General features: G+C 41.3%; 3 protein-coding genes and 1 long non-coding RNA gene across 4 annotated transcripts; 1 reads left to right on the top strand and 3 right to left on the bottom strand.

The window, feature by feature from the left end:
* Positions 1 to 8,464: 8,464 nt before the first annotated feature.
* MAMLD1 (mastermind like domain containing 1) lies at positions 8,465 to 90,080 on the bottom strand. Its single transcript, XM_027716523.2, has 5 exons — positions 89,807 to 90,080; positions 40,670 to 42,373; positions 12,496 to 12,642; positions 10,962 to 11,043; positions 8,465 to 10,684 (listed from the first exon to the last, which is right to left on the bottom strand). The coding sequence occupies exons 1-5, from the start codon at positions 89,858 to 89,860 to the stop codon at positions 9,663 to 9,665; spliced, it is 3,009 nt and encodes a 1,002-aa protein (XP_027572324.2). The 5' UTR covers positions 89,861 to 90,080; the 3' UTR covers positions 8,465 to 9,662.
* Positions 90,081 to 137,927: 47,847 nt separating this feature from the next.
* Positions 137,928 to 265,870, bottom strand: LOC113985626. Its single transcript, XR_003539894.2, has 3 exons — positions 265,415 to 265,870; positions 185,429 to 185,555; positions 137,928 to 138,009 (listed from the first exon to the last, which is right to left on the bottom strand). It is a non-coding gene; the product is annotated as an uncharacterized LOC113985626 (long non-coding RNA).
* Positions 265,871 to 266,567: 697 nt separating this feature from the next.
* LOC113985610 (uncharacterized protein CXorf40 homolog) lies at positions 266,568 to 269,062 on the top strand. The gene is made up of 3 exons (XM_027716507.2): positions 266,568 to 266,610; positions 266,889 to 267,172; positions 268,553 to 269,062. Exons 2-3 carry the CDS (start codon positions 266,920 to 266,922, stop codon positions 268,768 to 268,770), a joined length of 471 nt encoding a protein of 156 aa, XP_027572308.1. The 5' UTR covers positions 266,568 to 266,610; positions 266,889 to 266,919; the 3' UTR covers positions 268,771 to 269,062.
* A 1,705-nt stretch (positions 269,063 to 270,767) lies between these two features.
* TMEM185A (transmembrane protein 185A) lies at positions 270,768 to 278,331 on the bottom strand. The gene is made up of 7 exons (XM_027716506.2): positions 278,165 to 278,331; positions 275,723 to 275,899; positions 275,288 to 275,495; positions 273,907 to 273,990; positions 272,851 to 273,027; positions 272,414 to 272,537; positions 270,768 to 271,864 (listed from the first exon to the last, which is right to left on the bottom strand). The coding sequence occupies exons 1-7, from the start codon at positions 278,200 to 278,202 to the stop codon at positions 271,620 to 271,622; spliced, it is 1,053 nt and encodes a 350-aa protein (XP_027572307.1). The 5' UTR covers positions 278,203 to 278,331; the 3' UTR covers positions 270,768 to 271,619.
* Between the last annotated feature and the right edge of the window lie 6,574 nt (positions 278,332 to 284,905).

Here is a 284,905-nt window from a genome sequence, read left to right as displayed (position 1 = left end):
GAACTTCAGGTTGGATTCAAGCCTATGTCAGCACAGGCTGCCAGTGCTCAGCTCAAGGAACTGAGAGGAACTTTGGGTTCTCCAGGGTTCATGCTTTACTGATCTTGGTTTAACGCAAATTTCTCCGACCATGTTCTATAAGGAAAAATGGATCTAATCTTGTTCTTCTGAGGTGTAATCCTTTATAATAAAAAAGAAAACACACCAAAAACACACCAACATAGTCAGTTTGCCTAAATATGTCATGGTAGGGAGACGAGAAAATGGGTTTCAAATGTAATTTTCTTTTTCATTGTTAGAGAAAATTGCCTTTTATGGGTAGGATTAAAACCAACTGACATTTGTGGTGTTAGCAGGAACCTCCATTGCAGCAATCAATAAAGATCTTTCTCTTAACTCCCGAGGTCCCAAGGATCATTCCCGTGGGACTGAAAGAGCAATGCTGCTGTGGATCATCTGGCCTGGCTCATCTTTGCACTCTGGTGAATAGGAGAAAATAATTTTATTGTGAAGTGGAATTTCTTTAGTTGCTCTAATGAGTGAAACAAACCCTTTCTCAGTTCTGCAAAATCACTGAGACAAGTGAGGTCTTCAGCAGCCTGACTATAACATCAGGTGTTGATATAGGCTCTTCAGACAATTAGCAAAGCTTCAAGCAGCCATCTGAAGAAAATAATGGTTTTTATTGGAGCTAATGCAGTCATTTCTTCCATGAAGCTTCTTGTGAATAATTCTTGCTGGAAAAATTGTACATGATTTCTTTTCATTTATATTTTAATGCAATTTATTATACAACAGCGACCCTCATTCAGGGTTCAGAAGATCAGAGTACTTACAGTAATCTTCACAGCACTTTTTATCTCCAGCTACAGCTTACATTCACAGCATGAAAAGAATAAGAAGTTAATGTACCAAATCAGAAGGTCTCTGTGTGGCAGTGTTAATCTTAGTGTTGAGTTATTATTTATTAGTAGTATTATTGTAGCATCTTGAAACCAGGGCCTCATTGTGTTGGGCACTGCATAAAATACACAAAGATATTTGCTCTCTAGAATAGCTCAGAGTTTAAGTCTGAGGATGATTTTAGGATGTGGAACAGGAGGTACTACAGCTATCAGGAATACAATTACCCACTGACAGACAATTAAAATGAAAACATTATTTTGGGATCAGACCTCAAAGATGCGAGAAGATGAAAAGAGCCTCCCTGTCTGATTTCATGCCAAGCCAAGCACAGTTGCAGATGGTGTCTTGCTACACTCTTGGGCACATTAGCCATCCATAAGAAGCTCAAGAAATGTCAGGTTTGAGTTTCTAAACCAGTCTATCATGGAGATGTCTGCAAGATGAAGCAGTGGGTAAAATGGTGAAGCAGTTTTATACCATCATGAATTACAGAGTGCTGGAAAAGTGTGAGCCTGTGATGGCAGATCTACGCATGGCTCAGCATGTTAGCTTTTGGCACAGCAGCTGGAATTGTGAGCACGTTTTCTGGGTTGTACAGTGGTTACCATTCCAGGATGCAATGACCTTTTTTTGCTACCTCTAGTAAACAATGTTTGGCTCCTCTCTGTTGAATGCTGTATCTATATCACAACTCACTTCTAGCCAGGTCCCTCTGAGAATGACTCTGATGCAATCATTTCTATGTGTATCTATCTAGGTACACCCCCACACCTCTCCGACTAAATAACTTTGCACTGTTGGCTAATTGTACCAAATTCAAAATACACTAGGTCTAGGGGTCTCAAACAGACTGAAGGGGGTCACTTTCTGAATCGTTACCTGTTCACTTCTTGCAGCCTTAGATTCCCGTCAACTGTTATTTACAGCCAGTCATGGCAGTCCACAGGTGTGTGAAGGATTCTGTGAAGAAAATAAAGGAAATATATAGGTATGTGAGGAGATTAAAAAAAAAAAAAAAAAGCAAGCATATGTTAGTTAAAACGTCAGAATAGCTGGAAATACCAGATCTGTAAGAAATCACTTCCAGTGTTTGGGGAAAACTGGTTAAGTAACACATCAAAGCTGAATTGTGAATCCAAGAGCAGATACCCTCTTGGAGTACTTGTGTAATTGAACAGCATGAACTCAGTCTCTGAGTGGCTGCAAATAACTAAAAATGCACTGTTACCCCACAAACTGTGGAACAACACCACCACACAAATTTTCCTGGTGCATTCAGAACGTGGCCTGAGATTCATTGATGTAAACCCCCATTTCCCTTTTAAACAAGTGATTGGGTTCTCGGTCACTCAAGCAGCAAAACTCAGCCTGTTGCAACCAAGTATTTACAAGTATTTAGTTTAAATTTTTCTTTGGACACTCAGTCCCCCACCACAGGCAGTGGGAACTGCTGCCCTTGGCCTGAAAAGTCCAGCTGTAGGCTAATCTGCTTTGCGTGGCCTGTGCTGTGTGGGGAGCAGGTGCTGCAGGAGGCTGCTACGGTACCAGGAGGCTCCTTGATCTGTTTGACATGGAACTAATAATAATAGCTGGCACTTTTGCAGTCCTAGCTGCTCAAAGCACTTTATCAGTGTTAAACAGTTCCCCTCAAACCATTTGTGGATGAGGGACTATTTCAGTTGTATGGGTAGGTAAACTGAGGCACAGACACCAGCAGCTCCTTATTTAAAGTGATGAGCTCACCACTAGGCTAGAAAGCCTCCTTGAAGGGAGGAAAGGGCTCTGCAAAGCAGCAAAAGAGTATTCCACAACAAACCCACCCTCTCACATATCCAGCTCTCCACTGACAAAGAAACACCATTACATTTCTGCACGCCCTGGTCTGGGTGGGGATGTGACTGTGCCACAGGATCTGTCCCTAGGAGGAAGAGTCAATTGAGGCTGTAAGTGAAGCTCTAGCCATGCTGTCTCCAGTGTATTTGTGCTCCCTCCCTCCTTCGTTTCACCTTCTGCTTCCTCTGGAGTTGGATCAAAACTCAAATTTGCCCCTTTTCTCCTGCTATCTCCGCACAGGACTTCTTTCTCCTGATAGCTATCTGGGTACTTGCTGCATTAGTATTAGTAGTGTACCACGTCATAAAACAAAAACCTTAGCAGAGTAAATATCTGGAGGCTTGAAGCAGGAGCAGGACTCCACCTGCTCTTCAAGATGCACAGATGGCAATTTAGAAGAGTTTGTAGGCAGGAAGAGTGACCCACTCCCATTTTCACGTGAGCTCAAGCCCTCTGGCAGGACAAGGTGTGCCATGTCCCAGAGGTGGGAACAAGGCATTGAGTAAAGCAAAGTGCTTGCACAGGAGAGAGGTGAAATCCATGGCTCATCCTCCACTGCCTACCTGCTGGGCTGCATGCTCTCCCTGGCTGGAATGAGCCAACTGGCTCTTGAGGTTGGAAAATTAAGACACCAAGGGCCATGACTCACAGTCCCATTTTGCCCACAACAAGCCATACAGAAACAAACAGCTTATCCTCTCAGAACTGTAAAACAAAGTCCAAAGCTGTGCACAGCCACTGACAGGAATACACAATCCACTGCCCGCAAGAAGTAGCTGCTGAAAAATCCTACTGGTGTCTGCCTGCCTCATTAGGCACTTAAATATCTTTGGGATTCGAGTCCTGAGCCTTTTGTGCCTCACGGTCCCCTGCTGTTAATGGACATCATCAACTATCCTGAAAGAGCACAGGAAAACATATATATTTATTAAGGACTGTGAGGCTCAAACAGGGGGTTAATGGGAACCGCTTAGGCAAAGAGTCCAGCCAGCTAATAGGTGAGGGAGAATAATAATTTATGGGCTGAGAAGAGGAGAGAAACAAGGGTCTCGGTCTCCCAGGTAATTCTGTTTCCCTGGCTGCCATACAAAGTCGGCAGGGCTGACAAGGAGCAGTCTGTAAACTTGAAACAAAGCATGTTTCTGCAGCTGGATGGAGTCAAGCACAGCTCTATACTAGCAAAGAAAAAAAGATATTTCACAGCTTTATAGCTTCAGGCTGGTTACCCCTCAGGGAGTGAAAATAGACCAGTCTCACCACCCCTGCCACTGCCCTGGGTCTTGTCTGTCCCAACCATTCATCAAACACAGCACAGCTCCAGGCCGTGGAACCCAGCAGGGTCAGCATGCGGGTCCTTTCATTCCTTGAAAAGGGATTAAGGCAACATCAGAACAATTAAAATGTCCTTTTTTAATACAAATCCAACTTTGAGCTTAAATGGCATTTCTTTTTTTTTTTTTTCTCCAACCAAGTTGTTTAAAGCTCAGACATTAAATTGCAGCATCAAAAACCTTGATAAGGACAAAAACAACGTGATGCACAAACCTCAGGAGCTTCTTACTTGGTTTCTGGCTTTGATACATGTTGAGACTGGCAGTGGGGTTCATCCACGCAGCAAAGGGCCCTTTGGGCTGTGGGGACAAATCACTGCTGTAGCTGTGGGTTGTTTTCATTGACACATATCTGTGATGCAACGCAGACTACTGTAATGCCAACCTGGATAAAAATGAAAAAAAAATTCCAAATGTCTCTACTTCCTGAGCTCCAGAAAGCAAAGAAATCGGCCTCCATGGCCTCACCATGCGCATGGTCATGTGCATGTGGTTACACAGGGGGCAACACACGGCCCAGCACCAGCACACACAGCCCAAATCACACAGCCCCACACTGCACAAGCCCTTGTCAGGCGAGTGGCTGCCTCGGGCAGAGCGAGGACGAAAGCCAAGTCCCAGACCTGCCGCGTAATGGGAAATGGATCAAGACGTGCATAAAACAGTGTATTTGTTCTGCACAGTGCTACAAACCCATCGAGTGAGACGGGAGGGAGCAACAAAAATGGCTGTGATTAACTACAGCACCAGTGGTTTCAGCCCGACTGCTTTAATAAGGCGCCTGTCCCCGGTTTCATGCAAGATTGTACACAGGAGGCCTCTTGACCAGCCAGAGTCTCAAGTTCTCAGTAACTCCTGCAGCTGCCGACCAGTACTTCTGTTTTAGCTTGCCCAGGAGAGACTCTTATTGGTATTTAAAACACCTCACTCTCTTCCAGACTCTTTTATATATTTTTTTAAAATATGCTACATATACAGCAGGGAATAGAAGGTGAAACAGGCATTAATTTGGCATTAAGCACCAAAACCTGAGCTCAGCCTGAATAGCTGGCTGGGCAGATGTGCCAGGGCCAAGTGTCCCCCCGGGGCCGTGTGCCACCTGCCCGTCAGTGCAGACGGCAGCAGAAAAGGAGGCAGAGCCGGTGCAGTGACCGGCCGCTCATCCTCACTCCTCCCCTCGTCCTTGCCTGCCCCGTGACCAGGTGCCAGCACGGAGCGCGTCCTCTCTTGGGGCCACCCCGCACATCTGCGGCACCTCTCCCACCGTGCGGGGCCATCCAGGCAGGACCACGAGACAAGTGCCAGCTTCTTGCCAGGTGCTCGCTCTGCTCCCAGAGTGGTGTAAATCAGGGGTTACCCTGCGGCAGGCAGTGGAATAGCTCCTGATTTACAACATCCTACACAAGAGGAGAGCTTGACCTTACACTTCAACATCAGTGCAGCTTCCTTTGTTGAAAGCTTCTTAGGACAGACATGTAATCAATCCTAGAGAGCCACTGAGCAGCAGGGCTCAGGTTCTGCATAAGTCAGGGCTATGCTTCCAAGGGAAATTGCCTGATCCAGGCTCCCACGACATCTATTCCTGGGTGCTCCCTGCGTACTGTCTGACAGGAATGACTGTTTTTCTGTTTTGCCCTTGTCATAAATGGGCTGCTTTAGATTAATACAATCCACAAAGAGAATTTTTCTGTAGCAAGTCTGGCTTACCTATCCTACTAACCCTTCTGTGAGACAGGCTTTTAGTGAGCTCAGGTCTTTGGAAATTCTGGCCTTTACAGGCATTTGATGTTATTTTAGAACCCAAGAGGAAAAGCTTACTGCCTTGCCTCTGTTTTCATGGCCATAATTATGAGGGCAGTCTGGTGACGTAACTTGTACAGAAAATAAATGATGGCTTTCAACAGCAAGCGCTGTCAGACACTTCATCCCTTGTAACTATTCTAGAGATCCAAATTCAGTTTGCACTGCCACAGCACCAGATGCTGCTCTTAATGTTTGTGTAAATCCCATGCTATACCACTGCCTTCAGAAGATCAATTCTGTGTTTACACTGCATGTGAGGCAGCAGAATTTGGCTCGTGGCATAAGTCTATGTATGTCTTGTGGGGTGATCTGCTGGTCCAGTAAACACAGCAGGAGAACAATGCAGACATATTTAGTGCTACTCCCTCACTAGCCCTCACTAGCTGTAACTATTTACCTTAGTGACACAGACCATGAGAGGGAAGGCAGGATAAGACTTTGGGCATTTTCACACTTTAAACAGAGAGAAGAAAAGGGAAGGCAAAGTACAGACAGAGGTATTTTACAGAACAAAACAGACAATTTATTGTGATCATTAACTGTGACACCAACCAGGACTGCCATGCTGATGCTCCAATTCCTGCAATGTTCCTCCACAGTCATTATGCCTTCACACCACACATCCCTGTGCCTGTGCTCCAGCCTGAGCTGCCGGCTGACCCAGGGAGAGGCAGCAGCCCCACTCCTGGGCTGCAACCCAAGCAGGGCACTGGCCACTGCGGTTGTGCCAACTCCCCAAAAGACATGTTTACTAATCAGCGGTTTCAAGTGCCACCAGAGACAGCAGGATAATAATAATTATACTTAGTCCTGTTCTTCTTCCAAGCTTGATATAGTCCTGACTCTTCACACCACCTCTGTGGCAACGAAGGATCATCATTCCCTTTCAGGCGCAAGGAACTGGGATATGGAGGGGTGAAAAGCTCTACCAGCTGAAAAGCTAGATAAAAACCCAAACAAACAAAAAACCCAAACAAACAAAAAAAACCCAAAAAACAAAACAAAACAAAAAAAAAACCAACAAAAAAAAAAAACAAAAAAAGAGTGCAAATAAGTGGGTACGCAACACAGGTACAAGATAAACTGTTTTCTGTAAATTCTGTGGGGAACATTTGGCTTTTGAAGACATCCTCCCTGCACTGTTTTTAACCCAAATCCTGCGGAACTGAAAAACTGAAGTATGCATTGACACAAACAAAATGAAGAATGAAAAGATGGCACTTTTGCTATTTTTATTAATATCCCAAAGAGGAGTGTGCAGGCAGTAGCCTTCTCTGCCACCAGTGCCTGCTGTTCTGTTGGCCTGGAGGGCTCAGGTGCCTCTGGATCCAGACGTGTGGTCAGATCTGCTGCTGCCTGAAGCTCCCTGTGTCCTGGCAGGACACAGCTCGTGACAGAAAAGCTGCTGAAACGGTGCCAGTTTTCACAGCCAAACAAACTCACCTTTGTCCTCACCACAGACACACTCATGGGCATTTCTCCCCCTCTCTGCTGTCTGGAGGCAAGTCGGCATTTCTGCCTCTTTCAGACACTTACCGAGTTCTACAGCCTGTTTTGGGCAATTGTTTGGTTTGCTTTGCTGGAAAAACTGGCTTCTTTCCTCCTCGCCCTGGTTTCATACAGGTGCATGCCAGTCTCGAGACAAAGCTGGTTGGGGTCATTCCCCTCAGAGCTGCTCCGTGAGGACCTGCCAGTGCCATCAGGAAGCCAGAAGGACCTGACATGCCTGGGGTGGTTTTACTCGGAGTGGTCTCCTCCCCATGTGAGCACCACCAGCAGACTGTGGGCCCAACTGCTTTAAACCCTGAATATCCCCTCTCATTTTTTACTCCAGGAGCTGTTTTCTGCCATCCAGCTCTGGAGAACAGTCTTCTGGAATGACCCATTCCAGGATAGGAATGACCTTGCCAAACCCCTCCCTCCAGCATGGAATCCCCCCAGGAGATTTCCTCAGCCTTGCCATGCCCACAGCATGCCCTGGGACAAAGGGCAGCACCGACACATTTTCTGCACCAGCTCTAGGAAGCTGGGGCGGTGTCTGGCTCGGTTAAATGGAGGCAATTATAGCTCCAGATTCTATTTGTGCACTTACTTAACGTTACTAAAATTTTCCTGTTCCTTCCTACCCTTCCTCCCAGCCTGGCCTCCCACAGGACAGGCATCAGCTCTCCAATCAGACAATTTCTGTGTCAAAGGAGTGACATTCCATAGTTGCCACTGCCCTCGCAGGCGACACGGAATGAGCAAGGTCCCCTCCTCACCACCTCACCCTCGGTGTTTATACACGAGAACTGTCACTTAAATAAACATGGTGCTATGTAAAAAAAACAAAACAACAAAAACCCAACAGAGATTAATTTCACATTCACTTATAATTACACTGGAAAAGGACAGTGGGCCTAAGCAATCCCATCTTAAAATAAAATTAAAGCCTGCTTCAACTCTCCATCTAGCCCACTGCTTCTACTAACAGCACATACACATTTGTACATGTTATTAGATTGACGTTGTAGCATCCTGGACAAATCAAATTAATTCAAATATCTGCAGGTACGAAATGCTGTAGCTGAGAAATGAGCACATAAAGGATATGCAATTTTCCCCTGGCAGTTTATTATGGTATGAAGAAAAAAACATTCTGTGCTTGAAGCTGACGTTATATTACAAATGTATTGCGAAGTATGACGTGACTATTAAAATATGATTACACAAAGTATGAACATTTTAAGAAGTTTACAGTACAGTGAATCTTTTATAAACAGACTCTTAAATATACATAGGACAATAGTAGCTGACAGAAAAACATCAAAAATTAACTATTAATGTTTATAGACTTTTCCCCTGAAAAAAGTCTCACATTAAAACAGAAATTATGAAAAGCCTTAAAACCAGGAACAAATCACCTGTACACTACAAATATACATGGCAGAGGTGCACAAACCAGAGCTACCTTTTCGCTGACGGGTTCAGCGGCTGCAGGCCGGGCAGTGCCTCCTCTTCAGTGTGACCCACCACGGGCCACGCCACGCTGAGCCCCCACTCCTGCAACCCCCGGGCTCATGGACACACCCTGGTCAGCAGCTGGAACGTCACAACCACACCCTCACTGCAGGACAGCGACGGTGCATTGTCAGGGTCGAATTGACCTACTGGAGTGTATCAAGCTGAGAACATGCCCAGGATCTGGCAAAGGGATCTCTGCAGACAGATCCCTGTATGCACTGCGGGCCTGGATGGGACCTACATACACTGACTGGGCTGCAAGACTGAGCTATGGGGGAATCAGCAGCTCCTTTTAGGGATTTTATTTTTTTTAATGCAACTTTTCAATCTTTCCTCTTGATATGAGAGAACAGATGCCACATTTGATTCCTGCTTAGTCTGGTTGCAATGACACCCCTAGATCATGTGTTAAGTTATGTCAAAAACATAAGTATTTTATGCTGTAATACACAGTATTACTGAAACTAACAATATTATTTGCATATTTATAACAAGGTATAATGAAATCCCTATAATAAAACCAAAAGTTATGCTATAGATTTATTTACAAAGAGTCCAGCAAAGAAGTATAAATACTTCTACATTTAAGGTTTAGGAAAACATAATTTACAAAATATTCAAATATATACAGTCATCTGAAAAACTGCCAATATTAAGCTTTGATGCAGGCAAAGAATTGGCTGAGTCTGTTCACTCTGTATTGAACGAGGTGGCGGCTTTCATGGGTTGTCTGTTCTGTTTGAAGCCATATGTGAGTTATTTACAACGAGGCTGCTTCTCTCCGAGCTAAACGTGTCCAGAGCTTTGAGCGTGCTGTCCCAAAATGTCATCTATCATTGTCAGATTGTTCAACCACTCTTCGTCGTTGCTGCTGCTGCTGTTCTTCATGAGGGAGTCGAGGAAGTCGGTGTCGCTGCAGTTGGCGGGCAGGATGGAATTGCTGTGCTGGGACACAAAGTCGTACTGCGGCAGCTCAGCAGTGGCGCTCATCCTGCTGAAGGCGTCGGGCGGCTGCCCACTGGAAGGGTAGCTCGGTGGGCCGAGGCCTGGGGTGGGATTGAGGTGGTTAAAACTGGACACTCCCTGCGGCACCGATTTCATAACATTCATAGCTGGCAACGGTCCCCTGGTTAAATTGTGTCTCAAGTTCTGATTACTCATCGAGCTCAAGCCCTGGCCAGACTGTCCCATGCTCAGTTTCTGCATCTGCCTGACCTGCACGCCGGGAGCGATCTGATTCGGCGGCACCACGGCCTGCTGGGAGAACGCCTGACCCGGTGTGCTCGGCCTCACGCTCTGTTTGGAGAAGAGCGTGTTCCCGGAGAACTGCTGCATGCTGGTATCCATTTGGCTTTGATTTGGCATCCTTGGCACAGTAGTCGGTGTCCACATCTGGCCAGATGAGTTGGGGTAGACATTGGGGATTCTTGGCATACTCGGCTGCCTCAAGTGTTGCTGTGTTGCAGAGTGATTTGTTAAGGAACCAGAACTGAAGCCTCCCATCGGCATTCCCGGCCGCACAGTGGAGTGGCTGTGCACCGTCTGGCACCCCGAGTTCATGCCCAGTGAGTTCTGGCTTGGCCGCAGGGGGATGTTAAAGTCAGAATTAGGTGGGAAAATCCCCTGCTGCTTGCCAGGGTTGTGTGGAATCATCACCATGGTCCCACTGCTCTGGCTGGCAGTGGCTGGGGCCATGCCAGAGCCCAGGGTGCTCTGCAGCATGGCCGGGTTCGAAGGCAGCATGCGGTGGTTGGGCGGAGGAGCCGGCATCACCTGGTTGCAGTCAGCGGGAAGGGGCTGTTGCACGGCTGTGGGCAGAGAGACACGTTAGCTGTGAGTACCCTGGAAATGTGGCAGAACCTTTAAAAAATCCTGCTCTTTCTCTTCCATGTCATGGGCCTCTCCTCTGTGTTATTTGTAACAGAATTATACCCGAGCCATAAGGAAATGGGGGTATCTCAAGATATGTGGTAAAATGTGAAATGCTTTTAATTCAGGGCAGAGAAACATTAAGTGTTCGTATTTAACTAGACCTCAGGCCCCGGCTTCTTAAGGATTTTCATAGCATGCCATTTCCCTCCTTACCTTGAAACTGGTTTATCTGCTGAGCTGCAAACAAACTCCTCTGCTCAGATGTTACTCCTAGCATGTTTTGTCTCTGCTTTTCCTGGAAGACAAGGGGCATAATAGTCAAGTTGTAGTCTCTTGACAAGCAAGAGCAGCAGACACTTGAAGTCTAGCCACTGTTATCATTAACAACGTCTTCCATACACCCCCCCGCCTCCTCTGATGAGATTCAGCCCAGACAGTTCATTTCAGACCATAATTGCTCACATGGCCCTTCTTGCTAAGGTGTCCTGATGACAGCCCAGCGTTGGGAAGCGCAGCCTTCAGCAGATGCTGTGCAGACAGCCAAAGGGGAGCTGGACTAACATGGAGACTCCCGTATTCATCAGCCTATGAGTGAAGTGTGCTGCAGCTGGAGGCTGCAGGAATCCTGGCATCTCCCCAGTGCCTCTTGTGCAGACTATCTGGATGTGTTCTCTGAAGCACCAGATCAGGGGACAAAAAGTGCCCAGAAGTCCATTAGTGACCAGACTGTGTGGCAGCATTGCAGGGACACACTCACAAGCAGGAGAGCACTGGTGGCCTTTACCCTGTCTGGAGGACATCTCTGCCCTTGTGTACCATTCCCCTGTGAGCTGGTTGCCACCTTTAACCAGAACACAGGGAGCCAGGGATCCACAGCAGGTGCTCCCTCAGCAAGGAATTGATGGGTTACTCCAAGTGACCTGATTTGAACCAGAACCCAGAACTTACCACTGCACTCGCATCCCTGCTGTGAACAGTAGCTGTGAGCTGGGGAGCTGTCTGTGGATGGTGGGAGCTGAGGGCTGACTCCTGCTGTGTTAGAGCAGCCCAGTAAAACTTGAAGCCAAACAATATCAGGGAGGCAGAGCTGGCTTTGAAAGGGAGTTTGATCAATGGGCAGGACACGGCTTCGCTGAGGGTTTTACTGAGCTACTTCTCATCTCATTTCTCATCTGCAGAAACGAGTCTCCTTGACCCAAATCGAGCAGCACGCTCAGAAAGTCAGAGGCACATGGTCAGAGCTGCCTCACCCAACTCATCTGTGGGATTCCCCCACCCTGGCTTCCTCACACAGCTTATTACAAACATCCTACAGGGGCTTCTGTTGCTAAAGAGACCGGTCAAGTCCTGGACAAACTGGAGTCTAGCATCTGCTCTGGTAAATCCCCAGGGAACCAGAGAGAAAGGCAAGCAAGGAGAACATGTCTCCTGAGGCTGACTCACTCTCCAAGCCTCCCTGCTCTGCATCTTCCCTCCCAGCTCTGTGGCTGACCAAGGATGACGGCAGCAATATGGAAGTGACCAAATCCTTCCCTTGCATACGCGGGGGCAGATCTGCTCTGAGACTCGCTGAGCAGCACTTGGCCTTGGCTTCTCTTGGCCTAGACTCACCACAGCCTTAGTCTGACTCAGCCTAGCAATTCCAGGGTCACTCCCTGGTGTTTGCTGACTGATGATTTCCTCATTCCAGTCAGTCCTGTCCTTCCCAGTGAGGGGGACAGCACAGCACCCCACAGAGGCATCGTACCTGCATCAGCTGTCGCTTCATTATTTGCTGCTTCAGTAAATGGTTCCTCATCGTGTACCCATTGACCGTGGTTGGTGCCGGCACAGAGCCCCCACTTGGGATAGAGCCTGGCTCCTGAAGTCTGGCAACAATTCCAGGATTTTGATCCTGCCAAGAAAGACGGAAAAAAGAAAATTAATCTCATCAGGGAGGTAACAACAGAAGCCCTTATCCTCTCTGCTGATGCCCTCTCTCTGGTCTTTGGCTGTCCCAAGGCGAAAACACTTCATGGATTCACATAGACCTGCGTGTTACAGTGAGGTGCAGGGGACTGCTCTGATATCTGAGCATCAGCACAACAAGAAGTGAGACAAGCAAAAGGTTAATCCAAAATTCTTCATGAGTAGCCCAAGGCTGTGGAACTGATCCACTATCACTGCTGCAGTCAGGGCTGCCTGGCTGGCAGTGAGTAAAGCGTCACATTTCCCACCAGTTCTCCAACTGTTACACTGAAAGACAGAAGGAAAGGAAAGTTGCATCAGGGTAGGATTTGGCACGTGAATGTAAAGGAGAAGGCTACAGAAAAAGAGCAAACTAAAGAGAGAGGAGGGGAAAAGGTGCCATCAGACCAGGAACTCAGAGAGATGGGGAAAATGTGGGCCTGGAATTGAAGTGGTTTTTGTGAATTCCATGATCAGAGGAATGAGGAGAGGTCATTGAGAAAGAAAAGGAGAAGATGCAAAAATGCCTGGACACAAATCAGTAATGAATGCAGTGGGTCCAAATCCTGTCTGGTGCAAACCAGCCTTGTTTTAAGTTCTCAGTGGAAGATCTGAGTTGGCTTTGACAGCTGAGGACTTGCCTCCAAAGAAAGAGCATGTTGGGGAGAAAAGAAAAAAATTCAAGAACATGATGAAGACACAACCCAAAATGGAAAAAAAAAAAAAAAAAAAAAGAGCTCTTAAGAGCTGGCAGGTATTCAGGGAAATACAAGAGCAAAACGAGGGAATAAGTCAAGGCCTCACTGAGGACAAGAATCTGTGAGTGCTGTATCCAGGAACAGCAGCACCAGCGTATTCCCTATTCTCCATTTTCACATCCAGCTTCTACATTATTTATGATGTTTTGTTATTATTGGCAGGCAGAAGTATGTATATTATATCCAGCATCCTTAGCTGGGCCATGCTTCCTTTGTTTTCAGAATGGAAGCCCACATCCTTTGTTTGAGAATCAATGTTATCAGGAGATAAGCAAGAAGAAAATGGTTGTTGCCTTTTGACATCTGACAATTAGAAGCATGCTCAGATGGAGAAAACAGGATACGAGCCATGTTTCAGAGTGGCCAGAAGAAAGCCTTGGAAGGCATTTGTCACCAGGAAAGCTTCTCGGGCCTGGGGCACCTTTCCACAAAAGCTTCACCATGAGGAATCACCCAACTCCTTCCAAGATATTCTTTGTAAGAGGGATTACCAAGAAGGTCACTGAAATTACTCATTTTTATGGTGCCTCCTTTTGTTATAGCACTTCGGTCTATTATGCAAAAGCACAATTGATGAAATGTAAATGCCTGCTAGATAATTTACTAAAAGACACAAACCTGCAGCTCATCACTGCTCTCATTATCATTCCTATTCATGGGCAGTCTCATAAGACTAGATTTTATTACCGGTGCTTTGCTTACAATTCTGCTGGACATCTCTCCTCCTCCTCCTTCCCTCCTACCCATTTTACTCCCTCTCTCCCACAGAAAAAGAGAAGGGGAGGAAAAAAGTAAATATGATTTACTACAGATGTAAATATGAAAGTTCACGTAAAGCTGGCACTCTGCTTTCATGTCAGACAGGATTCTGCAGCCACAGTTAAGCTTTGAATAATGCAGATTGCCTCTGGGGGAATATTTGAAAGTGGAGGGATTCAGTTTGTGTACTCTGCACATGAAAGACACTGAAATGTTCATACCACCAAAATCCCTGCCATCTATCCAATTTCCTCCAAACTTGTCTTGTTGCGTGCAGAGGGTCTGTGCTTACTGAAGCAAATGAGTTTAGTGCAAGGACAATCATTCTGATGTCTTGCTCTGGGCTACTGCATTAACAAGTCATAACATTAAAGTCTCTTTTCCTAATCATGTCCACCTCATTCTAATTTCTCCTAAACATCATCAAGAAAATAATGTTGATTTTTCCATATTATTAATGGTAAAGAAGTGTAAATCACATTACTAATTGTTGCTCTGGTGCTGTGGCGGTACAACAGCTTAATTATATGGGATTTTCTGCAGGCACCCTATAGCAATAATGACAATCAGTGAAGTTCATTTGCAAATACACAGAATGGGTTGTTGGGTTTTTCAGAGCAAAGTTGTATAACACTTAATTAGCCAGTAAAGAAACAATCTATAGATATACAGTTTGCTTTGGGGGAAATTAGGACAAAATAGCATAGATAGAAAGACAAGGAATTAATTCAAAATCTTGCCTTCTACAAGTTCACATTTAGGTTAAACCAAAAAAAAAAAAAAAAAAAAAAAAAAAAAAAAAAAAAAAAAAAAAAACAGAAAGGAAAAGGAAAAAGTTCTCTCTTTTCACCACTAGTGGGAACTACTGTATTCCTGTACAATAAAAAATAACCACTTGCACGTCATGACTAAGAATAGCTCTGGTGTAGTCTAAAGGACACTGCTATCTGTACCAAAGGTTAATGAACTTTAAACATTTTTCCTTTTCATCGCTCCCCAAGAAAAATCACTTTCCTTCCCATAGTAAGGCCAAGACAAACCAGCCATAATCTTAACTCATCTGTAGTTTGGACAATCCCACTACAAAACACAGGAAGACAGCAAAGAGAGGATTCTGGTGCTGAAGCCTGGAATGATGGAAGTGGGTGTTCCCACCCGAGGGGCCGTGTGGCTGAGCTGTACAATGGAGGGTACAGATGGCTACAGGGGGTTCTGATTCTTTGACTTAAAAAAAAAAAAAAGACATTTGCATGTAGGTATCAGGGTTTTTTTGCCATTCTCCCCTCCCCAAACCCATATTAATATGGCCAGAATCCCTAACCAACTGGCACACCACACAGACCTGGAATTGGAGAGTGTGTTCTTGTTGCCAGGCAAAGTTTCACGCAGCAGGTCCGGAGCTCCTGCAGCACTCCCTGGGCTTCCCGGTGGGGCAATTTCAAAAAGGCACTGGGACTAACTGTGCAGTTTTGACTTTGTATCTTATGCACCAGTTTCAAGAGCAAGGAGGAAAGAATCAGGCTCCAGGCTTGCAGGAATGTATACTGCTCGTGTCAGTGTTCCACCACTGACTGCACTTGTACAAGCCACTGCACAGCCCAGTGAAACCAGTGCCCTGCAGCCGCCCAGCTGTGCACGATGGGCAAACACATCTGCCCATTCCCGCGCCCAGCAGCGAGTGTGGGCCTGGTCCAACAAACCATCAGGCAACTGCCTGATGGAAGGCGTGCAAGCAGTCCCACTGAGACCTACCACGTCCATTCATGAATCTACATCCTTCCAAAAATCCACTGGCGAGCTCGACCTGCCCAGACACATCATCTGACTACGTACAAGATGCACAACTGCAGAGAATAAGCGCGGAGATGAACTGTTCTGCGTGAACGTGGTTGATAAACTTCAGTCCTCAGCACTTAGTTATATATCCAGTAATCACTTTGTGGCTTCACTTAAGCGAGAATGAGGAAATTTATGGCCCCTAATTCCTCTGAATCCTCATTAACAAACAGTCCAAAAAGAATTTAAAAGCAAGACTTTCCGAGGATCTGAACCAGAGCTTTAATCGCTCCTTGGCAAGTATGTAAAAATCCCTCTAATCTTTAATAAAGAGCATTCATTGTTTTTTAGGACTATGTGAAAACACTAAACTCATTTATCATTATTAAACTTTCCCATCTGCTCTTACGGTGTAACTCCAAAGAATATAACAAAGAAATTGTACATGTTAAATTGTATTGACTTAAGCCCAGAGCTATTTGAGATGTACAATTTATTTCAGTGAGGGCAGGAAGGGGACTGCAGGCTGCTAGACAGAGTCATTTGTCCAATGCTGAAAAGACAGTTATCTGCACCAAAATGGCTCTTGGAAAGGCACATTTGCTTTATAAGAAATAAGCTGCCAGGTGAGACCATTCAGCATTATGGTAAAGACTCAGACAATAAAACCAAGTCATGAATTTCAATAGTTAACAGATGGACTAATTAGAGACTGAATTCTTTGTGGCTCTAACAGATAACCAGGTCACGGCAAGGTTACTGAGAGAGGCAGGCAGCACTGCAAATTTCGGTAGATATTTGCAGAGTTGGGAAAAGGCTGCACTTCCTCACTGAAAGCATTAGCAGCAGTGGAAGAAAGGAAACGTGGCTAATTAAAAATACTTCCAGTACCTGCATTTAAAAAGTTTATTCCATTGCAAAAGACACTGCTAATTTGAGAAATATCCCCTCCACTTCCAGTGGGGCATCCAGCTGAATCCAGGGATTACAGAGCTTAAAGCAGAAGGGTTGTTGAGATGAGCCGCAGCACAAAAGCAAAAGACCAAAGGCAATGCTCGCCCAGGGTGGATGTTTGCTGTAAGTACGAGAAGGGGACAAACTGCTTTTTCCACCAGTTCGATTTTTTTTTTTTTTTGGTAACCAAAGATAACTTAGTTTGAAGTATTTACCACGACATCACACAGTAAACAAGAAACAAAACCAGAAAACCATGGCTACAGGTCTTGAGCGGAGCCACTGCCACTGACCCGCTCCCAGGCCCCGGCTGCTGGGCTGGGGCTCCAGGGGGATTCGTGCTCTCGGCAGGAACAGCTCTTCTCTAGGGGTGGGGTGAAGTTTCACCAACTGAGTTGTGTTCTGTATTTTAAGAACATGTGTTACGTACGGGAAGTTCTGCACTCTGCTGAGGAAATGCAAATACTGGTTTCAAACTAATGCCCCTTGTTCCCCTCTACTCTCTGCACTCCCACCTGCCCACCCTGTTCAGGAGCTGCACTGCATCTCTGTGGTGGGGACTTCATGCTTGGGCAGCACTTGGCTCTGAAGCCCAGGAATGAGACTCATAGGCACAACCACTCTACAAATACTACAGACTGAGCAAATAAAACACTAATAGCATTAAAGATGCCTCACCCAATTTTATGGTTTTAGGAGTTTCATGTCTTAGAACCACACAGAAGCCACATGTAGACCCCTGATGTGCAGTAACCTTGTGTGGACCCATAAGAAACCTTGATGCCACCTATACAAAGAAGGATCATGGCCTCCACAGCTGTTAGTCCACCTAGATACTAAGATGGTGAATCTGTTTGGCCAATGCATAAAAATAAGGTAAACAAAATCCAGGGTCACGGTTTGGCAGAAGGATCGTGTCAGCCCACTCAAGAGTGTGATGTCTGTGAGATGCCACTGTCACTTGCTTCACACAGAAGTCAGGGGTTACCTCAGCTTCTCGCCTTTGACAAAACTCTCCATTTACTCTTTGGAAGTTTTCTGTCTTTTTTCCCTCCTCTAGTCTGCTGGCAATTCAGAGATGCTCTTCAAGATAAAACAGTCTTTCAGCTTAGAAATACTCCAAAGCTTTCAGTTTGTTTGCGTGTTTGCTTTAGCACAATGTATGAACATTGATAAAACAAACTGTGCAGTTCAGTGGATCTGTTTTTTTTTTTTTTACCCATCTTTCACCCATTTACTTGATACACAAGCATGTGAAATACTGCCAGACTCAAGTTTCTAAGCTTATCGTGGGGGCTGTCAGTCAGGAAAAGGCTTTGTTTGAAGACTGTAAGTGATCTGTGGGTATACAATTTTGTTAAAAAAAAAAAAAGTTCTTTTAAGTGTTTCTTTCTTTTCATACCTCACGAGCATGCACAGCTTCCTTGAAAGGTAGTCCCCCTTCTTTGCTAGGAGCAGTGACAAGATCACCACACCTGTCTAGCAATTGTATCAGGACCTTCCTGCCTTAAAGCAAAGCAGATGAAACACTCATTTCCCTATAGCTGTTCTTATACTGCATGCTGTTCAAAACAAAACGAAATCCCATCAAAGTATCCAGAGTGCAATTCTAATGCACCCACAATTTTAATAAGAACTTAGTCCACTTCCCCTCTTAAAAAAATTAATGAAATTAGTTAACACTTTTGTGCAAAGGCTCTACCAATATTTTCAGAACGGGTTTCATCTATCAAAACATGTCATTGAAGAGCAACAGCAATCAGAGCAATAGAAAGACAGAAAATCCAGAGTGAATTATAGCAATAGTGATTTTTCTTTTAGATGAAAATGCATCCTTTAGCAGGCACGTGGAAATCAAGCAGTGAGGCATCATGTTGTTAGAAGGAACATGGGAAACAGCTTTGGGAGCAGCCAAGAGCCTGAGGGACAACCCAGATGGGAGAGATAGTGTGTCACAGACACACACAACCTCCCAGGAACTGTGCTGCTTGTAAAGAGGCACGATCAAGACTCCAGCAACAGCAGCTCCCCTGCAAGCAGATCCTCTGGCCCAGGTGAACTCCCAGGCCATGGGTGAAGGCAGCCTGGAGACCAGCTTTGATCCACCATCCCAAGCGCAAGGCAAACCTTTCAGGAAGACTGGAGACCCACGGAGGCTATACCAGACCCCTGATGGCAGTGGGAACTGGGTGCCTACAGTGTTAACACACTTTTCTTCCACCTGAGAGCAGCAGTCTAGGGTTGGACTCATCCCTCCCCACCATTGTTTAACATAAACTGTGTCTGTTACTGTTTTTCTGTGTATACACCCAAAGATGCAGAGATGGGTGTTTTGTATCTGTCTGTATAACATATAGTCAAGATCCAAAATTGAATTCTCTGCAAAGAACAAAATATTTATATTTGGCTTGTACAGCTGTCATGATTCTCCAACCCTTGACACCACGCTCTCATTCTCATGGAGGGCAGCTTGCCTATAAATTCAATGAGATAATCTAAAACTGTATTTATCTCACCCAATTTCAGCTGGTAGTCCTTCTGCCTGTCTCTACAAGGTTGCATTAGCTGTGATGACAAACTACAACATCTCATATCTATAAAGTGGTTTGACTCAAGTAATCCTTGTGTTATGTCAAGGCATGCTCTCAGAGGTGTCAATGAGATTCCAAAGGAGCCAAGTTAGCTCAACACCCGGCAGAAGCTGCTACAGGGAAATGCAATGACTGGTTGGTGAATTTATATACTAGGGGGAGCAGAAAAGATCTGAAAAAAAAAAAAAGCAAAAAACCAAAAACCTGAAGATTTCACACTAACAAAGTGAAAGTCATAAAATGTTGAGCAAATGGGATAAATCAGTTCTCTACCTGCCCATTTCTGAAAAGCTCTGCGAACTGCAGTGAGGTGATCTGTATCACTGAGACTTTGCAAATCCTCTGCTTTCTCCAAGTTAACGTTTCCATGAATTTTCCCTTTCCTTTGCACGCAAAGGATCAATTTGCAGAGGCAGATGCCCAAGTGTTCACTCTCAATAGCAGTTGGTTGCTCAGAAGCCCTTTGCATGAAAACCCGCCTGCATGCAAAACTCAGCAGATTTACTCCTGATTTCTCATGTAAGTGCACAAACAAAGCGTGCTCTGGCACAAAGTATCACATCACTTTTTCAGTGCTAAACCTCTCAAAACCTTATTCTCTCTTAACAGACGAAACTAGTCAAACATCTAAAAAGGGTTGTATCAGATGTCAAAAATCACCACCATGACTTACAAAACAAAATGCTGTGATCAATAATATGCTAAAATAATGGATACAAAGTAGGCTGAGACTAGGTAGTCCTCATGATCAAATTTTTAAAACCAAGATATTGACATGTTAAAAAAGAAAAATGTATTAAGGTGACCTTGAGTATGGGGAACAAGGAGCAATTCCATTATGTTTTTAAATGGAAATTATTATTAAAACACCCGAAGCTGAACTGTTGTAACCAAGTCAACTCAATCTCCCCTTAAAAAATTCCTTTTCTCCCCTTCCATTCGGATTGTATTTACAAACTGTAGATGTCTCATTTTTTTCTGGTGTCATTTCATTATTACAGAGTTGAGATCACTAGCCATCTGCAGCTTCATTTCATCAAGCTCTGATTTGTCCTTGGAGCAAGGTCATCCGGGACAAGAACATAAAATGCTGCTTTCCTCAAATGACAGTTCTTTATGCCTTCCTGTAAATACTCCCCACTAATTTTAAATAATTTTACCACTTCATACTCCCCCTCATACACACTGAAAAGGCTGATATACACACATATTAATAAGGAACTTGTCATTTAACCACTGCATGTCATATTAGAGGCAATTAATGGTGTTTATTTGCTGATAACGTAGGCATTTTGAACTCCAGCTCAAGAATCCATGGAAGCTTCATGTGACTTGCAGGATATTAGCTATGGGTCAGAAGTTGGGATCCCCCCATTCAGCATTAGCATATGCTTGGAGAGACTCTGTTTTCCATCAAGCAGAAAAAAAATGCAGTCAATGCACAAAAATTACCAGCTGCTCTATACCCTATGGTGGGTGAGTGATAATAAAACATCACTGGGTGTATGTGGGTTCATTCATCGAAATCAACAGACCAGTAAAGAAAGATTTTCAGGTGCATCGCACAACGTTCCGAGCTAAAAACAAAGGAAACGGAACATGGAATTTCTCCTCAGATCAGATTTGACTTGCCACAAACTGTGGAACATCTTCTCTGATGTAGAGACTGCTGTTCTGGATTAAAGCAAAACCCAAACCGAGAAAAGAAAAAAGCAGGGTAAATTGAGTTGAGAGTCTTCAATAACACACCCATAAAGAAACTGAGTGACTGAGAATAATCAGCACTAGCTCTGGGGGTCAGTCTCACTCCCAATCTCTGTTTGCAGATTCTGGCAACAACAGACTGAAGGTCCTGGCTCTAATCTCCAACACAAGGTGCCTATCTTTTGGCACCTGGAAAATTCATTACTGGGCGGATGTGGTGGATTCTGAGATACGCTCTGCTGTACGCAGCCATCTGGCTCACAAATAACCATGCGAGAGTTTTTACCTGGGTGCCTTTAATAGCCTCAGCAGCCCTAGTCATGAAGACATGCACATCATGGAGGTCTGTTTGCAAACACCCCTGGCTCTGTGTCATGCAGACAGGCATTCAGGCCTCTGAGGAGTTCAGCTGCACAAGAAGTGTCCCTCTGGACAAACAGTGGAGGGTCAGCTCATGAGACAGTGAGCATGCAATTTGTCAGAGGAGACGTGGAAAATGGGATCATTACAGGTGAACTCCCAAGCCTCTAAAGGAGGTGATCTTGAATGGTGAGTTTGTTTTGCAACTGAGTCACAGGCCAAAGCCATCCCTATGGACTTGGGCTACAAGATCAGGTCTAGTTTCGTCACATGTAGATTCTTCCTGTGACTACGGGCAAGCCTCGTCATTGCCCTCTCTGCCTCAGGTTCCCTCCAAAAGGAATTAAAGTTAGTCCCAGAAAAGGGGGATGAGGGTAATTTCCTGGGGCAGCATGGGGCTTACATCTCCAGGCTCCTGAAATGGCACCTTTCCCATGCCCTCGGATTATGACCCCGCAGACCTGCGGCAGCTTCTTGCTGCTCACCGGTGAGAGGTGGAAGGGCTTTTCTTGCTTCACTCCATGTACAAGCACTGTCATGTTCTCCTCTCTGCATCTCTCCTCCGGGTCCGGCCGCAGCTGGTTGCATCTCAGCACAGCACTAAACTATACCGAGTTGTAATGGTCCCCCAGGGCCTCCAACCTGGCTGCACAGCCCAGTGGAGCGCAGCATGTCCCAGCCACATGCCCTGTGATCCCGTGACTCGACCCTTACGTGCTGCAAAAGACGCTGCTCCAACAGCTACGGACATTGCTGCACCTGGAGAATCCCTCAGTGCCCAGCTGGGAGCTGTGTAGGGAGGGTTGGCTGCTAGGACATGTCAGCCCTATGTTTTGCCTGGTACGAAAAGAAGAGGCTGGCTGAGGTAGTTATTGGTGAGAATCCTAGGATTTTTTCTGCGAGTCCTGCTTGATATTTTATCGTGACAACTTTTTACTTCCGTAAGAACTATCCAGTTTCACTCCACACCCTCTCCTGCATCCCTAGCCCCGCTCCATCCCCATTATATGTCCTTCTCCACCATTTACATGGCAGGAGACATTTTCCATTTGAAATTTATCCACGATGAAGAAAACCTTCCAAGTGCCTCCAAATACCATCCTCTCACGTCAGCCAAGATTTCCCTGAAATTCTGTGGGATTTTGGTGTCTCTGTCACTTAAGATAATAGGAGTCTAAGAAACACGTGCCTTTGAACATTTGGCCAGCCACACTTTCGCTGTAAGGAGGGAGGGAAGCGTACAAAAGAAGCTTGGAGGCTGGAGCTCGGCCACGTTCCCTGTGAGGCAAAGATGTTGCAGAACGCTCGCAAGTGTTTCTTCAGCAGAGACACCGCATGTCAACAGTTAACTTCCCTTTGTTCCCATCCAAATGATTAAGGTTAGAAGCTTGCCTGGTGACATCACCAGAGTTTAAACATGCTGGATATGGTCCAGGGAGCCAAAGTTATTGCTGACCCCATGGTTACTGATCCGCTCTGCAAGTAGCTGATGTCTGCTCTCACTTTATGAATTATTTAATGGGTTAAAGATTGGTCAGATCTTCTTTATGCAATGTACAGCTATACAGTGGGCAGGAGGACATAAACATGCATTAACAAGGTTAAAGTCATATACTGTAACTACACTGTTTTCAGCTTGCAGCTTTATTGACTTAATCATGCCAGCACCACAGCCAACAAATCATTAAATCCATTCCATTCTTCTGCTGGTTACCAACCACAAAAACAGAGGCAGGCAAACACGGAGCAAATCTCGGAGGGGGTGGGGAGCAGCGGCGGGGTGCGGGGCCGAGGAGAACAGTGGGATCACTATGGAGCGACGCTGGCCTGTCACTGCCAGCACAAAGACGCCAAATCTGTCTTTACGGACTAAGTGGTTTCATGGTTTAAAGTGACACACTCATTTGTTCCTGTTTTGCAATGATTATAGAAAAGAAGAAGGCGGGGGGGGTGTGGGGGGAGGGAGGGAATAAAAAGCAAACTGAGCTTCTTCATATCGTAATGTGTGTGTGTGTGTGTGTGTGTGTGTGTGTGTGTGTGTGTGTGTGTGTGTGCATCCCCAGAGCCGTAGACCTCGGCTGCAAACACACCCCAGGGCCAGGGCAGAGGAGATCTGGGTGCTCACGGCACCCCAGGGGTCTCAGGCTCTGCACTGCACTCACTGCTAAGCTGCAGCCAAACGCAGGCATGATTAAGAGTTCAGTGTAAAAGGAAAGAGACATGGAGCATTAAATCAGTCCTTCCATTGCCCTCCAGGAGCAGCTCTGACCACACAAGCCATGGGAGAAGTCTCTGCTTTCAGACTGAAGTAACAACTTCACTTTCAGACAAAGGCTCTAATTTTTGGCCTGGCACTTCACTGTAACTTTTCAGGTCCATGTCCAGACCCCCCAGAAACTTCCTGACTGCCAGCAGTGTGCAGAAGGCAGGTGCACACTGCAGTCAGCAGATTGCCAAATACTGTTTTTAGGTGGTTAGTTGAAGACATCCAGGTTTAGGAATGGAGCTGTCAGCTTATAGGGTTTGAACCTGTGAGGTCTTTATTTACCACTGTTGTTGCACCCATTTGTACCCCGATGGAAATCACCTTCTCTATCACCATCATGGCTTGTTCTGTGCTAGGGCAGCATCCTGTCAGGACACAACTCCTCTGTGTTACTATCAGGCTACAGACGAAGAATTCAGCATGAACTCTTGGAAACCTTCACACATCAGGGTGTTTTGCTTCTTCTGCAAATGGCTATTTGAGAGCTTTCCTCCACTGAGAGAACATGAAATAAGCTCCTCTGTTCTGAGGAAGACTCAGCTACACCGGGAGAGATTCCCGGCCCATTTCTATTTGTTTTCAAAAGAATAAATGACCAACAAGCTCCCTTTGCTTCATCTTCTGGGTACAAGCTGCTTAGAGCTCCCTGGGAGAATAACCCAGATTTTGGCAACCTACCAGTGCAAAAGCTTGGCAGACACATTTGTACCTTGTCCTGAGATACACCACTCTAGACCTTTTTGAGCACCATCATTATTTGGTTTTATAGTTGTTTTCTTTAGAACCAAACAAGCCTTCTTACAGTCTGAGTTCCAACCTTGCCTTCTTTTGTTTACTAGTCTCCAGATCCCTATCACCCAGAGACAGCTCCTGGCTCCATATATTGCAAATAAACATATCATCACTTGGTGCAGGAGTCGGCCAGAATTCCTCTTGGAAACGGCCACCAAGGAAGAGCCTGTCCCCCAGCTGCCTGCCCATGGTACAGAGGCTGTGGAACACACCATCAAAGGTGCTTATTTCCAGCCACCACACTGGAAAAAAGACAAACAAAAATGATTTCTGAGAGTCAGAAAGTCAAAAGTTTGCTATTTAAGGTACCTGTGTGACTTTTGACTTCACAGACTTTTGTATATTGGATCACCACAGCTGCTGCTGCTTCCACGGACAGGGAATAAAGGTACCTCCAGCAGACAAAGGGCCAAGCCTAGACATGTTGTCCGGGCTTCCCTCACCACAGCCCATCCACCACATCTCGGAGGTGCACATTAGGGTGAGCTGAAATTACCCTCTAAACATCTTTTCCTCCACTGGCCACAAGAGGAGCCTAAATGATGGGAGAAGATGAATCCCAACCAGTCACAGAGGAAGCCTGACAATGGAGAGCGCTAAATCCTCGTTTCACAAGGCCCAAACCAGTGCTCAACCACACAGCTTTTTGCCTTTTGTCTGGGGTTCAGCAGCCCCAGCTCCACTGTACCCTGCCAACGTTGCCTCCCTCCACTGAATTCCAGCTCTGCAGCTCATGCCAGCCTGCACCCACCTTCCATTTGTGAGTGCTTGCTGGCCCAAGATGGCAATTTGAGGGTTGGTGTGATGGACCTGTCAGCCTGGAGAGCACCTTATCATTGCCCTGTGCTTATCAGGAGAACATGGGAATGCAGAGGAGGCTCTGCAGCCGCAGTCATTAGCCAACAAGCTGCTTCAAAGGGAAGTGACAGTTGTGATGTTTAAGGACCGACACACCCAGCCAGGAGTAACACACTAGCTGGGCTATTTATAATCCCTGATTCTAGAGGCTTAAAATAGCACTGCTTTTATTTTTATATTTTTAGGCACACTTGTGTATTTAAGCAACTCCATTCGCAGGCTCCACATCAAACACATCACAGGCAGTCTCGGAAATGACAGTCAGTGCTCCATGTCTCCCCACGGAAAGCAGAGGTGAATTTCCCTCTCCCCTATCTGACCCCTATCTCCTTGGCCAATGTGATTAAAATCCCCAGGCCTATTTCCATGTATTTTTACATACAGACTGGCTCTTCCAAAAGCAAAAAAGCAAAGGGCTATGCAGCACCTGCCTGCAAACAGCCAACTAAAGTGGAACAGCAAAGGTATTCCAGTTGGCAGTACATAGCCACACGTGCTGCTCTCACCAAAAGGCACCACAAAGCCTCTGAAGGAGTTAAGGGGTCCTACAAGAAAGCAATCCTCATTGTTTGTGTTTTTCTTAAAAAACAAAGGTCAATATACAGAACTAGTCAAACAAACCAGGGCTGCAGGTCTGAAAGGAGCATTCCCTCCGGCTGCTGCACGGGCGTAGCTATTTGTTCTCTGCTCCCTGGTGCCACAATGTACCTTGGTTGGCATTTCTTAATGACTAGAGCATCCATGTGCTCTTTGTAAAACAATTATAAAATATTCAGGACAGGAGAAAAAATTCTTTGCACAGCCAAGGCTCCGGCAGACTGCATAGGTGTCAAATGGTAAATCATTAGGTGTTTTGTTTTAATTGAAGAGTTATTTATACCCTGGAACTTGTTATTAACATAGGAAAAACCAGAACTTACTGTTACCCATAATTAAAGGGACTATTATGGGACTGCAAAAGCACGCCTGGCCCCAGCCAGACCACCCCTCCTCTGGCAGTGGTGACTGTCACAGGGAGGAACATTAAATAGAGGCTCCATCTTAAGGTACTTCAGCCAAGAGGTTCAGAGGGGCAGTCCCAACACACGAACCCCAATTTTGGCACTCAGGCTCACCCCTAGCACCCCTCTCCTGCCTCTGGCCACAGGCCAGGCATAAAGCAGGGGAGCTTTGAGGAGAGGGTACTGCAGGGATGCAACCCCACACTGCCCTATTGGCAAAGCCCTTCTGACCAAGGGGCACGCGGATAAGACACATCCTGGATTTGGCCTGGAGTTGCATAACCATCCTGTTAAAATTCAGGATTAACAGGTTATATTTTCATTTGCGAGATTGTTATCTGCCCCAAGAAAGGTTTCCGATTTCACCAGCACTAATCAGGAGCCACAATGGATTTCCGGTCTCGGCAATGAGGCTCGAGAGCCTTTGTACCTTGTGGAGCCGGTTTTAATTCAAATCTAACTGGCAGAGCTTTTGTAGCTGCATGTTGAACAGATTAAGAAAAAAAAGGAAAAAGTCACTTCCATGCTACTGTAACTTATTTCTAAATCCATTTCTTACAGACACAAATCCCTCTGACCACCGAAGAATCTGGTAGCTGCATTCCCTTTCCAGGAATGACACCCTCAATCTCTCCAGTGGCCCTGAGCAATGATCCCCATTACCAGTTCTGTGCCTTAAAAAAAATGCACCAAAAACCTGCACTGGTGCCCACCTCAAGTTCTGGTTTGTGCTGTTAAGGATATTATAAAAAAATAAGCAGGTCCAGAATAAAGAGATCAGCGTGCCACGACAGCCTGTGCTCCTGCACAACGCGGGGCTGCGTGCCCTGCGCTGTCAGCTCAGCGGCATTTCCCACTGGAATGCTATCACCCGGACACACAGCCCGGCAGAGGAGGTGCACTGGCCTAGGACAGTCAAGTACGAAACTAGAGTTGCCGTAATTATAACTGGGAGGCCAAACAGACCCCCTGAGAGGGTCTATCTTTGTGGACAGAGGGGGGAAAGGCTCACTGACAACTAGCTGTACCAGATGGGTAAATTAGACCTGGGTTACAGCCTGCGTGTTCTCCCCCTGCCTCCGCCCCCAAGGACTGCGTGAGTCAGTGGAACTGGAGGGAAAATATACACAAAATTCTACAAGTGCAGGAATTAAAGAGACATCTCCAAAGCTTGCCTCTGGCACTCAATACCAGCTGCAAAATTGGGTTAGCTTGACATTGCTGCTGGAGGTGAACAGAGCCTGGCTGAGCTGAGTCGCAGGCGAGCAGAGCCCTTCTCTGCAGAGCAGGTGAGCACAACACTGCCTGCAGTCTCATCACTCCAGCACGGAAACACGTTTTTAAATTTTTAAATCCGGGAGTGAGAGCAATTAAGAAAACAAACTTTGTTTCCTGAACAAACGTGGGGTTCAGACAGTTTGGGATTATGAGATACATGCAAATTTGCAAGTCTGGCCTGAGCCAGTTTTTGAGGGTTGGAGAACTCTGCAAGTTCTCCAAGGTTCAAAAGAGCTTTGCCTTGAATATTCATGGCAAGAACATGTTGGTGTTGAGGCTGTTTTACAGTGACAGTACCACCTAACGCATCCCACTGACAGTCACACCGCCCGGCAAGAGGCTGGGAGAGCTCCATAAACAGTACAGCAGTTCTGGAGAGGAAATCTCAAATGTCTTGTAAATCCTGCTGCAGGGAATGCCACATCACAGGGGGCTCATTCGAAAGCTCTCCTGATTTGTCCACTCGGACAAGATGCCAGGAGCTGCCAGTGATGACACCCTGCTGCCTCTCCCGACAGGATGTCGCCTGAGCCACCTGCCTGGCACGTGTCCCCTGTCCCGGCAGCATTCAGAAACCAGTGCACAAACTAACCCAGGAAAAAAAGTGACTTTCCTTTCTGTTCCCATTTGCTGCTGGGCTTGAGATAAGAGTACAAAGGCTGATAAAAACGAGTCCACAAACCTTTGATACTCTGCCCCCAAGTTGGGGAGGTTTCCATGGGGCTGGAGCAGGGGCTGCTGCTGGAGTCAGCTGGGAGGAGGGAGAGGAGGCAGGGGAGGGAGAAGGGGAAAAAATGAACAGCTGCAAAGCAATTAAGCCTGCCTCCCTGCCGTACTGTCCAAAGCAGGAGGCAATCTAATTCAGCCTGGTGCCTCTCTTCCTTCAGCCGTCTGGTGCCTGCCTGGGATTCAGGAAAGGGGCTGTCTGACTGCCCACTTTGTCTGCCGAGCCAAAGGGGCCCTTCCCAGCCACAATTTCCAAAGGAAAGAGATCTTGGCTGGCGGTGTCTCTTCTTTTCTGAGAAAAACATGCACTGAATGTAGTGGCAGCAGCTTTATAACCCTCTCCTGCCCTTCCTCAGCAAACAACCAAAGTGGAGCTGGAGCAAGAAAATGACCCCGCTGGCTCCTCAGCTCAGCACTTGTCTCCCAGCACAATGAATCAATTAGCATCCCATCATTATTGTGGTAACTGTATCTTTCACAAGCAAGATTTTATATAGAGATAGAATAGGATGTTTTCTGCTCATTTCCTTCCTGTCATTCCAATCACGAACTACTGTTAAAAATACAATGCATTTAAAGTCTGTAACATTTGCAAGCATGAGTTCCAGTTTCCCAGCTGAATGGCTGGTCTTTGTTTTCTGCCCAGTAAAGGTGTGGAGGATCAGCGATAGAGGGGAGCCTGTGGTGCAACTGGGTTAGAAACCCACATATACAGAAGGTCACCTCATTTTCATGTTCCTAATATCAGGGATTACTTTAATTCCTTATTCTGGCCAACTGCTTTGGTTTATGATCCACAGCACAGGACTCCTTCCAGCAGGTCTAAGGTGGTACTTGTTCTGCTACTTCTTCAGAAACTGGCAAAAATATTTTATTTGGAAAAAGTTAGTACAGCAGGGCAGTAAAAGCCTTTTAGTACCCAGTCAGAGAAGCAAATAGGCTCTCTTAGGAAAACAGAGTACAATTCAACTCTACTTTCAGTTAAATCTGACAGTAATGTGGGCAGCAGGTACGTATCCTCCCCCTGGCTCAATCAAGACAGAAAAATGCAAAACGTGTATTTTAAATGCAGCTAGACAGCATTTCATCTTATGAAATGCCTCAACACTGCTATCATAAGCACAAAAGAAATCACAGAGAACAAGATTTTAGCCCACCATCCTGATAAATGGTTTATAAAGGATGAAATCCGAGGAAACCTCTGTAAGCCAAAGCACAATAATGTTATATATTGTGTCAACGTAGAATGGAGAACACCCAGGACAGGAGTTCCTTACTAATCTTATTCTACATAAGGTTCCTCATGAAGGTCACAGTTCTTTTTAAAAATAAAATTTATGGACATATAGATATATGCCATCTGTGTAGGAAAAAGCCCAGACTCTGGACTGGGCATGAAATGGATTTGTCCATATTCCCTCTCAATACCACTATTTTTTCTTAATAAAATAGTTCTTATTAAATAGTAATGTTTAATTTCCTTTAAAAAAGTAAAGTAGAACATAAACAAATGTTGGGGATTTTAGCTGAAGTCCTAAACTATGGGAAAATTCTGGTATGTCCAGCAAAACTTTTTTCAGTTAAAGATTTACTCACATTTCAGGACCATCACACAGTCTATGGTGATGTTATCAGCATTTCTCTGTTCTTCTTGACCTTAAGCACTCTTAAACCATTAAATACATAATATTCCCTGATAATAGAATGCCATTCACATTTCAGTAACAATAATTCACTCTAATGAGATAAGAACTTACACATCAAATTACTCTTCATCTATTTGAGAGATATTAACAGACTTTGGGGAACTGTAGAATCACAAATAATGACGTCAAGAGTCTGACACCATTCCTGGAGAACTTGTAACTCCCAGTTACATCAATAGGAATTTGAGATGTGCAAGAATTGCAAAATCAGATGTTAATCTGCAGAAAACAACACAGGTATGGGCAGTCTGCATTTCTGCCTTAAGCAAACAAGAACCAACAAGACTATTAATGAGAGAAAACAGCACCAGTTGCTAAATGCACGTATAAATTCTCATTAAAACCAACTATATTCCTCAAGTGAGTCATTACCGCGTAAAGAAAACTTTTACAAGAAACTTCATGTTGTTTACAAATTTCCCATTTACATTTTGTTTTAATTCTTGCCTTCCCACTCACGCCACGTGCCCCCAGCCTCAGCAAAGAGCTGCAAGAGAGGGAAACTTGATGCTTAAGTTAAAAACAAAGAATCATCAAGATTTACTCCGGCACTTCAGGGAACAGGTTCTCCACTTTTTCTGCGGTCAAATAACTAATGCAATCTGAACACCGACCTTCTTATCAAACTAAGCCAAGATCACTCAGTGTTCTCCTGGCACAGGGGACGGGAGGCTGCTCTGGCACAGGCTGGGTCCGGGCTGGGGGAGCGAGTGGCTGCACCGCCTTTGGCGCTCCCCGGTGCAGCACTGCTGCCGAGCCAAGGACGAAAAATACAGCAGGAATAGCTTAATTCCAGCTCTAAATGAGCTCAGCGGGGAATCTAAACAGTCAAGTCAATTGCTGGAATCTGCACTTTTCAACCTCGTTCTGCTCCTTTGATCAGACTGAATTTTGAGCTACGGCGATTAATGGACTAATAGAGGAAGTCGCAGGGTATCTCTTGGGAGAGGAGGGAACGGAGAAAAAAAGTATCTCATCCTCATCATGCAGCTATTCTGCAAAACGCCACAATTCCACGTAGAAAACTAAAATACCGCTGCAGAAAGTGTGCTGACTGAGCTGGGAAGGAGGGGGGAAAGGGGGTTGTATAAAACAAAAAAATAATACTCATATGATCACTCATTCATTGCTTAAACACACCCTTCAGAGTAAGAGAGAAAGAAAACAGACTACCCAAGTACAAGTGCCATGTAAACTACCCTTCAATCAAGTACAGTAACAGTTTATACTTAGTATTGCCAAAGAGTAAAGGAAATATTAAACACATTTATTATGCAAAGAGAAGCTTCCAAAGGCCCTGAGTATTTAAGCACTCAGAGAAACTGATTTGTTTATGGCAAGGACAAATACTACTACTGATATTGCAGGATAGTATGTCCTTATCTTGCTGGAAAGGGAAGAAACAGATTAACATTAGCAGCCTGCAATCACAAAAGAGAGGGAAAGAGTCTTTGTTAAGATTTTTTTGCCCATTTGCTTTTATTACTGTGCCTGATAGGAGGGGGCAGCTTTTCTTCCTGCAAGGGCCAAATGTGGCTTCTGCAACTGATGACCACAAAAGACAAACCCCAGAGGACCGAGAATATAATCACTGGACTGATTAAAACATGAACTTATTCAAAGTTCGGCATGTTTGCAAAATGCTGGTGCTAACCTCTAGGGGGAAAAAACCCCAGTAACAACAACAACAATAAGTCACCAGAAAAGCCAAAAATAATTCAAATATAAAGTTAAGCTGAGGTAGATTCAAGTGCACCAAAGCTTCCAGCTCCCTCTCTTTTTTTATTGCAGCACTAATATGCCATTGCCAATGACTGTTGTGCCCCTTGCTGCATCCTCCTCCACCTTTGGTCTTACTTGAGCATACAAAGCCTAGATACATACATGATTCACTCTGCTCTCAGAAGTAATCCTGCAGTCGCCCTGGAATGACCTCCCACTGCGTAAATTTAGGCGTGTGTTTGAATCTTTACAAGATCAAGCTGTTAATGTAATGTCTTAGACCGGGATATCATACTATTTTGTCTGCATTACAGGGCTTACCCTCCTTGTGGGTCTCTCATCAATTCTGTAACGGGGAAAAATAACTTGGCACAGCTTGTCTGTAACCGGCATTCACAGTTGCATCTGTCTGACACTGATCCAAGGAATCACATTTTCATTACTTCAGTGACAAATGTTAAATAATTTTCCTGGTTATACAGAGAATATTATTTATACAGAAGTAATGCATTTCCTGTCTTCTTCTTTTAACACTCCTATATGCAAAGGGTTAAACTGTAATACAGGATTACTTCTTAACAGCAGTACTTTTCAGAATTATGTACCGATAATGATAATATTTGCCTTTATATATGCTATAAAAATTTAACTTTAAAAGACGTAACAGAGTGATTAGCCTTCAAAGCCCTACAAAGAGCTGCTGCATTCTGATTGAGGATTACTATCAATTATTAGTGCCGGCTGCTTGAAACAGTCCAAAGTGCTTGAGACAGAAATATTACACAGCCAACAGGGCAGACTGATAGGCTTCCTAAATGTACAGTTTTTGAAGACAGCTCATAATAGTGTTTGGCTTTCAAACCTTAATGTTAACAGCTTTGATGGGACTGCTTCTAATTTGTATTTAAGACCCATTACCTTTTCCTCTAAGCAATCTTCGTGAAACATCATTTGTTCTAGGGGGATATTTGCCATCACACGCAGCTCTGTAATGGCCGTTAATTCACACCATTTTGCTTGCCCCTGTATTAATCAGCAAACTGTGAATCATCCCAGTGTTTCCAGACTCACAGATGTATGAGAGAGCCACCGAGGCCAGTCCAGTTTCTCTCCCCATTCAGTCACACAGACAATATCAGTTCCTGTTTACAGCCTCGGCTTTGTTTTCCCCCACCCACACACTGAAATTTCTCCAAAATGCCCAAAGAAAAAAAAGAGAGACTGAGTTCATTTTACCAGGAAAGTTATTTCTAGGTATTGCATCTGAAACAAAACATGTTTGTACTTCGAGCTGGTGTGCAGCACTCACTGCAGCCAGGCAGAAACGACAGAGGAGCAGAGCAGAAAGGCACAGTGGGCTGCTCCCGTCACCCCACCCTGCTGGACCGCCGGCCGGCGCCAGGCACGGGATTTAACAGCATCTCAGGGACTCTCCTACTCATTTGTTTGCCGGTTATTCTATTTGTTAAATTAGACTTTGGTTCTGTACATATTTCTGCATTGTGGAGTACAGATGTAATTTTAGCCTATGACAAGACAACACTAGGTAGAAAGCACCCCAAAATTCAAGGGTGCACACCATGCTTTCACAGTATCACTGCAGAAAGCATTAAAATGATTTATTAATTTAGGCATCAAATTTGAGATAGTAAGGAGGGCATGGTTTTGGGGAAGTGAGCACATTTTCCAAAAGCCAGGCTGCCTTTAGTTCAACATCACTGCCATTTACTAAGAAAAAGACAGAAAATACAGATGGTGAACAAACCTATCTTCCACAACTGCTGGAAAAATGGAATGAAGATGTTCAGATATTAATGGGGATTTACAGCACAGCTGAAATGAGTTGGGTGTACAATAGGGTCATGGAAACCATTTCCTCATTGCTATTCCTCAGCACGCCGGGTCATGAACACACCTCTGCAGTGTAAGAATTATGGGTGTGCTGACTTGTAAGTGAGGATGCAAGTGGTGTGCCTTAGCCATCACTAACCACTCTACAAGTTGTTATTTTTAAGAATGATACACAGAAGGAAGTTACAGCATCCATCCTGAAGCCAAGCAGTGAGAAGGTTACCGAGTCTTTTCCTAGATTCCTGGGATGTTTATAACTTCATTGCATCTAAGAGCGCAGTTGAGGAAACGTGTATGTTCAAAACCTTTTGCTCAACTGCTTATAAATTAAAGATTTCCGCATATGGATTTTTTTTTTTTTTAAATACAGACAGCAAAATGGGTTACCTGGGAAAAAAAAAGAAGCAAGAAAATGTGCAGTTGGGGCCTGATTCAGCATATGGCTGTGCCAGGAGTGGAGTAGGGGACACTGCAATGACACACAAGCCCTACCCTGGGCACTTGGAAACTCACTGCAAGCAGCCTTGTCAGGCTGAAAATGCAGCACCTTGCCCTAAATTCCTCTGGGATAAGTCACATTTCCATCTACATGTTCACAGTACACGAGCACTACTTACTCTTTCTCCACCAAAACCCTGGACAACACTCCACCAGCCCACACATACATCACTTCATTGTCCTGCAGGTAACGAAGAGAAAGACTTTCCTGAGCGCCTCCAGCACCCCTCATGGGTGTTTATAGCTTCCCAAGTCTCTTTTATCTTTCCAGTTGGACTTTAATTTGTCCAGAGTGAGATTCCCATAGAGTTGCCTGTGTCCTAAATGCTAAACTGCTGGAATATCATCTTCCATTTTATTAAACAGGTCATAACCAAGAGAAAGACCTGTCTGGGTCAAGGGAAGTGCTGCAGCTTTGATGGAGTGTCCGCATTAATTCTGGATCCAAAAGGAGGGTGATGGTGAGGGTGGGAGAGGATGCTCCCCACATGGTGTTCAGAAGGGTTTGGCCTATTTACAAGCTTCTCCTCTGCAGATTGCTTCCCCTAATGATGTGCTGTGTGGTGTCCAAGAGTGCTTTCAGCACAACAGATAGCTAAACTGGAAGGCATTATGAGTGCATTAGGCAGAGCTGCTGGAAACATCAGTGCCTGTAAACATCTTAAAATACAAGCCAAAGAAGTGAGAGGGTTAAGACATGGCTACAAGGGCTCCACTACAACAGGGGAATGCTTTGAAATACCTGAAATCAAGAAGACAACACATGCGATTTAAAAAAACACTGCAAAAGAGCTCACTGCTCAGAAGACCAGATGCGAACTAAGGTTTTTTATCTTGATTACGGCACTTCTGCAAATGTTGTATTACTGTTGACATGTTGAGGCCAAACACCCCATTTCTTTCCACAAGTTTACTCCTTACTTTCCAAAACTTATCTGACATTATTTATTCAAAGGGAGGGGAGGAAGGGAGAAGATGGCAGTCGATAGCTTCAGTCAAGCTCCTCTCCAACTCTCTTGAGAAAGGGAATGGAAAGTCTTCAAGTTTGAAAACAAAAATCAACTCATTTGCAAGTGCACAGATAAATATAAATTCAGAAATGACCATTCAAGAAGGTGTTTTTACATGTGTGGAGAGGTCAAACTCCAGGCTCAGCCTTATTGCTCTCTGTAATCCAGGTTCATCACCAGCTTCCTTTATTCATCTATTCAAAGGCACTTAATTAGCTGAAGGGCTTGTTGCTTTGCCTTCAAAAGCTCTCCATCCCTCAAAGGCTTTGTTTTGGTATTGTGCTACCATTGCCCTTTGAAATCAAATCTGGTTTTCACCTCCATAGCATTAGTAAAAGAAAAAAAAGAGTAGTATTTTAAAAACTTTTTTCACAGAAAGAAGGAAAGGAAAAAGGAGAGGAAGAGAAGAGAAAAGAGAAGAGAAGAGGATACCAGCAGAACTTCATTGAAAGTGGCTTTAAAAATAAGTTTGACACTTAAAAAGATGGGAGATTGAAACTTCAGATGAAATGTGGCCAGTATTTTTGGTCTTATTAATAATACATGATACTATGGTTGTTTCATGTGTTAGCAAGACTCCTTGTGACATCTCGGAAATCCCAAATGAACCACGATTCTTCCTGTACTTGCAAGAGGACTGTATGTACCCAGATGCTGTAGGCTGTGTTCTCTGCTTTTCCAAACTTTTCATCAACCTGCATTAGAGCTTCTAAAGTGCTGCTGGATCAGAATGGTCTCATCTAACAGCCACAGTGCACTGACTCTTCACAGGCAGAAATAACTTCACATAACATATGACACCCAGGAATTAGTCTGTGGTATTACCATTTCTGTTTATATTAATAAAAGCTGTATTTTGTATTCCATTATATTTATTTAACCTTTGACATCTAAGCTCTGGGTCAGTTTGCTCTTTATAACAGTGTGTTTCTTCTTCAGTTTTGTTTCTATATTTTGAGAACTCATGGTCAGAAACAAGATTTTTTGTTTAATTTTCCCCCCCCTAGTATATTTAATCTAGCTCAGGGGTTTTGGTGTTTCTCTGCAACCTACAATTTACTCTTCCAACTCAGTTAATGTATTGCTGCTTTTACCACAGTTAAAGAAACACTTTGCTTTTCAAAGGTTTTTTTAATCTTCGCCACGTTCTTCACTATCTCACATGCAGTCCACATGTAGTAAAAATACAGCCACTTTTACTGCAAATAATATTAATTTTCTCTGTGTCTCTTCTCCTATCATTTTTTCTCTACCGTCATTTTTGGCAATGGAGATGAAACAAATATACCCTTCACTGACAATCCAGCGTGCAACTCTCTGGTTGTCAGCAGGAATGCGGAGAGCTCTAAGAATAGCACAAGTTCCTACCACGCAAGAGGAGCTCAGAGAAGCACAGCGTGTCCCACCCAGACAATGGCTGTTTATTACCCACATCCCCCCAGCATAACAACCTTTTTGGCTGTGTTTTGGTTCTCAGCATTTCACACACAGAGCAGTGGGCAATGCTGCCTTCCTTCCCGGGACTACCAAGTTTTCACTCAGATCAATACGGGCTTGGAAAGGGAATTGCCACCCAAAGGGTTTATTTTATTGCAGCCTGACTTCAACTGCAAAGATCACCAGCTTGTTTTGCTGCCTTCAGGGAGGAGGGGATCCCTCCTTTCCCTGCACAGAGCCCTGTGTCTGCTCTCACACCGGAGGGAGTAACAGAAGAGCTCTTCTGGGAGCAGGCGTGTTGTATCAGCATTGCTGAAGGCAGAATTGGGCCCAATGTATCTGACTTGCCAGAATAGGAGATCAGCAAGTACAAACTCTATTTAAACATGAAAATCAGGGAGATGCCCAACTATTCAACCTGCCTGGGCAAATGCAGCTTTTCACGCACTCAGAAACAGCCAATAAAGTCAAGTGGCGAAGCTTAAGCCCGAAAACTGCGTATGATAGTTCTGGAGACTATCTTTGACTCTCTGGCATTTACTACCATCTTTATATCGGGGATTTACGAGTCCAGACCTTTGAGTACAATTTCACTCACAAGCACCAGTCCTAGAGGAATAAAACTAAAACCTGCCCTTACCCAGGAGAGCAGCGTGAGCCCCCGCCAGGCTTTGCGCTGTCCCACAATATGAACTGTCAGTGCCTCCATCAATACCCATCAATGCTCAGCAATACAGACACAGTGCTTCAGATGGGGGCAGATTAGCCCCTATCAGATTTACCAGTTGTCCAGGCAATACAGGATCTGGGACACAGACCGATTACACTTAAGAGATATGTCATTAACTACAGGAATGGTAGAGCTGTGAGGCACCAGGAGTAACCCCCTGCTTTTGGAAGGTGGAGTCTCTGCTTTAATATGCATTTAAACAACAGCAAAATGCTCACTCCGGGTCTATGTCCTGGCTGCTGCTCTCTTCCCCATGTTGCTGTGCTTGCTACAAGGATCAAATTTCATGGTTTATTGTTCTCCCTCCAACTGGCCACCATCCACATTCTTCCTCTGTACGAAGCTGCACCTCTTGCTCCAAAGAAGAAAGTACTATGCCTTCTTTTTATAAATTTTAGTCACATTTGCAAACACACACACAGAGTAAGGGGATGACATTTAAGCACTAAACAACATTCCAGGGAATGCTGTTATTTTTCTCTGAGCAAATTTCTGTGAATGAGGCTAAAAAAGGGCAATTTTCCACTGGAAGGCTACTAATTTCTGAGATGAAGAAGTTGTTTCCCCTGCCTCCTGAATCTTTAACATTTTGCCTTTTAACCAAACAACTGCTCTATGCTTGAAAAGTCCTACTCATCACCTGCCTCAGGAGAGAATTGGCACTGAGGTTCTGCAAAGCTCAAATTCAGCTCTGGGTACGCTGCTGGAAAACAAACCACAGTCACCGGGGCTACTTCACTATAATGGAGTAAAACTGGTACACAGCAGGTTGGGCCCAAAATTCAGTATCAAGCTCTGAATGCAAATAAGAAATCTATTGCAGGCAAATGACAGATCCCCATGCTAGATTCCAAGAAACGTAGCAAGTATCTCAGACTCTCAAAGATTCCTACCTACAATAATTTTCCCATGTAATTTTTCTTTTAATTCAGCACTCAGGATCCATTTCCTTCTATGAGATTTGCAGTGAAGTTATCAAAATCTTACAAAATGCTCCACTCCTGAACATCCACCATCTTTCTTCGGCAGCTCAATAGACTGTAAAACTGAAGCACTGTCATCTGGTGTGTAATTACTGTAATAAGTCTTCCCTGTAAAACGAGGGAGGCACCATAAGCTTACCTAACTAGTCTGAAAATGTAAAATGCTCATCACCTGTAATCATTGTCTTAACTGTCCTTGATCTTTACTGATAGCAGCCAGCTTAGAATAACTCTCTCTCTGACAGTGAGAATCAGCTGAAAATGCAGCATAGGCAGAGTACCAGGAAAGTTGCTGGAAGAAGGACTATTTTGGCCAATTAGAGAGAAGCTGCATGAATTTTTCTCCCCTGCCCTCCTCCTCCCCCCCCTTTTTTTTTTTTTGCTAATCAGTTATGTAGGGGTTCAGAGGTGGTTCAAATGCAAAGTAGGGAAAACTGGGGCATAGGAAACCTCAGGAATCCAACAGGGATATAGCAACTCCACAGACTCAGCGGTGGAGCCAAAAAAATGCTCAAAGGTTATGGACGTACGCTCAAAAGTGATCATGTTACTGTGGTTAACAACTTACTAGCCCTCACCCAAGATGCAAAAAAACATTGGAAATGTGTTTCTTCACCCACACCTGCCTCCAGAGTAAAACATCTGGTGGGGAATAATTAGTGAAGCTGCTGCACTTTGCTCCCTTTCCATGGAATGTCCATCCATACATCTAGATCCCAAAGCAGCAAGGCCCTCTATTGTGTGTTTAATTTGGGTCCCACTGAACACAAACAGGGTCCTCATGCACTTAAAGTAACAAAACTGCTCCAAGTCTTTGTTTAATTAGGGCCTTGTATTGATAACCCTTTGAAGTGCAGTATAGATGCCACATTGTTACCTGTTCTACATTTGTGTAACAAATTCAGGGAGTCACCACTTCTTCCTGCTGCCTGTTTTAAGCTGCTGTTTTGAAGTGAGGGAGTACAACTTGGAAGAGAGCAAGTTGATCCTAAAGAGGCAGAGTGGAAATGCACCTCATTGATTTACCACCAAGAAGCTGACATTTAGTAACTACCCCCTTATTTCTCATTGCTATCATAGGACACGGTAACACCAAGTCACCTACACTGAAGAAGTCCACCTCCATAAGAACCAGTCACTTAGCAGGGAAGGAGAGCAAAGAAACCCCAGCTCTGGAGTGCATTCCCCAGCTCAGCTCTCACACGGATCCCAGCAGAGCTTCAGAGATCAGTCTCTGATTTGCTGGGAGAGAAGTGTCTCAGTCCTTCCCAAGGAGTTGATGGAGGGCCTCTGTGCACAGCTGATGGAGGACTCTGCTTACAAAGTTCTGGTTCACCCTAACAAGGTCCTTGGTTTGGTGGTGAGGTTGTGTTCCCAACTGTTCTTCCCAACAAAAAGACAACTGTTTATTCCTCACACCCAGGCTGCTCTCAGACTGACTCCCCAAGCCCTTCCGTGCTCCCAAGTCCCTGCTCACAGTACATGTCTCTTATCTGGGGTAGTAGCAGAGTCACACCTCTCTGTGAGTCTCAGGGAGAAGGTGGCTGGAGAGAAACCAGGGCTGTGCCTCCCTTCTGCCAGCTGCACTTTCGCATTTACCAGCTCGATCGGTATCGCAGATCACCACGGGTGGGGAATGGCCCTCATCCAAAGCAGGGAATGGCTCCTGGCAAATGCCAGTAACAGGTATTTCAAGTCTGCCTCTTTGCTATTCGGGAGCTGTACTGTTTGACCTGCTGTCCATGAAGGACATATTCTAACTTCACTTCTCACCCCACCTGATCTTTTCTAGCCTCAGAAGCATAACACGGATATGAATTTGTTGAAGGGCACTAAGATAAAAAGAAGGTATTCCCACTGAAAGGATGACAGGAAAAATGCAATGACAGTATCTCTACAGCTTATAAGTTCAATAAGAATATCACCTATACACATAAAATTATTTTAGTAATATGAAATGTGCTTTGCCTATTAGTACAAAGTTCTCCACTGGGCTAGAAGAGACAATGCATGGAATTACAGTATATTACAACTGAAAAAAATAAAGTTACTCTGATAACACCAGAACCTTGTTATTGCCTTGTCCATATACACACTGCACACACCCCAGAAGTTTAGTGACGTCACGTTTCAAACACAAAGGAAAGTAAAAATAAAAAATAAATGACTCAATATTTTCACACAAGCCATATAAGACAGAAGAGATGTTCTCACCTGTCTGCTCTGAGATGGCAGCGTGGCAGGCTGCATCTGTCTCTGCACCCGATGCGGCTGCATCAGCTGTCGGAACTGCTGCTGGAGAAACTGGCTGTTGTTGGTCTGCTGGGACTGCTGCGTGGCTGGAGACTGCTGCTGCTGCTGCTGCTGGAGATAGTGAATGAGAGACTGCTGTCCTTGTCCTGCTGTCAGAGGGGACATCTTTTGAGTAGCTGACTCTGAGGCAAAGTGAGACAGTGGTTTGGTGTTATTGAAAGAAAACTGGTCTTGGTTAACAGGGCTCTCATTCACCAGACCTGGCTGTAAGCTACTGGATGGCTGCTGCATAATTATGTTCATATTTTTGGTCTGGTTTGTAGTCATTGATTTAAAAAGCGAGTTCTGCATACTTGTGGGGTTGCTGGTGGGAGTGATGTTAGAGATTAATGTACCTTGAGGACTGAAAGGCTGCTGATGCAGAGCTGGGCTTGACAGCTTTTCTGGCCTGTATGGTGGAGAAGGTCCAGTACTTGTGGAGGCCATGCTGCCAACCATGTTGTTCTGTGGACTTTTAATGTTGTTGGCTGGTAAGCTGGCTGCTGTCAGGGCAGGCAGCATGGAGCTCTGTGGGCTGAAGGGCTGCTGGTTCAGAGCCGGACTGGAATGCTTCTCAGACACATAAGGAGGAGAGGGGCCATTGGATGGGGTGCTGCTGGAAGTCATGCTTGAAAGCAGAGTGTTCTGAGGACTCTGAATGTTGTTTCCCGGTAAATTATTAGCAGGCATGCCAGACACCATGACATTTTGAGGACTGAAAGGTTGATGGTGTGGGGATGATCCTGTCCTGTAAGGCGGAGAGAGACCAGGAGGAGACATAGTTGGCCAGCTGGGAGCCTGTACTTGTTGCTTAGTACCAGACACCTGCTTGCTTGCTGCCAGCTGCTTTAGCTGCTGAGCGTGCCAGTTGGAGCTGGGCATGTTGGGCAGGGGCACTGGAAGCATTGGTGGTGGTTGGTTCTTGCTCTGAGCTGCTGTAGAGATGGGCGATGCAGCAGGTTTGTTCGAGGGAGGAACTTGGAAGTTGGCTCCAGCAGACGCTGGTCTCATCTGAGGAGATCCTCCACTGGTTGGATTGCAGCCCGGAGAAAAATCTTTGTTAGCAACATGGTTCTCCAAGTGTGAAGTCTGTGGGGAGGACTTTGGAGTGCTACTTATGCTTGGTTGAGAATGACTCAGACCAAGTGGATCTTCAGCCTTGCTGCACAAAATCTTCTCCAGATCCAGGTCATTGGGAGAAGGATCGGGCATTTTTGTCAGCTCTTCCAACAGATCTTGCAGCTCTTGGTCCACAGACTGTAAGCTGTTTCCTTTCTCGTCGTAGTGGACAATGTTGTTGGTTTGCCCTGCTATTGACCCCTTCTGATTTATTTCCGTGTTGGGTGCCACTGAAAACGGGGAGCCAATGCCACCTCCATTCATGTGATTGTTTTCCAGGAGCACCGGATGCCCCGCGACTCCCAGGGAAGAAGCGCCGTGACCGGTGGAGAACGGAGAACTTTGCATTTCTGGACACGCCACGTTGGGATTGGCACCCTGGCCCATGGCAAGGTTTACGTCATCGAGACAAAGTCTTTTACTGTCATTTGGGAAAATGACATCAGGCACGCCACTGGAGGCAGGAGAGCTGTCATCTTCCAGTTTTCTTTTAATGGATCCCTGTAACTGTGGAAATATAAAAGCAAGAAGAAAGGATCCATTATTGGCCTTATTCTGATGTGTGCTGAAGTCCATACTGCAACACTGGGTTGGAGATGAGAAAAAATCAAATCATACAATTAAAAACCCAGTCGTGTGAAGCAAACTCAATCAGGATTTAAATGGGTGCTACTTTACTGAAATCAAAAGAGTTATAATCAGACAGAGGCTAAATCTCATGTGTTGGCCTTAAAACAGATGTTAAAGCTATAAAACACTGTCTGTCATGTGAACTGTAATAGAAGTTTTTTAAATAGTTTCTATTTCAATTAAGACATTATACTCCCTGCATAACAAACATGCCAACATTTTTATGGTAACATTTTTTAGGTCTAAGTGGCAGATCTGAATGAAACCCTGGACTGAATTTAGTGACCTTCCGCCAGTGATTTGGATTAAATTCAGACCTGAGACAACTAAATTGTTTTACATTCTTTACAGGCAGAACATCTGAAATAACTGGCATACTTTCTAAACAAACCAAAACAAAACAAATTCTCAGCTATCTGCCTAAACAGACTTTCCAGCTTCCTAATCACAGATGTTTTAGATTCCAGAAAGAGTAAATAACAGCTAAACTCCTTAATTTTTGTTTATTCTTCTAAGTCGAAGGCATTGTGGGCTTTGCTCCTTTGAAGGATTGCCACTCATTCATAAAAATGGATGTGCTTTAAAAACACCATTATATAAATATCTTCATCTACAAAACATGGTGGAGTTGTAAATCCACAAATCTTAGGGAAAAGAAACCTGCCTTCTACACATAAAGAAAGTGAAACTGAAAACAACACTTCTCATACTAATTCAGCATATGGCAATCTCTTCCAAATAGAATCATCCATGGCTTTCAGTTTTAACAAGCATGACCTGTATGTCACAGGATTAATCGGACATTAACATTGCTGCTTCAAGTTAAGGGAAATAAGCATTATGACCTTGTTTATCAATAGAGGGAGGCAGCATTTAGAAAAGTATCAGATCAGCAATGGGAAAACTAAAGAACAGTGGTTCCTCTAAGCCAGCTCACAGTAGAGCCTCTCTCAGCTCTGGGCTACGTTTCCCAGTGCTGCCACTCATCTGGTGCCATCAAAAAAATTCACATCTAATAAGAGCTCATATCACCAGAGAAATCCCTCCCACCTAACCCCAGCATAACCAGACCCACTCCAGGGGTGTGCTGGGTATGACCAATTTCTAAATTTTACACTACTTTTTAAACACATCACAGTTTTGCCTAAATCACTCCACAACTGGCAGCAACTTTGGTGCTCTCAGACAACAGTGTCACAGGATGTGTGATGTGGAGGCTGCAGGGCACAGGGTGGGTACACCATGTGTGGCTCCTTCTGCACCGTGCACATGAAGGTCACTGTGCAAACAGCTACTGGCCACCCCTAAACTCAGCCTGTCTTCAGACAATCGCCCACAAATGTATATTGTTCTGACCTGGGAACATGGGAGAGCTGCCTGGTGGCTCACTCAGCTGAACTCACACCAGTGCCCTCTCATCACTCATTTCTAAACTGGTGGGCAGACGGATCATGACAGATTTGTGCCTACAGTTGCTTAGGCTGTAGATGCAGTTTGGGGTTAGTACTGGACATTGTCATGCTGGTATCCAGCTTACACAGATATTTGAAGGAGAGTGAAAGAATATATTTGTTCATGACCACGTGGCAAGTCTGCAGATTACTGATCAGCTTTTAGGAGGAGTTCATCTACCCTCCACCAACAGACACAGCAGCTTTGGCATTAGGGCAGAGCCCTTTTCACATGGTTATTTTCCCTTTACTCCCTAAGAGCTATCCCTTATGGAGTTGCTTTGACATGGGCTGTGCTCCAAAAACACTGGAGAGTCGATTCCAGTGCCTCTTTGGGCAGCAGTGCTGGGCAGGGTTGGGATCCCTGCTTTCTCTGGGAGAGACTGTCCCTGCACCACAGTCAGACACTGCTGAACCGTCAGCCATTTGCTTACTCCTCTGGGCTGATGAGGCCAAAATTTGCTTAGCTTTAGGAAATGGAACAAGGCCTAACTCTTCTCCCAAGTATTAGTCTAATGATGGATGAAATTGTTTTCCTTCATTTTCTTTGCTCAAACTAAGCCAGGGTTGCATGTTTCAACAGATGTTGCCCTGCGTAGGCTGAAACATGTTGGTAGAGCATAACTACATATATTTAAAACCCAGACATGTATAGAGAATCTTTACAGGGGCTTCACACATCCAAAACAAACAAAGTGCATTCCCAAGTTGCACCCTGGGAACCTTAAGGCAGGAAGTGGTGGGGGATCTCCCACCCTTGGCCAGCTGACATGTTGGCATGCATGTCCTTGCCAGCTCTTCCTTTGCCATAGGACATTCCTGTGCTCTGAGTTACTGGGGAAAAATGTGGGCTTTCTAAACACTCTGAAAAATAGTTTTTTAACTGTTGCACTGGGGAATAAATGTGATGGGAAAACAAAACTCCATTTCCCCAAGACTATTACTAGATATAAACAGATAAAATAAGGCCATAGCTTTCAGATGGCATGGGCATTCCAAAACTGGGATAGAACTTTTAAATAGGATGCTGTTGCTTAGCCCTCATGAGAAGCCTGGCTGTAAGAGAGGGAGTGAAATTCATTGAGTGTCATGTTCTCTTGAAAATCAAGACTCCTGTTTCCCAGGTGAGTATTTGTAGAAGGACCATAAAATCCAGAAGACCAATTTCTCCCAGTGCAGGCAGATATAACTCCACAGAATTTAGTAGCACTGCTTTGCTTAAGATAGATTTGACTACAGACCCAACTTGAGAGAAAAAGATAACTCTCCTTAAAGCAACTAAACAAATCACAGAATAATTTTGGTTAGAAGGGACACCTGGGTGCCATCAGCCCTCTGCTTCAAGCACATCACCAATGAAAAAAACAGACAACAGTATTTCACCAGGCACTTAAGTATGAAGTATCCACTACATGCAGAAATCCCTCCTTGGCCTGCTAAGAGGTTGGTTTCAGCGTTCCCCATGGATACCCAGGTGGTTGTTACTTCCCCACAGCACTCTCTGGGCTGGTGCTGGCTCTGAGGAGCCAGCAGTTTCCTGCCCAGCTCCCAGTGACTGCTCCCCATGTATGTGCTGCTGTGGCAGCCCTGACCAGTGCAGGGGACAGCAACACAGTTTCATGTTACTGGGACACAGCCTGGCTCAGACATGCCAACCACAACAGTGGCAGGAGAGCATCACCAAGGCACTACAGCTTTTAGGACCAGGAGCTCCTGACCTCACTAACTCAAGAAGCTGCTTGTTGCAGAATGTTCAGGCAGTATTCCCAGTCAACTCAAGACCACCTCTTTAAAGCCTATCTTTTTGTAAACTCTTCCCTTACCAAAAACATTTTTACTATCCATTTTCTTCATCTGGCCTGAGATTCCACAGGAAGGAGCCAATTTATTCCAACCCTTTCTCCTTTTTTTTTCAAGAGGGCTTACACAATGTGACAAAATCAACAGAAAGGAGAAGAGCACCAAAATATGTTCTTCCCCTTTCTCTGCTGATTAGTATATTGGGCAGCTGTGTTTCAAACTGAATACCTGAGAAGTGAAGAGAAATATTTTAGAAATGCATCACACACTCACACACAGACACTCCTAAGCTGGCTTGAGGCTGCCTATAGCTCAGTATGGGAAAGCTTCATTCAGATGTGCAAGCAAGGACAAAGCAGACAAGCAACAAAGGGGCTCTTGCGACCTTGTCAAAGTGCATTAAAATGCACTGGCATGCACAAGCCAACTTCTGTTTGGGAATACCTGGGAAACAAAGGCAGGCCCTCCGATTCGGGGAATATCCGATTATGAGTTCTCCATTATCTCAGGTTTGCTTTTAGAAGTGAAGAGTGCCACGATCCCAGCACTACTATCCTCTCTAAACCAGCAGGCTTTCTTTCTGGGAAAGACCCGAGTCACACAGGAGTAGCCCTGTTAGCTCGCAGTGGCAGCACAACCAGAATAAATAATAACTGTTTACGCTGCTCTGTCCACGGAAGCTGTACAGCTGTGGTTACAAACAGCTAATTTGTCACATGCTCCCAGTCCACACAGAACTGATTCCCTCCGTGTGGGCAGAGTGCTCCACAGGCTCCTCTTGTGCAAGGAGGGAAAGGCAGACCTGGCAAGAGAAACCAGTCCTTGGCTGTGCCCTGCCCACTTGGGTGACCTTGGGCTTCAGGCACCTTCCACACTCAGGAGGTGGTGCTGGCCTTGAGTAACTTACTATTACTCAACAAAGGGAGAAAGGAAGGTGGGAAGTGACAAAAACGGAAGCAGAGAGAAAAAATGGTTAATAAATACCCACTGTGGTGGTTCCATTGGATTTTAACAACCAACCAAAGGGGCACCTCTGGACTGGTTCCCTGCCTGGCCAGCACTCAGCCTTCCTCCTCTCTTAACACATCAGCTGTCCTCAGCTGCCACCCCAGCTCTCCCTGTGATCCAGGCTGCCCCATGGCCCTCCTGCCAGCCCTGTTAATTCTCCACCTGTCACTCACACCTTCACCTGCAGGTGGGAATCAAGGAGAAAGGAGCAACCGCATCCTGCACCAGAGAGTCTCACTTCTCCAGCCTCATAATGACCCCCCCCTTCCACCAGAAGATTCCTATTTAGGTCAAGATAACGCAGAAATGAGAGAGGAAAAATGTTAGGCAAGGTATTTCTGTGTCTCTTCCTGGTGCCTGCAGCCTGTCAGCGAGTCAAGCCTTGATTTACAGCGACTGCAAGGTGCTGACTATTGATCTGCACCACCCCACCCCACTCATTGCCATGGACAGATCCGAACTACAGCAGTGATTCCCACACCTACACAGCCACTCCAAGTGAGAACTGAGATCAGGGAGATGCTGCCATCCACATCCCCCCTCAGCAGCTGGTCCACCTGCCCCTTGTCCGGTACCCAGCATCACTGCTGCAGACTCTCCTGATTTAATAAATCAAATTTTATGGATCCATGACTGGGATATCCAGAATGGGAATCAGATAACCTTCTTTCACTAGCAATCTCAAGACTCCTGTAACTCTTGGGAAACCCCAGGTGTTGGCTTTTTTGTTTACTTGATTGAAGAAAAGAGAGAAATGATGGTAAAAGGAGACGAGGCAGGTGGAGAAAACATCCATCTCACCACAGATCCTGGGATTCCTAATGTGGTGGCAGCTTTGCCTTTCAGAGTAAACACCTGGGAATTCCAGGTCACCAACAGGCTGCTAAGATCTGACATATCTGAATTATTTTGACAGAGAGAGCACCTTTAATTTTTGGTGGAACGGCTGAGGAAGGCAAAAGCCTGAGATGAGTAGAAGTCTTCTTTTTTTCCCCAGTATTTTCTCAAGGTATATTGCAAACTGTTTTTACTCTCTGCAAAGTATAAAACCTGAGTCTAAGGTTTGCTAAACTGAACTGACCAGAGAATCTATCACTCTCTGTCTCTTTCAAACACTAGACACTGCCAAAACTGGAAGTATGTATTTGCCAGAGGCAAACTGTTTGCAGCATTCAGCGATCAAGACTTCTGCCTCTGTGGCTTCAACAAGCTTCAGCGAGATCTATCTGCCCATCAGCCCAAAATGTTTCTATCTGTTCTGACAAAAACAGTCATGCAATGAGAAAATGGAACTGGCAATTTTCCACATAAAACAAGAAAACTTCACAATTTTTTCTCCTGTGCCTTAAATTCACAGTTTGGAAAGTTTTGTGCTCTCTATTGCTCATTTATCCACACTCTAGATAGATTTTAGTGTCCTACTAATCTTTGAGGACAGTTTGTGAAAAAGAGGTGAGAATGTGCCTGTGTGTTTGAAGGCTGGAAAGTGGATCTGATATAATATTACCTCTTAAACGGCAGCAGTTCCTTGCAGACGTGCTGTGTTGGGTAACAGGTTGGCTTGCACGTGAACAGCAAAGCCCAAACGCTCATGGGCAGTGATCCCATTCCACTACAGCAGGACCTGGCACTGCAATAAGTGCATTTAGCACATCTGCAAGTTTCTGTTCCTGCATGCTGGCTGCAGTTTGGTAACAGACACTCACATTATATACCTGAATCTGAGAAAAAATGCCTCCTGCCAACCAGTGAGCAGCCAAAGCAGTACCTAACCAGGAGGAACATAAACTGCGCTTTATCGAAGTCAAATCTCAGTCTGCAAGGAGAACTCAAGGAGGCTCAAGCAATTAAAACTACCATTCACTTTCTCCACACCAAGATTAAACATAAGCTAAAATCACATTCTTCCTACTGCTTTAGGCTGTTTGACCCTTCTGATTTCAAGAGATTTCAGCATGGATGGACATAAAGTTGTCATTTCACATTGTCAGGAAAGAGATCACACTGTAATTCCAAGCTACCAGAGACGTGTTTCAGTGTGCTTATAAAAAACAATTCCCCAATTCCTCATCTCAGGAGTGCTAGAGCAGAGTCCGCTTTGGGGGCTGTTGGGTACTTTTAGGCTGGAAAGGTGGCAGATCCATTTATAATGAGGTGTGGTGGTGGAGAAAGGATTATGAATAGGGAAAATTCATGGGGTGGATTTCCTTCTATTCATCATGCTCACAGAAACAGGCAACTGGAAGGGAGGATGTAGGAAGAGGAACCGGAGATGTAAGCAGTCACTTTAACCATGAAAGGACATTGGTTCTTAGCTAGCTTGTATGTATTATGTGGATTAATTTTACCTGACACTAGAGCTTCTCCCAATTTCTAATTTACAGTGGCAATATGAAATCTGCCATCTTTAAAACAAATATATTAAAAAGGATTCAAAACTGCTACTTAAGCTGTGCACACATAAAACACCTCCTAAACACTGCTGCTGCATTAGTAGAATTTGATCTCCCATCAGCACACATCAGTTGACTTGATAGGAGTGTGCTGTGATCCTTTGCCCCATTACTGTCACCACTCATTGAGATCTTCTCCAATTATTCCCTCAGTAAATCAGGGACCTCAAGCTGTGTTAAAAGAGGAAAAAAGAAAACAAGGTGTGTGCTTTGCCTTAATAAATTCCACGCTCCCTGTTGTGAGTGCAAAGCTGTAGGAACCAGCAGAACTGTGTGCACCACTGGGGTCTGGGCTGACAGACACACCTCGTGTTTGTCGCCAGAGACCACGACATGGGGTTTTGCTCCCTTGCACAGTGGCTCCAGAGCTATGATCAATCCCCTTTTCCTGTGACACTCCTGCAGTACAACAGGTCTCTCGTTTGACTGTTAAATCTATGTGAACTTCTAAAAGGTGACTGCAGACCTGGCCGTTTAGCTGGTAAGCACAAAAATCCCGAAGATCAAACGTCATGACTATACAAAACTGGAACTGAATTGTGATCTTACAATAAGTTTAAACCACAGAAACTAACAGGAAATTCAACCTGGACTACTATGAGCCTAAGGTAAATTTCTAAAATTTCTAAATTTTTACAAAAAATTAAAGGGAAGAAAATACTTTTTCATACTGATTTGTGTGAATGCAATTATGCTCATAATGACAGACGTATGTGTGATCTATATCCTGCTTTAAACTGGAACAACTGACAGGCTACAGAGCAGCAAGTTTGTGAACAAGCTTCTTCTAAATACCCTTTTGTAAAATTACAGGAAACATCACTAATGTTCGCACGAAGAGATCAATGCAGGACCAGTTCCAAGGAGAAAAAAGACACAGCCAAGAATATACCTATTTTGCCATCCCACACAAGCCAGCTGCATGCAAGAGACCAAGTAACATTCACTGTAAAGAAAAAAGAAAAAAAAAAAACCAAACCAGCAGCATTGCTACTTTTCAGGTCAGACAGAATTACCAGACTCATTTCGGAGGCACCAACAGAGATCTGCCCTATCAAAACAAATGTTCAGAGACTTCCCATCTTGTCTTTCCTTAGCAATTCGTCTGCTTTCAGTATTAACGGCACTGCTAAAATGGAAATTTTTCCAGGAGAAAAACTGCTGTTGACAAATGGATCTGGAGGAACAGGACTACTGCTTGCTCCTGTGTTGTGCTGCTAGCAGGAGATCTCTGTACAGATGCCTCGCAATTAGTCATCTGAAGACTTACAGCAATCACGTCACACATATTGTTTGGCTGTAACTTCCACGTTCCATTTAATGACAAGTGTTATTAACTAGACAGCTGAAGACAGAACAAGTTCTCTGCCTCTTGGTTTTAAGCTGTAGTGCAAGAGCATTTCTTTCCTATCTGGCTATAAATCAAGATCAATCTTACACTCAACGCTTTTCTATCAGTATTACCTCATCTTACCTCAGTTTTAATACCAGCAGTATTGTTTTATATCTTTTTTTATAGTCCATTAATTTCAAAGTCCTGTGGAACACTTTGCAGTAATTTTGTAGACTACATTAATTTCTCATGGCAATAGCCAGGCTGGAGAATTGCAGCTCCTCTCCACTAAGCAAAAAGTGATGTTTTTGCTACTTGGGTCTCCCAGGACTTGTAAGATATTTTTCTCTTCTCTTTTTCATTCCCTAACACTGGCACAGTTATGCAATGACCACAAGTAGAAGAAACAGGCTGTACATGTTCCTAAATTATAAGGTAAGCTTACCATTTACTAGATAACCAGATAAAACCCGGGTTGACTCTTTTTTTCTCTGCTACATATTGCATTATTTTTTAAAATCTCAGAAGACTTACTTCTGCAGTTTTACCAAACTACTGGTGCCATTTTGTCAAAAGGTATGGTTGGGGAATTAACAGCCTGGAGGCGAAGCTTCCAATTAGGTCAAAACTAGGGACAAAAAGCTCTGAAATTCACAGAACAGTAAGAAACAATGGGATTTCAGTGGGGGGGGGGGGGAGTTTTTGTTCCAACAGCTGAAGTATTCACACTTACTCTCCCAAAGAATAATAGGTCCAGCCTCCCGTGTGGCTGCACTCGAATGCTACCACCAGTCTCCTTACAATTGCCAGCCCAGTGCCCTCCTGCCAACTGTCTGTACTGGAAAGAGATGCCTTACTGTATCCAGAGCTCTCCTCTAGGCTTGATGGGGACCTAAACATTTAAAAGAGCAGTTTGAGGCTTCTCATAAGTGGTATCAGAAACTGGAACACAAACTCTAAGACGGATGGGACAAATGGGCAAGAAAAGGACATGTCCCGAAGCTCCTCTCCTGCCCTTTGTAGCCTCCTGGATGTTCCTCTGCCTTTCAGAAAATGAAACAATAAACAGGATATTGATTAATACAAAACCAAAAAACCAAGCCTCACTTAGAGAAAAAAGATGAATCTAGTGAATGACCCACTAGGTGTAGAGAGAAGTCTTCATACAGACAGAAGCAGAAATGTTTTGTAAAGCAGAAGAGTGAATATTTAATTTGTTTCTCACTACTTCATTTTATCCGACCACTTTCATCTCTATCTACCTAGCACCTCCACAATTCTCAGGGTGTATCAACTGGAATAGGAACATTGTTCATTGGCAACATGGTGTTTGTACACACCTTTCCTCCTGGACCAGCACACAGCTCTGGCTCCTGTAACATGCTCTTTGAACAGTAACTGTTACTTACCCAGAGACCTTTAAGGGGATTCTGCACATCAGTGGTACTAAAAACCCCAAGCCAAACACAGGCTGCACCCCGACACCTTCATCCTGTATGAGGCCATTGAAATCCTGGCCTCAATTAAATAAATCATTTGGACTCGATGATTTTGGGTCTTTTTCAACCTAAATGATTCCATAAATATTTTGGGACAGTGACTTCATCAGGGATGAGAGTTCACTCTTTGTTCATTCGTTATTATTAACTAAAGGAGTGAATTAAAAAAATGTACAGGAGTTGGAGAAATTCTCTCTAGCAGAATATGCAATGCCTAAGTTACTTGGGTTTTAACCAGAGAACCTCTCCACTTGCTATAGATACCAGTTCCCCTCTGTCCTAGAAGCAATGTTAATCACACATTCATCACTGCAAATTGACAACATAAATGCTGACTTGTGCAAACAACGTTAGAGAAAATAGTGTTCTTGCTGCAGAAGTGAATTACACAGCCTTTTAAGCTTTCTACACTTATCGGTTTTTATGTAAACTCTAATTTCTAAGGCTTTTGTTCTGCCTTGAAAGGTCACACAGTTGAAAGCTATGAAGCATAGCATGTGCTCCCACCGATATTAAAATACTGTTTACTAAATCATGCATATAAATGTAAAGAAGAAACTGTTTGCAACCTACTGCGTTAATAAGAGATGATTTATCAGACAACATGGTTCCAAGTATCAACATGTGGAATGTAAAGATCTGATCTTAATCACACAATGTGATTTTTTTTTGGCTGTTTTTTGAAGCAAAGTGTCTGCATTGCATTGCAATCACACTGACTTCTGATGACACTGTATTTGACTGATTAAACTCTTAATCGTGCCAATGCTTAACTTCAGGAATACAAGTGGTCTTTTTAGATTCAAGCATATGATTGCACATTTGCAAGATCAGGATTTCATTTACATATTCAAATTGCAAAACTGCATCTTCCCTTTGTCTGTGTAAGGCCAACTATAGCGCTCCAAATGCTAAACAACCACCGTAGAGTTGGACAATATTTTTAGCATCTCTGTGGTGCGCTTCTATCTTTAGCTGCTGTGTTCGCAAACAATCCCACAGGACACTGCATAGCTAACATAGCTCGGGCTCTTCACCACATTCCAACTTTTCTCCCAAAACATGGTGAAAGTGGACTATAAAACTCATCAGTTCAAGACCTGCCAAAGTTTCCTTCAATGCACGGTCTTGAGCAGAGCAGAACTATACCGAAGTACTAAACCAATAAAACCTCAGAACATGCTACTCTGGTGTGGTGATGGAGCTTGCTGTGACTTCCTCCAGGGAAAATACAGCTCTACACTCCGAGTTTGCACTGTGCAGATAAATCAAGTAGGACAGCGAAGGATTTCTGCATGTTGTTTCCTAGCAGGATGTGCCCGCGAGTTCATGGCAAATTTCTGGTCAAAGCTTAACCCTGCAAGAGAAGTTAATAATTGAACTTGCCAAATCATCACAATTTCTAAACCCAACTGCGCCTTGTTTTTACAAAGGGGCATATTAAACCAGTGAGCCATTTTATTAGACTCATGCTCATGTAACAAAAACATGTGTTAGCTCTTGAGTGCCAAGTACCATCCTGGAGGGTTACCAATCCCTGATACAGATTTTGTAGCCAGACTGCAGTTATCTGTCATAACAGAGGAGGTAGTTTGGAATACACAGGATGAAGCACGCTGCTCGGTTTGGGAATATTTTGTGTGGTCCTGGTCTCTGTAAAACTCTAGGAAGATGTACAGCAGAGGGGCAAAAACAGCCTTGAAACTTACTGCTGGCTGTAGTGGGTCTATCTTATGCAAGCCTCCTGGATGGCTGGAGCTTGTTCCTTCACTCCCTAGAGGAACTTTTGCAATGGCTGCAGCACCCCCAGTTCTGCTGTAGCAGCTGGGTCAAGTCTGAGTGCATAGGAAATGCTTTCAGTGTCATCTGCATGAGGCATTTCAGAACTACAGGGTTACCACAAAGAGAGAAAAGACTCATCGTGGGAATGGCAGCATTAATCAGATGATTGACCTTCGAAGCTTTGAATATGAAATGCTTTCCACACCGAGCTGGAGCTGCACATGGAGACAATATCTTGATTTACAGAGGAAGTACTGATAGAATCCTATATATCCTGTTAATGGTGAAGGGAAGGGAATCACGTAAAGGAACTATTTTTTTTCATTAAGTGCCTTAGCTGAGGTTTGCAGATGAGCCTAGACACTTGGCTCTAATTTAATTTCAAGGCGACAAGATAACCTGAAAACCTTAGAAAACCTTAGACCTTGTGAGTGCTTCACAAATGGGCTCCTCATTTCCACATTTCACTTATCTTCTCTCTCATTACTATGTGCTATCAAACACCTGTTATTAAAACTCTTTAAACGATGATGGGACTTTCCAAATAAACTGTGTTCATTAGTTCCTCTACCCTGCCACAGGTATGGCCATGTCTGGGAGGTGTGAACACTGGGGAAACAGCATCAGGGCAAGGCTGAGATGCACAGGAGGCAGTGGCCAGGCAGCAGCACACACTGTGCACTATGTCTGCAATATTCATCTGCATTTCTTCTTTTTTTTGGTCAGAGTTATTTTTCCCTTGTAAGCATAGCACATGTTCAATCAAGAGCATCACAGTTATCTGTCCAAAGTGTTCACATTACATAACCTGAGCATCAGGTTAAGAAAAAAGAAAAAAACCTGCAGACACTTTGTGGTTTTGTTCGTTTGTTTTGTTTTGTTTTTGTTTTCTTTTTTTCCCCCCCCTGAGCCCTTTCTTAAAGTACTTAAACTTTCAAATGAGTAGGGGCTTTTCCTCCACCCAGAGTACAAGGTTGACATCCTAGGGTATGGTCCTCATCCCAGTAAGGGCTCCTTAACCGGGAACTGTGGGTTGCAAGACTTAGCCTTTGCTAAGAAACAACAGTATTACAGGAAAACTCACGTATGCTTTTGAACATCAACAGTAAATCACCCTTCCATTTTCTAATACAGACACGGTGTCTGGAGTTGAGCAAACATATTCTTGAAAGGTCAGAGCACTTAAACTGTACATATCTAGCTTAGGATGAAAAAACCTGTTGCTGCCTTTTAGTTATGACATTTCAGTTTACCCACAAGAATTACTCTACTTCCCCTAAAAGTTTTCAAGCCCAAGAACATGCTCTTCTTTCAGTGTTGGAAAGTAAAGGCAAAACTCTTTTTCTATATTAATTTATCACAGCTGTCACTGAATCCAGTGACTTCTTGAGAATTTTCTCATTCCTCCCCAAAGGGCTTCGGCCACCCACAGCCACAGAATGTGGATGTCCTGTCTGCCTTTGAGGACAAGGGGCAGGAGGAGCTGGCTTGCCCAGATGGCAGCTGATGGTGAGTTGCTGCCCACGCAACCATTCACACCAAACTTTGCAAACCTGAATGAACTATGAATTCTCCCAAAGCACAGAGCTGGAGGGCAGCTTCACTTTTTTTCTGAAAGAATGGGAGGAACTTCCTCTTTCAGCTGCTGTTACTGTTTAGTGAGGATACAACTGCTGCAACGATCAGGAAACTGTCATGTCCAGATGGCACTATGGAGTGTTACTGGAGAGATGCAAGGACCTTGCAAAGTGGGAACAAAAGTTTGGATTTGCTGGAAGTGCTCTGATCTGCCACTAAACACCGTGTTGAGTCCACCTTCAAGTTTCAAGGCATTCAGGGAATTGAAGGGGCACCAGTTTAACCCTAGAGAAAGAGAGGAGGTTCACTTCATTTCAGAGATGCTTGAGATCACTTCATCACTCTGGACCATATTCCTTCCCTGGGGCTCAGACATTCCAAAGCTGAGGCTGCTCTGGGATTAGTTAGTGTGGGTGAGCACTGTGTTAACGTGACCCACTGTTCTGGGCCATGCTGGGACCTCAGCAGGACATTGCATGTGCTGCACCCAGGTCATCTCAGCAATCTCAAGTGGAATTGCACCAAGAGAAAGTCCCCTTATCTTATTCAGTGCTGGTGAACAGAGACATCTGAAGCACGGTAAGATGACTGTCCTCTATAAGAAATGACAGTCCCTCAGGTGGAAGTAGCTGAACTGCAGCTGAGAAGCACTGACTGACAGCGAATGCAGTGGAGGCTGAAACAGGTGAACCACTAAGAAGTGGCTGGGGGTAACCATTTTAGTTCACCTTGGCACAGAGGCTGTCAGGTACTGCTCTGTAGAAGGAAATGAAACTAATGAAATGGACTAACTTCAGTAGTTCCAAGTGCTTACCAAGGCTGCAATCCCTCACCTCCATACTTACCTATTCAAAGCTCTGCCAGGTCCCTGACAGCATTGCAACCACCTTGACCAACAAGCATTTCACCAGTCTCCCATTCCCAAGTTCCTAACAAAGCCCACTTCTCTGAAGAAAATTTTCAGTAGAGTCCCTCCTAGTGCTCACCATCACCATTGTTTCCATACCGTGGCACATACCCAGCCCTGTACACTTCATCCCACCACTGTGGTTGCTTTGGAGGAAGAGAGCTTCAGTTCTTCAAAAGAAACTTATTTTCTATTGAAATTGCTTGCAGAAACTGCAGAGAAAATGTACCTGGTTTCCCGTGCTTCAGTCACTACATTTACCAGACATGATATAGGAAATGGGCAGGAAACGTCAACCTTATGTATTGCAGCAATTCTTCCCCTTCCCTCCATGACACGTTTGAGCAGCACAGCAGGACCTGACCTTGCACTTTTTAGTGCAGCCTTTCTTACACAAACATTTGAGTCAGATCTGGAGCCAAAAACAAACAGAAAGCCAAAAACATTTCCTAATTATATATTTTTTTTTTTAATGAAAAAGGCCTGTTTTATACCTATTTGTACTCAAATATAAAATGTGCTGTGCATTTTTAACTGAATGAATTTTGTAAGATCAACAAAACTTAAAACCCCTATTTTTTCTTCTTCTGGTACCAGTGTAAAGTCTGTTACAGAACTGATATTATTTGAGCTCTGTACAGACATGAGAGGTGCTGATGCACGAAAAAGGTGTACTATAATTAAGCACATTTGTACAGAGGTTTCAGCTATTATATTTCTCCCTTTTAGTCATCTTCACTTTTTTTCCATTAAAAAATCCAAGGCAGAAAACCAACACAGACCTAATCCTCCACCTTGTTTCTTTGTGCAATCATTTGGACAATGGATGTAAAATAGTACTGTTCTAACCTGGCAGCATTTTATATTTACTTTATCCAGGTGTAAATGACAGCCTAATGGTCCTAAGGAATAAGGAATAGCAATCAGATAGAGCATGTCTTTCTCTAGTAAAACTACTCTTTTCCTCTTAAAGGCCTTAAGTTGAAATACAATTTTCCTCTTTTTCCCTACCATTTATTATATATTAACAGGGACAGATAAGTGTATCTTCGAAGGAAGAATGCATGACAATTTATCAATCCTCCAATTAAAAAAATCTCCTTCTTGGATTAGTCCTTTCTTTTTACAATAATTGTCTTACCTTTTTGTAGGTTCTATTTATTGCCAAGAAAACATGCCTTACTGAAGCACTGGAGAATCTAGAGGTCCTAATTGATCATCCGGTGTCTTTCAGATCCTGCCATCTGTACTGCTGGTCATTTTTGAAAAATCAAATCTGTATTATATTTGGTCATGACCAATGAATGACTTACTCACAATACTGAATTCAATTTGAAGCACTTTCCCTTAGCACACAAGAAGACACAAAAAATAACGCGTGGGAGAAATAGAGTGACATTGGGGTAGACCTTTGATTTAAGGAAGTTTCTGCTCCAGCTGCACCCTTACACAGCATTTCCTGGTTTCTGTGAGACAAATCTCTTCTGTAACAAGACAGACAGTAAGTCAGAAGTGTCAATATGAGCAACTCCCTGAAAATAAACTTTGCTCATTTACGATACAGCGATTCTGGTGTGGGACATGAAGCTGCACTGCAGGAAAGGACTTGCCAGGTTCCTGTGAGCGAGCTGCATCCCCAGCAAAGTGTGAGGCCCCATTCCTCAGCCCAGCCAAGGACATCGATTCCCTGCAAGAACGGCAGTGCAAGCTGATCAGATGCCGTGTCACCCCGTTTCCTCACCAAGCACTTGTGCAAGATGAGATTCTGCTCATCACTAAGTGCCCCTGCTCCCAGGGCTCGGGGTGCCAGGTGGGATGGGGCTTGGATGGAGGGAGTACCTTGGGCAGCTCTTCCAAGACAACTCTGGAAAACACTGGCTCATCAGGAGTGCCTGTTTCACTGTGCCAAAACAGAGCTGCCATGGGATTCCTGGACACCTCTCACATTGCCGTGGTCTGGATCTCTCACTGACACATACTGGTTTGGGGTTTTCTGAAAGAGGCCAAACTTTTTTTCTCCCTAAAATGTGCAGAAGCTCATGGATTGAATGGGAGAGAAGGAGAATTAACCTCAAGTACATTTCCTCTATTTGCTAATGGCTTGTGCTTAACTCTAAGGGTAATCCAAGAATCAGGAGGAATTTTTACTACCTCTTAAAAAGGTGTATATCTCCATATAGGAAAGCAGCAGCAGCCTTCACCAGCACATAATAAGTTCCTGGCTTGTGAACCACATGGCTGTCAAACAACTAAACACTTTTAATAGAAACCTGGTCCATTAACGAGCTGAACCACCAAGCAGTCACGCAAGAACAGCAAATAACCCCAGGAAGAGCTGCTGTCTTTCCATGCTGAACGAAAAGCTATTTACAGTAAGAGAAATAATGCAGCCTCTAATGCTGCTTTGCCTCCCTCTCCAACGCATCTGTACACAACTTTCCCTTGGCTCCTGATGTAAATCTAAAGGAGCAAACCCTGCCCTTGTCTGTGCTCACCTGTTCTTGGAGGTTCCTTTGTGCAGATGTCCTCCCAGCACCCATTCTGCCACATTCCAATGCCAACTGCAGATCTCATCGGGTCCAGGCTCTCCACTGCCTCATGCATCAAACACATTTCTGTTTGGGTATCTCAGTGCTCATCAGTAATGTTTTTTTAAATAAAAGCAGAACTTGGGCTTTTCCTCTCTGAAATCTGTCTTTAGGATATTCTATATTCAGAATAATCCCTATTCTCTTCTACAACTGGACCTGAGTTGCTGAAACAATTGGAAGCTTTCTTGCTGATTTCAGTGGGCATTTCTCTGTGTATCCACTCACGGTTACCTCTTTTGAGAATGAAATTATCTCCACATCTTTTACAATGATACCAGCACTTACCCTCACTTCTCACATACCTGTGCATCTGGAGAGATTTTGTTGTTTCTGCACTCACCGTATTTGACTTGTTTCAAACCCCACATGTAATACAAATAACTGCACTACACGGAAGGGAAAGTACATGTCTAACACAAACATTTATAATTCCAAAGCCTTAGACAACAGTGAGATAAACCCATCATCAACGGCAGTGCAAGCTGTGCTGTGTGATTCAAGGGGGGTCCTGAAGGTGCAATTTGCATTTAATGCTTTTGCCATTAGCTCAGGCTTTAGGTGAAACAAAACACTCCACCTCATTAGACAGGTGGAATAAACTAAAGGTGAGATTTGCAACAGTCCTGCTTGGTGTGGGGAGAATCACGCTCACTTGACAGGCAAGGTGATGCTATGTCCTGTGATAAAGATTTAATTTCTGTAACTTTTATTTCTGAAAAAGGGTCGATCCCCTCTCATTTTAAGTATGGTCCCGAAGGCATTCCTAACAGCAGTAAACCCATGTGCAATGCTTCCCTCAAATCTTCTGCCTTCCATATATAGGGCAGCTGCTCTCCAGGCACAGCACTGGGCTGTAGAACCGGACTGCTCTGATTTATAACCGAGGTGTTTAAAATCAGGCAATCTAATTATCGACTTGATAGTCCACAACGTCTGCAGTCAGCAAAATTTAAAAAATGCAAAATATTGACAAGATCAGACAAATACATAATGAGGGAGTTATTAAAATGCAAATTGCCTGCCTTCTGGTACTCCTGTGGTGCACAGGACCCCAGAGCCTGCATCCCTCTAACTCTGTGCTGGTTACGAGGCGGGAAGGAAATGGAGCTGGGGAAAATGAACAGGCCAGTCAGATGGGACCCCACACCTTGGGGGGCCCCCAAGAAAGACAGTAACTGCATGGGAATGGGAGGCATTGTGAAAAACAGGCAGCCCTGCACACACTGGACCCCAGACTGTTACGGGATTTCAGAAAGGTCCTGGAGCAGACAGAAGCCCAACAACAGCAGTTCAGGGCCACACCTATACATCTATTTTGAGGGAACAGCCAGAAGTGGAAATTTTATGCAAGTTTGAAACTTCACATCAAAATGCATGAAAGGCACTGCATTAAGATTTAGTAAAAAGAAAAAAATTCAAAAGAAAGGATGTGATGGAAATCCTCTCTATCCAACCTGCTCCAGGATGCTTGAACCTGGCTTTAAGAAGAGAAAGTCCAGTGCCCTGATCCAGTTTGAGAAGTCCTAGCTGGAAGGTGAAAGAGGGTATTGTTCCAAGCCATATAATTCCCTCCCTTCTCATCTGTCCCCCAGTTTTTCTTCTCATTTAAATAGCCTTATAATCCTGTGGACTGTCTGGTATACACTTATTATTTCAACTTGCAGACACATTCCTCTAAGTCTGAGGGCTGTCTATCTGTCTAGATGTCTATAATAGAACAAGTAAAATAATACCATTCCCAGCTGGGCTGGATGATCTAAGCCCCCACCAGGAGAAAACTTTGATGGGTAATATAACTTCATGCAATGCATTTCAGTCATGTTAATATTGCTGTAACAACCTCTAAAAACGATGCCAATATAGACGGTGATACCTAATTAACAGGCAAATACTAAGGGGGAGGTTAAATGCTAATTTTACATTGGCATTTAGCCTAAGAACTTCATTATGCCATCTTCTATTTTAAACTGCAGCCATCCCACCTTGTGCTGTGTTGCTGCCTGTTCTCAGTCAGTACTGCGTGGATCACAGTAATTCCTTGCAAGACAGACAAGGTCACAATGGTTGGTCCTGGGTACCTGCCCAAAACCAGGATAAAGGTTGGTCCCTGCTCCAAGATCTGGTGCAGGGCATTAAAGTGATGGTATGGACAGATGGATGGAGCTACTTGGTGCTTCTGAAAATGCCTCAAGAGGAAAAGGACACTGCAGGAATACAATCTCCACTGAGAGTTGGCCCTTTCCAATACCTGGTTAGAACATCCATGGGAAGTGAGGTGTAAGGCAGCCAAAGATTGCTGAGCCTCCTGCTCCACTGGTGAGCAGCACTGATATAAAGTCAGTTCTCTATGTCATCTTTCAGATAAATTAAAAAAAATAAAAAAAAAGATGAAGCTTAAAAAACACAGACAACGGCAAATGTACAAGAAAAAAAAATTGAAACAAATAACGGCATCCTTGAAGCCACAGCCAGAGCTGTGGTGAAGCTGTATCGGATTTGCAGAGAAATTAGATGCCTCGTTAGCTGTGGATAGATGCACAACCGCCCAAATTTAAACTTCCTCCTTTCCTCAGCTCACCACAGTCATTACAAATCATGCAGCTGAATGAAAGCTGAAAAAGCACTAAGGGCTCGGCAGTTTTGTTGCGGTGAGTCCAATAATAAATGAGGGACGAGGGGTGGCAGCACTGATAATCCTAATATCAAAAACACATTTTCTGCAAAGCAACCTACTATTGTTCGTATGTAAAATACATCATGCTGTTAGGAGGGAACAAACTGTCCTGCAGTTTACAGATAGTAATTTTATTACAGATTCCCCCGATAGTAACTCAAAACCCACACGCCTCACACACCCTTTCTTTCTAATAAATGCACAAGATGCACAACATGGCTGGATCATGTTATGCCACTGCAGACAGAGGTTGAAAAGGCAGTGTTGGAGGAATATTTCTACTGTGCAGTATCACACATAAATTATTAACAGAAGTTAAGGAATGAAAGCAGAGCATAGCTCCAACTGTCCAACTAAAGTCAGTTCCTGAAATATACTGAGCAGCATCCCTTGGTTCCCAAATCAAATGGGCTGGAGGCAGCACAGTACCCAGGAGCCCTGGTCCCCATGGCATCTCTTCCTGCTCTCCCCATCTTTCTCCCTGAAGCAATTAAAAAATCCTGAAGGCTTCTTGGCAAGCCAATTTTTCTCTCTCCCTCCCTCTGAAGTGACAGTGGCTTAGGTGGGGTTTAGTTTTGTAATTGCTAGGCCCTTTTCCTAAAGCTAAAAATGTTAGGATAGATGTGAGCAGCCTTGACCACGTGCAGGAAAATCTAGTGCATTGCTTATCAGTCGATTTGGCTTAGCACCAAGAGTAACACACTGCTATAAAGGGCCAACACAGTGTGAAAAAGGAGCTGTTCTACTAGAATACACTCCGTTAATTCTGGTTGAACTGACATTCTCCTAGGACAACAGCTTAAAACACATTTTGACTATTGTACTAAGTGTGGCAGGGAATGGAGCAGCAGGCTGGTTTCTCTCTGATGTCACTAAACAAGAGGCAGACCCAAAAAAAAAAAATTTTTTTTTTTAAAAATCAGTCTCTTGAAAAAGCACGCATGGGGCAAACTCTTATGCATCATCTTTCACCAAAATAATATGTAATGTTTTAAACAAAAATCCCCACCACCCTAGCAGGAAAAAAACCACTGAAAAGTCAAAAATTCCAGCCTCGCTACACTTACTGTAATTGTCCTTTATAGGAAGAGCCCTCTAGTTATGTGAAATGACATTGCCTCGGTGCCCCAGGCTCCCCGCGCTCCGCACAGGAAGGAAGCAGACACACATCTCTTTAAGAGCCGTTTCCTCTCTGCTCTATTAATTTCGGAGATTAAGCAAGCCACTCCTTTGTGGCATAATAGAGCAAGATAGAGCCATTGTGTTTGCAGAGAGTCCTGCTCACTGGCTTCCTACCTTTCAGCAGGGGGATGTCTTAGCACTTTATTCTCAGATGAAACACCAGAAAACTTCCAGCAGCCCTAAAGCCCCCCTTACTCTTAAATTACGATTTTAGCACAGAAGGGGCCACCAGCCCCGTTCCTTTCCCCCCTACTGATGAGCATTTCAGTGTCTCACTGACACAGTGCAGGATGAGAAAAAAAAACAGTCGCATCAGATGAGGAATTCTCTTTTCAAGGGCCCTGAATCAACAGGACTTATTTAATCAGGATTATTTTGCCTGGACACACACATCCCACCTTCCTGTCCCTCCCTGCTGCGTTGAACCTGAAGCACTAAATTTACCATCATTTGTTCTTCCTCTTCTTTTCTTCCTTTAAAAATTTATACACCCCTTTTTGCTCTTTTGCCTTCACAGCACAAAATCCCTTCAACTCGTACCAGATGCCTGATGACCTTTAATAATACAGAGACCATTGCCTCTCTGTTTCAAAGACTATCAACACATCCCATGTTGGATCCTGGGATTACACAGGCTACTGAAGTGACCACCAGCAGACCAGAGCCTCAGCTACTCCTGAAGTTTTTCTGAAGGAAGAAAAAAGAAGCAGGAGAAGATTCAGCCACTGCAGAGCAATTCAGAACCCCACTCGAAGCCTGGGCTTCCACATTTCCTCCTAAAGCTCACTTAGATGCTTTATCCTCAACTTCCCAGATTTCTTTCCAGACTGTTAAGCAAGTGAGGTTGGGAACACAGGACCCTTTTGGAGTCTGTGGCCATAGGAAATACCACTTTGCGGGGGCGCACAAAGCTGCAGGATCCTTGAGACTAGGTCACATTTTTTAGTGTGTAAACATGGCCGTTACTAAACAGAAATGCCATCAGCAGTGAACAGATATCTTCAGGGGGAGGAGGAAGAAGATAACACAAGCTCAGGGCTTTCGAGCAGCAGCAGCAGGAGAAAGAGCGATGTCCTGGCTGGAGCAGGAGCGTGTGAGCCAGAACACTGTTTGTACTGTACCTTCCCTTGCAACACAGAGTCAGGAACACAAAACCCATCCAGATAAAACAATTTGCCTATTCAGCAGCTTTCTTTTCATGAGCTGCTTCATCTTTGCAGGCTCCCCCCCTCCCTCCCCCTTCCCCCCTTTCCAGTCGCCAACTGAAAACTTCAGAAAGAAAAGAAAAGGAGAAAGGAGTTGTTCAGACAAAGGGCTGATTCTCTGCAATGGGAGGGCACACACACCAGAAAACATGGTCACGGTGTTCTGGGCACAGTGCTGGCACGTTGTTCTGCCAGCAGTTGTAGGAGTCTGCTCCCCAGGCTCTGCTTCAGGTTTAGGGACTGCGCATTAAGAAAAAAGAGAGAGCTGTAGCTCCTGCACCCCCAGCACCAGCCTCCTGGATGTATTCCTGGGTATATTCCCGGCCAATATTCCTACCCAGCTGCAGCTGGGTATTTGCATCTCTCCACCTTCTCCCAGTAGCTACATGGGGCAGGTTTCTGGCAAGGTTATGCCCGTCTGCTGTCAGCAGAAATCTTAACCCTGTCCAGAGATTTTTCTTCTGGGACAGTCCCTTGCAAAAGTGGTTTTTTAATGATTTTTTTTTTCTATTAAACAGAGACACTTTTCTGGTTGTATGAATGTAAATCACCAGTTCATATTGCAGAGGTGACTCAACAGCCTTTAGGTGCCAACATGTAGTTACTTCTGGATGGAGCAGGATGTGATTCAGCAACTACAGGCAAGTAGCAGTGTATCCATTTCATCCTCAAGGCTCCTTTTTTTTTCTTAACAAACTAAAACTCAGTTTATTCATTTTTACTTTGGTCTTTTTCTTTTATTACAGTCACTACTCGTCTAACATAACACACCCCTCTTACCCCTCTCCTGCAGTATGAAGAAAAACTATGAGGAATCACAGTATTGCCACACATCCCTAAGACTAAATAAATCCTGTGCTTGTCATCACATTGGGCTTAGCCTCTGAACAGCTTTCTTCCTCATATTATCAAAATTTCACCCAAAACACAGCTCCCACCACCGATGTCTTACACCCACTGCTGGAAGCAGCTTCTCCATTGCTCTGTCCTCTTAGGATGGTGCCAGAGCAGGGCACATGAGCTGCTTCCAGCCAGTGGCCCCTGCTCCATGGGTAGAGCTTGGAAGAATACAGTCATGTCCCACCCACGTACAGGCTGCTGGGGAAGAGCAGAGATAAGGTGATTGCAAAATACAGGTGAGATGTTTATTTTTTACTATGTTCTTTGTGAGGTACAGAAGGGAACTCACTGCACTGAACATATCAACCTATAAAGCTGAGAAGCTCCTGTTGGCACTGATGATGAAGAGGGCGCTCAAGGATGCTGGGATGTGCCCAGTCCTTGGATGTGCTCCTTAGCATCTTTTCCTGAGCAGTTCTGAGTGTCTTTATCAAACTGTATGAAAGTAGAAGAGTTTACCTTTTCATGGAGCTTTGCATCAAGTCTGGCAGAGGGGAAGCAAACTACCTGAGCAGTCTTTGAAGATCCAGCAGGCACGATTTATTAGTTTTAATATTAAAATATTAAAAAATCTACTCTGATAATAAACTCAGAGGCTTTGAATCACTAGAGAAAGAGATGTGGGGGGTTTTTAAATGTAATTTTGGAGTTTAGAAGCCCAGACTAAGTGACAATATTAAAATCATCAGTCAAAGCAACCCTATCTCCAACATATAAACCTTTTCTAACATCTTCTATACAGGCAATTCTTACTCGCTTATTGCCTTTGTGCCCAACCCGACTAAAGAAACAAACGTGCTCTTTGTCACCCACTTTGTGTCTGGGTGTACTTCCCTGTGTGACTTGCAGGGATTAAGTGGAATTTGGTGACTGGGAAGGTCTGGACCAGGACTTTACATTAGTAAAAATACCATGCTGATTGGAAGGTGTTTTGGCCCCTAAGTCTGGAAAACAGCCACCCATCTACTTACACCTTACTGCACAACAAATCTGCATTGGATTAGTTAAAAGTGTGAACTTAAGCAGTTTGTATAAGAACACTTTTTAAAAAGTACAATAATGGCCTATTAGCTTTCATTTAAATTGGTTCCTAATAGAGGTAAATAAAATGGAAAGGATTGTTTTTATCCAGCCTGCCTAAATCCCAGCACATACCAGCTGATAAGCAGCATCATTACCTTGTTCAGACAAGATCCGAGTACTCCTGATTTAAATTCTGCCCTGAACATAGTTCACCTTTCAGATGTGTTAAATCTCAGTTCTGCCATGTAATAGTTACCTTTATATAGGGTAAAAGCAAAACACAGTAGAAGAAAACTTTGTAAACAGGGCTCAGCACTCTATAGGCAATTTGAGGAAAAAAGAGGAAAAAAATAAATTAATGATAGGGCATAATCGCTTCAAAATTTGGTCATTCAGAAAAAATTACCAGTGTTTCTTTGCACGAAGAAATATTCTTCTAATGCTTTGCACCACACAAAAGCAGAAGCGAGGGATTACAGCAATGAGCTAAAAATGGTTCAACTCTAAAAGCAGATTGTAAAGCGAAGGGGAAAACTCCCAGGGAAAGCCAAGAATAAGGTTTCTTAATCTTACACTGAAGGGTCGTAAATGTGCAAGCTCGATACCTCACAACCCTTTTTGAGTAAATAAAGGTTTAAAATGTTCTTTCTTTAGCGTGACTGAATTCCTTTCCAATGTGACCTCAACATGCCATTCCTCTGTCTTTATCTGCCGACACAGCAGAGCTGTTGACCTTTCACCAATGACCTGAGCAATCAATAAACAGCCGACAAACTATCTCCACAGAAATGCTCCACCGACAAGTTTCTCCCCTGCTCTCTGCGCCGTCAAGCTCTGCCACTCCTGAACTTTTCCTCGGGCCCTCGGCTGTGCGTCACTGTGACTTAACACGAGGCTCAGAAATACATTTTCTGGGCATTCCCTATCCAAACATATTAAACCTGTAAGTGGTTTTGCTGTTGTTTGCAGTGCCACAAACTGCTTTCATGTTATTGCAGGATCTACAAGATCTCTGCCCCGTGCTAAGCACTTCGTGTTGACTTGGACAGAATCCAAACTCAAATATGTGCAAACTGTTGGAGAGTAAGATAAAAACTTTAGAAAATAAAAGATCTTATTAAAGACTTGCCCAAAGACCAATTGGTAAAGTCTCTCTCAAAGAACTTCATTACAAAAATTAACACAATCAATTATAGATGCCTCGAATAAGAGGAGAAATTAAGGCAGGTCAGAAAATATTAGTGTTATTATGGGTGCCCCTCAGATGAGTTCCAATGCTATAAATTCTGCTGTACTTCATGTCACAATACACAAAATACATAAATTCATGTCACAATACATGAAAAAGGATCAAACCCAACTTTTCTATCAATATGTTTTACGAAATCTTGACTCAAACAAAGACATATTTTAAAGGTGTTACAAAACAGGGAACCAGTCGAGTGCTGTGATGTGTTTTAGTGGGGTACAGAAGAGAGAACAATCATTCCCTGCAGTGCTTACAGCAAACACACTGGAGCATTGATCAAGATTTGAAAAGCCAAAAGAAGAAAACTATCAGAGATCAACCATAAGCAGAAATGAAACTAATTAGCCAATAGAGTCTTTATCAAATTGAGTGAACACAAAAGTAAAGCAGAGCAGCAAGTACTGAAAAGGAACTTAAGATTATTAAAACTGAAAGAGTAACAGCTTGAAGAGCTTATTCCCATGACAACTAAAATGCTTAACAGAGATGGAGTTTGTCTCTACATATACATATACACATATAAATTACCTTTTCTCCTGTGAATATATATATATTTACATATATAAAATCTAAGCTCGCAATGGCTCTTAAAATGTTAATAATATTCAGTCTAACTTGAAAGTATGTTCACTGCGCATTGTTATGACCCACTAATGACAAAGATTAGTTCTTTGAAAGGCAGTGGAAGCAAAATTTTAATAAAAGTGATCAAGTAACTAACCTGCTCATTACAGAAGCGTTTGTATTATTACCTGCACTGCAGAGAGCTGAAATGTGTGTGGCAGCTCTGGTTTATTTATTTATCCTTAATATAAACAAGTAAGACTGGTTCAAATAGCATTTAACAGATTGCATTGATGGATCAATACAATATTCCACTGAACTTAAACTTCAGGCAGACAAGAGCTACCAAAGTCTCTGAATAAAAAAAAACCTTGGCCTTCTTGCAAGATCCGAGACCAGATCTTACAGCCTGATCCCCTGATCCGGATTTCGTAGGCAGGAGCCCCTGCATTTCACTGGCACTCGGGCTGTTTCATCCCTGGTCAGGGGCCCTGCAAGAGCCACCAAAGCCCTCTGCAAGCACAGGAGTCGTCTACACCAAGCCCCACGTACTTGTGAGGCATCTGCTAATAACCTGGTGAAGTGAAAGAATACACCCTTCAGATTTCTACGCATTACAGCTATTTCTCAGTGTAAGAGTGGGAGTCAAACCTCCTGTTTGGGATCACTTAAATAAACTGGCACAGATTTCCAGCCATGGGTGTCTGCAGCCCAGGACTAGTAAATGCAGCTTCCACAAACATCAGGCATCCCTCTGGCCTGGTTTGTGAGTGCAGGATGCCAGGTCAGGAAAGGAAGTGGTGTGACTCTGCAGATGAGGTAGAGAGGCAACCAGGAGCCCTTGGCTACCAGCCATGGCCCTCACCTGACTCATGCTGTGACCAAAGCTGCATCACGCCCCGTGCTGCAGGGTCACAGTGCTCTGATGAGGGGCATGAGCCATCAATAATATGGTGGAAGAAAATGTAAGCCCACCTTCTCTTTTTTTTTCCCTCCCAGGATGTGCAGAAAGCCCTTGAGATCCCAGCACTCTGCAGGTCAAAGCTATGTGCGAATATTTGAGCTGTGCTGGGTTTTGGGTTTGGTTTTTTGTTAGTTTGCTTTCCTTCCCTTTCTTTTTTTATCTCGATGGAATGAATTGAAAGTGCTGCTTAAGAGGAAAATACGAATGTAAAAGTGGAGAAGCACCCTAAGTAGGTGTATTAATAAACAGGCTTCTAATTTCTTATCTTTGATGGTATTCAGTACTATTTTAAATATTCTCAAAAGAATCACAAACATACAGAAGGTCATATATAAAATCCCTGATGAAGCAATTTAATGCTAAATTAAAGCTGAAACTAGGTAAGCCCAACTCCTGGGATCTTGGGTATTTTCAAAGACTAGAATAGAATCAACACTACTCAAGAACACCGTGTGTTTTTCAGATTTTTAAATATTTATTTCCTAAATTAAATAGAGCAGGTTTAGCTGGTTTTTATAGCTTAGCAGGAAACAATTTTATTTCCAAGCCATTTGTATATTGACAGTTGGCAACAATGGGTTTACTTTATAAAAAGAGAATGGGAATACAGTTGTGCATTTCTGAAACACTTCCAGAAAATTTCCTTTGAGAACATGTTGAATGAAAAGTATACAAACAGGCATTAAACATGAATGTAATTTAATAAACATCCACTCAGCTATATGGTGTGATAAATAGGTAATAAGAACGTAATACGGGCATTTAGCTTTCACCTTCCAAAGGAGCTGGAAGCTAAAACAATAATACTTTCATTAGAATCTCCTGCCTGGCATCAAGAGCCAATTTCCACCTATTAATATGGATTTCTATTACCTGCCTTGTGAATACTGTTAACCCATTTATCAAGCAAGGAGCCGTACTTTTGTCACTTATTACAAGCAGAAGGGGAGCAGAAGGATTGCTAAACCATGTCACATTAGAGCATTGGATTAAATCATTTGACCTAGAAGATAAAAACATTCCACTTACATTTAAAATGGAAAAAGCCCCCCACCCTAGCCTTGCTCGTCTTACAGCCAGTAAAACCTCTTGCAGGATCAAATCTTTCCTTGCTGTGTCAGGAGAAGAAAAAAAAAAAAGGCAAAAAAAAAAAAAAAAGCAGTCTGCATGTGTAATTAAACATGCCTCATTGGTTCTCTTGATCTGTCAATAGTGGGTAGGAGGAGGTTGATTTAAGTTAAACTGCTCAAGTCTTATGAACATTTGTCCCTTTCTGTGTCCTCTAAGCAAAGCATCATTGAACAGAACAACTGCAGCCAAATATGAGGAGCTTGGAACTTAATGTTTGTTACTCAGATTACAGTGGTGCCCAAAACATGCCAGGCAGTTTTCTGTGTGTGGAGGGAGGTGCTGGGACAGAGCCCTTTCTTGGCTCCCAATTTCCACCAAGAGCACATGTCCCCTCCCTGAACACAGAGCCACTCTCCTGCTCCCCTCCCCCAGTCACCGTGGAGATGAATGGAGGGACGACGATGCTATCTCAGAGATGACAGGCACGCAGCTATTAATCACATGTTTGTTGCTAAACACACCAAATTCCCACTTTCCCACAGCGCCGAGGTCTCCTTGTCCTCATACCCAGCTCTCAACTGCAGTGAGCAGCGCTTGGCATCTAATGGGTCCAAATGAGCATTTAGCTTCAGTCACTTCATACCTCCCTGCTCCACCACTCATCTCTTGCTCAGGTATTCAGACAATAATTTTTTTCTTGCTATTCACACTGGATCAGATTATAAAACATGTCTGCTTCCATGCCCATGGTAAAAGTTCCACAATACCCACTTCACCCACTTTCTCCAGAGCAATGACCCAGGAGAAGTACTTGTATTCCTCCCACTCTACAGATCTCAGCTACAGATGCCAAAAATACTTAAGACTTCAATCCAAAAGGGATATACAGGATCTGGTAAAGCTGCAGAATGAGAGCAAAGTTCCTGAAGTTATAATACCTCAAATTTTCTGGTCTCTGTTCAGTGGAGTCATGGAGATATTTGAATTGAACTGGGGCATCTCAACTTCCCTTGCCTCATTCGCCACTGCTCTAAGACCAAAAATTTGGTTGCTTGACTTCAACAGCTTGGTGCTGGTTTATCCCCCTCACCTGGCTATTCTTGTTTTGCCAAACTGCTGAAGTCTCCCCCTGTGTTTCTTTTGGTAAGACTTCCATACGACTTTCACCTCGGCACAGCAGAGACCTTCCAGCACCACGCCCTCCAAGCGGGGCCAAGGGACCTCCAAAACTCCCACTGAGAAAAGAACATTTATCTTTTCCTCGCAGTGATCCATAAGTTAGTGAGTTAGTCAGAAGTCATTGAGCAATCAGGCTGCTCATTATACCCCTCAATGAAATTATTACCACAAGTAATTCTCAGTGCAGTACTACAGGTTGCCTAATCTTACATCCTCTTCAAAAGACGGGAAGAAGTACTGCATTTTTAATTCCTCTCATACTCTCTGGCAGTCGTTTTATCCCACATTTTACCTTTTTGCACACTGCAAGTTCATCCATACCCATTTCTTTCTCAGTGGTCCTTTAATCCTTTTCTGTTCGTGCTGCAGCTCAGCACAAGGACGGGGGTACCTCTATAAGCCGCGTGCTCAGGAGGCTCGATCAATATGCATGCATGGTGCAAGGCAGAAACATATTTCTGCTGAAGAAGAATCAGAAGTTGGGGTCAGACGTTTTATATTTTAGCCAGATTTTGATAAGACATATTAGGAATTCATAGGGCTTTTATCATTTTCAGCAGCAAGAGGATTAGACCCTACGCTGACAAGAGCAAGAACATCAATTGTTAAAAGAAATATGTGCCACACTGAAATACAGTAAAGCATCTGAAAGACATAATGTACTGTCTGATAAAAACACTCTAAGCACTTTCAAATTCAACCCAGTGATGACTTGCCGAGTCAGTGCTTCATTTGTCTGGCAGAGCCAAAACTACAACGTCTTCTGTTCCAATGCCCAAAAATGCAACAGACGTGCAAAGGGAAGCCAGGATTTAAACCATGGCCTCACACAACAGCAAGGATTCAAACTATGGATAATACACTGATGCTTAGGCCACAGGGCAGAAAGGAGCAGCAGGAATCTTTATTTGGATTCAAAAATTCTATCCAACAAGCTTGCAATGCTGCTGAAAAGACCAAAGTCTTAATTTAAAGAAATGGCAATTTTTTTTAATCCAAATTCAAGGAAAGGTAAAGATAATGACTTTAAAAAACCCAATCTCCTTGCAGTCTGAAGAAAGATCCCAAAACCGAAAAGAATTTCAATTTCATACTTCTTCCGCCTAAAATATTCAGAGCACTGCAAATGTGTTACAAACTAAATGACTTTTTGTACAGAACTTCTAAAACCCTTGACTTTTAATAAGGTCGTGCATCATTTGATTTTAATTACAGATTTTTTTATCCCTTAAATTTGACTAAAAATGATGTGATTTACAAAGCAAACAAGCCAGTTAAACAAAGCTAATTAAATTCACTAGAGACAGCCTTGCTTTTCCCCTCAGTGAGTGTTTATTTCAGCTCCCAGTGCTCTGATAGCTCCTGACAGCTTGCTGGGACACAAGAAAGAAGTAGGTCAGGGTAAGCCGGAATCAGCAACAGAGGATCCCATTAGACAGGCTTGTAGGGTAATACGGAGATCGAGGAAGTGTGTGATGTAGTGACAGTGTTAGAGACACATAACAAACAGCCCGAGGACAGCCTCCAGCAGAACCGGTACATTTATCTTCTCTGTGTTATAATGACCCCTCACACGGCTTATCCAGTCTGTGATTTCTCATACAAGAGGTGCTGTACAAACCTAATGACAAAAACGTGCTCACGGTTTGCCAGGCGATGTCGGGCCAGCGGCAGCACTGCAGCAGCTCTGCTCCCACGGAGCCCTGGCCCTTGGGGGGACAGAGCTGCCAGCTCCAGGGGCAGGCAGATATCCACACACACAGGATACACCCCCTCACTCTAGCTGGCAGTTCAGGGAGGAATCTCACCGTGCACAGGGATCAAAGGAGAAGAAGACTGATTTCTCCTAACCAGCTTCTACAACATTACCCTGATGGTGATGGTTGTGGTGCCTACACTGGATCTGAAAATAGCAAGCACTCTGTAGCAAGAAAAGCTACTGTGGCAGCTGGGGAGCGCAGCAAAACCATGTGATGGGGCACAAAGGATGCCTGCTCCCCACTGAGCTGTTGTCTGGGGGCTCCCAGAGAACCACCACACAGGTCCCCACATGCCATTGGAACAGGCTTCGGTCTGTCTTCTCATACTACAGCACCACTGCCTTTGGAAGCAGCTACTGGCAGGGAGGAGAGGCTGAGAAAGCTGTGGTTTCTGCTGATTTTCCCAGCTGGGTTTGCTGTGTGATGAAGAAACATCAGTGGAACCAGGGAGGAGAACAAAACCAAAAGGACTAAAGTGATCAATGTAAAATCCAAAATGCTCTATGTTTGTACCACTGATGATTTAATGTAAGGTGTATTTGCATGATGTAATGTGAGGTGTATTTACTGAATGTGTATATACTCAGACACTTGCTAACACAAGTCTTCTCTCCTGAGGAAAAGGATAAAAGTATTGTTTTGCACGTGCCTGGACAATAAGAGCAGAAAACACAGCACCATGAAGTCTGCAGTGTAATATTAAGTCAGAGGCAAGAGAAAAAGCAGAGCTCTAACTCCCCTTGTTCTCATGACTACTGCTCACACCATTAAAAGTTCAGTCTCCCCCCACCTTTGGCAGCACTGTACATACCCCAAACATTTCAATCATGAGAGTCCATTTCTCAGGCTCACACACAGCCAAAGAGATTCTCCCCAACCCCAAACTGTGTGGTTCACATTAAAAGGAGAATGTGAGCATGTGCTACCTCAGAAAATAGGTACCTTTGACAGGAACAATTTAAATTGCCATGGGCATAAACAAACACAAACGGAGAATGTTGTTTTATTTTGTTCAGAGCTCAATACATTTACTTTGCTCAGAGACGTCTCCAGCATCCACTTTACTTGAAGTGCCTGAGTGACTTGGTTTGCAGCACCAATGGGGGTCATACTGATAAAACAGGAGTTTTCATTTTTGTCACCCTGCCTTCATTTTCCCATTTATTCAGTAAGAGTGCATCACATTCAGCACTTATCCCCTTCTCTGTTTCTCATTACAAGCTTTCTGCAGCACAATTGCCCTCCTGCGCCAGCCGTGCTTCCTGCTCTTCAGAGGGTCACACTATGTGGTCACTTGCACCCACCCATTTTACAACACCACACATCCCTTTCCTGCCATTTTTCCTTAAGCAGACACTTCCACCAAGTTCACAGAGGTTTGGACTGAGTGACGCCTATTTGCTCCACCCCTGAGCATCGAGGTAAAATCCCAACCCAATGTCCTAAAGAAAAACATGCGTGTCCTAACGAAAATATGCATTAGGATAAAAGCATTAAAATAGAGAAAGACAATGAGAATGATCACAGCAGCGCTGCCTGCGAGGAAGGAAGGAAGCTTTTAATAGCACTAAAATATAAAATTGATTTGTACACATATTTGATAAAAATCAATACAATTAGCAAGTAACTGAATACTAGAAAGGGAAATTGATTGCTCGAGGGCCCAGAGGACTCAGGGCAATCAGTCCATTCTTCTAGCTCCTCCACTCTTAATAAAAATTTACTTTTTCATAATCCTGCCTGAACTCTTTGCCCATTAATAATGCCGCTAAATAGCTCTTCTTTTAGCACTATTATTGCAGACCTGCTTGAATTACATTTGGAGGCAGTTTCAAGTGGCATGTCCTGGTCATTTTGCTATCTGCAGCACAAACCTCCAAGCAAGAGCATAAAAGAATACAGGCTAATGAACAGCAGCACAGGCACACTTGAGAAGAGCTTATAAATTTAAGTACCAAAGTTTAAATAAACGGATTACCATAGAATTGATTTGCTACATCAATTTGGTCAGCTTTTGCTGATACATCATTGCTGCCTCAAAGGAGAAGAGCCACCAGTTTGAAACAACTAATTAAGCACTTTGAACCACGGCCTTACAAGGGAGCAGGGCTGCACCACTCTGCTCTCCTGCCTCCCTTCTCCCACCCAGTGATTCCTCACCGCAGCATTAAAATCGTTACTCCACGTGAAACAGGAGACTGAAATTACAGTCAAATCTAGACAAAAGGAAGTGGCTTCTACAGCCACAATCTCTGACTGGATTTCACGCAAAGGCATCTTTTTTCCTTCATTAAGGTGGGACTGGAAGAACTAAAAGGCAAGGGTGCTTCCCCACACAGAAGGAGGGAGGCTCCCAGAGGAGCCAGGTTAGGATTTCTATTACAGTCAACCGGCTGCATAATCTGATTGAGGGTGCACACAACTTGTGCATCTACAAAGGAAGCTTCTCTTTCAAAAGGTCAGATGTCTTCTCAGATAAAACTTTCTGAGATGTTAAGCTTTGTCCACTGACTCATCTTGATAGGAAGCTCTTTAAACCAAAAACTACCTTTGGGCTCTCAACAGGTTCCCTGCCAGTCTGCAGTTCAGGGTGACATGGCCTTTGCTGTTAACCAGGGCCCTGATTTGGCAATGAACTTCAGTGTATGCTTAAATTGAGCTCTACGAGTAGCCCTATCCAAACCAAAGGTAAACAAATAATTTTTCCATATTAATGAGACCACTTGCATGCTTAAAATTCAATAATATAATTTAAGCACTTTCTAATGCAGTAAGTCACTGAGTTGAATAAAATTGTGTATGCATCTCATCATATTTACTCCAGCAGAGACTCCTTTATTCCAGAAATCTCAGCACACACCTATTTCTCCAGTAGTCCAGCCGGACTAGTGACTAAACTGAGCCATTATATTGGCCTAAGGAAAGATCCACGGATGCTTTGCAACTCAAGCAGCAATCTGTGGGGATGCCTCTGTAAGGGTGGATGAGAGACTGAGGTGCCGAGGGAGAGCAGCGCAACCTCAGCAGGGCACCAGCCTAAGTGGCAGCATCTACTTAGGTGCCTCACTAAATTCTTATGATGTTCTTTCTCCAAAGTTTGTCCCACTGCTTCTTACAAAGAAGAGACTCTAGTCTGGACACAGAAAAAGAAACCTGAAATTACACAGTTTCAGCGCTGGCCTTCTTTGTAACCATGAGCAAAGTACTTTAATCTCTTTGCTTCCGTTTCCCTGTCTTTATTAATAAAGCAGAGGGAGTAAAACTTACTTCACCTAACTCATACATCTTTTGTGAAGATGAAATGCTTGTTCTGTGTAAAGTACTTGGAAGATGAAAGGCATCAAGTAAATATTAATCATAGTCACCACACCTACCAACAGGATCTCCAGTATGCTGATTTGGATCCGTGCTTGAAGAGGCTTTCTTTGTGCAATTCAGGAACTGTGCTTTCCTGGAGTAGTAGAGCTGAATTAAAGCTAATCAGGAATTCCCACGTTAATCGGCCTTCTAGCATTCAGAAGATCATAAGAAGGATGATGCTTCCATTTCAAAAGACAGCACAGTGCCACAGAATGAATTACATCAAACTGGCTGAAGCCCATTTACAGCATGGTCATGGAGGAAAGTATTGGAGTTCATCCACCAACATTCATCTCGGGGCATACACACTTGTAAATCAGCTCCTATTCAGTAATGAAATGTCGAGTGACTCATTCTTTCTACATTTGAAAAAGCTCTCAGAGAGAACCAAAGAGTCTTTTACTTTCCTGTCTGCCTTTGTAAACACTGAATTACATCTCCTTACTTCAGAGAAGCTACAATGCTTCAGAACCAGCTGTAAAAGAGAACATTAACGTTTTTCTGACAGAATCCAAGGCCACCTTAAGATTCCAAATTTCTGTTGAAGGAGATGTGGGGAGATGTTTCATTAGCACCTCAGATGACCTTCTGAGCCAGCTTCTCGTGCCCAGCAAGGTGCACTAGTCTCATGCAGACGTGCCTGGGAGGCTGGCCCAGGGAAGGCTGACCCAGGGCAGGCTAGTCCTGCTGCTCCGGGCACTTCTGCTGTTCCATGTGGGTCAAGTGCCAGATTATTTACTTAATGTCTTAAGCAACTTCTGCAGCTCAAACTTAGCTCATGCAGCCATTGCTGTCACTTGGCAGCGAGCAGCAGGTTAGCCAGGTGAAAGCGGTCTTCACTGTTTCTGCCCCAACCAGCCAATTTACACAATAAGGACAGCAGAGCTGTCATACCTTGACTTTTGTCCCAGTGTTAGCACGGCTCAAATCCAAGGGGCACATCCCATAGCTGCACGTGGAACAGCAGCTGTGTGCTCAGGCCAGCTGTGTGATATTTGGGCTGCCCCAGCACTGAGCTCGCCCAAAGAAAAATCCTCCTGACAAACCAAACCAAACCAAACCAAACCATGCTTGTGATCATGGGAACTGTGCAGCCCCGGCCCTGAGCCACTCCCTGCCACAGCTCTATGTCTGGAGAGGTGACACTGGGTGAGCTACTCAGAGCAGAGCAATCACAACAAAGGCATAAAAGCAAGAGTACAAGGGAAAAACAAGAGTTGCGAACTTGAAAAAAACAGAACTAAAGAAAAGCAGTGCCTGGAAGTCAGTGTTCAAGAAGGACAGAATGAGCTTGCGCACAAGAAACACTTACTGTTTGAACGGAAGTTGTTGGAGATGCTGGACCTGGTGGGCCAGGCACAGGAGGGATTCCAGCCCTACTGAGGTGGATCTGGACCTGCTGTGCCTCCATCCCTCCATCATCTCCCAGATACCTGCCCAGCTTCCTCAGCTCTCCTTCTGTCTCCTTGGCTTTGCCCTCTCTTTGGTCCCAGCCCACCCCAGCCCATCCCTCTCTCTCCCCTACCATTGCCTCCTCGTACTTTGGACCTCTTCACCTCTACACCCCGAGGTCTCTGGTTCTCCATCTGTGGCTTGAGCAGCACCAGCCCACACAGATGGGCCAGTTGGTGCCGCAGAGCAGCTCAGCTTGTGCTGGCAGTGCCAGTCCACCTCCTCACCAGGACCCAGCAGGACAAATGCACAAACAAGAGCTACACTACCAACACAGCTATGCTCCAAAAGGAAATGACCACTGGATGTTATTGCATAACCTTTCTTAATAATGAACGTGTATTTCTTGAAAATACATGCCACCTAATCGTCTTGGCATTGCAAACATGTACCACAGGATGGTAATTTAAGGTAATCAACCCCTAAGCTCCACGTAAAGTTTAACAGTTTGCTCCACTATTGAACTGGTTTGGGTAGCAGATGGTAAAGCACTCAATGGCACATTTTCTGCCATCCTCATATAAAGGGCTGTACCTGTTTCTGTTCCAGGCACGAACGCCAACAAATGGACATTTGCTGGACTTGCTGACCATTGAATATCCTGAAATAACAGACACGTAGATGCTCCACGGGGAGGTCCTGTGGGCGGCCAGAATTGGTCATTTCCCAGCTAGTTCATCATTACTGCCTTTCTTAGATATGATAAAATTAAAGCTACAGGCTGGCACAAGACCTCTGGTAAGTAATCCAGGCCTTATCTGAACAGCTACCCATGCAGGCAGTAGTACAGGTCTTCTTACACAACAGCACTTAACACTGTTGCTGTAGCTCACAGTATTTCTAAGTACACTGTCCTTCCAAGTGACTCCTGACTGTATGCAGCTTGGCACGTGGGCAGCAGAAACCAGTCTGAGTGGCTCGTTTGGATTTCAAACCACCTCTGTGGACAGTCACTGAAACGCTCTATTTCTATCTAGCTTGTGGCATGTTGGGGTGGGGGAGAGAAGAACTGACAAGGGGAAAATAGAAATTTGTAAATGATGTGTAAAGTCAAAATGCTTTTAAAGAAAGGGTGATCCAGATTGCCAAAGCCAAGCATTTTCCACATAAGTAGAGAGACTGGGAAGTGACAGGGTGAGCAATAAACAGTTCAGCCTGCGACATTAAAGATTTTCATAATTTATAACCAACAGAAAACACACACACTTCTCCTTCAGAACACAGAGCGCAGCCCCCAGCATCCAGTTAATGGTGGTGTGTACAGGGAGCATACTTACACTAATTGACTGGGCCATGGCTGCCCCAAGCACTTCTGCAAGTAGCATTTCTACAGCAGCGCCGTGCAGAGATGCTTCACATTTATTAACTTGTTTGGTTTTGATTGTTGGATTGGTTCCCCATTCCCAAGGCACTCAGATTTATTCTTTTAGCTTAACACTACAAAGTAATCAAATCACTCTGTTACAGCTGACAGACTGTGGGAGCCCTGAAGGGGAGGGGAGAGCGGCGTCAGAAGAAACATCTACATTTTCTTTTACGTCCTTCGCACTTGCCCTAAACTTCAGGTTTGACTCATCCATATCTCTGGAATTCAAGAATATTGAACTTTAACTGACATGGGAAGTTATTTGAAGATGCAGGACTTTCACTTGAAATTAAGGCTGATCTACCTTCTGGGATCACGGACCAAGATTCACCTCTCATAAAGTCTGAAAAGCTCAAATGCACTCTCCTTCTGCTTCAAGTCAAACATAAGTGTTGCTGTAACCAAGAAAACATCTTTCCAACGCTGTGTAGATTCAAACCAACCAATCCATACATAAGAAGAGGAGATGAGATGGAAGATTCAAACATGCCTTTGTGCCCTTCCATCAAATGTGTAGAATAGGTAAGAACAGGAAGACAAAAGAGATGGCTCAGAGAGTCAAGATTAATATGGAAATGGAGAAAAAGGGCATGCCTTCGGCTGGATTTTGTCTGTGTCTCTTCAGTACAATTTATTTTCAGCTTTATGCAATGCAGTATCAGAAAATGCTTAGCACACAACCCATGATGTGGAAGACAAAGAGCATTTTTTTGATTTAGACAAATTCCAATGTCCTTGTCTAATGTTACCCAATGCAAAATTAGAAAAAAATTAGTGCTTGCATGGTCCTATGTGTTTAAAAATAATTTGAATGACCCACTGCCTAAAGTATGGAAAGGGTCCTCTGTTATTAAAATCCAACTATATTTCATTTTAGTCTGCACCCAAACTGACCGGGTAAAGCTTGAAGAAAATCCCCCAGTGAGTTTTTTTTAATCAAGAAAAACAACAACAAAAAAAATCATGGAGCCTGGGATCAAATAATCTTACAGAGTTTGGACTTAATACACCAACAATGTCAAGCATTTCAATGCAGTAGCATCAAAACTAGATATTTACTGCTTGGTAGTGAGTAACCATTTGAAAAGGGAGGAACAAAAATTCCTTTTTAATGAGTCACCATTTGACACTCAGAGATCAAAACCTTTTGCCTGTATTTCTGACTGGAAGATTGTATATACTTGAGTTTTTCTCTGTGACTTTATCTAAATCAACACAGTTAATTAGGAAAATAAGTAAGTTAAAGTAACAAAAAAAAGTGAAGTCCTTATAAAGTACCTGACCATCAGCATGATCTACTGAGTTCCTGAAATACTGGACACATTTAGATATTTTTTCCTTATACAAATACTTGTGAAAATCCTAGTAAGATTTTAAGTACCTACTCAAAGCAAAATAAAATTATACTCAATATCTATTCCGATAACCACATGAAATGAGTGTTGCATAATTATTCTTAAACTAATGCAAATGTTTACATACTAAATATTACATACTAATGCACAGGGACAAAGCTTCTCGTGGGTGAGTGGAACTGTGTACTACAAATGTCTTCATAAAATATTGACCTGATTACTTTTGCCCAAAACTTAACCTATGAAGATCTGTAACAGAGAATGAAACATTAAAATACATGCCTGAGGGTAGATGCCATTTTTGTCTTTAAATATTTTCTTTCCCCCTACATAGAATTCTGAAGTTTCAGCAAAATGAAAGATACCATGATGTGATATCATGGGAAAAAAAATTTAAAAAAAAAATAAATCTACTTGCGTTGGTATTACAGCCAAAGCAAAGAAATAAAACTGTTGTGCATACTGAGGGGGCTTACAGTAGGATGTACCTGCCCTTATTTTGAATGTAATTTCCAACTATTTGAAAAGACTCTAAAGACCTCAGCTAGTAACAAACACTGATGATTTATGAATTATTGAACTAGTTAAGAATGCTTAGTGTGCAGGTAAAGGTAAAGCACTATTACTCCCATTTTACAACAGACAAGTAAGAACCTGGGAACTATTTACTCCAAAAATTTCCTCCAGCAATACATAAATACAGATATTCAGGCCCTTTGAAAGAAAATCTTGTCAGCTTTGAAAGTAGAATAGGCATTACTCGGGCTTGGTTTCCACCTTAGGAGACCTTCAGTGTGTTATATGAAAACTCATATCCTAAAAATCAGAGCAGGGACTTCCCAGTCCTTCCACACAGCTATGAAACCACCGTCCTGTGGAATTACTGACCAGCAAGAGCGTCTCCATACCTGACTGTCAGCTCACTGAACCATCCCCTCCCTCGCATCAGTCGATCTTAATTTATGTTCGATTTACTTGTAGATTGGAAGTAATTAGAGTAAATAATTACAGTAACTGGTTACAGTTTGGGAATTGAGAGAACTGAAGAAAGAATTCAGAGAAATAACCTGATCTACTACTGTAAAGAGAATCAATCATCGCTCTCCTTCCATTAGTCTTTTTGGCAATCCTGTGTCACTGTTGTCACAAGCCTGGATAACGATGCCACATTAATTCTCCTTCTGAGAAAGGGAATACAAGATGTGACTCTGTAACTGTGTCCTACCTGACCTTGGGGAATCTTTAGGGGAAGTTTCCCATCAAATGCAGTTACAGTTTTTACTGAAGGAGAATTAGTGAAATGGGCCCATGCTTTGTAATTTGAATACGTGATACAAAGTATAGAACCAATCTTCTGTCTCCATTAGAAATAAACTGTCAGTACATAACCAATGATTTTTCAGTTCCAACGCTATGTGAGAAATCACATTTTCAAAATAATTTCAACAAGTCTGGCTCAGAGGTGATGAACAGGGGGCAGGATAACAAGAGAACTACTGCACTTTTCTGATGTAACAACAGCTGTTTTAGCTACATTTACCTAAACTGCAGACAGGCTGCATTTCCCAAGACTAACCTTTCCAAAGGAAAAAAAAAAAACCCCATGCCTTTGTTTTATATATTACAGAACTGGAAAAGAAGAAATTCATTCCATGTTTCGTAACAGGAGCAGACTCACTCCCTTCAAGACAACAGGCTGCTCTCAATGCAGCGTGAACTGTGGCACTGCTGATGTCAGTGTGAGCAGGGAGAGGAGGACATACGGCCTTTTGTACTGTTCCCATGATGCTGCATGTTTAAAAAAAAAAAAAAATCATTATCCAGGCTGGAAGAAACCCAAGCCATTATAAATGTTTGTTTACTGCAATTTGGCACACCTTTTGAGAAAAAGCAACTACTCTTAGACATGTAATCCTAAACCAAAATGTGAGATGGGAATCAAGCAGAAACCATGCATTATTTTGAGGAAACCATTAATTATTTTGGGGAAACTTTTGCTGTGATGCTTATTTGAATGCTTCTCTGTAACTAGGTATCACTTCTATTACTGTGGCTATGACTAACGAGTTAACAACACTATTTACACTAGTACTGTTGTGTCATTAGAAACAACAAGATTATGTACTTTAATTCTAATGCCAGTACAATTATTTTTACACCAAGTGTGTCAGATCTGACTCTGTACCCCCTAAATTAATTTCAGAGTAGTGGCTAAATAAAATGACATACTTCTTTGTGCTTTTGTTATAACACGCTCGTGTGCAGCAAACTGTGAAGAAAATGTAGTAATTAGAGGTTAAATTAATCCCTGACAGACAGGCAGCTTAGTAAAGCTGGGTCCTCTTCAGAAAACCGAGCATAATGCTTGCCAGTCTTTCAGAATTAGGCACAAAGAACAGGGAAGATTGGCAAGTCCCTCACTGCTGCGATCCAGCCGAAGGGATGGAATGCTGAGAAGTCGGAGTAAGTCTTCGAGCAGCCAATACTACCAGGCAGATCTTGTGACAAATGTGATTTAGAGCTCCACAGGATTGTTGCTGCAGCCACTGGAACTGCCTGATCAGGATCAGCCACTTGAAATTACAGACAGTCTTTTGCCCAGCAGAACAGGCTTGTAACCGCCGTGTAATCCACCTCGAGATGTTAATAAAAGCGAACAATGGCATTATATTTCACAACATAACTAGAAAGTTACCTTGCTGCTTCAGATTTTAATGCAGGTAATGGGTTTCATTGCCCACAACAGAGTAAATGTGCTGGGTTACTCTGAAAGCAGTAACCAGGTATATCCAGGGTCGGTGTAACTCCTGAACCAGCTCAGAGTTTTGAGATACTTAATTCTAGAGAAAAAAAAACAACCAAACTTCCACAGAAAAGAAGAAGAACACAAGAAGAAGGAGGCAGCCAGATCATGATGATGATGATACCCAGTAAGTATTTCTTTTGTGTGCGTGTCAACAGAGGTAAATGTTTTTTCCAATCTCTCTAGCTGCGGCACAACAAAAGTAGATGGGTTTTAAATGCATGCAAACACAATCTCTTATCAGGAGGAGGGTAAATGAAAGGCACTCTGCTTCATGAAAAGTGTCCTGGCTCCCTGGTTTTGATGGCAAATCCTGGTGCAGGAATTGCAGAGGTATCACTGCCTCTGTCCCACTGGACTGACATCTTCCCTCCAAAGGTGGAAGGTGCAAAGAAACGGCTTCTCTCTGGGTTAATGCTGTTGCCACTCAAGAGATTGCTTGACATGGGATGACACAATCCCACTGGTAACACCCAGCCCTGCAGAAGCAATCTAGATCATGTCTGCACCAGACTGAGTCCCCAGCTGTCCCTGACCAAACAGGAAGGCACAACAGGCACCTGCAGAGGGATCACCAAGTAAATTTAAAAAATAAAAAAAAAAAAAAAAAAAAAAAAAAAAAAAGGTAAAAAAAAAAAGTAAAATGCCTGTATTACAATTCAAGTAGAAGTCACACAGGAGGCCTGTAGAGATTGCAGATCCATGTGGGAGCCCATTAACACCACCAGTATTTCTGTACTACCCAGATCATCAATTATTAACAAATTAGGACATGCCTGATGGGGTACTTATGTAACACTCCTTTATCAATAAAACTGCCAAGTCCCTTGCAGGGAAAACCAGTGTGGCTCTCAACGGCACATCTCTTTGGACAGGGCACGACAATGAATACTGTTTTCCCCCTCCTCAGCCTGGCTGCCCATTCCCAAAGAGGAATGCTGTCCAGCCTGGCAGCCCCGTCGGAGGCCTGGAGCGCACCCCAGCCTCCCGTGAGCAGCAGCCCTTTAATCAGGTCAGCGCTTATCAATGGCTCATTGTAGCGATGAGGCAGCGCTCCGAGTGAAGGGCCGTACGAAATCCTGCATCCCGCTGCATCTCCCACGCCTGGGCCCCACTGGCTCTCCACTGGCCCCACGGATACAGCCTCTGGCCACACACTCCCTGGGCACAGCACGTGTCTACCAGCCAGTCCAGCTGGCTGGGCTGCGGGGTAGGGAGTAGAGGAAGGAAACCCACAGCTTTTTCCCCTGCTCTTCCCTTTGGGCACAACTGGTCCCCCACAGGAGCAAAGATCCAGGTAAAATTCAGCCATCAGAGACAATATCTGAGCCCTGCTGCGCTTCCATTTCATTCCCCCCTTCAGTCAAGCAAGCATGAGCAGGATAGGGGCACACAACAATCCCTCGTCCCTACTGAAGGGCCTGATCCTTGAGTCCATAATTCCAGGATGAAAACTGAGTCTCATCTACTACAAAATGAAAAAAGGACTGCTAGTCTGGGCCTGATAGAAGAAACCTGGGTGTACTCTCCTACCATCAGGCCCAACAAACACCTTGCAGTTCATCCAAGGTGCACACCAAAGTAAACAGCTCTGAGAGAGCTTTGCAAGTAAACACAGCATAAAGAAGGTATTTTCCTCTTGAAAGAAAGTAATGACTTAGTAATACATTTTCCTCTATTTAAAAAATGAAAAATATTATCAGTGAGCAGGGCTCCCAAGAGGAATAAGAATTCTTCCTAGCTCATTTGCATTTGCACGTTATCCCTCTGACTTGCATTGCTCTCTGGTAGCGCAACTGGTGACTTCTAAAACCATGGAGTTGCATCCTAAGAGCCATGAGCCCTGCTTACACTGTCACCCTGAGATATACTTCCATTGTGAACAGAGCTAACAGGCAAGTCCATAGCAACTGCAATGAAAGAGTTCTACCAGAAGACAAGAACATAAAGTGAAACCTTTAAGTGATAAAGACTGCAATTATCTGTGCAAAGCACTAAAAGTAGTAATACAGAATAAGGGAAGGGGACTGTGATACAAGCACACACTGTTTTGCAAAGTTTCCCTTCAGCTGCTGGCAGCTCTGAAATGTGTTGCAGAAAGTTAAAATTGTGATCAATATCACTGCCTATTCTGAAGGGCTGGTTTGGGATTTTTTTTTTTTTTAATTGAACAGCATTTTTCTTTTTTCTATTTTCACTTAAAACAATATTCTGGTATCTTCCAATATCCAGTCCAATCCTGAAACAACCCTAATAAGGGTACTAATAAACACCATCCAGTTTCTTCACATATTTGTTAAGCGATTGCCTTTTCAAGGGCACCCCTTTTAGGGGTGCACAACACAAAACTTACTACAAGTACACAGTGCTACTGTGCACATTTGGCATTTTACAGCAATGATTTAAAGTTCCCCTTGAAAATTACTGGCAAGGAAGGAAGTTCTGCATAATTTTAGCACTCAACATCTGAAAAAATTAGAAATGTCCCAACTGTTCTTTGAGATGTATAAAAGAACAGTTGAAAAACTTACAGTTGACTGGTGCTACCTAGGTTACCCGTCAATGGCATTGAGACTGGTATATTATTAAGAGAGGTGTATGATGGGAATTGGTTTATTGTGCTGATCCATAGTAACCAACTCCTGTTCGTCCATCATTTATCTCTCTCACCAGCGACATATGGGTTTGTCTATTCACACTCTCAGCATTCTCTCTGCTCCAACAAACAGTCAGCCTTTTCTGCTGGGATAAGGAGATTTTTTAGTTACATCCATTATGTGCGTATCAACATTTATGGCAGGAAGATAATTGCCAAAGAGCTCAGGGGCATAAAAGCTCCCTCTTTATAACACAAACCCCCTTTAAAAATCAATATTGATATAAAATAGTTCAACGCAAAGCCTTGGTGTGTCTTCTGCTTCCTTCAGTTCAAAATGTTGGTTTTGGTTTTTGTTTTTGTTTTTTTCTTTTAAACATAGCAAGTCAAACTGGAACATCAGGCAGAAAGCCTTCATAGTGAGTTACACCACTGCTCTTCCCACAGAGGAAGAAATAGCAATGTACAATATTAATTGTTCCTCAAAGAAGTGAGCGGCAAATGTGTCAGATATAAAGAGGGTTCCTTGGAGAGGTGCCAGCACCATTTAAACTGATTTAACTATCTTTATTTGGAGACCATACCAATTACTAATGAATCGTAACTTATAGTCACCTTCGCCTAAATCTTGAAAAACGCTGACACAGCCAGCACCAGGGAACAATGAAAACCTGGGAATCCTGCCTCGTTCCCTGTTTCAGGAGCTCAACCTTCTACAACTCAATCCCCCAGTTTGGATAAACCCATTTGACACAGCTCCTACAAGATTTACTTCACATTCCCATGGCTATGCACTCATAAAAGTTATTTTAAGGCAACTTTCATCAGAGTAGCAAGTAGCACAGAACATTTATTGATTAAATGACTGGGAACCAGTGAGTTGCACTGTACTTAACCTACAGGACGACTCAGGGATTTTACTTTCTGTTGTCCTTGCCCTTGTGTTACCTTCTGCCTCCCTAACTTTTGTCTCTCTCATGAAGCCCATTCTTAGGTCAATCCTTGTCCTACAGTCACATCCAGGCAGGTTGCCCTGACCATTTAAGTCAGGGCAAGAGTGTCAGCCTGACACCTGGGATCACGAACTCTTCCAGCAAATCTTCCTGCGTGTTCAGAAAGCATCTTGCACAATAGCTCCCTAATCCCATTTTAAATCTCTGGATGCTGCCACACTATAACATTTATAACAGGGTCAGTAAAAAAGCAAAACCAAACCCACTGTATTTATAAAGCGCTCCTGCCTGTGTTAACAGGAAGCCATACAAAAGAATTTTTAAAAATATAACTGCTTCCTTTAATTACTAATTCCCCTTCAAACCCTTTAACAACTACCTTAGCTTTAAAAAAATCCAGGAGACTTTGCAGGTTTGAACTACTTAGTTACAAGGGACCAAAAGCGAAGCCCTGTCAATATATGCTTTTCTGATTCTGAAGTATTAGTGAAAAAGGATTAAAAATAGGATTAAAAAAAATGTCTGAAAATAAAAAGCTAAGTTAAATTTGAGCTGCTCAATTCTAAACATTGAACAGCTTTTCACTCACTCGAGGGCTCTTAACTGCATGTTACCTGCCCTACAGTACAGACTATTTGTTTTTTATCCCTGAGCAACAGACTATTTCCTGGTTGAGTTTAAAAACTCTGTGACGTTCCAATATCAACCCACACATGTGTGTCACTGTCAACGTCAGTGGCAGGAAAACATTAGAAGTCACCCCTTGCTAATGCTTTCCTAACATGGAATTTCCTTGTACCTCGTCCCCCAGCCCACCTCCTCCTTCAGCTGAGAGCATCCTTCCCAAAGTGGTTTTTTTTTCTCTCTTATAAACATATGGCAGGGAGAGAGAACTGAAAATGGGCAGTGCCAGCACTAGATCGCTGCTTTTTTAGGTGCTCGCGTGTAACTTACTCAAACTGCTCTCGCCGCCTTTCACTCGGGAGTGCGGTCGCAGCGAAGAGCCCCCCGTGCGCGGGGGCTTCCCGCACCGAGGCGGGGGCTCCTCCCCAGGGCGCTATCAGTGCCTTCCCCCCCGCTGTTCTCCTCCGGCATCGAGCTCCTCCCCACTGCCACACAGGGGTACCACACTGGTACCACACGGGCCGGGCAGCCCGGTCTGGGGGCGGCGGGGGCCGCGCCGACCCCGGGATGCCGGGGAAGCCCGGGGCGGGGGGCCAGCACCCAGCTGCCGGCATCGGCAGGTTCAAGGCCGTCCCAACTCCCTGCTTCCCCGAGGCACCATATGGTCCATCTCGCACATCAGCAGCTTTATTTCCCCCATCAGCTCGGCCCAGAGGGGGAGCACCGGGAGCAGCGGCCACCCTTTGCCCCCCAGTCCCCCGGGGGCACCGGCATTTGGGCATTACCCGGGGATTACGGGGCTAAGCAGGGGAAGACTCGCGTTATATAACCGGGGGAGCGTTCCGCCCTCCCGGCGCTCCCACAGCCCGCCCTCCGCCCCAGCCGGGGCGGCCGCACGGCGGCAGGGGGGGTGGGAGCCCGGCGCCTCCGCCCCCGGCCCGCGGAAGGGGCCAGACGCAGTTAATCTCCGCGCTGGAGGGTCGGGGGAGGGACTGCGGGGTGCCCCCCGCTGCTCGAGGAGGAGGAGGAGAAGGAAAGCTCTTCCAGGAGGCTCCCTGCGAGCGGCCGGTGCCCGAAGGATTTATCGGCTTCCGACGGGACGAGGCTCGGCGGCCGCGCGTCCCCCGCACCGGGGACCTGCCCGCCCGGTCCCGCCGGGCCGCGGCTCCGCGGAGCCCCCCGGCCCCGCTGCCTGGCCCCGGGCTCCGCCGCCCCCCCCGCCGGGAGCACCGTGGAAAACAAAAGCGGCCTTTTAATTTATTGTTCCGGGGGGGGGGCGGGGGTGGGAGGGGAGAGCGGGCGGTGTGAAAGGAAACCAAAGCCCGTTTTCTTCCCAGAAACGGCCGCTCTCCCCGGGATCCCTCCGAGTCACCCTGGTGACAATCCCCCTCCGGCCAAAGCCGAACAAAAGCCGCGATGCCCCCAACGCCGGCGCTGTCCCGGACCGAGCAACAGGCCGGGATAGGCGGCGGAGGAGGGACCGGGAGGAGGGACCGGCTATTGACGGGGGAGAGGGGCAGCCCCTGCCTGGGGGGGACGTGGGACGGAGCCAGCGAGCGCCGTGTTTACCCTGCGATCGCGCTGAACCCCGATCTTAATCACAGCATGAGAAACCAAAACAGTTTAAAGCGTGAGTCAGCACGCGTTTTGTTCACGCGTTCTTATTCCGAACACACGGATGGTCTGGGAGCGAGCGGCGGACGCGCCGCGCCGGCCCCATCTCCCGCACTCGGGGCTGCTCCCGCACACGCGCGCCCGCAGCTCCGCCAGCGCGGGGCTGAGCGCCGGGCTCCGCGCTGCCCTCAGCAACAACCCAGGGCTCCTCCGGGGCTCGGCCGTCAGCCTTTTGTTCTCAATGCTGCCTATCGAACGTGAGCTTCAGGCTCCCAAAATAACCAGGCACGCGACTGCCAGCACAAATACCAGGAGTTATTAAAAAAAAAAAAAGATACTACAGGGACCGGCGCTAGCCCCTCCACGCGTGGCATCCTCCCGGCGGAGTCCCCGGGCGATGACGGGTTTATCCTCCCCTGGCTGTCTGATCCAAGTTTAGCTGGAAATCCCCCGCCGATGGCTAAGCCCGCCCGGCCGCACTGACACGGGGACCCGCGGGCTGGCGGCGCCGGGCGCACCGGCGGGTCCCCGCTCCCGCTCGCCCCCGGCAGCATCCACTGCCTCTTCCCGCAGCCTCCACCGCCTCTTCCCGCAGCCCAGCGCGTCGCTACCCGAGCAATGACACAGAAACCCACGGAGCGTCCCCCGCCGCCGCGCACTGGCCGCCCCGCCGCCGTGCCCGGGACCGCACCGCAAATCATCTTCTTCACCACCATTTTACAGCCCACGGACCCCCTCTCCTTCCCTCCTCTCCGTGGTCCGAGCTGAGCTCTCGCCATAAGGGAGGGCGAAATTTCCCCCTCAAGTTTCTGTCCCCTTCCCTCCGGCGGCCCCGGCACACGGGACCCGCGGGCAGAGCCAGCCCAAGGTGGGCACTTCTTGAACCGCCCCTGCAAACTTTCCAGCCTGGCTGCGGCCGTGCCGAGCCCGGCGAGCAACTATTCCGAGGGTGTTTAAGTCCTTTTAAACCAGCTCCTACTTTCCCAGCCCATATCGATTTCAAATGCGACTTACTGGAATATGTGGCTCCATCCGTGGTGCTTCTACCCGCTGGGAAACCAGCAGCATCTTGGACTGGGGATCAACCGGCTTTTAGATCCACTTTGGCTGTATGGAGCAAACCCAGCGCCGCAGAGGACTCGCAGCCTGTTTTCGCCTTTTAGGTTCCAGACAAGTTCATCCTGGCGTTGCAGTTTGCTAATGATTCACTGTCTGTCTCGATCTGCTCACTACATTTCCATCAACCCACAGCTTCCTCACTTAGAAGGTGGAGTTTGTGGGGTTTAAGTTACTGATAGGCATATCTAAGTGCTGTGTCACTCAAAGAGGAGGAGACACACACACACACTCACACACACAGACCGCACACTCACACACACACACACACGGACTGCTCCAGGCTTAAAGGGGAAGTAACACTTTCTTCTCTACAGAAACTGGACACCTCACAGATCCAAGGATTTTACTTTTTTTTCTTTGGGCATGAAGGTGAAAATTATCCAGCCTGTGGTCCGAATTTTAACACACAAAAAGCTGCCTAGCATGTTTAGTGCCTTCCTTGTAGAGCTTCAGGTTCATTTAACACAAAGTTGGGTAGGTCAAAAAGGTACTGGTAATTAATTGATTTTTCCCCCCCTTCTAAATCAAAGTGCACAAACCACTGAAAAGAGAGCCTGAGGCATGAAGTGTAATGGTTTGAATTATTGTTACAGAGTGTAGCTTCCTGTCCCTTTATGCCCTATGATATGATATTCAGCACTCATAACACTCATAAAAGGGTTAAACTCGTCTCACACAGGTGAGCCCAGGTTACCAAGAAGGAAACAGTAGAGTTGTTTCATTTTCACCTTTTGTGCTATGTGCATGTATTTTTGAAGACAGGTACAATTCAAAATAGGGAGCTCCCATAAAGCCACACACTTCTCATATGACTAAAAATGTGCTTGTTACAAGCTGCAATCTCTGAATATTCATTTTGATAGACCACCAACTGAAAGGTGAGAACCTGTTCAGACCTCCTCTTGGACTGTGCAGAAAGAACTGGGAAGAGCAAGCTGCAGGCAGCTAGAAGAGCACAGTGGGTCTACAAATAATTGCTGGTATAATTTCATTTTATTACCTTGCTAAATCAGTACAATTGTCACTCTTGTCCTGATAGATCAGAGATGCTAGAAACCCTGTCCCAGTACACTGACTGAATGGATGAGATGTGGAAGACTTAGTAGCATTTGTAATAAAGTGCCTAATTTCTTAAATCATTCCTGAAATAGTAATATTAGTAAATTATCTCTATAAAATTACAAAGAAAGTAGCCAAATATATAAAAGTAGAGCCAGACTCTGGCCTCACTTTCCTGAAAGTTTTCTGGACAGCAATCATTGTCAACTTGCAGTAAACTTATAGACCACCAAACCCATCTTTGTACCCCGAGTTAATAAATATGGGCAATATCAGTTCATCAACAGAGAAACACTGGTTTTCAGCTTTGCTGAAGCCTCTCCCTTGCCTGTGACAGCTGTAACAATGGGCCCACTTCCCTGAGCAGTATTTGTGGTACTTCACTTTACACTGTTTGGAAGCTTTTCTATTGTTTCTGCCTTCTGCGTTATTTAAAATTACTTTGATGTATTTTGTCAATTGAAAAAAAGAAGCACAAAAAATAATAGACTTGTGTGGGTGTAAACACCCTGAATTCTACAGCCTCTGAGGGCCAGATCTCAAAAGGTTTCAATGTCTAAGGAGGGAGTTGTATTGACAACTGATGTTTGGGTTTGCTGTCCAGATCAAATCTACAGCCCCGCCTGAGGTGCTGAGGCTCAAACACAGCATTAGGGCATCAGCATGAGATCTAAAAGAGCTAACATACTGAGCAGGCTCAGTGAAGACACACATTCATCATGGAATTAAGCTCCACCTGCAAGGAGGTGCCACTGTCTGCCCAGTGTGCAATGCTGGAAACGCTCCCCTGAAGATACATGTTTGTGTAAGGGCTCCCATCTTTCTTCCTGGAGCATTTTGGACTAAAACACACAGGTATGAAACAAGGGACACACAGGGATTCCCATACTCTGTAGCTGGACCTACTGACAACACCGTGAGCAGATGATGAAGAGTGGGACCATGTCAGTTTTTCTATGCAGCACCTACAGTGCACACCAGTCATGGTCCAGAAGTTTTGTCATTTATGATTCTTGCCAGACATCTGAAGTTCCTGACAGATGACAGTATTTCCTAAGAAGTGTCATTTGCTTTGATCACTTCATAAAACTAGACCAAAAGCCTTCCTCAAAAGGAAGGCGATGTGAGTAGGGTGTACAGGAGTCCTGTCCATGCCTGCTCAAGCAGCAGGAACTATGCTGCTGCCTTTAGTTGCCAAGAGGATCTGCTTGCCAGGTAGTGGTTTGTTCTCCTCTCTAAGATGGGATGTGCTCTCAGAGGAAAGTCAAATCGAGACAAGCGCTTTTATCAGTTACTCCACAGCAGATTTGTGGCAACGTTTTCTTTTCCAAACCTGATGGCTGGAGCTGTTCAGGGTCTGGATTTCACTCTGGGAGCCCAGTGCCCATGTTCCCATCCTGCCAAGCCTGGTGCACTGGGCTGATTGGGCAAAGCTGTACAGTGGCACAAGGACAGGTTTGGGTGTAGACAGAAGCCTAATTCCAGACAGCGTGAGCATTTAACAAATCCCTCACAGAGATCACTCATTTTCAGTGATGGGTAATGGCTAAGCAGGGGATTCCAAGGCTGCAATTTTGGTCTTTGGTGATTAAATTATGACCCCTTTCTTTAGGGATATTTACTCTAGCTGACCTGGGGGAATCCCTGGCTGCTCTGGAATCAATAACAAAACTTTCACTGGCTTCTTCGGGGCAGTATTTTGTCTTCCCAGGTTAGGCCTCCCCTAAGCGAAGTGCAGACTATCTTATTGCTGTGCTTCTGTCTTATTTTGAAAAAGTGAGCTGTAGGATTTTGCAGGAGAGAGGCAATTCTAAGGGCATCAAGGCTGTTGTTATGGCCATGAGGCTTGACAGAATGTATCCTAGTACCTCAAATGCTTCCCCTGACACTGGCCATCAAACCTGGGCTTGACTGGCTGTGATTAATCACATTCTTTACAAATTTTACAGTAGTTTGCCACATTTCATTTAGCATCTTTAATATACATAGAAAATACAGTTTGCTTCATTCCTTTATAGAACTAGTGTTTCTTTCCAAATGGAGATGTCTTATTAAAAAGCCAGAGTCTGAGAGCTGAGAAGTTATAACTGTATCTGAAAAACAACAAACTGATGAAAAGAGTGCTTTGAACTCTTTTCTGGGAAAAAAAAAAAAAACAAACCAAAAAACTAAACACCAAAACAAGACAAAAAAACCCCACCCCAAGAAAACATAACAAACCAAAAAACCTTAAACAAGCCCTTTACTCCATGGTTCTGAAAAGCATTATTTTTTTTACCTAAGGAGAACTGTTAGCTGGAAAGCTGCACTTTCCTAAATAACTGCCCAATGTTAAGTTCACCAAGGGAAAGGATCACTCACTCAGACACAGCTTTGACGGGTTGTATGAGCAAGAGGCACTGCCAGTATAAGATGGCCAAGGGCTAGAAAAAAGACTTGCATCTCCCAGGTTGGTGTGAACTAAACATGCTAAAACTGAGCATCCAAGTAAACATAATGGTGGGACTCTGTTCTCCCAGGAGAACTGTGCCTGACTCCCAGCTGGCCTCTGGGTGTTCCTGACATCAGAAAGGACAACAAAAGTCCAAGCAGACAAGGGATGCTCCACAGCACGCCTTGTGCACTGAAGGGAAGTGGCAACTGAGCAGCCCAAGGATGCACCACAGATTCACTGAAGGATTCACAAATGTGTCAGAACCAGATGGATGGAAAGCACGTGATGCTTTCTTCTTACACGTCTGCAACCTGAAATCAAGGGAAATCAATGGCTTTGGCCAGATGGACCTTGGGTTTGACTGGTCAGTATTGCATTTCTTATGCTAGATCAGATCAGCGATCCAGCTGATTTGGTATCTTGTCTCTGACCACAGGCAATAGCTGATGCAACAGAAGATAGAAAAGAAACCTTTACTGAACAATTGCAGGTTGAATTGCAGGCAGTGGCGCAAGTTTCTTAGCAAGTTTCTTTTTAAGCAAAGCCAATCTGTAACTGGCTGATGCTCAGAACCAGGAAGGCTCATGTCCTTTCGGTACTTCCCCATAGGACACCATAATATATTGGGGATGAAATTACAAATGCATGCAAAATTTCAATTCATTTCTGAAAGCCATGATGCTGTCACCATCAGTAACATCATGTGTTGAGTAAAGCAGCATCTCACGTCATTTCTGAACATGAAATTGCATGTTCTTTTTCATAGATTCAAGCCATTCTATGATGCTGTGTTTTGTGTTGGAAGGGACCTTAAAGACCATCTACTTCCAACTCCCTGCTGTGGGCAGGGACACCTTCCACTAGACCAGGTTGCTCAGAGCCCCATCCAACCTGACCTTGAACACTTCCAGGGGTGGAGCAGCCACAGCTGCTCTGGGCAACCTGTGCCAGGGCCTCACCACCCTCACAAGGAAGAATTTCTTTGTAATATCTAATCTAAATATACCTTTTTTCAGTTTAGCTCTTTTCTATCACTACATGATTTTTCCCTACTGGAAGTATACGGGAAATACCTGAAAATAGATAAATTGTATCAATAAACAATTTTAATTTCCTCAGTAATGCTTGCTACATTAAGTAATTTTATGTCATATAGAAAAAGTCTATAATTGATAATTCTAATAAATTCTAATTTTTTAAAGTAATGTTACTTTTAGGAAAATAAGAAGCCTCAAGGAAAAAGTGTTTGTGAGCAGTTAACTAAAGGGTTTCAGCATGACGTTCATTTGACACAAAAGAAGAACACAGCTGATCAACTTTCCCTTCCATAAATCATTATTTACATGAATTTTCATGGAAGAATGTATAGGTAAAATCATCAAAGGATGGCCTGCCATGTTACCATTTCAGTGGGTACATGAACTAGTTTAGAAAATTATATAAATTTAAGTGAATTAAAACTTTGTCTTTTGTACAGAAAAATAGACACCAATTTAATCTCCCTGCTTAGGAATTAAGAGATGATAACCCTATGAGTAATTTCTTCATATTTTCACAGAAAGGTACTTAGCATGAAGTGTGTATCTTCCACAATAGCATAGGTTAAAATGAAGTTGTTATATTGGTTGCCAAATGCTTGTTCCAAATTGATCTCCTTTGATCTTAAATTTTAAACTCAGAAATCAATTATTTGCATAGCTCAGAGAAACACTTAAGCACATGCTTCACATTATGTACAAGTATCTCAGAAGTGGAAGGGATTACCTGTGTGCTGGGGTAAACACACAGAGGATCAAGACTTGCTTGCACGAGGCAAAATCACAACTCTACTGACATCCCAAACTCAAGACGGCTACTCAAAATCTTTTCATGTAAACATGGGTCTGTGGATCTCATCCAGGCATTCCACTTTCACTTGAGTCAAATCTGGCCTGCAAGATTTAGCTCTGCGATATTTTACCTCTCACTCTCTCCCCTTGCAATCAGGCCATACAGAAATCTGCAAAGCGCTCTGAATGCAGATCCCCACCATGACTGAGGCTGGGAGGCAATGCTACAAGAACATGAAATACCCGCTGCCCCTTTGTCAATGCCAAAATCTATAGAGAGGCTGAATTATGACCAACGTGTTCAGCCTGGAGAAGAGAAGGCTCCAGGGTGACCTTATAGCACTTTCCAGTACATAAAGGGGGCCTAGAAGGAAGATGGGAACAAACCTTTTAGCAGGGGCTTTTGCAATAGGCCAAAGGGTGATGGGTTTAAACTAAAAGAAGGTCAATTTAGATTAGATGTTTGGAAGAAGTTTTTTACTGTGAGGGTGGTGAAACACTGAAAGGTTGCCCAGAGAAGTGGTAGATGCCCCATCCCCAGGAAACTTTCATGGTCAGGTTGGACAGGGCTCCAAGCAACCTGATATAGCTGAAGATGTCCTTGCTCATTGCAGGAGGGTTTGAACCAGATGACCTTTAAAGGTCCCTTCCAGCCCAAACCATTCTGTGATTCTATGGACTGTTTTTGTAGCAGATTTACAGACATTTCAATTCTGACCTCCTGCAGCTAATAAGATTTTCCATTAAAAGCACAGAAGATGATACAAGCGAATGTAATATCCCATCTAATAGCTCTATTGCTAGCAACAATACATTGAAATGTTTGCTAATTAATGACATTTTTCCACTTCTGACTTGTGCATAAAACATTATCCCCCTTGATTTGTGGCATGCCGGCTGCTGGCTCTGCCCAGCAAGCACAGTCCGTGTGCTGGGCTGCAGGTGTGTGGGATGGCAGGGCTGAGCATTTCACCTGCAGCCTCAGCTACATCTAAGGATAAAAACCACCACACACTGAACCGAAAGGTACCCGCGAGCCCACAGGCATCGTCTAAACGAGCCCGTGTGAGCGATGCCTGTCGCTACCCAGGAGATGCCTTTTCTCGGCAGTGTTCTCACATTTGTCAGTTGCTGCAGAGCTCCAGCAGCCAGATGGGCACAAAAACAGCTTCCACAGCCCAAGGACGGGGTATTGGATCAAGGAGTAAACAGTGACAGGCATCACTTGCCAAATTTCCAAGTTAATGACAGGCCTGGGCAATAGGATGCACTTATTTGACTCCTGTACCTGACTGCAATAAGACACCACTTAGAAGATATAACAACATAAACAAGGTTTAGTAATAATTCTAGCCTCGCTGTTTCTCACAGTTCATACACACAAGCAATGATCAGGGACATATGGACCTACCTCAACTCCTCTAGAAGGCAACAAAAAGGCAGAATCTGACCCATACCTGATAAAAGATATTCCAAATTTAAATATCTAAGCATGAGAAAATGTTTCTATACTCGTTGTTTTTAAGACAGGATCATATAATTTTTCTTTCCTTTGGAAACACACCTTTCTTCCTTAATTTTTCCTTTCATTCCTAAAGCTGTCCTCTCTTTGCTGCAGCTGACACTATTTTTTAAAGCATTTTCTATTTCATGACTGTCAAACCTTTCTTTCCATGCCAGATACATGGCAAAGTTACATATTTTTCAACTCAAAACAATTTACATGAATATTCATAAACTACCTGATGGCAGAATTGGCCCTGAGATTTAAAACCATAAAGCCCACAGAGACAAATGTTACCCTCTTCCCTTTGTCAGAGATCCCTTGGATCATGCTTAGAAATTATACTTTTATGCAGTTGTCAAGAAAATGCAAAACCAATGCATGAAACATTGTATGCTCTGTTTATTAAAGAAGAGTGTCTGTGATGATACAGATATTCAGCCAGACTAGGATGTTGCCAATGTCAGTTTGTGATTTACTAGAAATTATTGATTTCAAATCTTGGTTTCCCAGGGCTACTGAGCATATCCTGTCATATAAATATGCATCCGCTTGCTAGCGGCTGCAGCCTTCTGTAAAAATGTGTGTTGTCTCAACTAGTGTCAGATTTCTTGAGCCAAAAAATAAAGCTTTACTTCCCTTCAGTACAGGAACGAATAACAACTATTAAGATACATGTCTATGTCTGATACAGTAGCAACAAAAGTATGGCATCCATCCGGAATTATACATTTGGTTATTGAAATTAGTAAGGCGGCACAATCCTGAGAAATTACACTACCCTCCCTCCAGGTCCCCCAAAGAAAAGTATGAGACAGGTAGCCTCAGACTTCTCATATAAATCAAGAAACAGCTTGAATTTAACTACTTTCAGGTACAGATATGTTACAAGCCAGTTACAGAACATGCAAGTGCAAAAGGATGATGGATATAGTAACTGTAAAATAGGGCCAATAGTTGAATTGCCAGCACTTGTAAGGAGAATACCACTGTGAGCCCTTGGGAGCTCAAGCATCTGTGTCCTCTCAGACCGTCCCCCCTCCCCGATCCCACTGTTCTCCTGCCCATCTTCTGCTCCTTGTTACCCAGCACATTCCTCCACAGTATTTTTTTCATGTTGGCCCTATTACTCCTTAAGACTTACTTCTGGTACTTCTGCTGTGCTTACACCTCTAATCCCAGCTACCCACTCTGTTGCCTTCCCTTCCCAAGGGAAATACTCCTGGGCGGAGACAGGTCTGTCTCTGACCTACTGCTGCAGCCGCTGCTGCCAGGACATGGCACACGGTCCTGTGGACAGCACCAGGCTGCCTGCCCACTGACAGGGGGACTTTAAAGACCAACAAGAGATTTCAAAAGGTTTTGGACCTTTATGGTTCAGTCATTAGCTGTTTATGAAAGTTCAGTGGCATTTGTGGGATTTGGAGAAAGATGCTGACAACTGTGCTGCATGCTCCCTTTGGTCCTACCCATCTCAGTGGTCTGAGAATGGGCTTGGTTTTGTATTTTTCTCCAAAAAAGAAACCTCTGTTTTACCATCACTTTTCTCAAGTCGCTTGCCTGTCATAATGACTTCTCTGTTTACAAAAATAAAAAAATCTTCAGGGCTGACAGCGGTGGCAGAAATGACAGAATCAACAGGATTGTATTTTCTTTTGACTTCTCACTTCACCCTCACTTGTTTACGTACAGCACAGAATAGATTAACTTTGGGAACAGCAGAACAGGGCACAGCCCTCACAGGACCAGCCAGTCTAACCTTTGCAGGTAAAGATTGCAAGAGGTACATGAATCAGCTTCCCTCCCTTCCTGCTGCTGTGGCTGGTGCAGCTGGGACAGGCAAAGGAGTTCCCTCCCAGAGAGGTGATGGTGATCACCCGGCTCTGCTCTGCCTTCCAGTTGCTTTCTGAAACAACATCACCTGCATTTTACACGTTAAATTGTGGGAAGCTGCATTTTGCCACGGGAGGATGGAAAAGGTGGGAAGCAGCTTCCAGTCCCCCCTGGCTGATGCCTGCCTCATGCACAGTGCAGCCCCACAGAGGAAATGAACCCCTGAATTCTTTTTGAGCAGTCTGGCTCTTCCTAAAGTATTTGAAAACAACTTATTCCCAGATTATGGTGAGACCCTCTTGCTCTTGCAGGAAAAAGAAAGGAGAGAGAAAAGGAAGCACTGCAACTTCCCAAGCCACTTCAGCAGTAATAGCAGTATGATCCCGAATCAATGCAGAGGGGCTGACAGCAACAATACGTGTTAACTGCTGTGCTGAAGGGGCTATTTAACCTGGCTAGGAAAAGTTATTTCTGCCACAGCTATTTGAACAAAACATTTGGCAATTAAATTAATTCAAGCATATCCTCTCTTTTCATGGGAAAAATGCAGGAAAAATCCAGGCAGAGAATGAATGGCATCTCGATTAATGAGAAACTGCTCAAAAAGAGAAAAATAATGGTTTTCTAAATATATTAATATTACATTCTGTGGTAGCACCATATGCTAGTTTCCTAGATGCTGGTAATCCTGATGTATTTTTATCTTGGCTAGTACCAAGGAAGGAGTTGTGCAAGGCCAAGTTCTTCCCACATATCCATGTTGAAAGCAGTTTACCTTCCCTCTGTGTTGTGAATATGAACTAAGACAGCCAAGCAACTGCTTCAGAGCATGCCTTTATTTTCTGGCTGTATCTGACTGGCTTTTAAATATCATAATACTGTATCTCTTGAGTCTTTGATGAAGCCTTTTTTCCATAATAGAGCCTGGAAACGTGGGACTTAAAAATCACAAGCCTCTACTGTTTCAATTTAAGGATCAGATCCACTAATTAGATGCAGCAGGAGACTATATAAATTGTTCATGTTCCAGACAGAGGAGAACAACAGAAAGCCATTCTGTGTTATGGGGATATATTAACATATATGTAGGCCTTCATTCTTCTCTAAGTTGAACAAATATTCCTTAATCAGTCCTTAGAAATCACTTTTGAAGGTGGTGGCATCATCCATTATTAGACAGGGAAAAACAGCTATGATTGTTCTAGAAAAAAGAACTACCACTAATTAACATCATTTAATTGGATGGACTTGAAATATCTATAGCACAGGTGACCCTAGAACGAGCCTGCTGCTGAATTATTGTACTCCTTCCCCTGTATGCAGCAGTCATGCCACTCTGCTCAGGCTGCATTGCCCTCTGGACACTTAACCATAGATCTCGATACAATTTCTGGTGCAATGATTCTGAGGCTTTTGGGGAGTCAGCAGTCTGAGGATGAAAGCAATCACACATTCATAATTCCCCAGGATTCACACTGTTTCAAAGGTTTTGGAAAGGTGCTGGTATGAACATGTATCCCAGTTTCCATAGGGGCTATGGGAAAGTGTTTTCAAGACAGCTGGATTGAAAGCTATGGCAATGAAATGGAGCAGTTTCCTCATTGGGGCTCACCTGACACAGAGCAGCCTGAAGAGGTGGGGGAGGAGGCAAATAGGTGTAATGCCCATATATGAGGGAAGCAAGGCATGGTATGTTCCAGCAATGCCAAGCAGCAACTCACCCACAAAAAAATAAGAGATTTGCCTTTGTCATTTAGGGGTTCTGGGAGGAGAATCCAAGTGTCCCAGGCTGCCTAGTTAGCAATTCATGCTATGCTCATCCCCACGGTATGTGACTCCCTGTGACCACACTGCCTCTTGGTAACTTTTAGCCACTCTAAAGATAGGTGTGGTAGCACTTCGGAGTCACTCTGGAAACCAGGAATACACGTTTGGGAGGCATCTTTTATAATTGGCATGGCTGAGCTGCAGCTCAGCCTCAGGCAGAAGGTAGACTCTGTCTCGCTGGGGGTGGTGAAATGAAATCTCTTAGCACAGAAAGAACGCAGAGCTGCTCGGAAGCCTGCAGGAAGGGGTTGGCACCTGGGGTTGCACAGAACCTCCTTGCAAAGCAACTGGAGGGAATTTTTTTTTCCCCAAGTGAGGAGCTTGTGCAGTGAATGTTGTTGCCGAAGTCACCAATGAAGTTGTAGGAAAACTGAAATCACAAACTATGGCCATCTTTCTGCTTTTTGGCAAGATTGGAATCCACAGCTGTTTATAAAAATGTAATTAGTGGCCTGCCAAGCACTTTGAAGATGTTCTGAGAGCTAGAAAATTGCGATAAACTTATCTTTCTGTGCCTCTGTGTCTTGTGAGCGATTATTCAATCAGTAGGTTGTTGAGTGGAAGACTCAGCCAAACAACGATTGGGCTTCTAAACTATTCAATTACCTCTAATGAAGAAGGATCAGAGAAACAACCCTTAAACACCTTAAACAGAGCAGCAGTATTAACAGACAAAATGACTCTCAGGAGAAACCTCCAGACACTTGCCAAGGTTGGCTTTGGAGCCAACTGTGATACAAATGCATAAAATATTAGTTCCTTAATGGTTGTGAAGTGTTGCTCTTTAAAGGTTACTGTCTTCCTGTCCAGACAAGGCTGCAGTGGAATGATGAATGAAGCGATCCATAAATCTGAGAGGTTTTCAAGCACCTGCAACTCCCATTGAGGTCAACAGGAATTTTGGATTGCCAGGATTCGGCCAGTAAAACCTGACTCTGCATGAGATTAAGAATCCCTAGGGCTATTGGCTTCCCCAGCCCCAGTGTTTACCTGATGGAGTACTTGGAATGAGGGCTTCAAAAATGCTGGTTATTTGGATGCATATTTGTGATGGGAGACTTGATCTCTAAAGCACAGGGACCAGGCATCTGTGCCAGAGAGTCAGGCTGCCTGGAAGTGGAATTGGGAAGAAGTCTATCTGTGGCTGGAGCAGAAGCATTGCCATCCCTGCAAAAAGTGCAAGACAGGATTCTGCTTCAGAGGGAATTTCTCTCTCTTCTCCATTACAAGTCTCGCCATATACAAAGAGCTGACTTATTATTGCAGCTCAAAGGAATGAATGAGCTCAAAAGAATGTGAAGAGGAGAGAATGCTACAATTCCACTGGGAAGAGCTTGCTTCTTTTTCTTTAACTTTTCCATTCAGTTAATATTTTACCGTGGCCTTGGAGCACAGTCCCATCGGAATGCCTCGGTCCCGCTATAACACCGGACAGTCAGCTGAAGCGTAAACACTGCACCTGCCTGTAGCTGTCTAGAAGCGTTGTGTGTGTCTGCATTTTTGAAAGTATCTCACGGTTTTGTTTCCTGTGAATGTGCATTCAGCCCTGCACGCCCGCGAAATGCTTAGCTGGGTTTGGGAGCGTGTACATAGCGGGCCATGGCGGCGGGGGGGTGGGGCAGGGGAAGAAAGAAGGGGCTGTAAGGCAGCTTGAGAACTGATACCATGCTAATGTGAAACTTCTTTGTGAAGGGAACAACATTGCCAGGTTTTGGCTTAAAGATTCTCAAACACTCCAGCAGTTTTAGAAACTTGAAACGTGTCCTAGGCTCAGCTGTGCACAGACACAACGCTGGAGAGGAGCCTCCGTTTAAAATGGTGCCAAGTGCTCCGACAGCTCCTGAAATTCCAGGATCAGGCCCTAAAAATAACAACACGTTTGACCCAACATAGCCAGCAGAGCCAGAGGATATGATAGGCTGCACAGCAGAGTTTTAAGCCTGCCTTCCTAAACTGCAAACCCATTAAATATTTAGGTGGCCATATGCAAATCATTTAAATTCTGTTTCTCAGAAGCACACCATGGTGTACAGATGTGCTTTGTGCTGAGATCCTCGTCCTAAGCTTTCAGCAATTATTTATTTTAAACCAGTAAAAGACTTAATTAATGGCTAATTGTGAGCTACCTTTTTTTTTTTTATGGGTATTTATATATGGGGGGTGGGGTGGAAGAAGCAGAAATGCAAAGACCTGGGCTTCTTTCAGAGCAAACTAACATAGAAGAAAACACATTTTTGTGACCGTACCAAAGAAAACCCCAGGACTGCTCAGATATTTTCAACCCCCTCCACGGGTAACAATTTGCTAATTCAACAAATAAACAGCCCTTTATGTAGGAGCTGTCTCGTGGACACTGTGAACACTTTAGAGACTAGGGCCCCAGATCTTCTTTTCTTAATGTCACTGTGAATTTGCTTGTGGAAGTGTATGACACCATGCGCGGAGCCGAACAGCTGAGCTCATGCTTCAGGCATTCTCCCAGGACCGAGGGGGAGGGGGCTCTCCGCCAGCTTTCGGCCGCCTCTCCCCTTGCATTTACACACACACAAATCATGTTATCATAGTGAAAATATGTAAGAATTCCAGGAAGCAGAGGAAGTTTGTGTGTTGACCTTAATTTATTTTTTTCCAGAGGAAGATCACTCTGAATGTTAAAAGGACAGTGGACACTGGCTAAATTCATATGCAGATATTTTAATATTCTTTGCAACTCTTTCTTCTGTTGTATTTTGTCTTTTAGGATTAATGCTGTTAGTATTTTATCCCAGGTGGGTACTTTCACTGAGAGAACCAAAATCACCTGGTGAGAGCTCTGTGGGACCTATTTGGACACTAAAAAATTTGGTAAAAATCCCAGTGCATTCTGGTTCCTATTTTCCATTACAGTGCAGTAAAATTGGGTGAGACTGTTTCTGGAGGGGAGGGAAGGAAAGGGTGGATGAAAGAGCGGGCTAACGCATTAGGCTTTGGCAAATGGAGGCCTGGGTTTATTTTGCTTTACAGTTCTGGGCTGGAACTCTTAAAAGGCTGATCAATTTGGCCCCAAACTCAACTGCACTGCACTTCTAAAAACATGCCTAGCTTTGAACCTGCAGATGTTTGGAAGACTGCAGGACCTTGGAAGTTGGTGCACCGGAAAGCGCAGTCACCTGCTCTGGCTGGTGCACCTTCCAACATCCGACTGTTCCCAGCAGCTCACCCCAACACCCTGCCTCTCTCCCTGCCACATACTGTCAGCCTCCACCTCTCCTTAGTGCTCACACCTATTGCACATGTTCAAACACAGCCATTCCACCACCCCTAGCATGCTCTTGTGTGTCTGTGTACGCAGAGCTGGGAAAACAGTACTCGAGTGCTTAAATACATCTCTCCCCGTGTACTGTGGACAACGTGGTCACACAGAGACTTGTAGAACGGCAAGTAAAGATACCCCAGACCTCTTAACTGGCCAACAAGAAATCCAAGCAGTGAAAATATTTCTGCATGATTACAGGGGCCAGTCATCCCTCAGCCTGGCAGCCTCCATGAGGAGCACTGGCCATGCCTGGTGGAGCACTGGCTGTGCCCTGTGCACACCCAGGCCTGGTGGTTATTCCTGAGGAACCTCACACCCTATTGGGTACCAGGGCTCTTCTAGATCTGGTAAAATACACTTCGACCATCATGCATTTAACTTGCAAGATGACTGGGCAATAATCCTGGACAAGCCTTGAAGAGTTTTGTTTAAGAATCTATCAGATTGCTTAAGATTTGTTTGCAAACTACTTCATTTCTTATGTTTCCCTGTTGCAAACTTAAGCCTGAAACCTGATTCAATTTTAAATGAACAAGCCTGTTCTTCTAGCTAGCAGGCAGCCTGTGATGTATATTCAAGCCAGGCATCCCCACCCAGCAGCTCTGCTCAAACAAGTAGGGCCATCTCGGGAAAATCGCCCGAGCAGCCTCCCTGAAATCAAGGGATCTGTCACTGCATCCATCAGTGCAGGACTTGCCCCACAGAATTTATTACTCTACTCCAGTTTTTATTATTTTCTACAGTTTTTCTGAATTCATTTCTTGCCCCCTCCCTCATTTTATTCTCTTGTCACACATTTCAAATACACACCTGCCTTCCCTGGCCCAACTCTGGTGGGATGGGGCAGAAGGCATCAGCAAAAGTAGTATTTGAATTATATTTTGGTTTTCAGACTATTCAGACTTAGAAGTAAGCAACACAAGCTTGCTACTTTGCATGTTTTGGTGCTGAGGCTTTTTTAAGCATACAACCCCCTACCAGCTGCAGTCTAGATTTACACCATGGGGAAGAGCACAGTAGAACCAGATTGGAGATTAATCAAAGCAAATTCTGGCCTGCTGTTCCATGTGTCTCAAAGATTTAGAAAGTAAAAATAAAAAATGAGGGGGCTTTGCTTTGGTAATAAACACTACAACAAAAAGGCACAACTTTCCCAAATATGCTGTGAAGGGAAGACAGATGCCTTCTAAGGCTTCTTGGTGTCTTCTGGCCATTGTTGTGGATTCCTGGCTGCAAGCTGCCAAAACGGGTGCTGCTGGCTCTGTCCCAGAACTGCTCCCAGCATGGGGAAAGTGTCTGACCCCCCCACTGGGGCTGCCCCAGCAGGGTCCAGCATTCCTGGCTACAGCACATGCTATAAACATCCAGCAAGTTCTGGGGTGTCTCCGAGGAGGACTACAGAGCCCAGTTTGTCTGCCTCCTGGTCACTGGGAAAAGTAATGGTCCAGAGGTTTTGATGTAAGTTAACTACAGTGCCCAGGAGAGTGCCAGAAAAACACCTGGGATGATCTTTCCTACACAGAAATCCTTTATAGTCACCTGTTTCTTATTCTAAATTATATAGCTTGTGAATAACAAAACAGGTCACATACAATGATTTTAAGTTATTCTAAAATGTGAGATACTCTTCAGTATTTGAGAGTATTATTGTTCTGTAGGGATTATAATCAGGTGAAAGTTTATAGTTAGCAATCACTAGAGTAACACTGCTAGTTTTCATTAAAAAAATCTACTTAAATTTTTGGCATAACCTGACAGTTCCATTTAAGTTAATGCAGCTCTACTTAGCTGCATCTGCTGGGGAGCCCAGCCTTTGCTTTCTTGGGAAGAGAAAAAAGAAAAAGGAAAAAAACCCCACTGATTAGTGGGGTGATTTTTTTTCTTTTAAAAAAGGTAGCACAGGTAAATCACTGCATTTAGATGTAAGAACTGAGAAGATACCAGGACTAGTGAAAGCCATCTATATCTAGCAGAAGAAAATGTTTCCATCCTTAATGGCCTGTATGAGATATTTTAAAGACATCACAAATTCTTTCCAGTATGTTTCTGAGTAAAGACATGGCTGAATTGGCCCATGTGTGTAATCAGGGCAGGGTTATACAGTAAGGCCCCGATTCAGCAAAGTGCTGGAGCACACCTTCAGCTTTTAGTGCATGAGTGGCTTCATTGAAGTCCTTAGTAATTACATGTTTTGCTGAATCAGGACCTGAATTTATTTGGGGCAGGAGGACCTTAATATCTTCCAAGGAATTATACTTATTAAAGGGGACAGTCTATAAATTAGTGTTTAAGTTAAAATCAATTTCTAGATAATACATATCCCTAAAAGACAGATTGTTAGTTTGTATGAGCTTTGTAACAAAACTTTAATTAAACCCTTTTTAAATAAAACCTGTCGTACATTATACTGCTAATTGACTTGACCTGGTACAAAGAGGACTCTGCCAGCTAGAGGAGACTAAAGGAGATTATTCTGTCTGGTGCTGCAGTGATTGTGTGTTAATAAAATTTATTTCTGCAGTCTTGCCCAACTCCCTATTGTGTATTCAAGAAATGTGTGGGCTTGAAGCCAGTCATCACAAAGCAAAAAGTAATAAAACCTCAAAAGCTGACTTTTTCTACCTCATTCTGCTGCTTTGCTGTGGCAGAAACTACATGGTACAGTCTGCTTGCATGTACACTTCAGATTTCTCTTTTTTAATTATTTTATTTTTTAAATTATGTAAAACCCTGCACCTTATTAATGTGAGCACAGTAACAAGTGAAGGACAATTAAAGGATCCAAAAAGCTCGGTGATGAAATATTCTGGGTGTGGCGATCATATTTTATTGCCACTACACTGATTACATACAATATAACACATCTAGCAATTAGAGAAACATGTTAATCCTCCTGGCCCAGACCTATTTCGCACAGAATTCATTTCAATGGGCCAAATTCTTCCTTTACATTCACATAAGTACGACTGAAATAACTTCTTGCCAATCAGTAGAATCATTTGGATTGACATTCATGTAAACGACAGCAAAACACGACCCGCTGACTTCACAGAGTTATTCCTGATAGATGCTGGGTGTAATCACAAAAAGTAATCACAAGAACTTATGCAAGAAATACAGGGAATAAACAGGAGGACTTGGAAGTTTTAATACGTGCTCAAAATTATGAATTAATTGGCACCAGAAACTTGTTGGGATAGTTCACATGACTAGAATATTAATACAGTCAGAGGAGTTTGTTCAAGGAGAAGAAGGATGAAATGCTGTCCATAGACATATTCACTCCACAGTGTAAAACATGGGAAGAGATGAACCAGTTGAAAATCCCTAGCTAATAATAACAGGGGGAATGAACACAGGTGTTATCACGATGGGGGGGTGTGGGGTGTACAGAGTAAAGCCACAAAGAACAGATGGACAGAGCTACTTCTTTTGGAGGGCAACAAGATGAATCATACATCCAGGCCACTGGGCTTGAAGATGATGGAGGCACGTGGCAGGAGGCTAATGGAGATGCCTGCTGGGACACAGGGTATCACAGGATAAACTCCATGCTGCCAGTGTCTCGCTACCAAAGCTGAAGAAGGTTCTTTACTTTTGATTTTAAGAGTCGGGAGAAACAGGTTCAGAAATAAACAAATAGAAGGCAATTTGGTGACAGTTATCATGGAATGAGAAAACTTACTGCTCCTGGAAGGGAAAATGAACAGGAAATAGAAGCAGTAGACTTGAAAAAAGCCAGTTTAAATAAACTCAGAGAATTGGTAAGTATTATCTCATGGGGAACGTACTCAGAGTAGCTGACAGTTCCTTAAAATAGTTCTATTAGCAGCATGAGTCCAAATTATCCCAAAGCAGCAAAACCATTACAAGTGTTGTAAGAAACCACCTGAGCTAAATCATGAACTCCTCTCTGACCTCAAACACCAGGAGGGCACAGAAAGTTGAACCTAGGTCAGATTACTGAAGACCAGGATGAAAGAAAAGAGAAAGTGTAGGGCCCAAACCAGGAGGGTCAAGTGCGAACAGGGAGCACATTAATGCAGAAAGGATAACACGAAAACATGATGCAAACATACTTCATAATGAGAGGAAAACATGTTGGCTATTGAACAAGATGGGGAAAGTTATTGCCAGGTGATATTGAAGAGGCTGAGGGCTCAAAGGTTTTTTGCTGTAATCTTTACCAAAAATGTCAAATGAGGTTAGGAAGGAAACGGCAATAGTGACAAAGAGAGAGAAACATCAGTGAAATCAGGGAAAACACAGATTAAATAGTACTTAGATAAATCAGATCTTTCAAATTGGCTGGGTCAGATACAATTTGTCTTGAAGTATCCTACTGGACTATCAGGGCTGTTAGTGGTTTTTTTGGAGATCTTTGGGAATATGGGTGAATATCCAGAAGACAGAAAAATGGCACATAGTGTGTGTTTCCTTACAGGGAGGGAAAAGATTGTAATGGGGAATTAAAGAGCAGTGAGTGAAGGTCAGTTTTTGGAAAAATACGGAAACAATCACATTATTTGTAACCACTCAGGAAATAACAAGGAGATGAGTAACAGCTAGCATGGCTTTGTCAAAAACACAGATTTGTTAAACCAATTTAATTTCCTTTAGTGGGAATAGAGGAGAAGCAATAGATAAATCTCAACTTTATTAAAGCTTTCCAGGATCAGCCTCCTCATGGTCATAAGTGAGTTAGGAAAAATATGGTCTCCCTCCACCTACAAAATTCTCTGTCAAGCTGTAACTGTGTTGTTAAATACATTTCTGCAGGCATCTGTCCTGGATTTGGTTCTGTGAAATACTTCTACTGCAGTCTTGTGTGTTAGATCACAGTGACTTACTTTCTGCATACAGCAGTAGTGAGAATGGCTGCACAGGCCAGTCTGGGGATGTTTGCTTAGAATACAATGCGATTTTTGACAGCTGGAGCAGGGTAGCCAGTTTGAGGCAACACATTTCAGCTTTAAAAAAGGTACCAAACAGAAAAGATCTAGCAGAGAGCACTGAGAGTAGGTAGAGGTCTAGGAAACACCAGCTGCAAGGAGAATTGGAAGGAATGTTCTCATATAGTCTGTGGAAAAGGCCGAGACAGACTACATATGTAATATACGTACACACTTAAAGAGCAAAGGAGTAAGTAATCTTCCTTACCCACTACGGATAGAATAAGAAGTATTGGGTTAAACAGGAGCACAGGAAGTTTAGGTTAAACATTAGGAAACACTTGGTAATATTATAGCTAGTTAAGCACTGGAAAAGATCACCTGGGGAGGCTGCAGAACCTGTCTCCTTGGAAGGTTTCAAGAGTATGCAACATTTACGCTCATCAGAAATTATGCTTTTAAAGTCATGACAGACTTGGATGACCCCTAAAAACCCACTTCCCTTTATGAGGACTACTTTTCCCCTAGTTTGAAAGGACAGTTTGCTCTGGTGAAGTGGAAGCCATGCCTAGATGCTGGAATGGCACAACAGTACAGCAATCCCAGCCCTCTCACAGCGTCAGCAGCTCAGCAGGTGCATAAGCCAGTGCTTCACCTCCAGCAGAGAGGCAATCCCTCCTGCAGGCATCTCTGTACTTGAACTAACATTTCAACACTTTATTGAAGCGGGGGCTCAGCTGGCAGCCTTTTCCCTGCCAAGGTGCAGCACAACTGCCCACTGTTCACACCTGCAGCAGCCCTCAGCCTGGAAGTGCTGCTGAAGGACACGGAGGGGCTTTACTCAATGTAAAGTTCTGCTCCATATTTCCAGGAGACTGAACTGTTGGGTGAAAACATAACCTGCACTCCATGCTCTAGCTAAAAACTCATTTCAGAGGGAAATAAAGTACTGAGCACTGTCATTAAACCATAGAAATGCTGAAGCCCAAGTTACAGTCTCGTGTGCTACCCGCTGCCCTGCTTGGGAGCATCTGCACAACAACCTGTAAGTAACACACATGCAGTGAAGACATCAGATCCTTGGCCACTAGCCAAAAATTTATCCCTACAACAAATGCCTTTAAACCCAGATGGAGCCACGTGTAAAATGACACAGCTGAATCTAAATGGTATTTAGAACATCAATCAATAAGTTCACAGTCACAAAAATATTCACATTCCTACCCAGAGTAGTCCTGGACAAAATTCACTGTATCTCTGGCCACTGAAGCCACAGTGCTGTAGAAAGTCACAGCTCCCAGAAAATGAGAAAGTTAGTGTATCTGAACATACACAGCATGAGATATCGCTGCAAGGATAATAAATCTGGGGAGGAATCAGAAGGAGGCAGAGCTTGTCTGCTGGTTGAAAAGGAAAAGTGCACAAGAGTTCTCGCATTCCCCTCCTGTACAAGCACTGATCTCTATCATAGGGTGTCAGTTGTAAAGGAGGTGTGATCTGTTACACAACATACTTCATTCAGTTAACAACACTTAGTTACATGCTAATAAAACGTGTATTAAGAATACATCAAACTAATTATTTTATCACAAATCCTTCCCCCAGTCTGCTTAGCCTGGACTGGATTTGAAGCATAAAGAGGATTCAGTAAATATTTTGCTGTTTCAGTAGATTTTTCTGACACATTGGGCCAAGTTTCTCAAACTTGTAGCAGGAAGGAGAAAAGCCACAACACATGCGCGCACACACACACAAAAACATACACACACAGAGAACAGGGAATGAGGAGCTGATACAGCCACTGGCAGGATGTGTCTGCTCTTGATTTCACAGTGCCACCCAGCCCTTCCCTGGGTTACAGAGTGGATTTTTTTCCATGTTATTTTGTGTCTCAATGCCAGCACTGATTGTGGTGATTGATTGACTGAGCTGGTGGTGCAGGATTCAAAACAACACTGGTGGCAGCAGCTCAGGGAAATGCAGAGGATGCTGGGTTAATCCAAGGAGAAAAGAAAATGCTGGTGCTCTGCCAGCTCTGAGCATCCTACAATAAATTAGGAATAACTATATTCATTGTTTTAAAATGAAAGATGTAAGCAGAGCCTGGCAGAAGCATTTTAAACACTCTGTGCTGGGTTTCAACCTGTGGGCACCCAGAGCAAAACCCCTTTTTCCTTCACGCTGAGCTCTTCCTCACACACCTCATCTCACCAGCCTCTGCACACGGGCTCACAAAAGCCATACCCTGCCTTTGGAGAACAGGGGCTTCCCACCTGCCTGTCCCTGATGTGAACATCTACTATTATTCACCTACACTGAAATGTAAGAGGTGCTCCTTACACAGCCTCTCCTCCCCTTTAGCAGCCTTGTCCTTTTCCCCAGGGTCATCCCCTCCTCACTGAGGATCAATGAAACTCTCTCAGACTTTCCTCCTGCAGCTCCTACCAGCACAACTGCTGAAGTATCGCAAAGATTCTTTTCCAGAAGCAACTTTCCTCCTTGAGAAGAAACCAGATAATTAGAAGACAACCCTTGAGCTTTTTGTCTTTGTCACTTTTCCCCACCGTCCCTTTACCTCATGTAATCTCCTGTCCCTGCTCACTCCATTGCTGCTGCCTCTTAATTAAACATTCTCATTTTGACACTGACCCTATTTTGATTTTATCTAACTCCCCTCAGCAGAGGACAGTCCCACCAACCTGCTCCCCATTCTCCTCCTTCCACTCAGCTTATAGTAGTAGCTACTAGTCTGTTTTCCTGATAGTAATTCAGCCTTCCCTTGGCTGCATTAAGAAGATAAGCTGCTCCTACCGACAAAGGAATCACTAATGGACGTGCCCGGGGACAGTGGCTGCTGCTGTCAAGAACTTTTTCCCTAGCACAAGTAGTTTTCCAGCATGCCCTATAAAATAGCCCACATTTATGATCACTGGCATACTCACAGGGTTACCAGGCAGCTTTTTTCAGGACAGACTTTACAACTCGCATATAGATGGGCCCAGACATGGCTCCAGTTAGAGACAATGGGAGATTTACTATTGCGTGTATTTGCACCATGATTTGGTGGCTTTGTATGAACAAAATAGAAACAGAAAATAATTATTTGTTTGCCAACCCACTGAATGTAGGGGAGAAGCACAAAGTTTTATTCATCTGCAAGCTCAGCAGATGTCAGTCTATGAATGGCCTGATTTCAGTCTCATTTTTGGACTAATGAAGATTTAATGTAGCTAACAGAACCATGAGGTAATTCTGTTTTTGAACAAAAAGTGATTCCATATCATCCCATAACTTGCCACAATTAAACATTAACTAACCCATGAATTTTGTTGGTGGTGTTTTGTTAGAACAGCTTCTGAGGGGAGTGATAGTTCAGTCATTATTTGAATGTCTGCTATAGTGGAGTCTATCACCACTGAAAGCCCAGAATAATGGCCTGTGTTATTCTTTTGCATCTTTTTCTATACAGCTTTTGAGGGAGCTGTAATTGAAGAGAAATGAAAGGGCAGCCAACCAAGAGACAATACTGCAAGGATCAGTACTGGAATGTGAGACAACATACTTTAAAAGCTGAAACTTTAAAACTCCTGCTATGTGTGTACTTTTGAAAAGAGTAACATCAATAGCAAAAAAATGGAAACTCCAGCTACTTTTCCCTCAATTAAGAAATAATCAAACTATTTTTTTTTCATTTTTTGTTTATAATCTGATGGCCTCCTATGAGGGCATGAAAAAAAAGGATTAATGCCTTAGTTGGATACCTAATTTTTTACTGCTGTTCTCTTTAGAAAATGTGATTAACTAAAAAGGTGGAAAAGAGACCCATGGAATAGAGACATGAGAACACCAAGGCAGGGTGTTAAGAAGCAGGGACCCTATAGCAATTTACAAAAAGGTTGCAAAATATGAACTTCTATTTAGTATCAAGCCCTGGGTCTCCAGTGATGTCAGTGTTGTACTTCTTCATTCCTAGTGTTTACAGAGAGCTGAAACATAGCAGACAGCATTTTCCATACTTAAGTTTTAAACTCCAATACTTAGAGGATTGCCAGAGGCTCACCATTGTGCACCGACTGATGCACCAAGCTCAAGTTATCCTCCTGTTTCTACAAATATTGAGAAGTAGAAGCTCTCTATGGACCCAATGTAAAGCTACTGAAGCCATTTTAAAGCCACTAAAGTCAGTGGAAATCTTTACATCTGTCTCTTGCACTCTTGGATTCTCCAAGTACTTATGTGTGTACTTAGTGTTCGCAGGAACAATCCCACTGAAGAAACTGTTTGTCTTAACCACAGAAAATGGCTGAGTTTAAGATGGCTTTAGCTAAATGTGGCCAGGCTAAGCAGAGACTTAAGCCTTTCCCCATATGAGACACTTCAGCAGTACTATCCATTTCTGAAATTATCCACGCCTGTGAAGATATCCGGGATATGTTTGTGATCAAGACTTAAAATGATACAGTCAAGGACTGAGCTTATTCAAAATAAGCTGGATCCCAAACATAGGAGTCATTGAATCACAAACATAAGAATACTGAGGCTATTTCAGGCTGCAATAAGCAATGTTTCCTCCAGTATACAACCCAAAAAGATTAAGTTTATGTTGCTTTTAATGATGGAGAGTTTAACAAAGCATAATTTGGAACCAGTTTTCAGTACTCCTGCCAAAATCTGAGGAAAACATCATTTACCTCCTAAGTGAACATTTTTTTCTGGCAGTTTTGTATGAATTAAACATTTTGGTCATTTAAAGAAAAAATGTTAAAAATCTGGAGTGTTCTTAAAATAACAGATCAGTATACTTGAAATATCTTTTCTGATTTCAGGGAACTCCCCCTATGCATGTAACGTGCTATGAAAACCACAGCTATTTTGCACTAATTTCAGAGCAAGCTTATGAAAATAATATAATGAGGCAAAGCACTCAGCAATGCCAGAGCATGGGGAGCACAGTGGTGTAATAGATGATATCAGGATGATGGCAAAATAATGTCACTGCAGTCACTGGAGACTACATTACTATGTCAAGATGATGGCAAAATGATTTTGACGCAAGTCTATTGAAACTCTGCTAAAATATCCAGATGATTGCAACATATCAGGCAAATTCCCCAGAGGCAGTGACTGATAAATTTGTGTTAAAGTATTTCAAATACACCACTCTAACTTATGTTACATGGGCAAGATCCTGGTGTGCTAATGCATTAGCCTGACACCACCAACACCAGCCGAGGCTCTCGAAGGGAAGCTTTGCCTTTTGAGAAGTTCTGATGATCTCAGGCATTTCGGGATACAGAGTTGGTTTGGTCTTCTGTGCATGCACAGCCATAGTTTGAGATTGCCACAGCTGACAAAACAAGTCCACTTCAAATGTGGCCTCATCTGAGGCTGAGCAGTTCTCGGAGTTTATGCTGTGGAGAGGCAAATTGTGCCCTGGTGCTGCAGGTGAGGATATATCAGGTGGTAACTGAGAATCACAGCCAAAATAAGGTGTAAGCTCTCCCATCCTGGAGAATGGCAAACATGTCAAAGGTAACAAGGTAGCTTAAGCAGCTTCTCCCCATATGAAGTATTGAGTTAATTAGCAAGGGATGCTGTCCGAGACAAACTCATCATTTACCCATGGGGGCTAATTTTTTGCAGCAGAGAAAGATGGCTCCTGGTCACAGCTAAGCTTGTGGACATTGGCAGAAGTTAGCTGTGGACATCCTGATGGATGTTTAGCTGAGCAGATTACAGTGAAGAACAGCATCAATAACAATTGATAATGTCTTTTCTACCTTTCATGCAAGAAAAACTTGCAGAACATCAGCCAACGCTGCTCCCTGCTCTGCCAGGGCTGACAGTCCCTTAGTTTTAAGAGCAGCCTGCTCAGCAGGAATGGTACGTACTGACTGCAGGACTGAGCCCTCGGAAGATTGTTACACCAATTAGTGCAGAAGCAGCAACATTCCTGTTATCAGAACTAACAAGAAGCTGCAAGAGCTGTTTCAACTGAAATAGTCAAGGCTGCTCTAATTATATGTTCTTTGCATAGGCTGGCGAGTAAGATGATTTTAGAAACTGGGTTATTCAAGCTTCTGAGGTTACAAATGCTGCTGTGCCAGCTCCACCCACTAAGTAAAAGGTTGCAGGCTGCAGTCGGCTCTGTTCCTTCAGTACAGCCACAACCGTGGGCAACTTTGAAGGGAAAATAAGGTTGTTCAAAGGACAGCCAGTGGTATTTAGAAGGTTGTCTTGCTAGACTTTTGGTTCTACTACAGGTATATTTCAACAGTGGTGGAAAGTGTTTTCTGCTATTTTCTAGTGAAAGAAAGCTTTCCTGCCTGTTTTCTAATCTTGCTGCTCTGACCCACTTGTTCCTCACCTCCAGCTGACAGTGCTGGGCTGGTCATCACATTCAGCTGTGCCCTGGATTCTTGGGCTCATCACATCTATTGTGAACAGATGGAGCTTGGGGTTCCTACAAATCCCATCTGCTCCTGCAGCAGCCACTCCTTTAGGAGGAAGCCTAGGTCCCTCCAGAAGTCCCAGTCATCTTTCTTGCTTTGCACTGTCACTTACTGGGGCAGGATAAGTCAGCTGCAACCCCAGAACTCGGCACACTCCTTCTTTCCAAAGGAATACAAGAAAGGTCCTTCGGGCCTCACTCTGCCAGTGTGAACTTGTGGCCACCTCTGCCAGACAGCTGCCTCACCACAGTGCAAATCCAGCTGGAGGAGCCTGTACCTTACAAGTTAAGTGAGCAAAGAGGCTGACGAAAGCACATAGTTTTGCACAACACAATTCACAGCCTTAGTTGACCCCTGTATAATTTTTGGCTCAGATTTAAAGTCCTAATCCTAATTTACAAAACTTTCATTGTTCCAGGGCTAAGTTACACGAAGACCTACATTCAGGTGCATCTCTCCATGCAACTACATTTGCAAGAGAAGCTGCATTTAAGCAAAATGAATTCTGTCCAAGCTCCAAGAAAGAGCAGCACAGTATCCTGTGGGAAATGAGACTCAACTGGAACCCAGCCTGCTTCAGCTCAGCATTTCTGCTCAGAATAGAAGTGAGAGATGAAGGAAGGGAGAGTAAAGAAGTGGAGAGAGCAGGACCCCCTTTGCATGCAGCTCTTCAGCTGAGAGTTTAGCCCATGCTTACACCATAGGCTCAGCTGGAAGATACAGGAGCATGTTCCCATTTCAGATTTCTGCCTCAGCTCTCTTGGTAGCCCCTCCCAAGGGGAGACCCAGCAATCCACCATCATCCCTCCTGATTTCATGGGAAGGAGCCTGGCTGCCTGGGCAGCAGGGAAACAATTTGCATGCCTGGGGAACTTGGACCCATTGGGAACTCTCTTAAACCATTCAGTCTAGATACAACCCCCATACAGGTGAATTACAAGCCCCAAGTTAGAAAGCCAGATCCTCTAAAAGTGGCACAAAGGAACAGATTTTGCTTTATGTGACCAGAAAAAAACCCTCCTTCAGTACAGGGATAAAATTTCTGTGCCTTACCAACTCCATTATGGATTTTAATTGGGAACAAAGGGGTATTTGGGATGCTCTGCTCTAGTGATCCTCCATTTCATGTAAACTCCAGTCCAGTAGTGGAAAGTGGAGTGATCTCATCATCATTTTTTCAGTCATCCAGAGTCAGTCAGTATAGATTGATCAGCACATAGGAGGTTATAGTAGCATTTTAACATCTTCCCCATTCTCCGGTGCTGAGCAGAATTGTGATTTACATAGAATCTGGTAGAAATACAGATTGTTTGTTTTGTTTCTTATTAAGACAAAGTTCTGCTTCCAGTAGCACTAGATGAATACAGAATAATGCCACTAAATTCCGTGTTGATAGCTATTAAATTATTTGGTCCTCAAAGCTGCTAATCAGTGGTTGAAATACAGGCATTTCCCCTGGTGTCACCCTGACACCTAGTAGCAGCAAGCAACTGGAATGTGAACACTGTTCTTTTAGCATGAAACTAGCTGCTGTAGCTCAATTATTTCCTTTATTTTTCTAGTGTCACTAATATAAATCAATACTTTTCCATCTGCTGCCATTTCTAGACTTGAACCATGTATCGCCTTCCTAACCATTATGCAACCTCTTGACAGAAACCCATTATAAACCTTTCAATTTATTCTGCAGCGCAGCTGTGCTAGTGATATTTACATCTGTAACATACACATCTCATACTCTTTTCTTTCTTGAAGCCTCTTTTATTGCACCACACTTGCACACTGTACTCACTTCAGCCTCTAGCCAAGGCAAACACAGACAAAAGTATACTTCTTAAACATATTTCCGTTTTAACTGCAAACTTCGGTATTTCCAGTGAGAGGATCATAAAGAGCTGTCAACAGAAAAGGGAGTTGATTTCAACTTTTAGTGCCTTCACGGTACAGGAGACTTGTTACAGATCACAGCACTGTAGTGGATGCCAAGCTGCTCCACTGAGTATAAAGCTGCCCCTTGGAAGTGCAAGATGCAGGCACCCACCCCAGCTGCTGATCCCTCTACTTGTGTACCTCAGACAGCCCTCCCTTTTCCTACAAATGTATCCATACATTAGTTTCACAGCATAAAAGCAGCAGCCTCACAGGACCCCTGTCTTTGGTGGCAGGAGATGATGGGTTTCACTGCTGATCTAACAGGACCATACTTGTTCAAAGTCACACCTGCTTTCCTGCCAGTCCCACTCACAGTTTCTGCTGTCCTTGAAGTAAGGCATGTGATGACTACAGAAGAAATACTCGGACCACAGTAGAGCATACTAAGTAATTTCCCAATATATATATATTTTTCCAGACTAACTGTGATCTTGTCTTGAAATTATACTCTGCATAGTCCACAGCCCAGCCTTCAACAACAACACATATGTATGAGAACACTCCTTGCTCGACCAGCCACTGACTAGTAGGGTGTAACATCAGATCAACAATCAATCCACACAGTGATTCTAGAAGTGTTTTCAATGAGGCTACCTGGGCAGGAGCTTAAAATGAAGAAAAAGAAATAAGTGGAAAACCCCATATTGCCCGATGAAACCCCCAGATGGGCTGTACATTTGCCATAGGCACGTCTCCCAGAGAACAGGGATTGTCGGCCACAGCTGTCACCTTGCAGGAAGATGGGAACTGCCATCCTGGATCACACTTGCTGTCCCTGTAGGCTGGTATCGTGGACCAGAGAAAGCGTGCCTGTAATGGTTGATTATGGAAAAGCCTGCCCTAGAGGGAAATATTTCCTTAAGTCTCATCAGTCAGTACTTACATACGCTGTGAATCATAAGCATTTAAATCTCTTAAGATTTTTATCCTAGTTAACATCAGTGTAGATAAGCTCATGACCTGCTTCTGAACATTTAATTGTCCTTTCTTGAATACTAGTAAGGCCTCAATATTTTATTTCTCCTGTTAAAACAGGAATAAAAACAATACTTTGTGAGTATGAAGTCTTAGTAACTTTACTCACTGGTGATGTCTTGTGCAAGCAAGACCCAGCATTGCAGGCAGATGGAGGAGAAGCTCCCAGGCCTCTGACTAGGAACAGCATGCCAGAAAATTAGGAAAAAAAAAATCCATATCTTGAAAGAAAATTATCTTTCCATATCTCACAGGGCTTTTGGCTTTGTTATTATCAAAGATGTCTTGAGAATTCCCTGGTGCACCTTTTGTCTTAGATTCATTGTTTTATCTATCACTAGTCTGTCAGACTTAATTTGCCCATTTCCTCAAGTGTTCTAAAAAATCAGTTTTCCTCAGATATTTACATGTGTTCTTAATGAAAGAGAAAGCTTCATTTTCAAATGAAGTACAGCACCACTCTCTGTACATGCTGCTGCTCAGTGGTTCAGCTACACCTTTAGATAACTTGTCTATGTTAGCCAGGACCCAGCCAAGAACAGCCTCCCCTCTCCTATGCTCTGCAGCGTTATTCCAGTTGTATTCCCGGGCTTAAGAACTTGCACTGGCCCACTTGACCAGTTTATAAGAGGGAAGCTGGACTCACCAATTAGTACTGTCTTATTTAAGTTTTTTTTTCCTCTTTGATCTCCCTCTATGTTTTAGTCACAGCAGTTTCTTAGGCCAAAAAAATAAATGACTTTATTTATGTAACAATATTCTCATTGACTCTCCCTCAAGTGTTTACAGCATACATAGTTCAGTTCACACAAAAATGTAGCCTGTACACAAACCCTTGGCTGCAGCACTAGTTGGTGTGCTGGTGAGCCAGTCTGCTCTTCATATGCACTTTATACCTTGGCACCTGGTCATATTTCAGTACTGTGTCCAGAAAGGAAGTAGGACTGTACATAAAAAGATACCAGAGCTACCCAAGGAATATTAGGGGTGAGGTGTCTGGTTGCAAGCAGGAACATAACTAAGAAATGAAATCATAATTTTGGTGTGGATGTGACTGCTGATAATCACACTGAACAGCTGAGAGCATCCCGTGTCTACCAAAAAGGTGAAATCCTGGTTCTACTGAAGTAAAACTTCAGAAGTTTTTAAACACCAGCATAAAATCAGCCAGAGCTGACTGTTCATACACTTAATAATAGGTAGTGTGCCTTCTCTCCTGAAAAACCTGCCTCTCGAGTGTTTATAAAACATTACATGGTGTCAAAAGTTATCTTGAGCCAAAGATGGAGCAATTACTTCCTCCAAGTCTGCTGGATTTATGAGGGAAGCTTGCAGAAAAATGGTGTCAGCTTAGCAACATTTTGAAATATTCTCTGCCAAGGGGGCTGCCGAGGAATCAGCTGAAGGGCAAGCAGTGACAGTGTATTGGGAAGGGAGAAGATACAAAGAATTTGACGCAGTGATAGGTGCTAAATAAAAGCCTTGCAGCGATTAGGAAGAACAGTCAGATAAACTTGTATGGATGTCTCAAAGCAGAAGGATCAGCTTCAGAATCAGTGGGATATGTTGGGGTGTGCCACCCCGTACATAAGCATCACAGAAGTACACACAACAAAAGCAATCAGTCACATATACGTTAATTTCAACAATTTCAATCCATCTGACTACCAAAATACAGTGTCAGAGCAGCAAACATAAGGTCAGGCTTTCAGTCACAATCTGGTTTCTTTGTGCCTTTTCACTAGGAAGAAGGGCTACGGCAGCTGGTGTGACCCAGTAAGCGGCAGGTTTACCTAGCTCTGCTTTGGGTAGAGCTGACACGCTTGGCTCTGCCTCCTTCTTTAAGTTTTACTCCTCATATTTCCCCAGTCCAATGAGCCTCTCTCGCTCCTGTCGACAGTAACCCCGCGGAGACTCCCAGCCTTGGCTGGAGCCGCGATGAACTTTCTGCCTTCTCCTCCTCACTGGGTGTGCCCTGTCCTGCTGGGGATAAAACGGAGCATTCAGCCGGTGCTCGCCACAAGGAATAAATAAAGCCAGTAAGGAACTGCGGGCCAGCAGGGGAGCCGTCGGTGGCGGTGACGTGCGCGGTGTGACCCCGCTCGGGGCTGGCCCCGCGCCCGCCCCGGGCGCGTCAGCCCCGGCCAGGGCTCCTCACCCCGCCCTGGGGACACGGCGGTGGCCCCGCCAGCTGGACGCGGTGCCTGGTGGCGGAGCCTCGTGGGAGGAGGGCCCCCAGCCCTCCAGCCCTGCCTGGGAAGCAGCTGTGCCACTGTGGTGCCACAACATCGCTGCTGTGCCACCAGCTAATCCCGACCTGTGAAACCACTGCGCAAGGAGAGCACAAAGGAATTTATTTTATTCCTTATTTATTTATTTATTTATTTTATTTAGAGGAAAAAACCCAGGAGAGCAACGTACTCCTGAATTAGCACCACTCAAGCAGGGCAATTCCCTGCATCAGCTGGGAAAGGGCAGGAACAAGTGAGTGAAGCAGGGAGAGGGACGTTTAATACAGTCTGCCTGAATAAGTACCTTGTGCTACTGCCAGGAGCCCCAGCTGTTGGCACCACCTTTCACCTGAGACTGCTGCCTCCAGAGCCAGCTGGGGGAAGGCGTGTGTAGGCAGTTTCTGATGACATTCAGGGGGCGGAGGACCATTAGCTGCTGCCTCCCACAAAGAGCTCAGTGGCCGGGAGGCAACAAAGGACGGGGCTGATGGGCAAAGGTGCTGGTAACAGGGATCTGTGATGGCTTTCGTGAGTGGTCTCCCACACGGGTAGTGCTTCACCTCTGCTTACGGCTGAGCCATGTGAGGTGTCACCTGAGGTAAGGGACAGCGAACACTGAGCTCAGCTCACTGCCCACGGGTGCTTTTGATAGCGCAAGACTGCCAATGCTCAGCACTGGCAGCTGTGCCCTGTGTGTGGGCACAGCCAGAGCTTCCTCAGGTTTCTGGGGCACAGCCCTACACTGAAGGCACAGAGTAGACAAAACCACCCCGATGATAAACACATCTGTCTCGTTTCTGTGAAGTTGGACAGATTTCAAAATGACTTAATAAAAGTTACAATTTACGGTATTGAAAAAGATGCTTTAAGGAAGGCACTTTGAGATAATGCAACCAGAGACCACACTGGTCTTTCCTGAGGAAAAAAAAAATTAAATCACTACAGAGGGAAATAGATGTATTAAAAACATTGCAGAATTGTTTTGCCAAGCAAATTGGGGAAGGAATTGATCCCTAATATGTAGATTCAGGACCTGATTTCCTACTTGATGATTTCTAGACTCCATTATGTCCTTAAAGAAGTGCCTTACTCTGATTCAATATTCTAGTTTGCATTCCAAAAAAACCCCACAAAACAAGATCTTATGTGAAACAACTAATGTTTATATGTACTTCCAGGACTTAAAAAAATTTGGCACACAGTTTTCTATGACATAGTTCAAAGCAGTGTTTTATATAATTGCTGTATTTCAAAGGCATATGAAACTGAAAACTTGATAAGAAAATGAGAAGTGGAGTGTTTAACTTCAAAGAGAAATAAAACCTCACTTCCTACTTCTGCCCCACTGTTCTATGTTGCAATTAAATGAGTAGTTTCATACACAGTACTGTGATTTATCACAAGTCAGAATGTACAAGCTAGCGTGTACTTTAATAAGGACTGCCCAGTTTGTGGAATTGTGATGACCAACTGTAAATAGATTTGACTAATAAATTAAATCCACTCAAGAAAAAGACATGAACTTCAAGATGAAAGTAAGGACCGGGCATTAAGAAATACCAGGCTAAAACAGCCCAAGACCTACATCAAACTTCCATTTTTTGGTTAATTTCTTAAAATCCTAAGCCACAGACTGAAAGCAAACTCCAAGTCTAGAGCAAAGGTATCAGTAGGGAAAACCCCATCAGTAATCAACAATACAGAAACTACTCTAGGGGGTTAAATTAGTATTTCCAGGAATAAACAAGTTACCAAAAAAGACACTCTAAACAAACAAACCCCACCAAACCTCACCACGCACACCACAAAAATCATCTTTTTTGCCCCTGCTACCTGAGCCCCACTAAGGACTCAGAGCACCCAGAAAGTTCAGCTAAGCCAGGCTGGGCTCACCAGCGTCTGTTACCCAGCCAGTGGGAATTACACAGAGGAACAAGGGGAAGCAGGAACCCAGCTGGAATCTGGATTCCCCAACTCCTTCAGCGTGCGCTGCCTTTTATCCAGAGCTTGTGGCAACTCCACAATTAAGAGCTTAATGCACGTAAGATATACTTTGCAAGCAAAACATTATTCATTAACAAATCTGATTAAACTGCTAATGCAGTGAGCGGTAGCACAAGTTCAGAAAGACAAATAGTCTCAGTGGTGCAGTGTTTGTGAGGAACATTACCCATAAATGGATTTTAACTATTTAAATTGGCCTCTGTTCAGGAACTATGAAAAGACACAATGGAGCACAGAACACTTCATTTAGCTTACTGGGTTTAATGTGAGAGGGGAAAAAACTCTACAGATTAAGGTTTCTGACTTCAGAGCAGTAATTCGCATAATTCAGCAAAGATACCTGTGCCATAACCCCAGATTAAAAAAAAAAGAAAAAAAAAAGGATATTTTTCTCTCCCAGCAGCACTTTCCCAATTATTAAAGATTTGTTGGTAACTGGTGTTTCTTCCTGTGTGTAGAACATTTTAAACCCATTCCATATAGACTAAATAATGTTCAAATCCTGGATTCCAGAAATGTACACTGTGCTTTGCTGCTGTACTGGTAAAACTGTTCTGCTTTCATCCCTTTATAAGCATTGTGATATTTCAGATCGTGGAGGCAAGTTGTTACAGGAGAATTTTAGCTTTTATCTTTTAACTAAAGGTATATTTTCATCATTTTGGCAGGACTAAAAGAAGTTCCCGCTGGCCACAAGAGACATCTGATGGCTTTCCTTCCTTGCACATGCCTACTTTTCTCTTTTTTTTTTTTTTCAGAAGCCTTATATCAAATCCTGTAAGCAAGTAACTCTGTTTGATACATGTAAATAAACTGTAATAGCTACTCCTGCCTGACTGTGCCCCAGCTCAACACAGGTCCATTTTGAGCTCTTTAAGAGGAACCTGTTCATTGCAGTCAGACACCCAGCCCGTATCTCCAGCTCTCCCGTGCCATCCCAAGCAGCCAGGCTGGGCGTGGGAGCCTGAGGTGTGGGCTGTCTCGGAAAGATTGCCAGCACTGTGTTTTATTGCCTTCCTTTGATCCCTGTTTGAGAGGTGGTAGGTGCACAGCACTGACCTACTGAACTGAGCTATGCTAATATGGCCAGAACATTTCAGTAATTATTTCACCGTACGACCTAGAGGTTCTCGTATGACCGAGAGCTCTGATTGCTTCTGTGCAATGTCAGCCCACCAAAATGCATATTCTTGTATAACCTGAAAAAATGAATAGTTTTAAAAAACCCTAGGTGGGTTTTTTTGCTCTTCCCATTGATCTTTCCTTTAATTCTCTGAAACTCAAGATGAGCCTCAACCCAAAAGTTCCAAGATCAATAGGAGTTTGGATTAAGTCAGAGCTATAAGATTCGGCCCATGATTTCTAGAACTATTCTTGCAGCCTGAGAAATACTGCTGGTCCAATCTCCCAGTGATAACGGGCTGTGTACACACAGTGTTTACAGTAGCCTGATATAAACTTTACAATATAAACTCAGCACCTTTTCCTCCTTTTATAGAAGCCTGTTTCATACATTCAAATCCTGTTTGATGGCAGTCACGGAATCAAGCAGTTTGGAATTTCTGAAACATCTAGGGAGATAGAAATCAAATGGTGCTCAAGCTAGTTAATTAAAACATTTCAGAATCTTTCACCTGAGGTGTCAAGCTGTTTTGTTAAGTGAAGAATTGAGAGACTAACAGAGCAGGTGCTGCTGCAAGCGCAGATTGCCATAGAAAAATCACTTTATAGAAGCCCATCAGAAGCAGTCTGACTACAGGATCTAATAGAGAGGGCAGCGTATGCTCATTGCTTCTCATTACCTGATTGTGAAATCTATAGTTTAGGAAAGCTCTCATTGAAGTCAATTGGGATTTTCCCAGAGTCAGACTGCAGGATTGGGACCACACTGTGCCATTATGGTAGATATCACAAAGACCAGGCTGCCTATATTAGAGTTTTCAATGGCAGCATCTGATCTGAAGCCAAATGAATTTAATAGAACATTTCCCATTGATTTCACTGCAGACCAGATCAGGAGAAGAGTCACTACATGGCTGGTTCAGGATGAAATAGTAGAAGGAAGCATCCTTGAATTTATTTAATAGGTTGTGTGTGTCTGTGCGTGTATATATTCTCCTCCTCAAATAAAGAAGAATAGTTATTAAGGAATATCAAATGATAGCACAGAAGGGAAAACCACCTAACCTACAGTCAGTTTGAATGATATGAATGGACTCCTGTTTGGTATTTTAGGGCATCATTCATTTATCTTTAGTGGAAAATAACGTTAAAAGGTCAGAAGCAAACATCTGCACACCACTGCACATCTGAGCAGTACCAGTGAAGTCAATGATGCTTGATCCATTTGTGCAGAAAGACAATGTTTATGATACCAATTGTCCAAGACCTGTTCTGCTGGGAGGTCTCTTAAGCCTTGGCTCTGGAGGACCCCTTTGAAATTATTTTCATGTATGCGAACAAGAGTATTTGCCTCAGTCAGCAATTTCCAGGACAGAAACCTTAATCTGCGTGATCCTTGGGGTAGAGGGTGTAATTTATCTGCATTTATATGGATATCCAGGCCTGTCGAGGATTATAGGTAACACCATAACACCAAGCAATGCGTCACACATCACTCCTTTCCAGATAAACTAAGAGAGAAACTGGAGAATATTTTAAAGGGCTTTTCAGAAAAAACATTTACTTCAGGAAGAAACCTTCCCAAACCTTTGCATTCTCACTGGGCTCCTGAAGTGCAATCCCACTTTCCTATTCACCTCAATAAAAGTTCTAATTAAGATAAAGCATTTTTATCATGCTGAACCTTGTTTTTCCCAGTGAACCAACCTCCTTCTGGAAGTTCATCTTTACTAGGACAGATGTGCTACATCTTTCCCATTGGTGCAGCATTGTCTTACCAGCTATCCTTCTGTTGCCCCAGAAGACTGGTTTTACATGGGCTAAAATGAAGAGATACTAAGAAAGGAGTGGCAGAAAGATGGATGTGCAGCAACAAAGCTTCTTTTCCCAACTTATCCATGTGTTCCTTCCCATAAATGGACCAAAACCAGTAAAGGGTACTCCTAGTCTCAACTATAGTGCTTGATGTACATGTATGAATCAAAGCAGACAAAGCTACAATTTAGAAGAGTTGCCTTGTAGAGTATTTTTTCCTCTTAAAAATAACATGAAAAGATAATTCTACTGTAATACATATTCTATGTTTGCAAATGCATTATTGTTTGATATGTGTTAGCTTCCCAGACTCCCTTGTATGCATTACTGCCAGTTACCATCTCTCTCAAAAGAGCACACCAGTCAAGATGAGCCTGTACAGATGACCTTCTTTATTTTTCAGAGGCAATCTGTCCTTCTGGTTCTCCCTCCCCCCTCTCAGATGTTTGTTTTTTTTTTTTTTCTAGAGATGAAAAGAGCCTTTCTTAGAAGTTGCTTCCTTTCCATCTCTGTTCCTTTTTATATAGGAGATGGCTCAATTGTAGAAGACTTCAGGAAGGGTATTGAACTGGAATCAGAAACTTGAGATTCCCTGTGCCTCTGTTTCCCCACTTACCAACTACTCTAACAGTGAATAATCTTTCAGGCTTAGTTCATTAATCTCTCTTCATTATATGAAACTATTTTTATGAAAAGTGGTAGATATTATTCTGGTCTCACTGTCATTAGGACAACTCTTAGTTCTTTTCTTCCCTCTCCTGGAGAGGGAGTTAATAAATATAACTGCCCTTCCAGGTGGATTTTCCTCAGGTAGTAAACCTTGAATTTCTGCACCAAAACACCCAAGCACCACTATCTCATATGTAAGGGCCAAAACTATTAGATGGATGAGAAGCAATAGCAGATTGAAGCCTCTGTGCACATATAATTGGGACAAAGAGCCACACAAGTCCAGATTACACATGCGTGCATAATTATATGTTACCCAGCGATTATGTGGAGAAAGCAATGCCCATCTAGTTCTGCACCAGCTACTGTGCACACACACAAAGCATCTACACACTGCCTTATTGAGGAACAGGAACGGAACAACCTTTTTTTTTTAAAAAAAAAAAAAAAAAAATCACCGAAGAGGACAAAAAAGCATATGTTAAGGTATGATTGACAGCCGCCATAATGGACTGTCATGTCAAAAGAACTGCCTTGCTAATTCTCTTACATAATGAGCTAGATGCTAGGCTCTCCTTGCAAGTTTGATTGTGCACCCTTCCATCAATCTTACCGACATCTTGGCATCTAAAATACAGCAAAACCACTTAACAAGGGCTCTTTAAACAGGCAAGAGAAGGGATGTCTCTGTGTATTAAATGTGATGTGGAGGTTGCTATGGTAAATTTGAGCATGTGAACATTGCAGTGCAAAATTCCATACTGGTGGCTAGAGCTGAGGCTAGCCATGCCTCCAGGTTCTTTAAGTGTACTTGGATTGCATTATTCAATGAATGGAAAAAAATATGGTTCTGGTGCCACTCTCATGGCAGGGAAAAAAAAAAAAGTGCCTTTGTCTAATCCTTTTCTTTATGTGTGTGTAGATCCCTGGGGTGTTGAGGAGGAGCATCCGAAATGGATTGGAGTATGTTCTCTCTGCAGCTTTCAAATATGGGGCTCCATCCCCCAGACTCCTTCAGTAACTAAGACTGGAAATATATATGCATTTCTCTCTCTCAGTTTTTTTTTTTCCGCTTCGTCTGGTTGTCACAGTTACATAATGCTGCCAGTTGTAATCGCAGCTCAGTGGTGTTGTTAGGCAACTCCGTTAGCTTTAGTTACTGAATTGAAAATTGCCATATAGGTGTCAACTATCTGCCCTACAGTTCTGATGATTATAGCTTTATCTATTGGCACTTCCCTCATTGCCAGTCCTCTGAGTTCCCATTTTGCTTGCCAGATTTATAATCCACAGAGCCCCTTCAGCTGTGAACTGCTCCCACCCAAGCAATTGGAGATTAATTGCCAGCTCCACTCCCGGGCCCTATATTGAAGGGGGACTGAACTGCTCATCAGCGAGTGAGGTTTAGTGTATAAACATTTACTGGGATTCACTGTTCTCTAAGTTATTCCCTTTTAGAAGGAATTCCACAGGAAACCTTCTGGTTTCCCAGCTCCACAGCGACATTTCTTAGAACAGTTTTGTTGTTACTATTCAGTTATTATTGCAAAGGTACCAAAATGAGTAACATACTACAAACTCACTGCTATCTCCACCATGGCCCAACAGATTACAGGAGCTGCCACCACCATTATGCCTGCTATTTTATCCAGTGACTTTGGAGCTCTTTACTGAGGGATATTATAATTTCTGCTTATTCCATTTCTCTATTTCTTCCTATTTTTCTTGCTCACATTTATAAATTTTAAGCATCAGTTTGGCCCATGCTCCCGAAGTCTATCTTTTCCTTTTGGTCAAGAAACATTCCCCTCCACAAAGCATCATTTTTTGCATGCACGACTCCATTGTTCTCCCTTCGCAAAAATCAAACTCTCTGGCAGACAAGTCCTGGTCTGACTGAGCACAAATGCTGATCTGACTGTTCAGTATGATCTTCACAACTAGAGTTATTTTCAACCTCCCTCAAACTTCCCTCTTTGCAGCACTTGGTTGGTTTCAACTTCCAGAGTTTTTGTGCAATTGCTACCAATATTAGAGGTTTCTCTATGCTTTTAAGTGTATTTAACAGGATTCTTAACTTTCAGCAACTCAGAAACATTTTCCTAAGGCACATCCATGGCTCCAGAGATCAGTCCCCTTTTACATGCAGCAGCTCTGGCAATAACAGCACCAACTCTGTCTCATCCAGCCAACCTCTACAGTTTTCACAGTCAAATGCCAGCCACAGAGAAATAAATTTGGTACCCGAAGCATCACTTCTCAATTTTTAGTACAACATTTGTTTTGCTGAGGTTTCCTACTCACCTCATGCTCCCATCTTTCCTCATTGTGGTTCCAGGCTTCTCCAGGACTCTGAATTGCTTCCAGCCCCCAAGTGATTCCTCTTTTTCAGCCTTTCTCTCACCATTGCAGACCTGCAGCCTCTTTCCCAGCAGCACCCACGAAGCCTAAAAAGCTTTGCCTCCCTGCAGGACCCTCCCTCATTTGCCACAGCTGTTGCTAAATTATTGCCTTGAATGTTCAATTAGTAGAATTGCACCAAGGTGGTGGCTGTATCTTGTAAGTTTGTGGGGGCAGAGGTGACTTTCTGAAAGTGTGAGCAGACATGGGGAGGTTATCAAGTCCATTTTATTCATATAAAATTTCATTCTCTCCCTGACACTGAAAAACTTTCCCCCAGTATTTCTGGATGGATTTTTTTCAAAGCTGTATGTCTATTTTGGCCGTGCATTTGTTCAGTTTACTTAAAAACACTTCAGTAACAAATTCATCTGCTGGGTTGCAGAATCCTGCTCCAGACAATCTCATATACAACAGAAGTCTTGCCCATCCTGCACATATCAGTTCAATATGGGTGAGATATTTGCATATGCACTGGGAGGGGAATTTGGGGTAGGGAGAATATTTATGTGATGGAAGCGTGTGTTAAGGACTCTGTTCAGCTCCTGATTCTACCTATCCTGGGCCTTCTCAGTGATCTTGGACACCCTGCTTTACTCCTTTATGACTGAACTTCCTAGCTGTAAAATAATGAGGATAATCTGTTTGGAATGACCAGTGCTCATGAGGTTGTGGGGAAAAAAGCTATAAGGAAATGAAGCAGAAAGATGAAAAGATCTTTTGCTCTCATATGTTGGAGTAAGTTTTTTTTCCACCTACCCTTCTTCAGAATACTTGAAAGTGAAAAAAGGATTATGTTTCTTAGTGGGCCAGGTAGTCTCAGAGAGGGCATTTCTCCATTTTTTTAAAGAATCTCTCATTTCAATTGTTATTCAAGGATTTTTTTTTTCCACTTGTGTTCTACTTCTAGCTTTGTTATCCTGAGTTCAAAAACATTTCCACTCACTGTTCAGATAATTTTGTGCTTCAGAACTCCAAACATCAGCAGTATATGACTTGTAACATGACATTTGATATTTTTTTTTTACATCTATGTTTCTCTGTGGGGCTCTTAAAATTGCTTCTAGTAAGGGCAATCTCTTAAGAGAAAAAAAAATAATCCACAGCTGTCTTGTTTTGCGTTAGCATGTAAAATCACCTTTCTGCTTTCTCGCAATTCTGTGGTTTCTTGTACGACAGTACAGATTAATGGATGCATTTTTTGTTTCTCAGAAAGATCTAATCATAGCATGGGAAGACAAGAGAAGCCAGTGAAAATCCTCTGATCAGCCAACTCTCCCTAGATCAAATGCTCTCTGTTTAGGAACATCTGCCTTAAAAGATACCACCTGTTCATAAAAAAATACCAATAATAAAGTGCTCATATGTCAAATATTGCAAGGAATGTTTAAAAGCTCATAACAATCATTCCTTGTAAAGTAACTAGGTTATAAATTTAAGCTGAAAATAACATTGAAAAGCCAAAGTGAGCGCATCTGCCTCTGTGGTTGGTATGACAGGATGGTGCACGTACAGCCATGAGCACATTATAACATTTGATATTTTTAATCAAATCCCATTTTAAGATGTGATGTGTGTTACTCCACTAAAGGTCATTTTAGTTACAGTAGCATTAAGGGTTTTCAATAAAACATTTTAAATGCCAGTTATATAACTGCTTTTAAAACATTTAGCAGCCACATTGGTTACATGACCTGAGACAAAGGATATTTTCTCAGCACTTTGATATATTGTGGCTAGATTATCCTTATGGGAATGTTCAGTTCCATAATGGTCTCAGGTCATCCCATAATATGTGGTATAGGATTTTTTTTTCACCAAAACAATAATTGCTAATGAAGCCAATGGTGATGGAAGTTCAATGACATGGCAGAGGATAGAGACTGCAGTCAATAATAGCAGCAGACACTGGCCAGTACAAGAAGTTCATCATCACTGTTCAAGGACAAGAAGATTTAACAATAAGGAATGAACACACATGGATGTGTCTTAGCACTGCATGTACATTACAGAAAAATAACTCAGGTAAACAGTTCTTTCTTCCCCTGCATTTCTGGGAGTTTTGCATCATTAAAAGATGATAGGATATAAGATATATAGAATATAATATAGGATAATATAGGATATGTTTCAGGACTTCATACCCAGGTGTACCTGGGCACAGAGTTACACCACTCCATACCTCCCCGTTACTTTTGAGACAAGGGGATTTTGTGAGGTGAACAACTCCATGTGATGTACAAGAGACTCATGCCAGATCTTATTATTGAGGGTAGACAGCTATTTCCTGTTAGGTTCTCTTCAGAAAAATATCACTGGAGCAGCATTTTCAGCTGTTGCATCTCCCCTGCCAGCACTCTTGGATGCTGGATCTCACTCCCAGACACAGCAACCTTTTTGACTCAGAATCCACATGGCAGATCGTCATGAGTCAGCCAACAGGACACACTCCTCCCTCTTCTGTCTCTTTAAATTCTGGGTTCTTGTGGTTAAAGCCAATTATCTACCTATTCCTATGTGATTCTGGACTGTGTGTAGCATGGCTGGAGTTGGCAGGTGGTTCTAGCCATGCTTGTAAGACTTCTGCCCCTCAAAGCAAAGCAAGTGGCTCTTTTCTGGCAAAGTATTGCCAAAGCCAAAAAATATATTCTAAAAGCAAGCCTTCTTAAGCCTTCTTTTTGTTTGCTTGTTTGGTTTCATTAATAAAAATAAAATCTTTGTTCCAAAAATGAAATAAAAATGGTGCATCTTTATTTTCTCCTGCTCTGAGCAGGAGATACTTGGTGACCAGCTGAGGGCTTGCCCAGCATGAATTACTCTAAGAAAATGTGTATATTTGTTGAAAAGCAATATAAGCAAAAAACACAGTGACAATCTCTTTTCTCAGCTCTTAGGCATCGTGTCTTCCTCAGTGACTTCAGGTCGTAATGAAATTAAGAACTTGCTGTGTTTCAGAATAATATCTTCCACAGCCAATTTTATCACAGGCCAATGAAATAAATGTTTCCAAAGTGAACAGCTGGCATCTCTTTTCATAAAAGATTCCCTTTTAGAACAGTATTTCCAAACAATATTACAGTAGCTCCATTCACATGGCTATAGTTAAGACTGTGTCAATACTTCTCTTATAAACCTTGTTTTTCAAGGGTTTATAACTTTACAGCTGAGCCATAATTAGCTGTGATTTGAGTTAAGGCACAAGAGTTCAGTCTGTCTGCAAGGACATTTTTGCTAATATTAATAAAATCAGTTTTAAATCATAGAAGAGTAAAACATAGTAATTTATATGCATAAAAAGGGTTCTTGAACATTAAGCAGCTTTGATTTTAAAAAAGGAATTTTGACAAGTGATCAGAATATAATATGATCTCCACATTTTTTGTCTATTGAAAAGAAAAAGAGGCAAAAAATCACTTTAGAAACTCAGTTTGACAAACATGGAAATTCAAAATCAAAGTGGACAGTCTGTCCTTAATTTATATTGTTATGAAGAATGGGCACAATGGTCTCATTAAAAGGCACAGAATCAACCAAAGCTCATGTTCTGTCACTTTACTCAGTTCTTGCTTTAGTCTTGCTGGCATGTAAGCACAGTTTTTAATACTTGATATCATTTTGTTTGAGTATTTTATGACAATACCAATGTGCATCCTGCCTGTGGTTTTATGGTCACTTCAGTCTTAGCTAATATTAGCCCATCTTCCTGACTCTCTGTTTCTAAAGCCATTCTTCATTACAATGCAAAACGAACACCTCCTGTTTTCCATTCCAGTCATCCTCATCTGTGCCCCACTGTGAGCCCAACTCACCCTTTTAGCAGGAGTTAGCCCTGGTTTCTATTGCTGGAATTCTCCTGACTGCAACAGGATCACATGGCAAGGAGAGCCAAATTTGGTTCACTTGCTGTGTATCTTAATGGCAACGTCTACTGACTATCCCCAAAGAGATAATGAAGTCCTTTGAAGTAGTTGATGGCTTTATGCAAAAAACTAATATGTTAAAAAAAACTTGCCCTTTTAATCATAAATTATTCTGAAAAAATACATGCGATGTTACAGAGGAAATAAATATGACCATGTGGAAAGCCAGTAGCTCAACAAAGCCCTAGGATGGCTGCTTTCCCAGAACTTTATTCCTTCACTTTACCCCCAGCTCTTCTCCTCTGTGATTTTCCTTTGGACTTCAGTTTCCTCTTCCCTCCTGTGACAATTTCCACATCAGTCCCATGACCCTGAAGCCTTGCTGTTCCTAAGTGTGAAGTTTCTAGACTTATCCCTCCCACAACGATCACATTTGAGTCATTCCTTTTCTTGCACACCTTGGGCTCCTGTGCAAACCCAGGTGCTCATTTCGAAACCAAACCAAAGAGTCACTCAGAAGAGCCAGCACTGCCTGTGGACTGGACTCACTTGAGATCAGCACAGATTCAGAGAACCATATATTGCTGTCAAAACCTTTATTGTCAGCAGCAAAATAAGGGTTCAAGAAAACCTATGATCCATTTGTTTACAGGGCCACTGGTTCTGTTTCTAACTGTTTGCATTCCTCTTGCCGCCCCTCTGAGATTTCTTATCATAAGAAAGCCCAAATGTCTCGAGCTCAAAAGGAGGTCTAGCTCACATTTTTAATAATTCCTTCTTCCTTCCCTCACTTCTCCCTGTCACTCAACTGAGCAATATCTCAAAGATGTTGTGGTCCTACAAAACCAAGAAAGAAATACAGAGAAAAAAACTGTGAGAAAATACTTCCAGTCACATACAAGATGGGTATAACCAAGGACCTCACTCACATACATTCAGAAAGGACCCTCTGCATGAACAAAACCATATGACACTCCTTCCTCTTTCTTCCCTGTGTAGGCACTGTCAGTATTTTCCTCCTTCTTCTCTTCCCAGTTAGTTCTTTATACACCCTGAGTTTGGTTACATAATCTTTGTTAAGGTAGGAGACTTCTTCTAAACAGATGGACAATCGGGGTGATTTGGGAATATGCCTATTTTAGCCTGGTATTTATCTCCAATGATGCTGAAAACAGGGCAAAAGGGATAGACTTTCATCTCGGCGTTACAACACTGTGGAAACAAACACGAGTCTTTAACGTTACAGTGCAAACAACAGCCACAGAGCTCTCCTTGTTATCCTTGCTGACTGATCCGTATGATAATTGCAGGCTAGGATGACTGTATCCCTCTCAGGCCAGATTTAACCATATTATACAGTCAGAAACCTTCCTGAATTCTGTGGCCATCACCCTCCACAAAAACATGAAGTTAAAATTGTTTCTTCAAATTCAAATGGGATCAATACCTCTCAGGAGACAGATGGGGTTTTCTTTTCTACACTGAAAAAAAAATCAGTGTCTGGAGTTCTGGCTCAAAGTATTCATTCAGTTACAGAACAACACCAGCAAAAATCAGCAGAGACTGGGCACTTGCTTTTGTCCCTGATTAGCCCTGAATCTTAGAATTTGATGTTTTATATAAAGAGAGCTTGCTGTTGCTTTTGCATGTGGCTTTTTAAACTACATGGTTTGGCTCAGGCAAGAAGGACATGTTTATTCTTTTTTTGGAGCTTTTTCATTTTCACTTGTAGCTGAATCCTCTAGGTCAATTGTATCTGCAGGGGTGGGAGAGGAATTTAATTGCTTTTACTTCCTACCTTCATCTCAGGGTGACCAGTCCATTAATAATGCACAGGAAGCAACTAGGAAATGCATGGTAGATTAGGGATTAATTGATATTTGGAAAGATTTCAATCCACATTTGAAGGAAAAGGTTACACACTGTACTCCAGCTCTAGTTACTATGTGCATTTGATTATTACTTCTTACAGCCCTGCTTCTTCTGGTTTTAGATCTGTTTTCCCCTTTCCTCGGTCAACAAGGCTTTTACAAAAATTTCCTTGTTTGTTTCTTGCTACAGGTATTTGCTACATTTCTCATACACACCACCCAATATCAAATAAATACAAACATTTGTCTGTATTTTCCAGTAACTATGTTTTTTTCTTCGCTGACACCACCCACAGTTCCTTTATGAACAATTTGACTTTCCAAAACGTCATTGATTTCTCTGCTTGGAAGTTACAAGATTAATAGCTTTAGAGGCAAAAGTCCTTCAATCCTTTCACTGAATAGGTGCTGCAAGCTTGCTTCAATGCCTGCTGATGTGCTTCAGCACATCACTTTTAGTTAGAAACGTGAGTGAGGCACTCCTCGAATCAACAAGGCACTAAAATACAGGAAACAGATGGGTAATTCCAGTGATGTCAGGGCAGGAAGGTATGATTTAGTTTGTTTGAAAATGACAAACCTGACACCTCGACTTGTTTTGCCATAGAAATGATAATGACTTCGGTAACTTCTTTGGCTGTTTTAAAGGCTGCAGAACACCTAATATACCCATAAAACCAGTAACCACTGTTAGCAGAATTTGACTCTAGCTATCAGGAGCAAGGGATGAGAGTAAATAACAGAAGACCCAATAGAAAAGATATATTAGATTCTTTTAAGACCTTGAGAAATTCACCATCTTTTCCCAATGCCCATTACATTAAAAATAGACTAAGTTAGGAATGTAACATAAATGTCCAGTTACAAGCACTTTGATAATGTTAGGTGAATTGGACAAAGACCTTTTGAGGACCCCTGGTGTTACAGCAGATTTTATGATGGTATTTGAATTTGAGAGTAATGGATTCTTCTCAGCAGCTAAAGCCAGACAATTTGGAAGAGTTTCAAAGCTGCTAAATGCACACCACAGAGACACCCTGATGACTGTAAAATCTAAGTGGCCACCTCAATTTAGGATTAAAATGTCAAAGGAGAGGTAGACCTACCTTTCATATGTCGTACCATGAAGTATTTAGAATGCTAATCATGGAAACACTTAAGTTCTTTTCTAATAAACTGTCACTTTGGAATCAGAGCTAGACTAGTTACAAAAGCCTGTTAAGATACAATATGTGAGTAAAGAAACAGTGATGGTGACTCCTTTGAAGTAATCATTTGGGGTTGGAGAAGTTCATCTTTCACCACTGAGGTAGTGAAGGTCACATAAGTGACTTTCATAGTCCTACCAGTGAGTGTTTTGCACCCCCAATGCAGTTCTGTTTTTCTTCCCTCTGACAGCCCGAGAGAAAGGAAAAGTCATTGAAATATATGAAGTAGCTCAAGAAGATGCCCTGGAGGAATCTTTGCTCACCTCACCACACCATGGTGATAACAGCTGCTGAAAATGCCACATTTTTTTCTACTGCAGGATATCTCAACCCGGGCCTAATTTTATTCAAATATCCACACCTAACGAGAAAGAACAGTAGGCAGCATATCCTATATTACAGTATTAATTTAAAAAATATGCTATTTACAACTGTTGTTAAGAGCTGTTTTCAAATCCCTTTAGTATTTTTCATCCATAGAGTTATTTGGAGGATTTTGCTAATTCTGGTTTTATTAACATATTTGGTAGAGGTTATCTGAGTTTCATCTTTTAATCTAGGAGACTTTGCAAGCACTATTTGCTGATTTATCTTCTTTGATTGATTAAATAAATGAAGAAAGACTTGTAAACTGTAGCAGTGTCACAATGGGGTAGTTATGCCTTATTTTAATTAAAATCGGGATCTAAAAAATATTTTATTCAGTGGCTATCTACCTGGGTGTGCTTGGCCTAGTTTTTTCAAGTACCTAGAGATTCTGCTGAAGTCTTCATTTGCTCAATCTGCCAAATCCACAGAGCTGCATTCTGTGTGCAGCTCAGGCTGCAGGCATATTTTCAGTCCAGAGAATCTGAATTCTCTGGCCACAAGCATTTGTGTAAGGCCTGTTTTGCTTTTACACAAATCTGCTCTACTTTCCACAACTTCCAGGCTCTGTACCTCGCTGTGGTTGCAAGTTGCCCCTGCAACATTTGAGGAAAGAAGACTCCATGAAACTTCTGTTTCTATTTTACTTCCCACCCAGTCTCTGTGGAGGCCCAGAGATAGTCATGGACAAACCTCTGGTCCCAGTGAGTTTTCTGCCAGAGAGGAATGACCAAGAATCACAAAAAAATAGCGAAACTTGTGAAATCATCACATCACAAAGGAATACAAGTTCTTTAAAACAGAAGAATCAAAACCTAATTTCCTTACCTTTGGTGAGACTCCCAGCTATGTGGTTCATGGCTGCGCCTCTGTTCTTAGTCGTGCCCGAGTTCTGCTGGTGGAAGTGATTGTAATTACCAGTCAAATAAATATGAGTTTCCATCACAGCTTATTTTTCATTTTAGTTGGCAACGATCTCATCCCTCTCAAAACCAGTTACATATTGCCTTGGAGACCACAGGTTACCTGGGTGTTGCTAGGATGCACCATTTGCCTGATTCTCTCTTCCTCAGCCACGTTGCCCACTCTCGGTGCTGTTAATCCATTTGGATATTGCCCTTATCTACCCTTATGCTGGGAAGTTCCTAAGTAGCCATGTGGCTTGGATTCCTCCTCACTGCACTGTGCTTACCTTGAAACAGTGAACAAATGGTATTTGCATGTGCATTTATTTTCCCTAGATGGGCTGTGTTGGCCTTTTGTGGGAAATGTTGCAAACAGACCACAAATGAAGTTGATGTCGAACTGAGAAAAGCAGGAGGACAGGGTTATGCAGGGATAAATTGAGAGAGGACGTAGAAGGCAGAACAGATCTACTATCTAAACTTCCACACAATCAATGCCACTTATGTGATTGACCTGTATTACCATCGGCAGCGAAGAGCTGCGGTTGGGAAGCCCTTGTTGGTACTGACAGCAAAGGGAAATGGAGTGAAAAAACCTGAATGAACCCAGCTGAAAAAACAAGTAGCCCAACTACCTTTTCCTTCCTAATCATCATGTTTTAATACAACAGAATAAAGTGGCACATAAAAGGGTAATGTGCATTTTCTTCAAGGACTTGTTGAAACACATAATACAGTATCTTTGTAATTTACTGGTAATATGTACACAATGTAAAGGATCAGGAGAGGAGAGTCCTATCACTATATTTAGAAATAATGCTGCTTTTCTTTCATAGGCTTGATATAAACTTTGATTACATAGCATTTCTTTAATTTGCTGCTATTCAAGAAAACCCTTAGAGCACTGCAGCAAGCAATGCCTCTCTCTTACATTTGCATTTTTTAATTTGCATTTTTTAATTTCCCAGACTACAGCTCCACACCTACACAGGCTTCCCCTGTGGGAGGGAAGAGAATATTTTTCAGTATGAATGGTACTGTTTCTCTTCTCAAATAGCTGTAGTTATTAATTCCAGAGATTTACAGAAAAAATCACTTTGCTACTGTTTCACTTAAGTGTGTAGGGTTTTTTTTCTAACTAACATCAGATGCCAATCTATTGCTCCACTGGTACCCATTTTAAATAGGGCAGCCAAGCAAAAAGTTCAGACTGCTCAAATGACTAGCTGCTGCTCTCAGCAGCCTGCTCGTGCATTCCTTGCATACCCCAAAATGACACTGAGTGCAAGAAGGGTTTGGTGCTTTTAAAGGAAGAGCCATTATGTCCATAATATGTTAAGCCCCCCGTGGCACACTAATGGCAAGAATCTAGACCAGGTTACTCAGCACAGGAGACCATTTACTAACCAGCAGGGACCAGTTGAGTAGATATCTTTAAAACATGTACTAAACCCCACGTTCTAGGAGATAGGGGATGTGATGTGCCTGTGACTTGGGTGATCTGCATTTTAAACCCCACTCTGCCTCATCTGGATGGGGACCTCAACCCAGATCTCTTTCATCTCTTCAGAGTGTCTGGCTCTTCTCAATTCAGAAAGGTTATGACAGGAAGATCCTGTAAAACAAGGTTACATCACTCACATGGCAGGTTACAAAGTTAGGACATCTCATCAAGCAATTCTTTCAGCTGCCGGTGTTTCACTGTGTAAAACTGGAGCAGTGCCAGTGGAAGAGGCTGAGAGAGCCCACAGCACTCAAAAAGCCTGATGGGCAGAGCCCCTTCTGAGACATGAGAGACCTAAATTTAGCTCTATATGCCAGATTTGGCAGAGGGACATTTAGCTTCCAATTTCCTAGAAGAGGCCCAATTAACAGACGAAAAAAGAAATGGTCTCTCCCTCACTCTGTTTTTGTAGGAAAGGGTCAGCTCTTTTTGGATATCGATATTTAGGACCAATTTCAGAGTAGCAGGGGACACCTATGCACTCAGAGGCCAGAGTGAAAGGCTGTCCTTCTCTGAGGCATATCCTCCTGCCTCACTCACCAGCTCCCCTTCAATATGCTGTCTTCTGGGACTGTCATTTTTAAGTTCCTCACCTGGTCCTGCTCTGCAGGCAGAGTCTGTGCCTAAGTTGGATTTCTGTATCTCACACAGAGTCTTTCCTCTGAAAATCCTGGGATGCTACATATGAGGCATGGCATAAAGAGGGAAGGCAACAAGCAAAATTAGACCTGGAAGAGAGATGGCAACAGCAGGGCAATGGCTTTGTTCAGGCATTTAGCCAAGTACTAATGCCTGTCTATTGGAGAGTAACTGTCTCCAGAACAACTCCATCCAGAGGCTGAGGCAACAAAACAAATTATTTATTTGACTTTCTCTATCCAGGACCTTGCAAAAGAAAATTTACGAACACAGTGTGTCTTCCCAAGCCTGAACGTTTGCTCACATAATAAGGTGGGAAAAAAAAAGAACTTGGAAGACTTTATATAACAGTACCATCTCGTGACACCTGCCATAATAATATTTTGTCAGTCTTTTCTTATCCTATGTCTCTTGAAGCTCGACTAGGTTACTGCATCAAAGGGAAGGAGTAATAGTATCATTTCAGATAAAAGAAAAAGAGAGAAGTGTGCTGTACACAATCTGCCCATCATGTCACCTCACAGTTACATTAACCAAACAGGCACCACATCTATGAAAAGTACACACATAACATGGCAATCTGTGTCAACTACAGCTTCTCTTCAGGTATGGGAAAAATTGCTCCATTCTTACGCGGTAGCTATAATTCAAAATGCTTTACACAGATTAATTAATGGAACATACTTTATGCACATCAATACACTGAGTCAGAGAAATATTAAATAAATGACAAAGCACAAAATTAAATACACGCAGGAAGTGGCAGAGCCATAAACAACACTGAACTCCCGGATTTCAGAATTCAGAAAAAAAGCCCTACTCTAGTGCAACTATTTCCCTTCCCTTTCTTAGAGCATGTGTTTCAGGCAGCAAATTCTGCTGCGCAAGCATTGAGCACATCATCAGCTCTTTTCAAGTACTGAACTGAATAAATAATATTAACTATAATCCCACTACCATGTCCTAAACCACTAAATCTATTGAAATTTGAAACCTTCATATTTAACTGACTTTGGTAAAGATCACTCTGAAAGCTGCACTATCTTGGTACTACTAATTAATATGTAATAATAATGATAATCATGACCAATAATGCTGCTCTAATAAGGATTTAATCCTACAGATCATTTTATGAAAGCACTTTGATAATAATGGTTATTTATTCTTACAGTGCATTTTTCATGCTAGCAACTTCAAGTACCATAACGATTAATAAAGCTAAAGAAATAAAGAGATACATAAAATAACAAGCTTACGAGACTGCTAATATGCTGATCTTATTTAATAAACCTTACCAAATATAAAACTGTAAGGGAGATTCTCTTGGGAAAGGGCAAAAATAAAAAATAAACAAAAAACTCCTCGAGGCTATGTCAGCAGGATTAAATTGACCTGTGTATCAATGTCATTTCCATTGTCACTCTAGCAAACAAAATAAAATAATAAATACCATTTAGTGAACTGTGGGCAAGGCTGTCAGCTGGTGTAAAGAGATGCACTGGCATTAATCTAAAGGAGTTGTGCATCTGGCCCAGCATTTTCAAAGGGCTGCAGAAGCATAAGAAAATGCTCAGTATGTCCTGTCCATGATTACTTCAACACACAGAAGAGGAAGGATACATACTGTCAATGCTCACCTCCTCTGGTGATAGTTTATCTATCTATCTATCTATCTATCTATCTATCTATCTATCTATCTATCTATCATCTATCTATCTATCTATCTATATCTCTGTGTGAGCTACTTTGCTGGATTGGGCATACTGAGATCTGTTGGGGGCTTTTTTAGCTGCGGGGCCTAGGATTTAAGTTCAATAGAGGGGCCTCTTGCCTTCCTCCTCCCATGTTCCCACTACTGCAGCTAAACCAAAGGCTTTGGTTTGACCCAAGTTGGATTTTCATAGATATTCACAGCAGGGCAATAGAAAGAATTCACCTGGTCCAAAAAATCCACCATGAGGGATCTGTTTAGCCTACAGTGCTTGCATAGGCAGCATTTTGCCAAAATAGCTTAGAAAGGAAGTCACCTGGGCTGGCACAATTTACAGCAGCAAAAGAAATCTTCTGCAGGATGGCTTATATAACTAGGGAAGCCTGGTTAGCAATACAGACAGTTTTTATATGCCGAACTCAATCCTTCTCAAGAAGCCTTTACTGCTTTGACTTTCCTGGCAAAGTCTTGGTAGTAGAGATCAACTCTGAGAGATATACTCAACAGCAAAGATGTCAGGCTGAGTAACTTTCTATTTAAAAGAGTCTCCTGACTTTTTCTCATCTGGCACAGGTCAATCCAGTAGCAATGTGAAACCAGAAAGAAACAGGTTGTGGGGATGCACAAGAGAGAAGTCCTCAGGAGGAGGTTTACTGAGACATGAGATATAAATGGAAATCATCCACAGTGACCTGCTCGTGGGCTCCACAGCAATATCCACATGCTGGAGTCAGGGAAATGGAGAAGGGAGTATCCAACCTCAGGTGTGAGATAGGGGGAGAGAGGAGCAAGTCTTTGGAAGAAAAGCTGAAGGAACTTATTTCAGGGGAATTCTGCAGTTCTTCCTCTTCATAATCATATTTTCTCAGACAGTTTAGGAAATGATTGCACAGAGAAAGATACAAAAGAACCAAAAAAGATGCCAGGTAAACAGAAGCCCTCTGGCAAAAGAGAAGCCCAGCCCACGGTCAGAGAAACTATACGATGGTAAGAAATAGCTGGCGTGTTTTGAATACGTGCTATATAAACACTGTCTGAGGTTCATGGAAGTACTGAATGGAACCAACTATCTCTTTGTTAAGGGGATGAACAATATTTCATTCCAAATAACTATCAAGAGTAGCCTCCAGCCACAGAAAGCAAATCTGAATAGGAAGAGATCTTAGCAGATCCAATACAGGCTTTCTACACTACCGGTCGATCCTTCTCCAAACTAATTTGTGAACAAAGAGAACAAAGGGCTGGCTGTTTCTCTGGGGACAGTCTTATTTTCTAACTGAAGAGTAAATTATGTTGAATGAGAATACAAAGTCATAAAACATAATCAGGCTATTAGCTAGGTAAGAACTGGGGGAAGATACAGTGCTCCACAATGAATTCCCAGTGTTACATACGATAAGTAGAGACAATAGAAATCAGTGGGAAAATTTGGCATGCAGTGATTTCCTTCCCTGGGCCTCCTGCAATTTGCAGAACTCTGCAGAATTTCTTGGGCTGCTTGGTCAGCTTTCTCTTTTGCTGAAATATACTTGGATTTCAATGCTAACTACCACTGCTACAAAAGGAGGGTAGTTATAAAAGGTTGATTTGCAAAAATATTTATAAATTCTGCAGCTTTCTATTTTTAGGTGTTCAATTTAAGGCTTCTGGTGGCTGCAGACATCTGTCTTGTCAGAGATTTCTCTGTGGTGCTAACAGAAGTGAAGCTGAACTGAAGACTTAGATTCATCATGAAATGGGAACTGGGACTTTGATTCTACAGAAAATAGAACCCAGAGGAGAATCACAAACACATACACATTTTCCTTGCATATAGATATTACTATTATTCCCAGGATTGTTCAGCAGTGGAAATAAATAGGAATTTTGTTAGGGATTTCTGGTGGGATCAAGATGGAGCCTGGCTGTAGTCAGTAACAACTCTCAGGACACCAGCAAGCTTAGAATCATAGAATCTTTTCAGATGGACCTCTAAGATCACCAAGTCCAACAGTTAACCCAGCATTGCCAAGTCCACCACTGAGTTGCTTGCCCCTTCTTCCAAAGGTCATAAACTCTCCTTTTTTCCCTGAGTTACAGCCAAATCTCTCTGTTCAGCTGGGCTGGTCTTCTTCCTCACTGACTCCTCTTCTGATACATGGGGACAGCCTGCTCCTGTGCAGACGTCCTTCCTAAAGTATGTCCAGCCTTCCTGGACTCCTTTTCCCTTCAGGACTGCCTCCCAAGGGACTCTGTCAACCAGTCTCCTAAACAGGACAAAGTTTGCCCTCAGGAAATCCAAGCGTGTCTGTTTGTTGGACTCAGTTGTTGCTGTTCAGCCTGATGTGAACTCCTGAGGCTTGTGTTCCCTTTCACTTGGTCTGTCTTTGAACACCATACAGCTCACTATCCATGCTTAACATACTCCTGGTTAATGGTTCCCTGTGCAGTCTGTAAATGCTCTCCCTCCTCAGTCATTTTTAATTTCTGTATCAATCAGAATACCATCTGATGTAAAATTAAAGTTATGAGAAGCCCATTTGCTCAATGTTTGTGCTAGAAGACCAAAGTCCCATACTTGAAAGAGGAACTTTTTCCTCGAAGGATTACCCCAAATAACATTTTCACAAAGGCTGGAGAGTACATTATGCACAAAGTAGAGATCATGCAAGACTTCTCCTGGAGTCTCAGCAACACCATATTAGAACAACAGAAATCCAAAAGAGGGAGGAAAAAACTTGCATGTATGTCAGTGGGATGATCAGCATGGAGCATGTGATGGGTGTGTGGTGTGTTAGTTATGAAAATTCAACTAGCTATGAGAAGGGTTTACAGCAGAGTCTAAAAATATGACTATTCAGGCTATAAAGAAAAGGAGGTGCTGGGAAGTTCTGGAGTACATGGAAAGGTTATTAAAGAATAGCAACTAGGAAAACTTTTTGGAAAAATCACCCTGCTTAAGGGAAACTGGATACGAGAGAATCATAGCAGCTGTTCAGTCAACTTAGAAAAAAAATAAATCAACTGGCAAAATTTCAGTTGCAGTTTGTACATGCAGTTTGTACTGCTCACAGGATCAGAGAATGAAGCAACAGGAATGGCCTGACCAAAAATTCCAGTGGGGAGCTAAGTCATGGGTTGGAATTTGGAATCTGTAACAGGGTGAAATAAAGACTGTGAGGAACTAAACACAGGCATGGTTCATGAGGTAAGCAGTGGGCTTCTGCCATCAGCAAGGTGCAGGGTATGGAAGACAAAATTAAGCTCAAGAATGAACTGGTAAAAAGTGGGAAAACACCTTCTGGTCTTGGATCCAACCATGTAGTTAATGACATTGTTGATTTTGATCAATTAAATTTGCATGCCGCAGCTTCTGTTACAAAATCCATCACAAGATATAAAATATTTTGTTTGTTCTTAAGATTTCCATTTTCCCTTTTCTATAAGGTTCAAAAGGATCTTTTGCTCATGCTATTTTGCTCATACCGTACTTGAAAGCACAAAAATGTGAACTGTTTGTTTATCCTCAGGGCAGGTGCTCTGTGGATTATCACAGTCAAGCTTTGTTGTTCTGCACTACAAAGTCTTCAACCTTGACCTGAGAGGTTGTTTTTCCCACTTCCCCACCCCCTAAAAAAAGAAAACTAAAGCAAAGACAGAGAAATAATTCTGTATTCTAAGCTAGTCCTCTGTCTTGCTTTACCAAAGCCTTTGTCATACAAGTTTTCTAGTTACCTGTACCTGACTGCTACTCAATACTGAAGCTGGGCTGGGGCTGAAATCACTGTCTTAGTGTGGGTAGAAAATGAGAAGTGCAGAGTCCTGTGGGGAATTCAGCAGTGTTAATTGTATGACTTGGCAATACTCAGGGGAAACCTTCCAGGTGACATGTAAGGAAATAACACACATATATCTTACTTTACTATGAAGGAAACCAGAGTGCTCATCTCCCTGCACAATCTGTTGACAACTTCACCCTTATATTGAATGATGGTGCACAGGTGGAATTATCTTGTTCCATTAAGGATCTTTTAGAGAAACATATATAACAACGAAAGTCTGCTAAGGTTTTTTTCCTCCCAGACAAATATTGTACCAATCCTAAATTCTGGAGTTATTTCAAAAGAATAAATCTGGAAAAAATACAAAATGTTTTCTATTTATTGGTGCGTAGGGAAAAGTAATACAGTAAATTACTGCTCCAGTCCCTTCCCCTGGTATGATCTGTGATACAAGATAAAAAAGCACACTACAGCTCAAAACAGGAGGTGCAAAGATGACTTTTGAAATCCCCTGATCCCAACCTAATTGCTAGACAGTCCCCAAGCACAAGTTAGAGCAGCCTCCAGCATCAGCATCTAAACATGTCTTTTGTTCCAGTCCAAAGCCCATCAGGAACCATGCCCCTATACCACAGAAGTATTCTCTGGGAGAAGAATTAATAGGTTCCAGAGCCACTTGCTTCATCAGCCTGGAGAAAGCCTTATTTAACTCTTTGCATAACTTCAGTAGTGATTGTTTTGACCATGTCTTGTGAGAATATATCACTGGCTGCTATTCATAATTTAACATCATTTCTATAGTATCTAGTTAAAATATCCTCCTCATAATCCATGAGTGGCTCTTGTAATATCTGAGCCTGTGAAAGTTTCTGCTTTTTTGTTTCAGAGAATTTAAAAGCTATAAATGGCCATTAATCTCAGGTCTGTAGACCTCAAACTGTATCTAATAGTCTTGGAAAAATTTTCTCAGGCCCAGATGGACACTGCCTGGAAACTTCTGACTACACTGGTTAAATAGCTAAAGCATAGATATATCCCAGATGTTACCATGGGATGTTTGTCTTAACTAGTCATTAAGCTTTGATATGCATAGATATTTGGCATCAAATTACATTTTCTTAAAACTGTTACCAGTGGTAATTTGATACTTATGAAAACCCATTTTCCTATGAATGCTGAAATGTGGCAATTATCAGTATATAGGGCCACCAGGTTTACACAGGGGATTCACATATGAACAAGGGAAATATTTATTTATCAGGAAAGACAAAAATATCTCCCTGCTTTTCCTGCAGTGTCAGAAAGGCAGATGGGAGTGATGGGCTGGATTCTGATCACATGAAGTCACAGCTTGCAGGAATGAGCACATGGATGTAAAAATGGCATAGGGCTAAAAGCAGTCTGCAATGGATCTTGTTCTAAAATAAGACTTTTGTTGATCCTTGGATTTTCAAATGAGTCAAAGATAGTTGGAAACTCTTCTAGTACAAAATGTAGAAGTTAGATGTTTCATGCTTGTAGGTTCCTTTGATAAAAGGAACTGTCCTAGTTGCAACAGAAAACCCTAAACCAACCCTCTCTCTATTTATACTTTAGCTATTCCATGTCCTTCTCCAGGAGGACCAATTTTGCAGCACCACATAATCAGGTGGCTGGCAGCTGGGCACCACTATGCTCAATATTCAAACTCAGATACTGGAAGTGAAAAGAGAGAAACTGTGTCAAGGAAATCTCTATCAGCTGTACCCTGTAACTTAAAATCAGAGGCCTCAAAAAAATACTTTTGAATTCTTGCAGGGTTACAGGCCTCCAAAATAAATCAGCTCTGCCAGTTGTGAAACACCCTAGAGCATGTATTGGAAACATTCACTGTCTTTTAAAGTGACAGATTAAAATTTTTAGTAAAAAAAGTTCTGCTCTTTCCTTAAGCAATCCATAAGTAATTCCACTCACAGTGAAGGATTTGGGTGTTCTTCTGAAAATCTTCCAGCAAGCCCCAACAGCCTGCTTCAGACTGATTCTGATCTTACTTGCACTAGCAAAAAATAAATTTAAGTATACTGCATCAGAGATACTTTGGTGCATGTCCAAAATTAGGCTCCAGTTGCAGACCTGTGTATTTTTATGCTAAGAAATCCTAAGCTGGGCATGCAGAAGAGTTCTGCTGGAGGGGACCAGGGAAGAACTGTCCTTGGGTACAGTAACTCAGCCACACAATCTCTTCCACTGATGCCTCCAATGTTTTGTCTCAAATGCTGTCAGCATGCCAAGGCAACCTTGGGGACACAAAATTGGAGTACAAAGGCAGTTGTAAAGTCTCCCTAAGCCATTTATGAACGATAGTAGACACCTGCCTCCAAAAAATTTGAAATCAGTTTAGATAAAGCTGCCTCTTTGTGTAGTCAAGTGGAGTCCTCCGCATTGGAGTGAAAGGTCCTTCTTGGCTTCAGAAAGAATATATGACCATTCCCAGACCCTGCTTGGGAGAAAAGTTCCAACTATTTCTAGCGCTCTCAGCAGAAAACACCTAGAAAAACCCTCAGTAGCTGTGGTGGCCACAGGCTCTGCTGTCAACTCCCAGCAGCACCCGGCCCAGCAATGTGTGCACTGACCTCACCCCAAACAAAAAACAGGGCTCATGCCTGTGGTACTGGCCCAGCACCAAACTGCTCAAAGAATGAAAGAACAAATCTGGGGAAAATTATTCTTCAGCATAATTTCAGTTTAAAGAAAATATTTCTCAAACTGGGCGAACACGAACTCACAATCAGGAGCTGAAGACACCATGATTAATTCTGTCTTTCTGAGTTTGCAAACAACTGCTCCAGGAAGTACAAATGACTGTCTTATTTTTAATGGACTAACTCTGAAAACTAATGCTGGCGGTTAAACAAAAAGTTTAGTACTTCATCACCTGATAGCAGTAGCAAAATATTTAGTCAATGTCGGTCCACAAGTTCCATACAATCTTCCTCCACATGTGAAATCCGTGTGTTCTAGATCTCAGCTCTGTTCTTCACTTTATACATGAAATTTTGCATGACTCAGTTATGCATTTTCAACCCAAAAAAAACCAGTTGGATTTGCAGTACAACGGTGCCGACTGAAAATGGGGAGGACGGACAAGACATTATGAGATACATTGAATATGATATTGGAAGAAAAACCGTGGTGTGGCCCCTGCTCTGACTACATTATTCATTTTCATATTTAATTCATAAAAAACTTCGTCTAATTTCCACAAGGTTTCCAGCCTCTTGCAAAATACAGTCCCAGGATCTTGACATCCTCCTGCAAAATGCTGTTTGAGCTGGGTGCTTAAAAGTAAAAAAACTAATTTTAAAGACAAAGCCCAAAGCCCCAGTCACACACAAGCTTTAATGTTTAAGCTATTGTAAACAATGTTGGACAACAGCTCTGAAAAAGGAAGTGGCTGTCTTTTAAAAAACATCTTTTGAAAAGGGCCAGATTCTGACCCATAGGTAAGGCTAATGTAAATTGGAAGCAATCTCCTTGGAGTTAATAGAGATCAGATTCCAGGCTTATAAGCTTTTGCACACCGAATTTAACTACCTGTCATGCCTGCGAGGTTACAGCACAGACCTAAAAGAAGGTACAGTGTAAGATCAATGTTAAGGAAAGAGTTTCATTTAAAAGACCATCTTTTCCCATCAGACATGATAGGAGATTTATTATTCCAATATTATTGTTGAAACTAGAAGAGAGAGGAAAAAATAAACAGGAACATATATTTTCATTTTATGACTGTGAACAACATTTCATACTGTAAACATATCTTGGTCTATAACATTTACCCAGTAAAAAAAATAATTTCAATACAGTCCTTATTGCTAGCTCGGCAGAGCCTCCCCAGAACATTGTGTTAATGATTAATATGAAGTCAGTGGAATTCCACAGTTGCTGAGAGTCTTGTGCCCAAGAATGAACTGCATTGCTAAATCAGCAAAGACAGTTGTCAAGGTAACCTCTATGTAATCTATTTAACTGGCTCCCAAAACACCAATCAAGGTCAGATAACGCACTCAAGCACCATATGAACACACTCATACGGCATAAAGCTTTGTATCAAGACAGCAGGGAGGAAAAAACCTCATTAGGAAGTAGGGGGGAAAAAATAAATTCAGTTTTGAGAAGTGTTAATTGGGATTGCAGTTAGCTTTGTGGGGAAAGCATGCCACTCATCTGAATACGTTTTATCTATAGTAAAAGTAATTTCACTCCAGTTTAGTTTGAATGGAAATATCCTTCTACTAGTGTTAGGAAAAAAAAAAGACAAAAACAACCCACCCAAAATGTAAAAACAGCCACGGATAAATTATTAATTTCATTTATTGTTTTATTAATGCATGCCTGGCATCTACTCTGATACAGAGTTCTCATTTTGTTTTGCTCTGCAATAGATTTTTGTGTTCCTTAACAACAAATGAAATAGCAGCAGCATTTCAGGGCTGGGGATACAGCTCCCCACACAACACGGTTCCACAGGTCCTGCTCCCCTGAGGCCTCTCCCCTCCTATGGAAACTTTCCAGTCATTTCTGGAAAGGAGAATGATCTATTTGGAGTTACAATCTGATGGGTACCTTGAATTTTAAGCTGTGTTTACTTTCTGTGCATTCACATCTCTATAGCCATAACAAGGACTGGCAAGAGTCACTGGGGTCTGAACTGATTTTTATTCCAACAATTGCTGTGCATACAAATCAACATCCTTTGCTTGATATTTACTTCTTTGTTCAATATTTACTGCTTTGCTCATCCTGGAAGCAGAGGATAGTAAGCATTACTAGAATTAAAATGTTGTCTCTTTCCGTTGGAGCCTCCATATCCTTGTCCTCTGCTGGAAAGCTACAGTACTCCACAACTTCTTACAGCCTCTAGTCCTCAATGAATCTCAACAAATATCCCAATGCTGCTTACAGTAAAAGCACATACCAAGGGAGCTATTTCCTTCCTTCATTTATACAATGTCAGTGTCATGGAGCTGTGCTAAATCAGGACACTGCTCCTGTTCCATGAAGATGCCAAAAGGTCTAGCTGTAGAAATGAAGAGCTAAAATTAACAGCTCCAAAACTGCAGAAAGCAATCACAGTAAAGACTAGATAACATCTGTGTGTTTAGACAATATCTTTGGTCAATGCCATTCACACAAAAAAACCCCCAACAACAAACTCTTTTTTAAATGCAAAATGGTTGCATACATCAGACTTTAATGAAAGAAGAGCTGCAATTCTGAGAGTCACTATCAACTGTGCCTAAGTTGTAGACATTTAGCACTTCTCAGGGTTTCCTCCTTTGTAACACTGTGTGAGATCCGTATGCCTGTCTGGGATCAGCGCAGGATCCAAGGGCTATAAAATCATGTACTAGATTAGGAAACAAGGAAGACAACTGCACATTCTAGTCATCCCCAGTGTGGGAGGGTGTGATGGTGCCACAAGCTGCTGCTTATCATGTTGCTGCTGAAGGCAACCATGTAGGCAGAACCCACAGCCTTCACAGACCTACCCCAGGACTGCTTTGGATCCGCTAGGAATAGGCTGGGAATAACGAAGCTGCCAAGCTGCCTCCAACCTACTTGAGAAAGTCAAGCTTCAGCAGAAGACAAACTGTGTTGCCTGTCACAGCATCTCATCTTACAGATGTAGGGCAGATGTGCACCCACAGACACCCACATGGTGCACCCATGTTGGTTGGGTTCCAACACATGCTCTTGAGTTTCCATCTCAAGGAAACAAGACTAGGAGCTAGGAAGGACCTAAATCTTGTCTGGCTGTGGAGTCAGGATAGACACAGTGTGAACAATTTCATATGAACACTTTAAGGATCCAAATATTATTTATGACATTTTTCTGTAAAATAACCATCACCATAAAACCTGAACACATCATCAATACTCAGGAGTTTACCACAGACCTGTTAGGGCACCATTTTGAGATCAAGAAGCTGACAAGGATGTGGACTAAGTGATTTGCTCACTGTCAACAGGATGCACGTGGCAGTCACAGATGGATGCTAAGAACCCCCCCCAAAACCCAGCTCAGCTGAGGCACTGTGGTCTCTGTGTTTAAAAAAGCCACTTGAGAGCTCTGAGCACCCATAAAACCTGTTGATTTCAGATTTCACCAGGAGGTAAGAGCATTTGGCACTTGTCAGGTGTGTTAGCATAAAAGGAAGGAGCTTGTGTATCTTTTCAAGCTCTAGAGACTGTGGCTGCTTTCAACAAGAAATTAGCAGCTTGTCTCTGGGTTTTGACATGTCAGACACAGAGGGGAGGACTGACAGCTAATGAAGCTCTGAGACAATTACAGTGACTCTCCCCTGATGAACCGAAATCCACCTCTGCATTGCTGGGCACCAGTGTAATGAAACTTGGACTATTCGTAGCATATCCCCTTTTGTGCCACTACAAACACTGATCTGACAGTGCAGATGAAAAGGAAAGAGGATGAAAACTGAAGGAACGCTCATTTCTAAGACAGACTATGTCAGAGATGCTGTATACAGTCAATCAATGTAACAGTGTTTCTTGTCCTGGCAAATATGTGATAAGCCAAGTTTCAAACCAAACAAGACTGTAAATATAAATATTTATTGCCATGCTTGCAGTAACCTGGTATTTCAGAACTCAGAAAGTGGTTCTGGATTCACAATGACTTCAGCTCTTACACGTCCTTGAATGTGGACCTAGCTTACTTTCGAGTTAATTTGGTTACATGAACAGAACCCATTTAATTTCAATCAATACTCTGCCACTGTACCTTTGTGTGTGTGTGTGTGTGTGTGTGTGTGTATGGTCTATCTGTTTTCTTTATTAATCCCAATTAGAATTGTAAACATGGACTGTACCCAAAACACTGCTCTTTGCGTCCATAAAATTGCTCTTGTATTTCTAGGAAGTTTAATGCAGGCATAGACAGCAGGTAACATCACTGGCTCTGTGAGGGTGTAGCACAGCCAGCGTAGGCAATGCTGGCAGGAGATACCATGCACTTCCTACTCAGAGACAGGCTAATACAGCTTTTGTGGACAGGCAAATATAAATATACATATGGAAGATAAAGCAGGGTGGTCCTACCATCTAGCCACAAAAGTGATTTTAAAAGCCTCAAGTAAATGTATATGAAACCATCACACTTACTGCACCATCTCTATTCTGCAAGTTATTACAGTAAAATCATGCTTACAATCATTTCAGTCAGCACTCCCTTTATGGAAGTAATTTCTGGAGGTCACAACCTGAAAGCATATTTATATCTGAGGAAAAACATTATGCTTGCAGATTTTGAGACTTAAAAAAAACCCACAAAAAACCCCCCCAAAAAACCCACAACACTATTTGTTGACTTTAATAAACAAATTTTCTAAAAGCGGTTTCTTACTTTTTTCTATTAACTTTTAAATACTAAATTTAAAGACCTAATTTGCTTATTCCTAATCCCAGTCAAATACAATGAAAAGCTCTGAAGCAGTTCAGAATTGCAGGTGTGGTTTTCATGTGTCTTTCTCACCCACCCACATGTTCATACACTTCAAATGTACTGTTAGAGCTGCATTCAAAAAAACCTCAAATTCTGGAGGGGAAGAGATCCCTACAGACTCGGCCTCATGCATGGCATCAGGATCAACGCTGTAGATTCTCACATCTCCAGAGGAACATGAACTAATCCACACACTAAGACAGGATTTATAAGACGGACTGTAACAGCTCCTAAGATAGCTCTTACTGCCTCTGTGTTGTTAATGTGTTTGCAAGATTAGTATTAATTACTCAATAAGGGATATATCTGTTTTGAGAGCTTGTAATAAGTCCTTACTTAATATTAAGCAAATAACATGCAAATGAAAGAACATACTGTATAAGCAACAAAGTATTTAATTATTTGTATGTATTTTAAGGGTCTATAATAAATATATCTGTCTTTGTAGGATCTATTACAGGTATATATTTATGTTATCTATGAATAGCGATTATTTAAAGGATATATTCGATACAGACATTCAAGGTTAAACAAGCAATGCAAAGGTGATATGAACTAATGATTGCCAATACACTCAAACTTAGATACCTTGATTCTAGCTGTTAATCCTTCACATAAAGGACAGTGAGTACCTTCTTGCTCACCCTCTCCCCCTCCCTCTGACTTATCATTCCTGGGTTAGTATCATTTTCTGAACCTTCTTTAAGCACCCTGCTTAATATATGATAATTGCAAAATTTTTCTTAAGTAAAGGAGAGAGAAAAAAAAATAACCGACAGAAGAAATCCAATGTAAAGTAGTGTCATTTCACTGCAGCCCAACAAGCAATCCTGACTTTTACCAGCTGGGACCCCAACTAGAAACTCTGACCCGCCCCCCCTCAGTCAGGCAGCCGATAACAAACTGCCAATCCACTGACCAGCAGGAAAAGCGCTGCTTCTCCTCCTCCCATTCATCACGTTCCCCAGCTACTTCACAGCAGCGGGCGGAGGTGGGGGAGCAGAGGATGCCAGGCTTGGCTCGGCGCTGGCAGGGGGCAGAGCTGGGTGCGGGTCCGCAGCCTGGCGCGGGTGCAGCGCCGCTCCCAGCGCTGCCGCCTGTGACTAATCAGCGCCCACAAGGCTCGCGCTGGTTTATTCCACTTAGATTCTTCTGGTTCATATCAAAACACAACAGCCAGGGATACTAATTCATCTTCATTTTCTCGAGTAAAAAAAAACAAACAAAAAAACAAACCCAACATGGCAACTCAGGCAAATGTTTATATGAAAATGAGCTTTTTATCTCTTGATACCTCTGTGACTGAATTTTCCTTCAAGAATAACAGATGGCTGAACTGTACTAGGTAAAGAGTTTGAATGAGTTGGTGACAAAAAAGAGGGTTGTACAGTGGTTTTTTTTATAAAATAAATCTCCCCCAAACCCACTCCTGTAAACAGTAATAAGAACATGCAGGGCTTTTTAATTGAACATTAAACTCAGAAGTCCTATTACATTCACAGTACAGTATCTAGTTAATATATCCTTTGGGTTTTTTTTTTCCTTTGTCCCACCCACAGAGATGTTACAAATTGGATTTAAATTAAATTTCATTCTAAACACATATATTCAATCATAACAAAACAGTGACAAATTAGCTTATTCCATTTAAACTCATTGTATGCTCAGCCTGAGTGCCTCCTGCTCCAACCCTGGGCCTATTTCCCAAAGGTTGAGTATTTAAAGAACTGACGCACAAATGTGTGTGCAGCTATTAGCAGGGGAATTGGTTTGATTATTACATGAAATACCAGGTTGAACTGCAGTGTGTGTTTTAAAGTGTGAATATGGAAAAGGGTTGTTTTTATTATTGCATGAGTAAAGGCCTATAAACGGATGGAGTGGGGCAGAGGTAGTTGCAGCTGTTCTAGCAATGCCTATATTTATTTTTCCCTCTTTTTAAAATATGATCTGATATAAAAAGAAACCTGACTAGTAATTTCCCTTTTAACATAGTCTGTTATACATCCATTGAAACGCTGTTCCCCCATTAGCCACCTTTCCTGTACAGGAATAACATATAAGGAGATTTTTTTGTTTGGTTGTTGGGGGTTTTTTTCCATCACGGCTGGGCCCTTGCTAGTTTTAGTGCTTAAAGGAAGCCAGAATGGGTCAGGTGTGGAGACAACAGAGTGAATTTGATACCACTCCTGAGAGAACTTGGACAGGGTCCAAATCAATCTGTCTCAGGGAGTGGAGGGGGGGGGAGCAGAAAAGCAACAGGCATGAAAAAAAGATCCTGAGCGTTACCATGGCTAAACATCAACTGCGGTTAGATCAAACACTCGTGAAGCAAAGGATATTGAAACTGTTATTTGTAGAGGAAAAAAGCCATCATTTCAAAATTACAGTGGAATGTGTTTAGAGAATAAACATTCTCAATTTGCCCTAAAATTTGTTAGCAGTAAACAAACTCGCTGCTTTTACCAGGTTTATACAGTCTTTGAGCACTGTGGATATTTTAGAGATGATTCAGGACTCATTGTTAGAAATTTCTGAAACAGGTAGGGCTGTGGCATCCCTACACAGGGATGTGCTTTAGCTATCTGTTGGCCTAGGGTAGTTAATCACAACTGCTAACAAACAGGAAAAAAAGAAACAATTAAAATTCTAATTGGTTTGAAACTTTAAATCCCATCCCAGCATGCGCACTCATTCCTCTGTATACTATCCAAATCCTAGCAAACCTTCTTCCCTTCTCCCTGTGGGCCAGCCGTGCACAAATTTGCTGCTTCCAAAATTCAGACTCCAAGTTTAACTCTGGGTTTAATCCTGCCAGATACCCAGAAGCCATGACCTTCCCTGAACATTCTAACAGCCTTACAACAAGGCCCCAGCACCTCTTGGAATTGGCTATGAAGGAACATTTCATAGAATTGCTTAGATTGGAAAAAACCTCTAAGATGATCAAGTCCAACCATTAATGCAGCACTGCCAAATCACCACATTACCATGTCCCTCAGTGCCACATCTGCATCCCTTCTAAATACCTCCAGGGATGGTGGTATAAATTTTACCCCTGGGGAGCCTGTTCCAGCGCTTTGACAATTCCAATGAAGGAATTTTTCCTGATACCCAATCTAGACCTCCCCTGGCACAACTTGAGGCCTCTGGTCCTATTGCTTCTTACCTGGGAGAAGAGACTGACCCCCCCTCGGCCACGGCCTCATTTCAGGTAGTTGTAGAGAGTGATGAAGTCTCCTCTTGAGCCTCTTTTTCTCCAGGATGAACACCCTCAGCTCCCTCAGCTGCTCATCAGACTTGTGCTCCAGACCTGTTGCCCTTCTCTGGACTTGCTCCAGCACCTCAATGTCTTCCCTGCAGTGAGGGGCCAAAAACTGAACACAGGACTCGAGGTGTGGCCTCACCTGTGCCCAGTCCAGGGGGATGGTCACTGCCCTGGTCCTGATGGTCACTGCTGGTCACACTATTGCTGGTACAGGCCAGGTGCCATCGGCTTTCCTGGCCACCTGGGCACACACTGGCTCATGTTCAGCTGCTGTTGACCAGCACTCCCAGGTCTTTTCCTGCCAGGCACTTTCCAGCCACTCTGCCCCCAGCCTGGAGCTGCAGGGGGGTTGTTGTGACCCAAGGGCAGGACCTGGCACTTGGCCCTGTTGAACCTTGTCCAACTGGCCTCAGCTGAGAATCTAGTCCCCAAACTTCTCTCTGATAGCCACTAGATGCAGAATAGATCCCTAACACAGGGTTTTGAATGCTGACAGATGAATTTGTTCCCCAGATGCCAATGGTCATGACTACTGTGAAGCCCTTTTGTACCTTCACAGCTGTACCAGACTCACTGGCCAGGTGTAACAACTCCTGGCACTAGTAGTTGTTCCTTTTCCACACTAAGGAGAGCTGCAGAAGTGCAAATTACTCCTTCACCAGTAACTGTACACAGCTTCAGGATCTCAAGACACGTTCCCCCTTCTGCACAAGGTCTACTGAGTAGTGTTAGAGGCTGTACCATCTGCACGAAAAATACATCCACATTATTACACCTTATAAATCAAATACAACTGTAGGAAAGCAGGTGGTCATAAACTAACAGAAAAATCAGACCTATAGTGCACATATATTAGACTAGATCCACTCATCATGTCACCCAGGGGTTGAATGCAGACAACAGGACAATTTATTTGGGTTATCTGTGGCTGACAGGTAAGAAGCATGCATGGGGCACTGGGAGAGTGTGCACATGTTCTGGATAACAAGTCTTGCATGTTCTGACTGGTCTGACAGGGAAATACCTTCCCTCTGTCCTCACTCCTACTTGCCTGCTGGGGGTCCCAGAAAAAAAAAACAACAATGGAAGGGTACCCAGGAGGAGGAATATTTGTCTTAGGAAAGAGATAAGTGGGGCACATCAGATAATGATGCTGAGGTAGGCAAGCAACTGAAGCCAGAGACAAGGGGAAAGGATGTCTTAAAGAGGTAATGGAATTGATGTGGGTGGGAACTGCAAGTGGGGTGGAAGGGACTTGAGTGAAAAAGGAAAAATTGATCCTAGCATTGATAAGCTGAAGTCTTCAATAGCCTGTCCACTGTTTGAGGCCAGGTGTGCTGAAGAAACATCAGGTTCATTGGTAACTCTGCCTGAGCAAGGATCTCAAGCTCAGAGCTGTAGTAAGGAATCTGTGCAAACCATTTTTTTAGTTGCTTGTTGTTTTGTTTTGTTTTTTTTCCCAATAGTCAAGGAGTTTGAGCACCATCAGCAAGATAAGGACAACAGACAGTGTCACATCCTCTGGGGTAAGAGATGGTAAATCTCTGTTAGGAAAAATGAGCTTTTAGAAGTTAATGGATGTTGCAAAAACTACCAATACACTCTTCTTCTTTGGGCTTCCCTCGAGGTGTGAAACACAAACCATAACAGCTTTTCCAAGCAGCTCCCCGACTTTCCCATCAGGGAACAGCACAAGTGGGGCTGTGAGCCCACAGCACAGGCTGGTCCGAGCCCCAGGGCACAGCCCCACAGCACCTGAGCCCAGCGAGCAGAGCAGGGCAGTGACAGCAGCGGGTCCTGGTGACAGCTCAGAGAGCCACAGGTGAACAGCAGGTTACACACAGAGTCCAAGGTCAATTGGAATCCAAGCGACATTCCAGGAGGAGGGCTGGGGCCATGCACACCTACACTGCAGGGACAGCAGCCCCAGTGCTGAGCTGCAGAGGGGTTCCTGGGCCATGGACGGGGTGCCAGGGGCTGGGCAGGGGCATCGGGCATCATTGGTGCAGGTGGGGCCCTGACAGCTCTCGAGGGGTATCTGTCAAATCTATCAACAGACACATGTGCAGCATTAATGCCTGCAGCACGTCATATCCTAACACTGAAATAAGGGCAAAGCTTAATAGGCACAAGTGACCCTTATTCCAAACCACTGGAACTGCTCTGGTGAGTGCAGGTTCCACCGGTCGGAGCCGGTGAGATCCAGCCTCTCTTGATTCTGAGGTCAGATCCATGCACGTATTAATTAAAGGACAGAAAAGGAAGCAGAATAGTACGAGTTAAAAACTACTGCCAGCAAAAGCCTCATCTTTTAAATATTCCTTAAGACTACTTAAGTATTCCTGCCCCAAGGAAGTAAATGAGATTATTCATATAAGTAAAAACTACTTACACGAGCTATGGTTTGCAAGACAGTTTACCAATTATGGAGACAGATTTCTGCAACAAAGTCTTACAAAATACACAAGACCATTCAACTAATTTTTTTCTACTCTCAAAATAATAAAAATCACTGACCATCCAAAATTGTAAATTGGAGGGAAGAAAGGGAAAACTGCAACAATAAACCCTCTGACAATGGTGTTGTCTAAAAATCAGTTTCCTTTTAAAAATCCTGCATTTACTATTTACTTTCAGTTTCAAATAAAAAGGGACACTTCAAATATGCACCAGGAATTTCTTGGACACACAGAAACAAAATTGCTTACAATGTTAATGATAAAACCCTTCTTGTTTTTCATGGCCACAAAAAATGCCGTTTTTGGAAAGGATAAGGTCCTTTATGATGTTGATAAAGCACTTCTCTTGCAGAAACACGGGGTACCATCAATCAATAACATTTGTCTCTGGCTTCTTTTGTTGACATCCCAATATTGCAACAGCAAATCATAATCTTAGCAAATAAAAAGGCTCTAGGGAGAAGCAGCTATAAATTGGGCCTGGTTGGATCAAATGAACTCTACCATGAAGGTCTGTTAAGCACTGAGTGTCTTACTTTCTAGCAGAACATTCAAATTGAAAAGAAATAGGTAAATTGAAAGTAAGAAGCAGAGTTAAGGAACCAGAGAGCCAAAGTAATTTGGTTCTTCAGCTAATTAGTAGCAGATCACCCTGATAATCACTGTTGTGCCTTGTTTTACTTTAGCAGTTATTGATTTCAGTTTACCTCAGTATTTTCACATTTTTTCCTCCTCAATTTGGAAGATTTCCTTAAGTGCAAAACTCAGGCTCGATCTGAGCAGACATCACTCCATCGCTTTAATGAGCACTAAGGGCCTGTCGACGTAAAAAGGCTGCTCCAGATTAAACACAGCCTGTTACGTAAAACATCGGAGCTACACTGGTTTAAAGTGGCTTTATTGGGGTTTAACTCAGGGTGGCCACACATCAGTCTAAATGAAAATGAAAGTTTTCCCTGGCACGGAAAAAGGCAGGCAAATAGAATCGTGCACCAAAATATGCACGTACAACTGATGCAACTTTGTCACACAGATAAATCTGGGCTCTTCTTGTTGACCCTTCAGAATAGAAGGACTAACCCACTCAAACAACTCTAATTTTCATAAACAGATTTAATGGTGTGTTGTTATCATAAGAAATTATCATTACAATTATTCCCCTTCAGTTCCCCGAAGCATGCTGTGTAGTCTGGTGTCAAGGTTCAGTTTTGATCTGGGTCACACATGTATCAGGCCATGAGAAGGAACAAACTTGGGTACATTAGTATTGAGCTGTTGCTTCCACCTAGGACAAGTGCACAAGCAGTCTGTCAATACACGGAGGGCAGCAAGACCTCAGAGCAGGGAGGGAGCTCACCTCAGTTTACTGGGGCTCACTGACGCCAAGGCTATGCAAGAGGTCCAGCAGACCCCTGGACACAGTCTAGACCTTGATTTTAGCTAAAATGCAATGATGAAAAGGGGGCAAAGTAATTAAAAAAGAAGGAGCTAATGAGGCAGCAATGACATGATGTGTAGATACTTTGATGGTGATGTGATGATCTGCAGTACAAAGTTCTGCTGCCTGCATGCTCTCACAGATGCATCCTTGATTCTCATGTGCATTTCAGTACACACTGGTATTAAATTCAAAATCCAAATTTCGAATAACAATTTTATCATTATCAATTCCAAATAAAGTACAAAATACTCTTGTGAACTGTGGAGATGTGTTTTTTGACACAGGGAGCAGGATCTAAAGGCAGATAGCTTACCTTCTGACTTTACACTATTTACAATAGCTTTCCCAACTGCACAGGTGTCAAAAATAAAGCAAACTGTATTGTGCAGAAAAAGTAACTTTGACAGGTCTAATTTACTGAGACTGATTTGTGTGACAGCATAAACAAATCATCCTTGTCAAAGTCTATATTGAAAACGGAGTAAATTGATCGTGGAGTCAAGTGCACTAGTAATCTCAGGGAGTATTGTGATTTCATTTGTAAAACTATTGCAAAGAGGGGAAAAAACCTGTCTTTCAGAGCTGGCTTCAATTTTTGCACTAGTCAGAGCTGTAGAGGAATATGCTGGTTAAGAGCATACTGCTACTACCAGCGCTTTTCCTGTGCAATCCTGTTACTGTGTATTCAGGGAAGTAACATGAGAAGTCCCCTGAGAGCTTTTGTACAAATATACAGTGGAGATCAACAAGAAATCCTCCAAGTGAACAAAACATTCTGTATGTGTTTTCCTACTGCTTCTGTAGGGGCAGAATGTTGTGACTGATTAAAACACCAGTGTAACATGTAGTTTCTTACTGGAATTGGTTTTTATGCTTAGGAGGAATTAGAGAAATAACATTATGAGAATGAGGTTTTTCAACGTGGATTCAAATTATATAATCTCTGAAGTCATTGTTTTCTTGCTCTGCAGGGGAGAGGGCGCGTTCCTGAGAGTACAGGCTGACAGTGCCTGAGCTTCTTATCTGGGAATGAAAACCAGGGAGATGTAAACTTTGTGAAGATAAGCAATAGCAAAACTCGTGTGTAATGTATCCAACAAAGCTAACGATCCTCAGAGCAGAGAAAGTGAAGCCAATAAGTTATGCTAGACAGGCACTTACAGAGGTCTTCTGGGGTCATGTTTACTAATCTCTCTCTCACTCTGTCAGAGTGCTATGAAGGAGCACAAAGCATGCAATCTACAAGGTAGATAAACAGTGAATTATTCAAAACAATACCTTCACACTTTATATAAAAATAACAAATGTTAAATCAAAACTGCACTTAACCGAAGGGGAAATTTTAATAACCCAAATCCTCAGTGTGCCAAGGTCACAACAACAACTGGGATGTGTCTTGCAGGAATGGTTTTGTCCATTTTGCAACAAACGGGTTTAATAACATGCTCCTGTTTCCTCCAATCCCTTGACTTGGTACAGCCCTTTGCTTTAAGTTCCAGATGACCCCCTCTCTTTCCTTTTTCTTTATTTTCCCTTCCATACACAGAAGGTACAAAATCTATTGTTCGCATTTCCAGGGGAAAACCAATTCTGTCTCAAGAATATTCACCTTTTGTGTTCATCTTTAAGCTTCATAAGGTCAACACAAAATAGGGAAACAGAGCATTAAATTTCTAAAATCAATAGCATGTACATAAATTGACATTCATTACTTTACAGCGATTTCCAGTTTCTCCTTGATTGATTAAAGCTAGGGGTTGAAAATAAGTGCTTTTCCCCTGCCTGGAGAAATTCCCAATTGTCCATGCTGTGAACCTTCCATTATGAGACATGAGACAGCGGTAGCAGTACATGGTTCATTTCACACCGCCACAAAATAGACTTGTCATTCCACAATCGAAAGTAAGGAACCTGATGGAAGAGCAATGTGTCAAAAACTTGTCAAAAGAGGCCCGCGCCTAATGACAACTGAGAACAAGGAAACCATATCCTGAGGTTTTCACTGGCTAGGTTTTACAAGCAGGGAGCAGAGCAGAAAAATTATCCTGTTAATTTGGTATATGTTTAAATGTGATATTGAATGGCAAGTCATTTTTTCAAACTAATTAATTTTGATTCCACATTAATTTAGGGAAGATAAATATTTACAATACAATTATATTAGTTAATTTATAAAAGCAGAGGGGCAAAACCATTTGAATAAGGACTGCTTAAATTAATGCTAAGAAAAAAGGGATGTTTTCTCTACACTAAAAAAGCTAATGCTGCATTAAATGTCCTGTTATTAAGTGTTCTCTATACTAACATGATAAGTATAACAAATTGATCTTTTGTATGAATTATGTTAGACCCTGAGAAATGATAATGTCAAATTCTGTGGCACAGTGGAGCTGAACCAATTAGATGAGTAGATAATTTGGCCCTTCACACTAATAGCACATCGTTAGCAGGAATATCTTCAAAGAAAAACATGTATCTGGGGAATGCTTTGCAACTAGGTGATGCTTTTAAAATGTTTATACAACAGAGATGGGGATCTGGTTTCTTAAACCTCAAACACTAGGAAGGCAATTCCATAAGGTGAGGAATATAATTATATAGAGACGACAATATTGCTGGTTTTATTAATAGTTACAGAAGCACATGCATGTACATATGGTGCATATGTCTGGAATATTTTTTTATGGATGGGCTGATTAATGATGGGCAAAGCTTCAAAGAGCCACAAGGATTCATGAGGATTCAGAAGTTTGGCTGCTTATATCTGAAGCTCTTCAGCTAAAAAGTCAGGCTAGAAATGCCACTTGAAAATGACTTAATATTAGATTTACAGTACACCTTGGACTAGCAGAGACTGAAAATTGTGGAGGGCTGTCTTTCCTCACAGTGCATTTTTGCATTCATTCTACTGTCTGAGCTTGTGGAAAAGTTTTGAAAAGTTTATATTAGACCCATGAAAAAGCTTAAGTTCACTTCCTCAAAGCAAAGTTCAGCAAGTCAGGCTGCCTTGAGAGACCCACCTCTGTCACAATTGCCAGAGGAGTTTTGTTCAGTGGGGATCCAGGGAGGTTAGCACCTGTCTCCTTTTTGGTTATGAACTTCCAAGCATTTGTAGTTTCCCTAATTTGGTGTGTTACAAGAGCTGTAATACCACCTAAGAGCAAACTCTTCCTGGTAACTCACATACAATTTGTACAATTCCATTTTTCGACCAACAGAGACTCAACAGAAGACATTCACTGAGCCATATGGCATCACACACATCTCTAGAGAAGTCCCACTTTTGGGGACATGGACAGGGGAGATCTCTCAGTCCTGTGAGGTTTATTCTGTCCATGACCCTCCAGCAGCAAAGGAAGGAGTCATGGATGAGTACAGTAGATGAAGAACTTCTCCAGAGTCCCTTCTCTCCCAGGGGTTCTAACATCTTTGTTTGCCAGAACAGTCTCATTACCCTCACTTGTCTCCCACAGAGCCCAAGGCATGGAGTCAGTTTTCCACTGCCATTTACAACTTGTGGACTTTGTCACCTTTCCTGGAGCTCAGAAAGTGAAGGGCAGAAATTGATTTTATTCCTAGTGATCCACTTACTGGGGTGGGGGGGGTTCACAAGAGCCTTCAGGAGAGTTTCCTGCGTTCGTGGGGAAGTAGAGAGTTTGTGTGAAAGGAACATCTTGGGCAGGAAAAGGAGCATATTGTCAGTTCTGAAATCAGCCCACTCTAAACCTTGGTCAAAAGTGGAAGGATGAATAAAATTTACATGTATAAAACTGTTAGCCCACAACAGTATTTGGGGGGAAAAAAATAAATAAAATCAATGTTAACATAACAAGTAACCTGAAACTGCTCTCTAAAATTATTTTCTAAAGAATGTTTATCATTTCAAAGTGAACTGAATCCAAAACCCAAGGCCAGAAGAAGTCATGGACTAAAACAAGCAAGCACACCATGTTTTTCTGCACTCTCTCCTACCTGGTTTTTCAGGAAAGATTTTACCTTCTCCCATCTGAGTTAGGTTAGTATCAGCCTTTAACACACAGATCCACTGCAAATACACCACGAGATGGTTCCTGTTACTGAGCACCATGGGATTTGGAAGGAAAACCTAAGCATGCTGTTTTTGAAAGAAAAAAAAGTAGAAAATGTAGCATGTGGGAAATTAGGAAAGCAGCTGTTTGATTCTGGGCCTTTTCTGCAAACAAGAATATCTTAGAAACAAGAAGACTCACAAGAACATTTGAAGTTGGAGGTAAAATTATAATTTAATTTCAGTAATATTAGCAAACACCTCGACTCCAAGGTGGGAGGCTGTTCCATTCCCTGCTCCACACTGTGGAGTGCTGTGAAAGTGTGTGTGCCTGTGCCTGGCAGAGGGGAGAGCAGCAGTAACATTCCCTCTCAGCCTCACCCTCCCCAGAGCATTTAATCTGTTCCTGTTCTCAGAGCCATCTCTTTCTTTTCTCCTCCTGCTACAGACACTAAACATCATATTTGGTAAAAAAAAAAAAAAAAAAAATAGTTCTTCCATATTTAAAGGACAATAGGATAATTTGCTAATTGAATAAACTGATTATTTTAAGGGCATTTACAAATCCATTCAAAAACCATTCACCCCATCAAGAAAAAAATTCCTATTGGTGTCGGGAGTTGTCCTTAGGGATATACCACTCTAAGCCTCTCAGCATTGCGCTGCCAATGTCTTTGTTCTTGACCTGACCTAAAAAAGCGCTCCCTTTATGAGTCACAGAGGATTTATTTTCTGCCTTAGCTTAGCCCCAGCTTCTTTTAGGCAGAAAATGACAGTTTTGCTCAGTTGTGGCAAATGACCTGCACTTTTTATGATGTAGATGATTGTCCAGCAGGATCTATGCTGGAGCCACCAGCGTAATTGAATTTAGGAGCACAACTGCCTGGAAATATTTGCTAGAAACACCACTCTTGGAGGTGGCAGTAGGTTTTGGAGTTCCCTCCTATTTTCCTAGAGATATTTAAGCCTAAAAATGCAATTTTTCAGAATATTTTACAAGATACTCCTTCATTGTGCAATGAAATATTTAAAGTGTGAATCAGATCCTTAGGTCACATAAGTCCCTAAGAAATGTACAGGTTAATCTTAATTTACACCAACTGAGGGTCTGGTTGTATGAAAACTCTCTCCTTTCGCCAGTTTTATATATTAATTTGTCCCTTGAATCATCTCAGAGCAAAACTCTACAGTCTGTATACTCAGTTCTGTAACTTGTTAGAGATTTTTGTACATCTGCAGGGAAACATTTTATAATATGGGCATTAAAGCTTATGGGCATTAAAGCTTATCACTATGTGCTTTATGGCTTATAGAAAACTGAAAATATGTGTCAGGATAGTGTTTATTTGAACTTTAAAAAAATAATACTTGTGCAGAGAGGAGTCATAAACACTATCTACTCCTACAAATTCAAATCAGTTATTTAAGAATTGTATCTCCCAGATAACCTAAGGGGATTCTTTCCTTTTCAGCAGGTCAGGGTAGGGATGGCCTACAGCCCCTGCAGTGAGACCAGCATCACTTCACATGTTCAACAGTTATTGCAGGTGTGAGCATCATGCTCAAGAAATCCAAAGTTCTTATGATGGTCCTAATAACAGACTTTAATTAATGATGGTCCTTTAATACCAAACTGTAATTTTCCTAGGATTCCTTCTGCAAAGCAGAAATACAGTTCAAATTCTTTCACTGGATCAACACTGGCTGATAATCCCTGGGCCAGGACTCTTCAGCTAATGAAACTTTTGCTGTTCTATGGCTGTTCACATCATCTGAGGAATTGGGCCTATGTTTTTGTTGAAGACTGCACTCATCCTTACTTTGATTTGCTCAGTACTTTTGTTTCTATTTTCACTTAATTCTTGCCCTGTAAATTTTAATTTCCAGATCTCAGGTCTCTGTAATCAGATCAAAGATTCATTATCTCAGTAGGTACTGGCAGTTCTCAAAAACTGTAACCATAATCTCTCAGTGTTGTAGTAGGGGATTTTAATTATTTTTCCTTCAAAATTCTGATCAGATTCAAGAGCTTCTGGTGAAAAAGAAAAGCCTGAAAATAAGACAAAAACATCTCAAAATAATCAAGAGCTAGAATAATAAAAAATTGAAGCATATTATTTTTAAATCCTCATGAATTTTAAACCAACTTTCAATCTGAGGAGGCTGAGCAATTGATTTTGTAGATATGGCTAGTTATTTACGATTTTTTCCCATAACTAGCAGAGCTTAGACTTCTATCAAGGTTTTACAGGGCTATGTTCTGTACACTATGTAAACAATGCAGTGCTAACACTTCTTCCCCCTCTTTCAACCTTCCAATTGGTTTTACATCCTGACATTTTAAAAAATGTAAATGTTAAGGGTTACCTATTTATATAAGGAAGCCATTTACTCTACCATTCAGGGTGAAGGCACACCATTACCATCTGAAATATTAAATCACTTTCCAATTCATACCACGTGAGAATTAGGGTTTTTTTTAGAGCAAATGGATTCCTCACTGATTGCCACTGTTACTTTCAAAAAAAGAAGTGCATGTGATAATCGGAGGACCAGCCTGTGGACCTGCAGTGAGAGGGGGGGTGCTTCAGTCCTGCAGATGCACAGCTGTCATCTACCACACCTCCACTGAAAGGGGAAAAGATGAAGTTTAGCATGGTGGGACTTGAGGTGTGCACGTTGCTGTCTAACAGCTCAGCTGGAGCCCATCTTCCCTGTCCTTCAGGATAACTGGCAGCAGGATTCGTGCTGCTGGACCAGGTATCCAACCCATCCTGCCAGCACCATGGAGCTCCGTTCTCCACAGGGAGCTGAGAATGGCTGGGCTGTTGCCTGTGGGTGTGCTCTGGAGCTTTGCCTAAATCCACACTTCAGCACAGGCTTGTGCATAAACAACACTGATGATGAACAAGCTGGGACTTGAGAATCAGCTCAGATCCACATGTAAGCAGTGCTGTGGAGTGCCACATACTCAGCTCGAGAATCCAATTTCACCTTGTCTGGAGCAAGGGTGTGCAGAGGTGCACAAGGGACATGCTGACTCCAAAGACTCTGGAACCCACAGCCTCACTGTGTGTCAACAGAGGCTCTGGATTTTAAGTTGTTTCTATCTACAGTTACAGGAGTTTTTGAGATATGCAAACCAAAGAAGCCCACAAACTTTCCTTAAACAGGTATGAGAAAGCTACAGTACTACTCTAACCACAGCTTACACTTTCTGTGCACTATGACTGTGCCTGCAGGAGCAGGGAGTCCCACTGGATGTTATTTATTCCTAAGAGTAGTTCCATAGACTTCCCTGACTCACAAAACATGTATGCCCAGATGTAAAAGCAAATATTGCTCTTTGTGGGCAATGTTTGCTGAACTGGGCTTGAACCAGCTGTCTGCCTCCTTTTTTGTTCTCATTTTGTTCCCTTACAAGCACACGCAGTGTCAGACGTCATCTAGCCTTTGTACATTTCTACAAAAACCACATGAAATCTCTTTGCTTATTGGATATCTTTCCTTAACATGACATATACCAAAGCTCTACGAAGCCAGCTGTTTGATAGATTTATTGTCCCTTCAAAAAAAGTTCATTAATACCCATGAGATGTTACTTTCATGTGGATTTGTGCATTGGGAAACTGATGTCTGTTAAATAAACTCTGATAAATCTTCCTTAACTAACAACATCAGAAACAATTTCCAACAAGACCTTCTAGGAAATATTCAGTTCACTGTGCAAGGATTCATTTTTATCTCTGTATTATACCACTGATGTGCCAAACAGGAGCAGAATTGTCTGCACTGATAGAATAACATGCTCTCCCTTTCTGTGTTACCCATTTGCTTTATTTTTCTTTTGTGCTCTCTGGGCAGATAAAGGGCATGATATTAAACTGTTCTGCCATCTCGTCATACTTTGTTGGCTACTGTTTAAAATATAGCAGATGTAGCTTCAAAGTGATATGAGAATGCAGTCTAGTGCCTAAGCACAATACATGTACCTTACTGAAGGCTATTTATTGAGGAAAAAACATTTCACACATTTGTGTGTTATACAGAAGATGCTTTAATAAGGTTATTGTATTGGCCTGTCATATTGTACTAGCTTTGTACTGGAAATACTCTTATTAAAGAGAAAAACTGTCTTTTCTATGATCAGGGTTTTTGATATTTAGAGAAAGATAAAACAAAAAGAACAAACTGCTCGAGCATTTCTTTGACATTCTGACACACTATTTCCTAAGCTGATGCTCTTGAGGTGAAAGCTTAGAAAAGCAGAGAATGAAATACTTTGCCTTTTCTACTCCCCAGCCAGTAATAAGCCCTTTCATAATCAGCAATAGCCAAAGATATTCCACTCCATCAAAACCAAACACAAGTCATCCCCTGTGGAGCCAACAAGAATTTTCAATTTTCCACCCTTTTAGTACAGGTGCTTTTTAAGAGCAACTTAGAAGAAGACTACTCAGTGCTCAGCCATCTGGTCATATCCAAACCCCCAGACACTTTGTCTCAAAGGCTATTAGAGAATAGTTTTACAGAAAATGAAAAAAAAAATTAGGTGCAGCATTCTTTATTGTGAACTGTACTGTGACATGCTGCTCTCTCACTAATTCAGGTACGTCCCCTCCTGAATTCTAAAGTGAGTTTCATCCAAGTCCTTCATTTTCCAGGATGGTGGCCACCAAGGGAATGAAGCAGAAAAAATGTGAAGATCTTCAAGGCACCATTAGCAGCTCCACTTTCTGCTCATACACATGCACATACTACCACAGGAAGAGAGATTTTTACTAGAAAAGACATTCTTTCTTATACTCAAAATGAAGCCTCTTGCAAAAAGTGGTTGTAGTTGTTCCACCTTGGATTAATGTTCCATTTCCTCCAATATGCCTCTGCATTCAGTGTTCTTATCTGTCCCCAGTTAATTCTATTTTCACAGTTTTCTCCTCATTTTCTCTTTTACCGTCCTTCTCATTTTTAAAACATCTTTTACTATTGATTTTCAACCCTAATTACAACCACAACTGTGCATTTTATTTTCTCTCACACAGCAGGTGAAATTTCATCACTGACTACAGTGAACTTACACTGATGACAAACACAATGGACTACAACTGACAGCAGCTCATTTATCAGCTGCTGCCATCAACCCATTTGAAATAAATATAAATGCATGAGAGTGAAACAAGCAAAAAGTTCATAGAGTAGGTTGATAATAACTTCCATCCTGAGTTTTCCCAGTCTTTCTAGGGTTTATTTTCTATTAGCCCAGAGAAAACACTACAATATCTCATGCTTCTGACCAATCATTAGGATTTGAAATCAAGCACCTGACAGCACTTATTTCCTCATGGTTATACTTTTGTCATCTTTCAGCTGTGGAGTTGGTGCTAACTTCTGCTTTGAGCTGACCTTTCTAATGAACTTTTCTTCTGAATGATTCCTTTTATTTTTATGGTTTGATTTTGTATGTGGGTATTTGTGCTCGGTTCGTTGGTTGGTTGGTTGTTCTTTTTTTCTGTAAGTACAGAAAAGGTAACAGTGGAAACAATGCTGCTTAAAGGTACAGAATAACTTTCTTACACAGAGAGAATTAGGATTTTTCATATTGAAAAAGTGATAACAATGAGTGGGTAAGGTGGAGGGCTATAAAAAAGAGAAACTGCCTATGAATAATTTTTTCCTCACATCTCAATAATTTGTCAGTGTACCCATTAGTTAGGTAGGAAGCTTAAAACAAAGATAAGTACTTTCTCACCCAGTACACAGTTAAACTGCAGAGGCTTACTTTCACAGACTGTTGTAGATGTAATGTGTAAGTAGAGTGACAGTCACAGAGTAACTCCAGTGGCTGCTCTGGGCACAGTGGTTCAAATACTACCTCTACTCACAAGAAATGCAAACTAGTGTTTGCAGGTCTGTCTCTATCTGTCCTCATTTTTACCCTTCCTTAAGCATCAGACACTAACTACTATTCTAGAAAGAATATAAGTTTAAATGGACCTTTGGTGTGACCCAGATCTCTTCTTGTGTTAACAATAAAACTGCAATGTAAACCTTTTGATTTGACATTGTTTACTGGGGAGTGGGAGGAAGATGTTTTCCTACATTCTGCACTGGCCTTACACGATCCAGATCCACCCCCACTGCTGTACCTAGAGTCACTTGCACATGAATCTGCCTTGTGAATCATGCCTAAAAAGCATACACCACTTGCTATGCACTGAAGCATACAGATAGAAAATGTCTTTGGGGGTTGGTTTTTTTCCTTGTTGGTTTTTTTTTCTCCCTTTTTTTCCCCAAGTCTGTGAGTGGATGCCTCAGTTGTTTGCAGGGATCAGGCACACAGCAGAAGTGTTTCCTCTCTTAATGGTTTGATATCTTTAGACTATGACTAAGTTTCTCATTTTCTTCCCCACCCACTTGCATAGCTCAATACAGCTGAGCAATACTGTAGACATAGCAATGAAGATAAAAGACTTACTGAAAAGATTTTTTTAATTTAAAACTGACAGAAATGACATATAAATATCTGATCCCAAAGTCAGTAGCACAGATCCATTTGCCTTGGCTGCTGAAATCAAACCTCACATAACAAAAATGCATTAATTCACTTTCTTGAAAACATTTACAATGAGATTTCATGTACACCATGATAATAAACGTAATGACAAATTACACTGATGTCCATGTTACCCTAACCTTCATATTGCACGGAATGTCTCTGTCAGGAACAGAGACATGCCAGTTCTTTCCAGTAACATTCAGTTTGTTTTAAACTGTGATCCAGTTCCAGCCTCAGCAGCTGTCTCTTGAAACTGCACAATACAGAAACCTTTTTCTAGAGACTCCAGTGCATGAGAAAATGAAGTTTAATCATGCTTAAGATACAATGCTTACTCTTTGAGATGTCTTGTTCTCAAACAGAAGCAGGTTTAAGTTGAACTCTGGACTCAGAATTTTAAAAGTGCTGCTGCCTTAAACATACAGAGACATACAGAAAAGATTTTGAAAAGCTGTAAAAGACTGTGTGTTGTCTGAGACTGGCTTAGCAGAAATAAATCCTATTAGCTTAATATGCATACACATATGTATACACAAAAAAGGGCATCTTTTCTTCACAAACATACTTGCACAGCACCTGAAAATGTAACTGCCTATCTAATAATAAGATAGATTATGCAGTACCCTTATTTTATGACCATCATTTATCCTATGTTTTGCAGTGCACACTTGTAGACACATGCTTCAATTAGTGTGAGACAAATGGCATAATTCCAGATCCACTAAACCTCGGAGACCTATATTGTCATGCACACGCAGCATGCACTTTACTACTACCTAGGAAGCTGTATCTCTTCACCTCCTCCTCTTTTTCAAAAGAAGCCACTTCTGAATAAATGGGATAAATAACCCCCAGGCAGATACTTAGAAATCACAGCTAAAACAGACCCTCGTTTATCTATAGGCAACCTCAGTGAGGTGAGTGCAGAGAAAAGCTGGTCTTACACAGTGTGAGCCAGCTGAACAGCATGCAAAGCTGCTCACCACTAGTGCTCATGCTAGGAGGAGACTCCTTCTTCCACAGGTTTATGTGACAAGGGTGAGAGAGACTTTCCAAACTGATCAATATCAAGCAACATCTAAAACAGTCGCACCCCACAGAAATGCTCTGCAGTTCCTTGGGAAGGTCCAGCAGCAGGATACCCTGCACAGGCTCCATCCTGCCAGGCTTCACTCCAGCCTGTTTTTTTGTTGGGGTTATTTTACATTTTGCTTTTTTTTTTTTTTTTTAAATGTGCTTATTCCAATTCTGATCAGGACTGCTAAAATTCCCCACAGTACAGTAGTCCTCTGCAGCACCCACGTGCCCATAAACATGCTCATGACATGTGTGACACAGACCTACATGGCGGGACACAGCCCCTTCTGTGTCTGGCAAATGAGGCCAAGGACTGCTTTGTCAGTAGGGTAGGGGGCAGTTTTGTACCATGCTCAGCCTAAATACGTGTAGGAACTGCTCTGGAAAAGTAATGAATCCCCTTTATCAGTGGAAGGCATGCTAGAGACCTCCCCATACCAGCAGCAGCCCCTCTACAGTAACTGAGCATCCTGTTCACGGTGCCCTCACAAAGGGAATAAGCAAAAATTTTCTCCAGTCATACTGAAATCACTTCCAGGCTGCAGTACATTTGAGAGGAGGAGTTGTAAGGAGCTTAATGGTTGGTATTTTGGAGTGGCATCATCCTAAATAATAGCTGAAGGAGCAAATGTGAAATCCTTGGGAGTCTCAAGCCACAGCAGACTGTGTACAGCAGAACCCTTCTGTTCTGGAGAACTGGACTGGAGAACTCTGTCCTGCAGGAAGAACTTGGTGCTTTCCAGCTTAGGGGTCCTATGCCCAAGATGACCAAAGAACCCAGCCCTGGATAAAAGAAATGCTGAAAAAGTGTGAAGTTTTCAAACTACTTCTTTAAAGCTCACTATGATGCTGACACTTGCCTCCTTAACAACGTGGCACGTGTTTAAATATTAAAATTTGCTTGGTAAGATGGAGAAATGAAAAAAAATAGGGGAATGCCAAATAAAGTGATCTCTACTAGGTGAGCACTGAAAAAATCCTTTGTGTTGTCAATTAAGAGGCAGTTTTACAATTAAAGCATTTGATTTTCATAAAGCTGTTGCAGCATGTCAGAGGAGAAGAGGAAGAAAAAGTTTGGGGGTGGGAAGTCACAGAAGGAGGCACGATACCTCCCCCTGCAGAAGTCTAACATTCATTTTACAATTGATTCATTGAACAGGAGCATCTTGGCACAGCAGCCACCCACTTAATGATGACAAAGCACGGCGAGCGCGGCGATGACGGCACAGTACAGTCAGGCATGACACCTCGGATTAGGGATGGGTGGCTAATGCTACTACCCAACACCTACACCCTGAGCTCTGCCCACCCTCTTACTGTGTGAAAACAAGTCACTTCAAACCTCAAGGCAAGGAGTAAAATAAACTAACAGGCATTCAAACAGGAGGTTTATGTTCCCTCATGGATCGTTAGGAATATGATTCCTGACAAACTGCAAGGTGGGTTATGCAAAAAGAAAACATTGACATTTCATATAAAATAAGTAAATCAGGACTGTATCATAAATATATAATTTCATGCTCTAAAAACACCCTAAAATTCCACACAATGACTGACATTATTCCAAGGAATTCAAGAAATCTTGAGGAAATCATTCAGCTTTCCTGTCACTTGTGAAGGATGCAAGAAGTTAGGTTTATTTAGGACATAGATGGATGTGTGTCAAGCCATAGCACAGGGTGATCTGGAGGGTAACATTAATGCATTAACTCTAACCTGTCTTTATATCATGAATCTCTCTCCCCAAACCCCTCCTCCAAGTATGTAAATTGGCAGTAAATGACTGGCATTCACAAACGTGCCTCCAAGCAGGTTAGGGATAATTAGTAAAGCATGTAGACACCCTGTCCTAAGAGCCAATTGTGACAAATCCACAAAATAATGAATCTCTATTAATAGTTAATGATGCATTTCAAGAAGAGCCCGGTCTTTGGGCTCTTCCTCTTTAAGGGTTTGTGTTCTCCCCTTGTGTTTCAGCTGGTCAACGCCGTCCTCCCCCTGTGCTGTCCTGCTTTGAATCTCAGCCAAAATAAAGTAATTGAAAACTGCCAGCCTGAATACTTCAGAAGTCTATCATGGAACAAGATTCAACAAGCCTCTTCTCAATTTGTAAATATGTTGGAATATAAGTAGTAAAAAGGCTCCAATGCCAAACAAGTTTAAGCATTAGCCATGGTGTTTTATGAGTGCTACAGCAGTGCTTAATGCTTTATATATTAAACCCTATTAACACTGTAAAGTTATTTCATCCCTGTGTTCCTCACACTGTTTTGCTCATAGATTTTTAGAGAGCAAGTTATACTATTTTTTTTTTTTACCATTTAGAGCATTCAGTTACTGCAGTGATGAGTATGCATGGATAATTTTAAAGTCATATTTAGAGGCCAAGGTTCACAAAACATTGTATTTCTATGATTTTGGTTGACACCAAACAAAAGCAGTTTTAGAAAGAACTTGTGCTTTGTATATTTTGTTTCTAACATGGTAAGTTACCTATTTTGGGTATATACATATTCATGACCCACTTGTGGGTTGTTGGAACATATTAAAATACCAAAGTAAAATGTAAACAAAACATAAACCCTTGCCATGTGGAGAGAGACCAAGAGTAACAGTGAGAATTGAGATGGCATTACAGTTTAATGATGAATGTTCTTAAGTCCTCCTGGTTATTTGCAATGTACTGCCTCTTGATGCCCGACCATTACTGACAGGCCATGTGTTGTTAATTGGACTGAAAAAATTACCTGCTCCAAAATTCATCACTCTTAATAGCTTAGTCTCTTTATTGTCTTCACAATTAATCTTCTTACTACCAGAAAAGTTAAAACAGTTAACTCTACACACAGCGGGTTGTAAACAGTGGTGTTACAAATTTGAAGCAACACTTCTTAACCCAAACTTCTGGGAGGTTTGATCCAGATCAAAGAGTGGCAGCTTATGTTCCTCCCTAATTATTTAGAAGTACAGCTGGCAGAGTATTTGTAATACTTGATTCCTTGTGGCTTACATAGGAATCATGGTTCTTACCTTGGTCTCGTGGAAAAGGCAAAGTTTCAAAAGAGAATTCAGGTGATTTACTGTAATCAGTGGAAGAGCAGTGCAGCTGGCAGTGATAAGGAATAACTTTCAAACTATCAGATTTTAACATGACAGGGTCCCTCCTAGAAGCTTTTACACCCTCTGTTTAAAAAGAATAAGAAGCCTATAAAACCTAAGCAAATGTTTCTGAGTATGGTCCCTACCTTTGTCAGACAAGGTTAGTGAATCCCCATCCTTTATTTGCCTTTCTTTGTTGTCTCTTCAGAGACACATCACTGCAAGTCATCGAACCCTATGGAACCATCAGAGGTAAAGAGCAGACGAGGGTTTGAAAAGTGCCAGAGCATTAATTAGCTCAGAATTCCTGAATCTCCACTGATACAATGAAAGTTACTCAATCACAGGATGATGTGCAAAGCCTAATAGCGGCTTTACAGTGAAAGCACAGGAGTGGGAGGCAAGAAGTGCAGGTTCTATTCTTACTGCCAGCACCTGTGTGCAACCTTCAACAAACCATCAGTTTTCATTGCTCATTTTCTCTGTATGCAAAGTGGAAATAATTGTGCTCACAGGACTATTCTTAAGCTAACTTCACCTCCATCTGGGATCTCCAGGTTAGAGAAACCACTGAACTGTAAAATATAATTTAAAATATGTATTTTACTGGATGTGCTTAAAATAAGTATTCCCTGTGCCAGCGTAAAGAGGAATTTTGAGTGTGGGATACCAAGTCGAGATAATTTAACTGTTACCTTGAAATGTAAAAATGTTGTTTGCAAAGGATTTTTCAATTCACCAGATGACTGTAAAGCAGCACTTCAAACAGCTTTGCATAGAATATCTATTATTAGTAAACAACTGTGCCTTACAGAATTATTTTGCAACATTTTGCATTAGGTACACTTGAAGAAGGCTTCTGAAAATAGAGCTTCAAACATGTTAAAAGATATTATGTGTGTACATGAAGATACTTTTATGTTTTCTACAAACTTGCATTCCTGTTTTAACAAACAAAAGTAATTTCAGCAGTGACATTCAATATCTGACTCACTTTTATCCTCGGTAAAGGTGACACATTGCAGAACAACAAAGCACGGAGCCAGCCTGGCTTTGGCTATTTCCTGTTTAGTCAGAAATAGCTGCTGAACTTGTGTTTAGCCCCCTCACATCACATCAGCAAACAGCAATCCTCCCTAAACACATCTGTCCAATTGGTCCTGGATGTAAACACTGAAAAGTTCCAGTCCGTGTGACCAGTTCTGAAAAGTTTTATGTATGAAAGAGCAGAACATTTACTGTATTAGGGTTGTTAATAGGACTGGATGACCCCCTTCAGACTTTTCCTCTTAAACAGATGCTCAGATTTGTCTAGTAAAATTGTGTTGCTTAGTCTTCATTCACTATTGTGCATTACAGCTTTTGTGCTCCTCTCAATGTTTTTTCCTAGGGCCTTTCTACCCACACAAATGGCAAACATTTAGTAAATATTTGTTGAAGGCTTCAAATATAAGCTACCTCTATAACTCAGATTGTTAGCTAAAATAAAAAGGCATAGCCTCTATGCAATCATCAGTTTGACTCCAAGTAAACTGGGGCTCAAAGGAGGTCAAAGTCATAAATAAATTCATAGCTTCAGCCTAAGCTTCAGTCATTAACAAGAGCAGAATAACTGGAAAAAACAGTATTATTTGAGTTTCAATTCCTAAAATGAAAGTGTTGCCACATGAACTCATCTGCATCAATGGGTAGAAAAAAATAAGAACAATCCTCATCTGAAACAGCCTCCTCCTTATCTCAGGACTTTTATTAGAGAACTCTTTAGAAGTTTTTCCTCTATTTATGTGGTTTCCCCACTCAAAGGGAGACTGAACCATGCCAGGGATTAAAACAGGAAAGATATGGCAGCCCTATTTTGATGAACTAAAACCACTATGCAGTAGTTTATTACTTTTGCAGGAATGTGATTGTCTGTTACTAGTGCTTGGTACCAAAGGACACAAAACTGCCATCAAAATTGCCAGCAGTAGACAGAGACCCAAATCTACATAAGTCAAGGTAAATATAAAAGTAAGTAAAGGTCAATATACAAGTTAAAAGGCATCATTATTTTTTTTTTCCCTGGTGAAATCATAAAGACAAGTGTCCAAAACTACATTTTCCAAGTGTCATTACATAATGGCTCTCACAACTGCACTTCCACCTCAAATCAAGTGACTTGAGTGTGTTTTATGATTTCTCCTATTTCTTTTCTTTTCAAAGCAAGGGAGAGACGAATCACCATCAGGCCAGACCTGCAGCACTGTCTGCAGGGGCAATAGGTAGGCTATGGTGAACCTCTGTAAGGGCTTTCTGCATTTTTGCAGCTCCAAAGACATTTCCTCTGCCAGCAAAGATTTAAGAAAGCAGCTAAATTTTTGCCTTTGCAGAAGAAGAATGACAAAATGACACAAAAAGAGAGGGTAACAGCAGGATAGCATCAATAACAGCAATGCCTTTACCTTTCACATCAGGAGCAGACAGCAGCACACGTGAGCTCACCATGCAGGGACAGCTACCAGCACTCTGGTGTAAAAATCCTCTAGAATAAGTTGTTATTTTCAGTCTGAGAACAGGACAAACTGCCAGGGCTGCCTATCTTCTGCAAGTTAGGCAGCAAAACCCAGCTCTCTACAGCTCCCCAGAAATCCCTGGCCATAGAGCCTTTCTCTGCCTTCTCTTCTGCAAAACCTCCCTCTATGTAACCCACTCATCTTTTCATGCAGGAAGCCTGTTCAATCTGCCAGCTGGGAATGAGACCATAGCTGATTCCCAGCACCTCTGTCATTTTACAGCCTTGGCCAGCTGTTCTTGCAGGGCTTTAAAGACCAGGAAACTCTGCTATCCTGCTCATCATATAAAAAAAGAGGATATACTTTCATAGTAGGGGAATTACCAGCTCTTGCTGTGCTTGGCCAAGCAGTGTGCTGGGAGAGCACACAACCCAAATCCCTGGTAAGGCATTTCCTTCATACCAAAGCAAGGTGAGAAGAGAGAAGTGGAAACTGTCAGAAATTATCTGAATCAGGCATACAGCATTACCTTTATGCAATGTGACTTTGCCTCAGACTGAAATAGGGCACAGCTGAATTTGTAAATAGCTCAGTATTCACCCCTCTGTCCTTGTGTAAATTAAACCAGGAACCTTTTGAAAGACAATTCTGATGTCATCTGCAATCTTTTCTGGAGGCTCCATGTGGAGCTACCTCGGCAGGTGACTGAGATCTTACCAACTCTCTTACCATGAAACATGTTGGTGATGAAGGTAAATTGTAGCCAGTGGTGAGATATGGTGACATTGAAATAAGGATGTATCTACAGAAAAGACTTTTGTAGGTACTTCTGTAAGGATTCTGCAATACCAGAGCATGATTTGGTGGCGATTTAAAAGTTAAAATAGACGGTGAATCTTTATTTGCTTTCTTATCTTTTAGAAAGCTTTCTTTTGAAGTGGAATACTATATTAGTCATTCTGGCTTCAACTATGACAGAAACTAATCTGGGCATCTGCAGTGCTCACTATTAGCTGCTTTTATGATCTCGTGGACGTTTTTTGAGTTGATCATTAATTACAAAACATTGCAGTATAAATACGTACGTATTTCTTGGAAAATGGATGCAGTCACTATTCCTATTTTTTGTTACTGTCCAGGTGCCAGCCATGTGTAGGTCCTATTTGTACCTACATAGCAGAAGGTACATGTCTCTAGCAGCTTCCCACCCAGAAGAGTGGTTTTGTTGAGAAAATGTTGCCCAAGCTCCCCTGCTGAACATCATTTATTTTATTGTTATTTGATTTTCCCACGTCACTCATGTCCTTGTTTTGCCACCTGCTCTCCCTCATTCAGCACATAATTTATAAAACTCCATAAGAAGGATGGAGACAATCTTCTTGTTACTGTTCTGTACAATATGAAGACAAAGTGATCCTGGGCACAATAGGAATGAAGCCATAGGATGGTATCAGTGATGACATTCCTCATCCTAATTTCAAATTAGATCTAGAAAAAAAAATCCAACTGATTTGGTAACATTGAGATTCCTGGGTAGTTTAAAATGTGCCCATTTGTATTTGCAGTGTAAATAGTCACTGCAAAGAACAAATGGTATCTTGAATTTAGCAAAGGAGGGGGGATCAGAAGGCTGCTGCTCCTGTTTAAGTCATTTGGATTTTTGCCACTGGTACAACAGGGCTGAGATTTCATGCTGGAATCTAAATGTGAATTACCAACTCTATGCCAGAGGGGAAGCCACACATCCTTTTCTGTCTTGGTAGGCTCAATTGCAAAAACAGGTAAAAGCAAGACCATGCAAAAATCACACTGCCTCAACAGTGAGATTTCCTGGGTAAAAAATGACTCTCCATTTGCTACACAACTACTTAGCAGTGATGTGTCATGACTGATTTTGGTGCAGATGCAAAAGAGGGCAGAGAAATGGATCTAATGCATTTTTCAAAAAAACAGGACTTCCAAGCTTCCACTCAGGCACCATGAGGTGCCAGGTTTCTGCTGACCGTGCTTAACAGACATGTTCTCTTTGCATTTGTCTGTGCCACACCATGAACACTTTAAGTAATTCTAAACTTTATCTTGATAGTTATTTGTCTTTTTCTCATTCATACTCTGACTTATGTATGATTTATAATGTTTTTACTGGGAAAGCTTCATAGGCAAGTAAGCTTTCCCTTGTGAGGGTTCGTACATTACCATTTGGAAGCATCTTTTTACTTTTACTATAGTAATATTTCCTACATCGATTTTCAACTTCGTCATTACTGGAAATTGTCTAGGTAATAATTCTAAAGAGCTGCTGGTATTTCATGCAAAAGCCTGACAAACATTCCATTAAAAATTGTACTGGTGATAATTCATCAAAAGGCACATTTTTCTAATCCCTTTCTTTTATTACAGACTTTGCCACCTGAAGTTACACACTTAATTTCTAAATACATGATTGGCCCCAGTTCCTCTTGATTGTATTTTCCCCAGAGAAGATGCTGAGTCAAACAGAGATAAAGCAACTTCTAACATAACTAGTCATTCATTGTGCTCAACCCAAGATAAAGAGGCCTGAGTTGCAACAATCTTTGAAGCTTTCTTTTTATCAGGATCCTGTAAAAAGCTCCCATTGAGACTTCCCAAAAAGGGAAAAGAAATAGCAGTCTTATTGGTACCAATGCAAGATCATCAGACACAGCTTATGTAATGCAAGGAGCAAAAATGAGATGGCAAAAATGAGGAGCATAATTTTCACTTAATTAAAAACCTTTTTTTCAGACATTTTCTACTCAAAGTTACCCTTATTATTATTATTTGTTTTCAGTCACCATTCACATACTAGTCATAAAGTATTCAACTTTTAATCTCTATATATTTTTACCTACCTATTACTTACATAGGTACAACAAATTAGCTACATTTTAATTCAGTTCTTTCATTAGCACATTGAGTTTAAACAGAAAGCATTCAGATTACATGGATTAATTAGATGTTTTATTAAAAAAAACAGGAAAATGAGTTGCCGAGTATAATATAAAACACAGCAGGCTTTGACTTTCTGCCTTGAAGCTGTTTAAAAAAATAATAATAATTAAGAAGGAAATGAAGAGTACACTGTATTCTATGCATAAATCAGAGATATTAAAGGCAAATATTTGCTTTTAGATTATGATGAACTCAGATTTACACAAAAAATGGACCTGAGATGTTAATTTAGCTAAATATGAGCTCTAATCAGTCATTCCTCCTGCATCATCTTCCATGGCTATGCATAATAATAGTAGAGGTGTTCGTACTGTAACACAACCTTTCACTGTAAGCTGGAGCCTGAGGATGTTTTCTCCCCTTATCCTTGAATCCCCTTTGCACAGCCCTAAGCCCCATCACACATTTAGAAGGAACAGTTCAAAAACTAGATGGAGTATAATAAATTAATCTGGACTTAGTGGGTGGATAAAAGGTCCAGCAGGGGTTTGTTACAGACCCTGGGGACAAGAAGAGAGAGAAAAATGGAATATTGCACAATGACATTAGTAAGGCAAACAGAGATAATACTCTGTGTGCACGCCTGTGTGCATGTGTCTGTGTGTCTACAGAGTGCTGGGGGAAGGGTGGCATCAGTATTCTCAGCCTTGAATCATCTTAATGTAATAAAGATTGAATACTGCCAGCCTACTTCCAGGGATGCAAGGAAGGAATGTTTCTACATCTGTCCTTAAATTATCACACAAAACCAAATCACAGACACAAGAACTCCACAGTAAAAAGCAAACAATGTTAGCAAGTCTCCATTCTGAACACTCTAACTCAGGAATTTGAAACCATTGTTCTCTGACCGGACTTACCCAGAGAAGGAAGGTGTGCACAGCCTGCATTAAGTTATTATGGTACAACTTTTTAACAGGATATGCAAGAATGAATTCTCCCCCTTTTGAAAAACAGATAAGCGCAAGTGTGAAATACCAGAAACCACGTTTGTTCTTATATGTACTCTTAAATATAGTACCAGTGCCATTTCAATTTTGAGAGCCAAGGTGGCAGATGCACTGTGTTTAGCCAGCATTCCCACCTTTCCAAGACTAAATGACTGACAGTAAAAGTGCTTGTGTCCTGCCCACAATCTGTGAAAGGGGTTCTCCCTTTCACACAGACTCAGACTTCCTACATGCTATGAACCACCTTGAGGTAGGACATAAAAGTGTATAATTTCATAAAGGAAACATTGCAGAATGCAGAGAAACACACAGCAAAACAGAGTGCAAGGAAAGACAGAGGGGGTTCAAATGGATTGAGAATTGCCTTGTCAGAAGCCTATGAATTGACAGGTTTGGGAAAGTAATTTCTGATCATCCGTTTGAAATTTGTACCTAAAATACAAAAGGTATGAATGAAATGTTCCTGTCTTGAATATACATTCATCAAAACTTGACATACAATATGCACTTTGAAACTGAAATGAAACAAAACTAATGTAATTGTAAAATATGCCTAAATAGCAGCTGCTCCTTGTTCCCTTTTTCCTCATCTACCATATGCAAGGGCTTGCCACAGCTCATGCAACTTGGGTCATTACACATTATATCAAAGAATATAGATGTCAGTGCTTCCCATTTTACTTTTTCAGCAGGATTCTGCATGACATCTTCAGATATACACAAGAAGAGGGAGATATGTATTGGGAGCTTCACCCTCTGCTGCACAAGGGCCAAAGAAAACCTAGGTTAAAGTGCATTCTACTACTGCTTGCAATGACCAGAACCATCCCTCTATCAGCTCTCTGAGAGCTGTTGAGGAAAAGTGGGGACTTGGAGAATCTCCTCTTAGACATCACTCATATTTCCCCCATATCCATTCTTTTCTAGCACAACTCTACTAACATAGTAGACTTTTGTTTTTTTGAAGGGAATTTCCAAAACCTAGAAGCTGCCTCTTAGACTGCATGATTCAGAGCCACAACATACCTGATCCCTGGCACAACTCTCTTTTAGTTGACTGTGATGACTGGATTTCCTCTTGAGCCTAGCTTTAGCTTTGAAACATTTTTTTTTACGTGTTCTCTCAAAAACTGCATCTGCAATGAAGTCTTTGGAGTGCAAGAATTATATGTGGTTACTGGCTTAAAATCTCTGCTGGATTCCCAACGGTCTATTTTTATCTCATGATCTCAGAGCAATTTGTGATGTTGCACAACATCCAACAGTTCTGATGCAAAGAAATGGCAGCAATGCAGTTTTTCAAGTTAAAAATCTGGACATGATGCTGGATTGGTGATATCTGGCTGGCTGAAGATTTATGAAAGAAACAGCTAAAGAAGAGCAAAGGATGTTAACCAGAAAGGTGTGTTAGCAACAGACTGAAATTAACGCTTGGATTTAGAAGAGAGAGCTAAAATTTAAAACAAGCCCAAGGTTATCAAGTCTTTAGCAATATCTCAGATATAATAAAAAATAAGAAGATATGTAATTAACTGGACAGTGAGGAACAGCTCCAGAACTTGCAGAGAGAGTTCATTTTGAAGTCATAGCAACTTTTTTCATGTTGGGGCTGCATCTGACTGTTGCCAGAAGGTACTCAATGCTGAGTATCTCTATTCCTGCATAACTCCTATTCACAAAACAGAAAAAGAACACAAATAATGTTCTTCTTTTCATTTGTTTGTACGTATGTTTTAGATAAAGCTGTTCTGATGGCTTAAGACTCTTTGTTCAGATTGCACAAGCTATTTGGTGCCAGAGTTATTTAAATCCTGGGAAGAAGTACTACAATAGATAGAAATGATGTATGAATAGTACATAAATGATGATAATGGAAGGGCTGATTTAATAAATGGAAACTTTAAGCTGAAAGCATGAATGAGAAGGCACTGGATCTACAGCTCTACTGATGCAGAACGTGGGGTCATGAAGAACCGAGGAGAAATGCTGCACATTGCCCTGCCAGGATTTATCCCATGCTCTGAAAACTTGGACACGTTGTTGGGTAAGCTACTGGAGCTGCCACCTTGCAGATGATACCTAAAGCTGACAACCTAATCATCTGTGGCACATTTTGTAAAGGACAAGGAATTAGCTATAGTGAAGTGGCCTCACTTCAGCCTGCATAATTACATCCTGCACACCTATGATTCCTTTGCTGTTTCTTAGAGGGGGAAAAAAAAAAAGAACATATTCTTCCCTTGCTGTAAGCCTTTTGCCTAGAAAATCTCAGATATAGCTGCAGTCATCTCGTGCTTAAGTCTGATATCAAACTGTTAAATTTGCAATGTACTTTGAGATCATTTACTCTAAACCTTAAGATTATTACTGCAGACATCTCCAAGGACTACATAATCCACGCTGTATGTTCCAATAATGAGGCATGAAAGAGTAAACTGAGAATTTGGTTTCCGATTCCTCCCCCTTCTTTGCCCTGCCCATTTCTGTGCTTTGAAAACAGAAGCCATAATGCTGTCGGAACATTTTTTTTTAGTGGTTTAATAAACATGACATGCTTGCACTTGCTTTGCATTTTAATAGCAATGCAGTGGCAATAAGACACTTCCACAAACACAATGCATGCAATTACATAGGGTTTTAAGTGCTAACTTTGTGTCAGGCATATATATACACGTTTTAAAACTCTTTTGTTCGAAGCCTAAAAATCCTCAGTTTTCTCTCTCCCCTGTTATGGCCACCTGACTGCCTTTCAGGTGGAGTTCGATGGGCACACACCACTTGGAGTAATTAGGAGCTGTATCTTTGTGGCTGTATCACTGCCACATCACCACTCCAGTGGAAACTTTTTAATGGCACCTGAGGAGTACCTATGGAAGTGGCCATGTTGCTGATCTGACAGCTTTTAATTTTTCCTTTTTCTTCCTTGAAGACAGTTCCAATATGAGGGATGGTGGTAGTGACCACTGATAGCTTCAGTTCTAAGAGCAAGAATGGCCAAGTGTTGCTAACACATGAAGTTTCGTTCAGGATTTTGAAGTCCCAAAGTACTGCAGTGGTCTGTCTAGGGTTTTGGTTTGACCCATTTTAAATACCTTGTGCCTATTACAGGAGTAGACCTTCATTAACCTGCCCTGAAGTTCTTAAAAATTAAATTAAATCTCACTAGAAAAGATTCAAGTAGTAAGAGTGGTAGTTTTAGTTCTAAGGGATATAACTTGTTCTGTGTTAGTGCTTCTGATTTTGGGCCATCACCCCTCTCTCTCTCTTGCCAGGCTCAGGGTGACATTTCACTCATTTTTATTCAAAGGTAAATTGCATGACCAGGAATGAAATTAATTCCAGGGTCTGACTCAAAGTACATTGTAATAAACAAAAGGGCTGATATTATCTTTAGTGGAGTACCTACAACGTTTAGTAGAGCACTAAAGTTAACACAAGCCATAATATGCACATAGTTTTAAAGAAAACACTTTACTATTCTTTACCATAACAACAATGTTGAATTTGTCTATGTTTATGCTAAACAGCATAACTTCCTTTTATGTTTCAGATATTAATATTCATACATTTACAGTATAACACTGTACTCTGCTTTTGCATTAGGTTCAGCTAGATTGTTACCCTGAGAAACACTATTAAAGATTTTTTACTTACAAACTCAAGAGACTCCAATCAGAATTTTTCTGCTACACACATTCACTGGTGTAGGGATTATAGGCTTGAGCAACTTACATTGTATAATAAACTGCCAAATGAGATGAGGTAAAACAGTAACTCCACAGAAGGATCTAATTCAGAGTACTTACTGTGTGCTAGTATTAGTCAGTGATTAGGTTATTAAATCCTCTCTAATTATTATCTGAAGCTTTTCATAAATAGCTTTTTGCAAAATGGATCTTATCTAAAAATTTAATTTATTGGATGTTTACAGGCTTAAAAAAGTGATTTTATGATATAAACCCAGAATTACTTCCTTTTTAAATAAACCCAACTGGTGCTGTAATTGAGATGAGCACGCTATTTTTTTCATGCAATAATCTGATATGGGACTTTCCTTTCTCAAGAGACTTGCTTGATCTGCTCTTTATAGACATTCAGTCTCTGTAAATATGCTTTTGGTTTCTTTATCAGTAATAGTATTAGACCTGAATGCTTTAGTATACAGTATAATGGGATATTAAAGGGCTTTCTGTATATGTTTTAGACAAGCCAGTCTAATAGAAAGAAATGAACACATGAAGGATATTCTTTACAAGTAGACAGTACCATTTATAAGGATTTTCTTCTACCATTTAGTCATTACATTTTGAGAGAAAATCACATTGCTTTCTTTGCCTTTTTTTTCTCTGTCATTGTTTGCCTTTTCTTCCTGCTTGTACTTTGCTACCAAACCATCTGACTATCTGTGTTGCCATGGGAAGGACTGTAATGCCATAAATTCAGAGGAGAGAAGTTCCTGTGTTCATTTTTTTTTTCCATTTTATTCTTACACAATCACTAGCACAGATTAGCTGCTTTCATAAGGGTGTACTGGCACTAGAGCAGGATTGTAAAATATTCCATTTTGGAAAAGATACAGCAAAAACATTCTACATGTTTCACAGAATGGCACCAACCTACACAAGCAAAAGTCAATGCTTCCTAACTTGTAGATAACTGACTGTTCCAGAACTAAGCCAAATTATGGGCACTTATCCATCTAGTCTTACAGCATGTGAATTCCAGAAATGCAAAAAAATGGAAGGAAAAACATGTTAAATCACAAAAAAACCATGCTGGATGCCTTAGGGGATTTGCCATACAATTCAGGGATTTTAATTTTCAAACTACTGGCTAAACCACCACAGGCAAGTAGTGATTGAAATTTGCCACCTTCTAAAATCTGTAAAGAGTGGCCCATCTAGAAGGACCTGTGGCTTCAGCTCAGTTGGCAGTGCCAGCTCTTCCCATTACAGAAAGGAGCTTCCTTGACTGGCACCAGTGCAGGTGCTCGCTTAGTGGGATCCATGGAAAGGCAAAGGCCAAAACATCTACCAAGAACAGGTCCTCCAAGTACCACAGTGCAAATAACAGACCCAGGTTTATTCTACAGACAACTCATTCGGCCACAAACGAAATGTCTTTGGACAGCAGCCCCCAAAGGTCACATCTACCACAGTGAGAACGAATGTACCGCTTGGGGACAGCAGAGGCAGAATCACACACTGCAAATGCAATCAAACTTCCTCATGAAAACCCAGAAGTGCCTTTACACATCAGAGCAGGGTCCCCTATGTGCTGCTCACTGCAAGTGCTGGTCAGCATCATCCACATTACCTGCAGTTACCATTCAGAATCAAGACTGGGGGCTCAGCCTCAGTTCCTCAGGATACAGTTCCAAAGCTCCAAACAGGCAAAATGAAGACCCTAGGTGGTAATTTGTAGTGAACATAACCTAGTCCTACCTCTGCCATTGTATTAATCATCCATTGCTGACATGGAAACAACTTATTTTGACAAATAAACAACAGAAATGTGATTCAGAAGACACAGGAAGCAGATGTGCAAAGCTCAGGAAGCCAAGTGTAAAGACTCACCGTCCTGTCTGCAACCACACACTAATCTCATGTTTGGCTGATGGCTGTGGCTGAGCTGCTCTGTTCAATATTTTGTATGTTGATTGGCTTGTTATTCACTTCTGCCTCTGCTGGAAGCCAGACTAACCTGTGGGGGAAGTGTGGAAAACAATTACAGTATATTGAAATGGCCATACAAGTACAGCACACTGCAACACTTTACATAATTTATTAGGTGTTACTACAAGCACTGGCACTCACACGACAAAGGTTTTAACGAGACCGACAAATAGGACAACATCTGCATTCCTGTGAGAACATCTGAGATGAAAATTTAACATTAAACCAAAACTGCACTCACTACAGTGCAAACACTGCAATCAAGTGGTCTGCCTTGACTTGCAATGCATTATGTTAACACAGTATGGTTGCCAGAGTAAAATACAAATGTTCATTACAGCAGCAATTAATTGCTTGCTATTTTTGAAAATTAACAGTTAATATACTTTTCCAAATCAATCCAATCCAGTGTTACTCTGAATTTTCATGCATCATTTCTTTATTTTCGTCCCTATTGTGCACACAAGGTCAATTAACTGGTAAATATAATTATTTTACTAACATAGCAAGTGGCAGCTTATTATAAATAACAACTTATTTGCATATTTCCTTGTTTCTGAAGAGAACAGCAATGTTACGGGTCTGAAAATCTTTGCAACTCTAATACAGTGAGATATTGTTTTTAAGTAAATCTTCTATTTAAGTAAGTAAGCTAGTAAATATGCCATTTCTTAGATTAAAATCAGCAAGTAGAAGCTGGGTTGCAGATTTCAGAACTTGCCTCATTTGCATCTTGAAAATGGAATGGAACTGAAACCTTTCAAGCTTTATTGTTCAACTCCACAATTCTGTTGCTCTTTGTAAATGAAACGGAAAAGAGATGTATGTGAATATATCACACACTTCAGCCTACATGAGCTTTTCAAATTTTAAATGAATATCATTGTTTGTAGTCACCTTCACAGTATTCCTGAAGTTGAAGCTGTGAGCTGAATTCTGACTGAATTTTGTGAAAGATTTGGGAAAACATGACTCACAAGATTTTAATACTGGCAGACAAAGACCCCTTTCTGACTCTATTTTTGATTTCCAGGGTCTCTTTAAATAAAGAAGATATTCAAGACCGAGGGACAACAGAGAACAGCTGCAAGGATGATTTCTTCTAAAAGGAGAAATCAAAGGACAGCACTCCTCATGTGCACTATATATGGCAATCTCTTTGTCTGAATATCGAAGAACTGGTTGGTACTCGCATGCTGTGCCGAAACTGCGTGGCTGTAGAGGTTTTCCTAGACATATTTCTTGATGACAACTGCATGCTGTTGGATTTGTTTCAGTGGCTGTGAATCTGTGAGCCATGCATATTGCGTTCCATTTGCCACTTCGCAAGAAAAAAATATTTAGTGAGCTTATGGCAAGCAGAACACCTCATTTGTGCTGATTGGGGTAGATGGGGTGATTTGTAGATTCACACACGCTGAGCTTCGGGCACTCCGAGAAAAACTCCATTGGGCGAACTCGAGATTTATGCCCCAGCCCCAGTACAATTCATGTGTTGGGGTGCTCCTACTGAGACCTACCAATGGGAGCTGACAGCTGCGTACAGTGCACTGGAAACATTTTAAAGCTTGCTGTAAAGAAAATAGAGCAGTCTACGCCTAGCAGGGAGGAAAATCGATGAGTCGGCACTTGGCAGTGGTGACCAGCAGGAGGATGCTTCTGATGAATGCTGAGTCATTGATTTCCCTCCCTGATCAGCAGCAGCTGCTCCATTCACACTGCAGAAAGCCTTCTCGCCACGACCACATGTGTCAGCAGGCTTTATTGTCATTAAAGCAAGAGGTATTAGCTGACAAGACATCCAATTTATGTATTTTTGGTTTCAATAGCTCTAGCTCACAATTTCAAAGTTGCTTCTCAGCTAGGGCACCTAAAAGGACATACGTATCCAGGCAGGAGATCCAATAGCACAAGCAGCTTCACAGGTACAAACAGTATTTGCATGACAGATGTGTGAATGTCACCCCACCCTTCGGTTTCTTTTCTCACCAGGAGGCACATATTTCATAAACTCAGAGCACAGTCGAGCAAAGAAGTTAAGACATCATCTGAGAAGGTAGGCTTCAAGTCAGCACAACGCTTATGTAGGAGAGCTCACATGTTTAAATTTAAACATACGTGTAAATATTCAGATGAACTGGGCTCTGCTCATGTGCCCTGCCTCCAGTGTGTGTGATGCACCATGGTATGGCTGAAGACCAAAGCATAATTGTAGTCTGTAATTTTATGACAATAAAAAAGCAACAGGTAAAACAGGTGAGACTACACCGAATGACTACAATAAAAGTACAGTTGGAGCAGATTGTTACAAATCTCAGCATTTGATGAGGATGTATATATTTCTCAACATGTTCTAGCCTTTGTTATGTTGCTTACATTACCATAATTATTACTTAATGTGTCTGTATATCTGCTTGAACTGATCTTTGAGGAAGCAGTTTACAGAAAGAGAAAAAAGAAGAGAAGGGACTGTCATGAGATAAATGCTGTTTCTCAGGATTAAAATTGACTGAAGTACACTATTTATAGTCAGGCACTTCACTGCTAGTAGCAATGCTGAGCCTGTTCATTTCAGGTTCCATTCATCGCAGAATATGCATGACTCTGCCTCAAAAACACTCACAGAAAAAGTCATAGGTCAGGCTTCTGTGCTTGAATTGGTATTTCAGCAAAAGCTCACGTGGCCAGCCACAAAAAACATTTTCCCTCAACTCTACGGGTGTTTGTCCTTCGAAAAAGAGCCTCTTCACCACAGCGACAGGCCTGGATTCAGGAGAGGCCATATCAGGCAAGCTGCATTTTCCTAGTTAATTCAGCTGCAGATTGAAAATTGCTCTTTTATAGCTGGCTCCCCTCTTTCAGGAGGCACAAGTCCACTTAAATTCTTTTGCTTTTTAAAGGGATCTCATCTCCCAGCTTCAGTGAGTCCTTGTTAGAGCCACATCAAACTCAGTGGTTTTGGGTGACGAAGATTTTGGAAAAGTGTACGTCAGCTACAACATCCACTCAGGTTGTAGGGTTTGTGAGTTTAGGTACCCTAAAATTTAAGATAAACATCACTGCCAGCCCATTTCCTTCGCCTTATCTCCCTACATTTCTGAAAGCCCTCCTCCATTCTGCTATGCCTGAGGGCAGCTGAGGAGGCTCCTCCTCGTAGGAGCAGTTGCATTAGCACAGAAGCTTTCAAGGATAACTGCTGCTCCTCGGGGAGCCCCAGGAATAGGAACAGGCAAGAGTGCTCTCATTCTTTTATTCCTTCGCACATCTGGGGTCTGAAGTATCTTAGGCTGTGCTAAAAATCTGCTAACTTAAGAAACAAGTCTTTGAAATCAGATTGTCAGCTACAGTGCAGGTAATGAGCCGTGTAACTTCTTAAGTCACACACATATCACTTTCTTTAAAATTGTTGACCGAGGGTATGAAAAGCACAAAACAGAAATAGCAGATGAACTCAAAAATATAATGTGACCCTGCCTCATGTCTGAATTTCTTTGATATGATCCACATGGACAGAAATGACTTGCACATTAACAGTTGCCACTGATGCAAGTAGCAGTGTTCTTGAAATTCTCCATTTAATTTCCTGATGATTTTAATAAAATGCTAACTTTGCAAGCTGAAGGCCAGGTTCTGGTACTGACTGATGACAAGGTGACATGGAGTAGAAGAGAGATCAAATGAAAAATAAAGAATATGACAGATCCTAAATAATTTCATTACTGACTGAAAGCTAAGGAACACTGTACTCAGGACCAAATTCGGAGAAAATAGAATACTTAGTATGTAAAATGTTTTAAACTTCTATAACACTGATCAGGAGGGGATACGCTACCCATAAATAATGAATTTCCAATACAAATGACGCACATTGGGACACATAGTCCAAGTTTTGGAGAACAAGAAGTTTCATTAAAGAGATGTTCCAATGAACAAGATCCTGCTATGTTTAGATCATATCTACCTAATAAAATTAAAGATTTAGACATAATTAATATAGATCCAGACATTTACCTAATTAAAATGAACTGGGTAGAAAGAATTGATTATACATTTCCCTATGAATGAAAATAAACATACAAATTACTGTTCATCAAAAGATAATGTATAACTCTAATGCTTTGATGATAGAAATCTCACATTATTTTTAATGTAAGATTGCTACTGATTAGAAAAAATGTATATGATTACAATTAGTCAGTCAGATTGTCTAAATCAGCATATGAGTTGATGGAGCTATGACAATTTATAATATCTGAGAATCTGCTCCTTATCTTGAACCAATGAGGAGCCCAGAATCAACATTTGTAAAGAGGAATGCTTCCTTAGACACACTATAAACCAAAATCTTTTTCAGATGAAAAATGAAAACCAATGACAACACTGCAAAGACTGTCATCAACACCAGTACTCAAACAGCCTCAGTTTATGTAAAAGAAGAAAATTTATCTGAAAATAATGAATTTAAAAAAGGGTTTCCATAATGATGTGAAATTCTGAGAAGGGGTTTGAAATTTTTCTTGAGCTCTGAAATCAGATAAAATCTTTGAAAAAAGACTTTGTTTCAATATTTTTTAAGGTATTTTATATGAGCAATAATAGAAAACTGTCTCTTACACAGTGTCCTGTGTGGTGATGGAAAGCCTAGCTATGATGTAACTGTTCCAGCATTCTGTCTTAGACAGACAACATACTGGAGGATGTTGCTTATTTACCAGAAGGACCTGAATTACCATGAATATGGTTGTATGGTAAAAAAAAAAAAAAAAAAAAAAAAAAAAAAAAAAAAAAAAAAAAAAAAAAAAAAAAAAAAAAAAAAGAAACAAAACCTGATTTTAGTGGTTTTCAAACCTTATTAAAGGCTTTTTTTAATTTGTGGGAGTAGACTGAGGTACTTTACTGCCAACAGTATGAGTGATAACTTTTGAACCTAGCACTCAGTGGTCAAATTCCAAATTTAGAAGAGGAAAAATTAGTTCAAAAACCTTCTGACATCCCAGTGGATCTGGAATGGCAAACAGGCGAAAACTTGATGCATGAGTTCTCTGAAGAGTAAATATGATGCTTATTGCTGTACCTTTGATATAGTACCTACTTTTATAAGTAGAAGCATCAAAATAGAAAATGAAAAAATGCCCATGTACCATAATGAGGATACGAGGCTGGCCCTAGATGGAGCAACATTTGGAGTTGTCGTATTTTATTTTGTGTATCCTTTCTGTTACATCCCTGAAAATAAAACCAGAGTGTTCAAGAACAGCCCCCAACAGGCTGCCTTTTGGACACAGAAGACATCCTTAAAATATATTCCAAAAGCTCTCAAATGTTCAGAGAAACAGCTGTTCAATCTTATGTCATATCACTACACCATTCTTGTTGCAAAAGATAGAGACCTTGCATAATCAACATATTTTCCTGGCGCGGTCTCCTCTCGCTCCCGTTCTCACCCCGCTGACGGAGCTGCTGCATTAGCAGCACTTCTGTTTGACCAAATATGCTGAAGATTATTTTCTAGAACAGACTTTCACAGTCTTCATGACCAGCACATGGTCAAGTGCTGTCAGGAGCCTTCTTTACAGAAGACATCATTTTACTTTTAACTAAAGACATCTGGTCAATATTTGACCTGTAGATCAGTTTGATGATATGGGGCTAAAAATCTAGCTGATGTAACCCCAGTACAATTATAACATATTCAACAGAGATGTGCTGGGTTAACATCAGTAGAAAAGCTGTCCCTAAAAACTACAATATAGGAAGATACTAAGCAGGTATGCATCTTTTTAAAACTGATTTGAACTTAAAATCTTCGTTTTCCCTGGATTCAACTAGGGAATATTCTAGCCCTTAAGCAAAGCTATTTGAGGCTAATGTCCTAGTGCAGATAAGAACTGAATTTAGCTCAGTGTGCATTCACTGGATATGCTCCATCCTGTAGAAACACCTCTCCCCATTCAGTACAACAAATATGTAGGACAGAGAGCACGCAGTACTATTTCATTTTCGCTCACTTTTTAAAGGCTTCTTCTCAAGCATCTCTTCTCTATAAATGTGTGTGCATGCACATGTTTCTACCCCTCCTCTTTCATTTCTTTTCTCTGTAGGGCACCGAAAGTGCTTTTCAGGTGGGAGGGCAGCAGTGTAAAATTGACTACCATTCGAGTCAATTTGCTTCAGCAGCCATTCCATGTGTAAAGCTTTTTATACAGAAGGAAGCTTTTCAGACCTGAAGACCAAAAAATCTATTCTTTTACAGTCACAAAGTCCCTGTGAAATCAGAGAGGTTTCAAGAGCTCATGCAAGGATAGAATTTGGCATGGAACCTACTGAAAAAAAAAGGCCTATTAAGATCTTGCAATCTGTTTTCCCCGGTTTTTCCTCATTAGCAGAAGGAAAATAATTTGTTCTAGAGAAGAACGTCTTTACCCAAGAACTTCAAGCAGGTTGTACACAGAAGCACTGAAGCACTTTTCACTGCCTCCTACTGTTTGAAAACAAATGTTAGTGTTATTTTAAAATCAAATAGGGCCTAGAGAAATAAAATTATCTGTCTACTTCCAGCTAATATGTCTCACACTTGATTGACATGGTATTGTCCAGTGATAAGTACCATCCATTTCAGTCTTCTGGTGCTTACTGTTTTTCTGTGACCTTACATAACTTATGCTTAACCCAGTATTTGATAGGTGATCCACCTTTAAACCTTTAAGGATGCCTGTCAGTTTTACTCTATTTGTTGAGGACTGGTGTTGAGGACAAACATACTCCTTGTTGCTGTTAATCTGGAATGAAGGTCATTCTCGCTGGAAATGTTGTACATAGGAAAACCCAGCAGCCTTCCATGTGGCCAAGAAAACATCAGACCAGTCAGATATTCAGTGTAATAAATAAGTCTTTTTAAAATGAAAAGCCTCACTGGATACTTGGTCAAAAAGGCTTCAAGGCCATAATTTAAAAAAAAATCCAAAACCTAGGACAATGCATAACTACAATTAATTTACAATTAATTTCTAATATAATCAAAGAGGTTACTTGGCTTCCAGTCGCTACCCACACTAAGTCACTTCTTATTTACATACCAGATCTTCCATGTCGCTTTCAATAATCCTATTTATAAAGGTGTCTGGCTCCTGTGGCAGATTTTCAACCTCAGGAGCCCATAGCCTTGGAACAGTGTTCAGATACAATTTTAATGGAAACTTTTTCAATAAGAAAAAAACCATCCAACCCCTGAATTTGGACACCCACAGCCCCACCAACAAATTTTTATTTTGTTTTCATTGTAAGAAGAGAATTAAATTGTCATTTTGGGACTACCCATGTCTTTGATGATGCAGCTTCCTAGGATCCCAGAAAATAGCTGTCTAGGATGCCCAGTGAGGAAACTAGTCAGGAAACCAATATGCAGCCATTTGTTAATCCCAATCATATAAACCCTGCTCTCAGCTAACTCAGAAAGCTGGCCAAAGAGTAGGCCAACCTGCATCTCCAAAATATGGATCAGACCTTGGGAGGCTCTGAGACTGTGATTTAAAGCTACCAGTCAGGGTCAGCCCAGGGGCAAGCAGGGAAACGAGTCACCTGGAGGGATTTCTAAAGCCTCTCGTAACAGGTCAGAAAATGCTACAAAACAGGATAGGAAGGAACTCCAAGAAGAAATGTTGTGCCTACCCCAAGATGTGCTGAACTATACCCTTCTCATTCCAGGCAGGCCCTTTTTCTAACCTCAACATAATGAAAAAAGGTAAAGGTAATTTGTGTTTAACTAGCTTTATTGTCAAAAAAAGCTTTTGCCTAAAGCCTAGGCAACCATTTTGTTTTGCACTTGAATCACTCACTCTCTGTCCTGTCCAAGGTTATTCCCTTTGGTTTTGCACCACGTTTTTCCATATTTGAAGATGGCTATCATGTTTCTTCTCAGTCTTTTAACCTCTAGTCTAAACAACCCCAAACCTTGTAAAATTTTCTCATAGGTCACTATATTGCTCTGTTCTGCTGCATGTGAGACTTAAACCTTAACTTAGAACTTTTCAGAGCTGTAAACCAGAAGAAATACTTTATTCATTTTGCAGGCTGTGCTCCTGTTTGTAGAACTCAAAATTACTCCACCCCACTTTTTTTAACACTAGTATGGCACTGCCCATTCATGTTCAAGCTGCAGTCAGCTACAGCCCTTGGTTCCTTTCCTATATGACTGTAAATTAGTCAGTTGTTTCTCACTGAGTTGATTCTATGAATGATTCTTCTCGTCCAAGCACAGAAACTGGACTTGTCTTTAATTGCATCCTGTTTTTTTTTTCATACCATCTTTCTAATTTGCTAAGATCCCTTGGAATTCTAATCATGTTTTCTATACCTGGAGCCTTCAAAGCTTTGTGGCATCTGCAGATTTAAAAACATTCTTTATCTTATCACTGGAGTCACTAATGAAATATTTTAACAGTATCTGGCTCAGGACAGATCCCTGTGGAACCACATTTAATATATCCTTCCCTATTTATAGTAAATCTTTATTTTTTGACTTTGGTTTCCCAGCTCATTTTGCTAAGACTTCACAGTAGATTTTCTTCTACATCTTGTTTTTCCAGCTTCCTTAAGAGAATGTTATGTGAAATGAGAATGCTTTAAAGTATCTCTAAAGTTAAGATTTATAGCTTCAAGAGACATGGGATAGAAACACTGTTCCTAGACTTCTAGTACCTTTGTGCCTGCAAATAGCACTCCCTGAGTAGTTTTACACCCATGGGGTGTTATTCCTTCACCTGCTCAAACTTTCTCCCAGTGTAAAGAAATCACATCCAAGGGAAAAAAACCATGAGCTGATACAGAAATTCCTGGAGTCTGGAGTGGTATGAAGTATGGAGATCAAGTTATAGAGGTATGCTGTCTGTGAGCATACTCTCTGACTCTGAGTGTTCCTTCACACCCTGGAGAAACCTTTCAACTAAAGATCCCTGTTCCCATCTCATAATTGTGGAGGGATTCTGCAGGTACATGCAACAAAAACTATTACCTCCTAACCAGTTCATCCAATCTAGCCAGTTCCATCAGTTTTAACTCCTTCACCTCTACCAATGCTTGAGAAAGGGAGTATCCAGACCCAGACTTGTGTACTAGCTTGGCCCAGTTAGTTGATCAAAGGAAGGAATGTTGGCCTGAATTTCCTCGGTCATGTGCATTACATTAGTCCCTTATCGTTACTTTGATGTCAGTTTTTGTGGTTTAATTATATACTAAGAAGTATTCTTAGGTAAGCCAGGAAGATCTGTCCTTATGACTCAACCATCCACTTTTTGGCCAGCTGACTGTACATTTAATTAACATCCTAGGCATCAGTTCTGCAGTCCTACCCCAGGCAAATCTCCCATCAAAGTGAATAGGAGTTACTGTCTGTGCAGGGCTGAACACAGAGTCAACAGTACAGCACTACAAGTTTGGGCAAACAGTCAATCTTTATGAATTTTTCAGTAATGCTGTTAAAGTGTTCCTAGCTTAAAATATTCCTTTTAGTTTGAAGAGATTAGTTCTCTCCTTAACTAGTGTGTTTGAGTCATTTGTAAGCAGGATGTTGGTGCAAACATTAAGAGAGGTCTTTTTCATCCAATCCTTTAATTTGTATTCCTTCCTTTGTGTGGGGACATTTGAGCATGGTGGAGGAGCCTGATAGATGCAGCATGTGTGAACCACATCAAGTGCACAGAAAAAAAGTTACTCCTTTGACATAGATAACTGTGCATGAAAAACTCCAGGTTGAAAGATACATTCCGGTCAATGCCTAGAGGCAGCAAACATGAGGGGGTTTAATGTTTGGCAGCAGCCTAACATTTCACCCATTCCCCTCAATGGTAAATCCCCTCTTAAGTTAATTAAAAAAAAAAAAAAAGTCCATTCTCAATATTCCTGAAGCACTGTCCCAAAATTTCAAATTCTGCTATTGGATTACCTTAGCCAGCAGTAGGTACTATGAAATCAATTTAGTGATGGGTCACAACCATTTGGATCTTTTACAATACTGATTTTAAGAGGTAGTATAAGAATACAAATAAATCCATGATACTATTGAAGACTTTAGGAAAAGCTCATTGGGATTTAGGAGAGCTGAATCCCATGCTAACCTCTACTTTTCCTGATTCAATCTGATTTTTCTGTTACCACGGCTGCAGCTTCCTCAATGGTGCTGGATCCCTTTTTAAACTCTCCTCACCTCAACACAACTTTATCCCTCAAAGACTCGTAGACTTCCCACACCAGTCACAGCTCTGCTTTGCTCCTGAGTTGTCTTGGAGACAAGGAGGGGAACAGAGGAACAGCATAGCTTGCCTCAAGCACCGAGTCACTGGTCTGTGGCTGGAGCAGAAAGGCTGGAGCAGCAGACACAACTAAGGGTAGAGAGGAATAGAAATGGGTTGAAGACCAGAGAACAGGATATAAGACTTACAGTGCAGCATGAGGACAGCTCAACAATGCCGTGCATTCAGAATGTCTCATGCACACACAGGTATGGGGATTGTCTGATGTGTTTCTTTTAAGAAGCCAGTGAAATCAGAGTGCAGATCCTGCCAGACTCAGAAATGTAATTTGGATTGAAAGAATTGGTCATGCTTTGCCTAAGAAGGTAATAAGTTTAGTTCACAGCCACAACAGCCACAAGAAGTAGCAGTAAACTGCTTCTGTGACTCAGGAGACAGCAAAAACTACAAAAAAGAAAAGCAGTGATGGACCAAAAAAATCAGCACTAGAAAAACAAAAGCATTGTATCTCGCATGTCTCCCAGAAAACCTGTTCTTGGGTAGAAATAAGACACTGGTTTATTTTGTGGAACAGTAGGCAGGAGAGATTTTTTTCATACTGAAATGATCAAAGAATAAATTCAGTTTTTAGTTTTCTCTGTATTGCGTTTAATTGGAGGTGGGGAGGTCTGCGGTGATGGGGGAGAATTTAAGAATCTGGTTATCTTTAAAGAAGGTTTTCAACCTCATACTTTCAGCAGTGAACTGTGCTGGCTAGAAATCTATCTTGTACTTGTCACATCTATATTAAATTATCTACTTTTTTCATTTTACAAGGGAAGACGTGAGCAGAACATTACTCAGCTGTCAGGATACAGGACTGTGCTGCTGAGCAGAGTAAAGTGAATATATTCTACAATGCTGCAAACCTAGCACAAAGGTACCAGAGGAGGGATTTGTGTCACCAGTTTTTACCTACTGTGTTTCTGGAAGGCAGTTTTCAGTAGGCTTTGTTTTGACTGGTTTTTGCTATGATGATATTTAAACCTGATCAATGGCCCTTTCTTCTGCAAAAATAATGTCTCCTGACTACAAGGTTACAGATAAAGACTGGAAAAATATTTTTAGCTTTCAACAAATACAAACTGACCAGAGTAAATCTACTATGATGACTTCTGCAGATGGTCCTTGCCCTAATATCAAAGGGTAGTAAAGAACAATCTTGCAACTCAGTTTTTAGTATATTTTTCAGGTATTCTGGCTTATCAGAAACATAGTGGTTATAAAAGCATTAAGACGCATAGTAAGAACATTACACATATCATATTCATGCTTCCCTAGACTATACATGATAAACTAGAAAGAAGCCCACAGAATTTCCTGATAGTTCTCTGCTTGTATCTTGCAAACTGACCCTGTGGGTCTTAGACTTTGATGTAATCAATTTTCCCCCTTAGAGAAATAAACACGTAAAAGAAAATCTTATATTCCTTCTTAAATAGTTCCTTGACAATTTTAGACCACAGAGAAATAACAGACTCCCAGGGCACAAAAAATGCCAGAAAGCTGGGCCTGAGTGACTGAACTGTGATCACAGCGGGCAGGCAGGGAATATGCTTGGGGATGGCTAAAAGTGGGATTACAGAAAAGAAAATGCTGAAAACCAAGGTAGTTCCTGTGCTTATCACTTCCTTCCAAAATATTTGCATGTCAGCAGTGCTTTTTATTGCATTTCCCTGTCTGGGTACTGTCAGGGTAGTAACCTGTACCTCTGTGTATGACAAGAAGTTGAATGAGAGCTTTTTTATGAGAGAAAGTTATTGTACAATAAAACCAGAATGTTATAGTACAGCGTGTTAGCAACTTTGCAATGTGTGCATGTACTCAGCATACTGCAGAGGAACTTCCCTTTATGTTTACTACTAGCTGAGAATATCAGAATGGGATGATAATACTATTCAGTCAGTGCTGTCCATGTTTGGAGCCTAATATATCATACAGTTCATCATACAGAAAAATCCCAAGATACAAACAGAAGAATAAAAGAAAAGAAAAAGCAAATTTATTCCACTAAATAAGCAAGTGGCCACAAAGGCAAAATATCAAATATCAACCCTGAGACATTTTCCATAAGAATACAGACGACTCAACTCTTAAATATTCCTAACTTTCACCCTGGTGAGTCACTGCACTCAGAGCTGGATGTTAGTTGTTTACCAAGAACATGTTTTATCTAGAATCTGCAGACTCTGTCACCAGAGGTGCAAGAGATGCACACAATGCACTTCCCCAGCTCATTTTCAAAAGGGGAAAACACCAAATCAGCTGCCAAAACGAGTGCAAATCTCCAGTGTCATCAGAAAGTGCTGAACTTAGACTGTGCTGTCTGTCTTGTCTGCTCACTTTCATTTCCCCTCTCACAGAATCCTTTCAGCAGTTGCACTTTGTGTGGCATTGGGTTACACAGAAGCCTGCTCAGCTCTTGTTTGATCTTGTTTGTTTACCTTACTCATGCTATACACACTAAATCTATTTTCCAGCTTATGACAAGTGCTTCCATTATTCCTTCTTTCCAGCACCCTAAGCATCTGAAATGCTGGCCACAGAAATGCTGCTGTTTTCTAGTTTCCATTTTCTCATTTGACAGAAACATCTACAAAGCTTTATGTGTAATTTGAGTTTTAAAGTTCACCAAGCTTTAGGAGTTCCTTGCTGATATGCTGAATATGGGGACAAATACAATTTTTAGCTTATTTCAACTACTTTCGAGGAGTGAAAAGGCAAACTGACAATATGAACCCAAATATGTAATTCATCTCTGCTAGGGCTAAGCTGCAGCAAAATACCTTGAGAAAGGAAAGTAAGAGGCAATACATCTCTTCCTCAGCCAGGTGTTCTTGGGAGGAAAAAATAAAGTTTCATCTTTCAAATTAACTGCCAGTCAGAAGGGTCCATGCTGATACCCACTCCCTTGAGCTTATTAGTCTGAGGATGCTGCTGAACCCCCCTGTGAATGTGATGAGTTTCTGGAACAACACTAACAATCTCTGAACGTGCATCCCTGGACCACCCCCCAGTTTTCACTTGTGCCAGTGGCATATCTCATGGATGCCCTCCTTTCAACATTTCTCATTTAGCTGCAGTCCAAAATGGAGGAGTAGCATTTTCCCTTAAAACAGAGTGACTTACAAGAACTTACCAGAAGACTGTTTGATAAAAAGAACATTCCTTTGTACTGCTGAACATCCTGCACTACTAATAAATTCATAATGAGAATAAAAGGTGTTCAGCTCAGCAGGGAAAGGATAGATCCTTGTACATCTTATCAATATAGATGCATATTTTACAAAGACCATTTAAAAGTCAGACCTAATATCTCTTTGCACCTTCTGTAGTAGAATGCTGGAGACAATGAGTAGGATTTAATTGGTCCTCGTGCCATACCAGGAACCTCCCACCTACACTCATTTACTGTGTGACTGCTAATAATCAGTATTCTAATGAAAGTAGCATCTTTATCTGCTTCAGAGTATATTTCTATATATGACGATATTTCAAAGTACATTGCAAAGTCATGTAGCAAGATCTCATTCCAACACTGACTCTGACGTTTGTGGCAGCAGGAGCTGGACTCAAAGACATTGCCCAGTTTGCAGAAGCAGAACACTTTTTCAGAAACTTCTCTCTGGAACTTATGAGTTCAGGTCTTCCTAGTCCCTTATAGCACAGCCACAGAAAAGCAAGAACGCTATAGATCTTCTTCATTATTAGCCTTTTGCCCAAGGTGCTTTCCTTACTATTTGATTTTTCTTCCTTTTCCGTGTTTTTCTTTAGCTTGAGAGGTTCTGTATCAGCTGCTAGAGTATGGATGGCCAGAACCCACTGTGGCATCAAGAAGCACTGTGCTAAAGCTCTGCAGGCTCATGTGACAGTAATCCCCACCATGCACATTCAGTGCATGGATCTGTCTTGACATCCACCCTAAAATTTCCCAGAGCTTCCCTTCAAGACCTCAAGGGAGATATCTCTACCATTCATGTGCCTTTTCACTATTATTTTCAAACAATGTGGTATGTGAAAGTAAATACCCTGTCCTCACACGAGGGAGACAAGCAGTAAAAACAGTGCCATTGTATGAATTAAGAGAAAGATGAAAAACATTGAGATAACATTGTTAACCACAGAATTTGACAAACATGGTACTCTCCCTAAAAAAACCCTCACCCAATACCCAACACCCAGTGTTTTTCTTTCAGTAAACAAAACTCACACATGTGAGTATAAAAATTAGATTATTAATAAAAATTAGATAACATGATACAGCTGAACTACAAATGACAGGTCTTACACTTTATATTCTGTCCTACTGACACTTTTGCTTGTGGCTTTATATCCCAATTTTTTTTTTTTTAGGTCACTTCAGTTGTTTTGAAAAAGGACTGTATTTTAACTCATTTAAATGTCATGTACATGTATTTATTTACCCAGGAAATAATAGGAAGTTTCTGATAATTTGGGAAATCCGATAACATACTGTTGAACTCTGAGGAGGAACTAAGAAAAACACTGAAAAGGATGGTTTTCCCATGAGGAGAAAAGCATTTTTTATTCTCTAAAATTTCTGACATTGAAATATGCTGACTGGAAAGGTCAGAGTGATATTCCATGTTTGAAGGAGAAGGCCTTAGCTAAAGAGGTACTTGAAGAGAAGAAACTCACAAACCCTGGCAGGACACATACCCAAATTCTAAAGAATAACTGTAAGCACAGAAAATGTCAGGGGAGAGTTGACTGTTCTATCTGGATATGTCCATTTTTCATGTTAAAGCAAAGAGGGTTTGCTCTTAAAATCCCTCTGCACATTGTGTTGATTTCCTTGTCTGTGTTTGTGACTGCACAGATGAAACTGGTCAGCCAGATAGAGAGCAGGGATGATTTACCTCATTAAATGCCCTGGGCAGGTTAATACTGGTCCTGGAAGTAAGGGATGGGGAACTTAAAGACTCTCCTTTTAAGCAATGGTGTCATACAGAATGTCTGTGCCAGAGAGTACGGCAAAGATGGTGCCTGGAGCCTGGCAAGTGGCTGTATAGAAGTTTAGAGGCAAACAGTCAGCATGTCTTTGGATCCAGACACCATCCAGTGAATGCTGAACTTCAGGAGTGTTACCAGAGCTGTGTAATAGTCTTCACCAGCAGTGCTGCTTGGGAATGTACACATAAAACTACTGTCTGGACATGTAACAACACTTTGAAATAGTTGCTTGGTGTCTCCAAAAAGACATGATTAACTTGAGCAGCCCCACCTTCCTGCAATTACAAATCATTCATGAACTTCAAATCCCACAGAAAAGTACGGACCTGAGTGTCCACAAATACTTGGGTAGTGGACAAATACCTGGGAATTGTCTGGAAAGTTTGAACTGTAATCTAAATTAATTGAGTGCACTATGAGTCACACAATTATTTGATACTGCATAATTGTCAGGCACTCATCCTATTTGTTTAACAAAACTGTTAAATTTTCTAGTGCAGTAAAAACACTGATCTAACATCAAGAAGCCATTGCACTGCTCACTGTTACTGCACAGCTCCCCTACCTGCCCAGCACTGCTGGTATTTCTCTGGGCCAGCGTTTCTCTGGGCCAGCCTCCACATATGGAGGTCATAGCCAAAAGCACGGCTGTTCTGGAGATTCACTGTCATACACTGAGCTTACAAACTTAGCCAAATTCAGCCCCAAAACCTCATGAACAGAGTTAGGTAATGCTTGTGCACAGCACTGCTGGTATCGAGACGTTTGATATTGAAATCTCACATATGCCCTTCGTTCTAAAATAATTAGCGATTGTAATTTTGTCCCAGGCTGTGCTCTGTCTACTCAGACACCACACAGAACCCATGGCTGTGCCATCTGCAAATACATTTGAACAAGGAAGTTTTTGAGCACCTGCCAGAAAGCAGAATATCAGCAGAAAAATACATTTACTCAAAGAGAATGAAAATTTGCATGGCAGCAAAAATAAACCCAACGTTGCCATCACCATTATGCCAGTGAAGTGCTATTGTAAATGGGCATTGATTGTTTGCTCACTGACAGCAAATAAGAAACCAGCTGCTTGTGTGTGAGCAGGATACAGTTTCTTCAAAAAGAAAAGGATCTTCTAAAACATCAAGTCAAACTGCTAGGAAATGCATCTGTCCATTTTATTTTTTTAAGTGAGAAAAATAAGTGGGTTTGATAATTTAAAAAAACCCCAACAAACAAACCAAACAAAAAAACCCAAACCTCAGGCTTTTTCCTGGAAGTTCCCGAGAAAAAGCTGTATTCCCTTTTGAGCTTTATTTCTTTTATTACCATCTATAATTGTTTCCCAGGGTTTAATCAGTCATATGTAGCTGCAACAGTACTGACTGGAGAATGTCTCCTATATAGGCTTTATTTATTTTTTCCAGAGGAGGGAGATGGAGGCCTGAAGCCATGATTTTGTCTTCATTCTGTGTGCAGCATATCTCAAGGACAGAGCACTGGACTGTAAACAAAAGGGACAGCTGTAAGGTCATGAACATTCCTGGAAGCCTATTATACACAAATACAATGTGGAAAGAATATGGAAATCGGCCTGAGCTTTAGTAATATTCATTTTATGCGGAGTTTTACATGTTTCTAAGAACCCAAGCTCTTTCAGATTCTATTAGATCTTTTGTGTTGTATCATTTAACGTATTACAAAGCAGCTGTAGCTAACAGCAAAGGTGGGGGAGAAGTACAAATCTCACAGCAGTGCATAATATAACCCTCTTGAACCAAAATTTTGTCTGTTTTTGGAACAAAAAGTAACCCTATATAAAAATGGGAGTTTCAGTGCTAACTACACCACAACTGAGAGAGAGACAACTGAGGAAGTATGAATGGGAAAGAGAGAGGAAATGTTACCTATGTGTTCTGTAGGTTATTTCAGTCCTACAATTTTGCAATCTGCTTCTAGGCTGATCCTTTTCTAATTGTTCTTTAAATAAATAAACAAACAAATAAAAGCCCTGATATTAACAAAGTATCGTGACTGCAGGAAAAGACAGAAATCCTTTGCAGCATATTGGCCTTCTCTTTTTTTTTCTGGTTTTCTCTTGCATAGGATAATATTTTCAAGACATGTTTTTCCCTGCATATTGTGCTTACACAGACTTTTTGGTGGTGCTCCAACAGAAAAACGTCTGCATGTGCAGTTCTAAAAAGCTTTTCAGCGATGTAAATGATTAAAGATGCAGGGACTCAAAACCATACAAATGCAGTGAAAAGCAAAATCCCTGTTGGCTGCTGTACATGACTGAGTTATGCATTACTTTCTCCTTATCTTCATTAAAGTTTGCACAGGAAAATCATTCTCTGTGGCTTCTCTTCTCTGTCAAATGCTCAGCCATAGTCTATGGACACAGCACTGCCTCCTCATGCAACACTCACTAACTCCTCAAGTTAGTACGGGGACTAAAGTAAAATTAAATGGATACTTCAAAATTCTTCAGTTTTTGGATTATCACATGTGATTCTTGGCACTGCAATTGCATGAACAAAACATATAATCTTTACTCATTACTTTACTGGATACTATGTGCCAAGAATGACACAATGTCAAGTTAAAAAAATATATAAAATCTTTCACCTGCTCCTAATAACTCCCCCTTCCTACCTAATCCTTTTTCGCCTTAGAGAAGAGATAGGTCTCACAGTGAGCCCCGAAGGTCAACAATCTTGAATTCCACCGGAGCAGCAAGAGCAGCAAATTCCACAATTAAGAACTAATAGAGGAATGTAAGAGTCCCGAGTGATTCCAGTGGTTGTAGTCGAGGTTCAACTCAATGCATGAAAGCCCTGCTTGTTAAAACCCAACACAGCAAATTACCCCTACAAACAAACCGGAGGCCAACGCCTCTCGCAGACGGCAGTATCATATTCCTCAACACTGAGCTAATACCTCGTTGTTGCTGCACCATCAAGTCTGTATGACAAGCATATGCCATAGTGCCAAGAACCTCCAAAGTCAGCACCTCTTCTGTTCTGGTTACTCCCCAACTAACAATTGGCATAAGGAATACAATATTGTTTCTGTAAGAGCTGAACAGTGAGAAGTGACCTGAGGTAGTCCCCGACAGACGAAAAATCACAAGCAGAAAATTCATTTCTCACTGAAACGCGTTTCTCGCCACTTTTTTCCTTTGACATCGTTAAAATAAAATATTTTCTCTTCTAAGGAGGTCTCCTGAAGGAATCCAGACATCACAGGCAGAGGCTAAGTATTTTATTGTCACTTAAGCATCTGCTCAATCCAATGAACCTGCCTACCCTACCTGCTCTGCATCACTCCCAATAAAATGTGATCAGTAGGCAAATGGGAGAGCAAAAGGGAGGAAGCAGCATAGATGGTCTCAGTGCCAGCAGCTATCAGCCAGGCAGGTTTGCGTGCCATTAGGAGAAAGAAATACAAAGTGCTCTTTTTGTATGCTCCTGTTTGTATTAAAGCAAAAGCTCCAGGGAGTAACTTAAAATCAAAGGCTGACAGGGCACAGTGAATCTGAACAGTTATTTGCAGTTTTAAGACTGTTGGGGAAGGAGAGGCACACAGGTGCAGAGTGGAAGGAGGAGAGGAAGGTGGGGAAGAAGTGGATCCAGAAATAAAGTCGAGCAGTAAAGTATAAATCCACCTCACCCCTTTAGCTTGTTCCAGCAGATGTTGGCAAACAGTTACAGAGAATAGGAGTGATCTTGGCACTACCACAGGGGTAGCAGCTTAGCTAAGTTTGGTTATTTTAGAGTTTTTCTGAACTCTGTTGAGATGCAAACACGCTTTAAGTATGTCAGAGACAAGTGGTGCATTTTTCCCTTTTTTATTTTTTTTAATTGTTCAAATATAATTAACGAAGCCAAAATAAGTAAACATTCTCCTCCATCCCTTTTGGAACTCCCTGCTAATATACCAAAGTGCTGAGGCAATCTGAGTGGATCTACTTGCAAAACAGTTCCTGTTTTATTTGATTTCCATGTTAAGAGGCCAGTGCCACAGTGGACTTGGCAAGCCTATAGCATTCAGTATTTATCATGAGGAACTGGCTTTTTATTTCTTCCCAGGACACAATGTTGATACAGAGTGTGAGTCTCTCTCCTCTCAGATTCAGTACTAAAACAAAGCCTCAGGATGACATTAACAGACACTGCTGTGGCATATGAAATCTTTCAATATTTATTCTGATCATATTCCCAGCAGTAACAATGTAGTTAATAAATTCACCTGGAGTCTCCACTAGAATTTTTCATGTCCCATTTTGAGCTGTTTTGAAGTGCTCCTGTGCACTTCAGAGTAGTTGCTCTCTTTTGTCAGAAATGTGATTTCTTTTTAAGAGTGGAAGAGTCTGATTCTGGTTGATCCCAGAAATACTGTATGCTACATATTAATAAAAGTTTGTTAATCTACTTAAGATTGTAAGACTGTAATTGTAAGATTGTAATCTAAAAGTTTAAAATATAAATATATGTATATTTATTTTTAAAAAGAGCTGGAACATGTTGGCAGTCTTAGAATTCACACTATTTTCCTGTTGGGTCAATAGAAAAGGATTTTCTCTGCTGATAGTTGAAACACACTGCTGCTAAATCCTATGCAAAGTCTGTAATGCATCATGCCTACATGTGCTTACATTTTTTATATCACAAAGATAGCTAATTATACAGCATCATTTATTTATTTATAACTGTATGACTTTGATGCTCCTGATGCCTATGAAATTCCAAAATCAAGGACAGGTTCAACACAGGTACCTGTTTGTTAATGTAGGTACAGAAACAGCAGGGAACTGGACCACCATTTCAGAAGGACTCATTCAGAAGCAGCGTGACCAGCGGACCCAGGGAGGTGATTCTCCCTCTCTACTTCACACTTGTGAGACCCCACCCAGAGTAGTGAATTCAGCTGTGGGACCCCCAACATAAGAGCGATGTTGGAGCGAGTCCAGAGGACCCCATGAAGATGCTCCGAGGGCTGGAGCACCTCTGCTCTGGAGACAGGCTGAGAGGATGTTCAGAGTGGAACAGAGAAGGCTCCAGGGAGACCTTACAGCACCTTTGAGTACCTAATGGGGCTACAAGAGAGCTGAGGAGGGACCCTGGGCAAGGCCTGGAGTGACAGGACAAGGGGAATGTCTTCAAACTGGAAGCAGGTAGGTTTAGATTATGTATTATTAGGACGAAATTCTTCCCTGTGAGGGTGGTGAGGCCCTGGCACAGGTTGCCCAGAGAAGCTGTAGATGCCCCATCCCTGGAAGTGTTTCAGTGCCAGGGTGGATGGGGCTTGGAGCAACCTGGTCTAGCAGAATGTTAGCCCCTGCCCATGGCAAGGGGCTTGGAACTAGGTGGTGTTTAAGGTCCTTTCCAACCCAAACCATTCTGTGATTCTATGATGATTCTGTGATTTCATGTATGGAATATGGCAGGTTTTACCTTGTATCATACTCCAGGTTATGGTAAAAATTAAAAGCACAGAGTAAAATCCTCTGCTGTTATAACTATCACACCTCCACTTGCTTCAGTGGAGCAATGCTAATTGCTGAAGAACTGGACACATTTTAATATTCCTAATGAAATTCACTTAAGGTTTCAACACTGGGATCGTTGAATGCTGCGTCATTGTGTGGGCTGTATGTGGAACAAAAGGGTTTTCTTTGATACGTGCTGAAAATGGAAACTATCATTAGCGATGATGTTCTGACTGTGAGGCATTTTTCAGTGACAACTTTCACAGAGAGAAGTGAAGAGATCTGGCCTAATGTTGAATTCAGGACCTTTTTTAAGCACAAGTGTCATACAGAAATCCAAAGACTGTTACTCAGTGTCCTACTTGCACCTCAAAGAAACACATTCAAGAGAGATGTTCACCTCATGGTTTCTTAGAGCAGTTTTTATCCTGAAGGGACTTAAGCAAATGCATATGTGGTTATTTGTATTTCTATAACATTTACAGATATATGTATGTGGATCACTTCACCCAAGACTAAACTAAAATCATCCTTGAAACTAAACAAAATGAGTTAAAAGTGTCAGAATAAAATTTCACAGGGTATTAGAAACTGAGGAATACTACAGATTTAAATTGCAGTTTGGCAAGAGGTAATTATCCTTGAGAAGACACTTCCTCTAAAAGCAGTTTCTTTCTTGGAAAAAAATTTTGCCATATTATAATCTCTAAAATATATCTACCTGTAAGTACCAAAAAGACTGTTTAGGAAGAACTTCATGTGCTTTGATTCCTAATTTATATTGTAAATGGATAAAAGAGGATACATTATGAATTTAAGTCAGAACAAAAATAATGTAAACATAAAAGGGCTATCATCAATTTAAAGAATAGACTACTGTCTGAAAAACTTCTGGCAGCTCTTATTAATCTTATATTTTACCTACCTCTTCCACTTGTTTTATATCTCTGTGAATCTGAGTACACTCAATATGCCCTTTCATATGTAGCAATGCTAAAATATTCAAAACCTATCCCACAACACTCACATCTCTAAAAGAAGTTCTGTGGTAAAGAGATTTGCCTGTTGTGGCAGTTCTATTCTCTTTATTACAGGGGAGTAGTAAAATGCCAGCTAACAAATAAGAATCCACTTTATTTCTAGAGTTCCTTTGTGATTGGTCCTCCTATAGCTGAAATGTGTTTTTTTCCCAGCCAGGACTTGACTTTCACATAAAAATATGAACTCTGCTATATTCTGACCTGGATCTGTTTATATCTTCTCTTTGTTAACCAGGTGGAAAAGCCATTGCCTTAATTGAATAAATAGGACTGGTAAGTCTAGGCTATTTTACTGGTTAACTTGGGATCTAAATACAGATTTCCTTAGCAAACCTTCTATATCTATCAGCAGGAATAAAATGCGTGCAGACTTCACATGTGACTTTCCACTCACTTTCAATTTAATAAAAATAGAATCCCTAAGTGTTTGAATGTACAGTTCCCACTTTGTTTCTAAATTTGGGGCATTACTTTAAATTATTGTTGGAAGCATCTCTCACTAAAGGAGATCAGAAGGAAAAAGGACAATGTCTAACTGTAAAGTCGTGATTGTGGGGGAGTTTCCTTTTACTCGGTGTTCTGCAGAAAGCTGTTTTGTGGCATTGCAGAATGCCATGATTTGTTGCATCTTACTGCAAGGTGAAAGAAAACCTCATCATCTGATCACCACTGTATCTTTACAAGCCCTGAAGATAAAGTATGGAAAATCTATAACTGCAATGTTATGTCTGTTGCTGCTGTGCTCTTTATTAATCAATCAATGCCTCTCAACAAAGCTCTTTCAGCCTCCTCCCGTAGCAGTTAGACCTATAATCAGCTCGACAAAAACAGTTCAGAGATGCATCCTTTGTGCTTCTGTGTAATTTACATATACTAAAAAAATCCCTCAGCGTGCTATTCATAACATGTTATGTAGTATAGAACGCACCACATTATGTGCTATAATCACAGCCATTACTTAAATAGGCTAAAACGTTTTTTTACATTCTAGAGTAAATTTCACTATTAAGACCAAATGGATTAGATCATTGTTTCCCTATTTCCTCCGTAAGTAAAACACAATTGTTAAATAACTCCCTGACCTTCCTGTGCATGTAAGGTAGGACGAGAGTTCTGTAACAGAAATGACTGTTGTAACAATTTGTAAACGTCTGCACCTGATATACGGACACCTTCTGGATAATTTTTAATGACGAAAGAGAATTTTCCGTATTTTCTGAAATTGAACAACAGTCATCAGTGGAGCAAAAAGCATTTCATGCTGCATCGATACAAGCTTCAGCTGCTGCCATTACCGTGCCATTTCAGACACTGTGCTATCCCACGGCACTATCGATTTACTCGCCTTTCCTTCACCACAGTCCTCAAGGGGCCCGTCTCACCTGCATTTAGCCCAGTCATTTTCACCCCCTACTGTTTTAATAGAAAGTCAGATTTGGAAGAGTTAGCACCGTAGCTGGCGACTGTACATCAGATTTTACTTTGCTTTTTTGTAGGTGAATAGTCCAGAAGGGAAGGGGGAAGGAGCCTTCATTTCACCAGCTTGTCCACCTTCTGCATCTGCTGCAACTCCTGCACAGGAGGGTCAGCAGATCCACAGTGATCAGAGCTCTGGGTCAGCTGCACAGAGTCTCTCAAAGAAAGTCATCTGTTAAGTACTCAAGGAAAGATTTATTTAGAAAGCCTTCCGTGGGAGGCCAGTGAGGTAGATACAAAGGTGAGAAGTCCCAGGTGCTCTACTTGTTTTCAGGGCAGGAGTTTCCAGAGCTGGGTTGCACAGTGCTCTGGAAAAGACACAGGTAGAAGCTTGGTTGCAGATCTGTTGTCTGACTCTTACAGAAATGTTGGGAACTAATGAAGTTTTACTGTTCATTAATAACACATCTTACACTTCTGTAAGCTTTTCTGAAGATGTCAGCACTGTAAGGGATTATTTCTGTGCCATTAACAACTCAGTCAAACCTGTGCCTTTTAGAGAAGGTGATAGTACCTCAATGACCAAAAGGGGATGTTAATGCATTACAAGAGATGTATATTTTATACAAACCAAACTATAATATGCTATGGTCACAATATGTGTTATGATCTCTACAGACAGCTGTTGGTTAGGCATTTTGATTAAAAAAATAACACACAGGACTTGCCTAAAATTTCGGCCCTTCTTTATATAAATATCTCTACTTTCAACTCCTTGAAACAAGTTGTGATGAAATAATAATAATAAAAAAAGCTAGAACAGTAAAAAGTGATAGTAAGAGGAGAGAGAGTTTTTCTCCCTGTATTTTCATACTCAATCTACCTTGATAGCATCTGAGAATATGAATTTGGCTGGTCCCTTCAAGAAATTCACGGTGGAACATACTCTTACCTAGAGTGTGAATTGTTAGGAACCATCATTGCCTACAAATGGAATAGTACACTTTCTTTTTGATTTTTCCTGCATGACAGTAAGGCCATTAAATACCTGAGTTCAATTCCACACACTCTGTCAACTGATAGTAAAAGCATGAGTCACAAAGCTAAAATCTAATCCTCCAGACACCTGATTTCACTTATTAGCAGATACAATACCAATAACAATTTCCAGCCTCCAGTTCCAGTTTCCAAAGGTTATCTGTCATCATTCTGATCTTTGGAGACACAGACTACTGGAAAGCACATCCCACAGAACATTCCACCCAAGGAGAATGGTCAGAAATTCAGAAAGTGGGCAAACAGGGACAACATTATCTCTAAACTATTGCTAAGTTTCCCTTCATTACTGTAAGGTCTTAATCTCCGTGTTGATCTGAATAGGCCAGAATTTTGTGGAAGTCTGAATCCACTTCTCTATTTTGTAGTTGAGATCTACATTTACTGATGCAAATGCAGCCTCTGAATTTTGATTCAACCTCATCTATATATATCCATGTCATCTTCACAATACATCCTGGGCTATATGGGGAGGTGTGGCAATAAGCCTCTCCCTGAGGGTGAGCTATATTGGATGTAACATGCTCCATATATTTGCATTCAATGGCATGGCATCAAACACACAACTGGATTAGCAAATCTTGTTGGACAAGTCTGGAAACCACAGCAGATGCTGGCAATCACAGAGACAGCATTGAAGTGCAGCCTCACATATTATCCTCACCCTCTGTATTGTTGAATTCTGACAGGGACTGACCTTTAAGAAGCTTCTTTGGATAGAAACAGTCTAAAGATCTTTTCTGTTTGTCTGCTATCAAATAAATAGGTCTTAATACATGTACAACATTTTAACAAAGATATCTGTATAAGCAAAAACCCACCCACTAAAATAAGGTAGCAGAATTAAATGAAGATCACCTCTCAGTTATGTGATTAACAAAATTGATATAGCCTTTAGTACAGAAAATAACTAGAAGGTGCTGCAGGCCTCAGCAATCTGAGATCATTTAGAAGTTAGCTGGGAATTTTAGATCAAATTTTTTCCATAATCATCTTTTATCAAGTACTGATACATTTTGCAGCCAATACAGGAATCAGGTGGATTTGAAAACATACCTGAATATGTCACCACAAACATGCTTCTTCACCACTTTTATTTATTCTCCAATTTGAAATTGTGGTACACTTCTGCAAGTGTTTCTATGACATCTACAGCTGCAGAGGGAGCTGACTGGCTTGTTAGCTTCTACTAACAACTGACTAACCTGGTTAGCACTCTCCTTTAGGCTTGATGTTTTTAAGAGTTTTTAAACTCTTTTTAGCTCTTAAATGTTTTTTAACATTCTTCCTTTTCAAGACTCCTCTAACCCCTCATTTCTTCTTTGCCCCCTCCCCACCCTCATCTTTTCTCTTTCTCTCAGGAGCAAATGCTAACAGAATTTATGTTCAGCATTTTGTCACATGGCAGCCATCTAATTTCAGTTGTCAGACTGGCCAAAATTGAAGCAAAAGCATCTTAGTATGACAAGTAATGCAAATTCTCTGAGTCAAATCTTCATCAAAATATAGCTGCAACAAACATACTTGAAAATTATTTAATTAAAAATACTTAAGCTTGGATAACAAGGGACACAATTTCCACATATCCATTAAGGATATTATTTTTTTTAAACTAGAACAAGGCACAGGATGGGCACAACTAAAAGCAAATTGGAAAAATCAATAGCCATATACCAACAGATCCCTTTTTAAACAAATCTATCTGTAAAAAGAAAACTGGAAGTGACTAATCCTTTATCCTCCAATAAAGAGCTAAAAATTTACATGTGCTGCCAGTTTGAATAGGACCTACCAACCATGTTTAATATATTCTGGATTATGTTTTGTCCTAGATAAATCAATAACAGGCAGCCATTCCCCAAGGTGAAAATATACATTAAGAGGAAAAGACACCAGGCCAAATGAGTTTTCACTTATTTAAGAAGAAGTAGTAGTAGTAGTAGTGGTGGTGGTGGTGATGGTTTTCCCTTGCTTGCAGTGAACATAGATGGATTTCATCTCCAAAGAAACATCAGTATGTGATGTAATAGTGTTAAAGAAACCAGGTGACACTGCTCCCTGTTTGATAACACAGTGCTCACTTTTCTGTTATTGATTCTCCCACAGAAGTGGCCTGTATGGAGCATAACATGCTGGGTAGATTATGCTCCACAATGCTTGAGACTGAGTGAACCCAGTAAGCAAAAGGTTCCCAGCTGCATAAACAATCATACCCTGCTTACTGCCTGATATGATATAAAAATGAAACAGCTGTATTAGCCTTGGCAGAGAATTATTTCGGACACAACTGCACTTGATTTACGTAGGGGATCCGTGAACATAAAGCCAGACTTGGGTTTCTAGGAGCTGATATGGTCAGGCTCACTTTATCTACTGCTACTGCTCTGTGAAACCAAAAACGGGATGGTAAAGCAGCAGCAGCCTGGGACTGGACGCTTTTGCCCAGCATTGCAGGGTACAGTAAAGCCATTTAAGAAAAGATGATTATTCTTCCCTTTCTACCAAAGGCATGGAGTGCAGTAACACCTTTTCTCAGTGATGAAGATATCAGAAGGGGTTTTGATATTCTAAGATACAAAATCACAAACCTAATGACTTCAATTTTAGTCAGACTGAATCATATTTGGGTGGATGAGTTCTGACAAATTCTAGCCCTTTAGGGACCCTGTCCTCCTCACATTCTGCTATACCAGTTCCTTGCAGCTCCCCCTTGGCTGTTCTGCTTTCTGTCCCCACAGCTGTACAGTCATCTCAAAGTGACACAGCACTCCAGCTTCAGAAATGGCCAATAAAACCTTGAAGCCAAACTTTCTAGCCTGTCTAGCCATCTCTTCAAGTTTATTAGGAAGTCTGGTTTTCAGAGTTATGTCTCCAGGAACACAGGGCCACAAATAACTAAATTGTGAGAACTTTCTTATCTAACAAGGTGTTTAAGAACACTCTTCTAATGAAGAAAAGTGGTGGTATTTACTGTCTTGTAAGATGATACACTAAAGCTAAAACAACATAAAGCAATAGAGCCAGGGATCTTTTAAAACTTTAAATAAACTATAAAGAGAAGTGTTTTAAAGGTCAGAGATTCTAGCAAAACGAAGAGGTTCAACTTCCAACGCACCCTGCCTAAACACACAAAACTTGTTTATATGTCTAAAACAAAATTGAGTTATAATAGTTAACAGGGAGGGGAATTTAAGAAAGGGGTTTTAATCCCTGTATTTAGAGGACTAAGATAAATTCCAGGAATGAATTAACCACAAAAAACCACCACAGAGTGGGTGAAGCATTTGTAAGTATTAGCTGCTCCCAGAGAGAGTACACCAAACTCAGTGGATTGGTAAACCTGTCCCACAAGGCAACTTCTTTGTTCCCTCACACAAAGTACATTTAAGCATGGTTTTTATGCAGGATTCAGGATTTGGTTCCGGTATTTTAAAAGTGGTAAAATGTGTGTAACATCTTGAATGCCATCCTAAACTCAGGACTCCTGGGAGTCAGGAGTCCTGAGTTCTGTTCCCACACAGACTCCCAGTTTCCATGTGATCTCGGGCTGGTCACCCAATCTTGCAGCCTTTCAGTCTCCCAGCCTACAGTATGGGTATAACAGTATTTGTCTGAATAAGATATTTTAAGACTGAGCATTTGCAGCATGGTTTAAGAGTCTCAGATGAAAAGTATTACATAAATCCAAAGGATTTAACGCTTAGGAAGATGAAACATGAAAAATTCTTTTCAGTTATTTTAAACTATTGACAAGAATAGTCTTTATAACCCATTTTGTCAAATTTGAACATACATTTAGGAAAAAAAAAAGAGCTTTGGGGGTAAAATTTTTAATTCTTTTTTGATTTTCTGTTTTTATCACTTTTGCTTCATTTTCAAGAATGGGAGAGCAATTGAAATGAAATTGTAAGCCGATGTAAGTCACAGTATATTGTAGATGTGTACAAAACCCACCAGTTTACAAGCTGCAAAAGCCTCCATTCAAAAAGGAAGGCAACCTGCCACACACTGCAGAAGCAATCCATTTTGATAAAATGCATGTCTTTGTGAATCATAAGCAGACTTTCTACAAAACTGTCTCTCTTTTTCTCCTGATTCCCTGCAGACGTGTGCAATTTTCACTGCCTGTCAGTTTATCAAAAAGACCAGAGCATCAAATTTCAGCTCTGGATTGTCAGGTCTGATCCCTATTTCCTTTCAAATTCCAAAATACTGACACATTGATTGGAGTTCATAGTGTCAGACAACAGCACTTAAGAGACATTTTTGCTAAAATATAGCTTCTGATCTATCTTTTATGTTGGGTTGGGGGTTTTTTGTTCCTTTTGCAGCCTCAAGAGTATTGATCTGGGACTCATTTATATATGATTTTCACAAAGTAGAAGGCAATTCCCTCAAACAAAACAGTTCTTTTGTATAACCTTTTAAAAGGGGGCCCATCAAAGGGGACTGATCTAGCTTATTTAGTTTGCCAGGACATCCCCCTTGCACTTCATGAATTGCCTGTATCTTTAAGTTCCCAAATGCAAGCAAGAAAGATCTACAACAAGGGCTCACAGCTACACAGAGTGCTCAGTGTATCTCAAAGTTTTGGCATGTTAATATCATGTAAAAGTTGTGACTCCATAGCAACAAACATTTTTTATACACACACACATACACACACACACTGAAAATCCTGAGTATTATCTGTAAAGCATTTTTAGTAAATACATTATCAGAGCAGATTTTCTCTATCAGACAGTATCTGGGAATAATGTCATCAATATAGTGTTTTGATTCTGACACAGAGTCCTCTCTAAATTATAGATTTCAGCCACCCAAACAGTCATCCTGTCTCCTTGACAATTATCCTTTCTCACTGGAGATTGAGAGACTGTGTTGGACAAAGCCCGTGTCTGTATTTCTGAGGCAGTAGAAGCATTGGGGGGTACTGCAGTAGTTCCACAAATTGCATAACAATGGATTTTGAAGCACTCTAATTCATGTGTACATTGTAATTTAATGTAAATGGTTAATTTGATTCTCCCTCAAGTGTGGAAGTCAGGGAATGCTGCAGTGTTTCTCCAATTACATTAAATAAGCTCATTTTTTTTCCAAAAGTGTATGGTGAGGAGGGGGAGGTTACCTCCTCCCTCCCCCCCTCACTCAGTATATTTAGCAATGTGTGTAAATTGTATGTATTTATCTGTGATGCAGAGTGGAAGATTTGTTGCTGCCTTGCCCTTCAGGGAACACACTTCTCCTTTTCTCAATCTTTCATATTTAAAGCAAGCACCCTTCAAGGATAATTCTTCTATTCAAATACACACGTGTGTGTTTTTCAAAAGTGTGTGCGTGTACATGTAGTTATGCACATACACAAACATTTTGATCGAATAACCACCTATTTCTGGGATGGCCACAGAAGGAGAAGAAAAATGAAATATCTGTTCCACCACACTCTCAACTAGGCCCCTCCTTTCAGGGACAGAAAGTGTCAGGGCTGTCAAACCGTGGTCACACGTGGGAAAAAGATGGACAGGGTAAACACTGCCTGTATGAACTGGATGAAAACCTGCAGAAGCTTCTCAATAACATTCGAAAGGACAGAAGAGCAAATGGGAAATTTTACAGGGTTTGAATTGGGATTAGAGATCAATGAATAAGCAATCCTTAGAACTTCCAAGTAAGAAATAAAAGCTAAAATAATATAAACTATATCTGCTAAATTCCTGATGTTTAAGCAAAAATTGATTTATCTAATCCTCTTTGCAAGCTATCTACCCCCTTCAAGAAAGTTGTATGAAATTTTCATGAATTATATCGTTTTCACTCTTAAACCTTTTCATATCTGAGCAGTGATATGAGAAGCTTTTGCACTATCCTTATAGTTCATCTTTTATTTGTATTAACTTCTGAGAGCTCCAAAACATGTGTGTTATTTTTAAAAGGATACTCGGGAGACATCTGGGGCAGGGGAGGAGAAAACAACACAACGTTACATCTGTCCTAAGTATGGTAAAATCCTAAATTGCCAAAAGCCGAATCCTTTGTTAAGGATCTGAACTTAGAATGGAGAAAGACATTCTATATGCAACTCAAACACATCATGCAGCCAAGGGAAAAGATATATAATTAACTGAAGAGGATCTTAAGAAGTTGTGCTGGCAACACGTAGGGTTTGTGGGAGCCAGTGCCGTGCACGGGGTGGGAAGCACAGATTTCCTTCTGTGGGAACTGACCTACATTTACAGCAGGAGTTGAAGCTGCCTTTTGCTCATCTTACTGAAGGGGATGTCTGTTTAAAGCCTTCCATATAACACTGGTTATATCCAGAAAAGTCATATACAAAACACTGAAAACATGGAAGGCTAATAACAAACTACAAGGATACATGAAACATTTCTTTTTAATACACTGTATTTGTCTATTGTGTACTCATTGTAAGCACACATATACAGCTACATATACAGCTAAAAGAGCTATTTTTCATTTTTAGGCATAAGGAAAGTTGTAAAAGCTATCATGGGCAGAAGAAATCCTTTTTTATTTTTGCTATGTTCTTCGCTTTAAAGGATATAAAATACTTTGCTTCTATTTGAATATGGAGTAGAAGGATGAACAGATGAGTGACAATACAGAATATGTGCCATGATGTTCTCCTTTATTACAGAACCTTGTCTTTCCACAAGTAAATCAGTACTTTCCCGAAAAGGTAATAATGTGTTTGGCTAAATGAAAAATTGGTTATGAAGTTTTAAACTTTATTACTTTTCTTCCATTAGCACCTGAAGCCCAAGCCAAGATCGGGGTAGAAGTCTTGTTTCTAAATCATTTACAATTTAGTTAATTAATACCAAAAGAAAACCAAGGCACAGAGAAGTTGAGTGATTTGCTAAGGGTCATAAAGTAATTCAACAGCAGAGGCAGTAAAAGAGCCCTGGTTGACTTTCAGCCCATTTCCCTTCCCACTGTGCCTTTCACCCTGCAACACACAAGGCCCAATTTTCTCCATGTGTTACTGTGTCAGATAAAAAGTATAAACTGGCAAAACTGACATGGAATTCTTTTTACTGGAATAAAACTTACATTGGTATTTCATTTTTGAGAGGATTCCGTAATTTATCGTTCACAGAACAAACAGGAACTCCTCACTACTCACACTACCAAAAAAAAATCCAAATGAAAAACAAAAACCAAAACCAAACATTTCTGAAGATCTAAAACATTTCCAAGGCCTTTAAAAAAGAAACGGAGCAGAAGGCTACCCTTCATAGTTTCTTAATTCTTAATGTCAGTTCTTCTAGAGTCAGAACCTGATTTTTTCAGGTTTTCAGACATTATGTATGTGGAAGCTATGAAAACTCTCAGACTATGAATGCCCCCAAATGCAGAAGAATCTTCTGTCAGCATGGATGCACATACTGGGTTGGGATGTGAGACCTTTGCAAAGGCATAAACCAACTGAGTGTGAGCTGGTCAAGAAGTCAGGTACTTTTATTTTTAGGGAGATGAATCAATATTTTACTCAGATATTGTGCAGAAACAAAAAACATTAAGTAAAAGCATGCCCTGAGCTCCGCTGGAATTACCATGGTGAGACTGAGCTCTTCCTCGCTTCATCAGCTGTCATGAATTGCTGTTTGTGTCCAGACCTTCTATGCTACCTAAAAAGCACTTTTACAGTGAAGTGTTGGACTCAGTATCAGCTGACAGACAGTTTTTTCCCTGTCTTTCCTCCAGTGCAGAGACAATATTTTTCAGATCTGTTTCCAGTCAGGTCATGGTAGGCTGACTCAGCTTCAATCAGATTAGGATTTTGCCTATACAACTCTAAATAGAGCAGGACCAAATACACCTGTAACACAGGCTTCTGTCCTGTTGGAAAAGAAAGCCGTGCTAAGAGCAGAGCAGGCAGCAGTGCTGTCAGCCATCCATCCATCCATCCATTCACCCATCCATCCAAACCAAGGGATCATCTGGCAGGAATGCCTTGCTGAAATGGCCAGCAAGCTGGGGAAGTGGGCACAGTGCCATTCCAACAGATGGGCAGGGGTCTTAGGCAGCCAAGAGACCGTGTATGTGTGTCAAGTGAGGGTACTTAGGGCAGGATTCCCATGGCTATCCAGTCTAAGCTTGCACTTTGACAAAGAAACGCACCATTGCTAATCCAGACGAGGGGTGGATTAAGGGAAGGAAAAAGAACAGCTTCTATCACCGCTTGGGACTCGGGATGGATGGGTGGCTGGAACACAGAAAAGACTATTTCTGCATTTTCTTTGGTCTTTTGCTGCAACACTCGCATAGGAAACTGTGTTCTGACCGGATACAACACAAAACACAGGAGCTACTGTCTTAACTGAGAAAGAGCTTTACTTCTTCTTTTCAATATACATACATATAAGGAATACTCTTCTTGCCAACCCCCATATTTAACTGAGCAACTATCTGAAGTGTCAGTAATCATTTCTCCTTTTCTGACGTAACCTTGGTTATGCAATATTGGGAATAACTGCTATGCAAAACATACTTCAGACATTCCACTTACAACACTAGGTTTTTCAGTCCCTGCATGGAATTAATGTGAGGAACTGCAAGGCAGAGGTGTGGAACAAAATCTCCATTGATGTCAAAACCTAAATTACATTAGAGATTAACATTTTGGGTCCAACTCTACCTTATTTTAAGCTCTAAGTAAATCACAAGGCAATCAACAGAATCACAGAGGGGTAAGTGAGGGTTGAATATGTAGCTTTAGTAACTCAAGTAGAGAAGTGATTAATTACATTTAATTTGGCATTAGTGCATGCATTAGCCCACTGAAAAGAATATCATAAACAACCAAATATTCCATAATCAGGACTAGTTATTCTTAAATGATAACGTTTAGTGCTTCTAGGTTGTTCAGTACCATGGATTTTAAATAATTTCCATAACACTTCTAAGAGGAAAGAGGTATTATCACCATACTACATATAAAGAACTGACACCAAAGGAAGCTTTAAGGACTTGCTTACTTTGGATGAAATAAGTGGCAATGGTTATGGAATTACCAGGAAGTTTCTGTTTCCTAATTTTGTGGCCAAACCACTAGATCTTAACTAAGGTTTTAGAGCCAGAAGAAATAATTTTAAAATTGCTAGTATTGCAGCTAATGTAATTTATGCTATAAAGAAAAAGCAGTCATCCTGAAAGTTTAAAAATGACAGGATTTGATTCACAATGGCATTTGCAGGGTTTAGAACAAGGGGGTTTGAGCAAGACAGGTTGGAAGCTGCAGAGAGGGATAGAAAGCAGAGACCTCTGCAGTCTTTTGGGCTCATGGAAAGCATACAGCTTTGCAACTAAGGTCATTGTAAATAGGTTTGAGCTTGAATGCAAGTATTTAAAATACCTTTAATATTGATTATCTTCATATGACAATAATATATTTTTTAATATTCTGTTCTATAAGGGGTTAGAAAACATTTTGTTCTCATCAGTATGTAAATCATCACATTTGTGTGAAGAGTTCCCCAAGATTTTTCTGGGTTTAGTTGCATGCTCTTAAAAAAGCATCATACATTTCAAGAACAAATTATGTTCTACTCTTCTATGATTATGAAAAATCATCCTAAATTTGACATGCTGACCTTTCACTTACACTTTCAGTCAGAAAAAATGGACAGAAACAAACTTGGTGTTAATGAAAAAGGTGCAGTGTAGGAATTCTCAGTTCTGTTAAAACTGAAATTCAACAATCAATCATTTGAGCTGCAATCCTTTTTTGTGAATGATACTGTTAGTTCAGTACAGCTAAAGCTAGACTTCTGTACCTCTGCTCTCATTTTTCCATAGCCTACACACTCACAGCATGGTGATTAGTTACAATTTTCAGTGTTACAGCAAGGGAACATTTTGTATTTTTAGCACACCTGATTTTTTTTCATCAGTGCCAGTCATTATGCAGAAGCAGGCACAATATTAAGCCAGGAAAAGTAACAGAACGCCAACATTTAACACAAGGACAATCCCATCCTCTTTAAACATGGACTGATGAGCTGGGGAATACTGAATGCTTTTGGATTTGACTGCCTGTAAGTGGTTCTGCATAGAGAACATAACAACATAAGTTCTATGAAGCTCCCAAAAATGAGAAAAGCATGTTGTGCTGTATCTCATTTCTATGTAAAATTAATGAAAATAAAGCAATGCACTTCCCATGCATAATGAATAACCATGCCAAACTGTATCAACTTTTTCAGACTTTCCCTCTAGAGGGCTTTTAAATGAGGTCAACAGCAAAAGTATCTTTACATTCGATCTGAGCAGGGACAGCTCACAGTAACAGAAATTGGCCATGCAAAGTGTAGTAACAAGCTCTTCTCAATTCTGGTGATGAAAAACAGAATACTAAATACTACCCTTGTATTTGTACCAGATATGGATCTCATAGATTCGGTTATGGAGAGAGGACAGGACTGTGAGCAGAGATACACAGTCCCCATTAACAATGCTGAAAAGATCAATGCTTGCTAAGCACAAGAGTGACAACCCCATATGTCAGATTCAGTAAGACCAACAGCACGTGCCTCCTGAGGGAGAGTGTTATCCCTTAGAGGAGTTTCAAAGAATCAGGTAAAATGCTCACATTCTACCTCAGAAATGGGTAATTAACATTCTGTCTTAACAGAAAGTAGCACCAGCATGGTCACAATAAGGAAAAGGCAGCGAACATTTTAAGGGCACTAATTCAATGCAACAACTGTAACAGCTCATCTTCAGTTTTCCTGGTTGGAAGCAGACCAGATCAGCATACCTTAACTCAATATTGGACATTTTTTCCTGGTCCATGCAAAGACATTATTTCTTGGCTATGACAGACCACACTCTGGAAGTACAGTAATATACAGCATATGCATTGCTTAACTAAGACTCGTTCCTCCTGTGCTGAAAATAAATCAGCTACTGTTTTTGTTACTTTAATAAAAGTGCTTTTATTACAGACGTGAAATAAATTACATTAAAGAAAATACTGGTAGCATATGGGAGATCTTTGTTAGGCCTGGCATCTCCTGCTTGATTTCTCACTAACTCTGCTAATCCCTCTTTATGCCCAGGCAGCTTCACCTTGGTATGTCCCAAGGAAGTAACAGACATTGGAGCACTGGAGATCCTTCCCACAGTCCTAGAATCTGTCTCCTCTGCATTGCCTTGAAGTTGTAGCAGACACAGGCTGGCCTGGGCTGTTTCATAACCTCCACTCAGGACATACTGTGGCACCTTTGCTCCTGAGAGGCTGCAGTGTAGTGGACACAGACCAAAAGCAGTGGCCCAGCCTGCAGCTGCAGGATTGCTGTGCACGGGTAAGTTTAGAACATGTTGCAATTCCCATCCCCGAAGCAAGATAAAATTGGAGCAAGCAAGCCTGGAGTCCCTAGGCTGAGCAGCTCCCTCTCCTGGAAGGATGCTCTCCTTGGTCAAGGAGTACGATCTCACTCTGCCACTTGGGAAAGGGCAATTTGTGTCTTGGGAGTCGTACAGAACTACCCTAATTAAGAATCAGTCTTCTACACAAGTGAGGGTAGAATTTGAAGGTAACACCCTTACTTAAAATTTTCCTTATTAAGGGTCTATTTTCTTTTTTTTTTTTTCCTGATTGTATTACTATTTTTTTCTAATTGTATTACTATTTTATTATCATTAAGTATCAGTAAAACTTACACTATCGCATTTTCATTAATACCTTACTGAGCTAGGCACTGTAAAATATATTGCAAGTCCTTTGTCCTGGAGATTTTGTCATCTGTATAGACTGTTTTGCTTTGTTCTGTAAGACATCATCATGATCCCATAAAAAGTCTCACAGAAAATGTCAAGAATCAAATCCACATCTTCAAAGTGCTATTCCAATATTTTAAAAGCAAGGCAAATACTTTTATAGATACATTAGATGATGTTGTTGTTATTATTATTATTTAAAATGTTTCCCTTTTCAAAATCTTCTCTGCTTCTAAAACTTTCTAACTCCATGGTTGGGATGCTTTTAGATTTTACTGGTAATTAACTGTGATTTTTCATCAATCAGTACATTTTGTGAAGTTCAAAGTAAAAAGTCGACACTAACATAAGTTCATTCTTTCTTTTCGTCTTCTATGCAGAGACACTGTTGGAGTGTTTCTCTGCAGCATCCTTCTGCATGACTCACAGGACAAATCAAACTGGGCATCAGGATTACTGAGCTGGGCCACCAAAATTTAAAGACATCTTGATTACAAACACAGATGTTGTTGTTTGTCTCTCAACAGAAGTACTCATAAATCATAAAACACTTCACAGTTACCTCTTACTGAAGATTAATCTACACTAAAATGGTAATAAAAAGAAAGAGGAACCATTCCTCTCCTGAAATGCTGAATCCTGCAATGGGAGCCTCACAGATCTTGTCAAACTTCATTTTTTTGCACTTGCTCACATAATTTAAGACTTGTTGGGGAAAAGCTGCTTATTATGTTTGAAATTCAGGCACTTCTTAAAATTATAAGAAAAACCTAATAAGTACAAACATAAAAGAAAGTTTCTTCCTTTATTCCAGCTCTTGTCACACTGCATCTATTCAGTCAGATAATTCACAGCCACGATGGGAACACAAAATTTTTATGTTGCTCTTCAAAGTGATTATTCAAAATGGGTGTTTTGACTTCCACCTTATCATTGAATTGAAAATTTGGAATGTGTTTAAGTTGTTTGGGAATGTACAACTTGTTAAATACATTTATTTGTACAGTAAATTCTAATATACTCAGGCTTGCCATTAAAAGCAAACAGAATCCACAGAACAATTACCGCTCAGGAATGTGAACTGCAGTGCCATACCTGCCCTCTCCTGATATTCTTCTCATCTGTATGTCAGCATTTCTCCCCAGAACGAGTTAATGTACTTGATTCTGTCGTTTTCTTTGCACATGTTATTTAAAACAGAAGTTAGTAAGTAGTGGTACTTTAGTTGTATTGAACAGGCAGAAAGGGATTTGGAAGGAAAAAGACATCCGAAAGCTCCTGGAGAAGAAGCTGCAACTATGCAAATTGTTCACAGTCTCAGCAGTCTGGATGGAATTTAGGGAATTTGGGTTAAGCCCCCAAAGTGAGCAGAACCTACTGGGAAGGTGGAATGGCTAGGCTAAGTGATCACTAATTTGGGCTCTCTAAGGTAATTTACATTATAGTAATTAAAGTTTAGATTCCCTTGCTGTTCTATTTACGAACTCCATTAACCTATGACCTTTCCCTGAAGTTTACACCCAAATGTTTTCAATTTTTTTTTCCTGAGCAAAAGAAAAGCAGTTCCTATGGAAGTTATTTCTCATAATAATTAACTGTATTTGGAGCCTGAGAGGTAGACACTTTAAGACAATCTGGCTGCACTGTTATGCTGTGTAATTATACTACAGATCTGTCTTTGTGATCCTTCAGCTGAGCCATTGCTAATATTCTTGGGTTTGTTTGTATTGATTTTGCTTTAAGTACAGCCTGCTATATGTTTTTCATTTAGTTGAATATAAAAGGAAGAGTAAAATTCTGCTGCAAATTATAGAGATGCAAAGAACATGCTTTGACCCTACATTCATATCTCTCTGATATTAACTCAATTTTAATGACATTCTAATAAGCAAGTCCAACAACTTTTATGCTATGCATAGGCACATGATATGGCAAGAATTAAAAGAAAAAGGTCTAGAGGTCTGTGTTGTAGCTGAAACAATGTGATATCTGCTTCTCTGAACAGATATGAACACATGTCCTCACATACCCCCGTCAGCGAGTCACAAACCAGCTCATTCTGATATCCACAGCTGAAAGGCTCTGGAATAAATGTCACCCTTTCTGACTATGTCTTAATATTTGTACTGCACTCTTTTAGCACATTATGCTTTGGACAGTGCTGCTTTTGGAGTACAGACCTTAAAAGCCAAGAGCAGTCGTTCCTATCCTGCAGCTCATCGTGCGGAATACAATGGCTTAAGAACATCGAGTAGCCTAAGTAGCAAACTCAAAAGTGTGGGGGGAAAAATCCTTCCCAAAGAAAGGGAAGTGAGTTAATCTGAGAGCTTTCTGCTTTGGGGGGCTGAAAATGGGCAACATGGATGCTAATTTCTGGAGAAAGGGGCAGGTGCTGGGCTACATAAAAAGCACACTGTTTCTCACAAGAGGGGGAAACACTGCACAGAGAGAATTAATGAGTATGTTGGGCATCAGGGAATAAAATAGCATCATAAACTTCAGTAAACAACAAAGCTCCAGAGTTGGTCTTAATTTGTAAAAGAGCAGGCCTCAGGAATCTACTGCCCTTCTGTGGCACTAGCCCTTGAGAGGCAGCTGCATCAGGCATTGATACATCTACACCTACAGATGAATATGCTTATATATAACTAATGTGAGGACCACAGAGATATGTGCACATTCATGGAGACACTGCCCTTCTGCTGTGGGGAAGCATGACAGAGTATTATATTATATTATATTATGTTATGCTATATTATATTATATTAGGCTCCAGAATTATATTCATATGGATATCTCATGGATTTTATTCAGAAATAACTTGGGACAAGATCTCTATATAGAATAAAGTTTTAATAAAAATAGATTTTCCAATACCACAAGCTAGCTATCCTTCAAGTTTATATTTTCCCTGAGAAGCTGGGTGTACTTTTTCTTCAATTTACATTACTAAAAATAAACAGTGTGTTCATTTGTGTTATTGATACAAAGACATGACCATCTGCCATCCTCAAGACACCTACAAGAGAGTTTTTCTAACTATCTTGGATATGATATATTCACATCACTTTCAATGCTACTGGGAAGAGACGTCAGCAGCTGAGACATCAGAATTTCAGACAAAAAGTAGCTTGCGCCTATTCCTTTAATAAATTAAAAATATTGCCTCCTCCAAATTGCAAGTAAATTTTGAGTTAGTGCACTAGATATATTAATCAGATCATTCATTTGTTGTGCTGTTAGTTTTGTCCTATTAGTAAAACTTTAAAGGATATAGCACAATTCATAAACAGAGATACATTTTCAACCAAAAACCTGAGTTAATTGCATTCCACCAAAATTACCGTCCCTAGTCAATTTGAATACAGTTTCTTATCCACATTTGCTCACCAAAAGGTAAATAAAGGTAATGACGTCTGAGAGCATCTGATTTAAATGCTGATTAAATAGTAATCACTCGCAATAATTTCCCAGGATGTAGATGCCACTGCTTCGGATTGGTTTAAGATTATGATCAGTGAAAGTGCAAAAGTTTGTTTTTTAATTAAAGTTATTTAAAATTATGATTAAAGCACTTCTATTTTGACTAACGTGGGTACATCATAACCCATAATATATGTGGTCTTCTATCTGTTATTCTGATCTATTAAAGGATTTGTATTCACAGAGGATAAATTTCTTAAGCGTGAGTGTTGCTCAGGAAAGACAGAGATAAGATGCACATCCTGAGGTAAGAAGCTAAAGTGAAACCTGAAGAGGAACACTTATGCTGTGTGTCCTGAGGTATGGGGGAGAAATGTATTTCTGACAAACTCAGCAACAAGCTATATCCTATCCTCACCTTTTCTCTTGACTAACAGCACAAGGCATTGCTGAGAACAGAACAAAAATCATCTCCAAGTAGGATTTGAAACAATACAGAACTTCCAGTTTTCGAATAACTTGCTATTTTTCTCACACAAAGACATGACAAAATTCACTGGACAAGAAACCCACTCCTGTATAACTTTTAAACTTGCATATTAGTCTTAGGCACATTTCAGCCAACCCCAGAATTATATAAGACATGATTTCTAGTTTTCCAGGGTTTTGTTAAAACTGACAAACTATATTTTGCCGTTTTATAAAACATATATTCATATTCTCCATATATTACATGGATAAACATTCTTACTTTCAAGAAATTAAATTTTATAGTGTTGTGTAAACATTTAACTTTTAATTAGAAAACAGAAGTTGCAAAGCCATTAGGTAAATAATTAATTTGTAAGTTATTGAACTAGCTTAGTTACCTATTTGCCCAACAACTGCATTGGTAATAATTTTGACATTTCACCTGAGAAAAAAAGAAAACACTAGATTTACTTTTTTTTTCCATTCTGAACAAAGGTTCTCAGAACTTATTTTCCTGGCCCAGGGGATGGTAACATGCCTGTAGGCTCCAGCAGTGACAAATCTCAGTGGCAGAGCTAAGTCTCTACCTATTGTCTCCCCTCTTTCCCTCACCTAGGAGCAGTAATTCATATAATAGCTATGTATGTGCAGTATGTATATATTGTATTCATGCACATCTAGTTTATATACATTACAAGAATATAGCTAAACTGCAAATGTTTTCTTAAAAGCATTTCTACTAAAATGTGTCACCTCTATGTCACCATTATCTTTACTAATAATATGAAAATCCTCACACATTTGGGGTTGCAGTTTACAAGCAGTCAAACTTTCAGCAAGAACAGTGTAAGCCATGTCCCAGTGCTGGCTGAGGCTACGGAAACGTTTATTCTGTAGACTCTGCTGTATTCTAAAATGATTCCAGCATTTGAATCCATTCTTAAAGATGTTTCAGAAAAGTGTATCAATCACATCAGTCCCCTTGGGCAGCAGGAAACCTATCTTTTTTCTCTGCTTGATTTCAGACTGTGCATACAGTGTAGTATCATTATTAGAGATCAAGAACAAGTGTGATTTTCTTCCTTGGTGTGAAAAGAACATACAATCACTTACTCTCAACACCTGCAATATAGGCAGGAACCTTTCTGTTAGGGTAGCTGCAAATCTATAATTTTCATTCATTCCCTGCTGGGGAATTGTTATTGTTATTTCTTATCACCTCTCTGCTCCCCCAGTACCATATAAGAGGGTATTAGGAAAATAAATAAATAAGTAAATGGACAGATGAATGGGGCATTCCTCATTTAAAAAAGATTTTAACTAAAAGCCACAACTAAAGCTCCTAGCCCCCAGTATTTCAGGAGCCACCTGCTAACATCCACTACAACATGATTTTTCACCACACTCAAAATGACGAGGCTTTGTAGTGACTGTACTGTACCTGTGACCAGTGTTTGACAGATGACTATTCTATCAAAAAGAGTATAAACAGCATAGCAGAATCACTGTTTTCTCTCTTTATTCATTTACAGTCTTGTTAGTTTCAAGTAAAAAATGTTATAAAATGCCAGCCTAAATTCATCTCTAGATTTAGCACCACATTTTTAGCAGAACTACAGCTTGACTTAATTTAAGGACAAATCTTGTCTTAAATACCATGTATGAAAACTTTCTCCCCTCATTTATTTGCTCTCCCAAGAGAGCAGCACTTAAGACAATTTTATATTCAAAATGAAAACTTTTAACTTGTGTCAGCCAACGAGACTGTTGATACCAAAACAGTTAATGAATCAGTGAGTAGTTACTAAAAACATGTACATGAAAATCTGAACTACTGCCTGAATCTAAAGCACATTACTAATCACACTGGCTCTAGGATGTTTCCCACCTGGCCAAACCCCATGAGCCACGTTCACCCAAGCCTGCAGAGTGCTGTGTGTGGCACTGACCCTATTCACTGCAGAGTGATCCAGACAGCGAGGGATAATGAAACAACATAACTAGAAAATGTCTCACTCTGCATTCAAATGGCAGCCTGAGAGATGAGAGCCAGTACAACCTCTTCTACAATTTTACCTACCAGTTTGCCCTTGAAAGTGTCTCAGAATCACTTGGTGCAGTAAGATCTTGAAATCTGAAGACCAAGTGCCCCATTTATCTATAGCTAATTAGTCCACACATCCTGCAAAGCAAAAATATAATTGTCTCTGTGTGTAAAGCTATCTTGGGGGGGCAGTGTATTTGCATGCTAATACAAGGGACTGTTTGTAAAGATAGACCCCTCTGTTATAAATGGGATATCAGAAAGGTGCCAATTATGAAGAAGGGGTGTACTGCATTATAAACCAACTGCCTTGTGCAACCAACTAATTGCTCTACACGCTGTACAATCCAAAAATATAATTGACCCTGTCTGTAAAGCTATTTTTGGGAACAATAAATCATTAGCATGCCAAAACTAAGTGCCAGTTACAAAGCAGAGAGTATGACCAGTGTGACCATCTGCCTCCTAGATGAGTGATCCACACTTTCTGGGGCAGGGGAAGAAGAAAAAAAAATTCCCCCCAAATCCTCTCTTTCTTACTGCTGTCCAAAATAAAAACAGGGCTCATGGGATTTTATGTGTAGGGCATTTGCAGTACTCTGTAGAAGAGGAATATCCTTCAAAGGAGTCCTCTGTTCAGTCTGAGATCCTGGCAGCAAGGATCCCTGTCAATGGGAGTCTTTGTACACTGTTTTGGGTTGGCAGTGATTCTCTCCTAGGGGTTTTCCTTACTCCCACCTGGAGAATGGGTTCCACACAAACACTGCAGAAAGTCCTTTAGTCGGGCAACAGGCTAACTTTTCCCATTACTAAGCAATAAACGTCAGTGAATTAAAGATGTAGGGTAATGGCTCTGTGTGTACTTGAGAATAACAACGGGGCAGATGCTGCAGTTTATATGATCCCAACCCACCGTGAACAATCAGCTGTACCATATAAATAGCCAAAATTTTTATATTATGTTTTTTTCTTCAGCCTGCATAAGATGGTTCAAAACTACTTGAGTTTTTCAAGTATAAAGCACTTCTGTATTTCCACAATCCAAAAAAATTGATGTTTACACTGTCTTTGTCCAAATATCTTTTGCATTGAGACGTTAATAAGAAAAAGTTTCTTCTTCACAACTTTATTACCTTGGGGAAAACTGATGAGAACTTTCCATGAAGTTGTACCATTTTAAGCAGCTCCTGACAAATGATTCTCTTTATTTTCCTGGTCCCATATATTCTGGTGGTAAAATAATACAAATGTGTCTTTATAAACCAACACTGTGAATAGTCACTAAAAGACACCCGAATCATAAACAGAAATTAATTGGATCATGCACTCTTTTCAGAGATGCAGATGGGGCCTGGTAAGACCATGAGTCTTCTCTTGTAATGGAGCAGAGAAATGGAAAAAGTTTATGAATTGTGCACCACTTTTTCTCTGCCTGCGAGGACTTCCCAACATGCATTACTCATGGGAAATAAATTTTGAAGTCTGCATTTGGGAATTTTGACTCCTGGGCTTTGATCTGCAGGCTTCAATTCACGTTGGGTACATGCCAGTAAAATCCCTGGTGAAAAGCAAATGAATAAACTTCTTGTAAAAGGGTTTAAATGTGTATACAGAGGTAAGTTCCTATCTGTAAATATTATTTCACTAAACCCAAACATCTGTCCTGCTGTGGAGCATAAGTAGTTTTGTTCCATCACATTCTGTCTGGTCATTTTTATCTGCTCTTTGTAACAAAATGTTTTTTACAGACGTGTTCCAGTTTTAATACATTTTAACTATCTTCTCGTAGAATGTCTATAATGGCATAATTTAGTCATTCTTTAGGACATCTTCATTTTAAACATAGAACGGATCAGTTTAATTTCCTGATATTTCAGAAGAGGCGTGTACCTCTGTGCTGTTCTTGGAATGTTTCCTTGAATTTTCTGCCTAGCTAAATGGAAACTGATAGACTGAGTCAGCAGGAAAAAGAAAAAAAGAAAAGGAAAGGAGAAATGCCGTCAACAGAGATTTTCTTCTAGGAATGTTTACAACCTAAGAAACCCCAAATTAATGATTAATAAACAGAGTCAGAGAAGATCCCTTCTGGCTACCAATCTGGACAGTGTAGCTTTCTTTTCTGTCATTATCCCTACTCCCTCCAACATACCTATATATACTTCCTTGAGTCCTCACATCAGCAGATGAAGTCTGCCCTTAAATTATATTACAATAAATAATTATATTGCAATAATTAAATAACCAACCTTATTTACCAGGATAATTGTCTAGATTTCCCCCGCCATATTTTATTAACACAACATATTGTAGTATGTTTATTATTTATTTATTTAATAATTTTTATTATTACTATTTATGAATAAAAATGTATTTCATTAGCACACTATTCTGTATTAATAAAATAAAGAAGGATTTTACAAATTGTAAAAATGTTGCTGTCATCAGAACTTTGTGGGAAAAGATTTTTTACCCCAAATTCAAGTGTGTTCCAAGCCTGTTTGGAGTCACCGGAATATAAGTCTTTCCTATCATGTATTTTTTTAAAATCAATAAAAGTAAGTGTAATTCACTGTCATTTTTATTCATAACTTTATCAGGTAAGTACCCAACCGCAGCATTAAAGGCAAACTTCATTTGTACTCCCACACCTGACTGAAACTGCAAACCCTGAGAACAGCAACCGAGCTTTTCACCCTAAAAACTCAGCAGCTGCAGTGACATAATCAACACTGTCTCTCTTCTGGGGATATTAAGGCAAATGGCTTTTCTCTCCTTCCTGGTTTCTGTTCTTTTCTAGGAATAGTAGAAAAGACCTGACAAAGTATCCGGGAAAACCCGGCATCCGCAGCAGCAGCACACACGAGAGGCTCCTGATGATGTGAGCATTATTCATCTGAAAACCCCGCGGATCCCTCCCCAGCGGCGGCCGCTTTCCGTTCGAGAGCACTGAAAGGAGGAAGTGGCTGGAGCGGAATACAGAGAACTGGCTCCTTTTACTTCAATAACGCCTCTTCTGTTTCCTCTCAGTGCAACAGTGGCTGTGTCTGACACAGCCCCAGAGTCAGTATTTTGGTGGTGTCACCAGTCTCAGCTTGCAGAGCTCACAAACATTATCAGAGTTCACATCTCTCAGAGGCATCACGTTCACAGAAGTTACTGGCCGTGATACGAAACTCTCCTTAAAATTCTGTCTCCTTCATAAAAAGCATTATAGCCACGTCTAAAATTTCAGTTACTGGATTCTAAAATAGAACTACTATTTATCGGCCCATTTAACCTAAAAAAAAAAAAAAAAAAAAAAAATCTCAGGAACAGTAATATTTTTAACAAAGTTTCAAATTGAAAAAAGAAAATGTTCATACTATGGAATTGTAACTTCAGACTGAAAAGCTGGTGTGCCCACACTGGTCATAGCAATCTACCAGCATTAAAGTGCATTCTCAAGTCACCTCAAATAATGCCAAACAAACTAGCACAGTTTGCAATGTATAAAACATTTAAACAATTAAAAAGATAAGAACAAAAGAATAATAACTGACCAAAAAAAATCCTTTTTCTTTCATGCCTTTAATTCACTGCCCCATTGAGATAAACATTATTTGACTTCTAACATGCAATTAAAACAATGTTAAAATTCTCTTCGATATCTCTGCAGCATCTGCTTCACTGATTGGTGTCAGTCGAGGTAAAATTTTAGTCTTTATTTTGTAGGATTTTGCAGTGACTAGCAGATGCTTAGCTATTGTCTCGAGCAAGCGGAATCTAAGCAGTGAAGACAACCATATCACAAACAACTGTTTGTTAGAATAATCACATAATATGAGTATTCAATGCACTGCCTCCTTCTGCATTTCTAACATCTCACAAACTATAAGGAGCACAAGAACTTTGTGATGTAATCCTCCTCTTTTGCTTCCACATGGAAAATGTAATCTGTTAGAGCTGTAATAAGTAAATGCAATTAGATCAGTCAAACTACATATGGAAACAAGCCCTTCAAATTTACAAAGACATCTATTTAGTTGAGTAACTTAAGTTTCAAATCTTAAAAGAACAAATATTTAAGTCGATGGTTACACACTGTGCACCCTAACAATTCCTGTACTCATGCTATCTGGCTGTGAAAGTGTGAATTTCTTCTGTTAGAAAGTCTTTTTGCTAGTGAGATTCAGTGTATCACCACTATTTTGTGGTTGCATAACAGATTAAAAGTCAAAATGTTGAAAAAGGCTGTCACAACTCTCAGCTCTTTGTGGTACTTTTGGTTGAGACAAAGAAAGCCCAATGTGCCAACTTCAGAGGCCTCCAGAACTCAGCGAAAACTGTTCCTTCTCCCTGCAGTTCTGTCCAGGCAGCTTAGTCCTGACCTCCAGTATCCCCACACTTCAGCTGCTGAACCTTTCCTGCCAGAACCTGGCAGTTATAGGAAACTGGGCCAGACTCTGGCTTGGTTTCGTAATTTGGATTACAAATGTCTTCTTGGAATCAAACTGAGTGGACCAAGCTCATTTCACCTGTCCTAAGCAGTTCCTGAAGCAAGGTCACCATAGGTGGAAGGTTATGAATTAATACAGGCATTCCAAAACTTGACATATTCCTTCCTTTCTTTTTCTTTGCCTCTCTTTTTAAGAGCTATTTATGCTCATTTATCAAAATGATTTGCAGTCAAACTGGAAAATAAAATAATTGAGATTGGTCTATCAAAGTATTTATCATCTTAGAGTTTTACAGGAAACAAAGCCTAACAATGGTACCTTGAATCTGTTCTCTTCTTCACAGGATATGAAATATCAAGAAAGAAAAGATAGCAAGAAGTGTTTGTCATACTGTCTCAATGCAGGTCTAAAGAACATGCAAAGTAAACTCAAAGAAATAACTTCATGATAGCTGATTACAAAAAATTATGATATGTAGGTTACCTCTTTGTTAGAGGAAACACCCATATTCTGGATTAATTTGAAAGCACATGAAATGTCATTGCTGAACTTGTTTCAAGAGTTTCACCACACCTCAATTCAAATGTTCTAAGATCAGCAGGAGTTTTCTGATTGGCAAAATCTGGATTCTGATCAGATGCCTGCAGAAGGTACCTATGCACCTCCAGCTGCTGTGAATACATCCTGCTGCAGCCAGGCTTTTGTTATTTCTGGCCTGGTGGACATGCAGTCAGCATGCTGCTAAATGTCATCCTCATTCAGGCAGTCATACCACATGGTGATGAACTTTGTTAGTGGTCAGGCAGTCATACACATTGTAATAAAGTCCTTCTTTGACATCCTTTAGGCATTGAGGTTGAAGCCTCTCTCCTCCAAAGGTTTTCTCCAATCATTGAATCTCTCTTGAGATTAAAATCTTATAAAATTAGACAGAGAACTGCCATCACAGTGGTCTCATTGTTGCAGTATCTATATATCTATATATTTATACAGCTATAAAATCCTTTCCCTGGCTCCTTTGCATTACTCTGTAGTGTTACTATTCAAGGCTTCCTAGTGGGAGCTAGTGCTGAATTGTGTGGTGACAGGGTTTGCTTTCATAATCAATTATGAATTCCACTGAAAAAGGCAATCCAATTATTCCCTAGCTCCCAACTATGCCAAGCACAAGAGCTTACCAGGCCACACATTCAGTCAGATAAGGGAACTGATCCAGCTTACCAAAGAAAATACTCAGCCCCCATTTGGGTGACCACATGGCCACGTGCCAATGGAAATGACAGGGAAGAATCTTCCTTCAAGAACAAGAACTTAGACTGTCTTAATAACACCATTCAAATTCACCTATGGATTATTTTCCATTTTCACTTCCCACAGCCCCCATTTTTATATAGATTGTGTCTCCTGTTCCTATCCATCCAGCTTTATGACTCTGCATTTGTCTGCACCAAATGAATAGGTAGATTTGTTTGCACGAGCTGAGGTCACAGAGTGACACAAACTGCTCTTCACGAGTGCCCTGACCAGGTCATGACCCGCCACCCAAACAATTTTTACGTCACCCTTAGATACTAGCAATGATTTTATATCTATCATTCATGTGTGGAAATGCAGAGAGTCAGGCCTCCTGCCATCCCTCACATAAGCATGGTAAAAACACTCACATTTACATGATGATTCCCCATTAAAAAATACTTTTTGATATCTGTCAGTTAACCAGCATTTAAGATGGGCTTTGCTGATATTGTAGAGTGTTAATTTTTTATCAGAATGTCACGAGTTGTAAGTCAGATGCTGTACAAAAGCCTAAGTATACTACGTTTACATACACAACAAAGCCCACCGCAATTTTTTATCACCGCAGTTTTACAACCTGAACTTCCAAAGCTGCTAAATTCTTTTCCATTTTTTAACATTCCATGTCTAAGTTTTCAACCTTGAACAGTAACTGAAGAAATGGAAATTAAATAATTTACCAGTTTGAGATTCTAACCAGTAAATTGCTGTGAATTTGTAACCGCACTATCATTTTCATTGTACTACATTGGCCATTTAGGTGAATGATAACCCAGGAGACAGCACCATGCAGGGCTAGCAAACAAGTAAATCATTTAGATTGCACGCTGCTTTCAACTGAAAAAGGGGCAGTAAATCTGTCCTGCCATTGCCTTCCCTTTTGTTGAATTTTCAGGATGGTGCAGTCTTTTCATTGAAACAAATAAAAAAAAAATTCTACAGATCTAATTTATTGTCTGGGTTTTGCGCATAATGACTAAGGCTGACCAATACAAGTCAGTGTGCTAAAAGAATAGGCTTGGCCATTTAAGATCGTGCCAGATATAACATACAGCTGGTTTTAAGCATATGAAGAGAATATTCTGGTTACAGCATGGCACCATCTAATGGCTTCGGCTTTAACTGCAAGAACTCCAAATAAACAGCACCAAGTGCTGGCAGTACAAACTGCCCTTCTATCACTGTTTTCCTCACCCGCCTCATTGTGTAGCAAAGCCATGTAGAAGAAAAAATAAAAGAGGAAATAATGTGAGTTTAAAATATAAATCTGGGCTGGGAACTTACATGGTAGTAGAAACTGCAGCCTGTTTTCAGCCTATGGCTGAACATTTTACTTCCAAGATAAGTAATTTAGCACAAACAAAATTTAGGTATACAAGCAGTGCAGTGTTGTCTATACACAGAAATAACAGAGTATTGTGTTTTCACAGAATCATAGAATAGCCTGGGTTGGAAGGGACCTTAAAGATCACCTAGTTCCAAGCCCCTGCCATGGACAGGGACACCTTCCACTGGACCAGGTTGCTCCAAGCCCCATCCGACCTGGCCTTGGACACTTGCAGGGATGGGGCAGCCACAGCTTCTCTGGGGAAACTGTGCTGGTGCCTCATCACCCTCACAGGGAAGAATTTCTTCCTAATATTTAATATAAACCTACAGAGGTCAGTTTGAAGCCATTCCCCCTTATCACTACATGCTCTTGTAAATAGTCTCCCTCTCCATCTTTCTTTTAGGCTCCCTCAGATACTGGGAGGCAGCACTTAGGTCACCCCAAAGCTTTCTCTGTTCCAGGCTGAACAGTCTCGATTCTCTCAGCCTTTCCTCATAGGAGAGGTGCTCCCTCCCTCTAATCATCTTGGTGACCTCTTCTGGACTCACTCCAACAGGTCCATGTCCTTCCTGTGCTGGTGACCCCTGAGCTTGTAACTTTTGGATAACTGTTGCTAAGAAAAAACATGCCTAGATTTTACATTATTTTGCACAGTGCAGCTTCACTTTTGTTTGAAATGCATGCTGAGAAACTCAGAACTTTTTACAATACATTGGCAACTTCTGTTTTGATTTGTTTGTAAGCAAGTGTGAGGTAAGCAAGAGGTAATCAAGCCTCTTGGGTTGCTTTCCCATCTGGTGGTGACTCACTGTATCATACTAAGCAGATCACCAGTATGCCTGCATGAACATTGTTTTCATTAAAAGTATGGAAACACTGATATTAAAATTCCTTGTAAGGATGCCAACAATTTAATAATCTTTTAAGCATGTTAAGAACTAAAAACATGCATTGTCATAAGAAAAAATTATTATTATAGAAATTTCCTGCTAAGAGGTGCAATGGCCAGTATTTATGCACAGAACAGCCACAACACAGGCAGAAACCTTCATTTGAATATTAAGAGTAGTTTAAGACCATAGTTGCCATTTAGATGTTAATAAAGAAAATGTAGTAGTTAAAAGTGAAAGGCTCCATAACTTTAACATTCCATGAATTCCATTTGACACTGTCAAAACATAGTTTAAGTCTAAAAAAGAGTATTGAACACAGGAAGAGGTTCCCTGGAGAGGCTGTGTAGTCCCTCAGAGACACTGAAAAGCCAACACGACTCAGCCCTGGACATCCTGCTGGAGCTGCCCTTGCTCTGAGCAGGGTTGGACTGGCTGCTCTCCAGAGGTGCCTGCCCACCTCAGCCATCCTGTGGGGCTGTGATTTCATCAGATGTTTGTTGCTGCTTTTGAAACAAAACCCAAAACCTCAACACAGAATTAAATTGTGTTGCCTCCAAATCTTGTGATTATCCTTTAAATCTTCTGAGATTTAGAAAAGTTCACTCTTATAAATATTTAGGACAATATCTGAGGCTAGACAGGGAGTGAACTACTGGAAAGACTTCATACTGAATCTGGAACTAACTCAGTGGCTCCAGAGACAAACTAAACATAATGAAAATGTTTCAAGTCACTGCAGTGGAATTTGGTCACAGCTGGTATAATCCATATTATACAGATTTTTTTAATCTGAAAAAATGGCCCTATGAATAAAACAGCAAAAATTTAAAGGCAGATCTATAATGGAATTCAACTGTTCCACTTATATACAAGTAACCAGTCATGTTTATGACTCCTGCTGCCTTGGAGCCTGCTCATATCACTAATGCAAAAGCATTTGCTGACTCAGCTATAATTTGATTGTCCCCTTTTACAGTTACAGAGTGAAACTGTTGGGAAGTGCAGCTGATTCTGACTCGGTCGAAGCAGCAAGATGTGTTTGGATACACAAGCTTTGGCAAAGCCTAAAGCACCACGACAGTGCATTTCTATGAGATCCCTCTGGTAAAACTGGATTCCAAATACAGTCTTGAGGTCTGTGCTTCAGGGATTCACCAACACATTTGTCTGGCTCGTAGCAAACCGAGATGTGAATAGGGAGCCACTGCTCCTCCTGTCCAATGCTTTGAACAGTTATGATCACAATCCCTTGGACAGGAGTGCAGGGTATACCACAACCTGCACAGATAAAGGAAACTATCAAAGGAGATAGCCTGAAATAGACTGCTGTTAATTGTAAGAGTAGATACATTATTCAAACATAAAACATTTTTAAAAGCAAAAATAAAAATTTATTTGGTATACCAGGAGTACCTATGCATGGGGAAAAAAACCACCAAACATAAAATAATTATATAGTCACAGAATCATATATTGTAACTTTGCATTTATATAATATGTTTGGAGGTTCCAACTACAGATTCTTGCAGGTGGAATACAAAAGCCCTATGGCAAAATTTAAATCTAAATGTAGACATAGTTCTTGTTTACAGGGACAGTTGTAAAAGCAAGAAACAGAAACAACAGCCTGAGGCACTGACAAGAAGTTCTTTCCAGCTGGAAATGCCATGTACACAAGGTAAGCTGCTTTACAAGGTAAGCAGAGGGACATATTTACCACTGGTTGTACAAACATACAATGAAAGATCACCATAGGATATCTGTGGGGAAGTAAGTAATGAAAGTAAGTGCATAAAGGTCTAAATGTATTTTTTTTATGAAAGGAAATCAAGGCCTTTGGCAATGCCTAGCATTAAAACTAGGGAAAAAGATTCACCATCTCTGTACACAGAGAAGAGAACAGAAGTCAGATCCAGACCCAGTGGAGTGCTTCTTGTTCAACAGAAATAATTGTGGAGTTGTATCCCTTATTCTGATTTTGAAATGTGATTTCAATTAAATTCTTCCTCTTCCTTTAATCCATCCCTCAAGCTTGGTAGCAAAAAACCAGACCTTTCAACAAATAGCACACTTTCACTTCTGCATAAATTAGGCTTAGTTGGCTGGACAATCTGCATCCAGGGGTTGAATAACCTGGGCTTGTAAATATTCTCCACTCCACTCTTTCAGTTACAATCTCTGCTTTCCCCAGTTCTTTAAAATCATGTCACATCCTATCGAAGTGTTAAGTAGAGAGACAGAAAAATGCAAATTGCTGTTCACATTGAAAGGAAATGACAGTTTAGAGGGGTATTTGGAGTACATGATTCTGACTGCATCTTTGCTGCTCCCTCTTGACTTGCTAACTGGCTTTATGAAAACTGATTCAGCTGCTCAGTGTCCTAGTTCAGCAGTCATGACAATGATCAAAACAGTGTGTTCTTCACAAGCCTAGAGATACCTACACAACTGCAGACAAAATCCTTATTCTGAGGTTTACTGTGTGGAAAACATTTTTATTGCTTAGTTCAAAGCCAGCAGCTAAGTGAAAAGCTATTTTGCATTACATAACATCAACAGTAATCTCAGTGGACAAATATAAGTACAAAAATTGTTTCTCTCACAAGGTAGCTTGACTTTGGTAGTATGATAAAAACCATCATGCCTTTTAATCAAGCCCGGTTAGCACTCCTTGGTCAGAAAAACAATCAGTGACAACTCTTTTTCATGGAGCTCCTTGGAACTATAGGGATTCCCAGACTTAGTTTCCTCTGGTGCCACTGAGCCATGCTCTGGAATAATGCAGAGATGTGAAACATTTTGTTCTTCCTCCTGTCAAAGACTTCAGCCAGCTGTTCTGGTAAGTCAGACAGGAGGGATCTAATCAATCAACACCACAGCATCCTCATGAGGTTCTGAGGACTGCACATGTCTGTACAGACAGAACAGCTCCTTCGAAGGTCACAGGTTTGTTACTACCCAGCCCTAGTCCTTACAACAGAGTCAGTCCTCCTGAATGCATGTACTCCTGGCTCAACAGCTTACCCTGGAACCAATACCTCCCTGGATCCACACAGCCTCCTGGATTAATCAGGTGCTCATGAACGTGGATGAGCCAGGAAAGGGGCCCACAGCCACACATTAGGAAATAGTGACAAGCTGAGAATAACCAAAACCAACTCACTGTCAGCAGTTCCTGCTTGACCATAGATTCCCAAGAGTAATGACAGCAGCAGTCATTACTAGCCTAATCTGACTAGGCTCTGCAAAGCTGTCTTTGTGCAGCATAGTGCTTTGAAGGCCCTGGTACACTGTTAGTAGTTTGTGTAGCACAATTCAGAAACTCTGCACTATTTTTCTGCTCGCACGTATATCCTCTGCTCCTGACTGCTCCAGGTAATTACAGTGCCACACAACCCTTCTCAGAAAAAAAGTCATAATTTGTTACTTAAACTTTTTTTTTTTCTTGGCAGAGTACTTCCACAAATCCCCCCCCAACAAGTTCCTCTAATAAAGAATTTATTTCCCTCTGAATGTTCGGCCTTTTGTATTTTATACATGCAAATGTTATGTGATATCCTGTGGCTTTAAAATGTTCTGTTTGGCCACTTCAACAGGGAAAAAATACTATTTTCTCCTTCGTATAAAAAGATATTTTTCCAGTGAATGTCTGTGCAGATCAGATAATCCTCCTAGAACAGAAAACACATCATACCTACACAGCAAGAACAACAGTTTCTCAGCAGCCACTATCTGTTGTTTTGCATTACAGTAACCCCACTGCTGACACTGTACACTTTCCCCAGAGTACTGTCTGTATTATCAGGACTGACTTCCCTTTTTTCTCTATGTGCTCTCTCCCCACAAAGCTCTCCAGATCACCACCTGCTCCCTGGTCTCATGAAAATGATGTTATATAAGTAATTTCGTCCCTCTACATTCAATATATTCTCCAGATTACATTTGGCTGTGCTGTTTATCTCTATCATACAGACAGAACATCTTGTAATATAAAATGTAATTCAAAAGTACTTTATATACGATTCTCTGTATTTTCTTGCTGTGATGATTTACCCTGAAGATCAGTTCAGACTGTGCATTCGCTACTGACTGAAAACCTTTTCTCTGAATTTTCTTTCTAGGAAACCAGGGATCAGAACAGCATTAAGGGTTTGACACTGTACTTCAACAAACATGACTGTATCTGTTAGCATCAAATGTAGATGAATGGTTAGAAATTGATGCTGAACTGGAAGTATATATTATAAACCAGCTTTGAGTTATATGAACCAGTCAACCATTTTCACTTATTAGTCTCTTTACAGCAGAACTGAGTTTTAGTTCAACTGCTTCAGATAGCCAGAGGCCCATACACATGCCAAACTCTAACCTTTTTGTTCCAGCTGGATGGCCTTGCAGGGGACTAAGCAGACATTGTCAGTGCCAGTACAGCTATGCTGCACAGTAACCTTCACAGCACAAGCACTATTTCTTCAGTCTTTGTATTTTGACTTAGACTGGGCTAATTTAAGTGCATTTACCATGAGTTAATACTACAATGAATACAACAAGGTTCAGTTGCCTATGAATAAAATATAAAATAAGCCATTAAGTGCATTCACTGCTTACCAGTTTCAGGTTCTTAAGATTCATTTCCAGTGTCTAATTTTCAGACAGTTGACATAACATTTAAGGAAGTGATGAGATGGAATTAAATAGTTTTAGAGTACCTTTACACTGTATATCTAGAAAGAATGTACAAAGTTTCATCCTAAAGTCTCATTAATGAAACAAAAACCTTGGGAGAAGGGTTGTCATGTATTTGTAAATAAATCATCTGTTACTGTTAGCTAATGCTAAAAAAGGCATTTCATAAGAGGTAAGAAAAAAGTACAAATTCTGGGAAGACCATACTTCTAGACCTTTCTTCAGTAGTGTCCACAGTTCTTAGCAGAATTCTAAAGACAGTGGAGACTGAGGGGATGCCTCACTGCAGTTACAACTTCCTTGTGAGGGGAAGAGGAAGGGCAGACACTGATCTCCTCTCTGTGGTGACCGGTGACAAGATCTGAGGGAATGGCCTGAAGTTGTGTCAGGGGAGGTTTAGGTTGGATATCACAAAAAAGGTTCTTCACCCAGAGGGTGGTTGGGCACTGGAACAGGCTCCCCAGGGAAGTGGTCACGGCACCAAGGCTGACAGAGATCAAGAAGCATTTGGAAAATACTCTCAGACACATGGTGTGACTCTTGGGGTGTCCTGTGCAGGGCTAAGGGTTGGACTCAATGATCCTTGTGGGTCCCTTCCAACTCAGCACATTCTGTGATTCTGTGATAATCAGCACTTGGGAGGGTAATCCATTTCTGTGAGCAGTCCAGAGCCTCCCTGAACAGGCAGCTCTCTCACCCTTCATTTTAATCACTTGGGAATGTATGAAGAAGAGGTAATACTATATGTAATATATATATATAAAAGTAACTTGGATATATTACAGTGGTGTCTGTTTAAGATGATTCCATACCTCACCTCTAAATTTCCCCACTAACTCTATTCTCCCATTATCAGCAAAGCTGAAGGGGGCAGATAAAGCAGGGGAGAGAAGCATAAAGAAGGCCATACCATTAACTCAGTTATAATGAAAAGTCACTTATGGCACTTTAAACAGTTCTTAAAATTCATGAAAACTTTGGTTATGTGAAGTTTCACTCCTACACAGTCTTCTCTGAATTACACTTCAGTGGGATTTCTTCTGTGATCAGCAGCTCTAATAATCAGGCACCACAAAAAGGTTCCGCTCTACTTGTGCTGGGGTGGTCACGCAGATGCCTGACAGACTGTGTACAGATGAGAGTATGTATGTAATACTGAAAAGGGGCAGGAGATTATTAATCTCTTTTCCATAACCTTTTTGTCCTTTTGCTCCCAATGGGACGATTTTGCAGTGGCATAATGCAGGGTTTGCACACCCCATTATACGAGTCTGGAAGGAGCTCATGGGTTGTTGGGCACCTAATCAGCTTCTCCCAGAGGCAAACAACAGACTTCAAAGGAGGAACAAAAAAGGAAGAGCCCTGCTTAATTAGTGCTCAGCTAAGAAGAGGAGCAGACTTGGGGGAAGACACAAGGGTAACTGCTCCCTGTCAGAGTCCCCTGGTAGAGAGGCAGGCCCGGCAAAAGCTGTTCCCTTCTTTGGCTGCCAAGGTGCAGCTTCAGCTTGCCTGAGTCATGGCAGCACGGACACTTCTGTGTGAGGGTTGTTCAGAGAGGAGAACAAAGACTCTGCTGTCAGTACAACCCAGAAGCAAAACAAAAATGGAACTCTTCTGTATGTTTAGGTCTAATTTTACATACACCAAAAGAAACAGAGGTTGCACATATCTTAAGCAGAGGGATACATCTGTTCAGTCTGTGGAGCAGGGGAATGACCAAGAGGGAATGCAGGCAGGGAGCAGGTTGCTGCCCACTGGGGGAAGGGAAGGAGGACACAGTCCCAGGCACACTCACTCCCTGCCCAGCTTTAGGGAACAGGGACAACGCAAGAGGCATTTTCATAAATTAACTGTAAGTTGCAAAGGGCTTTTAAACATTAACTTCATACAGCTTTTGTGCTTTTTACTATAAAAGGCATGAAAAGATTTGGTTTTGTCATGACGTGTTTTTAGGTTTTTTCCTTTCTTTTTACCAAAGAAATGTCAGAAACTACATCTGGTCTTCAGTGACTTGCCTGTGAGAGTGGACAGTAACTGAGAATAGAACAATGTTCTAAGAGAAATACATGTTCATAATGAGTTCATAAATAAATACTTAATAAAGGACAAACAAAACCTGAATTTCTCTCACAGAATTCCTACTTCACAGAATTGTGAATCACAGATACCTCATCTGGCTCTTTGCATGTTATCAATATATTATTCAAAACAATAAACTTAAAAAATTAATAATTTGAGTAATAAAAAAGATAACCAAGATAAATTTTAATTGATTTTTATACCTGCATCTTAACTGCCTTCAGCAGAAAGAGATTACAAGAAAATATTGTTCCATAAAAAAAGTTTCATAAACAATTTCACTATCAAACTAGATAGATTTTTTTGCTTAAATGTTTTATGTCTGCATGTGTATACATTAATATATTTAAATTAAAAATTCTGTCCTTTTTTTGTTATGATTAATTTTAAACGTTCTTTCTCAATTTAATTTTTCCCTCTCCAACTGCATCTTGGATCAAAGTTAGGATAAGTAGGTACACGGATATTAACAGAATATACCATTTGAGTATAGAGACCTCCAACATGAATATTTTCTCTTAGAAACCTTTTAATTTCTTGCTTGCATCTTGCTGTGTTGGCAACAAAGTAGATTGATTTCTCATAATACCCAGGAGAATACAAGGCATTGACAGCTGAGGAAAGGGACACAGAAGCTTTGGAGACATTAAAATAACAGAGACAAGAGCTTAAAAACAGCATCCATACAAACTGCTTCACATCCTGTATTATGAAACCTACTCACGTCTAGAGGATACCACTTTGTTTTCAAAGACCAAATGAAGTGCACAGTCAGATTTATTATATGCTTCAAAAAAAGAGAGATATGGTCCCTGAATAAGGAATCTATGCTCTAATGCACAGCAAAACAAATGTACAATTTTCCTACTTCTCATTCTTCATACTGAGTATCACAGAGGTGCACAAGCCTTTCCATGCAGGTTAATTCATGGATGGGAAAATAAAACTCGTGTTAATAACAGAAATCTATAAAAGCTCAAGTCCTTAGAACAGAGGCTTTAAAACCAAGGAGAATTAAGAGTGGTTGTTCACCACAGGGTAACTGAGAGAAAAAAATGTTAGGAATGGATAAACTGTGGTGACAGTGTCTGTTTGTTCTTTATCTTCAGATTAACCAAGTAGGGCATAAGCAAAATATTATAAAGAAATAAAGAAAGTGATAGACAATTCTTGAAGTGGAAAGATTAGCTGCTAACTCTCCTAATATTTACTATAAGCTCTTGACAATCAAGGACCTTCTGTAAAAATACCCAACTCTTGGGTTTTAAAACACAATGAATAAATTCTAATTTAGAAACATCTGGGTTTTGTGTAAAAAAAAAAAAATAACCAGAAAGTAAGTAGAAAAACATCGTAATCTAAAGAAGTTAAGGAAAGACAGCATGAGGGAAGTACACTAAAACTGAACAATTTACTATCTTTTCATTTAATGAAGATCTAAGTTCATTGTGAAGACTGCCACTAAAACATTGCCTGAAAGTAAGGGGGAAAGGCAATCTATTATTCTGTGTTAACTTCAGTTGTTTCAAAGGATGAGGTATCTTTATCATGAAGCTATTAACCAGTATCTATTTTTATTAACATTTCACCTTAATCATTGCTTATATTACATATGTAGCAGCAAAAAATTAGTGATAATATAAAAAGTAAAGGTGTTAATTTAACATCTTCTGAAACAGTCTTGTGAATAAGCACATGCAATGCAAAGCTAAAATCTCTGAATTTAAGAATGTCTTTGTTTTGCCACTTAAACAAGATGAATACAACATCCATAAGGTTATTTCAAGAGATTTCATTAAAAACTAGTACTTTGCTTTCCTAGCTCCATATTAAGAAACTCATACATTATCACTACTTCAGAACTTGATATAGGGCTAATAAATCAGCTGGAAGAACCTTTAACAGTGAAAATTTTGGCTGCTTTCCTGGCAAGTCCTGCTGGCATTTGACTTCCCTGTATTCCTTGAAATGGACATCCATAAACACACGCACAAAATGAATAAATATATGGGCAGAAAGAAACACAAAACAGACACAAACCACCCCGTTAAGAACATATGCAATTCTCATTTGGTTGAAACACTCAGACCAATGGGAAATTTCTTTTAACAACTTTTAGATGCATGTTACTTCACAGAGGTCACAGAATATTCTGAGTTGGAAGCGACCCACAAGGATCATCAAGTCCAACTCTTAAGTGAGTGGCCCATACAGAGACCTGCAACCTTGGCATTATTAGCACCATGCTTTTAGATTTCAAATGCTATAAGACTGTTGGAACGTTTTCTTTTACACAAAAGTATATTTAAATTCATTCAGAACATCTATTCAAAGGTTTGACATGCTAGATCTATAGTCTGCCTAACCATCAGGAATAATTATTACAATGCAACAACAAATAAAACTCTTTATTGGGAAGGATTCTTATCATGCAATTCATTTGATGCCATGGCCTGCTTATAAATAACAAAACATCCAGTAACTTTAATAGAACCCACCAGAAACACTGTCATTTCACAGCTTTCAACCCCAAATCTTGCCTTTGAAAATCTGGGACAATAAACATTGCAATATGCCTTTATAAAGAACAAAGGCAGTCTCCAGTTTCAGAGCTTGGAACCTTCAGCCATATCACAGTTCAAGTGTCCTCTCTCCTACAAATCACTGTTGCCTAGGGAAATTAAATATTTCAGGTATTGAGTTCAAAATACTCAGAATACCTAGTCCAAGAGCTCACCAGGTTACATTTCACTACAACTTAGAGAGAACAAAGGGAACAAAAGGCATCCTTGGCCTCCTGTTGCTGCATGAGTATAATCTTACATAACTAAATGCAACCCAGTAACAAACTGGCAGCCCCCCAACTTTTTTTTCAGAGGAAATTATTATTCAGCTATTTCTTTTGGTTGCTTTCTCCACACAAGGAATATTTCTTCAGGCTTCTCTGGGTGGAAGTTCAATTAGCTCTCCTCTAAATCTCATTATCATTTATAGATCTGTTAATGTGTTAGTCAGGTTGGCTATCGTGAAGACACAGATGTGAACAACGGTTTACTGGGGATATTTTGACACTTACCCTCTGATTTCTTTTACTACTATTCTGTGGTTATTGAAAGGGAGGGGTGGTAGAAGTGGTTTTATGTTATTATCCAATCTGTAGGTTTTGGGAACAGGTCTGTAACTGTTCAGTAGAATTCTGTGTGATTTAACAGAGAAAAAGAAATGAGCCACTCCAAAAAATTTTTCCTGACCCTTTCAAAGGAACAGCAGTGCTACTGGAGGTGACAGCACTTAGGCACTACAAGGGGAATAACACATGCCCAGTATCTACAGGAACTGTGCTATGGCTAGTACAGCACCTACATCATGAAAAGATGAAAGAATGAAAGAAATATGAAGACTCCAGGCATTGCCATCTACTCACAAAATCATGTTACTCCCATGCGTGCCACTTCCCAGAGACAATAATCACATAAATCCTCCATCACCAACCAGCAGGGGAAAGCCCTATGGGATTCATCACCCCATCAAAGCAGCACTGCAGCAGGTGTCTGTCACAGCTTCCCTCCACTGATGGTCACATACTTCATGTTTGCTTTTAGTCCTTCACAAATCTTAATGCAATATCTTCAATGCAGTTCTCAGATTCTAGCAACCATGTTCCACCTGCTTTACAATATTGAAAAGTCTTTTGTGACCTTACTACCCTATTACCCTACATTTACTCAAAAATCCAGAAAATTAGTTGAAGTTCAACTTTCCAGGTGACAAAAATGAGGAAGGCAATTAAGGAAGTCATTCTGTGCCACTGTAATTACTACTGGAGCTGGGTGAACACTAATAAAACGAAAACGGGCTGTTGAGGGATATGATATATAACATAACAACTGAAAGAGCTGTCCAAAGTGCACAAGATGACAACAGTTTCCTACTGTAGCAAAGTATGTGGTTTGAAGGCATTCACAGTGGTTCTGCTGCTTGAGCACAAATATTCTTATGCGTGTGTGTATCAATTTTCATTGCTGCAAAACTAAGAGCACTTATGTGCTGGTTTTAGCTGGGACCAACAAAATGGTATCCCTTCACAATATGGTTTAGTGTGCAGGTTGGTATTGTGTTGATGACCTGGTGGTCTTTTCCAACCTTAATGACTCTGTGCTTCTATAGAATTCATTTTTTTTGTAGCAGCTGGGAAGGAACTGTGGTTTGGATCTAGGTTGAAAACAGTGCTGGTAACTCAGGGCTGTTTTCATCAGCACTGAGCAGTTCTTATGCAGAGCCAAGGCCTTTCCTGCTCCTCATCCCACCCCACCAGCACCCAGGCTAGGGGTGCACAAGGAGTTGGGAGGGGACACAGCCAGGAGAGCTGACCCCAACTGACCCAAGGGATATCCCAGGCCATATGGAATCCTGCTCAGCATATACAGCTGGGGAGAAGGAGCAAGTGGGGGATGTTTGGAGCGATGGTGTTTGCCTTCCAAAGTCACTGCTGTCCTGGGGATGGCTGAACACCTGCCTGCCCTTGGGAAGTGGGCAACGAATTCGGTGGTTTGCTTTGCTTGTGTTTTTTGTGCATGTGTTTTCTGCTTTACCTATTAAACTGCCTTCACCTCAACCCACAAGTTTTCTCATTTTCACCCTTTTGCTTCTCTCCTCCAGCGAGCAGCTGCACGGGGCTGAGTTGCCTGCTGGGGTTAAACCACGACAATTTACAAATTTATCTGGCTGAGGGTCCTCAGAATTTAATGGTAAGTGATATTATCAGACAACAGTAGCCCAGACACTAGAGGCACCATTCTGTGGAAGTTACTATTTACTTAAGAAGCACTGTATGGGACACATAGATCAATAAGCAAAGATGTGAAATATTATTATAATAATACCTCCTCATTATATACTAGAAGACATCTCCCCTCCACATTCAAAATAGCCCCTATTTCCCAAGGATAACTGTAATTCTTAATTATAAAATGATTACTTAGTCAGCACAACTGCCTTTTAAGCATAAAATACCTCCTTTACAAAGTATGTGCCTCTTTTGTGATTTCAAAGAAACTGTAAATGTAGAAGAGTGTGAAGATCAACAGTCAGCAAACAGTCAAAAAGCTTTCTGATGATGAATAACCACCTTTGAAGTGCTCTACTTCAATATTGTTATTTCTGGAATTTCAAGCATGAGCTCTACAAGCAGCCAGACCACACATTTCTATTCAGTAGCAAGAGAAGTCAGCTAATTTGGTACCAAGTACGACAGGATATTATTGTTTATGCATGGCCTTTATCTCATAGTTAAGGACAAATCTGCCAAATTCCACAAGTTATTTCCTTATTAAAGGGAAATTTAGAAATAGAGGGACCCACAGTGTTAGTGTGCAGTTCTCTAATTTTTTTTCCATTGACATGAAAATTTCATCCTTGAAAAATAGACTTCAGTACTGAATGTATTTATTAGCCTTTTGTATTTGATCTCGATGACAAAGACATTAAATGGATGTAATAATACAGTAAATGCAGTTTTGACAATGGGTTCACTCATCCATTGTAGTAAATAAGAAAAGGTCCTTGTATCAAAATGGCTTAAAATTTTCAAAGAATCATCTCAAGAGGTGATTAATGTACATGATAGCTTTAAAAAAAATCCTGTCATGTTCATTTTTATTTTTTTTATTTTTTTCCTTAAAAAGTAATCAAAACACATTTGCATGCTGCAACACCATTGGGTGGCCCCCCTGCAAAATCACAGTGCATAAATTACAAAGAAAGCTTTTTCACAGCAAACACAGAGCTGTGCACAAATTATAATAACATCCTCTTAATCCCTAAAGCAGAGCAGAGCTAAATGCATCTTTAATATGTTCAAGAGCTGTTACTTTTCCCTTTTTTTTAACCATACTGCAATGCTATGAGCTTAAATTTCTCTCATTGCATTGCTCCCGGCAGTGATCTCTGAACATACGTGCTTTTATCCTGTGAATATAGGTGAGAGAATAAACCAGTGCCTGTTTTCCACTCTTCAACATAAAGGCATTTGTAGTTACAGGAGAATTGTGAGATATCAAACAGGCTAATGAAACCTGACTGCTCTGAAAGGGACTGGCTGAGAGCTTGGCATTCGTTTGTTAAATAAACATCTGAAGTTGTTATCTACTGCAAATGCTTTCACTTGGGGTCCAACAGTAACTTTCTTGTTATAACACTAATATTTAAAGTAATGCCAGAATGCACTGCATGTTAGCTGAGTCATAGTATTTGATTGCCATAACTATGTCAATATTAATTTCAGAAACTTCTAGGCATGGAAAATATAAGCTTCTATAAATCTGATAGAAAAATATAGGTATAATTCAATGCTTGAATAAAATTTCCTAATAGATGTTCCAATGTCCTACCACACAGTCTAACTAGAAACTGATTATCATCAATGAGAAATATCTTCCATCCCTTAATAAAATACGTATTTATCTTTCAGTGAAAATGGAGGTGGATTATAAAATACTAAAAGAATTTTTCAACTGCATTTTGCTTAGGATATTGTCAATGTCTAAGGAAAAAGTAAGGTAAAAAACTTGCTAAAAAGAAGAGGGTTGTCTCCCGTGGCATGGTTCAGAACACATGACTGAGGATGGACCAAGAGTCCACTATAATACTTTCCATACAATTACTGGTTTCACTGATGTCAATAAGGAAAGAAAGTTGAACTTTCATCTAAACTCCTGTCTCTCAAATATCCTTTCTCACTTTTGAGATACTAGAGGTTTCCAAGGTGGTATCCTCACTGTTACACCTCAGGCAATATAATAATGGAGAGCCACTTCTTCAGACACACTGGCACCTGACTAGGCTGGAAAAAGCCCCCAACACTCCTAACAACATCAGCACATGCATATAGCAAGAGTAAGGTTCCATGGTAGAATGGCATTTTGAAATTTTCTGGTTTCAACCCATAGCTGAAAAGAACTAGAGAACGTGGAAGTCATCTGCACCTGGGCAACTGGACAGAATTTGAACAGCACACTTGTATACACAGCCTGGGCAGAACTGCTAAGCATCAAGCAGATTCAAGTTTCTGCTTTGGGATTAAAGCCAAACAGCAAATACAAATAGCGTGAGCACAATCAAGAACAAGTGCTTTTTTAAAAAAAAACAGAATATGAATCCTTTCCTGAATAATAGATTATAAATTTGTACTTATAAATCATGTATTTATTTTTTCAGGTGTTTTCTGAGGCTCATATTGAATCATATACCAACATGCAATCACAGTTTAAAAAAAATCTTATTTTTAAATATGATATGAAATTAATAACAATTCCCAAGAAGAATGCCACAATATAAGTGGAACACCCACATAACTTCTTTTTTTCCATGTACACAGAGACCTATGATTAAAGTCTGAGCTCCCATGGTTTTGATGCATACAAGTATGTGTTACACACACTGTCTCAGCAGGCACTCATTATGCAGTCACAGCAAAGAAACAGCAAATGCCTCACTGAACAAGAAGGAAGGAGGAGATTTTCCACTAGTTCTGTCGAAAGGCAACGACAACTTAGAGAAAAGAGCAATTATGGCATACCCCCTTTTCATCCATGATTTGGGATAAAACTATTTACTGATAATAAATAGCTAAAACAGTACTTCAGCTAAAAATCATTTCTGGAAGCTATAAGCCTCAAGAATTCCTCACCATTCAAAGAGTAACTACACAAGTATATAAGATTAACTAAGTAATGTAAAACCTGAGTAAATTATTAATTCAACTTAAGACAGAAACAACAACCTGCCCTTTAATATTTTGGAGGCAAATGATATATGTTCAGTTAGTCAGATGCACACTCACTGACAGCTCCAGGAGTTACTCCAGGAGATGTGGTGTCATTCTTTATAGTATTTTTGTTCTACAGTGGATGTCAATTAACCCATTGGTTTCAGATACATTAAATAATACAGATTATGTCAACATGCACACTTAAAGAAGGTTACTTCTAAAGTATGTCCTCAATTCTTTGTCCTAAGCCCACTGCATACACTGCCTTTAAGACATTGTCCCAGAGTCATTATCCCATCTCTCTTGTAGCCCTTTTAGGCACTGGAAGAGGCTATAACTGGAGCCTTCACTCTAGGCTGAACAACCCCAACTCTCTCAGCCTGTCTTCTCAGGAGAGGTGCTCCAGCCCTCTGAGCATCTTTATGGACTCTGGGCTCAATTCAACAGGTCCACATCCTTCCTATACTGGGGGCCCCAGAGCTGGGTGCAGTGCTCCAGGTGGGGTGTCAGGAACATGGAGCAGAGGGGGAGAATCATCTCCCTCGACCTGCTGGTCCCACATTCTTGTGATGCAGCCCAGGGCACGTTTGGCTTTCTGAAAGGCTGCAAGTGCACATGGCTGGCTCATGTCCAGCCCCTCATCCACCAACACACTCAGGTCCTTCCCCTCAGGGTTGCTCTCAATCCATTATCTGCCTATCCCGTACTTTTGCCTGGGATTGCTCCGACCCAGGTGCAGCTGCTCACCAAGGAGAGACTGAGGGTGCATTTTCAAAGAGTTGCCCTCTCTCGTTTTAACCAGAAATTTCAAACTTGACAAAAAAGCCCCTTACCGGCCTACAATGAGTTCTGGTTTGAAGAAATCTGGCCAATAAAATACCTGGAGTAGTTTTAAAAAGACATTATGGTGACATACTATGGTTAGGACTGTACATCACACTTTGGTATCTACAGGCAAACCCTACTGACATAAGTGAATGTCATTGATCTACACCTGAGGGAAGAATTTATTTTTAAGAATGCAAATACAGGTTACATATTTAAATTAATGAAGCATGTAATGTAGGTCAAAGACAAATTGGACAGAATTTTTTTTAGTAGTTTTAATGCTATCTGTAGCAGTTTTCACACATACTTAAATTAGTCTGTAGGCATTTTGAAGGTTAAAGAACAATGAACTTTGAGAACATAATCATGAAGTTCAACGTGAAGAACAACTTAAATCATATGCTGGAAGGGTGGCATTTCAATTTTGCCAGAGGCAAGGCAAAAAGCATAAAAACAACTGTGTTAAATGGAAACTTGTTAAGTAAAAATGCAGGTAGGAAAGAAATGCTGGCCAGCACCCCAGAAATGTCCTCTACAGTTATTATTACACACTGATTGTTCCATAAGTTCTTTCACTTCCATCTCAACATTACTAGAGGCTTATAGGCAGAACTAAGACAAATACTCCCTCAGAAAAATAGAAGTTGGAATTGCACTACTGTGTCACTGAGCCAAATTCTGAAACTCCAGCTACTAAGTTTTAGACTGGTATATAGGCAGCCTTCAGCCCAGCCATGGGGAAGAGGCCCCATATTCAGTGTACAGCCAGTGTGATACCAGAGGTGCCAAAACTTCTGTAAAGTTTGTACTCTGAACATGTACATTGAGTCAAGCATTTAAATAACTTCACTAGTAGTTTTAGGATGACATTTTTAACAGATTCAGCTGGTTAGAAAATATCTAGCATATCTAATTCCCCTCTAGCCTTTTTTTCCTTGTGGAGGTTGAAATTTTCCCACTTTGTTGCTGGAAGGATTTGTACAGCCAGTCTAAGGCAAAAAACCCTCACCCATCAGAACTATGGGCTTTTTGCTGACTGTTGTTGATGGTTTAAATTTTCTGTTGAGTAGAAAACCCAAGTCTTTCTCTTATTACCAATATAATTGCAGAATTATTTCCTATTATCAGGAAGTTTTGACTCAACCTAGCAAAGGCATGCACATAATCCTAAGCCCTTGAGTAACTTCACTGATCTTCATTTATTTAAATTAAGGACTTTACTAAATGTGGATGGATCACAGTCACAGACTAGATCGCAGTTTCAGGATCAATTTGGGCCACATCTATACAACAACATGACATCAGATTTTTTTTGTCAGACTATACAACACCTAGAGTTGAATTTTAGTGTGTACACATACAAAGACAAGGAATATTCCTCAAAACAGGGATTTGTCCTACTAGTTCTTCAGTATCATGGATATGTAACAGATACGTATTTTTACCACACAAATTTGATTATGTATATAGGTAGACATACAAAAGAAATTTAGCCAGTACTGGACTAAATATTACAGAGCTTGCTCATGTAGACTACTTGCAAGAATAAATCAAGGAAGACTTGGCTCATTATTTGTAAACATATTCAATAGCTACAGTAGAGAAAGACCAGAAATACTGAGTATCCTAAAGCAAATCTATCCTAGCTCTGTAATGAAATTTTAAATTTCTAAGCAGCTAAGGACTGTCAAATGGAAAGAACATAATAAAATTATTAGTTTGTTTCAAGGTGATTAAATTTACATAAAGACTGTGGCTTTGATTAAATGCTAGGGGGAGGGAAGAATAGTGCAAAATACAGAAAGACCTAAGTCTCATCTGATTTTGTCAGTTTTAGACTTCATCCTTACACATTCAGTTATAGTAGTAGTAAAACCTTGGTGTTTTTCATCACTGAAATATGGAACAGCTGTAAATGAAATATATTTGGACTCTGACTGTGTACCAGTTTAATTTTGAAAATCAAATCAGGAAAAAAATTAAATAGAAACAGTAGCTTTAGAAGTGCATTTTTTTGTCTATTGTTTTGTAGGTGGCTTGCTCAAATAACATCAACACTACCAACAAACAAAATTCCAAGAACTGGAAGATTGCTTCCATGGTCCACATACTATTCATTAAGATGGCTCAGGCTTTCTTATAAAGTATGTTTCTCAAAGAATTTCAGTTTACAAACTGCAGGAGAACTCTAATATTCTGAATTTAAGTGAGTAAAAAGAAGGGAATGGAGCACAGTCTAAGAAAAATACACCAATAATATATAAAATCTATAATACTATGAAATCACAAATTACTATCAAAATAAGGAATCTGAAAATCTTGTTTTGTTTAAACAAAGCAAAACCTTCTGAATTATTTGGCTCAATGAGGAGAAAAATGTTTCAAAGAACTTAAGTCCCTTGAAAGGTACTAATAAAACCCATTCTTACCACTTAGGAATGAAACTGGAAGAGAAGAGGATGCAGCATCAGCATATTATCCACCTATTAGTCTAGGTTGCTTTATTCACTGTGAAAGTACTAATTTTGCTGCCATGTTTGAAAAAGAGTGTTTTGCTATATGTACTTATGCAAATATGCAGCCTAAGTCCCACCAAGTGCCTTTCATAGATTCCCACCAAAATATGAGCCCTGCTAATGCTCTGCAGGTTTTGCACGGTAACATCACATCCACTCATCTCCCAAAGACATCCCACTGCTCACTTCCCGACATTCCAAATTTACTGTGAGCCATTTACAGAGATCAAAGGTGGCTGCATCATGCCAAAAGAACTGTATTTTCACATTAAGGAAAATCTCTCACCAGAAACTGTGACTGGTATATAAATGATGTACTTAAAGTGCCTTATTAGTCAGCTATAAGCACTTGCCTACTTGCAGTTCAGTAGCTACTTCAGGTAATTTATTAGGACAATACTGAATAGATTCTGTTTCTCTTTCCACTGAAACATCTAAACTTCTAATTTTGAATTTAAATGCTGACTTACCAATTCATGATCTTCAAATCATGACAGAGATGCTTTAAAATGATTTTATTAAAAGACATTTTACAAGATATCCTGCTTTGATTTGTGAGATAGATAACCTAAAAAATGCTTTCTGTGTTTCCAAAGGGTGTAAAACAAGATGATCTTCATTCTTTGATGCTGTCACAAAGAACATAAAGAAAATTCCAGCAAGATACTATAATTAAACAAATATGAGCAAGTAAATCTCTACAGTGACTTGTATAAAACCAACAGTATTTCCTTTTTGCTGCAGTTACAGCTTCTAGCAAGGCCACCATTCATCAGCTGAAGGTCTCTCCAACAAGAATCTCAGCTAACAAATTATTAAAACGTTGGACCTTTCTTTCATATAATATGAGGATAATGAGAGCAGTATCAGTTATTTTTTCCTTTTTACCCTTACAGGCACAAGCAGCATTGGAAGCACCAGTCAGATTTAGACCACATGTTGGTTCCACAACTGCCACCAATAAATACTTGATTCCAAAACCCCTAATATTAACTTGCTGGTATGAGCAGCTCCAGATCTTCAACTGGGGGCCATATGTGTAGGATGTCTTAGTACTAAAAAAGCTTCAACATAGTCTGTTGAACCAGCACGTTTTGATTACTATTACAGCTGGATCTTTATGTGCTAATTAGTTTCACAAATTCAACATTTGCCCATTACAGCAGATTCCTACATAGAACAAACAACAAAAGTCACAGGCAGAACAATTAGTTTTGGTTTTCTTGGCTTTTTACTGCTGGACTACCCACAATCTCTTTTTCTTGTTTTCAGATAAGTCTATTGTCTTTGAACAGATTATTTCTAAGAATTTGGTAAAAAATCGTAAGAATTAATTAAACTTTAATACTTTGACACACCATTCCATGTTACAAATGCTACACACAACTGTATGGGTAGATGGCTACATGCACCACTGCTTAATGAGTTATACACAGCTGTACCAAAGGCCAAAGCATTGACAGCCTCTCGAGGGTGCAGCCGGCTCAGACAGACCCACCGTGCCTGACCAGCACACTGATCTCATCCAGGTGGGCCCCTCTCACTTCTCAGTTCCAAAGATGGGACTTCAGGCTGGCTGGACACGAGGCAGAAGCAAAGAACACAGCTTTGCTTGTTTGGAAACATACTTAACTAGCAAATCCTACTTAAACAAACAAACCAACCTCCTCAAAAACCCCACAACTTCGTGTGACTAAGACACTGCGTTAGGAAGATGCACCCCAAGACCTTCTTTTCCTGTGTTTTTGTACCTCCCTTGGGATAAAAGGCCATCATTTCTGGGATAAAGCCACTTGTCTTCTAGTGCCCTCCTTTTCTATCTGTATATTAGCATAGGTCATCTCAGACAAATATGAGTGTTGAAAATATGTTAATTAATGCTTATACTACAGTTTCATAATTAGGTGTTGAAGGATATCTAAGGACTATGACAGACCCTGTTATCATTTTTCAGTTAGATCTAATTTCTGTTATCTCCTTTCTTGTGGTTAGTCACCAGGTTCTAGCCCCAAAACTATTCTGCTGAGCACTGCTATCTACTTTTTTTGCTCTGTGTTTTAAAATAATCCACTTCAGCTCAGGTCTAGACTGCCACCATCAGCATTGCTACATCTCCCATTAGGAAGCTACAGCAATGATTTATTATTCAATGACAGCAATGTGGCAGAAGTGCTGGCGTTATGCTTCTTAATATCTATTAAGAGTTCAATAAAACAATCTGCTGAAGATCTTTTGTTTCTCTGATGTGCTAAGACATTTTCTACAGACAACACAGCAGATCACACAGGAGAAAGTATGAATCTCAGTAGGAAACTTGTATGCTTTATTTCAAATCTGTCAACATTTTTCGTGTATCTCCAAAGAAACTATTCATTGCAGTTTCCTCCCGCAAATTCTCCAAATTAAATATGCTTAATACAGAAAATACATTCTAAAGACTTTGAATGGAAAAAAAATGCAAGTATTAACAAAGTTAGAAAAGTATGTAAGGTTTGTCTACATCTTCTTTCACTCTGCATAAAATAGTGTGCTAAGCTAAGGACATAATTCCAATGGAAGTACATATGGAAGTACATAAACACTGGCATATCAGTTTGCATTCTATATACAGCTCATATACAATACATGGGCCTAGGAGGCTTCTACCCTCAGGACATATATATTCATAGTTTGCAGCAGCAGAAAACACATTAATCAGGTACTACAGACATCATACTCTGATCTAGAAGCCACAGAAGTACTCATGAGGAAATGCACGTTTCTGTCATCCAGGCAGTAACTATAAAAGATGAAATTATCATTCAGCAGTAGGGAAATTCATGATCACAGAACTTAGGACTTCACAGGAGTAAGAGCTACAGCTTTGAACTCAAAGCTGCCTGTCAGCTTTACTACACTCAGAAAAAAAAATGCAAGAAATACAAGAAAGCCAGTGAAAATAAAAAAACTTAAGCTCCAAATTCTACCCTTTTTAGGTCCAGCTATAATTTTCATGCATCCCAATCAGCCATATGAAAAGAACCCACAACAATCCCAGGAATGAGAATTTTTCTTTGAATATTCATCAGATGTTTGTCATCATAGAAAGCATCTGTGCTTTCTCATTAAAGGAACATCTTTTTACTTACAGATATGTCTTCAAAATGAAAGGGAATTTTCAGATACAAGTGACTTACAATATAGTGCTATTATTCTGTTTTGTGACTTGCAGAGTCACAGTTTTCTGTACCTCAACTTTCCCATGTGTGAAATGAAACCAGTAAAAGATATTCTGCCCAGATAGCAGAAGTGTTATCCTGTGAATAACCTGTAATTTAGAATTCTCAAATTCAGAATTCTAAACACAACTTGAGCTCTTGGACAAGGACTGCAATCTAAATAAAAGAGCACTATAATATTCTAATTTTTTAGCAATGACCAGCCAAACCACAAATATAATAGTTACCATGCAAGTTTTGTTCCAAAGATTAAGAGTAAAAGTCCCTCTTTAGGTATGGGAGCATCATTAAAGACTACCAGCAGTTCATTGAGGAATCAGTCACAATACAAGTCAGTTGTATCAATTGTTTCAATTTTAAAGAAATCCTCAAGATTTGTAGGGAATCAACCATAATATTTCTTTATTCTTTGGCTATTTTAACATAAGAATTTTTAAAACATTTTAGTAATGTGTCTCTCCTTGATTATTTATTCTGACTGCCCTACCCCTTAGCTCACACATCTTCAAAGAGGGCTATGCACCAGTCTGTATTTATATTTTACACATTTAAGTGCACTGTGATGGGCAAAACTTGGTGGGAACTGGGAGATTCTCCCTCTCACACAGGCAAGATCCTGGTGATCACCAGAATCTTGCTTATGTGCAAGGCAGGAGCTTCCAGCTCCAAGCAGGATCAGAGCTCAGCAGGAGCTGGCAGCAGCTGCTTCTCACAGATGCCTCTTCCCAAGGAGCCACAGCCCCCAGCTCTGAGCTGCTGGCCCTCAGCAGGCTCTGCCCTGTGCCCCTCACACAGCACCTGCTTACACAGCACCTCTCATACCTGTGTGGGAGGCTGGTAATCCCTGCTGTACTGCTTTGCAGTGGAAATTATATTTTAAGCTTAATTTCCTTGTGACCAAGCAGTTATCACTACAAGTCAGGAGACAAGCAGAGATCTCTTTTAGTCTAGGATTTAGCAACCCTGAAACCATCACAGCTCCCTCTCATGCAACCTCCTCTCCTCTTTCAATATAATACTTCTAACTTAGTGATGAACCATCCAGAAGAAAACACTTCATTCTCTTCTTATTCCTAATAACCCAGTAACCACAATGCTTTTCTTTCCTTCTTCTTTTTTCTTTTTTTTTTTTTTTTTTTTTTTAGGTACCTACAGCTCTATAGGCAACACAAAAATCATTTCTGGAACTCTGACACCAGGAATTTTCAGCTGAGAGATCCTGGATAAAGCACAGATTGCCAACAGCTAAGCCATTTTTCTTTATTTGATCATCACTTTTCACAGTAACAGCCAATTTGTCACTAAACAAACAAAGTACCTGTGCACTGAGTTTTGCAGTGACAGCAGTGATGTTCTGAATCCAGAAACAGAGAGTCCCTTGAACTGCAGTATTTTTTTCAGTTTAAATCCTTTTTTAAATTATTATTTTGCACTTTGCTTGACTACAACCACATGGGAATAGCTCAGTGCAGTAGCTGATGTTTAGCTTAATACATTGATTTGGAATATTTCTCTCTCTTTCACATGTACATATATAATAAATGAAAAGACTTGAGAATCATGATTGGGTGGGACAAAAATATTTGAAAAGGGCTCATAAATTTACTTTTTTCTTAATTTGCACTTACTTTCCAAGGGAACATAGCATAGCAGGATTCTTAAAAAAATCATCCACCGTTGTTATACATTTTAGCGGATTCGTGATGTGAAATACAACTAAACAGTTCACACTAAAGCTGACTCAGATGGCTCAGACATACTGAGCACAGTATTTTACAAACAGTTTTCCAGACTGTGATACACACACATGTAGATTATACACGAGATGTGCTTTTAAAACCTTCTGTTACTGGCGGCTTTCTTTTAATGGCCATCAGGTTTCTCATTCTTTCCATTTTCAATAGCAACACTTTAACTACCCAAGGCCAGCTATGTTGTGCCAAATAGTTACCCAGATAAGCATGAAAGCAAAATGACAACACTGCACAGAGAATATAATAGGGAAGTTGCAATCACAAGGAATTAATAAGTATTTAAATTGCTGAAAATTATGGTTTCTAACATAGCTAAGACAGATATTCACAAAATAGATAAGCAATCAAGATTTCTTAAGTTGTTTTTGTGGTTTTTTTTTTTTTAATTTCTTTAGAAAACTTGAAATATTTTGACCAATTTCTTCAGAGCTGTCAGAAGCTCAGCAGCACATAGACTGATCACTGCATAGAGTCTCCCTTCTTCAGCTTATGGAACAACTTCAATTCAGGTTGCAAGAATTAGAAAAAATACTAGAGAGCATGATACATGTTAATAAAAATGTTAAGACTCACTCAGATGAAGAACTGAAAAATCACCCCTGCCTAAAGAAAAAGAAATGTATATGATCCTACAACAGTGAAGTAAAAAATTTTTCCCAGTGATTCTGAAAAAAAATTGCAAAGGTAAGAGCTCATTATTAACAAGCTGAAGATTACTTATGGTTTGTTGCTCCTCCAGATTGGCTAAAAATTGATGTGTTGCAGAATAAGTTTGGAGTGGGGAAGCATCCAGTCTGTGAAAACACACCAGTACTCAGCGGCTATTTGTTTATTCTCTTGTTTCTGAAGCTGCAGAGGAAATTACTACCTGCCTGTGGTAACTGGCAATTAGAAGCAAAAAAACCCACATTAGCTAAAATAACTGTTACCTTACTAAAATGGAAGTAGGCATTTAACAAAACAAATAGAATAAACTACAGCAATGAGTTCCTTAGGATGCCCAGTTTCTTTATGCAGAACACACTGTATGGGTGACAATGTTTCTGGTAGCTTGTGATATATTGTACAACCATTTTAAACAGCAATACAATATTTCACAGATGATAAATAAGTAAATACTTCACAGTCCCGCTCTTTCTCATCAACATGATTCCATAGTTCCTGAGGTTAAAAACTATTGAGGCTTTAGATTTTAAGCACTGGACATAGAAATAATTTGTATGTGGGAATCAAAAGTAGCAAAACTTTGTTACACTTCATTTGCCCCGTGCCCTTTTCACAGGCACTAACAACACTGGAGGCTCTACTGTCTTCAACACAGCCAAAATTGATACATCAGACTTCAAGTAGGTTTAAATATTTATATCTAGAACTGCTATTTTCAAGCTTTGAACAGATTTAACTGCATTTATTTTTAACTCTGGTGAATTCTATGCACACTTTGAATTCAAGTATGCCAGATGTTTAAATGCCACAGAGGATTATTATTACTCATTTACTTACATATTCCTCATGTAAGCAGATGCTAACAAGAAAGTAAAGACAGTTCCAGAGAGGGGCCACACGGTCCTGACTCCCTCTTTCTTTACAAATAATCTGTAGGATTGGGACAGTGGGTATCATGCTGCCTTTCAATTTAACCTTTACTCTCAGTAAAACACTAACTGCAAAAGTTTCACAACTCCTCTTTATCCAGAACACCTGCTCCTCCTTTGCTATCAGGTATCTCAGAGACATAAGGTTTCTTCTCCCTTTAACAAAACCAGCTTTACTCTGTTTTCCTCATGATTAAATCCCTATTGCCCTCTACCCCAAAGAAGAACTGGCATGTGTTCTTGATTTTGGGTATGAAGACAAAACGTTTATCGAATGATCACACAGTGTAGTCCTCCACATTAATTATGTGGCTCTTCAGACCATCTGGTTAAATTCTTTTTGCTCAGTCTCAGCATGCTTGAGAAGCAGGACTTGCCGTTACCCCCACAGGTGTTTGAACTTATGGGCTAACGAAACAATGCAGGAGCTGCAGCAGAGTTGTAGTAATGGTAGTAAAGCAGGACTAAGATTGGAGCTGGGAGAAGGAAACCAAATTAGATCTGAATTAAGCATGTAGTAAATGAAGCTCTATACACACAACAGCAGCTCTGTTACCTAAATAAAACACAACTGTGCCACAGACTATTGCAGTGCACAGCATGTCAGCATCTTCCCTCCCTTTAATGTAAAGTAATTCAGTTACCTACATGAGATACTTCCAAGCTGATTTTTCAATTAAATGACAGTTCGTGCTACTAACATAATCTGTTGTCCCTGTTCTAATCATCACTATTTCTGACCTGGTATGGAAACAACGCCGTCTCCCAGAAGCAGAGCAAGTAGTTAAAGGCAGGCCGAAGGAGAGTTTATGGAAAGCCGCAGTGCCGGTGTCAGCCCCGGGCTCGGGACCCGCGGGACTGTTCGGTGGGTCCGGGCGCCACCCAGGGACAGCCGGGACAGCCTACAGGGGGTTTTACTGAGTTTCTTTGCAACGAGTTTATTCGCCCTCAATTCACACCTACTTTGATAATTAAGACATGCTCAGATTAGGCATAAAATCGGCCTAAATTATATTTTTTATATTTCTGCTTGCTGATGGATTAGAAATAAGGCTCGTTTGACATCTTTATTAATGATTAAAACACAATATGGAGTACTGCAGGGTACACTTAGATTAACACTGTAGAAATAACTGATGGCAGACTGCTTTCTCTTGGCAAGTATGCCTAAGGAAATGTAACCCTTCATCTAAGTAGGCACATGTGAATAAAATATACTGTATCTGCTAATGGGGATAATAAGGAAGTGGAAAATCAAGACACTTGACAATCAAGAGAGCATTTAAGTCTAATATATGCAAAAAGTTCCTGAAAACAACCAAACCAAACAAACAAAAAAACCCAAAACAAAAACCCCAAACAAACAAACAAAAATGGAGAAAGTATGAGATAGTGTACCTCACAACATATGGTGTACCTAAAATTTCAATTCATACATATATAAGAAAAAAAATATAAAACTAATAATAACATACAGTTATTACTGCAGTGAAACCCACAAAAGTCACTAAAGTAATATTAGGAATATTAGTATTATTAGGAAGAGCAAGCTAGAAGTTAACTATTTTTAAATCTTATGCAGAATGCCAAAAGCAGTTTTAATAACCTATATCAGCTAGAAGTGACATCTTTCTTAAATTCTTTAATAATATTCTTCCCAGTAATATAACAACCTATTTATTGGTACCTTCTCTAACACAGACTATACAGACACTAAGAATCTGAAAACAATCAAACAAAAATGACAAAAAAATGCCCCAAAACACAACTCAAAAAAACCTTCCCACTGAAAAGTGCCAACCAAAAAAGCCAAGAAGAAACAGAACTGAACTGACCCCTGATACGGAGGGATTTCTCTCAGGGAAGATAATTCAGAGGAAAACTATTAGTGTTTTATCAATAGTCAAAAAGTAATGTTTTAGTTATAAAAGAACATAAGGTTAGAAAATGCATTTGCTTCTGCACATGAATCCTTTTTTGTAGTTCTTGTCAGGAATATCTTTTGTGGCTAAATTCAAAATGGTGAGGCAATTCATTTTCTCTTCTTAAGTGTCTCCTGATTAGATGGAATGAAAAGGTACTTAGCCAAACACAGTAGAAATTTTTGAAGAATTCCTAAGCATTGTAACTGTCATATCAAGTAGATTTTACTAAGGAAATTAAGGAAGTTGTCCATATTTTACTTTAGTAGTGCAAACTTCCCATCTATTAGAAACAGCTCTAAATGATTTTTTAAAACTTGCAGTAACACCTTGCATCTGAAAACAGATTAAAACCTGAAATAATTATAAAACTGGACAGACAGCATCAATTAGATGAAGTAATAAAACCTACTCCCTTTATAGCAGGAGTGCAGATTAATTTAAAAGTAGTTTTCAGCATTTCAGAGGGCATGAACCCTGCTTATGGACTCATGGCCATAAAAAGGTGTTGATCAGTCTTATCTTTAAAAATGTTTTATGCAGCCACATACTGCAGAGTTGCCTGTGGATTGGACATAATAATCAGCAGGGGAAGGAGAGCTCATTACTACAAGCTCTCCTTCCCCTGCAGATTACCTCAGCATGGAGCCACGTATCTCAATCAAAAAAGATTGCTACAGAGAGCTACACAAGATGTTTCTAAATCAGCTAGCTTGGTGTTCAGCCTATAGCTACAACCTTCTTTTAACCTTCAGAAAAGCAGAAAGACCAGGATGGTCTCTGAATATTAGCAACCTATAAATTTGGAAATAAATCACTAAGCAGGTAAAACTCACCAGCAGACCTGGCCTGTCCCATGCTCACACAACCTATGCCCAGAAAATTTAGCAGCAAGATCTAATGGAAAAGGGACAAGGCAGGACATTGCATGTGTTGGGAGTAATAAAGGTTTAGGGATGTCTAGCACACTGTGTAGTACCAAGAACATTTACTGGGAAAAAAAAAAGTGCACATATTGTTTCCTTATATACATATTTAGCTGCTTTAAATAACACAGAAAAATAAGCATAGCTGCAGGAAGCAAAAACATTTGCCTATCAGAAAATTTTGGACCCTACTTACATAAGAGCTCCAAATCATAACTTCAGTGTTTAGAAAACCCTTTAACTGGAATGTAATATTCTGGAGAGAAACAACGTTTGCTCCTTGTCCCCAACAAGTAAGAAAATCAGACACTTGTGGCAATTTTAGAGGACTAAGGGTGCCATGAATGTAGAGACTGGCATGCAAGATGAATATCACCGAAATAATGTTTTAAATACACAGACTCATCCAGGTATTACGTATGTCCTATTTATTTCTGAGATAAATTATCATAAATAAATTATTCAATAAGCCCAGTAATTGGCAATGAAAGGGAAGACAAAAACTCATCTATGATGGAAGCTTAGGAGTTCAGCTCCCCTGTTAATAAGATCCCTGTTGCTACTTTGCATCACATCTTGTCTGTCTGGATGCATGGGAATTGCTGACTCTTTATTCCACTGCACACCTGCAAAGCTGTACAGACCAGGTGTGCAGCCTCAGGTGCATCCTCAGTGCAGTGGGACTAAACACTTGTCCCTTTACCAAAAATTCATACCTATATGCTTCAAAAAAGTTAATGTCTCCAAAAATTAGAAGCTCTTTCATTTGGCTATAAGAACAATATGAGGCTAGTTTTCCAGCATGTACTGAAGCTTCACAAACTATAATATTAGAATGAGAGACAGAGTAAAATTAAGGCAAAGGAGGCAAAACACAGAAGGCTGGTAGAAGTCCTTAAGATGGAACTCTTGCCAAAAGAATAGAGTCACAGCATCACATTTCGCAGTTTGATATTCTAAAATGTAGTAAAATGCAATGTATGTTCATCTGTTAACACAGTTCAGCTTCTTGTGAATGTCAACTATTAAACAGTGACCACTCACTACAAATAATTGTATTGAATTGTATTTTGTGGCTTATTACCAGCCAAAATTTCAGTTTTGACCTCTGTATCCTGGAACATCCTGCACTGCATCTGTCCCTGCTTCTGAAATGAACTGCAGCTGATCAAGTCCCTTGACCTGATTTTGACCCAAGATATCCCAGCCCCTATTGCTGTGCACTGAGTCCTGTAAAATCAGCTACTAAGTGGATGTGACAAGCAACACAGCAATGCTTGCCTATCTAGATGAGATCAGACCTGCCTCCTTAAAAATGATGTACCAGGCATTGTTTTAGCTCCTCAGAAAGCAGTAACACATTCTGTAATGGGAATTATGCAGTCTTTATTCTATCAAAATTAAACTTAGGGACGTGCTAAGAAGAGCTAATACAGAAACACAGAAAGGAAGTATATGTTACAGGAGTAGATACACAAGTTGCAGAATTTCCTGTTGCTGAGATTATAATCATGTGAGGTACTGCACCAAGAATAGATAATTTAGGATTGGTGTTAGCACTTGAAAGCCACAATGACTAAGAAACAATGATGTGCATCTAAGATGTTAAGCATAAGCTGATCATCTGCTAAGATCAGAATGAATTTTCTTCATCATATTCAGTGCTGTACACCTCAAATCATTATCTTCTATCCTGAGAAAACCTACGAAAGTCAGTTTACCACTCATCACACAAAAGGCTGAACACAAACACAAAGACTGCTAATTTTAGGGCCTTTTTTAGGTGCTGCTAGAAATTGTTTTTAAGTCTCCTGGTGAGTATCACAATATGTGGGACAAGGTTTCTAAAACCAAGTAAGCTAGTTTTGTGACAGGAGATTTTAAGCATAATATTTATTCACCTTTGGCAGAAGCAAACAAGTCTTCTGCTATTTACATTTTATTTAGAACTCTCAGATTTAAGATTTTAAGTACCTTGGAGATTTTTCCTTAAATCAAGAAAAAAAAAATCTATTTTATTTATGTGATGAAACATGATACAAAATTCTGCTGTAAGTTACATGAGTATAAAACAAAGCTACTTATACAACATGAAAACATTTTGGCCTATATTTTCCCCAAAATACATAAACCTCATATAAACTAGAATTATATAGTGGAAAAATACCCAAAGCAAATACCAAAACCCCCATGAAAGCTTATTACTTACTTGCAGCTCTAAACAAATTCAACAGGTTCTTCAACTAATCATGAACATCTAGTAAGATGGAAATAGCTTAAAGCCAAAAAAAACCCCATTCAAAATAATAACCCTGTGAAAGCTACAGTGACTTCAAATTCACGTCATCTATTAATTTATCTGCTTATTACAGCGTTATATAAAGGACTGGAATTACTCCATTTGGAACATTTTGAACAAAATACTGGAAATATTCAGGGGAAAAAGGGATAATGAAGCAGAAATTTCAGAAAATGGTAATAAGAAAAACTATGTCTCAACAGTCAAAGTCTATCAGCCATAAAACACTTCAGAACACAAAACATTCACTGAATGTATGCTTAAAGTGTACACCAAAACTGGCTCTCAGAAAAGCAATGTGAAGGACTTATCGTCAGAAAAGAATCATCTAACCCTGCAGTTATAAAATACCTGTTATTCACAATGTCACAGATCTGGACAAAAAACATCATTAATCTTACCTTTTGCTGTATGAAGTTTCTCTGCCCTTCTTAAAGGAACAGGCCACCTCTCTCCCAGTGGAATTCCAGCACGTCACTTTTGTCTTTCCATCTCTGAGTTCCTGTTAAAGTAATTTTGAGATTTCTCATGGTTGAAAAATGTGGTTCAACAGAGCAAAGGACAAAACAAAGGTCATCATCACCCATCCCTTTGTAAATATTACCATTTTTTCTTTTCCTTCTCTCCTAGTTTTCCTCTTTTTTTCCTCTTGCCTGTCTCTCCTAACTTCTACTGCAAACTCACTCCTTTTGGTCAATGTTCTCCCCTCCCTGCTTTCTTACTTGCAGATGCTGTGTGTGTGGAAAAGCTCCCCAAGTACTTCTCACATTTATAGCCCTCAGCTGTTATAGATGGCTCTCCAGGAAAGATGGCATCTCCTGTGATTTCTATTTGGATATAGCTATATCTGTTTGTTTGTTTTTTTTTTTTTTTATCTTCTATACCTGCAGAAATTCAAGCAGGACTCAACTCTTATTGCATCAGTAGCCATTGTCAGTATTAGTGTCTGCCTGAATGAGGTCACTTTTATTTATATACACTGGAAACTGACTTTGTAAAAACACGTGTTTACTGACATAGAATATATATATTGGTTGCCCATTAAAACTGAGCACACAGAGAATAACAAATCTATTTTAACCCCCTTTATATGCAAATTATCCTTTACTGTAAGGTCTCCGATTTTTACTGTGCTCATTAGGCCTTCATACATCGCTCCCTGCTGCCACGGTCCACAACGGGACCGGCACAGACAAAACCTGTTGTCAGTAAGAAGCGTCGTTGCTCAAAATATTTGTATTAGAAAGGCAAAGCCTCGATGCCGAACACACAACTGAACAGCCACAGGACACAGACGAGATGCTCCTCAAGCAGCAGGGCCGGATGAGAGCACTTGGGAAAATTCTCTCCCAAACCAACCAGTGGCTAAAGAAAGCGGGGAGGAAAGCGGCCGGCCCGTGACCCCACCCGGCCTCCAGGGACGGCCGAGAGCCCGCAGGGACCGGGAACACGCGGTGCCCCGGGCGGGACCCGCAGCACCGCCGGGCCCGGCAACCCGCCCCCGGGGCCGCCACCGCCTCCCGCCCGCCCCGCCCGCACCCACCGTCCCGCCGCGGCCCCGGCGAGCGCAGCGGAGGGCGCGGAGCCGCCGCCTCAGGTAAGCGGCGGCCCCGGGGCCTCCATGGCCGTGCGGCGGCCGAGCGCTCCCCGCGGGAGGCGGCCGGGCCGGGCCGCGCCGGGCCGTGGGGGCTCGGCAGCTCCCGCCGCGGTGCCGGGGCGGTGCCGGGGCCGTGCTCGGGTTCGGGCGGCGCGGGCAGAGCGCGGCCCGCCGTGCGGACCCGCCCCGGGGGAGGCCGCGCAGCTCCGGGGCCGGGAGCTCGTCACTGGCATCGGCCGCTCGTAGGGACTCATCTCCGGCTGTCTGTGTGCTTACAGGAAATAAACGGGCTCTGATGCGGGCAACGCGATGAAATTCGGGTGCCTTTCCTTCCGACAGCCCTACGCGGGGTTGCTTCTGAACCAGATCAAAACAGTGGAGACTCGCTGGCGTCCCTTACTAGCAGGCTACAAGAACTGCACCATTGCTATTCATATCGCTGTTAAGGACTGGGAAGATGAATCATGGAGAGACATTCTTTTGAGTAGGTTTGGTATGACACCAAAACAAGTGCAAGATTTGTTGGATGAAGGGGAAAAATTCGGCAGAGGAGTTATTGCAGGTAAGCAACCTGAGGTTTTATTTTCCAAGCAAGCTTTCAGTTTTTTAACATTCAAATACACATGTGCTTCACGTGGTTGTGCTCATTATGACATTTTTTTAGCGCTCTGAAGGAGTGGAGCCTGAATTGTGATGGGGGGGTCTATTTCAGTTCCTGTAGGCTGAGTACAGCAAGGGAAGTTGTCAGTAAAATTTGTACTATTTCATTGTGTTGGAAATGTGAGGTATTTTTAACCTTTAGGATGAAGAATTTTAGTCAGGCCTCTGTCTTCTAAAAACACTCGCTCTACTTAAAACTTCAGGCTACAAAGTCAGTTCAAGAAATAAATGGATTTGTGCTAACTCGTCATGCAGTAAGATAACACAGGTTGCAAATTATTTTGTTTCAATATAATAAGTGCCAGTTCCACACTTTTTGCATTTTGAGCTGAGGAACTCTTGCAGTACTCATGGTCAAGTGAAGTCATGACATTGCAGCGCTTTACATGTCATTTTAAAGTATTACATAAGTAATTACATAAATCCTATTTCAGTTTTACTGAAACGCAGTATTTGGGCAGTGAAGAAGTTTGTTTCTGTAACACAGTCAGGATGGAGTGATGTTTCATTGTGTACATTGTGCTGACATACAGTGGATGTTGCTGCACTGTCCACTTACAAAGTTTTTATCCAGCAGTCATTTTGCACCGTTTCTGTGTAGGTATACTTGTTAAACCATCTTTCATTGTCATTTGAATATTTGTAGCTATTCCGGTACAACAGATTACTTCTATCACACTGAAAAATTGTTGTGGTTCTTCGGTGCTGAAAACTGTAGGTCCTACATTATATGCAGAGTTGGAGCCTTGGCATAAATTGCACACTCAGTTGTGGAATAGGTATCAAAGCTTCTTTGATCTTTATTTAACATTTTTAATCACTAAGCAATATAGAAATTCCCTTTTGTGACATGAAAAGGTTTCCAGACAGCAAGAATTTCCGTATAGTTTAATGATTTTAAAATGTTAATAGAATAGTGTCCTGAGAGGGGCAGAGAGTTTTTTTATGCTTTAATGAATCTGTTTCAAGGCCAAATGTAGCTCAGGAGTTTTGGTAGCAGGTGTATGTCCTTAGCTGCAGGCTGCTTTTTACAGAATTCTCTATCACTGAGTTGTGGTGATTATAACTGGGTGCTTCTCCTGTTCTTCACCCATCTGAGGTCAGTCACCTGGTCCGTCTTCTGCAGCAAAAGGCACAGGCTGGAGGTGTGCATCCCTCTGACTGTGTGCCTCTGGTAACAAAGTGGCTGTTCTGTGTGTCCTCAGAGAGGGTAACTTCTGGAAAACTTTTCTCTTGGAGATCAAACAGGCAACTAATTTTGTATTTTAATTTTACAATACAGGATTAATTGACGTTGGAGAAACATCACTCTATCCAGAAAACCTGCCTCCTGAAGAGATTCTGGAGCTGGAAAACAAAGCTGTCCTCAGTAATCTAGAACAGAAATACTTGACTGTTGTTTCAAACCCAAGATGGCTCCTTGAACCAATTCCTGCCAGAGGGAGAACAGGTGTGTGGCAGGTGGACATCCCTGAAGAACTGATCCCTTCAGAAGTGTAGGTGTTGCCCCTTACTACTGTTTTTCCTGCCTAAAAACAAACTTGTAATTCACAAGTCAGCATCTTGTTTAGGACTCCCTTCCAAAACTAAAATGGCAAATACATTTGAAGAACTGCTCTTTTAAGGCAAAGCAAGCAAGATGTGATTTTTATGACTATTGCTGGAAATTATTGTTCTTTTCTAGATTTTCCTATGTAACAACTAAGTAAATGCCTTTTTTTTAACACATCGTTTTGTATTGTGTGCCAATTTAAAATGTGAGCAAATAAAACCGTATTATATGATGCTTACATCTCTGATTATAGGAAAATAGTGCTTAAAAGCAGGCTGCCATCATTAATAGGGTATCTGTCTCACAGCTCACTCTTAATCCTACTTTAAGGATAGACTGTTTTCACTCACAGGGAAGTACACAAGATACACATCTGAAGGATACAGCTCTGTGACCTGACAGAAGTTGTAGGAAGGCCATTATGAGAAAAAAGGTGCTTGTTAAAAATGAAATGAAGCAAGTATTACATTTCTTTCTCTCATTTAAGATGAAAAATACCAGTAATCTTTCAAAAACATACAAACTGATCTAGAAACCCAACCACCATTGTCAGCCACTTTAGCATGGAATGATATGATGCTGACACATACCTTCTCAGCCACAAGAAAACTGCACATCAGGTACAGCAAGACTCCTAGAAAATTTAAAAAAATCCCATTGAGAATATTCTTTTCATTTTATGTGTTTAAAGTACTTGGAAATAACCAATGTATATTCTATCAGCATTTCTGTTACTCAGAAATGGTACCTCAGGAGTAGAGAAACAAATGACAGAAGGTTTACTGCCATGCTCATCTCCCACGTAGTAAAGGCTTATTTCATTGGAACAATAATCTGTCCCATCAGAATATTCTGAGTTAGTTTGCACAGAGGACCCAACATACCTCCCTAGCTGTTCCTCCTGCTGGCACCTCATTGCACCACCATTCCTTTGAACTATTCTTCATGAATCACTACACACTTCCCCTTGTCACCCCACCAAAGGGACTCAGAACAATTGCTCTCAACACCATCCCAGAGCTGCTTTGGAAAGCTGAGGAATGTGGAGGCATTGCTTTGGCTAGAGCTCTCCTCAGGTGAATTCAGATGCTCTCTTCTTCACCAGTGTTGCTCAGTTGGTTTGTAGAGACTTTCCTTCTATTGGAGATCCAAAGGCAGAGTCACTAGCTGTTCTTTTGTCACATGCTGGATGAAGTCAAGCTTGACTCAAATCCACTGGCCAGAACAGAATGACATGAAGTTTCCGATGAGGAAAGCTCCATTTTAAATTCTTTTTTCTTGGCTTTAGCGAATTTTTCAGTTGAAGCCTTAGCAGCCAGATGGCCCTGCAGACAGCCAGCTGAAAGGAAGTGACCAGCTTGACTGAGAATCCCAAGGGAAAGTTCTCAGTCATCACTAGGACACCCATGCTGTGCTGCTGGGACATCAGAGCAGCATCCAGTGTCCCAGTGACATGAAACAGCAGCAGCAAATGTTAAATACCACTTGTTGGTTTTCATTTACAGATTTTTTTTACTCGAGCCACAAAACAAATGAAACTGCAACAAAATAAGGTATGGGATAGGACAGTGCTGGGCTGGGTTTCAGCCAGTAACTGCTCCACAGGCAGGAAGAGGGAGCTCTGCAGCATCAAGAATGGAAGCACCATATCCAAGTTTTACAGGTGTGCACTTTGCACTCATGCAGAAATGTCCATACTCTCCCTTCTCTTATTGCCATGCTAACACTAGGGAAACATAACCTATGGTATTTAAACTACCAAAACTGGGGGTTACTTAAACACAGAGAGCAGCTGCAAGGATCTGGGAATACCAGACATCCATTTTTGTAAGCTACAGGACTACAGATTTCATAGACTCAGTTTCTCCAAAGCACCTGTAAGTCCGAGATGCTGTCAAAGCAGGTCTTTCTTCAGACAAGAAAATGCTATAGCAACACCACTGAGTTCCTGTCTTGAAAAGTTTAATCATTTACACCAACCAACACAAAGTTGGTAACAAAGACCAAGCTATGATATTTATACCTAACCAACAGCTGTGAGACCTACAACAAATGTTTCTGGCACAGACTGCACACAATGCAATGGGGAACAGCTTATTAAACAGCCAGTCTAGTGGGAGAATGGTGTACATGCTGCTCAGGAAGTATCAAAATGTGAAACTGGTAAAACAACAAAAGCGACATGTGACTGCCAAGACAGTGCAAAAGTTGAAATACTTACATGAAAATTTACATGGCTAACTCAAAAGCATCATGTAAGTTGCCATATATTCTACTTCTCCCCCCCAAAAAAGCTTTCCAGTGCTGCATGAGAAGAGCAACACTCTTGTGCCTCTGGGTTGAGACAATGATTGTGGCTGAACAGAAAAAGCAGTAAAGAGGTACTATGCTAAGGCATCCCCAAAGCATTTAAAAGAGACACAAAAATCAAGTGTATATTTAGGACCTAAAAGACACCTGGAATAGCATAGGCATTTCATACAGGGTTTTTAAAAAAATACTTTTAGATAATACTTATACTGTACACAACAAGACTTTTAAACAATATATTACACTGCTAAAAATGTTCATATAAATACTATACAGGCAAGCGTGCAACCAACCCGTTAAGGAAGGTTCACAAATTAGACAACCACAATCCTCTGGAAAAGCTCTCAGATTATCTTCGAGATCTCTGATTTGTGTAATCCAAGCCACTGATTCAGCAATACCTATTTTAAAGGAATTTGGACAAGGCATGAGATGAAATACATTTGTCTGCTGATGACCAGTTCAAGTTTAATATGCTACTGTCATCTTAATCTGGCATATCAATGTTTAACTTGGGAGGTGGAATCACATATTTTCCAGGACTCTGTGTAATGACCACTCCAGTCTTTTTTCGAAACATTGGTGCAATTTTTGGCGGTTCAGGCAGTGGTGTTTCTTCTGTCTCTTCATTATCTTCATGATGAAGATCATAAGAAATATTTCCATATTCTCGTAGGAATGGGAAAATTTCAAGTAGGAACTGGCAAAAGTCTTTGCGAATTCCAAACCACCCTAAAGAAAAAGGGAAAATTATTTCATGTTACTGCAGAACAGAATGAACACATAATTAAGCAGGCAGACTATGCAATCTCATTTAAGTTCTCTTGATTGTTTGCATGTGAATAATATAAAATTTGTTAGTGTTGCTTCTTAGTGTTTCTTACCCCTGCAGTTCAGGTTACATACACATATATATACTTTCAGAATAGGGACATGCATTTGCACACACGTGCCTGTGTGTATATCCATCTCTATAAATTACAATTACACTACCACAGCAAGAATCCATTTCATTTCACACGTTACACAGTGTCAGGTCACATCAGTACAGAGAAAGAACACAAAGGACTTTGCATCTCAACCAAAGCAAGTAGTGCCACATGGGATGACACTGTAAGCACAGAAAACTTACTGCGGTCACCTGAAAACAACAGTCTAACAAATATATGAATTCTTTCATGAGAATATACACAGAAAAGCCCTTTTTCAAAATACAAATCTTAATAAAATACATTTTAGCATTGATTTTCGATCTGTTTCCAGGATTTTGAAAATACTTACAGTGATTTCCACCTTTCTGCCCAAATGTTGTTGCCATTAATGTTATCAGTGAAAGCCAGAGAGGAACAAATATGGGTATGAAGGAAAAAGAATTATGTCCATCCAGTCTGTGTACTAGCAAGATCTAAATGGAAAAAAAAAATATAGTGTCAGTTTAATTGCAATACTCACTTTCAAACTGCTTAAAGCATAGGCTGATTTCAGATCTTTAACTTCACATATCTGTGGGGGAAAAATGGTCTCCACAGAAGCATGTAGTTACAGTTCCAATGCAATGCAGATTTTACTAAAAAAAAAAAACTTTGAAGAACACATTTGCTGTTAATATTTTATTCCAAAACAAAAAGCAGCATTCTCATTTCAGTAAGTTAAAAACCCCAGTATTCATCACTCCCTGAAAAAAAGAACAAGACACAAACTCATTCTGCTTTTCCAACCTCAAATGTGAGCAGTGGAACCACAATTGTCATCCAGCTGACAGCCATCGTGATGTGTGTCCTCCTCTGCTCAGCAATCACATCCATAGAGCGCAGGAACAGAACAGACCACACAATGTAATAGAGCACTACCAGGCACAGGAAGGACATCAAGATCCACAGTGGAACACAAACAACCTGAGGGAGAGAGAGATTTGATTTGTTTCAGGTGTGGTTCTTTTAAATGAAGCATGTCTACATATTAAGTCTAAGCAAGAAAAAGAAATTTAGGTCTTTAACTAATATAATCTCTAACAGGAGAGCATCAATTCAAGCATGCTGTTATGAGCCATATCAGCTCTCTGAAGCTCCCCAGCTTTTTAAACCCCATGAAGATGAAACAATTTAAAATTAGGTCAATGTAGTTCAACTTTAGTAAGATATCCATGATTTTACGTGGGCTCAAATTGTACTTGAAATTGATTTTAGCAAGTATTTCCTACAGTGGACACCTTATTTGGAAGGGTTTCAATCCTTTCTCAAAATTTTAGGAAAAGAGAAAGGACAGACATAACCACGCCAGATTGTCAATTTTATGGCAGTTTGCAAAAATCCAGACACAGAAAGAGCACTTTTGTATTCTAAAGGCATTTGGGACAGGACATCTCAGCAGTTTACAGTGACCAGTTGCACAATAAATGGACTTACGCGCATGGTAACACAACAAATAAAACTAGTTATTTACCACACCATATTTACCAACACATTCTCTAACTCACCAATCATTTTCATGGCTAGTTTACTGTTCCCATTGGAAACTCTGGTTAAGATTTCTCTTTCAACTACTGCTCAGGGATTAACTGCAGTTGGTGGCACATTCCTCTCCCTCAGAGGGTGAAATGCCCAAAGAACAGCCTCCAATTACCACTGAATGAAATGCCAGACCTTCAGCGAAGGATTGCTACACAAGCAAGAATGTTATCATGGACTAATCACATATTAACTGTTCCCTAGAGTAAATATCTTTACGAAATTCAGCATTTAAAAAAAGATAAAAAGAAAACACTTGTTACATACAAGCCATGGCCATCTGATGATCTCGTCTAGTCTGAGTGCAATAAATATGAACTGTAGAATATTGACTGAACACAAGATTTCCAGCTAGAAAAAGAAAAAACATTAGTTAACTCTTAGCACAATAAAGCCATTACCAAGATAACCAAGTCAAAGGACTTCTCTGACTCCATGTTCATCACTGCAATGAGCAGGCAATATTTCAGATTAAATACTTCTGAAAATAATAATACATTAACAACTACTTTGATTACTCATGTCAAAAATTAATGTCCTGGATTAAAGACAGGCCCCTCTTATGTTTCTAGCAAATCAAAGGGAAATAATGAAATCTTCATGGAATAAAAAGAAAAGAAAGTAGAACAGCACTAACTGAAGATGATAAAAGACTAAAACATTATAAAAGTGAGTAGAGACAGCTGTTGCCTTTTATGGATTCCACTTTCTTCTGCCAGTACTTAGCAGCTGTCCAGTCATCTGTAAATCAATGGGCAATCAAGCATCATCCAGTAGAAGGCAAGTACTTCTACACAAATTTTACTTTTAGGAATGGTTAACTGTGAATAGAATCCTGCAAAATAAAATTCTATAGCCAACTGTTTTAAAATGAGCAACTTAAAATATCAGTTTACCAGCCATCCTAACAATCACTTACTATAAATGTTTCTCTCTCTAGTGATAAACTCACCCTAGGCTACTGTTAGAGAAACAGTCCCTTAAAATTAAAATACCTTAAAAAGCTGAACCTCACCTAAAAATCAGATTTTTAATGGGGTAGTTCAAGGACATAGCAAAACAAAAAATTCCTTAAACAAAATAAATTCAGGAAGAATTCTAAGTTCATTGCAAAACGCCAGAACCGTGGGAATATCTTGAGAATCCTTCCAAAACCAAAAGGAGTTAGAGAAGATAGAGGCAGAAAGCAAAACCTTACTGTTTTATGCCTACCATCCACACTCCCAAATTAAAGATTAAACACAGAGATTGGGATATTAAGACATTTTCAGCCCTGACTACCAAGAGCTCTGGAAGTTCAGTTCTGCCTAGGGACTGGGCTTGCTATCAGTGGAATTGTTTTCACTTGTTTCCATGTAAATGTCCAGTGTCAGTCCGTATTGCAGAGTTCCTGGTGAGTTCTTTTAACATACAATAATAAAAAAGCAGGTTCAACAGATGTTGCAATTTGGTAGTTGAAAAAAATTAGAAGATACTAGAAAAAGTTATATTATTCCTGATCATGATTTTCATTCACACACTTGCAGGTGAGTGCAAACAACTAATTGGATTGATGCAGTCCTCCATATCACACTTTCTTGAGAGTCAAACTGTCACTGAATTGGTCCTGCACTGCCACGAGTTTTACACGCCACAAATGAAGCCTCACCTCCAGGGACCTGTCGTGTCGGAATCCCCACACACACGCTGCGACTGACACCGGAGACACAAAGAACAAGGGCATGAAGACCAGAAGCCAGAAATGGGTTCCTCTTTCGATCCTGTCACACACCAGGACTTCAAACATCAGCAGTAGCAGGTGGATGCCTACTGCAATTAACATAGCTTTGAACTCCACACAGGTTTCTCCTTCTGCTCTGAAGAGAGGATAAGGAAGCATTCAATTTTACTTGCCAAAAAGAAAACACACTATCTTGCAAACATTCCAAGACACTTGGTAAGTTGATGATAATTATTTTTAAAATGTTGGAAACAAATGTTCTAGATGCTCTTATGCTGTTAAGAAACCCATTTATGAACTGAATTCAGTACAGAGCATACATCCTATTCCCTCTGTTCTGCCAAATAAGCATCCTCAACTTACCGGTACTGCGGGTTCCGAGCCCATACTCCTGTTCCCACCGAGGCACCAACAATCACCATCAACTTCCACAGCCATATCGGAGCAAACACAGCCCAGTAACTCCACTGAATCTTGTCATCCAGACGTAGAGAGAGTAACACAGAGAAGAGCAGCAGGCAGGCATAAATAAGGAATTTGCTATTAAATAAAACAAGCAAACAAAAAAAAAAAAAAGAGTCAGAAATCACGGCAGGCAACTTCCCATGAACTTTGTACAGAACAAAATCAGTCATAGCTGAAATCTAACTGGGATACCTCCTAACAGAAAACGTGTGTCAAACTTCTTTGTAAGGAATCCAGTATTTCATTATAAATATAGCACCTCTTTCACTTATAAAACCATTACTTCAAGGGAATGCATCAAAAGCATTCTTGCATGACAATCTCAATGAATGGACAGCTATAAATAGTTCCCTCCCACAAGGATCCAGTCGGGAGTTGTATTATTAGAGGCTCGGAAATATACCAGCTGTACGTGTTTGTAGACAATGTGTTCTGTCCCACGAATCAAATAACATGGTTTCGAACATCAAAAACTAAATTAGGTAATTTATGAAATTTTATCCTCACCGCTTTTAACTAGAGTTTATAAGCTACTACAAACTGTAATAGGGGCAGACTCCAGATATTTTTTTTCTTAATATTTACATTCAGTTAGAAAAGCAACACTATGGAAAAAAACAACAGGCTAAACTTTGTTAAAAGTTATTGATTGCAGACTGAAGTTTCTAACTGGAATACTGATGATGGTGCTTATTAGTTTTAAGTAGTTATATTGACATATTTTATGATTTAGTCAATTTAAGAATGAATAAATGTATCTGGAATACTTGAGCAGTGGCACAGCAATTGATTTCACCATCAAACATGAAACAAAATAATTACATAGTAGGCAATTTCCTCACCAGACAGGAAGGGAAAAGTAACCCACCCATTCACCAAAAGCTCCTGTGAGCTGCCTTATAAAAAACATAATTAGGCTTCAACAACACTTTAGTGAAGTAATTATATGTATTTTAAAACGTGGATAACTGAAGGAACAGAGTAAAGCAGCAACAGTCAGGGATACAACCCTCTCTCCACCAGCACAACTCCAACTATCCACTTCCCATTCTCATCAAATAACAAAGCATTCCTCAGAACAGCATTGCTACCCTTAGATATCAAGCTGTTTTGTCTCTACTCAGGACAAGTGTCTCATCTGCCCCTTCATAAGGAAAAGCAGATTTATTGTGTCAGCATTTCTTCACATGCTTGATAAAGCTACCTCGGGATGGGATGATATAAACCAGTCACTCTTCACAGCAACAGAGATGTCTCAGCTTCCTCAGCTAGCCATCCTTTAATATTCAATATTCGTGTAATTTGTATCTTCCCTGGCTCCTCAATAAATACAGCAGTAAAACGCCATGTGGTAAAGCACCACTGCTCCTCGAGTGTTCCAGCAGCATCAAAACACTCGAGATGAAGATTTCTGCAGAAGTGCAACATTCAGCTTGCTCATTCACCACTCAGCACCCAAATAAGCTGCAAGCATCGCTCTTGTAACAAAACTTCATAAAGCTTCTGGGACTTCTGCTCCTACTTTTCCATTACTTCCAACCACACATATTTCAATTGTTTACTTCAGCCTCTGCAACAATGCGTTTCCCGGAGCGCTGGTTACACTTTTGTTTGTCTAAACAACCGACTGAACACAGCTCGCTGTAACTGCCATCACGTAAGGCCTCTTTCACATGCAAGGCTTTTCCAGGACTCTCAGCATCTCAAGCCACCTTGCACAAGTTACTTGGACAGCTTTATTCCGAGGTCTTAAAAATACCCGGTAACAGCAAAAAATTCAACTCATTCTCTCAGTTTAACAGTTTCATGTGTGAGTACTCGCTTGGCGAGCCAGCCAGAATCCCAGGCAGCAGTGACTTGATAATTTTAGGAGAGCCAGGATGCAGACTTGCCCCCTGGGATGCTCCCTGTCCATCCCAGGACTACTCAGCCTGCCAACACCGAGCCTGAGGGGGGGGCGTGGGGCAGCTCCGCACCCCAGAGCACCACGGCGAGCACTCGAACACCACAACGAGCCTTGGAATCATTTGAGAAAGTTACACAATAAACAAAAAAAAGAAGACTGGAAATCGGGCTGGGAACCAGGTGAGGAGCGCCGGGGAGCATACACCGACCCCCGCGGCTCCAGGAGAGCTGGACTCCATGATCTCAGAGGTCTCCTCCACCCTGGCTGATCCCGTGAAGGAAACCGGGAACGGCGTGTTCCCGGCGCCGCCCGAGCCCGCGGTGCGGAAGCGCCGCCCGAGGCCGCGCTCCGCTCGGACGCTGAGGGTCCCGCAGCCAGCGCCTCTCCCGGCCGGGCTGACCCTGCCGGGCCGGCCGTGCCCGCGCCGCCCTCACCTGGGGTTGAAGTCCTGGAAGAAGCCGCGCAGGTTCATCGCGGCCGCTCTACCAGGCGCTCATGGCGCGGCCACCGCTCTCGGGCCTGGCCGGGCCGGGCCTCGCCGCCTCCGCGCGTGCGCACGGCCCGCCGCCGGGAACCGGGCGGTGCGCGCCGCCGGCCTTCCCGGGAGGGCACCGCGCATGCGCGGGGCGGGGCCGGGGCGGGGCTGTGAGGGGCGGCCCCGGCGCTCCCGCCTCAGAGCAGGATTCCTTCCTTATCTGAGCAAAACCGGCCTGACTCCAGCAGGAAGCCGTTCCGTCTTGTCCTGTCACTCCATGCCCTCGTAGAAAGTCCCTCACCGGCTCTCCTGGAGCCCCTTGGGATACTGGAAGTTGCTATAGGGTCTCCCTTCAGCCTCTTCTCCAGGTTGAATAGAATTTGGTTGACTATTACACCTCTCTGGGCAACTCTTGAGGCATTTAAATCTCTGGGACAATTAAATCACTGAGCATTTAGGGTCAGCTCTACGAAAAGTTGTCATAATCCAGCATTCACCGAGAAATGTTTCAAATACAAATTCAAACAAACAAAAAACCAAGCCAACCAACCAACCCCATTAACTTTGTTTTAGGGAATCGGGATGGTCTTTTTCGACGTCTATTAAAAGTTTTTCGATGGCCTAGCATAATTCTGCAGCCTTTGCTGCAATAAATCCCCCACCCATACGCTCGGCCAGACTGTGGTACATGGTGGTGTTCCCCCCCTGTTCCTTTGTAGGCTGGAACTTGTGTTTCCTTTGTGCCTCCAAAGCCTGGCTGCTCATTCTGCTTGTCAGGGGACTTTCTGCAGGGACATGTAAAGGAACACCCTCCTCTTGCAGCCCCAGAGTCATGCCAGCAGCATTTGCCTCAAGTTGTGTTATTTCTGTTTAAATATGCGACTGCTTTTCAGAAGTTATGCACAGAGCTTAGTTATTTTAAAAATATGGGCTTAGATCACTTGTTCTAAATCTGTTCAAAATGTCTTATGTGTTACCTGTTCATTTGTGTTTCATCTCACACTCGGGTAAGCTTATAATGCCTTGTATGTGTTAATAGAAATCCTCATCAGACATTCTTCAAACTATTAGTGAAGATGAGCCCAGAGGATCTGGAGACAGGTTTTGTTTGTCATTTGGTCACTTAGTTTCTGCTGCAATTTGTGACATGGCTGTTTTCATATTCTGCCCAATATATTCATCTGATAAAGCAAGGGTATGTAAAAGGCTACAAGAAAGCAAGGACATGTCAGCACAAATAATGGCAGTGGGGAGGCGTGAGGAGATTGTTGAGAATTCAGGATAAGAGAGAAGCAAGAAAACAATGGAAGAAAAGGGAAGGAAAGGAAAGGATGAGGGTTAGGCAGTCTTCAGAGACTGATAAGATGGAAAGTGCCCCTATGATAGGACCTCTGCCAGGGGAGTACAAGAAATTGTAAGGAATCAAAGAATTAACAGGCTTAAAAAACTGGAAACTAGAACCTTGATCTTCATTCTGCTTTTGAAAATGTTGAGCCTCATCAATTTGAGAAAGAGAACAATTATGCATAATGTATTTATCCAAGATAAAATACATCCACTGCAACGCATAAAGGAGGTACTAGACAAGACAGTACCTGTAAGAATTATCTGCAGCCAGATGCAAACATAAAACAAAGTCAAAATATTAATAACAAGGAATTAACTTGAGAACTTTTAATAATTCAGAAGGCTAATAAAGCAGCTTGCCATTTCTAAGAATAGTCATGAAGGTCTGTAGAAGTAAATCAAGAAAGATTTCTTCTGCAGCTACAATGTTTGGCTGACTGCCCAGGCAGCAAAATAGTTCCTACCAGGGAAAGAACTAGGAAAGAAATCCCTAGTTACAGAAATGAAATCTCATGGGACATAATTTCTACTGGTACCTCAGGAGAGCTACAGCTAAATTTTTTGTCTTGAAGTCGAGTAACTGGGAATTTTAGGAGCTTTCTTAGATCTTTTGGTGGTCTCAGTTTTCTTGAATGCTATGGTTTGATACTACACATGTGAGGGTGATACTGAGGAGAGTTGGACAGCAAAGAAACCCCAAACTGTTTTCTGAACTTAAATGACTTAAAAGATTTATCTTCAGTTTAAATTTTATAGTGCTGATGGAGACTTGAAAACTGGGAATTCCCTGAGACAGTTTATGCTACAGACCAAACACACATTTTGGTTTTATTCCATTTATCTATTTCCTCAAATTAGTTCAAAAAGTCATGTATAGTGTCTTTATTACAGTGACTGCCATGACTGCTCTCATAAGCCATCTTGTATTCTTATTCTGCTTAAAAAGCACAAACCAGGAGGATCCCTATCCTTGACAGGCCAACGTTAAGTGCAGGAAACAAAACCTGAACCAGCTTTTTAATTTGTGAAGATTGCTTTTCTGTTGACAGTCAGCCTTGACTCCTTTCTAACATACCATATAATCCATGTTTGCTTTACAGACTCTCAAAGTGTCACTGTTAGATGACTGGAACGTTTAAAGGGAGGACAGCAGTTCAGTAATAACTGACTGATGTGGCTGACAGCACAGCCATGAACTGTTTCTAGGATCATCTGTCATGGTTTATGACAGAACATCAAATTGTTTACAAAACCAAATCTCCGGGTTTGAAAATCCCCATTTGAATTTCATCTGATTTCACTGTAGGCCTTACTATTAACATTTATTCACAGAATAAACAGAGATTGACTGGTAATTGACAAAGAAGGGATTGTTCCATCTGGTTTAGAATCTTTAGACCAGCCAGTAATTTTGCACAGTTAAAAACAGTAGTGATCTGATATCCACACAGGTGTGTTGTCATTGGCATTACACAGCTGCTTGGTTTTGAAATTAGGGCCTCCAGTTTCAATGAAAATTTCAATAATTTCTGCAATAATATTGTTTTGTGTCCCATTTGGGAAGTTAGTTCAAGGGCAACAGCTCTAAATCATTATATTTGCTTCTGTATACTGGATGCTAAAATAATATCCTCCAGCCTGAAACCTATTTGTAGAGTTGTAGTTCAGCAAGCTGCTGTTTATATTAATGCCAACTATGATTGTGATGTGAAGCAAATTATACTACTAAGCCACTATGAATTTCATAGGCTGTTCTGCCAGTTGGACTCTAGAAAATGCATTGTTGCACAGCTGCTTGGCCAAAGCAGGATTTGACATAATGATCTGCTATCACCTGCAAAAGCTGTGTCTAGTTATACTTTACTTTTCCATCCATTCAGCTAGTTTTACTCATTACTTGTTTTCCTGTTGAAAAGAAGCTCATTTAAACGAGTCATGTTCCATGCCTCTTTTCTTATGGAATCTGTTTTATTCCTGCCTCCCCACAGCTTCAAATTATTCATTTTTTATGTTGCTCTATGCCTGAGCTTTCTTGCACAACTCCCAGTTTAGGAGCTGTTGAAGATAAACCATGGCATTGGGTCATTGCTCTACAAATAAATTCTACCAATTTCCTAGTAGTAATGATTCATCAGAGCCGATGCTTTCCTTTAAGGTCTTCTTAATTCCTTCTTAATTTCTTCCTTTTTAATATCCTCCAATATTTTGATAAAAATAAGTGGTGGTGGCATCCTTATTGACTCAGGCGAAGTCAAAGTGAGGTCTGTTTTGTGTTAACTGGAAGACACAGGTCAACCTGACCCAGGTTTAGATTTCCTTATTTTGACCAGTGTGCTATATTCATCAAGTATTTTAGGTAAAATTTTCTTTATTAATTAAAAGCAAACAGATCCAAAACTAGTGAGGTTTGTTTTTTGTTTCCCTTAATGGCTTTTTCAAACACTGTTACTATGTGACTTCTTCATTGAAATTCCTGTCACATCCCTGGGATATTTTTGCGTTTTTTAATAGTCACTGAACTTTGTTCAAGTTAGTACAGTGCTGATTTTCATATTTTCTTTCAGCTCATACTTTGTTCTTGTTTAATTGCCAAAAGTAATAGTCATCCAAATTCTAAACACAACTAACCAAAGTGCACATTTTCAGCCCTGCAGTAGTTTATTCTTTGACTAAAGTTTACCAAATAGGGTTTTTAAAATAGCAAAGCATCACATTTCTTTGTTATTTTTAAAAGTTTTTTCATGCTTGTCATTAACCAGAAGAATATCTGCATCATAAATGTCCTTATATAAATAGAAAATAACAATTAATTTACATTAATTATTAAAAAGAGATTGTATAAACTTAACAATTGGGGAAAAGCACATTAAGTAGTTTATATAATGGAAATACAGCATGTCTTTAAATGTTAATTTAAATAATTAACAATTTATTTTCAATAAATTTACTTTCAATACAGTAAAGTAAGACTGAAGGTAGAATATTTGATACCAAATTCCCATGGTTTTGCTATAAAATTCATTATGTGTTGACTAATACCTTAGTCCAACCCAAAGTAATTTAATTCTGATTTGTGTTCGTATTACTGAAAAATATAGAGGTGTTTAATGTGAGGTTTCTAAGGAATTCAAAAATTGCAGTACAATTCTCCTTGTGTTTTTACTAAATTTGCTATGATTTTTGTTAACTTCACCTCTACTTGATCAGTCCTGCCCATTATGAAGGGAAGGCAATTTGAGCTTTCCCTTGACCTGATAATTCATGTGAAAAGACCGACCTGTCAGCTGTTATGAAAAATAGGAACTCTTGTCTTCACTAAACATTTGTATTTTACTGAAGGAAATGGCACTAGGAATGGGACCTTTCACCAAGGACAGACTGTGAGTTAAAGGAACTGATTGTGCCTATCATGTTATAGCTTGAAAGGGATGGGAGTTCTGCATGAAACACGAAGCTTCCAACTATTTAAGTTCCTCCTTTTTGTAAGTAAAGGCACCTCGTAATTTTACCTAAAGCGTTATTCAGATTAAGAACTTTAGTGCTGGCACAGGTCAGGCGTTCCAAGAGTCTCAAGGATCTGCGTGTCTGGATAACACAGACTTCAAATGAGATTGCTGTCCATGACTCCTCTGGGCTGCTCTCAGAAGTCAAGCGAGGTAGCACAAGATAAATGCTTAAATGCCACCAAATCAAATAACAGGTTTCAGATGTTGGACACAACAAGTGAGTTCCACATGCCTTGCAGCAGTGAAATAATTTGCAGCAGTGTAGCACGTGGGCTACTATACTGCACCCTGATGTACTAACACTGTGCAACATATACTTTAGCCAGTGATGCAGGACAGTGATAAATCAGGCTTCACCTTATCAGTAATTGGATATAACACAGCTCCTTTTGCAATGCATTCAAGGAAGAGAGTCAGGTTAAATGTCAATATGATTGTGGCAAATTTACATAGCTTTTACAGAGATAAAACACTTAACCAAATACTTGCTGCATTTTATTCTATGACAAGGACTTACTTATATCTCACCATGCTGAAAAGGCACACAAAGATACCTAAAAATAATACAGCTCACTTGGGTCTCTGATGTTTCAGCCATGAAGTGAAAAAACAATTGTTAACAAAACTGGATAGGAGACAGGGAATAAAAATGAAAAAGATCAAAGGGGGTTAGCTTCTTTTTTTTTTTACCTTGGCTTCAGAACTGAGGTTTAGCAAGATGACATTTTGGAATCATCTAGGAGCTGTCAAAATTAAACATAAGAGAAAATCAGAAAGCTTAAGCTCAGTGGTCCAAGAGGAGCGTTGGATTACCAACTCCAAGCTCACAAAGAATGACTTAGTAAGAGGAGAGTATGAGGTGATTTATCTTCCCTGGGCTTTAAGCTTTCCCCTGGACTATTAGCAAGTCTACCAGACAGTTGTTTTTTAACTTGTATTCTAGTGAACATGTGTGTATCTTTCAGGAAAAAAAACACCCAATATGTTTTAAAGCACTGGTATTCTCACACAGCCAAGCTGTGCAAAGCAACCTTCAATGACATGATCACATGCTGGTTTTCCCCATATGATTCCTGTGGGAATCACGTAAGTTGGAATTGTCTAGTGAAGCATCATCTTGGGTATGGTTTTGTTGCTGAAGGTGAAAGGTGTCCTATGAAGGAGTCGAGGAAGGTGTAACCAGATCACAACTGCTCACTTCTTACCAGCTTGGTACTGTGCCTCCCTTGTGATTGCCTGGACCAGTGGAAAATACTGCTCAGCATGGGCAAAGTGGTTTGTATTTATTTATTTTTAAAAAAGGCTTATAATATTATCATGTTCATGAAAGTTGACAGCAAGATCAATACTTATTTTTGGTTGCTCATGCTTATAAAGTTACAATTTATGTTCAGTTTCACCTTTTAAGACTTGCAAGGGCTTTGTCTTTATTTTACTCCCCTCGTTTTCCATTTAATTTCTGACAGATATTTGGAGTTTTCATATCCTGCTGCTCTCTGCTATCACTATGGCTACCTCCTCCCAGCAAATCTGTTTTCCAAAGCTTGTTGCCACTAGAGCATTTCACGGTACATGTGAAAGTCCTTTGTTTTAAAAGTGATCAGAGATATTATTTGACTTGAACCAACACATACTAGAACACCTTTGTGCCTTTGTGGTTTTTACCTGAACCTTTTGAACCATAGAATACTGTTGACAAATTATGGGAAAAAGAATGTTTGGAAAGGGCAAACAGCTCCTGAAAAACACTTTGAGTCTCACTGACTCAAGGGAAAAGATGGTATCCAGAACAGATAAGTTACCTTGCTGAAGTGTCATGCTTAAAAGCACTGAGTAAACTCTGCACG

Source organism: Pipra filicauda, unplaced genomic scaffold (assembly GCF_003945595.2).
Source record: "Pipra filicauda isolate LSUMZ 115617 unplaced genomic scaffold, ASM394559v2 scaffold239_size1682155_pilon, whole genome shotgun sequence".
Taxonomy (NCBI): domain Eukaryota; kingdom Metazoa; phylum Chordata; class Aves; order Passeriformes; family Pipridae; genus Pipra; species Pipra filicauda.
This window is presented reverse-complemented; position numbering and strand designations above follow the sequence as displayed.

Excerpts from the sequence above, each read along its gene's own strand:
- MAMLD1 (XM_027716523.2), bottom strand. The coding sequence starts at position 89,860 with ATGCTGCTGGTTTCCCAGCGGGTAGAAGCACCACGGATGGAGCCACAT. Across the intron at positions 12,643-40,669 it reads TGCCATCTCAGAGCAGACAG|GATCAAAATCCTGGAATTGT; the intron begins GTGAGAACATCT and ends CTTTCTTGGCAG. Across the intron at positions 10,685-10,961 it reads GCAGATAAACCAGTTTCAAG|CCGTGCAACAGCCCCTTCCC; the intron begins GTAAGGAGGGAA and ends CTCTGCCCACAG.
- LOC113985610 (XM_027716507.2), top strand. The coding sequence starts at position 266,920 with ATGAAATTCGGGTGCCTTTCCTTCCGACAGCCCTACGCGGGGTTGCTT. Across the intron at positions 267,173-268,552 it reads CGGCAGAGGAGTTATTGCAG|GATTAATTGACGTTGGAGAA; the intron begins GTAAGCAACCTG and ends TTTACAATACAG.
- TMEM185A (XM_027716506.2), bottom strand. The coding sequence starts at position 278,202 with ATGAACCTGCGCGGCTTCTTCCAGGACTTCAACCCCAG. Across the intron at positions 273,028-273,906 it reads TCATCAGATGGCCATGGCTT|GTTGTTTGTGTTCCACTGTG; the intron begins GTATGTAACAAG and ends TCTCTCCCTCAG. Across the intron at positions 271,865-272,413 it reads GCAGAAAGGTGGAAATCACT|GGTGGTTTGGAATTCGCAAA; the intron begins GTAAGTATTTTC and ends CTTTTTCTTTAG.